The 256,557-nt window shown below is 38.1% G+C and overlaps 1 protein-coding gene across 3 annotated transcripts; it reads left to right on the forward strand.

Annotated features, from left to right (window-relative positions):
• The first annotated feature begins 15,065 nt into the window (after positions 1-15,065).
• On the forward strand, positions 15,066-239,592 carry B3GALT1 (beta-1,3-galactosyltransferase 1). Of its 3 annotated transcripts, XM_064451513.1 has the most exons (7): positions 15,066-15,247; positions 115,309-115,457; positions 173,407-173,511; positions 177,924-178,080; positions 181,975-182,013; positions 234,148-234,186; positions 234,741-239,592. In XM_064451513.1, the coding sequence occupies exon 7, from the start codon at positions 234,970-234,972 to the stop codon at positions 235,948-235,950; it is 981 nt and encodes a 326-aa protein (XP_064307583.1). In that variant the 5' UTR covers positions 15,066-15,247; positions 115,309-115,457; positions 173,407-173,511; positions 177,924-178,080; positions 181,975-182,013; positions 234,148-234,186; positions 234,741-234,969; the 3' UTR covers positions 235,951-239,592. The 3 variants fall into 3 exon arrangements, with proteins under 3 accessions (XP_064307583.1, XP_064307582.1, XP_064307584.1); XM_064451512.1 differs by lacking the exon at positions 177,924-178,080; XM_064451514.1 differs by lacking the exons at positions 15,066-15,247; positions 115,309-115,457; positions 177,924-178,080 and adding an exon at positions 146,182-146,321.
• Positions 239,593-256,557: the final 16,965 nt, after the last annotated feature.

The following is a 256,557-nucleotide window of genomic DNA, read 5'->3' on the forward strand; positions in this document are numbered from 1 at the left end:
AACATTTGTAGGCAGGAAACAACTCTCTCAGCTACGCCTAAGCCAATGACAGCATTAAGCCATGCAATTTGCACTGTGTCACGGCATGCCTTTGCAAAGCTGGAAAATCAGCCTGGAAATGAAGAAATATTTGAGAGGTATGAATCTCATGAGAGCTATTCTAGTGATACTGTAACTGTTTTACAGGATGAACAGAACTCAAAAGATGAAGAGGCTGTTACCTCTAATAGTCTTGCTTAATTTAATAAAGATGCCACTTGTCAGAAGTCTCATACTAATAGCACATTAGTTTTAAAGGAGGCAACTAATACAACAGTCCCTGTTGATACTGAGTTGGTATGCACTGGAGAAAAATCAAAATATGACAAAAATGTAAACATTATTTTATCTGACACTCTGAAAACATCTTTTCTTAAGAATGACAACCTGGTTTTAGACTGTGGTCTAGTAAACTCTGTAGACATAACTAAAAAGTCCTGCAGCCCATATTCAAAAGAACATGGGAATTATGACACAGAACTGAATGATATTAATGTCTGTCAAGTAAGTGAAATAATCAAGGTGTCAAAGAATGACATAAAAACAAGCTTAGATTTACTGAGCTCAAGATATACAGCTGTTCCGTCATGCCCAGGCAAGAAAGTCAAGTACAACCAGCTCACTGTAGAAGAACAAATGAAAAGAAACAGATTCTACAATGAAAATTAATAAAACAGCTAAGTGATCAGCCACGACTGTTGCTCATTATAAAGTATGTCGTAAATAGGCATTTCTTGAGTCCAGTTATTTTATAGTCCTTCTTGAAGAATTTAATATCCAGAGATTACATACAAAAATTTGTATTATATACTGTTAATTACTCATACTTTATTTACTTAGTTTATATTTGAGGCAATGAAGACGCATAAAATAGAATTTTTTTCAGTCTGTAATTAAAACTTTTCCCTCTATGTTCCTGAACAGTGCAAGAAATATTTTACTACATGACTGTCCTGCAGAAACATAATAATTTAATTTTACTGTTTATCATTTGTAACTAATTAAGATGTAAAGCACCTGGTGTGCACAAAACAATAAAAAATATTTCCATAGGTTTTTTCTTATGTAGCATTATTACTGTAACTGAGATGTTACTCCATGGCATATTATGTACATGTGTTGTGTTAGCTCAATCTAGAAGATTTGGGTTTTGTTTGGGGGTTTATTTGTTTATTTGTTTTTTGGTTTTGTTGGGTTTTTTTTCCAATATCATGCAGTACTTAGTTTGAAATGGACTCATTATTGAATAGTACCCACAACTGGTTTGTGAATATTACTGTTTTGCTATATTCCTAGAGTTGCTACTATGGCATTATATTGCATGACAGAAAAATAAAAAGCATGTAAATTTTAACACAGGATAAAACCAAACATCCTTGGCAGAACTGGAACAAGGTTTGGGTACACTGGGCAATTAAGACTAGTGGTTGTTTCATTAACTAATTCAAAGTCATTTAACTGAAGCAGCTCTCCAGTTTCATATTTAAACCTGTTATGCAGATTTAGCACTTTTTTCCTTAACATGTTTTTGGATTAACATTTGCTCTCTTAACACTATTACAGCTTGCATGAAACAACAACATATCATTTAACTGTTGACAATGCATAATAAAAAAGCACTTTACAAAAAAGTGTTTTGTGAATTTTTTAAATATGAATTTATACATATGATTTTCCTTAAATAGTCTGTGAAATTCTTCATGCTATAATTACTTTAAACGAAGTGTTTGTAAGAGTGAAAGTGAAGGATAATCAAAATACAGTTTTCAAAATAATTTCTGAAGTATCTGACAGCGATAGGTGTTTGGAGTAATTTACAGGAAAGACAGGTTGATGTTAAAACATTTAAGAAATTATTGTGTAGAGTTCTAGAACAAAATACCTGCTGCACTACAGCTCATCGCCCAGAGGAATGGGATTGTGGGTAACTGGGATATCCACATGACTCTTCTGTACCTACACAGAGTCAACTATAAAGTATACACACACGAGAAAAGTTAAACATGGTGTTTCTTCCACAAGAATACTTCAAGAGAGTGAAGCCTCCTCTTTATCCATCATGCTTCACTCCTCCGAAGTATTTTCATGAAATGCAGTAATATAGAAAAGACTCCTTAAAATGAACGTTCCCAGAAGAATAACTAGCCTTTATGGAAGGCACTCAGATACCATTGTATTTGATAACTTTGTTAAAAAGCATTAGCCTTTAGGACATTGTGAACATTCAAAAATTATTTTGGCAAGATCTCTGTTTTCTTCTTCCCCCTTCCCCCACTTGGCTGTAACCATGATAAACTTTTTTTAAAACCCAAGAGATTAGCAAACAGATCTAAATGACTGTTTGCTTTTTTGAGTAGATAACACAACTAAAAACAACATCAACAAAATTCCTGCTAAGCCAACAAAAAAAAATCTCAGAAAATGCAAGCCTGAGGGAAATCAATGGAATTTGTCAAAATATTTAGAGCTCTATACATGGACTAAACTTTTAAATCTCCCCCATTTCCCAAAGTTTCTTTTTAGGTATAAGATCAGTTTTGACTCTATTAGTTAGGAAAGAGGGTAAAATGATGGGTGCTTGCGTATGTGCATATAAGTAGGTGTGAACATATGCAAGTTAATAGCTCAAGTGAAAAGCTTATCTGGTTGCAACGTTTGTACCTGAAGAACAGTCCTGTGCCAATTTTCATTCTCCTCCATATTCTGATGAATTTACACTTGTACCCTACAATTTAGAGGAGTGACAGATATCAGATATGATAATAAAAGCTCATTTACACCAAGAAATTAATGCCTAAAAATATTCTTACAAAATACAGACTTTCTTGCTTCTAAACTAAATAAAAATACCCCCAAAAATGAGTCATAGAAAAAGCGTGTTCCCTTTGGCCAGCTAGAGATGACTGAAATAAAGGCTTTGATGAAATGGTAGAAAAAAGCAGGACTACATGGAAATTTTTATTGCCAGAGGGAATAATGTGTGAAGTCAACATCCATAAATGACATACCATATGGGGCAAATCTCCTTGGATATTCCATGATCAGGATTCTGCTTAGCATGGGACAGACAGAGAAGTGCAGAGCTTTCCTCTAGTGGAGTCATTAGCTTTGCATTCTCTTCTCTCAGCGAGTGGCCTTTCTTCTTCCTCCAGTAGTGAGGATAAATATTAAGGAAAAATGAAATGATACTGCATAATTATTTCTTTGAAACACAAGCCAGGTGTCCCGTCATACTGTCTTGGAGATTTTATATAAATCATAAGGGTGACACCCTGTAAACCTGTTCCAGAAAACTAATAGACATAGGTAATAAAAACTTGCAAAAGAATGTAAAGTATTTGAAAAAAAAATTGAAGCAGAACAGTTCTTCAGAACTTCAGCCAAAAGCTTAGAGTGGGAGTATATCAGACACAAGATAAGGCTGGAACTCACTGAGATGTGTGTTTGTCTTCCTTTTCCATAGAAGGCAAAAGAGATGGGAGATGGTGTATGCCTTGAGTCACCTTAATGTATACATACATTACCACTACAGAAGTCACACTCTTGAGAGAATGCATTAGCAGCTGAAAGTGAGATTAGGATAAAAGCTGTAGCTAGAAAGTAGCAACCATACAGATTTTCTTTAAATGAAATGCTAAATGAACAGTAACTCCTTAGCTGCCACAAAGCCTCATGCATTTGGGGGAAATTATACGGATTTATTGCAGCCAAGGAGCTGGCCTTTATGGTTTTAAAAGAACTAGCATCCATTAGAGCTGTACTTTTGTGAGAGAAAATTGTTATTCTAAGTTTAAATATCTTTAAGTTAATCTCTAGGCTTTCTAAGTGTTAGTACCCAAGTTTAAATAACCGATCATCAGTTTGTAAAAGTCCCATTCTGTGAGGAGAGGCTTGATGGATCCTGAGAGGAATCATGGTACCAAAACCGCCAACCTCTCAGCAGGATAACTTCCTCTGGCTACTCCTATGTTATCGCCTTAGCTCATGGACAGAGTGGATCCATGTCCAGCACAGCTGCAGCCAAGCACTATTTCACAGCAAAACTGCACTGACAAGTAGCGGTGAAATGAAATTTTTCAGCACCATTATTTAGTACAGGAGACTTGCAGTCTGAGAAGTCTATTTTCACTAGGTATTATTGGCAAGTGAAGATGTTCTACTGCTTTTAGAACACAGCAGGGTTCGTGTATTCTTCTATACTCAAAAGCACCAATTAGAGGATTAAAGAGGCTGATTTAATGTCTTGTTAAGGAGCTTCTGAATTGCTGGGCCAGCACTGGACTTTAGAGGACTTCTAAATTTGCGGTCCCTTTGCAGCTTCATTAACATAATTGGCACGAAGACTTACTTAGAGCTACTTAAATTGTTTTTATAGATGCAGCATATCAACGGATCCCTTTGGAGTCTTTGTAGAGTCAGAGGCATTTTCAAAAATATAGATGGACCTCAATAACACTTTTACTATACTGCTGAAGTGGACTTCTCCTAGGTGAAGGACTTGCTAAAAGCAAATACTTGATTACTGCAAAAAGTGTATTTACCCTGTCTGTCTTCTGTTAAGCATTTATCTCTTTCATACATATTAACAGGCATACCTACATTAGTATCTTAAAAGACATAGTGCTCAGCATATACATTAAAACCATGCTAAAGATCAGCCTTATTCTAACACAGAACACTTCTTGCAAAATCCCTCCCATAAATAATTATAGTTCAGGCCTTATTATTGAAGTGCAGGATAATTATCAGAATTACTTAGATAAGATTTGGGTCACTTCAGTCAAGTACACCTCCAACTGTTAGGTATAATTGCAAAAACATTAACTACCCTGGGTACACTCACAACAAACAAGAAAACAAGAGACAGATTAAAATCTTTGTCTCTTTTCATGCTTTCATCCATTAAGTCTCACCTAAGTTAAATCCTTTGTGTGAACTTTACTGACTTTCACAAGCAGCATTTCACCGTGTATGTGGGTTACATTTGATTATTTTGACACGAAAAGCATTTTTAAATGTTTTAAAGAGAGGAACTGTATTAAAATGGGTTTAGGAACATAATCAGACTTTCGGGCTTCCTAAAACATTAAATGACAATTTAACCATGAAAGGTCTGAATTTTCAGTATAGTCCTTAAACAGAAAATAAGGCAGCTGTGTACTGCTTCAGGAAAAGAGGTGAAAAATTCCAAGTCTTACCTCTCCATGGACCTATTTCTTATACCTTCCTCACCTACCCTATCTTAGGGTAGAGTGTGGGAGAGAGCAAGAGAGAATAAAGTCTTCACATGTATTATGAATGTGTTTTTCATTAACTGAGTACATTACAATTTTATTAAAAACAGACATGAAAAATCTACTATGCATTTGCAGCAGGTGATTTTCAAAATCTCATAATCTGTTAAATAAAACAAAAACCTCCTAGAAAAAAACTTATAGAGACATCTACATGATGACAGCTAATTTCAAGCCCACTTTACCTTTTCACTCTCGACACTGTTACCATCACTATCAGTATCCATTTAAAACTACTTTTAGATTGATGTAATTATATGTGTGTGACAGATGCTGACAAGGAATAACATTCTATCGTAGCAGGTACCTACGAAAGAGCCATCCCTTCCCCACAGAAACTGCATATTCCAAACTGAAAGGAAGGCTGTTTTTCCAGTCACCCTTATTGCAGAAAAAAAAATAATCATCAAATACTTCATTACATGATCAAGAAAGTCACCTCTCAACAAAAAAAGGAAGATGACTTTTTCAGTACAAAAGGTGAAATAGTTAAAAACTTATGGATGAATGAAGGTATAGAGATACCACGAGGGGATGGAACTGTAAGGAAAGTACTTCGAAGTTTGAGTTTGGTAAATTAGATTATGTTATCGTAATTGTAATACTTGTGCACTATTAAAACAAAAGGAATAACTTTCTATAAGAAACAGTCTCTTACCACTTAGAATATGCTTCCAGTTCACAGTTAAGAGCGCTACAGGATATTAGATAAAAAGGAAGAAATAGAAAGCTATCAATTCAGCATGTATAGCTGGACACAAAAAGTAATTTCGCAATTCCAATCTTAAGAGGTTTTGTACAGCTTTTCATAAAGCAATATTAAAGTGGAAATAGCATGTACATGGCACCATATACTGTTTAGAATCTCTTTATTGTCTCCTATAAGGTGCTGTTCTAATTTGTTGGGATGATGTATTGAAAGTTACACACTGAGTCTTGGTGGCTTTCACTGAGGAAACTATTTTGCCAAAAGTGGGCAGTGGTTTTTATGTGCCTGGAGAGAAGGTAAAGAAAAGTAGCTTTAACAGGATCTGGCAGCTATCCACACTAACAGCATGCCATAAAACAGAAACAGCATGGAGTCAGCTTCTTGGGCCAGAATGTGAAGCCCAAATTTCTTCTTCAAAACACAGTATTATGACAACAATGAAGAATACCTTTAAAAGTTCCTGGAGGCATCATGGTATGAACATTTGGCTAATAATATATAGCAAACTATATTTGAAAATATTAATGTTATAAAGGAACATACTGCAGAGTGCTCCAGTATCTTAAATTTTTTTGTTGAAGAATTTATATGTGCACTATAGACAGCAAGACAGGAAAATGAGGAAAAAAATGAATACGGATAATTCACCTTATTTGTGAAGGCCTGTGTATGAAAACACAGCTCTATAAAATTTTGCCAAAGAGCTTCCAACAAATTTGGTGAGGCTGGGATTAGGTCTCCTGACATTTATGTTACTTGATGACATTTCAACACTACTGCAGCACTTCAGAAAACCAGCTACAAATTTTGTCATCACCTCCAAGAGACAAAGATGACATAGCAATGAAGAGCATTATGTTCCTGTGCTCTGGCTATTTCCATTTGATAAAGTAGATTATTATGGTCAAATGTTGTGGCAGGAAGGTGAATGGAGCCATGAAGACAATCTGTATTTGCCAGTCCTCTGCCAGCCCCACAACCAATAAAAGTATTTGTATGGTCACGCTTAAGTTCTGCACCAAGTTTATCCAAAGTGAAGGACTTAACCAACACCATCTGCCAAACACCTAAGATAAATAATATATGAATCAAAACAAATTCCCCAAGTGCATATGGCCATCCTGATCAAAACATATTTTTAAATTTCTATAGTAACCACTGTAAGGACTAATATCGGTTCGTTTTTGTCTTCTTAGGGAAAATTTCCTGTGGTAATTTCATGTCTGTCCAGTAAACTTTTTGTATCATACTAAGGAACTGCTCTTTCACTGGGGGTATCATCAAACATTAAAGCCCAGCATCAAAATATCTTGCTTAATGCATTACTGGATTTTCAGTTTTATAACATTAGGAGTAATTCCTTCCCTGATTCAAGTCTTGGAATGGTAAAAAATTTGAGATTTTTCAAGAATTTTCTAGAATTCATCTTCTTTAGCACACATTAAATGCTTTGGTGGGGGAGAAAATTAGATCAATACCTGTCTGGAGTTGCTTCCATAAATGACAAACTCCTACTCAAGTAATATTATCCTGCTAAGCTGTGATGCTAAAATCTATGTTTATTTTATGCCTTATAGTCATGTATGTGTCTTAATTGTAGCAAAAGGTAATACCATTCTAGTAATAGTTTTGCATACTTGCCATTTAAAAAATGCTGTTTTAAATTGCTTATAATTTTGTCTAATGTTATCTATTTGGGTTGAAGCTTTCTGCACATAGGAAATAACAGACAGACTGATTTCTTTTTAAAGCTTTACCAAAAAGGCTTCCTCCATTTCCAGGAAAAACATCTTGTAAGACCATAGAATTTTGCCCATGCTAAAAAATACCTTCCAGATGAATACACTTAAATCAATCTAGTGCTTCAATTTTGACATGGTTCTATTTTGACTATATTTTCAATGAAGTGTTCAATTTCAACATCTCACACCATTTTTTTAATTGGACTGATCATGTTGTGGTGATACATAGCCAGGAGAATGTTTTTATTAGGACTTCTTTCTGAATTGCTGCAGCAGCTAGAAGATACATAGGAAAATGCAATCAATAAGGCCTGAGGTAATATATTTAATAATTCAATAAATCAAAATATTAAATAATTGTGCAAATAGCAGGATTTGTCCCTTCTATGCTCTGAATAAGGTAAGAGTCCTAAGAAAAACACCATGCAATCACAAAATTAAAGACTATATGAGACAGGTTTTGAGTTCAGGCATTCTCGCTTTCAAACTTAATGTTCTTTTAATGTAATATATGAATATCATGTCTGTATGCATATAAATAGATACTCATGTATACATAAGTAGGACCACAAGCAATCAGCAAATTACTGTAACACCAGCTGTGTATATATAGAACTAGCAAGCTCAGTACCACTAAATTACTTCATAATGTGGTGACTTCACTTCTTTCACCCTCATTCTTTCTATCTATATACTCAATTTTCTTTCTTTTATCGTTCCTCTACTTGCATTATAAGCTTTTTGGGGCTAAGACTATGGACAACTTTTTCTTCCAGATGATAAGTAAAAGCACACGGCTAAATATTTGTAATATTGTTCTTCTGTCTTTACTTTGAATAAATTTTGGCAGCAATGTCCTCACCCCTTCCCAGGCAGATGTTGTTATCTACAGAGATGCCACTATAGAAACAGAAACGTGTGAGTAATTTTTCTTAAGATGCTCTTCAATGACAATAAGGGTGACAGAACCAGGCTGGTGTGTCAGTCATAAAATAGTACCAGTAATGACAATTCCAGCCTTTGCAGTGCTAGTACCAGGGGACATGAATCCTGAATTCTGACAGATATGTCCTTTGAAAAAATGGAATTCAATGTCAAGTCACATCCCTCTGCTGGTCACGCCCCCTTGCTGGTAAGCAAATCAGATGACACAGAACTAAGCTCTCTGGTTTATGACTGCCAATTGCCAAATCATCCTGCAAGAGCCTTAAAAAGAAAATTACATGCAAAATTATAAAATAAGTGAAAACATTAATCATGATTAAACAGAACCACATTGATTTTTGCCAGCTGGATTCAGCCACCGACTGTGATGTGAAGGCTCTTCTCTCTTGGTTAACCCAGTTGAGAGGTGGATTAATTTTTTTTTATAATTAATTTCTTAGGTAATTGTGCAATGTTTGTCAAAGCAGATGATCCACCCACCACATAATTAAAATTATTGTCCTAGGGGTCAATAAAATATCTAAAATCTCTTAAAAACAAAGATTAAAATATCTAAATTGACCAGACCAATGGAAGAAAAAAAAAAATGTTCTTTCTATGTCCTGGTCACTCATGCAAAGCAGAATTGCTTGGATCTGAAAAAAATGCTCCACCACCCATCCTTTCTTCAACACAGAAGGCCTATCTTACATCACTGTTCAAGGCAGTCGCAAAGAAATATATATTTATGGAGCCTTTAAGTACTTCTAAGTATATTCATTATGTTCATAGTGACATTGCTATGAAGGACACTATATAAATGGAAGCTGTGCTTCCAACCAGTCACTTCAGATAAACAAACGTCTTGAAGGACTCACCCAGCACACAGAGGAAGTTGTCTTCCTTTGTTTATGGGGAGATTAGCTCCCTCCAGCTGATATAATACATGGTAGATAAAATAACGAAACACTTCTTCATGCAGTGTGAAATGAGATCACAATGCAAATCCAGAAGAGATCATGTGAGCAAACTCTTTGGGGCAAGAACCTTGTTTCCTTACTTGACTATATAGCACCTAGCACATAACTGTGATTTGTATCTCACAACATACATCTACATAATATTAACAAATGTCTTACCAAATGAGGCTGAATAACACTGGCAAATGGTAATGCATTTAAAAATAAATAATTAAATATTCCTCCCACAAATCTGTAAAGGCAGTGCTGCATCTACGCATCAGTTAAATATTCGAACCTTACCAAAAGGGAGAAATGAAATAATGTTTATCTCTAAAAGGTTATTTTACTGTTTGGTGTAAAAGATCTGCTAATACACTATGCCTCACAGAAGGGCTCAATTAATACATTGTTTGCCTTCTAACACCAACTGCCAAGACACAGCCTGGACAGCTGACCCCAACTGACCGAAGGGATATTCCATGCCATATGACATCGTGCCCAGCAATAAAAGCTGGAGAAAAGGAGGGGTGGAGGAGACATTAGTGGTTACAAAGTTTGTCTTCCAAAGCAACCACTGTTTGTACTGAGGTACTGCTTCCCAGAAGTGGCTGGACAATGCCTGCGGATGGGAAGTAATGAATCAATTCCCTCTTTTACTTTGCTTATGCACGTGAGCTTTGCTTTCCTTATTAAATTGCCTTTACCTCAACCCTCAAGCTTGTCCATCTTATTTTCTCCCCCTGTCCTTTTGGGGTGGGAGGGGGTAGGCATCTGGCAGTCAGCCAAGGTCAACCCACCACAGCAGGGAATATCCACAGTATTTTATAATTCAGAGGTTTTGTCAGCCTATCACCATCTTGGAAATGGTCTTGTGTTTTCTGGTACTCCTCCTGGACATCAAACCCATACTGCAATTATTCCTCTTCAAAGCAGGTCTGGTATACACTCACCTATTTAGTGCCCATAGAGTTATTGCCTAGTAATCAAAAATATGACTCACATCAGAAAGCAGTAGTAGGTAATGATGCAATTTATGTATGTCTATAGGTAGAGCTTTCATCCAAAAAAAGGGGGTCAGAGCATTAAGACACAAAGAAGACAGATTAATAAGTGGAGAAAAGACTAGATGAAGCATGGAGAATCTGAATATTTGATGTTTAGTATAATCAGTCTCCAGCTGGATGCACAGTTAATATCAAAACATAATACTAAGGATCCACTTACTGCTACCTACATTAGCAAAATATCAACTCCCAGTGAGGTGATTCTCTCCAAAACCAATAAACTGCTTACGCATAAAAAGATAGCAGAGAGACAAAAAAGTAAAATGCCTGCATGAAGTCATGAACAGAACAGGTGGAAACATCTTATAACTGGGAGCCCAAACCACTTTCTTTAACCAGGGAGCCACCTGGGGCCACAAAGACTTTTTGGATGGAGATGGAGTAATTTCTCAAAGCATACACATTGTTAGTGAAAAGCAGAACCTCTCCTAAAACCTCATGTTAAAGACCGAAGGATATACAGCAACTGCATTTCTTTTGTTGGAGCTGAATTTCAGCATAGTTCCTACTGTCTGCAAAGGTCCCCAATACCAGCACTTAGACCACAGTTTGCACCTTGTTGCCAGTTTTAACAGCTAAAACAATGATTTAATAGGTGTGATTCCTGACTTCTGTCACCTCTAGAAGTCTGTTGATCCAGGACAGAATGTACTCCTGCTGACAGAGCTGTATGGGGATCTTATTTCTTATACTGTTTCTGCTGTGAATAAGACTAGTTCAGCTCCTGTACGTCCTGTTAGTACTTTTCAAAAGTACAATATTGTTCTTCAGAAAGAACTGTCAAACTCTTCTGCCTTATGGGACTGAAGGCTAAATTACAGTCCTGTTGGCTAAACCAATCCATACAATTTCACTGGGATATAAAATACCCGAGATACTAAGAGCTCTGCTAAATTTTAGAAAGTATTACATCTATTGTAAAGCACTTTAATGAACAGACCCATATTTCAGGTGTGCAGCTTTCTCTTTCTTGCGTGTTTTCTGCTTTTAATTATTTGGTGTTTCTATGCCTGTAATAAGAAGTCTCCCTCTAAGAAGTTTTGTCTCATAAACAGAATATTTAGCTGTTATGTGGTGTATTGTCTTTCTCTTTGGAATAAACTCTGCTTAGAGATCTTCAGCACTTTTGAAAAATTGTGTTTATATTACTCTTTTTTTTTTTTTGTAGCTAAACTGTGGGCTTATCCTGGCAAGTAATGGTTTAGTTACCTTACACACTGAGCTGTGTATATGCTTGCAAAAAGCTGTTACTCTTTTAACATGAAAATACTGTTCAGACAGGTGTCCTGGATTTGGCTGGGATAGGGTTAATTTTCTTCCTAGCAGCTGGTATAGTGCTGTGTTTTGGATTTAGGATGAGAATAATGTGATAACACACTGATGTTTTAGTTGTTGCTGAGCGGTGCTTACACTAAGTCAAGGACATTTCAGCTTCCCATGCTCTGCTGGGTGCACAAGAAGCTGGGAGGGGACACAGCCAGGACAGCTGACCCAAACTGGCCAAAGGGATATTCCATACCTTGTGACATCTTGCTCAGTGTATTAACTGGGGGCAGCTGGTCAGGAGGCAGCAATTGCTGCTTGGGGACTGGCTGGGTATCAGTCAGTGGGTGGTGAGTGGTTCATCACTTGTTTTTTCCTGGGTTTTGTTCCTGTCTCTCTCTCATTGCTTTCCTTTTTATTACAATTTCTTATTATTTTATTTTATTACAATTATTAAACTGTTCTTATCTCAACCCACAAGTTTTCTTACTTTGGCTCTTCAGATTCACTCCCCCATCACGCTGTGGGGGGGAGGGTGAGAAAGAGGCTGTGTAGTGCTTGGTTGCCAACTGGGGCTAAATCACGGCACAGGATATCTGAATTTCTGTTTACATTTTTAGATAAAGTTTAAAATATAAAAAAAATGAAATTTATGTTCCAGTTACTGTGAAAGAGATTCACTTATAAGGATTATTTATCATATTTCCTCCTCCTTTGTGGGAGTTACAAGGTTGTAACTGTGCAATGCTTTAGTTAGTTCTGCAACATTTGTAAAACTGTCAACAGTAAATAAAGTATGTTTGTTGGCTTTCATTTCCAAGATAAAGATATGGCTGACATAAAATGTTAAACACCTCCTGCTTTAACCAAGAGGAAAAAATATAATGCTTTTTTTAAGTATACAATACCATTGTTAACACTGTACTTTCTCAAGCTTTGAGGTGGCTCCTGAACTAATAAAACCAATTTGCTAGAAGAAAGGCATCTCTGACTGAGCTATTGCACAGTGTCTAAACCCAGAAGCATTTAAACCATTTCTTGTTATTTCCTTCCAAACAAAAGTGGGTGTATTCAGTGTTCACACTGGACACAGTCTACTCAAATGTGTCATTGCCACCAAGAAAATAAAAGGTAAACAGTTGAAGAGTGGGAGGAAAGGAAATCTACTGCTTTAGTGGATCAGTCTCAGCAAAATAAGATTTGCATTAAAATGTTGCTATGAAAGGAAAGGGCATGACATTCAGGTTGTTTAACAGTAGTAGCAGTTCCAAACTCAGCACAGATGAGGGTACCCACATCTGGTACACTGAACAAGAAATTCTGCCCATAAAGAATAGCCAATATTAGTATTAACTATAAATTCCTTAAGATCTAACAAATATTTGCTTATGACTTGAGAGGTTATTTAACTTTAGAAACTTTTCTAAAAAGGCATGAAATATGATGGAAAGCCATGAGGAATTAATAAACCTCCACACCCCTTTGAATCAGCGGATAAAGCACAAAACTGGGTAGAGGGCTTTTCTTGACAAGCAAATTCCAAAACAGTGGATAAAGACCAACAACACTGAAAAGAACACAAACGTGAAACATCTTTCTACAATGTTTTCAAGTATTATTCACCTGGCTTTTTAGAGAAAGAGACTGGAAAACAAGGAAGAGTCATTTATTGTTAGTATAACTGAAATCTTAAGAGTCTAATAATTATTAGTTACAGACTGATAATAATGCAGTTAAAATTTTTATTGTACCCTTCTCATTGTAAGTCCACCCTTCCACTGCTCCTCTGGATCCCCTGATGAGCTTCCTTCTAGGTTAGGTGTGTGAAGGGGTGACAACAGGGACTTGTGGGCAGTTGGAGTCCTTGGCCAGAAGTATGATGTTCATGTTTATGATTCCTTCTTCCTCCTCTAGAATCCACTTGAGGTCAATTTTATCTTTGCTAGCATGCTTTTCTACCTTTCTCTTTCATTGGTCTGCAGCTCTAATCCCATTCCTGAATTTCCTATGTATGTTACCTCTTAGGTATGTTAGATACTACTTCTTTGTTAACGCCCAAACCATTTTTTTTTTCCTAGCTCGAGGCCTGCATTATTTTTAACCGACCATGGATATGCCACTTATAGCCACAAGGTCTCCAGTACCAACTCTGTGCCCCTTCCCTCATCACCCTGTGCCAATACTCCTATGTGGCGCATCCTAGATCTTCACTTCTGGATAAGTCCACCTGGAGAAGATAGCCTCTGCTACCTTACCAGGCCTCTATACCTCTACACTACATCACTATGGTTAGGGCACAAAAGACCTCATTCTACATCGAACAGCAGCAATGCAAAACTGTGGTTGTACCCTGCAAACAAAAGTTTTTGCTTTATGGGCTATAAACAGAGCCAGAGACATCCGATCCACGGCAAAATTGCGGCCACAGCTGGACCAAAGCATAGGTAGGTCAGGCACAGCAAAACGTGACGAGCCTCGGCTCTCAGGCCACGAACTCGGTACAAACCTCCCAGCGCGCTGCCGGCCGTGGCGACAGGGGCTGTTAAGAGGGTCCCGCGCGGGGTGGGGTGGGGTGGGGTGGGGTGGGGCGGGGCGGGGCACACCCAGCCGCGAAGGAGGCGGCCCCAAGGTCGCCGGCCGCCAGACACGGCTTCAGCCGGAAAAAAATATATCCTCTCCCCGTTTTTTATTTCTTTTTAAATAAAGCTCCTAGGCGTGGTGTTTGATGTCCCTGCGCACGCAGGGAAAAGGCCGGCTCTCAGCCCCGTTCCCATTTCCCGGAGCAGTTGGGGAAGGGCGAGACCAGCTCCCCTGCACGCGTTACCGCTGCCGGCAGCCACCGTCGGGGCTGGGGCGAACCCCGGAGAGGCCGGGGCCGCGCCGCAGCTCCGGCCCCGCTCGGCACGGCGACGGACGCGCCCCAGCACATCACACCCAGCACGACCCCCGCTCCCCGCCGCGGTGCATCCCCTCCCGGAAACGGCGCTGCCGCAGGGGTGAGCTCTCATTGGTCCTTTCTCGTTACACCGTCCCGCCTCCTCGGCGCTGCGCGGGAGGCGGTTGGCTCGTGGCCGTTGTCAGTCGGAGAGTGCGAGCCCCGCCGCTGCACGGGCTGCGCTCTCCTGAGGTGGGCGCTGCTGCCGGGCACCGCGGCGGCTGGTGCGGCTGCGGGTGGAGCAGTGATGCCGGCAGCGGGAGCCCGGCACGGAGCGGCGTGCGCCCAGGCGGGCGAGGGCGGCGAGCACAGCCGGTAAGGTCCGGCCGCGGGGAAGACGGATGCCTGCCTTCATGCCGCGTCCGTTACGCCTCGTACTGAAGGGGCCGGCGGCAGCGCCGAGCAGCGGTACCGGCGCGGGCGGAGCGGCGGGGAGGCAGGATGCCCGCGGCGGGCGGCAGAAGCGGTGGGCCGCGGCGGGCAGGGGTCGCGGGGGGGCGCGCTCCCCCACCGCCCCTTGCCGTGCCCTTCGGCGAGGCGGTCCCGGCCGTGCCCCGTCCCGGTCCCCGGGCGGGACCAACGGCGCGGCGGGAACTTCGGTGCCGCCGTCCGCGGGTGCCGCGGCGAGGGGCGACACCAGCTCCTCCACCAGTCGGGTCTGGCGGAGGGGCTGCGGTGCTGCCCCCTCCGCTCCTCCGCCTGCTCGGGAGAAGCTGGGGCTGCGGGGGTGGTAGCTGGGAGAGGCGGACCGTGCCGCGGCGGTGTGCCGCGCGTCCCGCTTTCCGCGGAGAGAGCTGAGGGGAGCTGAGGCGGGCGGCCGGGACGGGCCCGCGGCCCGGCTCCGGGAGCTCGCGCCCGGGTGGCGAGAGCAGCAACCGCTAGGGCGGGCGTGCGCGCGGCCCGGCCCGGCGGTCAGCGTCGCGCGGCGGGGATGGGCGGGGGGCGGAGGCGGCTCGAACTCCCCTTGTAGGAAGGATTTTACTCGAACGCGGTCCCGGACGCCCAGGAGGGCGGTGCGCACCGGCGGGGAAACTGAGGAAGGTGCTGGTCTTGCTGCGGCCGCGGACCGTATCTTAAAGTTGTTAAAGCAGCTAGTTTAAAGAAAAGTTATTTTAAAGTAAGCGTGAGGGTGACGGTTGATACATGGTCGCTGGCTGTTGAGACAGAGGAATCCCAAAGATGAAATCCCGTTTATATGTGTGCACTCTTTTTCATTGTTCTTCAACCTGCTGTACTTGTACTGACAGAAGATATTGGAAGGCTTTGAATAGTGTGAAATCTTGTTATTTTAGAAAAAATGGCCTTTCGATGTTCAGAATCTTAATTATATAACACTTTAAGGATTCGTTAGGGTGCAGCCAGACTTTGTGATGATGGACCTGATCCTTCAGTCATAGAAATAAAGAGGAGTTTTGACATTGACTCAAGAGGAAGCAAGATAGCATCCCCAATTAACAGTTGAAGAGAAAACAGTTCATGTTATCTCGTTATTATTTTACATGTGATGGGTCAGGCATTTTAAACATGAAGAAAATTTATGCAGAAAACATAAAGAGCATTTAATTTGATTCAGGTTTTCATTCTTTTGTAGCTGTAAGCTTCCTTCCCTACTTTCTGGGAGTGTATTGATTTGGTTTTCTCTTTCTTGATAGAGAGCATTCTGATATGTTAATTCAGTTATAAGGACATATTCAATCATATAATGCATAATGTGCTTTCAGAATTTTTAAAAATCATGTGATAGATGGCAAGAATGAAAAACTGTAAACCTCCTTGTTACAAATAGATGCTCTGCTTTGGAGAGCTGAAGCCCAGTTTTACAGCTGAGGGAATGGCACTAGTAAATGTGAAAGATTTGATGTATAGAATTTATAACTGATACAGGTGTGTGCTTATCCACTAAATATCGTTTTTGACAGAACATAAATTGCTAATGAAATTTCAGTTTCTTGTACATCACTGATTCTGGGTAGATCTGGAGAGATCCAGCAAAATGTCTTATTGGTAAACCAGTTTCAGAACTCTCATTTAGTTAACTTGTATCAAAGTCTTCTGAGTATTTTAGGTTAATTTAGAGAGCAATCCTGATCCAAGTACATTGCACATAGCCATGATGCAATGTCTGCAATGCTCTCAGTTGTGCTAGACTGCCTCATATATCACCTGTGTTTTCCTTAGGTGCTTTCTTAGGAAAGAGAACCCCAAATTTTTGTGGTGGTTTTGTGGCAGACACCAGTAGAATTTTTGCAAAGATTACATGCTGAAAACACCAAGCTAGTTTTCCCACTGTGAGTGACACCAAATTTTAATCTAAAAATCTAGTTTATGAATGGGTGAACTATAGAACCTTCAGCACATGCGTAGTATTTATTTGTGATACTCATTTCACTGGGATTGTTCTCAGGTGGACATGCAGGAGAATGTGTGCCACTGTATTTGCTACATAGCCTATCTTTGTCTTATCTACTTTCTTCCCTCAGAGTTCTTAGGAAACCTTTTCTAAAAGATCAAAATATTTCAATTGTGTATCTTCAGAAGGGTGCTCAGTTCAGTGTTGATGTATGTTATTAAGTAATGAACTTTTTTTTAGCAGGGATCATCCTACCTCTAAAGTGAATATAAATGTATTAACTATTTATTTATTAAAAATAATCATCAGCTATAGACTTAGTAATATTCAAAATTATTATATAATGCTCATACCTAGTTAAAGCTAGGAGAGCGCAGAAGTTTCGGAGGTTGTTAGCTTGCTTTTCATAGTTTTCCTCTATATAAAAGAAAATGAGTCTATCTGTATGCCTCCCAAGTAAAAGGACACTTGCTAAAATAACAAAAAAATCTCAGATTTTCCTAAGCTGCTTTTGTAGTAATAATTTTTACAGGGAAGTATTCCTATATGCAATATCATAAGAAATCGGCAGCTGAAGCAGTCAATACTGTCACATTCTCCAACCTGCTGCCTGTTTAGTTGCTTAAAGATGGATACTAAAATATTGATGTAATTTGCCATGAGTAGTAGGAAAATTATTTATTTTGATACAGCTAGGAAAAACAAGTGGCATGCTTTTTTAGATATAAGTACAGATGTACCTTTAGTTGAACTACTGAAGAGTTGCAGAAGATCATAGAAAAGAGGAATGAATGATTTATCTCCTCCTAGTTGTATTAGATCATGCAAACGGTACGCTGATCTTTTTGGAAAAGCTAATGCTGTTTTTGAACTGCATTTAAAATACTGACTTGTAGCTGTTAGTACTGTCTCCAGAAAACACAGCTACTGTAAATGCTGATGTATGGAAGCTCTGCAGAATTCCAGATAAACAGAAGTATAAAATCCATCTGCATCCAAGTGTTCCCTTTGTCACTTACTCAAAGGCTTCAGGTGTTTCCAAATGGTGATAGTGTCTACTGCTGCCTAACACTGCTATAGGCATATGTGAACGACCAAGCTTGCTCTTCCTCAGCTCCTGTGTCTCCTGTGAATGCTTTCCAAGGAAGTTAACGAGATACTCTTAAACAGGATATGGTAACTCAGCTCCTGATGCTGAGGGGACAGCTCTTCAACAGAGAAACAGGGGAGAGGTGAAGATGGGTGAGTTGCTCTTTGACTGATAGGCATGCAGGCGTAAGTTTTGGCAGAGTTGTGCAGACTGCAGATGTGTTGGTGGCTGAGATCAGCCTTCTAGAGTTCATCCAGGAGAAAGAAAGGATGTAGGAGTCTTTCTGAGCCCTGGGCCTGCTTGCAGGTAGTATTAATACAGAGATGAATCAAGGTGTGATAACAAATTATGAATCTCATTTATGAGCATGCCCTTCTTCTTGTATCACTACCTAGAATGTAAAATTGCTAGGTATTTTGCAGCTGTAGTGGGGGGTGAACACTTTTTTTTTTTTAACCCTCCTGCATTCTGATTTCGTAGCTCTCAATTTAACCTCCCAAACTACTGGGAGTAATCTAAATATCTGCAATAGTTACTCATCAAAACTGTATTTTATTATTCCCTTGAGAATGAAAATGTATAATTTAATGCACATATAAATGTATAATTTAATGTATAACATAATGTATCACTACATATATAGATTTCATAAATAAGGATACATTCTTTCCTCCTGAATAACAAGAAGTTACTAAATACTGGCAAGGGAGCTAATGGTAAGAGTGAGGCGAGTGAAGAACAGACTATACAACTGAAGCCATGTGAGAATTCTGCTGAGCTATATTTATTAATTTCTAAGGAGTGTTGCCAGCATACCTTCCTCCTTAGCAGAAGGTGCTCTGTATTATCAGTAGCCTCAAAATAGTTCAGTTATAATATGCCTATCTCATGTATAAATACTTTATGTTGAAGAGGGCAGAAAATACACTACAGATACTGGCTTTTGCACTCAGTTTTTTAAAACTGCCTTCTGAGTACCAGTAAGCTTTAACTCTTACTATCTTTTGAGACTTGGTTTAGTAGAAATGTGAATGACTTACATGCCTAACCTTGCCTCCCTTTGAGCTGTTCTGCAGCTCTGCTGTTTGAGGGGCTGATGTTTGTTTCTTTTGTCCCTCAGCAGGTGGCTACATTTTCTCTGAAATAGCCACCCTGCTGTGGAACAACATCTGTGGCATTGTAGGGGTCACACTGGCTGGAGTAATTAAAATATTTTCTCTTGGGTCTGACCTGTATTTTTGTTTAAAGTACAAATTTATTCCTTAACATAGGATATTACATGTTAGAATTTATACTGAAGGGCTGCCAGTATTCAAGTCTGACCTGTATCTTTCACAGCAGTTAAGAAGCAGGGGTGTAACGTTTTTGTGTGGGTGCTTTTTTCAGAGTTTAACAGAAGATATTAGAGAAAATTGAAATTAAAAATATCAGAAAAGCTCTATTGGTCAGACCAGTGGGCCTTCATGCTTAGGGTTTGGTCTCCAACAGTGATGTTAACGGATGCTATTTAGGGTCTGTACACAAACCTAGCCACTTTACGTATCTGTTCCCTTGTACTCTCCCTGCATACTTCGTTTTCATATTAGGAATGGTAGGTATATGTCTGCTCAGTGCTTTTAGAGCCTGTTTGTAGACCTACGAACCTAGAAGTTGTCTTTTTCAAACTTTCTGATGCTCACTACCTTCACAGCCTCCTCTGGTGGTTAAGTTCCAGAAGCTTACTACTAGCTTTGTAAAGATGCAATTTAATCTTTTGTAAACTAATGTCTTCCTAGCTTTGTTAGATGTCCCTTAGTCCTGTTTCTGCAGGATTTAGCAAGCAGAAGTTTTGTGTTAGTTTACTTACCACCTTTGTGGTTTGCTTGATCATATCTTTCTTCAGCCTCCTATCCAACTGAAGAGCCTCTTTAGTCTCTTTTTCTAAGGCAGGTGCTCCATCTTTTTAATATTTTGTTTGCCCTTCTCTGACTAGAGTCTGTCCTTGAGATGCAGAGACCAGAACTTCACACACCTTGAGATGTGGGTGGACCAAGGTTGTATAAATGTGCTTAGTCTTATTCTCAATGCCTTTCCCCATGATGCTCAATGTTTTGCTAGGGTTTTTGGTTGCTGTTGAACATAAAGCCATTAATTCCAGGGATCCGTCAATGATGACTCCTAGATTTCTTCTCCAAGTAATTTGTCAGCATTGTATGTATGCGATTTAGATTATTTTTAATTAGATGTATTAGCTTAGATGTATCTACATGGAAGCTTATTTGTCATCTTTTTGTCCACTCTGAGTTTTGTAAGGTGCTTCTGGAGTTCCTTGCCATCAGCATGGCATAAGTTCTGTGCTTGAAGGCAACTTATAGAATCATAGACTCAGTAAGGTTGGAGAAGACCTCTATGATCATCAAGACCAATCATCAACCCAACACTACCATATCTTCTAAACCATGCCCTGAAGTGCCACATCTAAATGTCTTTTAAATACCTCCAGGGACGGCAACTCCACCACCTCTCTGGGCAGCCTGTTCCAGTGCCTGACCACTTCAGTAAAGAAATTTTTTCTAATATCCAATCTAAAGCTTGAAATGGCTTGAAGCCATTTTCTCTCATTCTATTGCTAGTGACCTGGAAGAAGAGACTGACCCCTGCCTCGCTACAACCTCCTTTCAGGTAGTTGTAGAGAGCGATAAGGTCTCCCCTCAGCCTCCTCTTCTCCAGACTAAACAACCCAGTTCCCCCAACCTCTCCTCATAAGACTTGCTCTCTAGACCATTCACCAGCTTCATTGTCTATCTCTGAACACGCTCCAGCACCTCCATGTCCTTCTTGTAGTGAGGGGCCCAAAACTGAATACGATATTCAAGGTGTGGCCACGCCAGTGCTGAGTACAGGGGCATGATCACTTTTTTGTTGTAATTTTGCCAACAGTATCATTCCTTATGTGTGTACATCTGATGTCTGAGAGGGATAAAAGTGTTGTGGCAAATCAGTCAAGGTGTTCGTAGATCTTAAAAATGGCTTGTATATAACACAAGCTTTGCTTTTTTTTTCTTTCTTTCTTTAAACCTCAGCAAACATGAGCTCAGAAGAATAACAGGTTAAGGCTGTGTCCAGAAACCCAGACCACCTAAAAAAAGAAAGAAAACTCTGAAAGATGCCATTCAAGGCACTTAATACAACTGCACTGAATGGGGAAATGAGCATGGTGGTATATGGTATTTGATCCACATTGATCGCTGTTAAAATTATGCTTAATTAAAACCAAAGAAGCTCCAAAATATTGGAGTGCCAAGTGATGTTTACTCAAATAACTTGAATACTTTCCTAGCCTCTCTACGGATTCACTGCACAACAGGCTTAACTCCAATACCATCTAATTAATCACCTTCCATTTGTGAACTACATTTCACACTAACATGAAAATAATATGCAAAGCATTTCCCCTCCTCCCAGTTTTATTGGAGATTAGGCTGGAAGACCACCATATAGAAAGGATCTCTTCATCTTCCTTGTTCAAAAACAGGCTAGTCATTTGATATTCAGAGCATGTCACTTAGAAGAGCTGCTGCATTGCAAACAGCATTGAGAGTGAGGTTTAAAGAAACATTAGAAATGTATTATTAGTGTGCTACATTTATTACTTGGTGTTACTTAGTAATAAATGTGGTTTCATAGTAGTGTAAGTGACTCCAACGTCTGTCTGTTATGATCCTGTCTTATCTTCTGTCAGTCACAGTGACTCCATCCTTCCTAACCCTTTGCAGAACCACTTCAGCACAGTAGTCTGCCAGAAGATAACCCCTACCCACTGGCCCCTGGTTTAAAACAAAAACCAAAACAAAATAGAAAACCACTTTTTGCCAGCTTGAATCTGCTTCACAGGTGACCTTATGAAGGCTGATGCAAGGAGGGACGTGGAACTCTGAAGGTAAATACAAGAGGAGAGCAAGATGGTTGACAGGCAGCTGTTGTCAAACCACAGCCCGAAGTGCTGTTGTGTTTCTTGATTTATTGTTGTTAAAGTGCAGAAGTACAGGACTATTTTAGTAGTCACCTTACTGCTTTGTTAATTTAAATATTTAGCTTAAAGAATTATATTTTACATTCTTTGAAGAAAAGCCCCAGCTGTTCTACTATCCATTGACGGGGTCATCTGCTACGTAAACCTAGCTATCTAAAAGACTGTGATACCAACTGTAGTTATTTGCAGCAATATGATTCTTCTTTCATTTTGTTTTGCACCATAACACAGTTCACCAAAACAGCTTTTCAAATTAGCATGTGTTCAAGTATGTAACAAATATAATATTTCTACTACTTGAATTTAGTAATGGGTGGTTTAAAGTCAGCTTCCTGATCTATTTAATGGGTGCTGTTTGCTAAATCTGTAGCAACCAAGGCAAGGCAGTTCTTTGTGACAGGAAAAGGTTTTGGTGTATCCCTTTTACATCATGTGCTTGACACTTGCCTAGTGCTACTTCATGACAAACATGTCCCTGTGTACGGTAGCTGCAAAGTCATGAGCTTTCTGTTGGCTGATGCAGCTCAAGATTAGTTTAATGTGGAAGAGTGAGTTCATAATAGCCTGTAAGGATGTCATGGATGGACATGAACACTGTTAGTGTATAGTCACACAGTCTTTTTGGTTCCCCCCCCCCGGTACGTTTAGGCCACGGTAGTGGTAATTGATGAATCTGTGCTGAATACATTTAGCAGTATACTGATAGAGCGCTGCCACTTACACTGCTTATCTGCCTTAAACAGGCTATCATCATAAAAAGTGGAACTTGTCTTCCATTTTTTAATTATGACAGTATCTTCTTGTGTTAAGATGTATGCAATCATTCATCTAACATTTTTATAAGATACTTCGGAATCATCAGCCAAATCTTAACATGTTCTTCCCAAGGAAAAAATACTTTCATGTAGGTAGGATGGTACGTGTAAAGGAAGCCACGTGGCTGTGGGTTTCCACAAAATATTCTAAACTAGTTGATTTCTTCTATGTACATTTTCTAAGATGACACTTTAAATCTCAAGAAAGCATTTGGTCTGTTAGGCAGCTACTAAGAGTGGTATTAGTACATTCACGGCATTGTACTGTAGAAATTTGTTTTATAAAAGTTTATTTAAAACTTTCAGAATTTGCAAGATTTTTCATTGTAGGAAAAGAATACATTTTGCTCAGATTTCAGACTTCATTGTAAACCCACTAGTTTTTCTTTTTGCCAAGCTTTTGAGTATGCTAGGTGTTTGTTAAAAGGCCTCAGAAAATGAATCTTGTGTGAAAGGTAATCATAAAACACATTTTGCTATATGTAGTTTGCTACTGTATTTGCTTAAAAGAAGCTAGGAAATAATATAGCACTGCTGAAAGTTGGCTGAAAGATTCAAATGTATGAGCATAGCTGCTCATATTACAGGTTGTCATTACATGAATTCACCTTCAAATGAAAGTTTCTCACCAAGTTAATGGCAACTAGGTTAGGTTGAGTCTGATGACTCAAATCTGCACATATGTGCTTGAGATTTACCTCTATCCTATCAGTTTGTTGAAGAGCACAGCACTACTTCTGCTCTGCAATACCTGTTACACAAATATTTTGCTGTGTTGCAGCTCAGATGAAAAAATGTTCTGAAACTCTGAAGAGACTGGCCTACTTGATGAAACTTTTCATATGCAGATTTCAGATTACTGTACAAAGTCAAACACTCCCATTGATAAATCAGGGGTTGAAATAGACTATAAAAAGTCTGGAATAGAATTGGAGCATCCATCTGCTACTGATGTTGCAAGTTGGATCATATTAAACATTCCTCAAAGAAAATATACTTCTATTGGGATAAAATGTTTTATCTATATAGTCTGTCTAGTTTATGAAATTAGAACTCAATGGGAGTAGTATTCAATACATTATGTCCTAGTTACAAGTAAGGAGGAGATACTGAAATACCATATTATGGGTATCTTACTCTGAATATTTTTCTGGAGAAAATGCAAAATTGTGATAGGTGGGGGTATGAACAAAAGAAATGTGCATAGAGGCATCAAACAAAAAGCTAGTTAAATTAAGAACTAACCTCTAGAAGTTCTATACTGTTTGTTCCGTAATGTCCTCATTTAAAAGGGAAATGAAATACTATTTGTTACTAGTGCAAATTCTATACATAAACAGACAACTCTGTTGAAAAACATCAAATGGTTGATATTTGCTGTCAGTTGTGTTTCATTTGTAGAAAAGAAACTAATTCTTACTCTTTTAAGATTTGGTATTGATACCATCTGAAGTCTTCTGCAAAGTGAATTTGGTATTGCACCTCATATTGTAAAATTACTCATTATCATCTGGCACAATTAGATAGTGCTGTAATCTCAGGAATGGTCATTACAAAAGTAGGTGGCAAGAGAATTTGCTAGTAAAAGCAAAAAGCTCACATGCAGGTTTTTGGAGGGGAAAACAGTGTCATAGCATCAGCTGTCCACTTTCAGACATTTTGTCATTTCAGTTTTCTGAAACAAAATTCATTAATTCTTTTTAGAAAGTAAACCATAAAATGACACTCTGCAAAATGGCTCCATAATAACTGCACAGAAAATAAGTGAGTCATAAGTAATGGGTTTTCCTCTGAAGATGTTACATTTGTACTAGGTATCAGACTATGCATCAAGTCATAGTAAAATGTGTGACTGAATGTGGATGATGCAGCAGAAGTGGTGGATCATATAACAAAGAGACCATCGCAGTAGGCTTCTGCTAGGTTTTGTTTGCCCTGCAAGGACTTCTTGGAACAAAGACACCCCACCTGGAGGTAGAAAATTTCTCTGAGCCTCTGCGTATTGCTGCATTTCATCACGGGTTTTTGGCTGAGGCACCTGACTGTTGCTGGCTGGGTTACTGCAGGTAATTCTGGCTGGCTGTCATGGGATCACAGGTCCACCTAGCAGCAGGCACCACGGCATAGGAGTTTGAGCCTGGGCCAAACCATACCCGTTTTATATAATTTTAAACTAGATATTACTATAATAACCACGAAGTCTGGGGAAGCCATGTATTGGTTAAAATGTCACAGCTGAGGTCACCTGGAAATCATCTGCTTCATGATTTGAAAAATCCAAGAAAGAAAAATTTCTTTACAACCCAGTAAAAGTAAGCAACATACAAGCACTAACGGAACTTGTATTTTGTAAAGTATGTCCCTATTTTCTGTGTTGTCACTCAGCCAAGTTACTGCATGCTTTCATTTCTTTATTAGATACTGTTTGAGGTGATTGCCATGAGGTGAGACTTCTGACATGCTCAGACAGCTGATCTCTTTGCTCAGGTTCTATGCACTCTGTACAGTTGTCAGTGAAATGAAGACTCAGACCTGTCATAATTTCTGTATAAGACCTTTTGGGCTCCAGTGTTTTTGACTTTGACTGCATGTTACCTGATATTTTGAAACTAATTTGGAGCCTGTACTATCCAGAATTATTGTTAATGCAGTTCTTTCTAGCAAGATACCAATAAGGGCTCTGCATGGTTTTTCCAACTTTTATAGATCTACCCTATCAAACTCTATCAGTTTTTATGTTATTGGGTCAATATGACCTATAAGCAAGGTTACACTTATACAACATGTACTTGTTTGAAAGTAATTTTTAATCACAGTTTTAACAATATGGCTTCAAGCAACTGTATTAAAAATATGTTTTTACTTTTTAAAGGTGTTTTGTTATTTTCTTTATGATCTAGCATGTATGTGCAGATAGAAGTGTCTATTATCCTGATGTTGAAATATCCTCTGAATGAAAAGTATAGTGATTAATGCAAGAAATCAGTTTTGGTATTAGTTACATTACAAATGCTTATAGTAGTACTCATTTCTTCACACTCTTTGAGACTGAGTTATCTGTAGAACAAATTAAGAAGTTTCTACGCAGTGTGGCAGAGACATGCTGTCAGTTTTGGCTCCCAGATTCCCTTTTGCTCTGAACACCAGAGCAGATTTGCTTAGGCCAGAGACAATCAAGAGCAGTAGTCCTGGCTGGATGTGGTAGATCAGTTTCCAAGTCACATTCTGGCCACTGCATGCTGCAATTAATTGGTCCCAACTGCTAGAGAGCAGCCAGGAGAGCCAGATGGGATCTGCTGGGTCTGAAAGTGCTCTCAGACACACAGACGTACTTGTGTACCTGGTGGCACTTGCTTGGGTAGTGAGTCTACTACAGTTTGGTCCCCTAGGAACCTTAGCCAGGTAGCATGAGGCAAACTGTTGGTGCTGAGGACACTACAGAATCAAGTAGCTGTTAACTGGCTTCGTGACAGCTTGCTTCTCTTGCAGAGTGGAAACTTCATGCGCTTGAGCACCTGGCCTAGCATTTCCACAGCGATGATAAAAATGCTGATCAGAACTTTAGTTTCAGCTTTTCTCAATTCAAAAGCCTTCTAAATATGCAGTATGTACATATTTATTTATGCATGCCTACATTGTTAATCCATTATGTTGTCTTGTGTACTACCTGTGAATTCTGTAATTGCTTTGGTTTGTATGTGTTATTCTTGTGTGCCAGGATTTCATAATTCACTGGATGGCTTTTTTGCCTGATTTGCTGAGAAGGGCATAGGATTAATAAATGTAGCTCTACTTCGGAGAAAAATAAAATTATTTGTTTAACTTTTGTACATCTTCAGTGTTGAAAAATGAAATCATGTGAAGCTTTTCAAGGTGATGACCACATCTTTCATGTGTAAAACAATACAAATTGTTGTAGTCTTAGCTTCTTTTGCTATACAGTAGCTAGATAAGAATATAGTTAATATTAGATGGATAAGAATATAGTTACAGTACAAGGTTATCTCATGGGATATTGAAATTTATGAGATTGTTCTTCTCTGTCTAGAAAGACAAAGATTTTATAGTCTTTGAACAGTTCCGATAGGTGGTATTATGAAAGATAATTAAAAGAACTATGGAGGTGACAGGTGGTGTTTAGAAAATCTGTAATGAACCCCAGACTGGTTAAACTGAGGACTTAAAACTGTTTCCAGTGTTTTTCAACACACTTTTTTTTTTTTTTTTAGTAGTAAAACTTAGTTAAGCTAGACATTTTCAATGAGATGAAGTGACATGCTTAAAGACAAATAGATTTTCTAACTGTATAAGTAATATAACAATATACTGTAATGAAAATTCAGGAGGTCTTCCCTATGAAGCATAACACTAATATTTCATGTATAACGAGTATGGAAGTTATTAAATTGCTTTACAAGGAAAAGTTGGTATCACAGTAGCAAGGAATATTACAAGGTACTACTGCCTCTATCTGAAGATGTATTGTTTTGTGGTAATGAAATATTGTAATAACCTTGTGCACCTCTGGAGAAGAACCTCAACTATAACTCTCTGGAGTTATTCTTCAAACTGTATTATTATTCAGCATAAATAATTTTTTATGCAAAGAACAGTTACAATAAACAGAACCATGAGAATAAAATGACCATATTCAATGTTAACAAATGCATAAAAGGCAGGCTAATATACAGGTATGTAGGCAGAAATAGTAATTTAAAAAAAAGTAAATATAGTTGATTGTCAAATGAGTTTCACATTAAAGTCCTTAAGCGAAGCCCACTGGACTAACTAAAAGTCATCTCTAAGACCTCAGCTAATTTCCAGCAACCTTGAGTCCTTTCCCCTCTGCAGTGTGAGATAAAAGGCAGGACTTCCCTGAATTACAGTGAATCCAGTTTTCAGGATTTAGGTAATTAATACACTTCCAGTGCATTTAAAAGTCTTTCTTGAACACGGTGTTGTGAAGATCTATAGTTTCTTTGTCCCCAAAAACTGTAGCCTGTGGGTTCATCAGGATACTATCTATACTATTTCATAATGTTTGTTTTATCCAGGCTTTGGAGGACTTTGCATTCATAGGTTTTTTGGGGTTTTGGTTTTTTTTTGTTTTAACTGTCAGGATCACCTTGCTCAATTTCTGTACTGTATTTGCTCTGGAAATAATGAGAGAGAAAACAGTGAAAACTGTGTGAGTTTGGGCTAGATATTTAAGTTGGCAGCATAGTTAATATTAAAGTTGACATGCATTTTAAGGTTTTAGAGAAGATTTGAATCCTCAGAAGAAAGGGAACTTTGTTATTTAGCTCATTCAGTCAATTTTTTTTTTTCTGAAAATGGTGCCTTCCAAGCAAAATGACAATAGTCTCTTCTCCAGTTAGTGTTTCAGACATGTAACTGTCATTGGTATTAATAGGAGTTTAGAATGTATATCCAAGAGACAGCACAATTTGATACTGAAGAAAGTAAGAGAGAGAGATGATGGCAAAGATCAGATTAATAATAATTTTTCTCAACCCATGTTAAAATTTTTCTGGCTTTGTATAAGGATTGAAACCGTGACACTCAGTGGCATCTTCATATTTAAATCTTCACAGATTTTTTTTTTCTTTTGCACAGCAACTTGTATACTGTACTTTTTGAATCAGTTGAACCTTCTTGTTTTCCAGGCTGCTTTTCTTTCTTCTACTTAACAAAAGGTAAACAAATTTGTGTTTTTAAAAAAGGAAAAGAAAGTCAAATAAAAAAATAGTATTCTGTGTTTTACAAGGATGGTTTGAGGGGAGAGCATTCCTAGGAAGCTTGTATATTATTTTTTTGTTTTCTCTGAGTGTAAACTATGAAAAACTTTTTCAGTTTTTCCCTTTCTGATTCAACTCGATTTTCATACATAGGAAGACACACCACATGTGTATGGTGAATTGTTCCTTTCAAATACACAACTCTCTCATCATCTGGGGAGTAAGTATAACCCAGTTATTTCTTGATATGAGGAAATAATGAACTGCACTTAAAAGGTGTTAACCTAGAATTTTTTGTGCCTGTTACTAGCTTAAAAGTGAAACAGCTTTCCCTCTCCTCTTGCTGTATTATACCTTGTGTATTGGTGTGAAAATTGTTCTTTTGATTAGGTCATTAAGATATATACAAAAGACTTGACCTTGCAGACCTAAAGTACATAAAACTCACAGAAAAGTCAACAGGATGTTTGCTCATTAAATGAGAATGTTGCTGAACGAAAGACTGTACTACTACTACTGCAACAACTTCGCATCAAGCTTAAATTCATAATACCATAGCAGATAGACCATATTGGACTCCCTCACAGAAATGCTGCTTGAACTCCGATATTTACCCAATAGAGAAGTGATGAATACATGGCTATAATGGAAATACCATTTTTTTGGTGCCAGGTTATCCAGTGACACTGAGGAGGATTACTTTGCTTCAGGAATTTGGCATGTCATTTAGCAGTGTTTTAGCGAGGCTGCATTTCAGTGGCATTTTATTAAATATGCCAATTTCTATATTGCATTTGACTTCTGGTGGCAGTGACATATGACTTTTAAAAAAATGCACATCTGCTTCACAAAGTCAGATGGTCTTCAGGACCATGGTGCAGGGTCATGTCAAAACTTGGCATATACTTGTATGTGGATTTCATTTGCACTTTTTTTCAGGGTCAGTTTCACTAAAGGGTATCCAAGAAGATGCTTAAAGTGTAGCCATATGCAACACATACTATGCTTTTTATCACAGTGGTATCAGTCAACAGAGGTGGTGTTGTCTTTTCCTGTTTTACTGAAAGGACAGATTTCATTCTCTCTAGACCTCTGTGACAGTTGCAGAGATAGATAGAATTTCCTGAAGGGAAGGAATAAGTCTGCTCTGCTTTTGCTATTTGCTGTTTGAATTGCTGTTGTCTGTGGCTAGCTAACAGGTCCCACTTTCTCTTCTGTCCTAGAATTGCTGTCTCTTCAACCATCCACAAGGCTGCATGCCAGTGGAAGATGATGCAGATCCTAAATTCTTAAGTCTTTATAGGATTTCTCTTTTGAATTGATAAACTGCATGCCTATATTTATTTTTAGACCATTTGCAACTTAGGCACATATGTTTCACAGCTTGATAGAAAGGGTACAGGAGAACTGGTTAGGCATGATTAGAAATTTTGGAAGCATGAGGGCTATGTGCCTTTTAGAAAATAATGTTGCATAAGAGGTGTTTTTGAAAGTGTGCAGTAGGGGTTTTTCAGTTGAATTTGGTAGTGGTGACAAGTGTTGACATCTGTAAAACATGAGCTCATCTCTGTATCCGCAAAACAAACACAGCACAAGCAGCAGCAACTTAAACTAATCTCCTCTGTGCCAATGTTTTTTTATTTGTCTTTTATAATTTAGTATCAATGCCCAGTGAGCAAATTTATACATACACTTTATTTTTTGTTTAGTTGCTGCCTTCAGTTAAAGGTTTTTCAGGGTTGATTTTAAATTGTCAACACGTGTGACAGTAGCAGTGCTTTTATTTTTGATGTGGACAGAATATGCAGTAAATCACTCTAAATGAACACAACTATGCTGAAACTGCTCTCTCTGTGTGCAGAACAAAGATACCCAAAAGACTCCTGTACTAGAAGCAATATAATCACAATAGCATCGAGCTCCTTATGTGTTAATTGACTCAGTTGAGAAAATACAACTGTGTAAGAATAGTATAACACCTAAATTGCGTTGTCTGCCTCTTTACTGAACCCAGAGTCAATCATGTGACTTTTAAGGATCTTATAATTTTTATGTTGAAATAGAAAGCAACAGTTCTGGTAGCAGGAGTGCTTGTAAAAACTTAATTTAGATTTCTTGAGTGTCCATTGCTTTCTTGTGTATCCGTATGATGTAAAGACAGCAAGAGAGAAGGTGTGTTAATGTTATTTGGAATAAAATTTCTCTACTGTTCCTTAAAATATTTGCTGCTCAGAAAACAGAATTAGAGAGAATGGAGCTGTAATCTAATAAAGAAGGCAGAAGTTAGCTTTGGAACATTCTCCATCCTTTTGGAAAAGTAAGAAATTCACCTTACACATCACTGAAAGAGGGTAGTGTGATTTGGTAGGGTTCATAGGCTTTTCCTGGGTTTAGTTGGTTTGTTGGTTTGGGTTTTTTTGCTGTGCAGATTAAGTTATTTGTTCTAATGCTCACTAACATAATTTCAGCTGTACAAAAAAAAAACAACCCAGTGGTGTATTGACTCACTTTTGTCATGTTGTGAACCCTGTACTGTTTCAAAAAAACTCACCACCTCTTGGCAATTGATGGTATGCAGCACTTTACATGTATATACCGTCTAATACCAGGGATTTCTTTTTTCGTTCTAAAAGAATCTTGTATTTAAAAGTTAGAAACCAGTGCAGTTATACAAATGTAAAATGGTTCTGTAAAAGTTATTCCCTGAACATCTAGATTTACAGATTCTGTATGTAGCACTGTGGCATGAACACAGTATAATTCTATTTGGCAGTAGTATAACTTTCTTTTAAAGCTCCAGAGGTTGTCTCAAACTATATCTTGTATATTTTACATATATGTATATATCACACAATATTATTATTACACTGTCAAAAAAGCTAAACTGTAGGCATGACTTAAGACAGATGCCAAGATCTAATCATTGCAGATGCTAAACTGGTGGTGTAGTTATCACTGGTGAGTTATCAGTATGAGAGCTCATACAGTTTCACTATTTAGCTATGCTGGAAGGCCAGAGAAAAGAGAGTGACTTTACAAAACTGTTGCAGAGAGCCTGTCTCTTTATCACAACTCCTTGGGTTTTGAGGTGCTTAGGGATTCAATCACTAGGAAACATGCTTTGCATAATTTAAGAGCAGCACTGTGTTATACTCTGGCTATCCTTGTCTGCAGCGACTACCACCATGCTAAGTGTAGTTAGCAGTCTAATAAAGATAATCTAATCAGGGACCCTAATCTAATCAACCATAAAGCTAGACCCATAGCACAAAGGTGCCAAAAGTTAGCTTGACATTTTATGCCAAAAGAATGGTCCAGATTCAAACAAGCTGGTACCAGGTGGTATCAAAGATGCATCGTCTGCTCCAGTCTTCACCTTTTCAGCAATTCCCTCATAATTTTCGTTTTGGTTCACCAATAGGGCCCTACCCCCAGCAGTACAACAACAATACCAAACTAGCCATTGTCTAAATGTACTAACCTAACCAGCCTGAGTAACATCAGACTTGAAGGCTTGACTTACTTATATGGGAAGATTACTGCCTGCTGTCACACCCTTTCTCCTGGCAGAGGGGGGAAATTCCTAAATTTTGGTGAAATGTTCTGTTGATGTGTGAAGTATTAATTAGCTGTTATTATTCAGTTATTTCCTTTAAAATATTGTATGGTGTGTTAAATGAATACCAATCTCACAACAGCCACATCTCCTTGTTCACTAGGTGTGATGTAAGCACAAGGCTAGTGTTTTAAATATGGAGTAGTAATTTCTGGCTTTCCCCAGATACTAACTAAGTTCATCTAAATAGATTTGGGGTAACATAGGGGGCAATAGTCTACTTAAAAGTTCTTTGAAAATATTTACAATCCCATTCAGTATGTGAATGAAGTCCAGCCAAAAGACTTTCTAGTGTTCCACAAAATAAATCCGGTGTTTTCACTCTTGCCAGCATGGTAGGAGTTTAATTTTCCATATAAAATGGATTCCTAGCTCATGATGTGATTATAAGTCACATCAAATGTATAAATGGTTAGGTTTTATTGGGAAGATATTTCTTTGTTTGAAAAATATTTTTTTTCCTTGGTGCTAAAGTTATTGGGGAGGGGGTTGCAAAAGAGATACCTCAGTATGAAAACCCAAACTAGACAAAGGGCTAAAAATGCATCTTAAGGACCATTACTCAGAATAATTTGAGCTGACAGTAGCCAAGATTGTTTTATATATGAAGTTCATAAAATAGCAAGTTGGTTTCTTCAGCTGGGGAAAAATACCTAAAGGGGTACATTTTTTTTTGCTGCAGTTGCTAGGGAGCGGCTTATACTATATCTGTGGGATATAATGGGAGTCATGTGTGAAATGCACTACACTGATAATTTATCTCAAAGTGGTTAGAGCTGAATATTACATTCACAGAGCATATCTCATTGTACAAAATAAGACTATGAGATGGATGCTGTTAGTAATCTTAGGTGACAGAGCCACTGTGATATACAAGGTACAGTACGTGTGTCAGTATGCTGTCAAGAACGTGCCATCCCTGCATGATTCATAGGTGGGGCTATGATTAAGTGAGTAGAAAATTAATACATTGGCTAGATGGGAAGAATGAACAGACCAGATGAGAAGAAGGAAAACCTGTATTTTGACCTATTTGACAAACCTGGGAATGATCAAGGTCCTGAGGATCCCAGGTCATGTATTCTTTTTTAGACAAGCTCATTGACTGGGGGTCTGTGTTGCCAGTAATATGTTGTTTAACAAAATGAGGATGGGTAAATCGTAGGGGGATCTGACTGACCTTACTCCAAAGTGAAGTTGCCACTGCATTTTCTAAAACAGCTGCTTAGCTATGAAATGTCAACATCTTTAATAGAAACCTTTATAATTATATAGAACTTCATTATTTTCTTTCAGAATCTGTCAGATTGGAATTATTTTTGTTGAAAACACAGCTTGGCATTATTAAAACTGTAAATATAATACACAAATTATACACTGATTTCTTATTTTTGTACCACTAAGCATTTCCAAAAATTATCCAAATATTGCTAAAGGTTTCCATTTTAATATCAGATTTAAAATTTCAATGTTTTCTCTGTTTTGAATCAATACAGTGATACTGTCTTGAAGCTTAAATTAATTGATTCACTCCTTTGAGCACTGGTGCAAATTTTTCTCACACGTTGTACACAGAAATCGAGTGTATTTTCCTCAGCAATTACTGCATTTGTTCAAAGTGAATTAGAAAATTAAAAATGTTTGAAACTCTGTTTAATTAGATGATTAAAGAACCTGGCAAGCAGTGTGATGTTCAGATGAAAATGAAAGGTATTTAGCATTTTTAGGCCATGCTAGAATTCAGATAGGATGCTAGTTGTGCTGTGCAGTTAAACTGCCACAGAAAGGTTTGCAGTGTCTTGAAATGTATGGGATATGTTTATAGTTTTCAACCAATTTTATCTTTCCAGGCTCAGACACCTGACCTTGAAGGGTGCTCTCAATAAGCAATCTTAATGTAAACTGCCTGAAAACATGATGCTATTCGTAACAGCAATTTGAAACCCATTGGACTTAGCCCTCACAAAACTTTGTGAGCAGATTCTTGACTAATGCATACTATCAAAATGCAGCTGAAGTTAATGAAGTTACAGCTGTGTACACTAGCCAAAGATTTTTTTCCCCCAAAAAAACTTCATAATCTGCTTTTGCAGATTAATAACTTCTCCAGCCTTTTCAAAATGTTAGATGGTTTTTTCTTTCTCTACTTAACCTTTAGGTATTCAACTCTTCCTTTTAGCCTCTTTCCAACAGCTTAACTTCTGTAATGTCTTCATAAAAGTCCAGCATTTTTTTCCCCATGAAATATTTTGGTATTTTAGCAACATCTCAAATTGATTCCAAAAGCTGTTTCACTGTTCAGACTTTGTGTGATAGAATAGACTTGTTCAAGCACATTGTATTGAGAAACAGTTACTTAATGTCAAAAATGGTCCTTATTAAAATGCAAAGCCTTCTTTAATTTTTTTATTGTTCTAATTTTCCTTAACTGATTTCTATGTGGCTTATATTATCATAAGTTTTAATTATTGTTATGTACATTTACATGTTCTTCATTTAGCTATTGGGGTTTGCTTTTATGAATGAAGCATGTAAAACTAATCATTCCAAAGAAAAAAGGACTAGACATTGTAGTTGGTGTTGTATATAGTTCTCTGCTATCCCACCTTCATTCAACTTTACTTCTGAAATAGCATAATAACATTTCCAGTATTAATACAAAGAATGTTTTATAAAGAAACAGTCTAACATCTGGAAACTCATTTTTGGTCTGTCTCTTAAAATATGAAGTACATTATTTCTGTTCCTCCTTTCCTCCCAGTCAGTTTAACTGTTCAGACATCGACAATGAGCATGAGAAACGCCAAGGCAGAGTCAATTACTTTTGTTTTCCTTGGTACAGTGAAAATAGATACGTGTTTTTTAAACTATCTACTGTTGCAAATTTTCCTAAAATAATTTCTTTCCGTTTGAAGTGGTTGGTACTTGCAAGAAGTTGGTTTATCACCAGTAATGATCCTAATGCTCATATAAACTGTTTCTTAAAATCCTTGAAAAGTCTGTATAAAAGCTAGCTAGGACTAAGAGATTCTTATTAGGCATTCTTTCTGAAGTGTTAGAGCTGCTGGAGCAGTAAGAAAGCCATTAATTGTAGTTCATTTTGTAGTTTGGCATTTTTCAAATCTTCTGGGTAATGCCTGTTTTATTTAAAATAGCAGATCGGAAGAGAAGTTTTGTCTTTGTGGCAACCTTTTTGTATTAGATTTATAGCGTGTTCTCCAACTACTTTAACTCTGTGGAAAGGGTTACAATTTGGTTTTACGAACCTGAAGGAGATGATTTGATGCAAAGTACTGGATCCAGATATCCAACATTGTACAGGAAGAAGGGGCAAATCTTGGGAAATAAATCTAGAACTGGATTATGAATGTTTAAATGGCACTGGTATTTAGAACAGGCAAAACCCATCCCGTTCAGGTCTTCTGGCGATTTAAATCAAAATCTGTCTGTTTTTTGCTGAAGTCCTGCTCTAATTCCTTAGCATCTTTTTTGTGAAACTAGACCAAATTTTGTTATAACTTGCTTAAAAAAATCCCTTTCGGCCTGTAGATGCCAGGTGAGTTGTCAGATATTCCCAAGAGATCCTACTCAGTCCTTTATAATGAAATATTTTTCTTTTATGCCTGTGAAGGATGATGTGATTTTAGGTAAATATCTCTTCATGAGGGGCATTTATAGCAGACTGCAGTCAACTGATACTCTGCTGGAGTTAGTCCTGGTAGTTATATTCACAGAAGTCTGTTACAGCAACATAGTTTAATTCCTGAGATAGCCATGTAACATTACACAATGGAACATATTTCAGAGAGTCACAGTTCATTTTAGAGCCACTCTATTATTATTATTGGTAGTATTATACATAATACTATTACATATCATGCAATTATTATAGTATTCTTCCTTACACGTATGTAACTTGCATGCCTTTCTGTGAGGCAGTGTAAATGTAAAAAAGGACAACAGCCCCTTCTCCAAAGCACTTGAAGTTTGCCTTTAACGATTCAATCCACATTAGATATACGAGTTATAGGATATCTCTAAATTTGTAATGTACACTGTCAAGAAAATGCTTGTTTAAAGAAAGGAAGATACCTTCTAGTAAGCTCTATTTTTACAGACCTTAGCTTCATATATGATGGGCTGGTTGACAATCCACTTATTTCTGTTTACCTTGGAAGATCTCTTAGGTCAACTAAGAACTCAGGTTTTCATCACAGATACAAAATTTGTAAAGTCAACATGATTAGTGGTGTCTTGCAGATTGTACAAATTGTCTTTGCACTTCCAGTATTTTTTCATTTTTAAATACCACTTCAAGTGTATTGACAACAAATATTCTAAACCATTGCTAGTGGAAAACGGATGTAACTAAAGCATATTAGTAGTAACCTGTTTTATACAGTAGCTACCCATTAAATGGATATTTGCATGTGGTAGTAAAATGTATTTATATTTGGGTGAGAGTGAAAAGGCGCATCTGTTTATCAAGCTTGCTTGTGTGAGTTGGGGGTGGGGGAGGGGAAGTTTGTTTTGGTTTCCTTTTTTTTTTTAAAAGGGGAATTACACTTTGCACAAGATTGGGATTTTCAGGCCTTACAGAGGAAAAGCATATAGTAATAGTAGCGCTTTCTAATTTTATCATTCACTGTACTTCTTGTTGATTTTGTTGGAAACAAGTAGGTTTTGGGACTGAGCTGTTAAAACTCAGATATTTACAGGAGGCAAACTGAATGTCTGTGAAATCTCTATTTCCAGAGCAGCAGTCACCCCAAGTGTAGGCACTCATGCAAATCCTGAGCCTTCACAGGGAAATGTTCAGGAATTTGAGGAATGGCATAGGGAAAATACTTGAATACTGCTCTGCTCATTATAAATAGCTACAAATAAAAATATGTAGCTTGTTTGGCTGAAAGGCTAAATTGAACAATGTTGGGCTGATAAAACTTGGATTGACAATAATAACCCTGCAGGGAATAGTAGTCGAGAGTTGCCATAGTGCGATTATACCACTGGCATAACTCCTCTGTCTGAGCAAGGGCTGGCATTCAGTTAGTTTGGTTGCTTATACCACATACATACAATTATTAAATGTCCAGAGAGAGCAATTTTGTAACTAGTAGACTAATTCAAAGCTGTAATTTCAAGGTTAAATTCTGAGATCTTGTCTTTAGTGCCGTATATGCTATATTCTTAATGCCACACTCTTACTGATGAACCCAGAAAGTTTGCAGTCAAAGTAAATTCTTAGCGCAGACAGCAGCCAAACTGCAAACAAAATCACATGAGTTTTAGGTGTACCGGTGGACAGTATTCAAAATATTAAAAAAAAAATTGTGCAAGTTTGGTTTTGTCTGAGTGTGCTGGTGGCATAAGGTTATGTAACTTTTCAGAAGCACTGGCATTCAAGCTGAAAGTACATTTCATTGTTCATCATGGGCATCCAATCGATGAAAACAAAATAGATCAAGTGCTCATTTTATTTTTGTAATATGCTTATAATCAGGATGTAATATCTTTTCTCAGGCTAACCACACATACAAAATTACTTGCTTTGTCAGTATTTTGCTAAAGACATCTTTCTCTGCTATGTTGAAAATGTTTTTATTAGAATGACGTCCTCATAATTTCTGTATGATTTAAGTATGTGAAGTACCAAAACTTACATATTACAACTGAAGCAGGCTATGAAGAATTTTGATAATGCCAGTTAATAAGAAAAAGCTTTTTCAGAATAAAATAATTTTGGGTTGTGTGTTTTGTAGTGGTGGTTCTGTTGTGTTTTTTTTTTCTTTCAGAGTCATTTCTAAGGAAAGTGAAAGAACAAGAAAGGGATTTCTGGGATTTAAAGAAACAGAAATAAAGGCTCAATTAGCATGAATGAAAAATTTGTGCTAAGTCTCTCGTAATCTCTGTTGAAGTGCCTTTCCCTGAAATGTGAACATAAAATGCCTATTTTTATTTTCCGTCATATTGCAAGATAATGGACTTCTGTATTTCAAGTCTTTAGCTGTACGAAGCTGTACAAATCCTAGAGCATCTAGGGAAGGAACCTGCAGTACCAAAAATCTAAATGTTTAAAGACATAATTCTTCAAAGGGATTTTTGTAGCCATAGTGGATAGCTAGCTTTAGTCCCTTTGAAAGATAAATATTATCTAAAACGAAAATTCATAACAGGGAAGACTAATTTGAAAACATGTGTTGTCCATTTACGAGTTATGTTCAGGGAGACCCCAAATTAGTGGAAGTGGAACCGTCAATATTCATTGGAAGAGCTGTGATGTAATTAGAGTTTAATCTTCAAACAGGCTTTCTCCTTTCCAGTTATGCATTTGTTCCTCTCTCTTGCTTGGAATAGTTTGGGTGCAATAAAGCCAGATAACACCTGCATGTTTGCAAAAGGCTGAATGAAGTATGGGCTGCTCAGAGACGTGGGCTAGGGAAAGGAGGATTCCTCTCTGCTGGCCTGTGTTGCAACCAGGGCTAGGGCTAAAGCTCTTTCAAGCAGATAGCACTGTAGCTACTTGAGGATGTAGCCTAAGGCAGTGTACCTCTACATTGTAATTTATGTTGTATATGCGTTTTGATATACATTAAACAGTTTGGCCTTGCTGTCCAGAAGTGATCCAGAGATTCTGAACAGTAGTGAATCACCTTATTCTGCCATTGCAGCCTTAATTTTCACTGCAGTGTTTACCCCAGCGTTTCCACCCAACTCTGGGACGTCTATAAATTGGTTATGCAAGTTGTAAGACAAAGATCTATAGGAGTGAGACAAAATAGAAACTCCAGTGAATCACAGCCAAGGTCTAACAATCCTGTTCCTAGTAAAGATTTCACCATTGCTGCTCAGCAAGCAAATATTAAATTTCAAACATTAGTTTTGACTGATTAAAATCCCTTGGTCCCTCTCACAGCTCTATTTTCTGACAGAAAAGGTGCTTGTACAGTGCAGTTTGTTTAAGCTAGATAATCCTAGCAACTGGTTGGATCGTGCAAGAAAAGCCAAGTGCTATTGTTGCCAGACATCTTTGTCATGTTGTGGATGGTTTCCTATTACTTTAGGAGAGAAATTTTTCTGGATCATTCAGCTTAGCCAAAATCAACAATATAACAGAACGGGGAATATTACTTAGAATTAGGTTTTTGGCATAGTTGAACGTAACATTAAAAAATGCTTCTGTCACAGTATGTCTAAAATGTGATGTATTTCATGTGGTATCATTCTAACTTTTAAATACTAGCAATTCAGTGGTTATCATACTGGATCTTGAGATGAACAATGAAAACTGCTTTCCATCAAGGGTTCTCAGATAATCACCTATGGAGCTGTTACTGACCACAGTAGCTTTGCACATGATTGGCAAAAGGTCTTTGTTATCAATCTGTCCTGACTAGACCCAGCTGGTGTGTGTGGCTGTAGGAGCTACAGGTTGTCTCCAACTGAGGGTGAGGCTTGAGGTGAGGTTCGCCAAAGCAGGTAGCTGCATTCTAGTCAGTGAAGAAGAGTTAAAGCTGACTCTATCAGTCCTACCCACATATTAGCTACTCTTTTTAGGGCCACAGACATATATAAGAAAATCTTTTGATGACAATTACAGTAAGTCTGAGCAGAGACTGACTAATAAGCAGCTTCCTTCAACTTGCTGCATTGTGGCATCAGATTTTGAACCATGACTGACTCAAGTTACCAGCTCTAAGGACAGTCAGTCAGGCATGAATTAAGTGATGTTGCAGAGTTCTCTTTAATGCAAATCTTTAAATGTAAATGGAGTTGCACTGCAAGCCAGTTTTGTTATGATAGTGCCCTTTGGTATATGTTCTGCATTCCTCAGGGAACGAACAGGAGAACTCTGGGGTTTTTTAACTGATGAAGGTAACAGTAACAATTACTGTCTTGTTAATTTAACAGTTGCTTTTTAAAAAGACAGTAAGAAGGCCCACTCAGCAACTACATTATTTGTTATTCTTGCAGATTCTGGATGCTGAACAGGTGTCACGTCTTCTATGTGGGTTCTGCTTGTTTAGCGCAGACTTGGTTTTGTTGCTTTTGGTTTCAGTTTTGAGCCTGTTTTTTTTTTGTTTCGTTTTGTTTTGTTGCTGCCAACTAATTTTAAGGAAACTTGTGATCAGCATTTCCTTGATGATAAATGAAGGCAGGTAAACAACTAAGAGCTCTTTGTCTGCTCTTCTGAAGTATTGGACCAGTCAGATCCACAAAAGAGCACAGTGATTTGCACTTTCCTACACTCCTGCTGCTGTGTTTGGTATCCTAAGATATGGGGGCAGGATGGAATGACAAAATTAATCATTCCAAGACCCTGATGAATAGCAAAGGGGGTTTTGTTTGCCTGTTTTCTTAATAGAATGTGATGAGTGAAAGGCTCTTTCAGTAGTGCTGTATAAGGGGTCCCTTCTATGCCTGCATTAGAGAACCAGAAAGGTAAATGACAGAATTCCTGTTTCCTTTACCTAGGACAGAAGATTGGCACGGTATGTTGATTAAAATGATGAGAGCTGGTAGTCAAAAGACAGGCCTCTAAAGCCACAAGCTTGTCATGTGCTTGTCTATACCATATGCTTTATGTCCATGTGTCTGGATGGTGGACAGTCTGCAGACCACCTACGTGCATGTATTCAGTGCCCTAATATTTTTTTGGCTACACCTGACAGGCAGATAGTAACCTTCTTAGTGATTTGTCCCAAACATTACAAGGAGTTTTATATGTGTGTTGGTATGTTCTAGACATTCAAAACATAACAGAAGGACTGTACTAAATATATATCCTATAGTCTTCATGAATCTGTCTGGATTCAGAGCCCCCTGGAATGAAAAACTAGTGTATCTAATAAAGATACTCCTCTCTGGTAATAGCAGTTTAATTTTGCATTGTTTTTCACCAAAATCAGTGGTCCGCTAATCCTTTTATCAACCAAAGTACGAAACTTGGGGGGGGGCAGTTGGGCTTCTGGCCCTTGGAGAAGGGCATCTCCCTTTGACAGACCTCCCTCTTTCAAACCACAGGGTTAATAGGTGTGAAAAGCAGTTGCCTGCAGACTGTGGCCAGCAGGAAAATGGTTAAGGCAAGATTCAGACAAGCCGTAAAGCACATAAAGGAAGAAATGAAGAAACCGTGAAGCAGCTATTTGTTTACTACTAATCTACCTAAAACTAATTATACTGTGTAGAAACTGATGGAATTAGTCATTAGATTATTTTGGAAACCTGCAAAAAGAACCTTAGAAAAGCTATTGCTTTCTACCACTGCATTTAACATGTGAATTATTTTAATGTATTTCTTTTTATTTATTCCTGAACACTGGATTACTTTGTTTAGCATGCACACCTTCATACAGAGGAGATGAAATTGCAGTTGACACATGGATAAATATCTAAATTATGCTGTATGATGATAAGCATTTGGAGACAGTATAGTATGTCCAAACCATTTTTTCATACAGAATGTTAAGAACCTAGTAGACAGAAACTGTAATGATGATTGGTACCTATAGGAGGTACCATTTTTATAATTTTGTTCTTCACATATATATCCTGGTCTATCAATCAGCTTTCTGAAGCCAGCTGGCAAGTGACACTGCAGTTTATCAACCACCAGTATATAAAGTGTTATGCTCTAGAAAAATTCAATTCCCAAACCCAACCCTAAAAATCAAGCATTTATGTTCATTAAGTTTTTTAATACAGCCTTTTTCCTCACCTTTCTTAAAAACACAGACAAAAACTAAAACCAAATTAAAATTAAAAGCTTTGGAAACTATGGGACTAGAAGCTACAAATCTGTATTTGATTTTCATAGACGTTAAACTGTTTTTTCATCAGGATTAACAAATAAGCTTATAGAAAATTAGTAAGGATGTAGCGTTTTATTATACAAGTCCTTAAAAACTAAAACAATTACTTTGAGTTTTGAATAGTTACAGTAAAACCTTATTCTTACTCTTGTTCCCAAATAAAGCATCACAAGACCAGTTCCTCTGTGGTACAGGATTTGTCTACTTCATTAAGGTGTATCATAATACACCTCATAATTCCTTCCTTGTGAGTCAGTACCCAGCTGTGGTTTAGTTTGGAGTCTCAAACTATAAAGAACTAATATAATCCAAGTTAACTTCATTAGTGTTTACATATTTCCCTTTAAATATTTTGATGCAATCTCATTCAGGAGATGGTAGAGGAGGAGTATGAGTATCCAGCCGTAGAGGCAAAGGGGTCCATGTGCAAAGAATCTGAAGTCCACAGTAGCTGCCAGACAGTGCAAACACCTTTTCCACCTCCTTCCAGCACCTGCTCTTTTTCTGAAGTATTTATTAATACGCCTAATTCAATTATCCAAATTCTTATCTGCAATAAATTGAAACCCAATTCTGCTGTCTTATAGCAGAGAATAGTTTAATTGGTCTCAACAACCTGAACTTCTGAAGGCTTTTATGTCTTTGGGCTCTTGTTTAAATGGTTACATTCTAGCTAAGAAGTCTTTCCTCTAATAAAAGCACTTGCTTTTCCATCTAAGAAATATAAGAGGAATGAGTGTATCAAAGCTGAAAATGCTTTAACAGATTATATAAACCTTCCATGGTATTGTGGTCGTATAAAATCAAACCTCCTGGAATTCTTTGTGTCACCCTCTATTCCTGGCCAGTGACATCTGTAGTTACAGTGTGCAGCTTTGGTCTCAAAATTACTGAAATAGTCAGGCTGCTTTCTGTTAACTTTTAGGATATTAATAATTTGATGCATTCTCCTTCTTTCTGATCTTTTCCAGTGGCCTCTAGAGCTCTCTACCTCAAAGAGGTTCCTACAGCTTGCTGTTGGTGCAAACTGAAGCATTCAGCCCTTCACGGAATCAATGGAGTCTGATAACTTTATTGTATAAACATTCTTAAAAAGATTTTGGGACCTTCATTGATTGACACTATATGATTAATTGTCCATTTGCTCTGTATTCTGTGTACAGAGTGAACTATATTACTTTCTAATCCCATCCCCCTCCTCAGAGAAGCCTGTGCAGATCTCTGAGGAAGTATCTATTCAGACCCTATTGCTTCAATCCTCTCTGAGAGATGAACCACCACACTTTTAAGATGAATGTCGAATGTAATGAAAGTATGACAAAAAACAGAGAAATATCCATATGGAATTGTAAGAAATTGATATGTCAGATGATGTTCCTTAGCTCAAAAAAAAAAGTTATGTAATATAGGAAGGAAAGAGTGTGTATTGTTCATGACTATGCAAATAAAAAACGTGCTTGAATTTGGGGATTTTTGTTTGGATTTTTATTTTTTGAACTGGACTGAGTGCTCATAGGTTTCTGGATGGGAGCAATACTAGTACTCTTAATACTTTAAAGGGTTATGGGGCACATTTTCAATGGGAAAGAATTATCTCCCCCCCCCATTTTGAAGATAAATCATATGGATAAGTTTACTTGATCAGAAATGAGATACAAAAATATCTCCAAGAAGATGAAATTCAAAGAATTCATCGTCAGATAAGACCCAGAAGTAATCTCAGATCTATGTGCTAAAACTGAGACGATTCACTAAATTAAAAAGCTCAGAATAACGTTGATGTATTTTTGAACAGTTATATTTTCTTAGCTTATAGCTGAACATCAAGAAGGATATTATATTCTGATATATTTTGTACATCTTATTAAATAACTAGAACTATATTGAAGCTTATATTTCTAAGTAGCATTAACAAGGAGGTAACTGCTAAAATTTCTGTCCAGTGTGTGGAGCAGACTATTTGGGGGTTTGCTTTGTGTGAGCTCTCTCTTTATGCTATAGATGAAAAATAGTTTTCACTAGGGAAGTACAAAAGTGTAAGGAAGAATCTGAGATTCAAGAGAACTTTTTCCCAGTTGTTTTTGCTTGTCTGGCAGTAGGATTTTTTTTCTACTAAGTAAGGTTTTATAGGCACTGGGAGTAAAGTACAGCTTTTTGTGGTCCCACTCAGAAAATCAGTTCCAGTGTGCTAACAGAGTCTATCACTAGCCCTTTTTCCACTGAAGCGGAAGCCTCCCTGCAGTGTATGACAGAATGACTGTCCCTGCCTTACATAGCAGCAGAAGGGAGTCCTGTCCTCATATGCATCTGCAAATTACCAGTCTGTGTTCAGAATATATCTTTTCTGTCAATAGTTTTCATTTCAAAGCCATTTTTGTCACTGAAATTCTGACTTATTTGTAGTAGCTAATTGTTAAAGCAAATGAACTTGCTGTTGGGAACAAACAGTGTTCCGGCACCTCTGGAAACAATGCCATGTAACACCGTGGTGTGTTTGGGTAAATTCAGGACACGGAGTTGAGGCTCTGTCTGGTTCTAGCTAGCTTGTGAGAAGAAAGATTCTCTCATTCATTAGCTTTCTAAGAAATTATTTGCCTATATTGGAAAAAGGAAAAGCTACCAGCAAAACATATACGGCTTTCTGTTTTGAAAGCCTATGGAAAAAGTGAAACTAATTTATTTTGCGTTGTCAGCTAATAAAATAAATATTGTAATATAATTTAAAAAAAAGTCATAATTCATTCTTCACCAAATGATAATATTGGTGCACAGAAATGAGGAAAGCTGTACTGCACATGGTCTGCCCTGATACTACATTTGATTTATTCTAATTCCCATGTAAATGGAATTATTTGTATGTTAACAATAAGCAGAAAAATCAAGACCCTTCTACCATTAGAAAATCTACAGCATCGTCTAATAAGATCTTTTTTTTTCCCCCTCTCACTCAGCTGAGAGGGAGTCTGTCTGTGATGAGGCTCGGAGCTTTTACATTTCCTAGAGAAGTGGATGAAAGTTTTGATTTACTGAGCTTGAAACCACATGTGACCAAAAACATTGCCACAGCCACCTTCCTAACATTATTTATGGGTGGAACAGGGACAGTCAGCACCTATTATCTTCCTATTGGCCCCCACCCCAGGCCTGCTGAGGTTTAGAGCTGGAAACACAGCTCGGCATCAGCTACATTCTTAAAATGTGGTGTGAGAGTCCTCATCAAAGGCAGCACAAACAGGGAAGAACAGGGGAATTTGTAATAATGATGAGAGAGATGGTATTGACAGTCTGACACAGCAAATCCTTGTTTGCAGTGGGAATGACTTGCAGTTAGCAGATAAGGTCAGACAGGGGATGTTTCCTGTCCAAGTCATCATCTACAAAAATTGTTCCTACTTCACCCCTAGGCAGTTGGCCTTGTCATCCACACCTGCCTTTACCACTTTTCCCCAGTACAAATCTGCCCTTTTTATTATTGAAGCCTGTATGCTAACTATATGCATGTGTATCATGGGCAAAGAAGGCAAATGGAGGAAATGTGAGCTTCCATTATCTAAACATTGAAATATGTAAGCAAAGCAAGCCAGTTCCTTAGGTTGTTCCATAAGGTATTCTGGTAAGTAAATACCTTATTCTTGGCTGTCTTCATAGCTGTTTTGCCAAGGAAGGTTCTACATTAAGATCTGAAAGACCTGTATAAATATATCACCGTCCGATATTTATTCTTGGTTTTACCTTTGTGCTATTCCTGAATCATCCCTGCTGTAGGCTATATCTGTATATCCATGGATGTATCAAAGGTCACTGATCCCCAAGGGAAAGTCAGGCCATGTTACATAGTGTAGGGAAGACGACTGCTTCTGTTATGCCACCCCAAGGATAATCCCACTCAGAGGATTATCATGGAAGAGGCTCATGGATTTCTTGGCATTAATTTCTACAGAATATGTGAAGTCTTGATGTTCATTTTCAGCCTTGAATTGGCTACCTAAAGAAGCATAGTGCTGTTTGAACCCTCTGCAAAATCATTTGAGGTGATCCACTCCAGATCTGTAGAGAAATATCATAACCTCTTTGGGTATGTAACAACCCAACTCTCTATATTAATTACATAAAATGGCACTTTTTTTACTCCACTCTTACCAAACCTATCCCCTGATATTCATGTGAAAGAAATGGGTTTACAGCTTTTAATTCCAATTATGCTCTGAAGAGTGAAGCATGGCAGAAGTTTAATTGTGTTACCTTTTTTTCACCCTGGAAGTATCAGTGAGCATGCAGACAATGCAGGGAGACGGTACAAGTTCTTACTGTACCTTTAATCTACTAAAAGAATCCTTTTCTTCTTAATTATATATGTGAGAGAAGGAGCTTCAGTGGACTGATTGGTTCCAGGTGCTCTAACCAGATGCCTCAAACGATAATGAAAGCAGCGTTTTTAGGGGTAGGAGTAAGAAAAAAATATATTTAATATGTTCTTTTAAAAATAACTTCATATCCATTCATTTTATGGGAAGTAATCTAACCACACACTTCTAATACATATTCAGTTTCTGCACTAATCTAGGATTTTGAGTTTTTTTCAAAGCATTCCTGCTGTACCTTTGTTTAAGCAGAGTTGGAAGCAGGGAACACTAAGGAAGAAATCTAGCCATATAAAAAAATTCTCATACCATATTGTAATAACTATGTAACATTGCACAATAAAACATAAGGAAACATCAGTAATTTGCCAGTGCACTCTCCTGGCACTCAACCCTCATCTGTGTCATACCTGCTATAACAGTGAATTAAAATAAATTACTTTTCAGTTTTCATTGTTTGTTTTGTTCTCTCCTTCTACTTAACTTATTTACTGTTATTGAGTTGACTCCATGAGGGTTTGATGAGTTTTGGTGGAAAAGACAGCATACATTCAGGCTTCTAATCTTTTAAAATAGGGAATAGATTAGTAGAAAGAATGGGAAAATTATTAAATATAAATTGACATAGCTGGAAATGGAACCTCTAGGCTTATTCTGAGTTATGTCTTATTATTAATTGAATTTTGTGTAATGTAAATCAAAACACATGGAAATAAAAGTACAAAAGGAAAATTAAATTCTTCTATTTTTCAATAATAATAAATGTTTCATTCTTAGTAGAGAACCAGAGTATCTTCCCTTCAAAATTATAAACAAAAAGCAATAAAAATGAGTTTGAATGAGGATCCTGGTAAAGGAGGCTGGAGCCAGAGGGGTGGAGGGCAGGAGAATACACAGGAGGGTGACAGCTCCACAAAATTAAATGTGTGTGTGTATCCGTGCACATACTCTAAAGGGGGGGCAGAGATTAAATAGGAGAGGGTGGCAAGAGATCATTAAAAGATTGATGGAAAACAAGTGTCTAGAAAATGGAATGAAGAATAACTCAGCAAGGAGGTTGAGAATGAAACTTTGAGGTGTTGGGATGTGTTTCCTAAACAGAGTGCTGCTACTTTGCAGGCAAGAGCTGTGCGACTGGGATGAGAAGATGGGAGTGAGACCAAAGAAGAGACAAAGCAGAAGTGGGCAGATAGCCCACAAAAGTGGGTTATTTTTGAAAACAAGAAAAGTTAGATTTGCAAGCTGAGTCAGCATTATCGCTTACCTAAATATATACTCTTAAAGCTCCCAGGAACCTGACATTAAGCTTTTAACTTTGCTGTTTCATCAATATAAGCAATAACTCAAACCTGTACTTTCCAGTCAACATTTCAGCTAAGCCAAGTGGATCCCACAGACATGTAAGCAATTCAGTTGGCTTTCACAATACAAACATTTTATACTTGCATACTATTGTTAACCACTTTTCATGCTCTTAGCACTAGTCATAGTGGACATATGCTTCTGGACAATAGTTTCGTTAGCTAAAACTGATGCAAACACTGACAAATTATTCTGTTCTCTTTAGTAACAGTGTAGTAATACCTGCTAAGGATGAAGGCTATAGCATGTTTGCCAGAGAAATAATTTGAAACAGCCACTCAACCATTTTGATGGCTTTCTTTGTACCACAACATAAAAATACCATTTATTATTTCATTGGGCAGACTAAGTAACTGCAATAATTTAGAAGCTGAGCACAGGCTGATGTAGGACACTGTGCATGTGCACTGGTGGAGTGAGTGATGGGGCCCCAAAGCATCCCCTGTAACAGAGCACAGCACAGGGCTCAGAGTCATTGCCCGTTCCGGCTGCCTTGGGCTACCACTGCTGTATTGCCGCCAAACCTGAGCTGGCTCTGCACCAGCCACATCTGTGCCTTTCACTTCTCATTCCAGGGTTGGACTATTTGCACCAGGACTGTATGAAACCCATAGACATAATTGAGGTGTACAGAATATAAAGCTCTCACAACAGCATATTAAAACAAATGATTGTATCACTAAATCCTCATCTGTGATTTTGAATGTATACAGAACCCATGTGTTTCTGTGTGCATCAAGAACTTGTAGAATTAAATTTATATAATCTGACAATGTGCAACATTTGTACAATTGCAGCTGGCTTTTCATAGGTATTCTCCAGATATAAACTACTTTATGTGCTGAAAATCCTGAGATGGAGCTGTTGAGAGTAATTGTGGCAATACAGCTTTCCCAAGGAAGTGGTATACTTTTTGAATCAGAATTTGAATCCTTTTTGTTATGAAGAAGATAACCTACTGTTTAAAGAGAACTGGACATTTTCTCAGGTTTGCATAATTATACATTCATCTTGCTGGTTCACTGTGGAAAACATAATGGAACATGAGAAAATGTTTTAAGGGTGATGAAAGGCTGTTTATCTGAAAAAATCATGGGTAGTCCTCTGCTATTGTTTTAAAATATCTGTCAAGACATATAGAAAAACACTCTTGTACCTTGTCGTTTTGATTTTATTTCAGTCAGGATAACGCTTCCTTCATATTCACATACAATTATTACCTTAAGAGAACACTGAGGTCATGAAAGAAGGAAACACAACCTCAGCAAACTTGGGTATCTTAGTAGCAGTGTCTTCCTCTATTATTCACTGAGATATCTTTGGTTCACATGCAATGTGCAATGTTAAGAACATGCATTTTCTGAACTTGCAGTTCAGAAGGATTTCCAAAGGCTTCCTGGTCAAAACGTGGCTTTTTGCAATGAAAGCTGCAAAACTGCCTACTCATTGAAAGGCTACTAAAGGCGCAGAGATGGATGACTTTGGATCAGTGATATGCTTTTTGTGTATTATTATTTTAGTGATAAAGCAGAGCAGGAGGAAAATCACAACCTCTCAGTGCTGACATATGACCAAATTATGCAGACACATTCAAAAAGAATTAATTAAAAAGCTGAACACATGGCAAAGGAGATTTGACAAGTTTGTCTTCCAAAGTTTTTAACAAGTTCACTTCTGAGAACAACCTAACTCCTGAGGCGACCTATTCCCAATTAAGAACCTTACCTAAGGTCTATTAAAATCTTGAAAAAAGACTCCCTTTGACCTGGCTGATTGTTCAATTAAGTCTTCGTCTGCCTAATGGCAGATCCCTCACCTTGCAATGCTGACCTTTGTGTGAGAATCTCATTCTGGGATCACCGTGGGCTGCCCAGCAGGGAGAAATACAACAGAATAAAAAAAATAACTGGAATGTGATTCAAAGCAAAGCTTTTGCCTTCCTTTGCAGTAGCTGATGTTATTTAAAGTTTTAAATGCAAAAAATGAGTTTTGGTAACAAGGCTTTCCTGTAACTCTGTTCTTGTTTTGTGATGCAAATTGATCTCATAATGCACAGATCATAGGAAATGCTACACCATACAGCAGACTACTGAAGAGTGACCAGTCACTGATGAGTTCTTTTTATACCAGTGTTTTGACAGTGGAATAGTCTTGCTGCGTCTACTAACACCTTAAACCGTAGTGGAAGGCAATCAGGTCAAACTGAGAACTCCCATTCTCATCATAGGAAACAGCATAATAGGTTAAGATACTCATTCAGTGAAGTAAAGGTCAAGTACCACTGAGGCAAGAGAAAAATCCACGGCACATTGTGCTTATATTATGCTTAAATTATAAACCAAGCCCTTTGCCAAAAGTGTATTCTAATACTATCAAAAACTTAATAGTACTGAGGATTTAGATTATTTCATTTATCTTTTTAAAGATCAAAATATTTATCATACTGAACTCACTTGAATAAATTTGGTGTAAAGATAGCTATTTAAAGAGAGATAATGTTTTATCTCTGCAGTATATGTGAAAAAGCCAATCAGCTCTGTCACGGACCAGGATGGTGGTTAAGAAATGGAAAGCATCTCTGCTGGAAGGTTCACTTTTCATCTCTGACACCTGGCTGGTGTAATATCGAACACTTAAATTTATGGAAGATTGTAGTCTGAAATTAAAGCATTATGCTTTCATCCACAGAACCCCCTTCTAAATTTCTTCACAGCTGATTTGTACAATATTTTTATTTTTTAGTAATGGCTTTATTTCAGAAAGTTTTCTTATAGATGCTTGGTTATACATGGATAGCTATTCATTCTTCATGCTGGTGTAAACTGTACGAAGTCTGCCTAGAAGTCTTTTGCAGCTGTTACCAGACTAGGTTGGTTTGGGTTTCCTTTGTATTTGATAGGTAATTTAATCTACAAATAGAAAGCATATTTTGCTTGCACATTGTGGCTGACATTTTACTAAAGTTTTTTGGTACTGAAACTTCTAAGTACTGTTGGCAAGAAAACACTCTTCCACCTACTGAAAGAATAGTAGAAGCCTGCATTTTTGAAATGGCACTCAAAAGATCAAACATGTAGACTCCGTCCACAACCCTACATTTATTCATTTTTCTATATTGCAGTTGCATTTAAAATGCTAGAATTGTATAAAATTGGTCATACAGCCCCTACTGGAAACAAGCTTCTTCATTTACTACTTCCTTTTTTACTCACTAAACACACAATTGCAGGATTCCCAGAACTGTTTATTTGCATGTTCCATAGCCTGTGTCCAGAAGTTTTATTTGATTTCCTAGCTGTAGTGAAAACTAACCTACATGTGTTTTTCTATGGATTAGTAAACCTATACAGAAAATAAATGCCCAAAGACAAAAAACCCCCCCACATTTCTTGCAAATGCAAGAATGCTATATAATATTTCACAACTCATCAGCTACAGTGCCACAGTGAAATAGCTTGATACTAAAAAATGTACAATATCTGCATCTCCATTTAACCTTGATTGTCATTCTGGGTGCTGAGCACTGAAAAATCAAAGCTAGTTTCTTTAAATGCTTTCATATTATCCTGTGTACCTACCTTACGGAACTCACAGCAGTATTTGGGGGGGAAAATATCTGTGATTTCAAGCTGAAATCTCATTGGAATTAAAGTAATTTGTGTAATGGCCAAGATTTTCAGAGAGACCTAGAGGAAGTCTGATATCTCCTTTTTGAGAAAGGCAGAATCAACATTTCTAGAATCATTAATTAGCGAGTCTAATTAAGGTTTTATAAAAATTTACAAATAAATGACTCTTCTTTTGTATGAAACATTCTTTGTTATACTCTGTTATGCCTCCTTGGTAAAAGACCACCCGCAGTGGCAGTATAGAAGGATTTTACTACTTGCGCATAGACTGAAGTGCATGAAATGCAGAAAATCTGCAGTTGCTTTGCAGTTTTGGTACAGGTCTCTTTTTGGTGCAGTACAGCACTGACTTAGAGGCAAAGGGACTTGCTCTATTGGCAGTGCAAAAGGGCAAGTCCCAAGAAGAGTTAAATTAGAGGCAATCAATAAATGTGTAACCCACTGTGCTTCAGATGAAAATAAAAGCTACGGGGGGGGGGGGGGGGAAGTCTTTCAGGGACACATTTTTAATACAAACTTTTTGAGAAGTATTTGACTTTTCTGAGTCTTAAATGAACAATTAATTTAGCTGGACCAATGCACTGACTCCCTTTGATTTCATTTTTTCTAACAGAAAAGTCTGAAATGTCTTTATGTGGTACATGAGAGCTGTACTCAATATGAAGTGTTTTAATGTCTGGGAAAAATGTGTAGCAATAAAGATGGGATGTGTAGATGGTCCACATTTAAGATTGTTAAAAACAGGTGTGAAGTCCCTATCTTATCCATTCTGTATTTCAGTTTATTCTTCAATAAGTGGAGGGAGAGAATCAGACGGGGATAAAAAAAGACACCAAAAAAAAAAGACAAATAAATTAGCTGGTTTACAGAGATTACTAAAATGTGTGATTGCATACAATTATCTGTAACTAGATAGAAAAATATGTATCATTGGAGATGTAACATGAAGTTACTTCAGATAGCTCTTCCTTTCTGCCAGAACAGGGTGTGCTCAATTATGTAAAATCAGACTAATATGACAGGATATTTTAATTTTTTAATATTGTAAGGCTATAAATTAGCTCTCACAGTTTATTGAGATACTCTTTTTCAACATAATACTGATAATTGTGGGAGAAAGTATTTTGAAGAAACTTACAAGAACTAGATTTATTTTTCTTAATTCCATGCTAATTCTGTCCAATTCTATTTCAAGTAGGGGGTGCAGAGCACCATTGCCATTTAGTATAGTGGTCCGGCCAAGACCTAGATGTTCAGCCGTGGGTGAGGAAGAAGGCAAGGAAGGTAAGGCATCTGTGGTGAGGCAATGGCTAAGCAGCCTATTAGTAATTTCTGTAGATGTTTTAAGCAAATTTGTAAGAGTGGTCTTGTCTAGCTTCCCTTCCTCCTCAGCTTTACATAATGTCTCTGACCTAAAGAGACTGATGAAATCTGTAAGTCTGGACTTGGCAAGGCTGATGAGGACAGCCTGCAGACATTTTGAACCAGTACAATTCATTCTTAAACACCGATTTCTCTTTTGAGAAAAAGTGTCGGAAAACTTGTTTGTTCTCTAAAAACCATTGTCTCAGCAATGCACCACATAGATTTACAATGACTTTTTCTTCTAGTAGCTTGGCATATTGATCTTTGGTCACTGCACTGTACAGTAGCCCATCATCAGTGAACTGCTGACCTGGCATTTCTCTTCTTAGAACAAGTTAACAGTGAAATCCTAGCTCATTAATGTGAGTTTCCCCATTGATTTCTGTAGCACCTGTACTTCTTATAGTATGGAAAATTTTTACAGGCTACATGGTAATTACTTCATGATACCTACACATTTATAGAAACAGAACATGTATAATTCAGTTAATTTCAATTTTTGGATAATTGGTGGCCTTTGGAAGAGGAAAACATGAATAAATTCAAACAAGTGCACAAGACAAGAAATACATGTCTGTCACTGATGCTAAAGTTATAAAAGTTTATTTTAAAAAGCAAGTTGGAAGAATAAGGAATGACATCATCAGATTAACAGGAAGAATGAATGACAGTGAGAAGATGGACCGCTGAATGTGAATGTAAACTATGCATATGGAATATTTTTTTTTAAAAAAAAAACCACATGGTAAATATTTTTTCCATAGTGCCCATACAGAGCTTTCAGTAACATGGAGTCAGCCCCCACTTAAAGATAAATCATGTTGTATTTCAAAATAAACACCAAAATGTAGAAAGAGACTGTGAGTCTTTAAGAAACACAGGTGTGAAGATGATATAGCCAAGTATTTTTATATCTAATACAAATAGCTTGCTATCTCTAATGCAGGTGAGGGAAAAGAAAATGTTGAAAGCTAAAAACATGACTATTCGCTACAAAGTGAAATGTAGTACAAGCAAATCAGAAGTCCTTTCAGAGTTTCACGTCAGTCTTATAAAACAAATGTTGTTCCTGTAAAGCCTATGTCAGTCTAAAGAAAGAACGTTTGTCTAAAGTGCTTCTCAGTTGCACAGAGACAGGCAGTAAGTAGTACAGTATAATTTGAAAAGATAAACCTATTTCTCCAAGTCACAGATGTCTACATTATTAAATTGCCCTTTATGGAAACTTTTGGAAAAGTTCTTAATGTTCTTTGTGTGCAAGCTATCTTATTTTAGAACTGGCAGGGTTTGCACATCCAAGTTTGCTAAACGCTGTACAATATAATATTATTTATAGTGTTTCCAGTAAGGGGAAAAAGATTTTCTGAAGCATTAAAATCAAGTCAACGCTCCATTATCTGCAATGAAAACAGACTGGAAGAAGCTCTCTCTTCGAGACTGAGGAATAATTTCATTCCACTGCTTCTGAAGCTTGGTGTGCCACCTGTGACTGGCTCTCCCAGAGCTGCTCAATGTGCACACTGTGCAAACACATGGAGCCAGTTCAGGTGCTGCATCTGGGTCTGCCTGACCCAGTAAGGCAGTCAGGAACCAAAAGTGCCACCAGGGCATGCAGCCATGGTCATGGCTTCACTTCAGCACATTACCACACAAGTTGTCTCCTATTTGCCTTCTCCAGAAGCCACATTCTGGCAGCACTCCAGGGCTAGTATCACCTTGCTGGACCTGAGCTGGCCGGGTTTATATCAATGTTTTTTTCTCTGCCTGTGGTAGCCATAAGCCAGGCACTTAGGTAGAAAACCAGGCTGTACACAGTGCATGCACAATTCTTTCTTATTTACAGAAATTTTTAGCAAATTACTTCAGGGATATTGTCTAAAAGTTAAGTATTTCATTCCTCTGAAATAAGGAGGAGCTTTTCATTCATCATTGAAGATTCAGAACCTGCAAAAATAAAAAAGTCCCATTTCACATAAACAGGAGGGGGAACTATGCCAGGGAGAAACTCCTGAGAACCCTCTCACATGTCTGAGTAGCTGGAATCTTGTCTCAGAGAAGGTTTAGTTCCTCTGTGCCAATGTGTTAGTCTTAAGTGTCAAGGAGAACAGGCCTAGAAAATAAGGCATAATACTTTTCTCCAGCTGTTTTCATTGAAGCATGTAAAAACCAAAATACTACAAAACTAAACTTACAGATAGCACCAAATATTTGTTAAGTCAACTCAAATTCTATTTTTGTTAGCTTTATCATTTTCTGGCATCACAGGGCACACATAGATAATATTGTCTATCTTTTTGTGCGTTAGAATGTTTTTAATTGCAATGCCATTAAAAATTGTGGTAGGAAAATAACTTTTCTTCAGTTGACCTTGCCTTTTGATCCCTTCAATTTCAGCTAAACCTAAAGGTAGGAGGAGAGCCATGAGAAGCATGGTAGCAAACGTGACTACAGACCTGAATTTCAGAAAAAGAAGCATTTTGGTAAAGGGGAAAAATAGCTGTTAGGATCACCACTGAGTGAAAAGATGCAGTATGAATTTAACTGTATTGTTAGGGAGTCCACACAGCAGGGAGATCTTACAAATGAAAATCCAGAATATAGTAGGGCTCCTAAGATTTGCAGTTTGCAGAACTGCTTGTTTTTGCAGAACTGCTTTGTTTTCCATCAGAGAGAGCATGTTCTTAGTTTACATCTATTTGTTGGGCACGTCTGCTGCCTCCAGTCACTGCAGTGATGGGGACCTAATCTACCTGTAGTGAATCAGCAGATACCAAGTATCAGAGGAAAAAACAGGGAGGAAAAATTGTTTTCTTAATGACATCCTTGTTAGATGGATGTAAACTGGCTACATCACAATTTAGATTAGGCTAGACTAGCACGGATGCTTTCTAAAAATAAATTTAAATACACAGATTTTAATTTTGCTGCACTGAGAAACATTAAATAGTCATTGGCCTCAACTTCTGCTGGTATTTCTGATTATCCGTAGTAACTAAGAAACTCAGAAGTGCCCTTGCAAGGCAGTTCCACCTTCTCCTGACTTGAGTCGTGTATTTTTCAACCAACATAATTATTTTGGATTTTTTCTTCTAACCTTTTTACTCAGTCACAATCTGTTACAGCAGCTGCATGTTTTGTGTGAAACAGGTAGGTCACTGGTTTTGTATTTAGGAGCATGCACCTGTGAGAACCCAGTGTCCCCTGCTGGGCAGAGTCCTTAGCTGAGCACGGAGCCAGTGAGCTGAGCACCACCTCCTGAACCACCGCTATTACTCCCTGCAACCCTAGGGCGTTCTCTTGTTCTTGAAACCAGCTGACATCAACTGTAGGAAGGACATTAGAAATAAGGGTAAACAATAATGAAATATTTACAAATGTATAATTTAGACAGGGATGTTCAGCACAATGGACATACCAAGGTGCTTCCAGTTTTGGAAGCATTAAGGTTAATGAAATATTAAGTTTGACCCTGCAGTTCTTATTCAGTAAAGACTAGATGTTTTCCCTTGAAAGTTATTGCAGGATTTGTCTTTAATATCTTAGAAGAATAGACACACAGAATGATCTGAAAAAGTAAAAGAATTAAATGGCTGATGCCAATATGCAGCTTTCAGTAAGAAGCACAGATTTAACAATATTGGTAAAATAGCCATGCTATAGGAATGCTTAACGTTTAACAGATTATGGTAGGATAAATCTGTGCATAGCCTACTAGGAGGTGGCAGTAATACCAATAATTTAGGATGTACTGGACATATTTTTGCAGCAAGTGCCTATAAGGGAGACAATAACTAATCTATTCTTTGTGCAAATTAGGTGATGGGAAGTGGATTGATTGCTATTTCCTCGTTATACAAAATTATTACTTGCTTGAGAAGATAGCAGTTTGGAGTTTGATGTACCGGTTAAAACTACTTTTTGTTGACAAGTAATAGCTTCTGAAAGAGTTGGAAGGATTTACTTGTTAGAAACATCACAAAACTAAAACCAGCCAGCCACAAAACCATGAAATAACAGGTGTGTAACAGATTTCACTAGCAGTTTACAGTCTTAACCACTTCCTCAACAACCTTGACAAACAAGAAGATGGCTGTATATGCCAGCCATATATATGGAGAATGAGTAACCCTTATGCAGAAATCTGTCTCATCGATTTTTTATAAGTATATGAACAATGTGTATATATAAAAAGTATGTATTCCCAGAGATATATACATAAACAAAAATATATACAATTATGTACATTCATATGTATTACTAATAGTAGTCAACTTTTAGGCAGATCAGGAAATCAACTTGACTCTACAGCACCTCATGATATACTAACCTGCTTTTAATAGTAGAATAAAAATGCAGATTTCCACTCGTGTACAAATTAAGAGGAGTTCACTGCAACTGGAAGCATTCAATTGACTAGTTCTACTGCAGGCACCTATGGACCACATTCAACGGCAAGTCTGGAGCTTTATGACAGCTACGTTTTTTTCATAGAAACTATTCACATGAATAATAAGTTTCCTTAGTGATATTACTTTTTTTAGTAAGAACTCATCAGAAGAAACCCCCTTTTTGTTTTAGCTGCTTTTTCAAATAGTTTCAAATTAGTTCATGACTCCACACAGACTTATTTTATCTGCAGGATGACAAAAGCTTTCTTGATCGCATGAATGTAATTTTCTGTTAATGAGAACTCTTGAGATTTCTAACATGAGCAGCGAATTTACAAAAATGGGTTTTTTTTTTTAAGATTCATTTAATGAAATACTACTAAATTAGGTCAGGCATGAAAGTTTCAGGCAGATATCTCTAGAAAGAGCATAACTTACCATTCACTAGTAATAACGTATTTTAATAACATTCAGCTTAAATCTCTAAGCATGCCTGTTTGCCTCTATTTAAAACTACTGTGGTATAAATGAAATACTGGTCCCATGTTTCAGATAAAGCTCAAAGTGAGTTCTGTGACTGAACTATGCTGAATGTGATTTAAAGAAAAGTTTCACTACATATTTTATAGAGCTATTAATAAAATTATAAAAGAATCAATAATGAGATTTATGCTGCTTCTTGATATTATTGATTTTTTTAGTGCAAAGAGTAGGTCATATTGGGCACAATATATTTTCTAGTTTCATTACTGAAAATGGCCTTTTCAAAACAGAAAAGTTTTGAATAGCTCCAAAAAGAGAAGCAAAAAGATATTTTTTCAAAATGTTACTTTCCCATCACAGTTCTAATTTTAATTTAGAGTCCTGAAGACTGGTGTATCTAGCCATAATTTCTCTCTTACCATTGCACATACCTTGCAAAGATTGTTCAACCAACTTATTTTTCTATAAAAGAAATTATGAAAGTCTGTCATTATTTGCCCATTATGCTATGAAGATTTCAGTGCAAATGAACTGTATATAGCAGTTTTGTGATCATAACCACTGTTCATTCTAAACACAAAAATTATGTTTAAAAAACCCAACCCTCATTTGTAATATGTAATCAGTGTTAGATTGATTTTCCTCTGGTGGGATAATACTTAAAATAGGTTTTATAAGATTTCATTGACCAGCTGGCATTTTCTTTGCCATCCGCAGGGGTTTTTCCTGTGACTTCAAGTATAACAGAAGTTATTTTAATTAGTATTTCATTAGTATTAGTAATTTAATCTTTATGAGATAATTGGAGGATGGTTCTTAGGAAGCCTGATAAGAATTCAGGTGTAAGACTGGTACCATCAGAGCAGAGATGGTTTGACTCTGCTCTAGTTTGACTCTGAGCTATCAAATTCCTCTATGAAGAAGTAGATGTTACTAGAAAATAAAGGTTTTTCTGCTGCTAGAAAGTTATGGGAAATAATTTAAAAAGCAAAGAGGAATTCCCTCCCTAGGTAATTTCTGTTTCATATAACTTTTTGAACTCTTGATTAATTTAAGCTATTTGTTAACTCAGGATGCAAAAGGCTTGGTGAGGGGGGGAAGGCACATGAAAGAGAAACAAAGCAACAGAAGACAAAGGTCAGGTAGAACAAATCATTAGACTTGTTAAGAAAGAATGCTGAATTCCCTTATGCAGGTTGTTCCTCTCAAATAAATTCTTCCTTCAGTTTGATTTTGTGATGCTGCAGTGCTGATACTGATACTAGGCTAGACTCTAGACTAGAGACCAGTAGCATCAGGAAATCCACTGGTAACTCAAGGTTACTCAGTTACACTGTCCTGCTTATGAATACTTGGAGAATATATGTCTGATCTTCATTATCTAAATTCCTATGTAGCAACTCTATATTCCTCAGAGCGAGAGCTGCAGTACCATTCAAGGCTGGTAGGTAGTACTGGATTTTGTAAAATCCAGTTGTAAAACCTGAAAGTTCAGTGCCAGAAATTCAGGTCACTGTTCTTTAGGTCTGTCCTTGTACTCGTCAAACAAAGAACATTCTAGCAGACGTTGATACAAAACAGGAAACCTCTTACTACAGCTTTCAACTCATTAAAGGTTTTCCCAGTTGGCAGTATGGGAATAAAAGCTCTTACAAATGGATTGCAGGAGGGGAAAGAAGTACAAGGAGAAAATAGTTACACAAATTAATGAAGAGTGGATGAAATTCATTGATTCTAAAATAGTTGACATGCTGAATAAACATATTTAAGAAAACATGCTGTCTTCCAAGAGATAGGAGGATCAGAATATAATGTAAAACCTGTAAAGCAGCTATTGAAATAATACAAGTTAGGAAATGCTGGAGAAATTTTAATACTCAATATATTGTCAATATTTGCTCTCATTTTAGGATGTGAAAATAAATCATTAATGAAGTTCCTGAACTTTTGAGAATTAGTTTTGTAAAGGCATGCACATAGTTCCACGAAATGTCTGAAAAATGGGGGTAGAGAGGAGATGAAAGCAGCATCACCAATCTTTCTTCTAAATTTTAAACCTGAACAATTTAGTGCTACCTGCCATTGTCCATGCATTTGCACCAGCTGGTGATATTGTGCTATGATCCATACACAGAGCACACTCCAAAACTGTGTATGTCAAGGAGGTTGTTACTTCTCCTGTAGTTTCCTACTAAGAAACTAGGGGAAAGATGACAACGTGTAATCAGTTAACTCTGTGTTATGCCAGGCGCATCAACTGAACAAACTGATGATTTTTTCCTGTGTGGAATTAGAACATTGTTACTTCCACAAGTGTCTGCTACTTACATGAAGGCAGAAAGTGCTGGCAACTATTCGCAGCTTAAGTTGAGATTGACAAGAAAAGTTATCTGGAGTGCTTGGTTGGGAAGTTCTTCACATCTTTGTTCCCCAATCTGTGTTTGTTATTCATTGCATTTCTCCTAATTCTTCCTTAAGAATTATCCTCTCCTCATAGTCCAGTTTGTGGACTTCATGCCAGTAGGTAAGAACATTTGTCATTGTGGCTCCTTCTTTTTGTTTTAGTCTTTTTTTTCCTTTGTTTTCATCCTTTAAGGTTTTACTAGAAAATGTTTAAATCTGTTCAGGACAACAACAGAAAAAGAATATCCCTCATTTGAATAGTTTTGGCTGAACGATGAGTAAAAGTGGCACACCATAAAAAGATCAGAAGTGGTCTACATGCTATTCCATAATTATTAAAGTAGAGATGAAGATCTGTGATTATAAGTAGTAACGACCTGAATTAAATGATATCATTTAAATGTATTTTAATTTTAGAAATTGGTAAGAGTTGAAAAAAAAATCACTCATACACTGCAAAAATAGGTCCAGCCATGATTAATGCAGCATCATGCTTGTGAATGGATGTGCTGGTTTTGGCTGAGAAGGGGTTAATTCTCTTCATCGTGGGGGGGCGGCTACCTTTCCAGCTTCCCGCGCTCTGCCGCGTGGCGGGGGGCTGGGAGGGGCGGGGCCATGGCGGGGGCGGCTGACCCTGACTGGCCAATGGCAGGTTCATTCCATACCATGTGACACCATGACCAGTATATTAAGGGGGGGCAGGTTGCGGCTCGGGGGCGGCGTGGCGTCAGGTTGGTGGGCGGTGAGGGGCTGTGGTGTGTGCGGTTTGTTTCAGAGGTTAATTCCCCTTCCCCCTCCCTTTCCCCCTCCCCTGGGATTTTGTGCCTGTTGTTGTTCTCCTTTACATTGCATTTCTGTTGTTGTTTCTTTTAATTTTAATTATTAAACTGTTCTTATCCCAACCCACGAGCGTTACCCTTCTGATTCTCTCCCCCATCTTACCGGTGGGGGAGTGAGTGAGCGACTGTGTGGGGCTGAGCTGCCGGCTAAACCACGACAATATATAATTCATTATTCAGTGAAATAAGTGGTCTGACTGAATTTTCACAGATATTCTGTTACTTGCAAATTAAGTAAATATAAACTGATCCTTGGGGTAATATTAGAAATATGGCTATGTTTTATAGCATCAACGCAAGTAGATTTGTGAGAAAAGCAAGGTGAGGTCAACCTGTGGGAAAGGCAATCAAAACCTCTGAGAGGGCAACTGAAATGGAATTTGAACATTCTCACATCGTGACAAGAAGGGAAGATTTTGTTTATCTTTTTGTTGGCATTTCTTTAAAAATCTCACAGTTGCCTGAACAAGTTGTTGTTAATGGTACCTGAATATGATGGTGACAATAATGCTATATTAAATCCACACACCAACAGCTTAGGGTAGTATATGAGGAGCTCAGATGCCTCGGATTTGGTTGATTACTGAAATACCACCTCTTAAAATGTCAGAAAGAAGCCACATTATGTAACCTGTTGACTCTAGGAACTTTCTTATGTTGGATAACTTTATCATCATTTCATACAGAGAAATGTGATTTTTTTCTCATTCGTCCCTTAATGCGATTGTATGACTAGAAAGATTAAATACATACACAGTTTTTATGGTTTTCTTCTCAAGGTCGTATTCAATTTGTTTGGAAATCTCTATATACAACTTATAATGAATGACAGAACACACATTACCAAGCAGACAACCATTACTTTTGACTTGATAGAACAACTGGGGAAGGGCAAAATGTGGCATTTTTTTGGTTTTGTTTTTCTTATTCTTCTTATTTTGACACTAATACTAATTTAATATACAGTGCTCAATATTCCTCAGTTATTCCACAGATAACATCTGTGAAAATTCCAGAACATCTCTGGACAACCCAAAGAGGATAGGACAAAAAAGATTTCATATTCCTGGTCTTTTTAAACCAAAGCCTGAGCAGGTTTTAGAGTGAAACGAAATGTGGCACCTTCTGTAAACTGCATGAGAAGTAAGGGTGGGAGGGTAAAGCCTCTTGCTTTCTTTAGTATCTCGTTTTTATGACATATTTCTCCCTCTTTAACAAGCATTTACATTTTGAGAAGCCAGAAGTCAAGTCATTTTCTATAAACACATACTGGTAGGGAGGTGTGAACTCCTTTGACATCATTCTGATCCTATTTGAATGTCAGTGGTTAAAAGTTCACTGCTACCATTCTGAATCCTTTAAGGAAAACTGAAGTCAAAGAGAAGAAGCAGACAGAAAAGTTCAAAGGGGGAAAAAGGGGGGAGGGAGAGGGGAAGCAATAGAGAGCTCTCAAGTAAAGCATGGTCAATGGGAAGACACAAGAAGAAATGGGGAGGTAACAAGGTGGTAATGACTGACATTCTCAATTCTCAGTGAATACCTGCTATATAGGTTATCCTTCTATTCCTGTCTATTCATGTAGGTCACCTCCTATGCTGGTCTACCTTCCCTGTGAAGCTTTTGCCTCCCCAGGAAGTAGCAAAGTTTTCTATTAAAGAGACTCTTTAAATAGTGATTTTTAAAATATTTTTATATATTGTACATACTATATGCATATGTGTATAGAATCATAGAATTGTTCAGGTTGGAAAAGGCCTTTAAGATCGAGTCCAACTGGAAACCTAACATTGCCAAGTCCACCACCAAAACATGTCCCTAAGCACCATGTCTACACATCTTTAAATACCTCCAGCGATGGTGACTCAACCACTTCCCTGGGCAGCCAGTTCCAAAGTTTGACAACCCTTACGGTGAATAAATTTTTACTACTCTCCAACTTAAACCTCCCCTGATGCAACTTGAGTCCGTTTTCTCTCATCCTATGGCTTGTTACTCGGGAGAAGAGACTGACCCCCACCTCGCTACAACCTCCTTTCAGGTAGGCGTAGAGAGTGATAAGGTCTCCCCTCAGCCTCCTCTTCTCCAGACTAAACATCCCCAGTTCCCTCAGCTGCTCCTCATAAGACTTGCTCTCCAGACCCTTCACCAGCTTCGTTGCCCTTCTCTGGACACACTCCAGCAACAAAATGTCCTCCCTGTAGTGAGGGGCCCAAAACTGAACACTATATTCAAGGTGCAGCCTCACCAGTGCAGTAAATCACTTTTCTACATACATTTCCAAGGTAGTATGTTGCTCTGAGAGTGCCTACTGAGTGTAACACTGCCAGCTCCTGGTTATCAGAATTATTTCTTCAAGTGATTTATCACAGAAGAGAAAAAATCGCTTACACTTCAATGTCCTCTGTTTGGCACCAAGTGTAACAATTCTATTTACTGTGGATTTTATGATGCCACCTAATAATCAGCAAAACTGAATTATTGAACAGCTGTAGTAAGTCGGGCTGAAAGACGAGGTCTTCCAAAGAGTTAAGCTCCCTCTAGTTGTTGGATATGCACTCAACTATGTCTTAATCCAGGCTAGAGGCTAATTGGCTAACTGGAAACAACCAAAAAAAACCCATCATGTCTCAAAGGCTTTTAGTCCAAAGAGTCATAATGCTCAATGGAGTGGTAAATAAGTGTCAGGGCATTAGGGTGATTTTATACTTTCTGTATTTCAAAGGGGACTGGAGTTCTTTGCTTTACCAGGGAGACAAGACTTCTGAAGCTGAAAAGGGAGGTCTCGGTAGAGGCAAAGCTGAGAGCTTCAGCTGTATGTCATTTGAACTGATTGAAACACTGTCTTGTTTTAGCTTGGTTTAAAGAGACTAAACATTAACCTACAATGCCCCCCAAAAGAAAGCAGTGCTGTACTCACAATAATTATGGATGGTTAAATCACATTGAAATCAGCTGACTTACTATTCAAGTGGGAGGCAGCAGTGTTGTTTTTCTCAATGTTTCTTTAAAGTATGTGAACCAATCCGTTGCTGTTTAATTTCTTACCTTATTTTAGAGGTTGAGACTAGCATTTTAATTACATTCCTCATTTACCTAATTTAGCTAATAAAATATTAAAATATTACTATGACTGATACTGCAACAATATGAAAACATTTAGCATCAAATATCACTTCATTAAAGCAAGATTTAATTTTCATACTCCTCCTGTGTCTCACAGCAAGCAACAAAAATACTAGAGAATCAGTAACAACAAAAGGTATTGATTCAAGTTTCACATTTTCTTCTAGTATGTGGCAAACGCTACTGCATTATATAATACCAGACAACAAGAGGTAAAGCAAGTGTAGTTTCTTCATATTTAGATCCACCAGTCTAAAATAAATTATTTTTAGACAAAGTTATTTTTAGAAAACAAACAGCATTAGACAAAGTAGCTTAATACACCAACCTCTACCTGAAGGAAAGGTAATTCTAGCTTTCTCTGCTTACTGTTGAAAGATTGCAAAGCCATCCAATGGCTACATTGACCGTTCGAGCTTGTAATACTTCTCAAACTCCAAAAATGTCTTAGTAATCTTTGCATTTACTCTTTAGAATTTCTAGACCTGTCTGCATTTGGCCTTTTGGGAAATGGGGCCCTGTAATTATGTTGTTTTCATGTAAGAGTGATTCTTGGAATCCAAATATTCCCCCTCTGTCTTATCTAATGTTGTATATGACCCAACTGTCTCTCTTCAGGGGCCTTCCTGTGGATTGTTTTTGGGTCTGCCTTTACACTATTGATAATTACTTTTGTGTCACTTATTTATTCTAATACAGAGCCTACAAATGAAACATTCCTATCTATGTAGAGACTCATCAGGACTCTGATGATGAACAGCAGTTTCTTTCATTTTCATTACATTACACTAGCGCAAAAAGATGTTGAGAATGACAACGGAAAGTTAGAATTGGCTAGTATGTTGGTTAGAGGAAGAGGAACCCTACAATACACATAGCAGTGATTTTGCCAAATTTCATCTAAAAAGCAGAGCAATGCATGTAGCAGTGAACATGAGATAATTATATGCTTTCACATCAGGATGTAAATTTACTTAATTAAAAGAGAATAATTTGAAATCACTGGAAAAAATTATGGAGTATAGTAGCCGTGAAGACTTTTTTCCTGTTTCTTAACTGAGGCAGCATTGGCTGGCTGGACATAATACCGCACCATATATACCAGCTAGGTACAAGATTGTTGCTAACTCTTGTTCTGCAGCAAGACGGCTAGATTATAAGCTATGTAGTGTGGTATGAATTTAGTTGCTTGAAAAATGAAAACTGGTTTGAGAACTCTGATAGATGGATTTCAAGATTGCCAATGAAGAAAAAATCATGGTAGTTGCCCAGATGCCTTGATTTAAACTTGGCTTATCTAGGAAAACTGTTACTGGCATCTGTATGTCATAATTTCACTCAATAAATGCATAACGAGATTTTATTAGGAAATAAGCTGGAGCATTTTGGAACAGAACAGTTCAATGAGGCCATAGAGGAAAGAATGACCTCAGGTAGAAGAGTTAGTAATTGTGGCAAGTAACTTCTTCCTGGCCAGTCTGAAGTCTAAAATACTTGCCTATTTTATTGATCTTGGAAGAGATAGAGGACATAAAATCTATTTTTTGAAATTTTGCTAGCACTCAAGTATTAGATAATGTACATGAAGATCTAAATAATAAATGCTGGCTTTTGATACTGGGTTGAAGGGGGCTGAGGTTTTTTTCACAAAAAGAATTATCAAAAAAATACAAAAGGCAAAAATGGAGTCAGTCTGAATTCCTTTTTTACATAAAAGAAAGAGATTACTTATTTAAATTACATTTTCTAAAAGTAATCCACAATAAACTGCTACTTAGAACACTACCATGCCAGTTAAATATAGCTGATTACTATAATCCCTTATATTAACTTGGTGACTACATGTTTTGGAATAAACGTACGATTTAAAAGTAGCAAGAATGCCAAAAGAATCTTTGCCAGTAAAATAAGAACTCATGCTCAGAATCCATAAAGGTCTTCTCTAGTTAAGTGTTAATTTTCTGATAATACCTGCATTTTATAGCATGTGTATGTCAGAGTGTCCTGATACATCTTAATTTTTCATGTAATTATGCCTTATTTAGTTTAGCACAGGGGTGCTTTGTGGAATGAAAAAGAATGAGCAAATGTCACTGTAGAAGGCCTGTAATCTCAAGATTCACCTGCAGAAATAATACTGGCAGCTTCTCTACTAGTCTATTTTCAACATCTTCCATCCAAAGAATAGACTGCAATGTATTTCCCATACGGAAATACTCCATGGTACTGGCTGAGAAACAAGACCAAAACCCCAAAACATCTACCTGTTAAGCTCTGTCTTTGTAACTATATGCCTTCTTGTCCTTCTTTTTACTAGCCATTATTGTACTTTTACCTCTCAAGAGATGTCCAAAGTCCTCGTTTCTTCCACCCTGAGTTTTAAGTGTTAGTTTAACCATTGCACTAGTCCCAATTCTAAACTCGAATTTTTATTTTGTTTTAAAATAATTGAAGTTCAGCAGATTTTCATGTTTAGAGACGCTTCACAGGAGACACCAAAAATAGTACTGATTTAAGCTACAATTTCATAACAGGGCCAGTGCACATAAATCATGTGTTAGGCTGTTTAAGTACCAAAGTCATCCATTGTTATGCATTGCTTGAAAATGCATCACCAAGGCAGTTTGATACAAGGTGGCTTTTCAATGGCAGAGGAGGCTATTTGAGAACAAATGACAGTAATTTGTTCCGAATGGGGCTGAAGTCCGCATGTTCTTCATACATGTCACAGCCTCAGTAGAGAGGCTGAGGCTGAGTGTCACAGCACTCAGGGAAGTGTTGGATTCACCCGTGTCCCTGCTATTCTGACAGCTAAAATGTTTCTCTGCCCTACTGTCTACTAATAAAATCCTTACGTGCTTGTGTATTTTTTCAGAAGGAAGACAAGAATATTAAATACCCTGGAGCTTGGGGCATTTGCATGGAAACAATCAAGTTCTAAGCCTTTGCATCAGTTGATATTTAGCTATTAATGCAAAGTCCACCAGCTTCTACACGTCCCTTTCAGAATACTAACACTACAGCACACTGGTAAGAATCTGATATACTGGAAGATACAAAACACACATTTCAAGCCTCCTTGAGGACAGGCAGGGAGCTAAATCCTACATTTGGACCTATTTCTTCTAACTCCTTCTTAATGGCTCTTGGATTAATCGATATGAAGCTTCTCAAGATGTTTTTTGAGAGAGCACAATATCTGGCTTAGACCCAGCTCAGGGGAATGCTCAGCACTCAGAATCCTCAGTGGAAATGGGTATCTTTCTTCAGCTCAGAATTAAGTATCAACATGTCTAGGACAAGATGGACTTGGGTCTCCATTTCCATCCTGTGAATGCAAGTGGCTACCTACAGGCTGGTTATAGCTATCATTTCTAAGCATCCTGCAGTCCCTGTGGATACCCTATAAAAAAAATTGATACCTATTTCAGGACTGTGATTTCCATGAGGGATCAGGAAACTAATGAATATTTAGTCTATGTTTTAGTAATACCAAAAAAGTCTATATTTCATTTCTCTGTATTTTTCAAAGGATATTTTGCTTGCCAGGTTTTCACTCTTGTCTGTTCATCACCTTCTAATATCCATTATGTGAAATTGCTAAGTACAAAACTAGAAGTATTTCTTGTAGACTTTTAGTACGACTGAGCAAATACTTCACAAAAGTGAATAATTTATTTAATAGCTTTTAATCTCTGCTCACAATTGTCTCTGAATATATTACTTTCCTCAAAATATGGTTTTTATTCATTTTTTTCTGCTAAGATACAGCTATACAGTGTAGTATAAGATGTAACTAATGTATATTTACATTGATTTATCTGCTTGACATTATTTTGACTATGCAGAGCTAAATTTAAAAACAGAGCATTAGGAAAAATAATCTGGAAAGAAATCATACAATCATAGAGTCATTAAGGTTAGAAAAGACCCTTAAGATTGTTGAGTCCAACCGCTAACCTATCACTGCCAAGTCCACCACTAAACCATATTGTCAAGCACCACATCTACCCTTCTTTTAAATACCTCCAGGGATGGACACTCAACCACTTCCCTGGGCAGCCTGTTCCAATGTTTGACAACCATTTCGGTGAAGAAGTTTTTCCTAATATCCAACCTAAACTTCCCCTGGAGCAGCTTGAGGCCTTTTCCTCTCATCCTATCGCTTGTTACTAGGGAGAAGAGACCGACCTCTGCCTCGCTACAACCTCCTTTCAGGTAGGTGTAGAGAGCAATAAGGTCTCCCCTCAGCCTCCTCTTCTCCAGACTAAACCACCCCAGCTCCCTCAACCTCTCCTCATAAGACTTGTTCTCTAGACCCTTCACCAACTTCGTTGCCCTTCTCTGGTCACGCTCCAGCACCTCCATGTCCTTCCTGTACTGAGGGGCCCAAAACTGAACACTGTACTTGAGGTGTGGCCTCACCAGTGCCGAGTACAGGGGCACTATCACCTCCCTGCTCCTGCTGGCCACGCTATTCCTGATACAAGCCAGGATGGCTTGTTCGCCTTCTTGGCCACCTGGGCACACTGCTGGCTCATGTTCAGCTGGCTGCTGACCAACACCCCCAGGTCCTTTTCTTCCAGGCAGCTCTCCAGCCGCTCCTCCCCAAGCCTGTAGTGTTGCATGGGGTTGTTGTGACCCAAGTGCAGGACCCAGCACTTTGCCTTGTTGAACCCCGTACAACTGGCCTCAGTCCATTGATCCAGCTTGTCCAGATCCCTCTGCAGAGCCTTCCTTGAGCAGATCAACACACCTGCCCAACTTGGTGTTGTCTGCAAACTTATTGAGGGTGCACTCAATCCCCTCATCCAGATCATCAATGAAGATACGGAACAGGACCAGCCCCAACACTGAGCCCTGGGGAACACCATTCGCGACTGGCCGCCACCTGGATTTGACTCCATTCACCACCACTCTCTGGTCTCGGCCGTCCAGCCAGCTTTTTAGCCAGTGCAGAGTGCACTTGTCCAAGCCGTGAGCAGCCAGCTTCTCCAGGAGAATGCTGTGGGAGACGATGTCAAAGGCCTTACTAAAGTCCAAGTAGACTGTGTCCACAGCCTTCCCCTGATCCACTAAGCGGGTCAGCTTATCATAGAAGGAGGCTAGGTTAGTGAGGCAGGACGTCCCTTTCCTAAAGCCGTGCTGGCTGAGCCTGATCCCCTGGTTGTCGCGCATGTGCTGCATAACAGTATTCAAGATGATCTGCTCCAAATCAGTAGTTGGAGGTAGGAAATGTTTTGTGACTTTGTGATATTAGAAAATAATGACTGGGCAGATAGAAGGAAAATATCAAGAATTGGAAATAAACATTAATTCTAGTGAACATCTACTTAAGGACTGACTAGCTAGCATGCGGATATCTGAGTTGGCAGGGCAAAAAATAGTAGTGTGAAAAGAGCCATCCTGTTCATACAGAGGTACAGCGGTAATGTGGGATTCATGTAAACACAGGGAAAACAAATGTCCTAGAGCAATCTACAAGATCTTGTGAGAGCTAGGAAACATGGAAGAACTAGCTCAAGGTACGTAGGCCGGACAATACAGCATATCTCAGCATACAGAGGGAAGGTAAAAAGTACTATTAGCAGACTGATATGCATTCCATGGAGACTGCACTAACAAGTCTCTGTTAGCTCAACAGTACAACAAGGATAGGGTGCCTCACAAATTATGAATTTCAGCTGGATCACAGAGTGTAAATTTTCCTGGAGAGGGAAACTTGAAAGGTAAAGAGATCACAAGTGCAGCTGGTCTCTGAAGCATGACAGAAGTTATGTTTAGAACTACAAATAAATCTGAATTTGCCTTTGAATACTATTTAAGTGACAAAGGTGATGAATGAATAGGAGTGTGAAGGTGCACCCCCATCTCAGAATTTCATACTGATGGTTTCTTAATCTAGGAATGTTTTCCTCTAATGTGAACAGAGTGCCTGTGCATACTGCCTGACAAATACTACAGACAAATGTAACTGAGAGGCAAAAGACAGTGGATTTTTAACCCCTGCAGATTGTATTATTTGTTAAACACAATAGGAATTTAAATTATTTTCTAATTAATAAATGCATACTGACTGCATTAGGAGAATGTATAAGTCTTGGGAGCTAAAGGAGGAATATACAGCTTGTAATGACAGCATAACAAATGTGAAGTCATAACATTTTGACAACCATATATAGAAGAGAGTTCAGTATAGCTAAAAATACCTATAGATTTTTGACCTTTCTTTGAAATACTGAAATGGTGCTTAGATGTGAAATTCATTATGGTCTCTAGTGAGACACAGCTCTACATTTTTAAACTAATTAATTTAGGTTAATATTGATGAAAGACTTCATAGGACTAAATATAGAGATGTCATGGCCAAGTGTACTGTTTTATAAGCAGATATCACTTCCCTAACTAAGCATTTATAGGTAGCCATTTTGTCAAGTTTTTCTATATACAAAATAACGATTAAGTAGAAAATGTAAAAATGAAATTAATTGTGTTATTCCATACATGGAACATGTTTTTTAGTCTTTGTAATGAGATGTACTTCATTAGAAGCACAGATATGATTAAAAAAATCATAATCTTAAAGAACGAATGGACAGAAACATGCAGGCTGCTCTATACTATATGAAAAATTATAAAGAAAAAGGCATCTATGGGTTTATCTAATAAACTGTTTCTTGTAAACTATAAAAGGCAGGACTATGTAATCATCGCTGGGCAGTCCTTCAGGAAAATTATCTCAATCTACACAGACTGGGATCGTCATTGTGAGTTCCAGCCTAAACAGCATAATTTGGAAATTACAGGGAACAGAAGAGGTTTTAATCCTAGAGATTAGCCATGGAGCTTAGATCATTTAGTGAAAACTGCTATGCTGTGGCTATTTTGTGTCTATTGTGTGAATAAATTGAGAAAAATAGGCATCAGATATACCTGGTATCATCACAAAGACTGAAAGCTGCTGCAAAATTAAAGCATGAAGAGAACCTGTTAAGTCATTCTCCGGGTAGCAAGTATAAATCAAATTGGACACACCTCCACTGAGAAGAGACAGAGTACACTTCTCATGTTTGTGGATTACATGCTCTTAAATTTGCTGATTAATGAAGAACTGGCCCTCTTCTGTACTAAGACTCAGCCGTAAATTTCAAAGGATTAATGTGCACATCTAATAGACACTATCACCAACATAAGTGACTTGTTATGGCTAATAATATCTATAGTTCCGTAGCGCTATTACCTTTATTAACTGCATTTGCTGAACAATACTGAACTCCCACAAAAGTAAGTCTTGAGAGAGCTTTTCTAAAACAAAAACCCAGAGATAAAATGGCCTCTTGGCCATCTGGCAGGACATTTTAAAATTATAAAGTAGGGGTTTTTTTGCAGTTTTTTGAATGTTCTTTCTAATGAAGCGATACATACAAAATATAATCAATTAAAATTTTTAGCTTATAATTGCTTTACTGAATAGACAAAATTTAAGAACAACAGATAATGTGTTTATAATACAAAACTCAGGAGAAATTAAGTGTTTAGAAAAATGATAAAAATTATTACTTCATTTACACTATGTCTCATGGAGCATCTAGAAACCAGCCAGGTGTCTTGAATTAATTTGAACAGACAGGAGTGATAAACTTTCAAAGCTCTGCTGACCTTGTAGTAGCTATCACAAATTGCTGTACATTAAGATCTTATCCCTTTGCTTGTATGGATGATTTTATCTTTGGCTAAAAGTCAAAATTAATCTGTTCAATATGCAATTTAAAATTAAAAGCTATAACAGTGGTTCGGTAAAGTTCTGTCATTCTGCTGCGTAAAGTGATTAAATATACGTAATTATATGATTAAATTTTCCAGTTACTGGTCTTCATGTGTTAAAGGAGTCTGAATATACCCTACACCATTGTCAGAAGAGTGTATATAAGTACATTTTTTCACATTGATTTACTGATGCTTGTAAGTTTTGGGATGTATTTGGTTTTAAACAGATTATTTTTCATGGGACTTATAGAATCATAGAATCATTAAGGTTGGAAAAGACCTCTAGGATCATCAAGTTAAACCATCACCCCAACACTACCATGTCTCCTAAACTATGCCCTGAAGTGCCACGTCCTCAGAAGTCTTAACTGTGACTAATGCAATACTTGTTCTGAAGTACTAAGGAAATTTTTAAAAGTAAAGGTATTTGTCTTTTCAGGCACATTGAACTCAGGTTTCTGAGTGCTTCCAATAAAATAAACTACCCTAGCGGGTTTACTTATATTATACTGGTTTGTATCATATAATTGGCTAAACAGTACTTTTACAAGGTATGGATATAACAGTATCAGCTCACATAAGGCTTTTAAAGATAAATTGACTCATAATGAACTACACTAGGAAGGATAAAATAGAATCTTTAAGAAGCAAATTTTGTGCAGTAAGGAGAATTTTTTAGTATAAATAAGGAACTGTATCCTATTACTAGCAACACTCAGTGCATAAATCTTGAAAGCAAAATCTAATTTCTGAATGGATAGGATGGAAAAAATCTGCCAGACGTGTTCGTGTATACCTTTTCACAAGGGGAAAAGCCAGGAACAGGAATAAGAAATTACAGTTAAAAATTAATCTAATCAAATTTGATTTAAATCTATCCGGATTTGTTAGAGGACTGTATAAAGATTTTACTTGAGTTTGAACTCACGTTTATGTCATGGCCACACACATATAGGTTTTATGTTAGCCAAAGTTTTCCAGGGAAAGCTTAGTTCTTACCACAAGTCCTTAACATTGCAACTCGGTTGTAAAATACAACTTTACTTGGAGAGATGAGATCAGGAAAACTTCTTTTGCTTGGCTGCACTTTTACATATTCTGCCTTGTTGAGATTGTTCAATGAACTGAATTTATTCCATATTTAATATGTAATGTAATTTCCTGGGAAAGTCAAACTGGAAGACAAAACTCCATGAACCTGGACAATGTAAATCATTTATATAAAGAATATATTATAGAAGCAAAGGTGAACTAAAAAACAATTCCAAGGGCAGGGGATGGGGAAGAGAGGAAAGAAAGGTTGAGCTGTTTTATTAAAAATAGTGGTCAAGGATCACAAGTAACCATTAATGTTCTAAAAAATCATCTGAATGGTTTCTTAAAGACAGAGATTTATAGACAGTGAACGTCTCCAGAGATTTTTATTATTACAACTGTTTAAAAAAAAAAAATACATGCAAGAAAAAATTCCTGACTTCCCCTTTGCATGCTTCATTTTGTGAAAAATTATTTTCAAATCTTCCACCCAAGAAAAGGAATTACAACTCTTGCTGTTCACATAAGATTGCTTCAAGCCCAAAGTGACTGAATCTCCAGATTTTCTCTTTGGACTCCATTTAATCAATTGCTCAGATGCAGCATGCTAGTGCATGCTAGTACATGTTTAAAGGTATAATACAAGCTTCAGTACAAGTTGATGAGGTGGCAGTGGTTCAGCCTCAAAAGAAATCTTTGAGTTTCAGGTCACTGTGCCTTTTCACTTGGCCTAAATCCCCTGATCTGCTCTTACCTAGGATGCTACAGAGAAGCACAACACTGTACTTAGTAGGAAGGCTGAGGACACTGCATTTGAGGCATTTGCAGCCTTCCCTAGCCCAAAGCCTTTACGAAGAAAACTCAGTGCAACAGGGACAGCGATACATAAAAGGAACCTTTGTAACACTCACAATATACACTGTAAAAGCATTCAAAAGCATGATACGGGTTAAAAGGAAGTATTGTATGTAGGAAGCTGGGGCAAAGAAACAAACCTATCAGGCCTAAAACAATGCCTCCTGCCAACTTCTTTCTTTCGTTCGTATATTCACTTCTATTCAGGTTTCTTTACTGTGCCCTTTACTGATGGTTGAGTGCTTGGCATAAGCTCTGCCAGCACATTCAAATCTGTGAGAGAGCAACACTGAGCCTCTCTGTCAGAAATCCTGCTTCTTCAATGCCCTAGGCAGGTCGTGAGGAAGTCTGATAGCTGCCCAGCAGCGCAGGCACAGATTAATGATTACCTTGTCCAGTTTCTGGACATTCTAACATAGCCCTGGGTGGCTGCTGGATGCTGTCCAGTCAGCAGTTTTCCAGTCCAGGAAGCTGTGGGTAGCTGTGAAGAAGCACAAATCACAGCTATCTGTCCTTGTCCTGTGCAATAACAGCCCATGGTCAAAGACCAGTCAAAGATAAAAGAAACCCAGGGATTTGGCAATGGTGTTTACCTGGGTGTCTGACATCTCTGCTGTTCTTAAGGCACTTGGCTACTTGCTGTACGTTTTGGGGATCATAGCATGGCATTTTATTCATATTAATGAGTCAAGATCATGCTGTGTGGAGATATACTGCACCAAAAAATTTAAAACCATGTTGTGCTGTCTGTTAAATAATATTATTTCAGATACTAATTTAGTGGCTGTTCTTTGATATAATCTGCCCAAATTCTTAACTGATGATCCATAACAGATCCAACCCCTCTGGTTAGGACTGATGACATCAGGGGCTTCTTAATAGTAACAAATGTCAGCTATTAGATTTGAACCCCTGTCCTTCCACTTGCATTTAGTGGGAGGTTCTTTAAACTCAAGGCTTCAGTAGGGAAAGAAAAAACCCTCCCAAAGTAATATGAAGATTTTTCTTTTAATCTTCTTTATCAATGTGCTGTCAGAATATATTTAATATCATGTAAATTCTGATCTGAGAGAATTAGATTAGTTCCATCCAGTGAATGACTTCAGTGTTTTGGAATAGTGAAGTCTTTATCTTGTAGAATTAAGTTGCTGGCCCAGCAGAACATTAGCCTCAGATTATTAATGCAAATTTAAGCACATTAGCACAGTATTTAATATAATGGGGCCTAGTCTTCTTCAGAATTCCTGGAACCTTGATGAAGAAAGCTGTCAAACAAAAAGAGCCTGGTAGTCACTAGTAAAGGCATATATTTAAGTTTACACACTCCTACGCAGTAAATCAGTTTGTTACGTATCCACTGCTGGATTGGGCAAAGAGAGAAGAGAAGCAAGGTGGGGGTCAGCTTCCCAACAATTCGTGGCATATATCAGGAGGGTAAACAAATGGCTTTGTCTACCCAAGCTAATGGGCATGCAAGATAACTTCCTGACACAGCTGGTGAGTGAGCCAACTAGGGAAGGCGCCCCCTTTGGACCTGTTGTTCACAAACACAGGAGGACTTGTGGGTGATCTGATGGTTGGAGGCTGTCTTGGGCACAGCGATCATGAAATGATAGTTTTCAATTCTTGGGGAAGTAAGGAGGAAGATCAGCAGAACTGCCACCTTGGGCTTCTGGAGGGCAGGCTTTGCCTGTTTAGGAGACTGATGGACAGAGCCTGTTGGGAGGCAGTCCTGAAGGGCAAAGGAGTCCGGGAAGGCTGGGCATTAAAGAAGGAAATCTTAAAGGTGCAGGAGCAGGCTGTCGCCATGTGCCTAAAGACGAGCCAGGGGAGAACAAGACCAGCCTGGCTGAACAGAGCACTTTGGCTGGAACTCAGGAAATAAAAAGGAGAGTTTATGACCTTTGGAAGAAGGGGCAGGCAACTTGGGAGAAGTACAAAGGTGTATCGAGGTTATGCAGGGAGAAAATTAGAAGAGCCAAAGCTCAACTAGAACTTAATCTAGCTACAGCCATAAAAGACAATAAAAAATACTTCTGTAAATGCATTAGCAGCAAAAGGAAGGCTAAGGAAAATCACCAGCCTTTATTAGATGTGGGAGAAAACATAGTGACAAAGGATGAGGAAAAGGCTGAGGTACTTAATGCCGCCTTTGTGTCCATCGTTAATAGTAAGACCTGTTGTTTTCTGGGTACCCAGCCCCTGAGCTGGAAGACAGGGACAAGGAGCAGAATAGAGCCCCCATAATCCAAGGGGAAATGGTTAGTGACCTGCTACACCACTTCGACGCAGAGGAGTCTATGGGACCAGATGGGATCCACCCAAGAGTACTGAGGGAGCTGGCAGAAATGCTCACCAAGCTGCTTTCCATCATTTATCAGCAGTCCTGGCTAACTGGGGAGGTCCCACTTGACTGGAGATTAGCAAATGTGATGCCCATCTACAAGAAGGGCCAGAAGGAGGATCCAGGGAACTACAGGCCTCTCAGCTTGACCTCGGTGCCAGGGAAGGTTATAGAGCAGATAATCTTGAGTGCCATCACGCAGCATATACAGGATAACCAAGTGATCAGGCCCACTCAGCATGGCTTTAGGAAAGGCAGGTCCTGCGTAACTAAACTGATCTCCTGCTATGACCAGGTGACCCATTTAATAGATGAGGGAAAGCCTGTGGATATTGTCTGCCTAGACTTCAGTAAAGCCTTTGACATCATCTCTCACAGCATTCTCCTGGAAAAAACTGGCTGCTCACGGCTTGGACAGGCACGATCTTCGCTGGCTAAAAAACTGGCTGGCTGGCTGGGCCCAAAGAGTTGTGGTGAATGGAGTTATATCTAGTTAATGGCTGGTCACAAGTGGTGTACCCCAGGGCTGAGTTTTAGGGCCAATTCTGTTTAATATCTTTATCAATGATCTGGACTAGGGGATCAGGTGCACCCTCAGTAAGTTTGCAGACAACACCAAGTTGGGCAGGAGTGTTGATCTGCTCAAGGAAGGCTCTGCAGAGGGATCTGGACAAGCTGGATCGATGGACCGAGGCCAGTTGTATGGGGTTCAACAAGGCAAAGTGCTGGGTCCTGCACTTGGGTCACAACAACCCCATGCAACACTACAGGCTTGGGGAGGAGCGGCTGGAGAGCTGCCTGGAAGAAAAGGACCTGGGGGTGTTGGTCAGCAGCCAGCTGAACATGAGCCAGCAGTGTGCCCAGGTGGCCAAGAAGGCGAACAAGCCATCCTGGCTTGTATCAGGAATAGCGTGGCCAGCAGGAGCAGGGAGGTGATAGTGCCCCTGTACTCGGCACTGGTGAGGCCACACCTCAAGTACAGTGTTCAGTTTTGGGCCCCTCAGTACAGGAAGGACATGGAGGTGCTGGAGCGTGACCAGAGAAGGGCAACGAAGCTGGTGAAGGGTGTCGGGCTCAAGTCTGATTAGGAGCAGATGAGGGAGCTGGGGTGGTTTAGTCTCGAGAAGAGGAGGCTGAGGGGGAACTTACCACTCTCTACACCTACCTGAAAAGTTGTAGTAAGGTGGGGGTTGGTCTCTTCTCCCATGTAACTAGTGATAGGATGGGAAGAAACAGCCTCAGGTTGCATCAGGGGAGGTTTAGACTGGATATTAGGAAAAACTTCTTCACTGCAAGGGTTATCAAGCACTGGAACAGGCAGCCCAGGGAAGTAGTTGAGTCACTATCACTGGAGTTAGTTGTAGACATGGTGCTTAGGGACATGGTTTAGTGGTGGACTGGCCATGTTACATTTATGGTTGGTCTTGATGATCTTAAAGGTCTTTTCCAACTTACATGATTCTATGATTCTGTATGGTTTCCTATACCCTCACATAGGCAGTGAAATGTCCATAGGTACAGGGATTTTGCTGGGAAGAGGCTTAAGCTCCTCCATCCATTTCCATTTTCTGTTCCTGCTAAGGGACATCCATGTTCCCTCTGTGATTCTGCATCTCATCTGAAGAACTGGGACGAGGGCTGTGTTGCACAGAGCATATTGGTAATGTCAGCAACATGACAGGGCAACAGAGCATGGGAGTTAAAGGAAGGTGGGAGGTTTAAGATTTACAGTCCTTTGTAAAATTCTTCACCTTAATCCTTACTATTTTCTTGCCCACTTAATAGGATAGCTTTGGGTGTGGGGAAGAAATCTTCAGAAGTGACATAAACTGTAGTTTTGACCTGTGCCAAATATAGCAATGTGGCATAACTTTGGCAGAGATTATTTCTAAATCTGAAGATTACTAGAGTGCTAAAACAACCAAATAAAAGATTAAAGGGCTTACAGCTGCTGTATATCAGATTCAAAGTATTTGAAACATGCCAGTAAGAAATATGAAAACATCAGTTGCACAAAACTGAGTTATCAGATCAATGCAGCTCAAAACTGAGAATCAAGCATGACAGACGTATGGACATACATTTTTGGTGGCTGAAGGAATCATTTCTAGGATAGAGAAATAGAATATAAACTAGTCATATGATACACTAAGGATTTATAATCTCCAGAAGCATATTTTTCCTCTATGCCTGTGTATCTGTGGTGCTAGTTGAGAGTAAAACCAGATATTAACAAGGTTATTGGTTAGAATCAGAACATGGTTTAGCAATTACAAATGCCAGAAATACAAGAGCTGAGGTATTTGTATATACACATTTTTGGACATTCAGGACACATCTAATGCCAAATAAAATTAGCTCCAAGGTCATGCATCAGTCTGGAGATGATGATGTTCATGGTTTTCATGAATACAAGGTCACAATATTTTAAGTAAATCATCCACCACCAAATGTAGTTTGATGGAACCCAGTAATATGTAACCCATAACTCCACTGAATGCTTTTCTGGTCTTGCTGATGATTAAAACTTACCCAATACTGATACAATTTATAAAATGACCTGCTCTAATAGAAGTGAAATATGATAAAGCACTTAGTTGGCTCTGACTGCTGCAAGGAATGCTGAACAATTTAGATTTGATCCATGCTTATCATGTAAACAAAGCTATTTTTCTTACTTATTCAGATTGGGGAATAGACTCATTTCATAGAGATGCTCATTTTGCTGTTATTTTTTCTCAGTCCTATATCCAGAGATAGTTGTCTCAAATTGTACTGTGCTGTCACTCTACGTGATGACAGTTGAACAAAGTTTTCTCAGGCAAACATGCACAGCCAGGACCCGAGAGTGAAAACATGATGGAAAACAGCGGCAGCAGCCTCACACTGACCCCAGACTAACTAGTTTGATCCTGAAGATTGATACCAGGAAAAAGAACTACACAGAATATGGACACATATCCAAACATCATTCCAGATAATTCTTGAAAGGAAGGAACTAACAGCAAGTCTCCAGAGCAAAAACTTTTGGGTCCTGCCTTGCTTCAGGAGGCAGGACACACGGACAGCAGAACCTCTGAAGGAAGGAGAAGCCCGGTATCCTGTAGTAGCACCGGAGGCCTATTGTGTGTTGTGGTTTAACCCATCAGGCAGGTAAACACCACACAGCCATTTGCTCACTCCCACTCAGAGGGATCAGGGAGAGAATCGGGAAGGAGGTAAAACTTGTGGGTTGAGTTAAAGACAGTTTAATAGGACAGAAAAGGAAGGGAAAATAATAATGAAAGAATATACAAAACAAGTGATGCACAAGGCAATTGCTCACCACCCCACTGACCGATGCCCAGCCAGTTCCCAAGCAGCACATGCACCCCGCCCTGCCCCTGGCCAACTCCCTGCAGTTTTTGTTCAGCATGATGCCATACAGTATGGAATGTCCCTTTGGCCAGCTTGGGTCAGCTGCCCTGGCTGTGTCCCCTCCCAGCTTCTTCTGCACCCTGAGCCTACTCACTGGCTGGGCAGTATCAGAAGCTGAAAAGTGCTTGACTTAGTGTAAGCAGTGCTCAGCAACAACTACAACATCAGCATGTTACCAACATTATTCTCATCCTAAGTTAAGCCACTGCACTATACCAGCTACTAGGAAGAAAATTAACTCTATCCCAAACTGGAAGGAGATTGTGTCACTTCAAGCACCTGACATTCCAAAAGAAGTAAAAAATACCATGAATATTGAATTATTAGCAACTGAAAAGAACTTTACACCCCTAAGACTCTACAGTAATACTGCAGTCATTTAAATATCAGCTGCCTAGCAGATGTGATATCTGGAGCATGTTCTGTTAGAAGAGGCCTCATAAGCTTTGCAGTGACTTTGTGTACTCATTTCTCCTGTGCGACACTACAAGACCCAGCAAAAGCAGAAGGTTTGATCAGAATATGTGAGGAATCCACAAGAAGCACAATTTTTGTACACAAAGATGGCTTGGACTCCAAAGTCAGTTTTGATGACACACTTTGGGGAGCCGTCCTATAATCACAGTTTGACAGATACAGCCAGAACGCACTCTCTGAGGACGACTTAAGCTCTCTGCTAATCAGTTACTTGCTGGAGGATTCTGTAGCACATAGGAAACGAGGAGATAAAAGATACTTACTCTAACTGTAATTGTTCTTCTGTGAGATGTTATGTTTAGAATGGATTCCAGAATCTACTCCCGATTCATTAGGATGTAGACAGTAAGGGAAACGTGGAATATTTTGGCTTTCCAGACTTTTGTATCTTTACACGGAAGCAGAAACTGGCACAGGGTACTTTTGTGTGCCTAAGTTGCTGTTCTGGGGTGTCCAAGCTTGCTCCGATGAGGGACAGAGGTCCTGTATAGTGGAAATCATATTGGCAGCAAGACCTTGAATATTGTGTTCAGTTTTGGGCCCCTCAGTACAAAAAGGACATCGAGTTGGAGTGTGTCCAGAGAAGGGCAACGAAGCTGGTGAATGGTCTAGAGAGCAGGTCTTATGAGGAGCAGCTGAGGGAACTGGGCATGTTTAGTCTGGAGAAGAGGAGGCTGAGGGGAGACCTTATCACTCTCTACAACTACCTGAAAGGAGGTTGTAGCGAGGCGGGGGTTGGTCTTCTCCCAAGTTACTAGCAGTAGAACGAGAGGAAACGTCTTCAAGCTGCATCAGAGGAGGTTTAGATTGGATATTAGGAAAAATGTCTTTACTGGAAGAGTGGTCAGGCACTGGAACAGGCTGCCCAGAGAGGTGGTAGAGTCACCATCCCTAGAGGTATTTATAAGACGTGTGGATGTGGCACTTGAGGGCATGGTTTAGGAGACATGGTAGTGTTGGGCTGACAGTTGGACTTGATGACCCTAAAGGTCTCTTCCAACCTTAATGATTCTATGATTCTACAATTCTATGATCTTCAACCACTATAACTATTCTACTGTAAATCATGATAAAAACATGGAGCATGAGGAAACATATTTTCAAGAGGGAAATGGGATACTAGGAATCATCTGCAATAGCTAAGGCAAACACAGCATCTATTCATTTGCCATTAGGAGAAGGCAATGACACACCTGCAAACTTCATTCTGTATTTGAACAGTTATTACTGAAGGCACCCAACAAAGAAAAACTGAATGGGTTTCAGATTTTATTTGCTTTGCCAGAGACATCCTTACTAGCAAAGACCTGATGCAGCAAATATCGTCTGAAGGGTGATGCAAGGATAGATTTAATGATCTTTGCATGATAGCCTGATATCAAAATAGAGATAAAAATAAATAATAGCCACACTTTAAAAAAAGAATTCTTTTAGTATGCCAAGTGTGTCTAAGCACATATTTAGTGCTAAAACATTTGTTTTCTTATAGATGTCTATGAATAAATGAATTACAACTTTCAGAAAACAATGACAATGTCAGCCTCCCCTAAGGAAATTACTAATTTCGTCGTACATTGAATTATTTATATTTTCTTTTTTAGAATTAACTTTAAGTGGAAGAAGATTAAAACTAGAGTTGTAATATTTCCATGATCAAAAAGGGAGTATATTAGAGTGAAGCAAATTTTTTCTTAAGTCTGCTCAAATCTGTGGCCAAGACCACTCCAGGCAGAGCTAAAATGGAAAGCCACAAGGATGTTTTGTGGACAACAGTAATCCCAGATTATGCCTGTCTGTTCAGTTGTACAGGAAATCTTACAGGTATGAGGTATATGAAAAAATATCTTTTTGAAAACTCATTCATGCCTCTGACCTTTCAAGAGGATAAATGCACCACTTTCAGTTTCAATAAGGAGATTTTAGAGAAAAGAAGAAAAAGGAAAAGGAGGAGGATGAACTCACAGGGGAACATTTTAAGTGAACAGACACTCCAATATGATTTTTAAAGACAAACGTTAATTTTCCATGTTATGACTTCTTTCCTTCTAGAAAAGTTTATGCCAATTCTATAGGTACAGGCTAGGAAGGGTAGCATTACTTAGGAAACATTTATAGATGGAACTTCTTTTAATAGGCAGCAGATTATTGCAGTATGTTATGCAAAGGTTCTCATATTCAAATGGACATGCACCAACACAGAACACAGGAGGACTTACAAAAACAATTTAAGATTCTGTAATATAATTTGGATTTTCTAGGTAGGCTGGATGTGTAAATCCCTTTATATTTAGGGTCAGAGTAATGGATTTATTGAGGTTTGGTTCTAGATTCTCTGTCTTTCAAAGTTTTCTTTTTCACCTTTTGCTAGACATCTTTAAATACATCAGCAGTGAAAGGAAGACTAGGGACACTGTTCCCAATGATGAACAAGGAAGGGGCCTCGGTGACGCAGGATGCAGAGAAGGCGGAGTTACTGAATGCCTTCTTTGTTTCAGTCTTTACTGCTAAGGCTGGCCCTCAGGCATCTCAGCCCCCAGAGAAGAGAGGACAAATCTGGGGAAAGGAAGACTTACCATCGGATTGGGTCAGAGATCACCTATGCAAACTGGATCCTTGCAAATCCATGGGCCCTGATGGGATGCACCCATGAGTGCTGAGGGAGATGGCAGATGTTCTTGCTGAGCCACTCTCCATCATTGTTGAAAGGTCGTGGAGGACAGGAGAGGTGCCTGAGGACTGGAGGAAAGCAAATGCCACTCCAATCTTCAAAAAGGGCAAGAAGGAGGACTTGGGGAACTATAGGCCAGTCAGCCTCCCCTCCGTCCCTGGAAAGGTGGAGGTCATCTCCAGGCATGTAGAGGATAAGAAGGTTATCAGAAGCAGTCAACATGGATTCACCAAGGGAAGATCATATTTGACCAAACTGACAGCGTTCTACGATGGTGTGACTGGCTGGGTAGATGAAGGGAGAGCAGTGGATGTTGTCTGTCTTGACTTCAGTAAAGCATTCAACAATGTCCCACATAGCACCCTCATAGGCAAGCTAAGGAAGTGTGGGATGGATGAGTGGACAGTGAGGTGGACAGAGAACTGGCTCAGCAACAGAACTCAGAGGGTCGTGATCAACGGAGCAGAGTCTGGATGGAGGCCTGTCACTAGTGGTGTTCCCCAGGGCTCTGTGCTGGGTCCAGTCCTGTTCAACATATTCATCAATGACCTGGACAAAGGGACAGAGTGTACCCTCAGCAAGTTTGCTGATGATACCAAGCTGGGAGGAGTGGCTGATACACCAGAAGGCTGTGCTGCCATCCAGTGAGACCTGGACAGGCTGGAGAGCTGGACTCAGGGGAACCTCATGAAATTCAACAAGAGCAAGTGCAAGGTCCTGCACCTGGGGAGGAACAACCCCTTGCACCAGTACAGGCTGGGGGCTGAACTACTGGAAAGCAGCTCTGTTGAGAAGGACCTTGGAGTGCTGGTGGACAGCAAGCTGACCACGAGCCAGCACTGGGCCCTTGTGGCCAAGAAGGCCAATGGTATCCTGGGATGCATTAGACAGACTGTGGCCAGCAGATCGAGGGAGGTTATCCTCCCCCTCTACTCTGCCCTAGTGAGACCACATTTGGAGTACTGTGTCCAGTTTTGGGCCCCCCAGTTTAAGAAGGACGTGGAACCGCTTGAGCAAGTCCAGCGGAGAGCTACCAAGATGACCAGGGCACTGCAGCATCTCCCTTATGAGGAAAGGCTGAGAGACTTGGGTTTGTTTGGTGTGGAGAAGAGAATACTGAGGGGGGATCTCATCAATACCTATAAATATCTAAAGGGTAGGTGTCAGGACGATAGGACTGGACTCTCTTCAATAGTGCCCAATGACAGGACAAGGGGCAACGGGCACAAGTTGGAACATAGGAAGTTCCAGCTAAACATGAGAAAAAACTTCTTTCGGGTGAGGGTGCCAGAGCAGTGGCACAGGCTGCCCAGGGGAGGCTGTGGAGTCCCTTCCCTGGAGACATTCAAAACCCGCCTGGACGCGTTCCTGTGCCCCCTGCTCTGGATGTCCCTGCTCAAGCAGGGGGTTTGGACAAGATGATCTCCAGAGGTCCCTTCCATCCCCTACCATTCTGTGATTTTGTGATTCTGTGATCTCAAAACATTAGCATCAGAAATAGAAAACAGATCAATAAATCAGATTTACAGAGCAAAAATGGAAATACCAGAGAAAGTAAGCTTAGGGATAAATTCTACTTCTCCATTTTTCCAGGTATTACAGAAATGTGGTTTTGTGCCATCTGTAGACAATCTTGTTATGCAAGCTACTAGAAATGACTGTAAGCATTGTGCCATTGTATAAAGGGAGGGATTTTTTTTTTTATTTGATGAATGGAAAGCAAATGTTTGAGGTAAATTTTTTTTTTTTCACAGGATATTATTGACAAAGCTAAGGAAACGACATGAAAACTAATATTTTAGGTTTGGAAGACAAATTATAAGACATGGAATACCAAAGCTCTTCACACAGGAAGAGAGTATATTGCCTACTCTCAAAACATTCTTACTCTATGGATTTCACTGATGGCTCGTCTTAAATCATTATTAAAATGACCAGAATGCAGTACTTCTAGGAAAACAGTGAGAACAGTCCTAGACATGTTATCAAAATTTTGGAAAAATACAAAAAGCAAAAATTAGTTGGATGCATTTTTTTATCCTAAGCAATGTGTTTTTAGAGAAAATTATTATGTCAAATGAAATACAGTAATAATTTTAAAAAAATAAAAATCTATGCATAAATGTATTAGCAAACAAGGGAGTCTTGTAAACATTAACTGAAGAGGTGTACCCGTTTTCTGTCACACCGGAAAGAGTCCTCTGTATTTCTATAATCTTCCTGTCAGGTTGTTAAGAAATATATCATGCTACATGCTTGTAATTTAAAAACCAAGTAATATCAAATTGTTTCAATAATGGAAACCGTATGTGCCTCAAAACCAAAAGTATACCCTCATTAAAGGTGCTTAAATGTATTCTGAACAGAAATTTGCATTTCTGAGTATGAAAATCTGTACAAAAGCACATAGAGCAAAAAATGTAGGAGACTCCTATGGAAGTGTTAGCTTTACGTTACTTTTCTCCCTGTTTATCTTGAGAATTACGCTGCTAGCTAGAGGTTTGAGAGTAGGCCCTGCCTGTTCCTGCTTACATAGCACTTGGTTTTGGGGTTATTTTTTGTTGTTTTTTTTTTTGGTTGGTTGGTTTGGTTTTTTGTGAAGTAAATCAGACCAAGAACAGAGGTGAGACTTTTTTCAAATGCCTGTATCTTGCACAAATCCTTCAGTTTTTTAAAATGTCTCAAGGCTCAAAATTCATCTAACCCCTGGATAATCACATTCACCAATTAAGACATTGTGAAGTTTTTGTTTCCTTTTAAGCTTGTTATTCTCAGTGTCCTGACCTCTGGCTTCTTAGAGTTCAGCTTTAGCCTATCTTCCTTCCTCAGCATATATATATTTTAGCTAAATATTATGCAAATTAGGAGGTAATCTGCCATCTGGGTCTAGCTGGCAGGTCTACGTCTCCTCATGTAAAAAGCTGATCAGTATATAGAAACTTAGAACATCAGTGTGGGTTTCTACTGGTTGACATTGTCTGCATTTGTCTCTTCCTCTTTTTCACGGGGGTAAGTGACCAGGTCTTAAATTTTCTACTGTAAATCTTCCTACAATTTCCATGCTATCCAGGCTTTTTTCTTCTCTGCTCCCTCCAAAATGACAACGCCCATTAACTTTCGTTGGACCAGGAAATCTATGAAGAAATCCTTGTAGGACTTGTAGGACATATGTTAGGAATCCAAGCTGAAGAAGGCAACATTGTGAAAAGGGCTGCAACAGTTAGTTTTTCTGGGCTTCAGAACAGTAATCTGGGACCGAATCAGCTCTCCAACTGATACAAAATGCATATACTCCAGTATTAAAGTAGAAATAATTTTTATTTATAAAAAACATGCTAGCATTATGTCTGGGAAATCCTTTAGTCACTCCCATGAATTTTAATACATAGTTCTTGTTAATGCAGTTCCTGTAAATAATTTTGACAACAGCTGCTAAAAAGAATAGAATGACTAATTAATTTCAAAACATATATGAGAAAATCCTGAAATTTCTTTAATTATGGAAGTTCTAGCATGGGTAATATGTGAAATATGGTAGGGAAAGTTTATTTAATTTTGTTCTTAATGAAAAAAATTACATGACTTTGAATGCTTTTCTTTCCTGGAACCTGAGTTGGAATCTTAATCTTTGTTATGGTGAAAAAGAATCTACACTGTCTGTGTAATATTTGAATTAATTTTTAACTGAATATGGTAAAAAAGCATGATGTAGCTTTACTTTTAGCGACCCTGTTGCAACTGGAATAACTCCATCAAGTGAACTGCACGATTCCAGCATGACTGACAGCAGAATCTGGCACTTGTGCTTCTGTGAACATTAATGTAAATTTCAATGCACACAAGAATTTAAAAAACACTATTAATCAAATAAAAACATAATTAATCAAAGTTATTAAGATTCATGACAGGGGCTTGACTTATATATGTAACTAGAAAATAATACTATAAAATGTAAATAATTAACTAAAATGCTTAAATTTTTCACAGGTTTAAGAATTTGCCTGCTTCTGTCTTGCCAATCAGATTGATGTCCAGAAATATTCTGTAGGACCCCATTCTGAAATCCTTCCCCAAGGGTAACATTGCATTACCATTCCCAAATATTCCTTATTTCTCCTGGTCCCTTTACCCTTCTATTTACTTAGATACCAATCTTTTGCTCTGACTACCAATTGCTTTTTGGTTCCAAAGAACAGAATTAGTCTGGTGCTGTTACTCCCAAGTTACCTGTTTTACTACCAGATTCAGTGTTATCTTTGTTCTTTCCCCAAAGCAAGTGCATTCCTTAGACAGGGATCCTTGGAGTATGGATGATTTAACATCAACATTCCAAGAGAGCTAAGAAAACATACTTTGTTTGAAATGCTTATATAATGACTACATAAATGTTCCATAAGCCAACAGATACAAATGATGCCAAATATGCTGCATCTTTCAAAGTTTCCATTGCCAAGAGTGCATTTTGAACTGGCCAAGTTTCTTTTATTTCTGAAAACACAGAGTGTTGGAAAAGTTGTGTACAGCTTTTTTGAAAGCACACAGCTGCAAATCATAAAAAGTTTTATTTATGATTATTTGATTAAACTAATGCACTGTATATTGTCGTCACTTTCAAGCCCTATGGAAAATTTGGGCTCTAGCAAGGATTATTTATTGTTAGCAAGGAAATGAGTGGATGCACTCATTTATTAGGTATTTTATTCACTTTAAAAACAGACTAATATCAAAAGCAATGCACAGCTTACTGCTCACAGGGCTGGCATGACATCTCAAGAGCTCCAGAAACCAATTCATTTCAACCTCCAGCAGCTCATTTCCTCTCCCACTGTTTCAAGAACTCAGAGCCAAATTCCTTCCCCCATGAAGATTTGCTGAAACAATTTGTGTTACTGTAAGCTAAGATGAACTTAGTACTATGTCTCTACTTTTGTGTACGTGAAAAAAATTGGGATCTTCGGAGTATTGTGTTGGAAATTGTTTCTTGATGAGTGTAATCCAAATAACACTTTCATGCAAGTCAGACGTTTCTTGACACCATCCTGAGTGAACACTGGAGACATCTCAACTTGTGAAAAGGGGAGCCCTGATCCTCCAGTTCAAAGAGCCAAAAGGGGTTTTTTCCACTCATTGGCTTTCAGGTTGAGCAGGACAACTGCCTCATCGACACTATGTCTCCATGCTTTAATGCAAGACATGTCTGGGCAGCTGCTGAAAAGGGTGATTGCACCTTCTCTTCCCGGATCTGCATGGCAGTGCAATAAGTCTGACTGAGCCAACTAAACTAATCTTGCTTTTTTCTAGATTAGTTTTTAGCCAGATCGGCCCATGATCCAGTTCATTGCCTGGCTGTGCAAATGCTAGCCTGGTGATGCAGGGCTGGCCAAGAATAGAGGGAGCAATGGGAATCACATGTCCAGCGAGGGGCCGCACTCAAATCTGATAAAGGTGACTGTACAGCTACAGCTGAATTACAGCATCTTGTCTTGACAAAGGAAAGAAAGGAAGGAGGGTGGGGTGATCTGCTGTTAACTGACCATGAAGCTATCTCATATTTTCACAAAACACATGGGAAATTCACAATGAATTCAACTTCTTACTGGCCTGGGTAGAACTGTAACACGCTATCTGTCCTGTTTCTGATGTGAGAGCAACTGAATCTATTTGTGTCATATGTTTTTCCCTTTTGCCCAAATGTATGAAGTTTAATTAATGACTTTTGTTAAATAAAGGAGGTAGAACAATAATGGATCAGAGTAGCAAGATTACGATGGCAGAAACGGTCACATTCAGAAAGAGGCAGAAAAACAATTCTAATATTGAGATAGATAGATAGATAGAAAGAATAGAAAATGAAACCAGCACAGCATATCTATAAATAACTTCCAAATGCGTATGCAGTATGTGGATCAGATGAAAACGTTTTTACTCATGCAGAGCTCCTCACGTATACTTTTGGCAGAACAAGTACTCAGCTGACAGATACTCAGTGTTTCAGGTCAGGATTTCTAGTAAACTGCAGGCGATGGAGTTCTTACAATCTGTCTCTCTATGAACTTGTTAAGTACACAAAAAAAGCATCAAAAGGAATACAGAAGTTGGAAGGGTTGGTGGAAAAGAACAACAGACGGAGAAAAAAAGAATACTTTGAGGCACGGGTAAGAGAGTATTAAAGTAATCACGTGGGGAATAGTCTCAAAGTAAATCCATAATATCTATTGTTGTGGGTTAATCTCTGTTGTAAATTACTAGTAGAAGTTATAGTGTATAACGCCACTACTAAAAGCTAAAAGAACAAATAGAAAATTAAAAAATTTCATTTTAATGTTCTAAAAAGAACATTGAAACTACTACTGTGGCAGCCATTGAGACAAAGGTATTAACAGTGTTTGTCAATGCTCTTTTTTTAAACTAATGATGTACTACATGCTGCAAGCATCTACGTTTTAAATCCCCTAGATGATAGTTTCATCTGTTTCTGTCATCTAGTAACTATTTCAAAAGGCCTTATAAATATTCCAAGCATTTAAAACTGCTAAAGTAAATAATATTTTAAAAATAAATAATATATAAACATGACTGTTTTGTAATACGCGTGTTTTAATATAAGTAATTTATTTCATATGTACAGTATATATCCAGCATGATTTGCAGAAGTGCTGAGCTTTTGTAATTCTTTTGGTAACATTTACCTTTTGTAAGGTACAGGCAGTTGTGAACACAGCCTAAAAAACTTGATAGAGTACTCCAGTAGAGACAAGCAAAGTGAGACAGCAATAAGCCTCTTGGTTTTGTTCTTTTTTTAGCCAGCTCCTAACGCTGGTGCTCTTATTCACACTGTGATCCAATATGCCTTTGCAGAACTCCTGCTGTTGGCCCTGCCCCATGTTACAGATGAATACTAGGGTGACATTTCTTAACCCCTCTACAAATGGAGACATTTGCAAGACTGGTAAATGACTGAATAACACAGCAAAATGGAAAGTAATGCTATTAATATTTAGAAAAGTTGCAAATCTTGGCTGTGGCACACAAAATTCCAGTTTTCCCATAACCTGACCACTCAGAGATAAAAGACAAAATCTGAAGCAGTAGCAGAATCTTTTTATTTGTGGGAGCCGATTTGCTGCTTGTACAGAGCTTACATCTATTATCTCTACAATTTCAGTTCAACTTCCTTAAAAGCTTGAGTCCATCCTTTATTATGATGCTGCAGCAGAAAGAACAGGGCAGAAAACACACTCTGATTCCAACATTACTGAAATGAGAATTTTCTCAATAAATAATATATCAAAACCTGGAGGACTGGATGAAAGAGAAAACTTGAAAACATGCTGTGTGGAGTTTATAATACCATGAGCCCATACTTGCAACACAATTATTATAATTTTATTTATGATTCTATGATGGGAGGCTGTAGACAGTACAGCCCTTCACTGAAGTGCGGGTCCTCACTGAGTGGTCCAACATGGAAATACTTTCTACTTTTTAAAGGAAGAGTAAATTCTAACAGGTGGCTTTTTCTGTCTTCATATCAAAATAATTTCAAGGCCAGTCACAGTAGTGTGCTGTAATGGTTTGATTCAAACTAGATTTAAACTACCACTATAAGGAGAAAGAATGTGCGGGCAGATACAAATAAATATCTCTCTGCTGGCATCATTACGTTTGTGTTGAAGATTCCTGACATACTATGGATGAGCTGCTTTTCCCCTTAGCTAAACTAAACTCTGCTGAAGGACATGTCAAATTTTGGAGAGGTAGCTGGGAATACAGTTCAACACTGCATTGTTTTGGCAAAGCCATGACTCAGCATTGTAAAGACACATATTTACTCAATTCTTTTACAGAGTTCACAATACTATTAAGTAAATTCACAATACTATTAAGTAAATAAGAGTACCATAGCATTAAGACTATGGTGAGGTTTCTTGCTATGGTAAAATCTAGAAAGTGTAACTCCTTTTGGTAAAGTGTAACCCATTTTGGTAGGGATAAGATTAATTCCATTAAAAATTTTGGAATGCTTTGTTTTCCATTTTGGACCTGAAAAACTGAAGTAGGAGAACTTTTAATGGAACAGAAAATATGGTTCCTCTTTATTTAAAATTTAGCTCAGTGTTAAATGTAGTTAAGTTGCAGTTAACACTAGAATTAATTACTGGCTTTATCAGCTAAATATAATGCTTTTGTATTGATACGTTAGACAGGAAGATACCTGAATACATGTGAAACCCACTGTTTCTGCAATTTGGGGATGAATCAGTAGGAGGACTGAACAAAGGTAGTACAGTCATAGTCTTCACATGACAGAACAAATGGAAATTCATATCTCTACCAGAACACTGTGCAACATAAATCACAAGTGAGAAAATAAATAGGAAAGACCAAAGGAAAAAGAGGCACACACTGAGCTACATGTAGTACTGAAGAAATGAAAGGGAACTGAGAGCTAAGTGTCACACCAGTATAATGGCGGAAAACAAATTATACAGAGAATCAGTAGAAAGATTCAAAACATTGGAATATACCAACAGGTTTGACTTCGCTACAGAAGCAAAACCTCGGAATTTGTTCATACCATTTAAAGAAGTTTCAAGCATTCTATAACACACCTCCCATGGCCATTTGCAGAACACAGAAATTACTGTATTTTGTAATTTTAAAAATCCCCCAAATCTATTGGCATTATGAGCTGAGTGTCTGTGGGAACTTAAAAGCATCAATGTTTTATTTCTCTCCCTAGAAGGCACGAATCTGATAGCAGTATGCTTTTTTGTACACTGAACGCACTGTCACACTCTACCAGCATGCCTAAAATCTCGAGCTGGAGGAATAAATTCTAATGCAAATGAGGGTAGTTCGGTTTCCCTGAATGCTGAAGTCCTCATTGAATCTGCTGAGACTGACAACATGGTTGCCATCTGTCCAGCTAGGACTGTGGCAAAGATAAGCTACACAGTCAAAAAAACCCTAAACTATTTGCTGCCTAGGTGTTCTTCTCTTCTCAATGCATCCAGGGTCTAATTATCAGGAGGTGAAATGCTATGCATATCAGCCAGCATGGTCATCTTTAGAAGAATGCAATGCTGTCTGCATTGCATTTCATGTATTAGAATGAATATGAGGGAATTTCTTCAGGTGAGGTTCCCAAAGCATTCAATATCAGAACTGTTCTGCTGCAAATGAAAGCAGTAATAGGCTGACCCCATATGGTAATGATGTTGAACCAATAGCACAATGTCAAACTCCTGCCCCAAACATGCAATGAGGAATAGTCCCTACTTGGGGATTTTGTGACCTTACAGAAACATAAAGAAATTCTCTGCTTTCTTCAATGCACTGAACTTCACTGGCTCTCACAACATAGCGGGTATCTGCTAGCTTTCACTGCATGTTGCATGCAGGTGTTCTATCATGTGGATCAAAAATACTGTGAATCTGCCTTGTCACATGACGAAGAAGGGATAGTATCATCAGGAGTGCGCCTTCTAACAGGGCGATGTTTGGAGGAGTATCTCTGGCTGCAAAACTGCACTGGCCTCTTTCAGCCTGGAAGACAGATCACAGATAAAACTGCTGACTCAGGCATATGTGATCATGGTGCAGGACTCAAGCAGTGCTATGCATGTATGGTATTTGTAACTCACTGCAGAAAGTTTGATATGGGAATGAAAGGGGAGAGGATCATGCTCACCTATGAGATTTCATATAAAATCTCAAGAAAAGAGCAGTAACTGCTCTCGTATATACTCAAGTTAGTATTCTGACTGGGTAGAGACAGCTAAAGACCAACACATACTCAATGTAACAACACAGCAGAGGAGCAAACTGGTAAGGAGAGCACATAAGAAGAGAACCCAGCATGTACTGCTGCTAATATAGCTGAAGGGTAAATTGCAATGTAGGAAGAGCAGGCAAGCTACTGCTGATAGGCATCATTTCATCCCGAGAAGACAGTGTTGAATTAATAAGAATGTCAAACAGAAACACATTTGCCCATCGAAAGCATGAAGAAAGGCAACTGGTATCTAGCAAGACTAAACATAATTGCCTCACCAAAAATGTGTTCTGAATAAAAACCAATAATTATTCTTACTATTGCAGATAAACAGGCAAAAGGAAAAAACACATTAAAAAAGCAGAGAAGATAGCTACATCAAATACTTAGGACTGAAGAGTAAGGAAATAAGCACCTGGATAACAAGATTACAATGACCCTTAAGGTTCATAACCCTTAACTTTCTAATATGATTCACTATAAAACTACATTTCACAATTCCAATTTGATTTTTAGTTGCAAGCATTTTGTCTATTGTAGGGGAATAGACAGGGATCAGTGACCGGATGATCACGGGCTGTGACAGAAAGATAGACTCCTCCCCATAGGAGCGGCAGGAACAGGAAGCGCAAGAGCTATATAAGCATGTGACGCAGTTAAATAAACAGACATTTTGTATCCATCATATTGATGTCTGTGCATCACTGTCCCCAGGGTGGGTAGAGCCCTGTGTCCCGGAGATATGCGGCCCAAGATAAGTTCTCCCATGGAAGCGTACAGCAACAGTCTATTTGAGAATATAGAGTAAAATAAAAAGGAATACCGCAAAGGACACCCTCGATTTCATCTGATACTGGATCAAGCTCCTAAGTTTTTTCGCACTTTGTTCAACATGAGATGGGGAATAAAAATATTGTCTATGCATGTTCTGTGGAACCAAATATGCTGGGGAAAAAAAAAGTTCATTCTCTTCCTTGCTATATTATTAGTTTTGTGATCTTGCAAACTCCTCGAATAGCATCCTTATCAGCATTAACTGCATACTGTACTGTGTGCTCCCAAGAGAGAATCCTGAGGTAAGGCTTTGAAAGGGTTTTAAACTGTGCTTCCAGAGGAACCAGGAAAGCCACGTTGAGACGATTTAGTTACCTGAAATGGCTGCCACAGACTCAGATTACTGGCCAGTTTCATGGCAGCCTCTCAGTACAAAATGCCAGTTCTCAGTTTACCTTTCTTTCCTATAGGGACAGCAAACATTATGGCCCTTTTTAAGCCTTGTACTTTATTTATATTACTAAAATCCTGGTGTACATGCAACCCTATCATCCATAATGTTCAGTATGTCCAAGTCACACCTGAATTAGGATTCTGACTGTTTCATGGAGCATCTATTGTATGTTTTTCTCACTGTGTGTATTTGCCAAAACTTTTTTCTAGATGTTTTTTTTCATACTATCTTGTAGGCACGATATATGGAATTTAAAATATAATTGTGATACAAGAGTGAAATTCAAGTTTGTACTGTGGTTTTAATTGTGTAGCTGTGTATCAGGGCCATGCTTGTGTGCACACGGTCATCAGATTCCGGCATTGGTCCTGCAACTTCCCAGCTAGTCTGAGGAGACGACCCTAGCTAAAGACAAGGAGATTGACTGAACATCTGAATGTCTTCACAGCGAACCATTTGACTAATTGTTGCAGGAGGTCTACAGGTGGGAATTTCAGACTGTCCTGGGGACTTCCAGAAGCAGACTCTGCTGTGTATAGGGCTCTTGATAGACACTGTATTAAAACTTAGATTTTTTAATTAACACCCTGGATAGACAATATGTCAGTCCAAAGGAGTCCCCAAAATAATTTCTGCAGCATTTTCCTGCAGATGCAGGAATGGTAGCACAAGACAGTCTTTTGTATGTAATTAAGGTATTAGAAGATAATTTGTACATAGTTTAAGATGACTGACAGAAACTTATCATTCATAGGCTTGAATAGTCACCTAGGACCCCATTAAAAAGATCCCAATAAATTAGGTTTTGTCTGTTCATAAATACTTAGTGAGTGTCTGTGCAATATCAGTATACATGCTGACATTTGTTGTTTTTGGGAGGCTCTTTCATTTCTCCAACTATACTCCTTTAGCATGCAACTGTGCTCTGCGCAGCAGCTGCTTCTGATAGTAGGATTTACTGTCAAGTGATGAAGCTAAAGAAATTCTAAGGCTACAAGTTATAACATTTGTAAAATTTACCTTTTTGGTACTGTTTATATCAGGAGAAAGGTGGGGTTTTTCTTTTATTTTAAGAGAAAATTCAAAGTAGATTTTGGGAGTCTTTGACAAAGAACAAATTAAAAAATCCTCTATCAAAACATTTAATTTCCAACTTTGGGAAGGGAGATTGAGTTGCTGGAAATATCTAGAAATATTTTTCTAGCAGCATTTGTGAGCACACTTCACAGTTGCACTTTCGCATTTGATTTTCATTTCTTACATTAAAGGAAATTTCTTATTCCTCTCATTGAACCATGATAAAAGGATAGCTGCTTCTAATTATTCTTCCTTTACTCTTAAATAGAAGTATGTTGAGTTTTAGCAAATATACAATCTTAATTCAAACATCATAGTTATCCTTCCAGGAAATATTTTATGGTACTGATAATTCTGTCCTGCAATTTACCAGATTTTTAAATTAAGGCATGTGAACCTATTATGAATTATCTGTGACAAAGTGGTTCCCTTTTCAGGGAGTGGTGGAGGTTTGTTGGTGATGAAAGAATCCCCATTGGTTTTAATTCATGGTAAGAGGGAAAGTGTAAAATACCGTCCCCAACCTACTGAAGGATACTTAGTACTAACGGACTTAAAAGGAAAGGTAGTGCTGTGCAATCTCTGTGAGACAAATGGCCGAGCGAAAGAGTTTAAACTGCTGCGTAAATGGAGGTATAAAATCACAAGGTGTAGTGCTTTCAAATGGATTCTTGGCACGTGCATATAATATTTCAAAAGCTATTATCCTTAGAATTCCTTATTCAGAAAGTATGCATAAAAAACAAGCTATCTGACTGCAACAAAAATAATACCATCACATTCTTTTCTTTCAGTTATTGTTTACTCACCAAAAGGCATGAAATATTTTTTAAATTCAACAAAGCACTATGTGAATACTCATTATTTATCTATGAATAGTCATTCCGTCAGGAGTCATTTAAATTTACAATCTTATCTGAAAGACTTTCCTATCACTTGATTTTGTAAAAATAGTTGTAGCATTTGGTTTCACTTCAAACAAAAACTTCATTACTGGTTAAAATTATGCCTTTGTTTTCAGTGTATCCTAGAAACACAATGAATGGTTGAGACAAAAATATACTGGTTCAAATATTAAGGTAGGGAGAAATAAATTTTATTTGTAAAAGAGTACTTCATGTCTCTTTGCCTTTGCTAGCATCAACGTAGAATTGATTTTAGTACCGTCCAGCAGTAAAAAGGAGATAAAGTATTCCTCCTGTTCCTATCTAGATGTGTATATAGATAGTATAATTTTGATTAACTGACTTTAGAGAGATGGAACTTTTTAGCATCCCCAAGAATCAACATTGCAAACTGAAGCTTTTTTTAGTTCTTGCTTATATCAGAATAATTGCATAAATCATATTTCAGGAGTGTCTCATATTTTTAATGTTAGAAGGAATCAGCTACAGATATTGCACAAAGAAGGAATAGCCTTTGGCAGGATGACTTACAGACCAAACTCAAGATATTCCAGGACTTGAACATGAAATTGAATTTTAGAAACTGAAGATATGCAGTTTGTATTGTTTGTGTGTTGTTAATGGCACTGAATCAGTAGTTCATTAGAACTTTATGGTTAATTGTCTGATATATGGTAGACTGAAAAAACAGTGAAAGATAATAAATAAAACTACTTTCACCAACGTAGCATGAATCGTGAGTGAAGGATCTTAAATAGCATGACTTTCCTTCACAACTTATAATATGTACCTCAGTGAGTTTCAGGTGGCAGGACAATAGCATTCTTATAAAAATAGAGGGGCAAAGTAGCAACTCTTGAAATACTCTCATTCTGTTTTCTTCTACACTTCGAAGTAGTCTGGTTTTATTAGTTGCAATAGAGGCATTTATGTTTTGGTTATCTTATTGCTGCAGACTGTGCTGATGCAGCCTCAGTGAACCCCACAACTTAGTGCTTCACTCTCTCTTTCCATATAGACACCACAGATTTGTGCTTTGTAAGAGGAGGAAATATATGGTTGTTAGAGTAAAGCTGGCCTGCCAGTACAACCATCCGCTGTATCTTTCTTGGCATAAAACTGTTGTCATAAATGGAAATGTCCTTGTGGGCCACAACACACTATGGATTCAGGGAACAAAGACCCAGGCACAGGGCAGAGGGTGCAACAGGAATGGCATACAGCATGTTGCCACTGAAATAAATACTGTGCTTTAGGTATTACAAGCTAATGCTGTGTCACTTTTTAACTGGGGTTTTCCTGAGCCACAGAAACCTTTTTCAGACTTATAGGCAGAATAAAAAGACAAGAAGTGCAAGTATGCAGGACATAAGACAGTTTAGGAACTCTGCAAGAATGTCCTTAATTTCTTTCTGGTTCTCCAAAACCTACAGCCTCTGTGTGCCACACAGAAAGATGATAGCACATGGCTAATTGATGCAAGTGAAAGATCATAAAGGGTTCTTTCCTTTGCAAAATCTTCCCTTGACAGAGAAACAAGAGGACTGACTTCCTGTTTTGATCTGTTATTTCTCCAAGTAATTATGCTTATATTGTTTTAGGATTCTGAATTACCTGAAGGCATCCTCTAAATGTTAATTTCCTTTTACTGGTGTGATAGGATATATTTTGAAACAATATGATCAAAGATAGGGGATTTCTTAAAACAAACTGAAATAGCTTTGAAGATCATAAACAGAATTCTGGGAGGTAAAACCTACATGGAAATTATTGAGTCAGATTAAGATGCAGAAATTGAGATAGCTCTAATTATTTCTGGTAGGAAGATGACAAACAGAAGGGCAGAGATGAGTAAGAGTTCAGGGATCTATATTCTGCATGGCTTCTGGAATTTATTGCAAAGTAATAAAGCCAAATTTTTAAGCAGCAGCTACTTCAGAATTCAAATGCCATTTTTTTCCACTCAAAGGTGAATAACTTCAGGGAAGTTTATCTCAAGTCTGATGTTTAGGTATACTATGTACTCCCTCACTTCATCATGGGAAAATCAGTTACACACTGTTGAGGAATCTGTAGTCTAGCTCTAATGCCTTTTTTTTTAAAAAAAAAAAATTCACAGGATTTTGCCTGCATTTGTCATGTTCAAGTGTTTTGTGTTATAAATATTTAAAGGATCATTTGGAGGTGACACAACTAAGGTAGATGATAACTCCTGAGAATAGACTTTGACTAAATTGTTAGATACATGCTAAGAGAAACAGCAGGAAGCCTCTTATTTCAGGTGAACTGCTGGCAACCTCAGGCAGATACAGAATCATAGACATCTATTTTAGGCATACTCCAGTCCAGTTCTTCATGCAAGGCAAGTCTTATCCTTATGAAAGAACTCCTTTTGTCATTGTTTCACCTGCATGCTGTCATTATAATTAAAAAAGCTTTTCATGGGAATTTCTTAATTCCCCACTATTCAGCAGTAAACAGTAGTTTCTTCCTCTTGTCAGGGAACTTGTTAGATGGCAGCAAACAACGCTACCATACAAAATAGATATGAGCTAACTCAGGCTAATGAAGTCTCAGCTATTAAATGAAAATTTCAGAACTATTGAGGAAGTATGTGTTATCATATAAAATATTAAGATCAACTTACTGTTTTTAAAGTTTTAACAGATAATTTTGACTGGGATTTTTGTCCTCTAAATGTTCCCTGTTTCCGTAGAATTCATTTCACATCACGGAAAACCAATTATGCCTTTGCAATTAATGGCTTGAAACTTTTTCATTTCATTGATGCTTAGGAGGCAGGAAAAAGTGCAGAGGAGAAATAGTTTGGGGAAAAACTTTGGAACTGACAAAGGCAGCAACAGATAGAGAGTCAGAATTGAGAATCTGAGACCTGATGATTAGTAGTTTTTTAAAGATGTCTTCTGCTTGGGCTTTGTAACTAAAGGCAGGAGCCTGGCCTTCTTCCCTGCCAATGCCTTCCAAGGATGTGTATAGTTCTTGTGCAGTTTACACATGGCTCTTGTCATCATCCACCTTGCCCCTGCAGGGCTGAAAGGATTCGGCTGCTAGTTTACAATTTGCTAAAGTCTCTATATAAACCTAAGCATTATCATTAAGCTTCCTAGACAGTTATGAAGTGTGCATATTAAATGAGTCACAGAGATAGAAATATTCCATCTGTTCATGAAAGATTCTTGCAGAATTTTAAAACTAGAATTTGGACAGATTTTCTTCAGTACAGATTTGGAACACCGTCACAAAGTTTGGGCTCTTCCAGCTCCCCAGACAATGAAGTTGTCTTATCATAGCACTACAAGGTTGTAGAACGGTTGAGTCACAATAAAACCTATTAATGTTTTACTCCAAATTACATTGCATGTTGGAAAGTGGAAATCACCTTTATTACATCGTATGATAACAGTTAAAGAAGACCTACACACCCTCTGCCAAAATAAGAAACAGCCTTATTTCTGAACAGAAACATTAAAACTATGAAAGCAACCCAATTTCTGCTTTACTGTCCAAAATCCCACTTGGTTTCCTCTAGCAGCAACACATTATGCACTACTACCCAGGTGATGCTTCTCCAGATTAATACGGGGGTCACAGTGTTAAAGGAAGAATGCTTTAGGCCATAGAAGAAACACCATTTAAAACTCCCTCTGCACAGGTAAAGGGAAAGAAACTGGAGAAGGGCTAGGAGTATTTTAAGGCGGTGCTGCATTCTGTTTCTCAGTAGGTACTGTTGTATCTTCCAGTTTGCAGGGGAGGTCTAAATAGCAAAACATGTTGGAAAAGATGTTGCTAGAGACAGTGGATTTGCTGCACTGGGCAAACTGCAGCCTTTTCTGTTGTAATTGCAGTCACAGAACTGTTCTGGTTTCCCTTTCTACTGAGATTTATTTTGGTCATTCCACAGCACTCTATCATAAAACCTCTGGTTGTTTGGCGTTGCACCGGTGCCAAGATTTGATAACTTATTTTAAAACTCTGGCTTATTTGGCTGTGTACTAGCAGCAGGATTTGATAACTCATTTCAAAGTAGCATGAAATAGTACCATCTGGCCATTAGCATTTCCAAGGCAAGTACTGTGCATTAAGCCCCTGAAAGGCTGCAGGTCACCAATGTGTTCTACTTTTGACAAATTTTCATGGGCTGCTTTTCTGAGATTGAGTTTGTACTTTTATTTCCTCCTGTGGAAGCCTACTTATTTTTCATTGATTTCCATTAAAGTGAGAAGAGCACTGATCCAGAAACAGTTCATGAATTGCATTATCCAGTTTAATTAGAGTGAACAGAAAGTTCCTCCACAGACAGAAGAGTCAGCATCCAGCCTAAAATGCAACTTCAGACATTAATGGTTGAGGCTAGCAATGAACTGAAGTCACACAGCCAGTGCCAATTACTCCTTCCACTCGTTATACAGTACATTAACAATGATGCTACAGCATGTTCTCTGTTTTAATATTTAGTTTAAATTTCTTTCTCAATTCTAAACCATGTCAGAACCAGTCCAATAATGATTTTGGTTTGTTTGAATAGTTTGATTTAAGTAGAATTCTTGTTTTGCTTTTTCTATTTGTCTTAAAAATCTTTTGATATCAAACCAATTAAACATTTGTAATAACAAACAGCTGATAAGCTGTCTACACCATTGTTTGTTTGCTGCTGCTATAATTTTATGGACAGAATGTGAAATCTTAAAGTTCACTGACAAACCTGCACTTGGGATAACATAGAGATACGCATGATACGAACTGTGCCAGGGAAGTTAAGGAAAAAGAGCACGCAGAAGCTTTCCTAGGCCATGTAAGGTTAAATTCCACAATTGTAACATGATGATACCCAAATACTTGCAAGAGATGACATAGTATCATGTGGAGGCAGATGCCATACAAGTAGTTCTCAGATTCTGGCAATGAACACCTTGTGTGTCATTCTCAGTATGGATACATGTCCAGGGAGGACAAGGTTTGATAGAGTCAGGCTATTCTGTGAAATGTCATAGCTCAGTTTCACCATGTTGATATGATATTGTCATAAAAAGAAAAATTGTAAGAGATTGAAAATACCCTACAGAAGTCGTCTTTCAGCTTGAAATGGTGGGAAAACTACAGTATGATTAGAGAGTATGAGGGCATGGCCAAGCCAACAGTTAGGTGTCCAGAGCTATCCCAAATGTGATCCTAACTTTTTTTACTTCTTTGGCTTGAAGGACAACTTAGCCTCAACAGATCACTTCTAGAGTATTGGGTCACATACTACACTAACTGGTGAATTACAAATAGCATTTACTAACCTTTGGTTTTTACACATAGTGCTTATGGAACCCATAAAGCATGCTCTGGATTCACTGCTGAAGTCTGTATATTACCTTTGTAAAACAGAACCTTTGCTTTATAGAAAGGAATGAAATATCAAAAAGTCAACATGTATTTTCCACTGGATCTGATCACTAGTTGCCTGTCAGTGGGACATAGAAACTAGGTGCTTCTCAACAGAAGAGAGGATTTCTGAAAGATTGTTCCTCAACAAGGAGGACTAAAACAAACATAGTTGCAACTTTGGTAAACCGTCTTAGCTAGCTAAAAATACCTTACTTTTGCTGACACAGATTTATACTGTGGCCACTTCGAGCTTTAGAGTATTCTTGTTTGGATTGCTTCTTCCACCTGGGAATCAAGCTGGAAACCTTACTAGTTGTTAATCATATACGATAAACACATCGAAAGTCCTGAGAGAGCGTGCTACATCACACACTGTAAGTAAAGACAAAAAAATACACAGGATTATGTGGAGTAGTACTGACCTGAAACGTAGTTTATTCCAACAGGCATTACTACAGCATTTTAGAGCTGAAAACTACTTTACCAGTGAATGTACTTTTCATCCCTATATGAGAACGTCACGATATAGCATCTGAGGCACAACAGAAACATTACCATTCAGTTTTTCAATTTTGAGTTGTTTTGTTATGAAAGATTTACTATTGACGCCATGTCTACAAGGTGGTTAAAAGTAGGCTTGCATCTTGCATAAACATATCCAAGCAAAATATCAAGGCCTAGGCAGTAGTTTAGGCTAGGCCACACTTAGGTCAGTGTGAGCTGACAACACCTCATTATGGGCTCCCACATAGACTGTGCATCCCGCATAAAGTTCGTTTCTGCATCAGATGCATAGTCAGTGTTTGAGCTGACAAACATAACGTTACTCCAGCTGCAGTCACAGAACAGAGGAGGACAGGAGAGATCATGGGCAGGATAAAAATGGAGTAAGTAGATTGCTTTACATTATTTTCTTTGTTATATAGTAAGCACATAATTTTAAAATAGTATTGGCACAACTTAAAAGCCTGGCCTCAAATCCAGCACAGCTATGCCCTTAGTTTCACAAATCTGACCAGTGAAGTTAGTGACAGCATGGGAATAACATCGGTCTGTGTGGAGAGAATCCAGGGCCAGAAGGGAGATTGCACAAACAGACCCCTCCACAGCTGGCAACATATTTCCCATTGAAATGAAATGCTGTTGTCTCTGTCCTGTTTCAGGACAATATACTGCAGGCAAAACTAGCTGACACATCTGCTGATCTGCTACCTTCAGCATGTGTGGTCCAGGATCAGGACAGGAGCTGCCCAGCCCAGGAAATAGATGACGTGCTGGCACTGTGGCCTAGGAGCATGAAACTGGGTGGGAGGTGGAAGAACGAGTATGCACTAAATGAATGAGACCTAGCAGGCTTGTGAAGTCAAATCAAAGCAAAATGAAGTAGAATGGATGGATTAAAAAGAAAGTTGGTATGTAACTTTTTCTTATTACATAGTTATGTAGAAATAAAAAATCATAGGATCATAAGGTATTTTATGTCGCGTTAGAAGACCAATCTTGTCTCTTCAAGAATTTACAGCAAATCCTCACAGTTTCTTTCTAAAAAACCCCACCTTTTATCCTTTTCAAATGTGAGTTGAATAATATACAGTACATGCTTAGTATTCATGTAGGGGGTTTGCTGGTGAGAATTTTTTTTTTTACTTTGATAACACTTTCTTAATTTGGAAACAAATCTAGCTTTAAATCTTTTCAAACAGAAAAACATGGTTCATTTACGTGACTGTTCGCCCTGTGAATCATATAATATACACTGAGAATCTGCTGTGGGGGAAAACTATTCTCTTTTCCTTTGTGCACTATAATATATCTGTTTCTGCAGCAATAATTTAAATCTCCTAAATGTTGCTAATGAAATTCTCTATTATTACAGTTCTGAGAAGAGATATTTAAATACATAGCTTCTGAAACGTACGGCCTTGGGAAATGTTAAAAAGGTGGCACTAAAATCTTTGAATTAGGAGAAGCAGTATTAAAAAATATTATTATTATTACGTGTGAATTCTGCACATGGAATTTTTTTTACTAAATGCTCCCAAGTTATAATTCTTTTCTTAGATGTGGTGGGATTCTCATAAGCAAAAAGCTCTCCAAAATTAGCCAGTCTTTGCCACCACAAATATGTCCTTGTTTTAGTTATTCAGTTGACATTTCTACTTCTAGCACCGGACACCCAGAGGCAGCGTAAATAAAGCAGTTATGTAAGCACAGGTAGGTCTGACAGGCCTATGTTCATGGCTAAGATGCACATACTTCTGCTGCAGACAGTGCAGCGATGCTTTGAGTGGTTCTGAGGCACCTTATGCCTGCAACTAGAGCATCATGGTTACGTGCTCAAGGTTAATCAATAATTAGAATTAGGTGAGGAAGTTGTTACCACAGAACCACACAAGCAGGAGCTCTTGATTTTCATTTGCCTCCTTTTATAGCATATGGTACAGTCTCTCAGTCACCTGAGCAATTTTACCAAGTAACATTCCTTCTACTATAGATGCAGGACATGCTGATGTCGCACAATACCACCTTCTCTCTTCCTATGCCACATAACAGTTTTCAAGGATTTGTGTGTTTTCAGTAAGCATTTAAGTTTGGGAGTAACTAAGTCTTTTAGGGAGAGAGAAAGATTTTTGTATGATGGTGTACAGGAAGATGAAAAAATAAATCAACTGTTCCTGTAGATTACTCTTGACAATGTCATTAGGTAGTTGTCTGAAGCCCAGGGAAAATTATTTTCTTTACCCTGATGGTCCCATGAATTATAAAAATTAGGTATTCTTGAAGAATTCAGCACAGAGTTGAATGCAATCAGATCTACTGTTCGACCTAGCATTGTATGTGGGCCTAAACCTAATGTTTTTCTAAGCTATTCAAGCTTCTGTACCCCATCATCACTGGATCCTTAATTTGAGGCACTAAAGGCTGACTCTGCCACAATATAGTGCATAGATAAGTACCTTCTCTCAAAGGAAATTACGTGGACTGGTATTGTGATGGCATTCCTTGAGAAAAAAACTTCTTTGCAATTTTCTAGTTATATATAAACAATTTTATAAATTGCTTGTATTTATTTTGCTCCAAAAGGTTTTCTCAGGGATGTCTAAATGTATTTTCACTTAAAAATATTTCTACCTAACCATTAGTTAACTTAGTTTTCTACCAGAAAAACTTGGTACAATAAGACATGCTAATGAGCACAGCTCCTTATAGATAGCCTTTTTGTGTAAGTGTTAAAGAATATACTTTAGAATTCTTTGTTAGTTTAGCATCTTAAAAATTTTAAAAATAAAAATAACACTTATGACATTACAGTTTGAGTGCTGTAAGAATCAGCTAGTGTATTTTTCTTACAAAAATACTAGAAGTTTTATAAGAGAATCTGAGGATACAGAAAGAAGACTTTACAGTGAAACAATGAAAGTCCCTTTGTCAGATTCCTCTGTGAATTGCAAATATATTGCACATACAGCAAAACTAGCTATTGCAAACTCCCGTGTCATTTGAAAAATCATTCTAAGAGTAGTTATTAAAAACATCTCTGAAATATTATATTGAAAAGCTGAAGACCAAAGTTCATGTCTCTGAAATACATGAAAGGAAGAGTAGCTGGATTGGATATCTCTATTTGTGTTGTGGCTGCAGGTTTGCAGGTGGTAGGCCTGGAAACGAACCTGAAAAACTCTAATTTTTTTCCCCCCAAAATATCCACCATTAGAAAGCCAATATAGAATAACAGATGATCCAACAGTTCTCTCACCTTGTAATCATCACACATACTCAGGATTGTCTCACAAAACTACCATAATAATTGACTGTTTCATTCTGGACAGAATATTCAAGAATGTCTTCTCTTTACCAGACTTCCCAATCAGTTGTCTAATGCTTCAGGAAAACAGCAGCTGATAAAACAGATTCTGAGTAGGAAAATGCCTGACCAAATTTTAAAGTCTGTTCATTGCCAGTGAGAAACCCATAGTATGTCATTCAACAATGGACACTGGGCCTAGAGGGAAAGTAAAGATAAAAAAGAATTAAATCATCTGAATCTAGTCAAGGATAGAGGTTGACTCTTTTTTCTGACACTAATTCTACTGTACACATTCCATATGGTAAGTATAATGGAAAATAAAGGAAAAACAAGACTCGTTTGTGTAAGGTTTTCTAAATACGGAAGATGTAAATGCTGTTTTACCTAATTGTTAAAGACACCACTAGAAGATAATGATGAACCAATACTGTGTGGTGAGAACAATATGAAGTAGGTTAATCATCTGGAGATCATGCAACCCATGTTAGCGTCTAGTTAGTCTTTTCCCTAAGGTATAAACATAATTTGAATTTCAAAAAAGACCTTAATAACATAGTTCTTTCTTTTCTGTTAAATTAGGATTTGGACCATAAAGAAACCAACTTTACCTTTTCTTAATTTCTGTGCAATCATCTGATCGGAGCTAGTAGCCTGAAATTGGGGAGTGTGAATATTCCCTATTAGCTCAACAGAAGGCATTGGTAAAGCTCCCACCAAGTTATGTGTCCTTGATCCAAGATATTCTTATCTTTGAAATTCTCATGCAGATAGATAATGTCTGCTAAATCAGAAAGCTTTTATGCTATGCTATGTTACACCTATATGCTCACCATTCCGTGGGGATATAAATCCATACTACATCAGTGAAGTCAGTGTAGCTAATTTATACCATTTGGGCATCAGACACACAAAAAAAAAACCTATAAAATTATTTCCCAATGTAATATTCATAGAGATGAAAAACAAAACCAACAGGAAACACCCCCCGTAATTCAACCCATGGCCATGTGTATAGAAAAACAGCATTTGCTTTCACGATTTTTCTTTTTACTTCTAGATTTTAAAAATTCCAAAACTCAGTTTTTCCTCTGACAATTGTTAATAATTGTTATTTACTGTAGGACCAAGGAGCTGAAGTTTAGTGAGGAATAATAGATTACATTAAATCTAATTGATGTTAGGCAGCCATCAGGGATATTCATAACAATGAGAAGTGACCTTAAAAATACTGAGCACTTGCATTATATTTGTAGGATAGCTGAATGTTCTCTTTCAACTCCCTCTCCCCAGCACTCTTTACTTTTAAAAATCTAACTTTTGCATTGCTGAAAATATTACATCCTTCATCCCGAAATGAAAAAAAAGCCTATTTATATATATAAAAAAGATTATTTTAGCTGTTTGTAAGGTGAGCATGGCTGATTTTGCTTAGTTGTCATGGACTTCAAAAATGACTGGTTTTGTAAATTTTATAATAGTAAAGAAGGTACTGAACTCACATGAGTGACTAAGCTTCTTGAGCCAAAATATTCGTCTTGCAACCTCTGTTCCTCAAAATCAAACTCAACAAAAATGACAAAAATATCTAATCACAATTGAACAAAAAGTGCCACTACTATGCTACTATTAAAACAAAATCGCTAAGAAAAAGAAAGCCACATTTTTATGCTTGCCTATTAGACTTAAATTCCTACATCAAAACAGTTAAGTTTCAGTAGTAATTCAGAGGGATTTTGAACTACTAAGTACTAACTAGAGCGTCTTCCTAGTAAAAGTCACACATAAAGAAGTTATTTAGCTGTTGAAGCTTCTGAATACTGAGAATAAAGGACTGGGCATCTTAACAGTATAAAAGAGGTGCTAGAAAGATAATTTTATACATATTAAAGGCAGTGTTAGAGATTTTCAGGGTCGTTTTTGGGTGGGTTGTTGTTTGTTTTTGGTTTTTTTTGGGGGGGGGGGGCGGTGAGAAGGAGGAAGGTAGGGTAGAAAAATTCTGATAGGAAAACACCTGAACATCACAAGGATGAGAACATTGCCTATACAGAGGACTGTCACTTGTTTTAGAGGTTTGGTTTCGTTTTTTTTCTGGGGGGTTTAGTGTTTTTGCTAGACTCAGATCAGCCAGCCAGCTCCCCAGCATGTCTTTTGGATTCTGCTTTTCTGGAGACCCTTACCATAACTTTCTCACAGGCATTTATTTAATATTTTTTCTTTTTCTGCTTTTTAAAGCTGAATTGCTTTAAATGTTACAGGTTACACTGTGTTAAATATGTCTTGATCTTGTACTTGTGTTTTTGGGGGTGGTGGGGGAAATACAGGTGGCTAGGGAAGCTTACTAATTTTTCTTGGAAGATTCATGAAAATCTTCATGTTTCATCCTAATGCTATTTTTCTAAGAAATGTCTGTTTGACTAAATTGACATCTTAGCAAAAATTAACAAACCTATTTCCCACTGAGCTTTAGTTGTAGTTTAAAAGCACATTAAACTATAAAGCACTCTGGACTTCAAATGTGGTGAATCAGCTGCATATCTATGGCATACATAACCTTGGAATTCACAATATTCTCTATATTAGATTAATATTTGCCCCATTTTCTAGACCAATGCCAGACCCAGACCGATGATGCTACCATGTTGCTTGACCCTGCTTTTTTTTGTTGTACTGCCCTATTTCTTGCATTATCTTTAGGGAAAAAAAAAAACAAACCCAGACATATTTATACAGTTTATTTAAGATATATGGCTCCATAGCTGATTCTTTTCATACCTGTAATTTACAAAAGATTATTTCTTTTCCCTTTGTAAAAGGAAATGTAATTGCCATATATTCTCAAGAGCTCAAATCGAGTTCTTCCATCTGATTTTGTGCTTCCTTCAAACTGTACTTTTTTAAAGAAGGAAGGTGGAAAATCAACCAACCTAGTTTGGATTTTCTGAATAAGCCCCCAAACCCCAGATTCTCAGCACACAGATGAAAACGATTTGTTTATACAATACTTCTACAAGTAATACAGGAAGCTTGCATTTCTTTCTAGAAACGGAGTGATCAGGGAACTGATACGAATTTTCTAAGCTAGACTCATTTATGCAATGTCATTGTAAAGCTTCACACTGGAAGATGCAAATCTTTGAGTAAATCAAGGTAAAATTATAACAGTTAACCTGAAGATAGGTATGATTTATTCTCTATTTCTTGTTTAGGTACTTACATACATTGTGACTCACTCATTCCTCCTTACAATTGTTGGGAATTATAGAGTCTGGAATGTATTTCTTACCATTGCACAAATTAAGGAAGTTTCATGGTCTCCATTTTATAGAAGAGGGAGAAGCCCAGAAGCCATACAAGGAACCTGAGTTTCCCTGAGTCCTAGTCACTGGCCTAACTCTGTTATAATCCAGACCTAAAGGCTAACCATGTCTAACCATGACAGCAAACTCATTTTGCAATATACGTACCTATTTATTCAGTGCTATTAGGTGACGTGAAAACATTTTGTTTCTACATATTATTTTCACTGATATGAGTTATCTTCCAAATAAGGTGGAACTTTTAAAATTAATTTTGAAGTGACCTGAATATGTGTGTTTTTAAAAATATTCTGCTAAAAAAAATATATATCAGATTAGTTCCATGTGTCAATTGTGATCACAAAAGTTTCTAGAGACCAGAATCTCTTACTTAAATTGAGTAGGTATGACCTTAGTTTGAATTAAGTTCTTCACAACCTTTTGGCCTTCCAGAACAGATCAGGGTTTGGTGGTCTCTGAAGTGCGCCTGAAGGCCTGGTTTGAGCTCTTAGGTCTTCTGCTCACTGCATCATTTTGCTCTTTCCTATTCTGCATAATTCTAAAATAATTCCCATTTACTACTCACCACAATAAAGATCAGGGGCATTTAGTGCAACAAGTTTTACTGGCAGATAGGCCAGTACCTCTGTCAGGAGGAGGGCTGGAGGAACAGCAGAAGTGAAAGAGTGTAAGACAGTGGTTCTGACTCAAACAAACTACATATGCCAAAAAGAAGGTGTCTGATTCAGTTTTCTGAGCCTCTTCTACCTTGTTTATTTGGTCAGCAAGCAACTCAATGATCCTGATAAACTTGCTTTCAGACTCCTATCTTGGCTATGCTACTCACAGGAGGAGCAGGCAGAGAGAGAAGAAAAGCACTGCTCTTTCCTTCCTTCACACTCTCCACAATCCCTCTGTTTTCATTTTCAGTTTCCCTCCCGTAACTTTCATGATGGTATTCCTCTGCTCTCTTTCTGTGTAGCACACTTCAAAACATGATTTCTTATGTGTAACCAGGGAGAGGGGATACTTTGCATAAGGAGAATAAAATCAGAGAGAGAGAGATTTTGAAAGTAAGTTTAAGACATAATGTGGAAGTTTGGTTGATGTATCATGTAGGAGATACCAGGATGAGAGGGACCAGGAAAAAGGGAGACTGAGATTCAGATTACCATTGCAAAGTTTATCCAACTCAAAAAAGTATACCACAGATGGCAGCAAAATGGTAATGCAGGCACAGTTAACTTCTTAAGAGCTACTGATTCTTATTTTACATACTTGTTTATACATAGCCCATTCGGCCTTCATCAGCAGAGGCTTCTGAGATTTGTAACATGAAGGTTCATGGGTGCATGAATACTTGAGCTTTTTTTATTTTATCCAAACAGATTTGTTCTACTTGAATCACAATATAACTAGCTTTCAAAATATGGTATATGTCTTCAGAAAGCACAGTGAGTGAGTAAAATAGGTACTAAATAAAATCCTCATAATTGAATGCAAAATGAAAAAAAATTCATGTAGAGCAGCACATGAGGGTAGTCATAGTTATAAAGGGAAAACAAAATCACGTAATTATTTAAGGCACAGAGATTAACTGTTTGGAATTCCTACCAGCAACCAACTAAATTAGTAATGGATACTGGTATTTCTCAAATACTTGGTAATAATTAACATAAGATGATAAAAGACATTTCAAAATAAAAGGAATCAAGAAAGGACTTTTTTTTTAAAGTATAAGTCAGCTTAATGAGCTAAAGATTAAGAAATAAGACCCTCTTAATTTAACAGTACTTTTTAATCTACTTAAAAAGAGGCAGAATTATCAAATGATACATCTGAGATAGTTTTGCAGCTAACAATTGATCTGCCATACATATGAGCAATATTCAGGGCAAAAGAAAATCTCGCCTGTTGCACTACACAGTAATTAGTAGAATAATTAAATACAGTAAGAACTGTATTAAAGACCATGCCTAACAAGAAATTTCCCATCTCAAGTGGCCAACTATTATGATTGGTGTAAAGTATTTCTGGAGCACGGATTAGCATCAGGATGAAATCAATAATGCTAGAATGGTGAAAAGAGGCACAGAATCAGCCTTCCTTTTTATACAAAGGGTCATGAAAGGAATAAAAAAAAAATGTGGAAAGTGTAAGCATATTTAATTGTTCAACTGAGTTAAAAGATGTTAAAAGGATTAAAAATAAGCAACTACTTTTTTTCAATCTACAAAGCATCAGATGTTATTTATTCTTTCACCTGGAAACTAGAGACCAGTTGGTTGGATGTCAGCTATTGAAAAAATCATTGTGTGAAAGTTAAAATGCCCACTGGAAAAGCATAGTTCAATTAAGTATAGTCTGCCAGATCAGTCAGAGAAGGTCATACTTAACTGACATGCAGGAGCACTGCAAAGATGTTATTGCCCTGACTGATGAAAAGAATTCAGTAGATTTATGATACCCTGATTTGACAACACTCTGCCCTCAGAAATCAATGTCTATAAGACAGTGTTAGGACATAGGGAGTAAATGAGACTGGTAGTTAAAAACAAGAGGTGGAAAAATGCATTTGAAAGCTTGTTTTTTCAAGTTATTTTGGGAGGAAATATGTAGGTCTAAGTCAATCTTCTAGTACACCCATATTATTTGGTTTGGGACAAGGATACTGATTCTTTCCTTTTAAATTGCAACTGAATTTCAAGGTGATCATATTAATTAGATGAATAAGTAGATGACAATCAAAGTTTATTCTATACAGAAGTAAACCCATATAAAGGATATAGCATACATACACCTTGCATACTTGTGCCATTCAGAAATGAGAATGTGTGAAAAATCACTGAGCAATGCCCTTCTGTGTATTGCTAAGGACAAGGCAGCAGTATCTCACACTAGCTGAACTATGAAACAATGCAAACATGGACTTGTTTCTGTTATTTAAGATGCTTAATAGGGACCAGCTGGGCAACCACTTACCATGGGAAAACAATGTTGCTTTGTCCCATGCCAAAACATGAGATCTTTACCAAGTCTTTGTTTGGACAAACTCAGTTGTAAATTAACTGGTCTGTTCCTACATTCAGCAGCTTCTGGAATGCCTGCCTGGAAGATATAGCAGTGTAAAATTATTTTTCATAAATTCTATCTGTGCCTCCTATGGAACAAAACACTTCCTATACAAATATTAAGCTACCCAACACAACTTTGAAGAGCAGCTCCAATACAAAATTTTAAGAGTTTTAATATCACAAGGAATTCTATGAAATTCGATGAAATGCAGCAAGTTTTCAGAGTAATTGCTTAAGAGCTCTATCAGAGCCGTTTCAGAAGTTCTTTTAAGATTTCCCTGTAACTGAAACTTCTGTTATCACTGAAGTATTTAAGTTACATTTAAAAGAATATTGATTTTTTTCCCAGATGAGATTTGAGATAGTATAAAGAAGTAACCAGCATTATGCAAAAGACTGTCAAAGACAATGTCAAACTGGGCCAGAGAATCAGAACTAAATTATGAGTGCAAGAGATGAGCTTGAAACTGGGATAAGGGATAGCTAAAGGTTGGATAAAACATAACTATCCACAGCGATGGGACAGTATCACCAGATTCTTAGAATAAATCAAAACCTTCGTTTCTTTCTTTTTTTTTTTGTTTTGGTTTTTAAACTTTATTTCCCCTTGATCCACCCTGAAAGGAAATGTTTTTCCTACCTTTGTGGAAGGGAGACAGTCTGCCTCTTCTGGTTCATTTCTTAAAAGATGCTATATTCCTTGGAGCTTTTAGCCTTGCTGTAGGTACTGTACACATGGAGGGAACCCTCCCCAATGAACTCCAGACCCTAATGTGCTTTACTCTACTTCACAGCATGTAATGTGTAAACACTAGTCAGTACCCTGAACCCTATACGTCTCTGAAAACAGACTGCAAAGAAATTGGTCTGACTTGGTTAGTGAGACAGTGTTGTAGAAGCTAAAGGAACTAGAGTAGATGCAGTTGACACCCCTATCTGATTATTTTTGAGCAATGGGAAAGGTGTAATTCAGATATGGGCAAGCACTCCAGCTCATTATCATTTTAACCAAGCCATTTTTATGTAAAGGTTTTAAAACAGCACCAAGTTACCATGGAAACTGATTGAAGCAGAGACTTACTGTAAATTCTTTTCTAGACGAGGATAACAGGACTGACAGGTGGGCTGTAAAAGGAAAATGAGTGCAATATAGAGTTAGGCATGATGGTCTGTTTTCTCATCCTTAAAGTGTCTTTTATAGCTCTGCTTTATCTCTACTATTTTCTACAGTGATACATTGAACATATTTTAAAAGAAGCTCCCACCCAAATGAACCTTTTATTTTGTCATAATGCTATTTGCAAGGGGATATACGCGCTCTAGAGAAAAGAGCTGAAGGGCAGGGCACTCCACTTATTTTCCCAAATTATCATGTCTTGCCAGAATCATCAGGGAGGAAGAGCCATCACTCAGGAAATGCATTTGCATAAAGTGCCCTTTGCTGCCAATGTTTATATTTTGCTCCTGAAATATGCTCTAGGTACCTTCACACCATAGCACAGTGCTCTCCTTGTACAATATGAAGGAAGGTAACAGGGGAATAGAGTGTTTTTAGTGAAGAAACACTCCATTTCTCTTTCTCAAAAATTTTGAAAAGAAACCTATTTGCTGCAATCCTATTCAAAGTCAAAATTATTTTGCTCTGTAAATATCTTTCTTAGTCTGATGGTAAGAATGAGAGAGATTAGAGTAAACAGCCCCCAAAATATGGTGCCAGAGTTTTAAGAAGGGAAATTGGCAGAGAATGGACAACAGCAGAACATGTACCTTTTCCACTTGGAATAGTTAGCTGTCAGCACTGGAAAACATTTCAGCGTATGAATATGCAGTATCTTTTAAAATCTGTGCCGGATGTTTCTACCTGCTGTGCTTAAATTCAGAATTTTCTGTTATCATTAGAGAAAAATAGTTCTCTTTTCCAATAAAATTTTATACCAAAAGGAAGGTGGGAGAAGGGGGAAGATTCTTACTTGAACTCATCCTGATACTTTTCTAGCCTGAAGTTTCTGCTTCTTGGTTCCAGCTCCCAGCTGGAGCTGTTTTTGTACATGCCCTCTTGACATAAGCCATAAAGCTATTTTCCTCCAGATTTTAAGATGTTTGCTGTCATCAACAGTCATAGTTGGTCCCAGTTCACTAGAATCACAATAGATACCTTTCCAGCATGTTTGCCTTACAGCTAAAAAGTAATGGCAACAGCTGGTTTTGTTGTCAAAAGTAAATATACTTCTCACCTTCAGTCTGTGCCTTCCTCAGCATGCTGGGGGTGGGGACATGACAGATGCTTCCCGCTAACTTAAATCACAGAAAACATGGTATTTGGTGTATGGCATGAATTTCCAGGAAAATAAGACACCTTAATAAAATGTGGCATACTCTAAGGAAACACATATTACGTGTTAAAGTATATGAAGATGTGACTAATCGCAGAACTCCATGATAAATGATGTACAAGCTAACAGTTACTTGTCATAAATTAATTTTGATGACTATGTTTGCTATATGTAAAGCTTTTTGGCAGTGAGACAAAGGGAAACGTGGAGCCAAATTCTGCTCTTTTTAGGCTAAGTTCATTGTTGATTCAGGGCTCTGTCCACTGTACTATATTTGTGTGTCTCTGAGCCACATAAGGCTGCCAGTCCAGGCGCAGTGGCAGGGAGTCTTACGCAGACGCTTGTGCAGTCCTTGAGATGGAACACTCAAGGACTCCATGCATTAAAGGGTAGAACCATTTCCGTCATTTAAAGGAAGCCATTTAAAGTATTTCTATGCTTTTTGTCTTCATTCCGACATAAATCTTACCGGAAAAGGGCCAACAAATACGGCTGTTGTCCTTCTCAAGAAAATAAGTTCCCCATGAACGTAGAAATTATTTTAAAGATACGCTTACAATTTTAGAAAAGATGTCCCAAGGGTCTACAGTTTAATTCCATTAAAATTCCTTGGCACCATTATATGTTCCCAAATTTTAATTATTTTCCCTACCTGCTTGTGTAACAAAAATATGTCATTCCAAATAATCATCATCAAATTCCCCATACAGGTGTTTATAACTATCTTGGACTTAATTAAGGAAGTCAGAGGATTAGAAATGAGAATGTTGGGAATTGCTAAGTTCATAAAACAGGAAATACAAATTTAATTTACAAACTCTTGCCTAAAGACACGACTGTTCAAAAGCAAAGGTGGGGAAAAGAAGCACAAGAGATGGAGGAGGGATTGTTAGGAACTGGGGAAAAGCCAAGAATAAGTTCTGGCAAAAAAAAACCCTAAGAAGTGATAGAACAGAAAAGGAAACAGGCAACCCTCCTTTAAATTGCAATTTAGGAAATTGTAGTTTACAATACAAGGGTAATTCTTGCAAGCCTGATCAGAATTCTGTGAAAATCACTGAACCCTGCATAGGTGTCCAGATAGGCACCTTGTTGTAAACTTCAAGATCATGCCTAAAAGAAAACAGATAAATGCTGCAACTAAAGTAGCCTCTGGCGCTTCTAAATATGACTGGTCCCTCTGAAGGTGTTGCTTGCACTTCCAAAGGACAACTAGCCAAACACTAGTAGCTTCTGCTTCTCATAAGACCATGTTTTGTGTTGTAAGACACTTATAGTATTTTTATGTGTTTGCATTGCCACTATTTTCTTTTTACAGAAAAAAAAATACTATTATATAAATAGATTTTGTGTGTGGATTTAAGTGGATAGCAATATTAATATATGGCAGTATTCACTTGTGCAAACTGATTATATCAGAACTTGACCCCAAGTCTCTCATTGTTCCATCTCTGTTTTCATGGAAGACAGAAAGAAAAGAAATTTTAAAAAGTCTCTCATTAACCCATACGTAACTCATGGATATTTGTCAATGCAGGTTTATCGATATACAGTCTGCACTGGTTTCATACGTGACAAGGAGGCAAGCAAACAGTGGAGAACAGCAGTAGATATGATGCAAGAATATATCAGCAAGAAAGAAAAATTAAGGACAAAAAGACAGAGCAGATTCTAAAAAAAAAACAGGTAAGGAATTCAGGTGATTCTGTATAAAATGTAAATTGTACAATGAATTATATCAAATAGTTTATGTGCATCTTGCCCTTCCCGGTATTTCTGAGAATTACTGCTGTATGTGTCTACGGACACATACACAAGTATATACTCTACTTATACCCACTCACACAATTAATTTCCTTTTTGAGCAGAATTGCCATTACCTTCAGTGCAAATATTTACCATACTGGCATTTGACATTTCTTTTAATAAAATCCATTTTCTATATTTCATTTTATTTTTTTTAAATAAAACATTTTTACTATTTCCTACAGAAAACCAAACAAGTAATATTCTTACAAAGGAGTAAAAGAGAGTTGTGCTATGTGTGCTACTCTTCTTTCTCAAAAAATCATTTCTAAGTTCTCAAACTTTACATTATCTCATCCTAGTACTGATCTCTTGGGGCATTACGTGCACACTGCAGAAAAGCAACATGTATTATGACCTACCCCACCCCTCTTACACTGGTGACAGCTGGGAAGTCCATTTAGAGCTTGAGCACACTTCCATTTCCTAAGCTTGACTAGAGAGAATTAAAAGAGCTTACCAAAGAACAAACCTGGAGGAACAATGAGCAACAATTCATCCTTTGCTCCTCTGCTCCAGAGAAACGTTGCTGTACCGATTGTAGTGACACAGTGGGAGCAGTAAATGTGGTAGAGACTGTACATTCTCTACAGCCTAAAACAAGCTGGAAATCTAAGGCAACTGCGTGTTACATGATGCAATTGTTCGTGACAGAAACGTTCTCTTAACTCCATAGATATACTTAGTTTCAGAATAGATTGAAATTACATTTTTGCCACAAACGTAAGATGGAAAAAAATACTCATAACTAAACATTACATATCCATCATTTGCCTCTCCCTTCCACTCACAAAACTAAAGCTAACGTGAGATGCTGGTATAACAACACATGTCAACTGTTAAGAAATGGTTACTTACAGGGTTTCGCGTTCCTATAACATCATCAGCTTATCACATACATTTAGTATATCCACAAAATAGAATTCCCTTTTGAGTTTGGCCTTGTAGGAGAAGTGCTTTAACCCTTCTACCAAATGCCTAAGTTATGCTTATGTTTAACTTCCACAGAACAGCATCTAGTGCTTCCAGACAGCATGTTTCAGATGACTGACTCCAAACCTCTGGAAATTCATTAGTGACATAACACATTCTATGAGTTCCCAGGAGCTCTACAGACATTAAAAACAAACAAAAATCCCCAGTCAAGCCTCTCAGACTACATAAAACTTATTACTACTGTTATATCATATCAATTATATGTTGCACAGTTCATGATAATGTAGTATTGCGTTCATGCTAACTTTTTGCAGTTTGGTAAGATTACTACACATTGAGACATTCTGCCTATTCTTCTATATGTTGTTGATTCTTGCAAAATGACAGCTGCTGCATTTATGTTAAAAAAAGACTCAGAGTACCAGCAAGGATACCTCTAACGGGAGAAGCAGCATAATACAACTAGAGTTTCTCTAGGATATGCAATATTCATCAGTTACAAACTTGGGAATGTCATGTTGTAAAAGCAGCATGATAAAAGATGCTGTGTGGCGTTACGGCTGATTCCATTTGCCATATGGCATGTTATTATTTTGTATTACCTTGGGGAGTGTGCTAAAAGTGAAAGGAGAACAGAACACACTCAAGGTATATAGAATAATAAGCACAAACTGTATAGTTCTTAATTATAGCAATAAGGTCTGTAACTGGAGATAGAGCTAAATACGAGAGCTGAATGCATGCTATACTACTCTGCAGCTACTGAAAAGTAATAAACTCCTATCAGGAATATTTAAGTAGGAAGAAATTGCCAGCCACCATATGTAAAAGCCTACAGAAAACCTCAAAGCAGGTTGACTCAAAAGTCAGCAAATGCTGTGTGCAATGCTACAGATACTACCATAATATGGTTTTATAGCAGAAATACAGCTTTACATGAGATAGGCTGGAGAAAACATTAAATCAGTAATCTCTAAAAATGCGAACTATAAGAAAAAAATCAAATGAATGATTAGAACAATAAAGTGGGGGGGGAGTATTTGCTGAAAAAAATTAAAGTAGAAGAATGCTAAATTAACTGTGCCAATCTGATATCAGGCTAAATGAGCTGTTCACAGGGCCTAAGAAATCCCAAAACAAAAAACACCTCCAAATTTCGAAAGGTGTTTCTTCTCCAATATATCAAAATTCAGAAGCAGATTGTTATTAATGTGCCCAAAATTTAGCCAAGATTTCAGGGAAGTAGGTGCAATGAAAAAAGAATTTGTATTTCATGTGGCAGTATTTGTGTGCAAATCCAGTTCTTCCCATGCCAGTAAACTGAGCTTCATCCCTCCCATCCTGCAGTGCCGCCTTTGGACATGTAGTCTGATTCTGAAGCAAAATCCAGCCAAGGTTAGATCATTTGTTGGGAGCTATTATTGAGTCTCCACTCAAATTTTAGGTGACGAATTTTGTGATACCAAATAATGGAAATGTAGAGGCTTGCTGGGATTTGGAATAGTTTGGCATTTCAAGAGCTGTTACAGGTACAGAATATTTTAAAATTATTCATGCTAATTGCGCAATACTTCAGATGACATCTTCAAAGCTATCATCTATTCAATTGTTCAGTTTGAACACCCAAAAAGTAGAAGATCAGTCCCTTTAGCCAGATCTTTAGCAGGAATAAATCAGAGAAATTCTAGTAGCTCTCGATATTTCCTATTATGGGTTATGCTTTTGCTTTCCTGTTAGTTTTTACTGGCTATTGGGAAGATAATTTCTTTTTTTTTTTTTTTTTTTTTTTGTAAGTCATACAAGTGAATCAATGTCATTTAAAGATAACAGAACCTCACAATAAAATTCATAGAGGACCACGACTGCATGGTCTTTGTAATCTTCGCCCTCCTTGCGCTCACTACCAAAACCCACTGGGTACAGTTTACCAATCGCAAGGTTTGACACTGCACTAGTTTACATTTGTAAATACTTGCAGCCCAGTGATCGCAGGAGGGGCTGAACTGCAATTGCTGTGCAAATTACTGCATCCATTTCTCAGCTAATGGTAACACCAACTCATGACACATTTTCCACTGTATTATCCAAATCCATGAAGTTTTCACAAATTTCAGTCTGAACGCCAATCATGCTTATTCCACACATAGTCTTCTGTTCCAGCCATAAAAAAGGCTGATGCAAAAATGACCAATGTCACTAAATGAGGGTTATTATTCACTGAGAGATAAGGTGGTGGGGTAGGAGGAAGGGAGGGAAAAAGCCAGGTCTCGCTATCGTACTTAAGGGTGTTCTTCCCTTTTAAGTTAGCAGGAATCTTGAATATGTGTTAACTGACAGCTCCAGTTTGAAGACTCCATAATGTAAACATATTTGCTGCATTAGCAAACATTCGCCTATTACTATTTTGTTTTAAAGGAAAGCTATATATTATTACGGGAGAGTAATATTTGATTATTTTTTCTTTCTAAGAATATATTCAACTGATACTAATGAAAGATAACTAGCGTTTGACAGAATTAGTGTTTACCTTACTCTAAATAAATTGAGAATTTACAACTACATTTTAAATACTTGGATTTCAGTTGTTCTGATAAACTCTGTTACCCTGACAACAAGAATAAATGAATGCGTTATTTTATGATAAATTTTCAGTGCAGCAGTTTTAAACTGGTAATGGAAAAATAACACATTTTTAAATGCTTAGTATTTTCTTCTGAAAAGATAAATATGTTTAATTAAATATCGGAAACAGAATGTCAGTATGAATTCTTCAACCTAAAATTTTATCATAACATGGTAATTATTACGACTATTATTTTTAAATAAATTTACAAACTATTCAAGTTTCACACTGCACAACTCAGGGAAATACCAAGAAAGTAATAAATGGAAGAATTTAGGAGTGGAACTCAAGGAAAGAATCATGTTCCAAAATTCTCTCACGACAAAGTTTTTTCTGCTATTTCAATTCATTTAGGCAGTTAATTTTTTGTGATTAACTGATCATGACAGTATTATAGGATAATATTAGATGTGTACACTTTCAAAGGCTTCAGTTGATTTAAGAAAATGCAGATAGGCCAAAAGTTTGCTATGCTTCAGAGGAAGAATGTTTGATTACATTTAGCAGGAAAATCACAAGTAAAGTATTTTTATCTGAACACAGTTTTGAAGTAAACAAGGGGTGAACAGTGACAATATCTTAAGAGAATTTCAGAGAGGACAGAATCTTAAAGACATGACCTATTTACGTAGTACACTGTACATTATTAAACCACACTGTCAACTAGGCACCCTGGTCTCAGTGAAAATGCAGTATTTAAAAATTTGCACTGATTATATAAACTGGAATAATAAAATTGCTAGTACGGTGAACCTCTGACTTTCACTTCCAGAGGCACTAATATACTCAACTCTACTTGAAAAACAAGCAGCTGCCCTATGCTTTGGAGATGCCTAAGACCTAACTAATATAATTTCTGTATCTATTTTAGGGCTTCTTTTGATATGCATTCAATAGTCAATTCTCATATGATTCTTCCAAAAAGATACTCTGCTGGATATTTGCAGTATATTATGAACAGATTTTATTCCTGCTCTGCTGATCCATGTTAGGGGACCTGTATCTTTGATGGATTATGAAGAGTAGATGAAACCATAAGTGAGCAACACAGTATAGTAAAAAAAAAATATTTAGGATTTCACTGCTTTTTCTAAGTGAAGTTATTCACGGCAGATTATAGACCAGTGCTTCCACACTACTCTAAATCTAAGTCTTTTTATGCCATCAAAAGCTGACGGACTCTCAAGGTAAATGACTGGTGAAGTCTCACATCCTGATTACCCAGCATGATCTGTATTTGCTGTAGTCCACAAGAAACCTCAACATAATTTGAGAGTAAGGACCACAATATGCCCTTAATGGTCCTACAATGTTATTTGTAATATCAGGTATAGTAAACAGATCCCGTTTTGCAAGCATGGCTTTTTAACTGAAATGCCTACATTGCATGTTTGGCCAATCCAGTCACTAGTAAAGTACTGAAAGGTACTTTTGTTCTCAAAGATATACTTGTATGTTTTTGATCTATTATGTAGGTTCAAAAAAAAATTATTTGAAGTAAACAACAGAATCTGAAAAATGAACAAGATTAAAAGTATAGAACGACGTGTTCTGAGTGAGTTCATTTTATCTGAATGCTCAGGTACCACAATGAAGGCTCTGCCACCATTATTTACACCCTCACGTCCAAGAACAATTAATCTCATGTGCAAGCCTGCATCCTAAAAGTAACATTAAGTGTTTTCCTGAAACAGACTAGTGAACTACATGCTCAGATGATCGCTATTTCTTATTTTTAAAGCCACCTGACTGCAACGACATCATGCTAACAACAAATTTTATGTTATAAACTGTACATAACTGTATAGAAATAAACCTGCAAGGTACCTAAGTCTCCATCAAAACAGAATAAAGTGGGAGAGCTTTTTTTAAACTGGTAAATACAAGACTGAACACTGTGCTTAGAATGAAAATAGCCTGTTGTAATTCCTTGCTTACCCCACCAAAGGACTGCCTGATTTCTATGAAGTGAGTTAAAACATACACCTCTTCTATAAGAGGTATAAATTCCTTTTTGCTGTTTAAAAAATTATTAAATTTTTTTGACATCACCGATGACAGTAAATGTGATTAATGGCTGCTGATAATTGGAGTTTCATTCCAGTGGTTATTGCTTGTCAGTAACAATTAATAGCTCCACAAAACCCCATTCATTTCACAATATTAAAGAATGATGGCTTGTGGGAATTACGCTAAACTAGCACTTTCAATTAGATTTTGAATTTTATAGTATATTGAATAACAGTTTATGGTTTTATAATAGCAGTGATGGTTTATTGTTGTATGGTAATCACTCTCATTACATGTATGTTTTTCTGGAGAATTACAATTTTTATAGTCATCATATTGAAAAATAGTCAAGTGCACGTTACTATTTCTTTAAAAGTACAGAGGATTTTGGTGTTTATCAGTAAAGATGATTTTGAATGTTGGTTACGTAGGTTTTGTCCCAGTATTTGATAGGCCAGATGCAATGGCTAAGGGATGCAAAGAAAGTTCAAGTTGCTCAGTATCAAGCACCAGCTGGTATGGCATGTGGCACAGCAACCCAGTTGCAAGTCTCCTGCCTACAGTTGGCTGGGCTGTAGGTATAAGGCAGTAACTGTCTCATCTAAGCATTTCCAGAACTGTAGGAAGAGAGGAGGGGAAGTCTTCAATAACGGGAAAGATACTTATTCTGAAAAGTCACCGAGAAGCATCCTCACCTTTAGCCTTTTCTCCAGCAAATAAGTTCCTGCAGTCAGAAGGAAAAAAATAAATAAACAAAGAAAAAACAACAGGAAGGGAGGCAGGCTCAAGGACTGGCATGGAGGAACACACAGGGGAGAGAGAAAGACTTGCGTAAGATGAAGTTGATTGAAAACGTCATCTGAGTCAGGACAAAGTGCATAGAGAGTGATGTGAGAGACTGGAAAGGGTATAGTTCTTTTCTGTGACAACATTAAACTTAATAGAGCAAATTTTTAAGTTTCTTAATTGAGAAAACATCAGGCTCTGAAGTTTAACATGCTTGTAACATAAATCTTGAAAATATAAGCATACTAGTAAAACTTCTGGCCCTCAGGAAGTCAGTGCATTTGTAACATTGACATCTATATTGTCAGGATCTGAGTCATAGATCATCTAATAAAGTTCAACAAAGTGGAAAAGGAAGTGTGGAGAAAGAACTTTATAAAGTTAATTTCTTAACTAGCAAGGCACGTACTCATTTCACTTGCATAAGTGCTTTTTCCTAGTCTCTGACTTCAACTTTTTGATACAGAGAATACAATTTCTATGCAAATAAATAAAAATTTCTTCTGCTTCATTATTTCAATATGCTCTTAAAATTTACTGATAATTTTGATTCTTTTTCTAATTTAATCTTACTTGCATAAATTATCTAATGAATGTCCCAATAAATTCTAGTAATTCAATCTTGTAATATTCTTGCAGACAATGAAGTTATCCTAGTGTAAAACACAGCAAGATGAGACTCTGTCCCATGAAGGAGTGAATTATTTTAGCAAACTAGGTTAAGGAAAAAGTCAACAATAAAAATGACTGTGATAATTCTAATGAAATTCCAAGTCAAAACTGCAGCCCATTGCACATTCTATTTAGTATAATAATTCTCCATCCAGTAATGATCATTTCCAAGTCAATGACAAACTGATTGAAGTCAATGAGAACAGGAGCAAGACCTTTTCATATTGCTCTTTGATTAGCTTGTGCAAATTTACAAAAGCAGAAAATTACTGCTGGTGATAGGGGAACCTCAAAAGATGTACTTGTTTGTTTCACTGGAAAAATCATAATGCAAAAGTTTAGATGATTATACAGAGATATGTAAACCTTGATTTATTTTAATCCTGTCCTTCAGACCACCTGTTCAGAAATATTTTTTCTTACAGTTTCGTGATACTACTACTAGTTATTTGCTGTTAATTAGCACCTAACAGCCCTAATAAACATTTGTTCTACTGTGGCAGGTTCTGTGTAGACCATGGTGAAACCAAGTGCGGAATAAGATGGGACTAAATATGAAAAATAACTAGTTTATGGGACTAAATACAAAAAACGACTGGCTTTGCAATTCCCAAGGTAAATTTTGGCGAAGTGTAGGTTAGGTGTTATTTTAGAACAATTGTTTTTCTTCTAATTTCTTTTCAATTCCCGATGTTTATTTGAAAAATAAAACACCAAGAAAAAAACATTGAATAAATTCACAACTATGATGTAAAACACCGTGATTAAAGAAAACAAAGTATACAGTATATATGTCAGGAATTGGATACAAAAGGACAACAGAGGTCAAAAATGCAATTCAGTTCTATTCTTTGATCTAATCTAATAAATCTTTAATCTTTCTATTGTAGAACACAAATGCAGGCATTACAAAGCCTGTAGATCCAATTCTAATCTCTTATTCAGACAAATAATTCTCACTCCTCAGTAACTCTCAGGTTTGATAATACCAGCAAAAAGAGTCCCATAATATATGTCCTATATCCATCATTGAATTTATCAGGTGGGTGGGGTTACTTATTTTATGACTGAATAATTTCTTTTGCAAGAGAAAAATGAAGATTTTTTTCTCCTTTATTTTCTGAATGCTTAAGCATTGAACTTTTATTCCTTTTCCCAAAAATCCATACTTCTTATTCCTTCTGTGCCATTCTTAATAACTTTTTTAATAGCAATGGTAAAGTACATTATGCTGCTCAGTGTCTTGAAGCCACAATGATACTCAGACTTCCCTTGAAAAAAGACCTTTTCACTTGCACTTTGTTTTTAATTCAGTTCAGCTCCAATATAGGAAAACTGAGCAATAAACAATTAAGTCAAGAATAGGCTTCTTTTTCTGTATGCATGTAAAGGTAATGTTACTTGAAGTCAGTAAAAGCAGAGGTTACTTGGTACCTGAGAAGACTAGATATTGCTAAGGTTCTCCAGTCAAAGATGTCAAGGTCAGTTAAATATAAGTTAAGATCCTAAGATATGGCTCTATCCTCATTCTCTTCAGCACAGTATTGCCATCATGAGTGTGTGAAGTATTTACAAGCTTCTTAATAAATTCAGTCACTTCTGAATGGTGACCCTCAAAAAACGTAGAGCAAGAAAGAGCTCCGACAACAGAAATGTCAAATTTGAAGTAAATTTCTCTAATGGGAGAAAGCTTATGTTCTGTTGCTTCAGGTTATACAAGCATGTTTCTTAACTCAGTTAATTTTGAGTGATAAACAAAGGGAAATTTCTTACGTTGCACACACACTGGCCATAGCCACCTCAGGGCTCTGACTAAACTTATTAAGTGTCTGGCCCAAAAAAGAGCAACATGAACAACCTTTCATTACAGTATTCCTCCTTAAAAGATGAAGATAGACTGTAAAATTTATGCTCTGCAATTAGCAAGGGGCAGCATATTCCTTTGTGGAAGAAGTGATTAAGTCACAATTTCCACAATCCTGATCCTGGTAGTCTTGTTTTGCTGCTTCCTGCATTCTCACCGTCACCTGCACAGTAAGAGGAATGCAGTGGACATGCAGTCTTCTCTGCTTTGGTGCCATGGCAGCGTGCCATGTAGGACCGGTACCCAAACAAGGACCAGAGGGAACCTCTCCTCCCTGGTAACTGTCCGACCATAAATGAAAGGTGCATTACTTCTCTTTTATGGAGTGATGAACAATTAGTAATGCCACTAGATAAACTTAAGCAATTGATACAGGACAGCTAAGCGTGCTATATGATTACATGCCATCCTACCTCCAGGTCTCCTGTCTTTCTACCCATACCATGTCAAAAGGATGGATATGAACCCCTGTTTAAGGAATGGTTTGGGCTGTATACCACCTCCCTGAGTCGCCCCAGTGCTGTATCATATGAGGAAGTTGGCCTCCCAGCACACACATGCATATTTCCATATACAGACACTAGATAGTCTCCTGGCTGCTGGATAGAAATCCAGCTGATTTTATTAGATTGTACTTCCTCTAATTTTATGCTTCTTCCAGCCATTCAGCATATTTGATAATGAACCCAAACAGTAATGAGGGACTTGAAATAAGTATCCTGAGTAAAATCCAGTGCCTTGAAGTCAATTGAAATTTTGCCATCGAGGTAAATAAGGCCAGAATTTCACCATAGTCCTAAAACTGTTCCCCCTTAAGGAATGCAGCCTATTTCATTTGAGGATTCATTACCAACCCCCTACGCTTATGCATGATAAACCTGCAATAATAATTTTACTGGAGGTCAGTATCACAGTGATATGTAGTGTCATTTCAGTTACATTCATTGCAATCATTTGCAGTTAAGATGCAACTGGTAAAGAAGTTTATCCCAAATTTTCTGGAAACATATAACTGCAGACCTTCTTCCTTAATACTTAATACACAGCTTCACAGCTGTGATCTCCACCTGAGCACACCTTGATTTCTAAATGACGCTGACAGTTTGCTTTCAGTGTCTAAGATATTCAGTGGTGTGGAAGATACCTTTATAGTTGTGTGATTTTAAAGGCATCTCTTTAAAAGAGATGTTATTACTACAACTTGGTGCATTAGGCGGGTACTTTTCATTACAAGTCAAAGTTTCACCTTGAAAATTCAGTTTCTCATGTTCATTTGGAATCCGTGTACATGGACTGAAGATCAGACTTTGTATTCTGTCTAGCTGCTAACCACCGTAGGGTTGTTCATGTGGCATTGTTATGTGAAACTGGGATTATATTTCATCCTCCATACTAAATTAGGACCTTTTCTCCTGGCTGCAATTACAGTATCTAATGTATGTGTTTGGGCTGCACAGAGGAAATATTGGAAAACCTATGTTAGTGAGTCATCAAAGATTTAAGTTATTGTTAAATGATTCTATTGTTGGACAGGATTCTTTTAACAAGGATTCTTTAGAGATACTCAATGCTCACCTTCTGATAGTCTTTCAACTGTTGCAAGTTAAAGTTACTTTTTTGTTGCCATCCTTTTTTCATAGAGTCTCAAATTCTGGATACAGAGCCTTTCCAAAGACTTAGATTTTCTGAATGTTGATGCATAGGGGTGCTTTCTTAAATAGTTCAGATGTTTTGGGTACAAATGATTTTTAACAGAAAACTGCTGCAAAATCCGCACTGATAATTCAATTACTGTTTTCAAAATGTAGTATTTTACAAAACACCTAGAGGAACTAGACATTTCTTCTAAGAAAACTGCAGAGGAATGGGAAAGCCAGAACATCTGGGCAGAACCGGGAATGTCAGAGACCCGTTAGCTGTCCTTTTTTAGGTGTAGATTCAAGTACCCAGCAGTTTTAGTGTGCCTTGGGTCATCAGTTAATTAAAATATGCACACATTCTATAGCGTAGAACTCATCAGAACACACATGCAAAAATTTAGAAGCCAAGAGCCAGCTGCCTGCTGCTTTGAAGAATTATTTCTTTTTTTTTTTTTACTATGAGTAACACCTTAAGTATTGAGAAGAGCAAAGCTAAACAGAACATAGGCTATAAGTAGAAAGGAGGAATACGCTGCACAAATACTCTTCTACTCTTCTGTTAGAATGAAACTGAGGTTGTCTGAGTATATTGTCTAAACTCAGCCAAAACTTCTGCTGGAAAAGGTCTCACTAAAGCACTAGCTACACCATCTTTTCAGGGGGTATTGTGTATTCTACTGTCTCTGTCCAGAAAACTATTTGTATTATTATGGAGTGAAGTGGGAATAAATTCCCTCAACATGCTGTACTGTGCTCAGGAAGACTATATTCAACATCAAAGACGTAGATTACCTTTTACCTTTACTCTAAAAGCTATGGCTTTTTAGAGTTTCAGGTTTTTCTGTTTATTTACTAATTATAAGTGTATGTTATAACTGTAGTGCTGGAGACTTTAATCTGATTAATAGAGGAAATAAAAAGCTTTAACATTTCACTGCTGTTATGTTTACTCCTGCACTTTGTGACTTCTTTCCTGAACTTCAGAAGCAGGACTGTTTTAGTCTGCACTGCCTTTGTTAAAAATTCTCTCTTTTCTGTTCCTGCTTTACACGCACACACACACACACAAAAAAAAAGAAACAAAACAAACAAAAAAACCCACCCCAAAGCACCTCAAAGAGGAGTTTGGCTACAATTTTCAATAGAAGGCTCATGAGTATTTGCTATAATTTCACAGCAGGAAAGACCACACAATTATACTAAGAAGTTTCCTACAGAGTTCTGTATCAGAGTTTCTATATTCACATCATTGTTATGCATATCAGGTGCATGGATTTCAGGCATTTGCCTTCTCTGCCTTGTCCTTCTTACCTTCTATAACTTAGGTTTAATAAGCAGGCAAAAGCTCCTCTGAGCTTTACTAGCAGGAGATAATTGTTCTATACTCTCTGCCGTTTCCTCTCCAGCACTACAACATACATCAGTTGCTAATGGTTAATTACTTTGTGCACTTGCAGTTCAGTCTCCTGAGGAGTAAAATTAAATTTTGTGGTTTTAGCCTAGGAGAACATGGACTCAAAACACACACACACTTAAAAGTTTTTCTGAATGCTAGTCAAAGCAGTTCCTTGGCACAGGACAGGGAGTTGCAGGCCTGACTTTTACTCCAGGTGACACTTCACTTGATGTTCACTGGTTGCATCCATGGCCAGAACTATTTCTTTGTGCCTAACACCGACGAGCATGCCCTTTCCTCTCAATGAAAGACTGTTTATCCACTTCTGCAAGAGGCTGTATATACCACTATAACTAAATAATTCAGTAATTCAAGAAATGACTCATTCTGTCTGAATTTTATTTACATTTGCCTGAAACTAATTGTCTTAGCAAGAGACAACTAACCAGCCTTGGAGCACTGTCAGCACTAGGAATGTAACACTTGAATTAATTCATCCTGGAAAGTTAAGGACTGCATTGTCATCCTTTGCCCAGACTTAATCAGATAGCTAGTATTTAAATGTGTGCACTGAATAGAACGATTGTGTTTTGCCCATTTTTACTAGAAATATTGCTGATCCCTATGTTCACTGTGTAAATTATACCCAGATATCTTAGAAAACATGATAAGTAGAACTGTTTGGAAATATTCCAGTGAAAAGTTTTTCTCAAGAAGGCCTGTTTTCATAAACCAGAAGTATTGCCCTGAAGCATTTTGGGTTTTATGAATTTTCACTGAATGGGAATCAGATTCATAGGATGCCTTGTCTGAACTCCTTACAGGTTGTCCCAAGAGATCCAGAAATTTTTCAGATTTCTTTTAGTTCTGAGCAAATAAGACATTCTGAGAAAAATTGGGATCAATTCTTGCAAAATTGAAATCCTCTTTTAATAAGCCATTTAAGGCATATTATTTTCTCTTTTCATATCTTGTTCCCAATGTAACTTAGAGAATGACCTTTACAAGGTATTTTAAATTTCAGAAACTGATGATGGCCAGTTAAGGTATTTATAATACTGCATGCAACTGCAGTTATGTCAGAATGCAACAACAACAACAACAAAAACCAAACAAAAAACCCACCACAAAAACCACAAACAAGAGAAGTCCCAGATACTTTTTCAGATACAGAACTAGTGCAACTTTCAAGAAATAATTTTTGCCAGTTTTTTGTTTGCTTTGGTAAGTTTACCTGATATGCCCATGTCAGTTACAAATTGTTTCTACCAGGGAGTGGATTTTATCTTATGATTTGTATGACTATCAGTAATGATAAAACCCCAACAGAATACAAGACTTTTTTTCCTCCTGCTAGATAGGGAACTTAATTAGTATTAACTTAATTCTGAAAGCAAATCTCACTTTGTCTCCCATATTTCATGGAAGAGCTGCTGCTGAGATATTTTGCCATCTTTTTTCTTCCTATAGGACAAATGCACCTTGACCTCCTCCTCCTCTTCTCTTTTTCTGTACATGAAGTATTTATACTGTTCTGAGGTTAAAAAAAAAAAAAAAAAAAAAGAGAAAAAAACCCAACAAACCACTTGTCCATAATTTATTTGGATTTGACTTTGATAAGGGCTCTTCCTCTTGAACTCACATGGAGACAAGCTGGTCCAAAATTTATTTCCCTTGTAAAAGAAGCAAGAAAACAGCAACCCTCAAGCCTGAAAAAAAATTAAAATAAAATCAGAGGACATGGGGTTTTTTCAGTTAAGAGGAGGAATATGTTTGAGGGAAACAGACAGGTTCTGAAATTTTTTAAGGAGCGTTTTAGCCAGCACTAATAAAACAGATGACTTCCAATATTTTTCTGTTTCTTTAAAGCAAAGTTCTTTATCTCTCTAATGCTAGGTTGCAAATACCAGGAGGAAAACTGCACAGTAATTTATCAGTGCTGGGAAACACCTGAATTTGCCATATGGTTCTTCTGTAGGTGGTTACAGTTCTCAGTTTCAGCTATGTAATATTTCAGAGTGAACTACATCAGTTTACATTACGGTGCTGAGATTTCCCCTCAGCTAGTTTTAGTAGGACGAGGCATTCTAGACAAAGTATGTGTAAACTTCGTGCTACTGTTTGGCAGCCCAACAAGACAGACGGAATTCCTCTTAAATGTCCATTTCTCAGAATCACCACTTTTAAATTAGTCATTCAAGAATAAGGTTGGATGCATTCAGTTCTTTCAGCCTATAAACAACTGAGCTGAGCTTACTCCACTGACAGATGGAGAGGTTGCACTACAGTTCAACAGAATAACACATAGCTTTTTGTTGTACAGTTCTTCTAACTATCTGCTCAGCCTGGCATCCCACTTCCTCGGGGGCCTGAACACATTTGAACTGATACTGTATTAAAAAAGCATAGAATCAATTGCTGTCAAACTGGCTGGTTGTCTTTGATTACTTCCTCTTGGAAGCAAGAGTTAGAAAATAAGTCCTTTAACTTTAATACTAACCTTTAACTCTGAACTAATAATTCCTTCATGCCAAACTCTCCTGGAAATACTATCAGGTAAACCTATTTTTTCATATTTTTTTTACTGTGTTGCTTTAGAAAGGGCAGTATTCTGAAGTTCTCTGCAATTTATTTCAGCCATACTACACAACTAAGACATTTTGTGAACTCAGAGTTTGAATATAGATTAAGGTAATGTGATAAATTATGCAAAACACTGTTGATGAATAAATGGTTAAACAAGCAAAAAGATCTGGAAACTGAGTGAATTTGCACCAAATTCTAACCATTTCCACTGTCTATTATTATTTTGATTCCTTAGTATAAGCACCCTTTGTTTATTTTATTTCTTAGAGAGGGAAGAAGACAGAGCATATATTGCTTGGATAACCTCATATTTTACATTTAAAATTAGAGTCAGTACTCTTAAATAATAAGACTTCATTTTCTAGACTATTTATAAGGATTTAGCTTCCTAAGTAGTCAAGTTATTGGCTATAAAAAGCCTCATATATTCATACTGATGAAGAAAACAATCACAACTCTGGGCCCCAAGTCATGCAGACTTTGTAACCCTCTGAATCACAGCAAAAGGGCACTCATCTTAATTTTTCAGTGAAAATAGTTTTTGTTGTTTTGAGAGTATAATTTCATTAGAAAATATGTCTGGTTCAAAACATTTCTGACTTTTTCATGTAGAAGTTGTAGCATTTGTGTTGGAAAATCATTCTTTGGTAAGAATGCTTCCTGACCAAAAAGACATCATCACTTTAAAAGATGACAAATCCAGTAACTTTCTCATGTGAATTGCCTCCTTGCCAAAAAATGACCTAAATATACTGCAGATGACACCAAGTTGGGCAGGTGTGTTGATCTGCTCAAGGGTAGGGAAGCTTTGCAGAGGGATCTGGACAAGCTGGATCGATGGACTGAGGCCAATTGTATGGGGTTCAACAAGGCCAAGTGCCAAGTCCTGCACTTGGGCCACAACAACCCATGCAACACTACAGACTTGGGCAGGAGTGGCTGGAGAGCTGCCTGGAAGAAAAGGACCTGGGGGTGTTGGTCAGCAGCCAGCTGAACATGAGCCAGCAGTGTGCCCAGGTGGCCAAGAAGGCCAACAAGCCATCCTGGCTTTTATCAGGAATAATGTGGCCAGCAGGAGTAAGGAAGTGATCATGTCCCTGTACTCAGCACTGGTGAGGCCACACCTCGAATCCTGTGTTCAGTTTTCGGGCCCCTCGCTACAAGGAGGACATGGAGGTACTGGAGCGTGTCCACAGAAGGGCAACGAAGCTGGTGAAGGGTCTGGAGAAACAAGTCTTAATGAGGAGCGGCTGAGGGAACTGGGATGTTTAGTCTGGAGAAAAGGAGGCTGAGGGGAGACCTTATCGCTCTCTACAACTACTTGAAAGGAGGTTGTAGCAAGGTGGAGGTCAGTCTCTTCTTGCAAGTAACAAGTGATAGGATGAGAGTAAATGGCCTCAAGTTGCATCAGGGGAGGTTTAGACTGGATAGTAGGAAATATTTCTTCACCAAAAAGGTTATCAAGCATTGGAACAGCCAGCCCAGGGAAGTGGTTGAGTCACCATCCCCAAAGGTATTTGAAGACATGTAGATGAGGCGCTTAGGGACATGGTTTAGTGATGGACTCAGCAGTGTTAGGTTCACTGTTGGACTCGATGACCTTAAAGGTCTTTTTCAACCTAAATCATTCTATGATTCAATGATATAACCCTTGCCAGACAAAAAATGCTTTTACATTTCAAAAAGAGAGCATCAAAAATGAAATTATGTCTGCAAAAGGCTTCTATACTGCTACTGTATTTTCCTTGAAAGGTAATGGAAAAAAAAAAAATTTCAAGATACCAAGAAAGGTGTATTTAATGTCCTACACTGCTCTTTTACTGGAAAGAAAGGCCTTCTTCAGTGACTTGGTTAGTTGTATTTAACTAATAACTCTGAAATTATTATATCAATAAATTATATCAAGTCAAATTACTGAAAGAAAATTTTCAAATGAGGGTAAATGCAGGGACTTCAAATGGAAATCAGTTCTCAGTTACTACTTGTGTTATGGTGTTTGAGTGCTATGTATGTAGGTTTTTACTGATTTAAAAAATAATCTTTAAAGCTATGTGTTTCATGAACTGCTTATTGTGCTGCATTCTGCTGTATACTTTACTTACAAGTTAAATTTTCTGTGAAGGAAATCCAAAATTGTTGTTCATGGCTCTGCAATAAAATAGTTTCTTTTTGTATGAGCCAACAATTTTCAAGTGAATAGGGCCTTTATAAAACATATTTTAACACTCCTGTAGATTAATAATGTGTTAGCAGAGAAAGACATGTTGAGCTTAGCTCAATTACCCTTCCATCCCAATTATACTGTGACATTAAATCTTGTGACATTTAATAAGAAAGGCCATTTCACCCATGGCTGCCTCAACTGCTGACAATTTATGCAACAGCATTCCCTCCTAAGAAACTATTCTAAAAGAAGGTAGCTTTCTCACATGCTGATATGTCTAACTGCCCATGTAAATTAAACAAGATGCGTCAAAATATATAAAATTGTTCATCTCTAAAATTACCTGATGCCTTTGACTACAGAAAGAGGAATTAACCAGGCTGGCATAAATTCTTTTTGCAATTGAAATAGTGTTAATGGACTAAAATAAGAAAGAACCAGGGTACCAAATAACAAAGTATTTGCAGGTAGGTATCTCTCATTTCTTTATAGTGTTTCACATTTGTGAATATGAATTCACAGGTTTCAATATCTTCATTTTTTTATTAAAACACAAACTTACACAAAACTTTTAGTGACACCACTAAATAAGCCACTGGAGTAAACCTAGAGTTGCCTTCCTCAAAGCAGAACTGAGTAACAACCTTTAGGACTAGCTCAAGATTCCTGCCAAGACAAGCAGCATACAACATTCCTTATCAGAGATGATAAGCAAAGAAATCTCAGGTAGCTGCTCATCTGGCTCCATAACTGGAAGATGTATAACTTGGTCTGTATCTGATATAATTAGCCTTGCTGATAGGCAACTAGCTTCAGGATTTGAGCTAGAATCTCCATGCAGCACCAAGCAACAATATATGAATGCGTCAACTGGCTCTGTAGATGTCTTGAGGACTTTTGCAGCAAGTCCCACTGTGTGGTGGTGTAAATCAACGCTCAAACCATTTCAATCAACTTCTACCTCTAAAAGTTACAAGTATATTAAAACAGGTGTATTTAAGATCATAATTTTCATATTTTCAGAGAACTATGGAGTCACACACTTGAGCAAATGGCTTGACTTTCAAAAAGAGTCTGAGTTCTTACAGCAATTTATTTTACTGCTTTATGAAATAGAATTTTATGGTAATGTGGCACATCTGGTCTATTGTTTAGGTAGGACAGAATGTTTTAAATCAAATATCCAAGCGTTGAAGAGCAGGCTGTTTGCCGCAGGTAAAACCTTTGTGAAAGTCACAAGGACTAAAGGATTGCATCCTGCCTCATTAAGACTGGGTAAACTAATCCAGGTTCATGCTCATGGTAGAAATGTTGGGTTTTTTCCTATGGTTCTATTCTGCCCAGCAATAGGTATTTTGGAGTTTTTCTGTGATGTTGCAACATAAAGTATAGGAAAATCATGTAACAAAAAGCAAAAGTAAAAGCTTAATCTTGTCAATATTTTCAAAGGATAAGAAAAAAGCAGCTACATTTTAACGGCTCCATACTATTAAAATCACATACTTTTATGGATTTATGGGTGGAGAGAACAGCATGTACCTTCATGTGTATTGGCAAGACTTAATCCAGCTGCTCCAACTTCAGGGCATGCCACAAACTGCTGTGCAGGATGGAAAAATGAATGAATCATTGAGCCAAGACCTTCATCCTTCTTTGAAAATCATAGTTATTTTTGGTACCAAGTTATAAAAAGGTGGGTTTGTGGTGGGGTTTTTGGTGTGGGTTTTTTTGTGTGCTTGTGGGTTTTTTTGTTTTGTGGTTTGGTGGGGGTTTTTTTGTGGTGGGTTTTCTGTTTTTGTTGTTTTGGTTTGTTTTTTTTTAGAAAATGCCTGTGCAGGAGTAAGCACTGACCAAAATCCTCCGAAAATATGCATTAGAGAAAACAGTGCTTTCACTGAAGATGCCCCTTGCAAGGACTTTATGCCAATATCAGATTTAATGCACCTTTTCTTGCAATATCACTGTGAAGCATTCACACCTAATACAGAAGAAGACAAAGTATTTACATTTGTGGCAGGAGTAGATAAAATCCTAAGAATCCACAACCAGCAAAACACACAAACCAAATAAAAATTGGGGGAGAAATCCCAAAACAATTAAACTAAAGTCTCCCTCTTAATTGCGGTAGTTCTAAGGACATGAGAGAAGGAAGAGGAATACTCCAAAGCCTAAGCCCATTTTTCTCTTTTCATTTCCATTTCTTAGGGATAAATTTATGTTTATAGGAAGAGTCAGATTTCACTGCACATAGGGTACTGAAGCTAAATGCCACCAAAATTTCTTTGGCACAGCTCTAACTTCTTTAGAAACCAAATACACAGCTAACACTTGTGAATATTTTAATGACAGGATGAATAGATTTGCAGACTTTCTCAGTGTAAAAAAGGTATGGAGACAGGGCTAGCTGTTGGCACAGAGCAGTCAGCAGCTCACTTGAAAGCCTGTTGCCTTTGTACTTGCTGGGTGAAATGGATGCTGTCTTTGAACACTTGCTCCCTACTTGCACAACCCTCTTCTGCTGACAGCCTGGGCCCTCATGTCCTTTCAGCAACGAGGAGCCAGAGTTAGCCATGGTGGTGGCACACAGGTACTGTCCCTACTTCCCTCTCCTCTCGGGGTTGGTTGGTGGCAGAAGCAGAAAGCCCTGCTTCCTGGGGCCTTCTCATCATGCTCTGTGGTTCCTTCGCCACTGCACCCCAGAGGGGCAGCCTGGGAACAGAGAATGGAGTCCACAGGAATGGATTTCATCATGGCATTTTGTCATCTTCTGCAACAACAGAAATTGATTAAAGTTCTCGTACTCATGGTAACAGCTACTGTACCTAAGCCTGATGCATGCTAACTGCTGCAGGGTACGATCCAGCCTGCTAGGCGGGAAGGAAGAAGAGGGGTTCTCAGAAACAGGGCAGGCTGCAGTCTTTGTACAGAAAAAGGGAGAAGAGGAAGCCATACCAATAAGTCTCCTTTCACTTGTCCTGACATGCACTGACCTCTCCTAGCCAATTCCCCAACTCTTCCCTTCCAAGCCTACCTCTCTCTCCTCACTGAGTAAGCCCTGCTCTGCCAGTGTTCCAAGACTTGATTTTTGCCATTCCAAGACAACAGCCTGTTTTACTCCATTGCTGAAGAGCTTCAGGTTGGTTTTGGCTGTATTTCTCCATCATTCTCTAACCATCTGTGCACATTTTTACTATTTTTAGAACTGCATCAGCTACAAATGAAGACCAGTGAGGGGGGGTTTGTTGTTGTTTTTTGGTTTTTTTTTTTCCTGTGCACTATTGCTCCTTCAGTAATTACATTAGAAGTTAGAGATAATATAAAAATCACGTAGGCACCCCTTTACATCACCAACATTCCTATTACATAGGACAACAGGGCATAAGGATTAGCTACTTCGTGTTTATGCATCTAGAGATGCAACACAATCTCCATCCCAAAAAGGTATGGTTTTTATAACTTCAATTCAGAAAATAAGTAGAAATAGTTTGGAGCCTTGGCATAGTATATTTGAGTCTCTGCCAGATAACAGCAACCGTATTCAAGAAATATCAATGCTCACATCAAAGGCCTTCAGTGTATGGGTTGTTGTCATTGCTACGGCCTTTGTACAAGCGCAGAAAAATATTTTTATTTTTGAATGCATATTGAGCAAGTATTCAATTAAAATCATAGAATCATTGAATGGTTTAGGTTGGAAGGGAGCTTTAGAGGTCATCTAGTCCCAACCCCCCTGCAGTGAACAGGGACATCTTCAACTAGATCAGGTTGCTCAGAGCCCTGTCCAACCTGGCCTTGAATGTTTCTAGGGATGGGGCATCTACCACCTCTCTGGGCGACCTGTTCCAGAGTTTCACCACCCTCATCATAAAAAAAATTTTCCTTACATCCAGTCTAAATCTACACTCCTTCAGTTTAAAACCATTACCCCTTGTCCTGTCACAACAGACCTTGCTAAAGAGGTTGCCCCCATCCTTCCTATAGCCCCCCTTTAAGTACTGAAAGGCTCCAGTAAGGTCTCCCCACAGCCTTCTCTTCTCCAGGCTGAACAACCCAACTCTCTCAGCCTGTCCTCGTAGAAGAGGTGCTCCAGCCCTCGGATCATTTTTGTGGCCTCCTCTGGACCCGCTCCAACAGTTCCATGTCCTCCTTGTGCTGAGGGCTCCAGAGCAGGACACAGTACTCCAGGTGGGGTCTCATCAGAGCAAAGTAGAGGGGCAGAATCCCCTCCCCCGACCTGCTGGCCACGCTTCTTTTGATGTAGCCCAGGATACAGTTGGCCTTCTGGGCTGCAAGTGCACATTGTTGGCTCATGTCCAGCTTTTTGTCCACCAGTACCCCCAAATCCTTCTCCGTGGGGCCGCTCTCAATCCCTTCATTTTCCAGCCTGTATCAATACTGGGGGTTGCCCAGACCAAGGCACAGGAGCTTGCACTTGGCCTTGTTGAAATTCATGAGGTTCTCACAGGTCCACCTCTCCAGCTTGTCTAGGTCTCTTTGGATGACATTCTGTCCTTCTGGCGTGTCAGCTGCACCACTCAGCTTGGTGTCATCTGCAAACTTGCTGAGGGTGCACTCAATCCCACTATGTCATTGATGAAGCTATTAAACAGTACTGGTCGCAGTACAGACCCTTGAGGGACACAACTTGTCACTGCTCTCCATCTGGACATCGAGTCATTGACCACTACCCTCTGAATGCAACCATCCAACCAATTCCTTATCCACCAAACAGTCCACCCGTCAAATCTGTATCTCCTCAGTTTAGAGAGAAGGACGCTGCAGGGGACCGTGTCAAAGACCTTACAGAAGTCCATATAGATGACATCCGTAGCTCCTACCTTGTCCACTGATGTAGTCACTCCATCATAGGAGGCCACTAGGTTGGTCAGGCAGGACTTGCCCTTGGTGAAGCCTCTCTGGCTGCCTCGAATCACCTCCCTGTCCTCCATGTGCCTTAGCATAGCTTCTAGGAGGGTCTGTTCCATGATCTTCCCAGGCACAGAGGTGAGGCTGACAGGTCAGTAGCTCCCCAGGTCCTCCCTTCTACCCTTTTCAAAGATGGGCACAATGTTTCCCTTCTTCCAGTCCCCAGGGACTTCACCTGACTGCCATGACTTTTCAAATATCATGGAGAGTGACTTGGCAACTACATCAGCCAATTCCCTCAGGACTCTGGGAGGCAGGGAGGCAGGTCCCATAGACTTGTGTATGTCCAGCTCCTCAGGCGGTCACAAACCTGATTTTCCCTTACAGTGGGAGCGGTTTTATCCCCCTGGCCTCCATCCTGTAGTCCATCGACTCGGGAGGAGTGAGGACAGAGGTTACCAGTGAAGACTGAAGCAGAAAAGTTGTTGAGTACCTCAGCCTTCTCCTTGACTGTTGATACCAGGCCACCATTCTTGTTCATCAGCAGAGCTACTCTCTCTTTAACTTTCCTTTTCTGGCTGACATACCTGTAGAAGCCCTTCTTGTTATTCTTTGCATCCCTTGCCAAATTCAGCACCAGCCGCACCTTGGCCCTCCTGACCCCATCCCTAGACAACCAGGCAGCATCCCTATACTCTTGCCAGGATACCTGTCCCTGCTTCCACTGCCTGTGCAGTTCCCTCTTGCTCTTTAGCTTGACCAGCACATCTTGACTCAGCCATGCTGCTGTCTTCCCTTCCTTGCCTGATTTCTTACACCTGGGAATTCTTGTGCTCTATGGAGTATTCAAGATTTGATTCTACCTCTATAGAAGTCCCTGGGAAATTTGCCTACAATTTTTATGTTTTGCAATTATAGCTCTGATTTCTATTTTGGCTTCTAGATGTCCAAAACTGGTTCATTAATTATATTGCAGAATTAATGACCCTCCAGATACAACTTTTTGTTAAATTCTGCTTTCTTTTCGAAAGTTATTCTTCCAATGTGATCATAAATGCCTTTTACACCAGGATTCTAAAATCATTTGCAAAACTGGAAAATAAAATCTGTTATTTTTCCTGTTCTGCACGAAAATTAATGTAACAGATTGTTTAATTTGAAAGAGCACATAAGAACAGTGTTGATGAATTGCTTTAACTATCAACATGACTGGGAGATAGTAATAAAACTTTCCTGATACGTAACCATCAACAATGCAATTTTTGAAGGGGATGATGATCACCTGCAGATGAAAAAAAAATTCCATCTCTACCATGCACTGACCTGCAAATGTAAAATTTATTGTAATTTGTGCTGGAGCTGAAGAATGGTACCTTTGAGGCAGGTGCCATAAAAACTCAAAAAACCTCCATAGTTCTGGCATGCACAGTGTAATATAAAATTACAGGTCTTGATAAGAAAATAATTGTAATTACTTTGAGTAGCCTTTCATTACTCTTCTGTTCTCTAAAACCAAATTACTGATAAATAACGAAGTAAGTCCTTTTGCTCCTCACTGTAGCTGAGTTACATTAATGGACATCATGGGTCTGATTTTGCTTCTTACAAAGTCTATAGCAGCTTGTCAGCTTTCATTTAAATTCTAATCCCTAGAAAACTTTCCTCTTGATATCTAGCACAGTGCTTTTTAATATATCCCTATTATTATCAATCTAATAACATGACATAAGGCATGCTCAGAGAGTCAAAACACTATGCTTTGCTATAAATTAACGTACACCACTGGGACTTCCCCTTATCAAACACTGAGTTATGAGTGACATAATTGTTACAAGTGAGGCAAAGTTTGTAGGCAGAGAGAATGTATTTTATTGGACCAACTGACATAGCTGGGGAAAAAAAAATCAACAAACCTAGCAACTTTTCTGTTCCCAGAAGCACATCTGTGTTACCCAGGCATATCAGCTGGTTTTGCCAAAATACACTCTCTCTCTTCCTACAACCTTGCCTTCTCAGATCATCACAAATAAAACACGACCACTACAAACATTTTCAAGTAGCAATGATACCATGGTAACATGCATAAATATTATTTTTTTTTGCCTGTATTGGGGCAATATACATGTACTGGGAGGGTTAAGAGAGTATACAGCAAGAAAAACAGTTCCTGCAAATACTAGTCCTGTGCTCAAGTCCCCCTGCAAAATTTTACTCTTTTATGGTTAAAAAATTTTAATTAAAGTTATCTCTCTTGTTTAACACAAAGTAAAGAAGATTTTATTCACCACACAGGAAAACTGGGAAACAAGATATGATAAGTGTTGTCAAGCGCTTACAGAAAACAAACCCACTTTGACCCAATTCAACTATTCTAATCCTAGATTGTGAACATTATATGAGACTTTCCTGTGTGAAGGTTATGTGAAGAATACAAGGAAATGGACTTTAAATGGCTCGACCAGTATATAGCAACTAGAATAACAGAAAGGCTACACATTTTAAGCCTTTCTTTTAATTGGTAGTTTCCTATAAGTAGCTTTGTTTCCTAGATGGTAAAATAGACTCCCAAAAGTATTGTAGTACACCTTTCCATAGCCCTTTCCTATAGGTTTACTGTCTCCCTTCCTACAGCAGTAGAAGTTGCCATAGGCTTATTGTCTCCATAAACATTGATAAGTTTTTCTTTTCACATATGAACGAAGGCGCAAGTGATTCCTTTTCAATAGCCTTCAGCTGTGCAAGCAAACAGTTATTTGTCACAAGCAGGAGGGCCTGTTTGTGTGGAACCGCAAGCGGCTGCAAGTGTTTGGAGTCACACTGACTTTACCCTTTGAAAATATGCTCTGTAAAGCTTCAAATGAAGCAACAGTGGTAATAATTATCAAATGCTTTGAGATAATTCTAAACAGAGTTCTGAGGCTATGACAATGCAGAAATAATTCACTATAAACATATATCGCTGATCCTAATGCCTGAAGTTAGAAAATATTTATGACAGAGTACAGCTAAGGTCTGATTCCACTGCCATTAAAATTGATGGGAATTTTACCCCTAGCTTGCATGGTAGCAGTTCATAAAAATGTATTTACTGGGGAAAGCAGAAGTAATTCATATGTATGACTGCATGAATGCTTATACATACGCATACAGATATTATAGCTCAGTACATTCCTTTTTTTCAAAGTCAAGGTACTTGAAAAAAAAAATGCAGCTCTGTCTTTGACTAATTTTATGCTTTTACATTCTTATGATATATTTTAGTATCATGTCTTCATGTTTCCCACAAGTTTTCTTGTCTAAAAACACACCAGTAATAATATCTTCAAGCTCTTCTATGAGTTAAATTTATATATGTATGTTATAGCCAAGTTTCTGTTAAAAGAACCCCTTATCTTTGAAATAGGATTTGAATTTCCTTACTCTATTTAAATGCCAGCAGTAATTACAATGCAGGACTCTCGCTTATGCAATTTCTTTGGTTTTTTAAAATCAAGAATTAGAAGTTTGATAGCAAATTCAAATGAACATATTACATGGTTTATCTGAAAATGCAGTCAGATTCAATTAAACACAATTAACCTCAAAAACTGCCACCACTTTTGAGGGTGAATCATATCCCTCCCAGCAGTTGAACCTTCATGCGACAAGAGTCTCTCAACCGGTATGTACGTCCTTCAGCCCAGGGGGACTGACTCTGCGGAGCTCCTAAATGCCCACATTGTCCAGTTAACATCACTGCAGGTAATTTGTGCAAATGAAGCACAAGGACTCTTCATCTTTACAAGAGTTTCTTGTGCTTAATGGGTAGAGGAATGAAAGGACCAGTGAACTGTGACTTGTATGGGACTGATTAGCTGTATCTGGCAAGAAGGGAGGCAGGAGATGCAGACTACTTCAGTATGAAAATGGTAACCACAGAGCAGTTCTGTCCCTTAGAAAAGGATTAACATTTTATTTCTACAAAGATAGAATTGACAAATACAACTCCTACAGCTCAGTCAGCTGGAAGATCCTGACAGAATTTGACCAGAACAAAATCAATAAGACTTCACAGAAATGTAGCAATACACCTGTAGAAGCTACTTTGTAGATCATAAGAAGTCAGCAGTTACTGACATCTTGGCCTCCTTTACGTGCACCAGCAGTGTAAGGCCTTGTATGACTAAAAATAGCAATCTTAGCATTCCTTTGCTCTCAGGGTCCTCCCAGAGGAAACACTGAACAGGGTGGCCTTGCAGAATATCTCAAGAATAAACCTTTTTCAGGATGCAGCTGTAGTGCTACCTTGGCTTTTCTAACTCGACAGTTAGGAGTTGGGGGCTGGAGAAATAATTTGTCTCTATAGATCATCTCCATTTGGTCACTTCCTGGAATCCTGGATTAAGCTCAAGATGTATGACTTTTTACATCTCATTCTAAATCAGCCTGCAGCAGGTACACATTTATGTGAAGTTTATTCCAAACATTCAGTTTAACAGAACCACATGGTCACAGAAAACCCATTCTGTCACTTATGGCTGTCTGTCCATTGAATAATTTGCCTAACCTACCTGAGTGCCATGCTGAATTTTCCAGGTTTTCTAAAATACATTTCTTCAGACTCACTAAAAAAAACCCTTATTCTGTAAAATCTGTTTTCTTTTATCTGTATGTAGTGAAGAAAATGAAGAGAAATGCATTTTGGCTGTTCTTATGCTATCTGAGGGGAGGAGGTGGAGTTCAGAAGCCCTAAGCCACCCAAAAACATAAAGAACCCTGCTTGTGAGCTGAAAGATGGAAAATTAAAAATTTCAGAGTAACATTTTACAGTCAGAAAGATTTAAAGTGCCTGAAAGAAGATGATCTTTTAACACAAAGTACCTTCTCAGTGGTAGCTGTAGTATTGGTTCCATGACTATAATTAAACACTAGCACAACATATGCTGCTAGGCCAACTAGAAAGGATTTCTGAAAAGATGTAGCACATTCAAAACACCATCTAACTTCACTAATCTCCAATTTAATAATATGCTCCAATAAGATTTAATGCTACTGCTCTTTCAACAAACAGATTTAACCAGGGAGCCGAGGCTGAAACACATTATTAATACGGGGGAAGAATATTTACATTCAGGAAGGAAAATTAATATGGGGGAGGAATATTTACATTCAGAAAGGAAAAACATGGCATATATCTGTTAGAGTAGTTGATTAAAAATGTCCAAAAAATCACATCAAGGTGAAGAGGAAAATTTTGAAAGCATCTAAACAGGCAAACTATGAAAAACACTGACGGGACACATATTCAGTGATCCTCAGTAAAGGTGGGTAAGAAGTTTCAGAGAAATTACAAACTTCATTCTGGTCTCTCTGACTACAACTGAATTACAACCTAACAATCATCACATTGTTTTGCAAGGAAAACAGAACTACTGATATGTCAGCTTCATGACTGCCAACCCCCCTGCCCAAATTCTGCACAAACACCTGTATCTCTTTGAACTGGGTGACTCATTAGTTAGATGTCAGCCAAACTATAGAAAAAGAATGTTCAGTCCTCTCCACTACATTAATCTGACCTCACCTCTTTCCCTGCCAGGCATCACCTTAGCTGCCATGTTTCTGGCTATTTTAAAGCAGTATCTCTCTTTTTTGTCCATATTCCAGTTCCCAGGTCTGACAGTCATCCTCTGTCTCCTGCCCTCTGTAACTGTGCAAGTATTTCAAACAAAGTAAAATGTTAAAAGGGGGGTTGAAATGATCTCTCCTGCTCCCTCCCTTCCAAAATTTTATTGCAAGTATTTTTAAAATGCAGTCTGTTATGTCTACAATTTTCTAATAAATACCAGTCTTGTATCAAAACTTTTGATTTTCTAATTTGTTGGGAATAAAAGCATTTAATCTAAACCAATTTGTTCTCTCCTTCAGACCTCCACTTACAGCTATGAAAAATTAATTTTGCACATAGCTTTTGTTTTCAGATATTTTGCTGTGGTTTTTTTTTTAGCTTGCAACCAGAAAGGGTGTATCCATTTGTCCACTGCATTTCAAATACACAGAATGATGCATAAGTTCATCAGGTAAATAACCCGACCCATTCTTTGTTTTATATCAGTTTCTTTAAAGGTGATCTTTCAATGAAGCAATTGCCAGAGTGTGCTATATCCAAGTATTCTGTGGCAAACACAAAACTGTCTTGCACTAAGAGACCGAGACTTAGGCACATCTTCACCTACAGTAAATATTAGCATTGCCATTCCTCCTTTCAAAGGGTGTCAAGAATCACATTATCACAGAATCACCCTTTCCATTATCCTTTTGAAAAAAATGAAAAATTATCAAATACAAAAGTACTACTGTGAGGTGGCTGAGACTGCCAATGTAAAAAGTGATGTGAGCTAGAATGACACAGAAAATCTTCATAACTGGCATTTGAGGAAGGGCAATGACACTACTACTACTATCACAGACTAATTTGCACTGTGAACTGAAATTTTGTTCCAATATGTTAAGCCATGACCCCAACAAGATATTAAACAGATGTGTCACCGCTGGTCACTACCTTAAGCTACTAGGTACATAGTATGCCAAGCACCAAATTAGACTGAATGCTATGTGGAATGCAGGTGTGTTTATACAGCATTGTGCTGTTGCACAGATGCAAAGTAATTGTAGCTGCCTCAGAGACCAGAAGCTTTACCATTGTGTCACTGTGGCCATGCATCCAAGACATCGATTAAGAAACTTCCTTTTCCCTTTTCTCCCTCCTGCTTAGGCTCATCTGACCTGAGGTATAGTCATGATCTGAGCATCTTATTAAGTGAGGGTAATATACAGAATCAGAAGGCTGGGCCTCCCACAGGCAGCCTTAGGCTCATTCAGCCTGTGGGAGAATAGAATAGAATAGACTGTTTCTGTGGGAGAATAAAATAGAATAGACTAATAGAATAGACTAGAAGCTAGCTGGATGTAAGTCTACTCTGCTTAGGCAATACTCTGCTCTTGCCATGCCTCAATCTATTAGCTTCAGCACAGGCCCTTCAGGTTAGCATTGGCTAGCTCCACTCCCTTCATGATCCACGAATGTCTATTTTAAGAGACTGAAAAGTCATTAGAATACATGGAAATATTTTTGGTGCTATACTGAGGAACACTTTGAAGGTTGTGGCTGTTCCATGAGCCAGCCTTTTTCCAGCAAATACAAAAGTAACAGGGTAAATTAGCCATGCTTACATGAGGCTTACTCCAAGCTATGTCACATCAGGTTGTGCAAGGCACTGCATCCAACCAGCTCCAGCATCTTTTATTGGTATTGTATTGGTTTTTGTTGCACTGGACTGGGATGTTATAATGCATTATTGTACCTCATGAGAGGCAAATTTTGCTGTCCTGACTCAAATACTTTATTAATTACAGGCCTCTGTGGGTTACATTAGCACTTACTATACAGTACTTTACGATGCATATACAAATTGAGTACATACAGCAATATCTAAATTTTCCCCTGATATATAAGGAGGCATACCTATATTGTCTTTTGCAGTGATACTTTCAAAACCAAAAATGTAAGAGAGACAGAATAAATCAAAGACTAATGAAATGGAAAAAGAGAAGGCAAAAAAGCAATATTGGGAGGGGAACAGAGGAAGAACTAAAGGAAGAATATTTTTAGCGTAGATATAAAAGAAAGAAAAAAGGGGCACAGGAGATAAGTATGTGTAGTTAGTAGACAGGAAATTTAATTCTGACAAGATGTAAGGAGAAGCATTAATGAAGACATCATTTGTCTAGTTTGGAGAAAAGGAGGCTGAGCGGTGACCTCATCGCTCTCTACAGCTTCCTGTGAAGGGCAAGTGGAGAGGGAGGTGCTGAGCTCTTCTCCCTGGTATCCAGTAATAGGTTGTGTGGGAATGATTCAAAGGTGCACCAGGGGAGGCTTAGACTGGACATTAGGAAGCATTTCTTTACCAAGAGGGTGGAACAGGCTTCCTAGGGAGGTGGTCAATGCCTCAAGACTGTCAGTGTTTAAGAGGCATTTGGACAATGCTTCTTAAACATTATAACATGCTTTAATTTTTTATCAGCCCTGAATTAGTCAGGCAGTTGGGCTACATGATCATTGAAGGCCCCTGCCAACTGAAATAGTCTATTCTATTCTAAAATGAAAGAAAATAGAAAAATCAAGGAATCAGGAAGGAGAGAGGACTGACAAGCAGTGAGAAGGGCAGGAAAGGAAAATGAAGGCAAATAGAGCTGTTCAAGACAGGTATGACATGGTGAGGGAAGGAGTTAGAAAAGATCTTGATCTTCAGGAAGTCAGAGAGGACATAAGTGAGAACAATAAGAAAAGGAATTTTTAGTAATAGGAAAAAAAAGTAAGCATTAAGGAAACTGCCCTGTCATGACAGGTCAGAAGAAAGGACAGGACAGCCAGCACTGAACCTGGAAATAAGAATTGGCAGTGAAGCATTAGGAAGGGAGAATGAAGTTTGTTTTGTAATGTGCTGGTTTTGTGGTGATGGTAGGATGTAGAGGGAAAACCTGCAGGGAAATAGCTGGATACTGAACCTTAGTGAGGGATGAATGATGAAGAGTTGGGGAGCCAGATGTCATTGCTCTTCGTTGCAACATTGTAAGTAATTAAAATGTCAATCTCATGTGGGATAAAGCAGTGTTTTCTAAAGCTGAGATGGACATGATATCCCACCATGGTTGTGTGGATGCTTTGCACTCTACACCACAAAGATATAACCCCCCACACCCCATGCAATCAGTATCTTCCTTTTACTGAAGCAACTGTTCTTGTAATCCTTGTCACCTTTGATAGTCACCACCCTCAAATCTCATTTCTTAGTCAGTGTCCTTCAACAAGTCATTTCTTGCTCTACTGCCATAACTGCGATACACAGAAAACCAGATTATGCTACAGGTAGCCATGTCTGTCTGGACATGCATTTTAATGGACAGTCTGAGTTTAACATTAGGTTAAACCTAGGAACACACTCATTGAATATGAAGTACAAGACAGAAAAGACAGCAAATAAGTGTCACATTCATACCAGGGTTTCCTTGCTAACAGGTGCAGAGAGAGTTCTCCATTACCATATAAAATTGAAGAATCAGATTTCTTACAGCTTGTTCCTGCCCAGGAGAAACAGACCTGCCCCTCTCTCTCTCTGCTGATTTGGACACCATCAGCATAATCTCGTGGGGATTAACATGGTAAAATACAGCTACTTAGATAAAAGAAATCCCTCCTGGCTTGGAAGACCAAGATGCCCTAAGTCAAGAGGCTCCTCCCACATCTCCTTTCCCCTTGTGCTTATATATGCTTCTCATTTATCTGTTGGTTTAGCGGGAAGAATACTTTTTGTTTGCTGAGGTTACATGCAGGCTTCTGTGCCTCCATACCTGCAGTCATGCACTCTCCAGGCAAACTCAACTCCCTGAAACCCTAGCTAGATATGGGGAGAGGCCATCAGACACACAGAAGAGCTCACATCATCCTCAGCTTCCCAGTTGTCTGTAACCTCACCCATTGTCAGGCTGGGGAGAGGGCCAAATAAGAGCACAGAGCATGTAACAGAAGATTTGTACACGTTGCTGGTACTCACTGCCTTTTTCTGCCATACAGTGTAGCTACAACATTCATCCAAGGAATGAGAATGAACAGCCTTTCAAAAAATGCCCTAAAAAAAATAAATGTAAGTGCACATTTATCCAGGAAAAGGATTCAAATTTTGCATCCCTAGTGACATGTGAGGCAGAGTTAATATGAGCTAGAAAAAAAAAGGAGCAAAAGCAAAGATGTTCTTAATGATACTTAAAATTCTAATTAAAATGTCTCAGCAAGCATTGAAATTTACTTGCCACTGATATTATGACATGCATACTGGATTTAATGTGTAATCAGTGCTAATCCATTCCAAGCCTTGCAATATCAGCAACATTTAAGGCAGACCACAACTGGAATTACACAAATAATGAGGACAGCTCAGAAAGAGAATATAGAAAGGTCCTCTGAATACCATTCAAGACAACAGTGAGATTACAAGAAATTCTGTGACCTCAGAAAACTGTCGGTCTCCCTTCTTTTCTGTTTTGTTCTCCTTCAGGCCTAATTGAGATCTCTGCAGCTGAGTTCAGTATCTGTTCCTTTTAAGAAAATGTCAATACTGGGGAAATATGTGTCAACACAACTGCTATGATCTTTAAATCTTAACAATAAAGATTCTTTATTCCTGCTTACAGTCCAGACCAGGACTTGTGTGACTGTAGAAGCCTAATTCTATTTTTAAAGGACTTTTTGACCTTTATTTGCTTCATTTGTTCTTTATAAAGAGATATACACATACACTTTTTAAGATCTGTTAGGATGAATAGATTGTTTAATATGATCATTTGCTTATAATTTAATTGATGCTTTTCTTCTGAAAAGCCAGAACAGAAGCCTCTACAATCATTTATAATGATCCAGTTTGAAATGACCTACGGTTACTCATGTGGCTTTATTTTAAAAAATAAATCTCAGCAGTTTTCTTAAGGATTGTGGGGCCCAGTTGAGCAACTAGTTAATGATTTTTCATAGTTTTAAAGGATTTAGTGTCTGCTGGACCAAAACCTGTTTCCCAAAGGTACATAAGACCTGACCCTAACGGGAAAATAAATCTCAAGTTGCAATCAAGAAAATTACAATTTCTCCCTTTTCTACAAAAAGCTTACCAAGAGAGACCAATGAATTTCAGAAATATGTAGGGACACTGCTGTTAAATTACACTGAAATCTGAATATACAAACCCCTTCATCATCATCTTCCAAAGTATTTTAAAATCCAAGTCAGGTGTATTTTAATGTTGCACTAGTACAGACCTGCTTGCTTCTTTAAAAGGCCACCAAAATGCCACTGAAGTTAAAATGGATGAGTTAACCTTTTGAGAAGTACTTACAGCACCACAATTATTCTGACCTTTGACTGCACAATCCTTTAACTTTGCTAGCTATTCATTTAATGCCCATTTGTATTTTTTTAAATTATTGCTACATGATTGAAATAATTTGTTTGCCAATCCATCACTACGACACATAGCAGTTTGCAACAACAAAGTATTTTGGTACAGGCAGTTTTAATTATTTTACCAACAATAAATAAGGCAAGGACCTAGATGTGGGGGAGGCAAAAACTACGGGACCAGCAGAAGCCTACAGAGGATTGTCATGAATTATTTTTACAACCATCTTAATGCATAAAGCTATTTTGATGATAGATAAGTGTTGAGATTAAAAAACAAAACAAAACAACAAAAACAACAAAATACAAACCCTCCTCCCCCAGAAAAGCTGATGGTGGTTATGGCTCATCCTTCAGCAATAAGCAGAGGAGAAAGGCTCATCTCCACAGTCTTGGAGCCTTCGCTTCAGCTGTGAGGGAACGGGCCATGAGTGGAACAGGCTGCATCCCACTAAACCCTTAGGGCTAAGGTAGAGCAGGGATTCTCACCTTGATTCTATTCATAATAAAAAGGTACTTGCATTGCCTAGCAGTAACTCCTCCTAAGTTTGGTGACTGATAAGACTTACCAGTAACCTGTCTCCTCCACTGATAACAATTAACCTGTTGAACTTGATCAGCAGCCTACTAGCTGAAGCACTGGTGACAGTACATTTTGGTCAGCAAAGTGACTTCACAGCCCAAGTGATCTCTTGGGGACTTGTGCATGTCCAGAACAATTTTTCTATATGCCCCCCTCTCTGAGTGTAGAGGATCTAAAAGTTTGTAACACCATTTCAGAGAGAAAATGTCCAGTCCAGAAGGCTGAGAAAATCAGAACACAGATCTGCCCAAATCCCATGTAGGAAACAAACTCATAATGGGACACAGATTCTGATGCCTAAAGGAAATATAAAAATCAGATGTGAAATTATCACATGCGGCCAGTACAAGAGCATAACAGCAGAAACAAAACAAAAATATTGCTTACATTAAGTTCCACTAGCCATGGCAGTACTTTTTAACTTATTTTCCTTCCCAATACCAACCAATACGTAATTAACATGAGGTCTTAAAAGTCACTCAGGTGCATTGATAAATATATAGGCCAGAAGGCAAAAGCATCTAGAACTCAGCAGTTTGGTTAGCTACACTTCTGTCAGCACTTCCTTATCAACTGGAAATTTTTTATGGCATTTGAAACAGCAAAATGGAGAGATGTCAGTTTGACAAGAATGTAAATTAGACAAGCAAAGTAAGACAGAAAATGTATCATGAGCCAACTCCTAGATATTGAGTAACTCTCGGCAACTGCAGTGCACCAACCTTGAAGGCAACAACAAAACCCATTTTAAACCACAACCAGTGCATGTAGCTGTGTTTAAGAAAGTACACTGTTCAAAATATATCTTTTGATTAACAATGTTATTATTTTAACTGTTTTATAGGAATCATAGAATAGCTTACAATGCCTCTTACGGCAAGCTGAAAGGATAATATTGTAGCCTGACCTTCCTATACGAAAGAGGTCTAGACATCATTTTAAGTTATTTTGCTGCTACTGTATTACTAACTGCAACTGTAATGTCTCTCATTTATCTAACATTCTCAAGGTATGTTTTAACAAAGAAATCTGGCAGTGACAGTGAATATCATTCCAACATTGAGGATTCTTTCAGCACACAAGAACTGTGACAAGTCAGTCTTGCACTTAAAACTTGAGGAGATTTCAATGAGCAAAGAAGCAATGAATCCTCCGAGAGTTCACTCAAAACAGGCCAATTTATACAGGACGGAAAAAAAAAACCTAGAAACAAGAAGTTTTAGTGGAAGGCAAAAAGCCATCACTGAAGTTTCTGAAGAGGTGAGGAAAATGACGTGTTAGCAGGTTTAAATCACAGAGGAAATAAAGTAAATATCAAAAGAGAAAAGCTGATTGCTGCATTCCCAGTGGAAATGCCTTAAATTAAAGCAGAGAGATGCAACAGTGAGATCTTACAACACTAACCTTTTGAGATCATGTCTGCATTGCAAAACTATTCACAAAGGATAACTAAACCCTCATCCTCCTGTCTCATCCTGTGTACAGGGATCAGAATTAAAGGCTAGATAGCTAAACAATCCTTTTTCTGGCTGTTCTCATAGTCTGAACAGCAGGAATCTAATACAGTTATTCATTAACATAAAGAGCTAGACTGGAAAGTGATTACGAGGACTTCCATTAGATACATTATTAAATTATGGGATTAAATATATAAGGACAAAGATATAATGTTAAACATCATATTGTATGAAGTCAAGTCACAGCATTTTCCTTTTAAGATAACCTTGAAAATGTGTGAATTATATCCCCATATCTTATTCATCCAATTGTCACCTTGTCTAGCTAGCAATTTCATACTTTTCAGGCAGAAACTGTAAACCTGGAAAATATTCATACACCATTTCTGACCATTGTTTTTTAAAAAAAGGTCTTGTCATGTGTGCACTGATGCAAACAAGTACCATCTGTATATTTACCCCTGCATACAGTAGAGGCAGTGGGATGCAGGACTGCAGAATGCCACAACTACACTGTCCCATAAAAGTGCCTCAAAGAAAGCAAAGAGAAAGAGCACCACAAATAATTTAAATAATTTTTAATGAGAACTTGCCAATTTGTCAAAATCAAACCATTAGGTAGAGAACAGAATGACTGCAATAAAATTATAGCAGAATTCAAAAGGAGATATCCAGTAGAAGTTAAGAGAACCCGCCTCTCAAAGGAAATCTGCCTGCTTTTCTGTCAGCACATTTATCCACTTAGCCGGCAACTTGCTGAAGGCTAAAAAGTATAAATCAGTACAGACTGAAACATGCAGGTGTTGCATTTACCATCTCTTCACACAGTTTATCAAGCGTAAGCCTGAATAACTTAATTCTCACAGTACTGCAATTAAAAATGCCCAAAGTATAATATTTCCAAAATGAAAGAAGTTCTTCAGATTTCTCACATTGTCCATCAGGCTAGATTTAAGTTGAGTTATGCCACCGGAAAACCATTTCCAAAGTTAAAATCATCATACATTCCTACAGTTTCATTCAATACAACAGCTAAATGCCAGTGGTAACATTGGGAGTGGCATCACCATTTCGCTTGGCAAGTAATTGCTAATTAGGTAGCTAGGCCTGATGTATAGAGACATAATAATGGAAACATAGGTAATTACCAATATCCAGAATAAAGAGATCATATCATTTTCTATAAATTTACAATTCAATATAGCTTGGCATTTTGACCTTCCATATTGGAAACTCTGTTACTCCCAGTCTAAAATTATGCTTATTATTACCTGCAACATGGGTAAATTGTTCAATTTATTCAGAAGCAAGGATGACTGTCTCAAAGCAGGAATTAAAACAGTTCTATAACTGCCAAGATCAGTGCCAGAAATTTAAGATGTGGTCTCGAGATAGTCTGACAAACCACCAACAGATGTGTATTTAACTTTACATCTAATGTTTATTTGGTGACTGAGGCAAAAAGGTGCAAATTCCAACCACCTTCTCTATTTAGTGTAGGAACGTTATGGTTCAACAATGAACGATCAGTATTCAGGAACTGTCAGACTGGAAATGAAAACTTGACAGGTACTCCGGACATCCATTTCTGTTACCCCAAGCTGCAAAGCTTTTATCTCATTCTGTGTTGTGGTCAAAAGAGGTGATGGCTTCTCCTGCTCACTAACATTGCAGTGGCTCCAGGAATTAGTTAAAAATACATTAAAATTAAGCTCTTTTTTTCCCGGCCATACATTAAATATGTAAAAATTTGTAAAAAGCAAACCATTTACGGTTGCCTGTTTATACATTCTATGTATATTGCAGAACCTGGTCTTGTAATGAACATTGCACGTACTATGTTTTCAAGCACAACCTTTTCCGTTAGAAAAAAAGGAATTTTGATCACAGTCTGTTGCAACAGATGAAAAATAATTAAACAGTTTTTCAGGGATAGAATTCTTCCTATTAAACACCAAATTCAACTAGCCCTAACCTAATGCTCACTGGCATAACAGCAGGAAGAATGTACAATAAGATCTCAAGTAATACCGCTATTTCCCTCTTAAACAGTGTAGAGACATGAAAGCCAATGCATTAGACATGGAACATATTCATCTACGAACCAAAAATATTTGTATCTTAAAAATGGGATGATATAAAAACAAAAAGCATAAGAAATGAAACCTTTCCAAAATGCCTTTTGGGGACTGGAATGGAATAAATGCTCCTGGAAGTTGAGGGAAAAAAAATTGTCCTCAAGGACATGTGATAAACTACCATTTATCACTCTCTCTAAATGTGTGATATAGATGCGTGGTTAATAATACATGCTCAACAGTGTACGAACTAGGGTCTGAAAGTAATATAGTAATTTATAAAAACAGTATCTGTTCTTGCGATATGTGGGAAGGAATATCCTCTCAAAACTTCATTTTTGCTTTATTGGATATAAAACTGAGAAACCCCCTAAAATCTGCCAGTTGTTGATAAGCACAGACTAATTTATAGACTCTTGCACAAACTAAATAGTCTGTAAGTTTCCAAAGGAATGTTATTTTACTATTTATTAATTTTTGTAAAGCTCTGATTCCTCGATAGTTTATTCCAGTAAAGCACTTTGGAAATAATTTCTACAGATCAATATTGCCATGGAAAAAACCCAGCATTTTTACTTATATATGTGCAGTGGTTTTCAAACTCCAATTTGGATCTGGTACCCTGATTGGGATGCTATGTAAGATACTGGAAAAATTATATCCAGGTAGATGATAGATACATTCGTTATGTGCAATTCAAATAATGGAATTCTTTTATTGTACTGCTTAGAAGTGTGATTTTGTTTCATAAATACTAATACATATTTTCCTAATTTCCAGAATGATTTCTTACAAAAGCTTTATGAACAATGACCAATCATTACAACACAGATGTGTACTCATTGCATTTACAGATAACTAAGTAATAGCCCAGAAGGTCTAAAGCAATTTCCTTATAACACAAAAGTTCTGATTTCCCTGAAATGATCTTCAACCAATAAACAGCACCATATTTATTCTGTAGCATGTAAATATGATATATAGCCACCTAGGATGGTTAGGGATCCACCAAGGATTCCTATTGCATAGTAATCCAGTAGCAGCATTCATCCCTCTGGCAGGAAAGCCCAACTACATTTGAAGTAGAATCTCTATCCTTGGAGATAGCCACAAGCCATCTGAACATGGTCCTGGGCAATGAGCTCTAGGTGGTCCTGCTTGAGAAGGGAGGTTGAACCAGATGACCTCCAGAGGTCCTTTCCAACCTCAACCATTCTGTGATTCCCTGAAAATAGGAGCTGTAAGCCCATGTTCTCAAAGCATACTGAAACATGCAGCTACACATGCTATTATTACCAGAAAGTAATAAATCATGCTATTAGGAGTTCAAAAATAACCACCCAGGCCATCCTCTTCCCATTAATTAGCTGTGACTAGACAGCCTGTCCCAACTACCTATCTGCAGTCTGACCTAGGATCCAGCAAACACTTGGTGATATGCTTACCTTCAGGCATATTAGTCCAGCACAGTCAACCAGCACTTTCATATGCTTGAAGGCAAATATGTCCATTCATTTATATTAGATAAATACCTTTACATATGGTTGCCTCTAGTAGAGCAATCTGGTCCTTAGGGTTTATGATTTACTAGGGTTTATTATTCCTGTAAGCTGTATCTGTATATTGAACTCAGAACCTGTCATGTTAAAATAACACAAAACCAGCGAGAAGAAATCACATACCTACTCAGTCATTTCAAAGTCAGCCCATGATCTTTCAACAGTAAATTTGTGCAAATGATTAATAATTTACTTACCATTCATAATTTAGTTGATGATTTTTGCCTTTTTTACTTACTAATGAAATGCCTATGAGTGGATCACAATTTTCTCATATTTATTATTCATTACAACTATTTGCTGAATAATTTCTGCAAACAGTTCCTCTTTTGTAGCTCACTCCCATTGTGAATGCTTATTATTCAAAATTCAGTCTGTGAAACTAATTACCTAGGCCATATATCAGATTTTGTTCAGTGTTTGCCTGGACTTTGTTCTTATAACCAGTATGCGTTCTCCAAATACCTTCTCCTCCAGGATAAACTTCAATTGTATTCTTCTGCGAACACTCCTGTAAACTTCTGTAAATTTTATTTGCTAGAACGATCATAAAAAGGGAACACCATGAAACAATTTAATTTTAAAATCTGCACAAATATCAGGGGATATTTTTTCTTCAGGACCAACTAAATTGACCAATAAAAGATAGCAGAATCTCAGTTATTGAGATGTTACTCAAATGACCAAACATGAAGATCCCATTCTTCTCCTCATAGTGAAAGCAAGGAACATTCTAGCATCAAAGTAGATGCCTTGTAGTTTGCACATTTCTTGTACCCAGTTCTTGCAAGTACTCCAAGCATTGCTTAAAGCAATATGGCAATCATCTAAGTGCTACATCATTGCAGGGCAACTCTAAAACTACTGGGAAGGAGAAGAGTAAAAGGGAAATACAAAAAATGAAAGTTCACCCATCACACGCTTCTCCTATAGCCCCGGAAATGTCACATAACTGACCTCCAATATTTGTAGATATTCCCCTCACTTGCCAAGAACTTAAAGCCTTTTTCTTTGTTTTTCTGGTTTTATTTTATTTCAGATTTTTGAAACTTGGCATGCATTTGCTCATGTTTTCAGACTTCCTTTAGTAACCATTAGGACCCAACAATCTTTTGAAACTCTGATTTAGCAGCTGGGACTTTAAGGAAAACACCAACTACTGTAAGATATTAAAGAAATCTGAGACGCCTGGCATTGTTGAAAGGCACTATAATTGCAGAGCACCTTTACAAATTTGAGAGAGGTAAAATATTTGCCCAACTTCACACAGCTACCCCAGCAACACACATCAAACTACTGCTGAACAAAGTAGCATTAAGAATTAGAACTGAAATAAGGTTTAAGTGGCACACAAACTCATAAAGGCACTAATACTATTATTACTATTAATACTAGCAATGATTTGATTCAACATTCAACAATTACTAAAATTAATAATTCCACTGGATTCTAATGAAATAGTTTCAAATTTGACTCTTTGGGAAACAACTCTAGAAAGTGGTATGACTGCAAAACACCAAAAATTTTGCTCCATTTCTACTAGAGGGTACTAAGACAACTCAGCCCTATCTTTCTTTCAAAGAAAGAGCTCACATTTTACTGATGGAATTGCTACTTACATTCTCTTACATCAGTGTGCTTTGATCTTTGTGTTGGTGCCGCCTTTCTTTACAAAATGGGAATGGTGCAATAGGAAGAGTGCTTTAGAATGAAAAAGCATTTGGAGCAAAAGACTGATTCAGAACAGTAGAAAAAAAACAGTAATTAGGATGCATCCCAATCAGGAAAAATATTGGGAGGGAAGGGTTGGATTTTTTTCTTGACTTGTCAAAACTCTTCTGAGAGCTTTTTGTATTCCTTTTACAAATTTTACATATACTCTAGCTATTACCTCTCCAAGTTATTGCCCCCAATAATATGGACAATTATTCTAGAATCATCACTCCTCACAAGTGTCCTAAAGGCTAATGCTTTTTTCAACTGGAAATCCATCCACTGGTTACATTTCCAATTATCTTTTCAGAGATATATGATGTGTAGACAATTGTGGTTCTTTCTCCTTCAAGCTAGGAGATGAGATTTTCCCTTTATTACGCAGTGTCTTGGTGTGGATGAATCCACAGACAATCCACATGCAGCACTCCCATAGAGAAGTGTAATACATTTCATGTCACAGGGCCAGCCACAGTTAAGAAACTGCATGCTGCCAGCTACATTATAAATTATTCCAAACAGTAGTTGCTGCATTTTCTAAAAATTCAAAATATTTACAGCCCCATCAAGGAAGCTTGCTAGTCTAACATCGGTGTTTTTAACTCAACTTTAGTGTTAGCTCCCAAGACCTAGCAAGGTACCACAGCTAGGAGTAGCTACAGCAAGTTAGCTCTAGATTCTGCTGTCATCTGTTTTAGTATTCAGACCACATTTTTTAAGAAACTGTGAATGCTAATGAATCCTCTAACAAATTTCTGACATGCTTTGAAGAGGCACGTCACTGTTTCATTATTTAAGCAAGAAAAAGGTTTAGTGAGCACTGCATAAGGTCAGGAAATTTTTTCTGAAAGTACTTTAATGTGGTTACCCTTTAAACTAAAAGAAAAAAAAAACAAACCACATAAAAACCACCAGACTTCCAGGACAAATCTAGTTGTTTGGTCATGAGATGTCAGAATTTGTGTCTCCTTCCCAAATAAATTAACCACTATGTGTACCTGATGGCCTACTAGGTTATATTTCTTCAGGTGCATTTGCCATCATGTCATCAGGCAGCGGAGATAAAAACATACTGAAAACTAAATACATACTCTGGGATTCTTCTCTTAGTTCCATTTACGATTCTCTTTAGGAATCTAGGAGTTAGCTGTGAAAACTGACACTAATATTTTTGAAATAAATTCTAGAGGTGAATTGAACCTCCTTGAGGTGCATTTTTCTCTGTGTTGCCAGGATAACTTCATCAGGACAATCTAAATCTGTCAGTAGTCCTTCAAAAACCTTTTAGCAAGTCTGCAGTAACACTGCTGTAGAGACGTAGATAAGTGACACTGATTATAGAAAGAAAATTCTGCTGAGCTTACTTCTAATTGCTAGTAAAGAATACACAGAGAATGCATGTGCATGCTTCACTGGAAGAAAGAATAATTATATTTTATTTAAGAAGAATCTCAAAGACAATTTGGGATTTTAATCTTATAGGACAGAGTTATTTTTCCTTGAGTTCTCAAAATAAATAATTTTGCAACCAGTTTTATGTTTTCAATTATATCGTCAACATTAAAGCAAGCTTCCATGAACCTAACAAAATATAATAATATCTAACTAGCTGACACTGCTGCAGGTCTATAATTGCGTGTCACTTTGCAACACTACATTGTCTAAATTTCTTTTTCCCATTGGCAATCTACTGAATAATTCCATACACTGCTGATGAAGGATTACTTCTACACAAATATTTCTTATTGAAATATCATACAAGAAATAAAATTTCTTATTGACATGTAGACAACATTTGCTGAAAGACATTTAATAATAATTTAGAACCTTCTTACTGACAGCTGCTCAGCAGGACAAAATCTCTTCATTTGATTAGAGTCTTGAGGCAGTCTCGTGAATGTTTTTACCATGAAAGAGTCATTAGTGTTCTCCCTCTTTTTCACCTTCAGTTATGGGTATATCTATATGTGCAAGGAGGTTTCCTTTTAATTTTTTTAAATTAAAATTATTTATTAAAAGTATAGTTATATTCATATAAAAGCAGACTGAGGATGAATACAGAACAAAAAGGCAAAATTTTATAAAACTAAGGAGTTGCATAAAATTGAAAAATAGTAGAAATTTTGAATGATGGACTGAAAGACAATGTTAGTAAAATAGTTGCTTGAGTGTGCGGATTATTATAATTTTCTGATTTATTTTCTATACCACTATCTCCATTTAGCTGTAAAAAACCACAAATTTTAATTCTGCCATTTAAAGAATAAAGGAAAACTGTTCATTCTGTGTAACACTTGAGGTTTCTCCAGTCATTGCTTCCTACTGATATTTAATGTTTAGAACATCCTTTGTTCTTATTTAATGTACTCCCTTCCCCCAGTGACCTAGAGGTAAAAGAATCAGATGACAAAGACCATATGAGGTACAAATGAACAAAACAAATCAGCTGCTCAGATTCCCCAGAAGAACTGATTTTTTTTTATTTAAAAAGGTAACACTTATGCCTTTCCATCCATCCACTGTGCCCACCTATTAATAGCAAAATGTCAGGTTCTAGGAGTTACAGCCCAATTTACACACAGAGTACTGCAGCTACAATCTGCTTATAACCATAGTCTTGCCTCTCTGTGGTACTGCCATTCATAGTGAAGTAAGCGTAGGATGCAGCCTTATTCCTGACTCTTGTAGGACACTTTCAAAGATTAATTAGACGTACATTATGGTGACTTCTAAAAAACAAAACACACACAAAACTACTTTGCTCCTTTTTATCTCCTAGATCAGATTTATCTTCAGTTGGATCACAGCTGACCACATATCCATATGGTCCCAATGACAGCACATAAAAAATTCTATGTTCTGTTCCTGACACTCATTCTCTTGAAGCTTAATTTAGGTTAATATAATATCTTAAGTGTATGGTTTAATGTCCCTAAATGCACATGTCCTTAATCTTCTAATACACTGTTCAGCCGAAAAGAAACCCAAACAAAACAAAAAAAAAACCACCAAAAACCCCAAAACAAAAAAAGAAACCCACAAACCACCAAAAAACAAAGCCACAAACAGCATACTTCCTGTGAATTTATTCAATGCCTGATCTCCATCCTCTCCCGTTCTATACATAAAAGCTGAGCAAGATAGCTCAGTTTAGCTGCCATGAACACAGATTCCATCTAAGTGGATTTGCATAAGACAAAATATTCATCCTGACCTGAACTGACAGCATTTATAACTAACCACACAGTTAGACAGGATTTAGGATATTAATTAGGTGTCATATTGCAATGCTTAACTCATAATTCCACAATCAATGGACTTCATTGAAAAGCAGGCTTAAGAAGTTCCTCACTTTTCCTTTCTAGCACTGTAACCACTTATGAAATTCTGCCATAAACCATGCCATGAACTGATCTGCATTAAAAATCTCTCTCCAGAAAAGACTGTTTTTCCGAGTTAGTATGCCTATGCCATAATAGTATATAGTTCAACCAATACAATTGAAAGAGCTATCTTTCACCACATGAGGGCAGGACCACATGGTCAGGGGTGGTTGAAACAGCCTCCGCACCAAAGTGTCCTGACTTTCAGCCCCCAGGGCAGGCTTATCCACCTTCCCACCTTATAAAAGAAGCTCTTGGCTCCATATTTCCAAATTTTCAGAAGTGGGTTTCTCACACTGATTTTTTTCTTTTTTTTTTTCAAAACAGATGTATTTACAGTCTCCACCCTTTCCCCAGCAACCTCTGTAGGTAGTTATCTCTCAAACCAATTTCTAATATAATGACATTAAAGAAGATGCCCATTTGAAAATCTGGCCTTAAAAGAATGGCACAAAACCCCAGTCAATTTACTTAGAAATTCCCAGCTTCTACTATCAAACCACTGTTTCAGTAAAGATGCGTTGAAGATCTCGCCAGAGAAGATTTCTGAAATGTGTCGTTAGGTCAATCCAGTGTATCTCACTGTGGACCTAAAATACTGATATAATTTTAAAATAAATAACGGCATGGGCTGCATCATGTAGATCCCAAGCACGTCCGTTTTGCAAGTGACAGGAGTAAAAATGCCAACCAAGGTTTTAAGCTAAGCTTGAGAACAAAGATTGTGAGAGAGATTTACTTAAATAAGATGATTTCTTTTATGTGCATAAGAAGAAAAATGAAACAATTTAACATATGGCTTGCTAACTCCTACTTATCTGTGAAATATTAAGTATCAGCGTTCTTTTAATTTAAAAAGAAAATCTTGTCACTGCAGTGCACAGGAAAGATGATGCTCAGAGGATGAAAACCAGCTGTGTAAAGAATGACCTTGATGTTTATAAACCGTCTTTCTTTTGTTACAGAAATTGAAAGGAGACCCAGGTCTTATGCTGAAGAAAGTAGAATAGAGAATAGAATTTTTCTTCTTAGTTCTGCCACTGATTCCTGCATGATCCCAGGCAAATTGCTTCAGTCAAAACTTTCACTAGCAGTAGCTGTGCATTCTGATTACTCAGTCTGACACACCAAGGATTAGGTTTGCAGAATTTTTCAGAATTCATAGCTACAAGTGAAGTGAATTGACTTGCTGGTTTTAAAACAGCTCTGGACAAATATTAAAAACCATGTACTTGGAGAAATAAGTTAATGATCACTTCACATTAGACACCCAAACTGGTCTGTGCTTTGAGGATATATTACTGTGCCATCGTACCACATTGTAAAACTGAGATAATGGTAACCACTCATTTCACAAGAGTATTATAAAATGGAGACACTAATATTTGTGAACTCTGAGATACTGTAGTTTCAATGGAGCCCATCACTCTTACAAGGAAATCAATAGTGTCGTATTCAGAGAAAGACTTGAATGTTGCAGCAGGCAAATGAAGCACATTTTTAAATGACATATTGGAAAACTGCCCCTTAAATGAGTACTATCCATCTTGTGACCTGAATGAGGCAGGCAGGGAATGAGTTAGAAAAGAATAGTGTGCTCTCACATAATTAAAGGCTGTATCATAAAGCAAATCCACATTTCAGCCCAAATACTTTAAAAGTTTGGCTAAGCTCCTAGCAACTGAATGCAAACTCTTACAATGAGAAGTTCAGGGAAGCTTAAATATAGTCTTGTTTCCTGTGTCACATCTAACATACACTTATTAGGAAAGTCCTCATGAAACTAATGAAACACTTGGCAAACCAACACAAGAACAATTTGGAATAGCATTCCAATGATGGAAGATCAAATCTTTCAAAAGGCTTTGTTTTATGTTGTAAGAACTTTAAGACAGAAGTTCTCTTTGGAAGGAGTGAGCTTCTTATTTTTATGCAAGACAAATTAGGAATGTGACAAAATCTTATCTAGACAGGATCTGTTCATGAGCCTAGTTATAATCACTCAGATTATGATCTCAGAGTCAGTGCCATTTAATTAGTATTTAAGTACATGTACTGTAGCTACATTTAATTACAATCCCAGATTCCCATCTATTATCTGACAGATGATTACTACTATTTGGCATTCAAACAGCTTCCAAAAAATAGGAAGTGAAAAACCTAATATGAATAACAATCAGCAATACAGCATGCTGTTACACAAAACAAGCCTACAATAAATCCTAGATCACACACACACACACAAAAAAATGTCACCAAATCATTATCAAAGTATTAAAGCAAAAGAAAGCCCAAATCTTGGGTTTTCTTTCTCCAGTGGTGTTTTGTGTTTTCTCTTTGTTTAGATTCTGATCATACATTTCAGTCCTACAGATTACAAGCTTGTGTCATGGTGCCCATGAGATGCTCATATCACAGATAAATGTAAAGAATCAGATCCTTCAGATATATATTTCTAAGGATAAACCTGAGCACTGCATCCATACTGGTGCTGCACACTATATACTCCTATACACTATGCTGTGTGTTGTCAGGCCTTGTGTTACTGCCTCCATTTGTAAAGCTGAAGATTGCCATGGATTCAACTGGAATCAAAGACAGGGAAAGTGATGTTAGCAATTAAAAAGTAATATTGCAGTTGAGTTCTTACCTCCAACTCAACATACATATATTTTTCCAAATTTCAAAGATCTCTCTCCAGTTCCTCCAAACACTCTTTGTTTTGCCCACAGAGGGACCAGTGGAGCAGGGAAGAGGGGAGTATGAATAATGCATAGTAAAGCATGCTAAATTTCTTCTCATTTAAAATTGTGCTTTAAGCTAAGTTTCCTAAATACCTTTAAGATATAGTTTGTTAAATGAAATAATAACTTAAAACACATTGTAATGAAGATAACTAAAAAGAAAGGCCAACATTCCCAGCTGATATAATAGGTAATGCTCCTGCACCCCATAGGAATACCACAGAAATATCTTCAAAAGTAACATCCTTAGCTGTCCCACTGCCCCAAGAGACTCTCCACGTCTGCGCCACTACAGTGTTCAGTATGTATATTAAAATTTACCACCCAGCTGCTAGCAAGCAGAACGTATAGAAACTGAGTTGTTCTTTTCATTCTCTTAGTAGGAAAAGTAATTTTGGTCTCTCTCCTCTCTTCATGCTGATGATTTTCACAAAGTGTTTGTGGGATCTTTAAGAAATCTACCATTCTTTCAAATTCAGCTGAATTTACCAACGAAAAATTAAGGTTAAGTATTTTTTAAGCATGCAATTAAAAGCTAAAAAGGCATAGATGACATGATTGCATAAGACTAATTTCTTTGAAAGGGTAGGTAAAAATTCTGCTGTTGTGCATAATCATTAAGAAGGAATTTGAAGAAAAAACTATCAGATCCGTTCTGTAAGCAACAAAAGCAATTATGGTAGAGTGAGACAGAGGTACATGTTGCCTAATGGGAAGGAATAGTTTCATAGGGAAGGATGTTATATTTTCAAACTTATTAAAATGAATTATAAACAATCATAACACAGAAATAAACATTGTCAAGGGTCCTTCTGTTGACCAGCACTTCCTAGTTTTAAAAGCACCAGCTGCTAAATGTGCTGTAGTTTCAAAAGCCAAGTGTAAAAAGGTAAGTGACAAATTCATGAGTATGAAAGCCTTATACCAAAATTATATGTTCCAAACAGATTTCAGCTTCTTAATGAGACTAAGGTTACTGCTACATATATGGAACAGCGTGAAAAGGATTTATAGGGCCTGAAGGTGGGAAGATTGGACAAAGGTGGACGATTAGTTCAGCTCATGGGCTTGCACAGCCAAATGCTAACTTCTTCACATGAAACGCTAGTGCTAAAATCACACCACAGCTCAGTAATACAAAAATCCTGACTTAGCCTATGTACACAAAGGCCTTTTATTTTCATCTATCTAAATGACTCCTTTTGCTGACAGGATTACACTCCTGTGCATTAGAAGTGAATATGAGATTAGACTGAGCTGTTCTTTACTTAGGACATTTCCCTATTCAGGGCTTCTGACACAGAATTTTGTGTTTTAATTTAGTTATCCATTGACTACTTTGTTATTTTACAACCAGAAAATCAGTGAGCACCGCAGTTCAGTTAAAAACCCTGTGCCATTTTGTTGGTTCTTTTAACAGATCATAATGGCAACATATATCAGTAGTATTGCTCTAAGACACAATTTCATAGGATTTTGCCCAACATTCTGGAAAAGGAAATAAAAAAGGATGAATACACAAGAAGTGATCTAACACCCCTAAAGACTGGATTGTTGCCACTTACGGACATGCTGCTTTACCACACTGCTGGGGATTTGTGTGTTGACTTTTTTTCCATCCTCTCATATGATACCGTGTATTTTTAACGTTGACACGTTTACATTTTAAAACAACCCAGAGACCCGGCTTTACTTGTATATCTTGTTAAATGTGAATAAAAATCAAACTGAAATGCTTCAACTATTTCCGCTGACACCCAAGGTATCTATTACTTTCCCTGACTTCTCCATAACTCTTTACTTGGATTTATAAATCCTGTAGCTTGTTTGGTGTAACAGACTGTATTGTTACCATAATTTGTGATTCTATTAAAAATCTCACAATATTTTATGAGGTATTTGTCTTAGGTTTTCAGGTCCTTCAATCAAAAGTATTTACAAGGAAGTCTTAATCTCTTTTGGTTGTAAATTAAAACTGCACTTTTAGGTGTTACAGTCTTAAAGATTATTTTTTAAAGCCCCAAATACCTAAAATTATAAAAAAGCCTGCATGAATAAGCAACATTAACAGGGAGCGTCAGAGACTCACAGACCACTTTACAACAGTAACCTAAGTGTTAAGTCTAGCCTCATACTGAAATTGTCAAAGTCTCTGCTCACTTCTCATTTTGTATAATCAATGAAGGATCTAGTTAAGATGATCCTAAGTCAAGAACTGGAGAAATCATGGAATGCAAGAGCTTGAGAAATAGGAGTATTGCCAGTAAGAAAGGTAAGTGAGCAAAACCCAGCAGGGGGCTGTACTGCAAGTAGGAGTAAGAGCAGGAACTGGGGGCTACAGGGCACAGCTAATGAACAAGCCACAAGGCAAGGATGAGGTACAGTAACACGCAGCTTGAGTAAAAACAAAAGCAACTTGCTGACTGTCCTAAAGCAATTAATGTGATTCATTCCCATGCCAGCTATCAGTCAGGCTAAGAGACCAGTCTTCAGTCCTGGGAGACCTGTTACAGCCAGGTGGCTGGCTGTATTTGAGCCTTGAAAAAAGACAACACAAATGTCCAGTTGATTTTGATAAACATAGGACAATTTCCATGTACAAGTTTAACATGAACACTTAAAATATATTAGATACTGCCACAGACAGTATGTAATAAGTGGCCTGATTAGATCATTGAGAGCTTTGAGTTGTCAGTGATCTCAGCCCATTGTTGCTTTCTGGTTTTCAGTCGTGCTTTCATTTCAGAGACAGATTTTAAGGAGACCACAATTTTCTCCTTGTATGTAGATATATTGCTTTAAATAAGGAGTACTTTGTATGTATGAAAGCAAATGTACATGGCTGTAGACAGTTTATTTTATATGCCACAGTAGAAAAAGTTTCTGCAATGCCTGTGTGAACCCATCAGCACAGAGGCAGACGTAGTGAAGAGAGTAATGGTGTATTAAGCTTTATCTGCAGCTGAAAACTCTGTCAATTGCCAGAAAAGTGGAAAAGGGACATGGGAAAAACAGACAAGCAATAGATATAAAGAGACAGAAGTCTAATAGCAAGTATACCAGAAGAAAGGGAATGAAATACATTTGATACAGGTGAAAGATGTCGGCTTATTGCTTTTTATTTATAGACCTGCACAGATGCATAGAGTGCTTTGTCACACAAAAATTAAATTGATGCAGATAGCTCAAGGAGTAGAGATGCAAAATCAGAATTGGTACAAAAGAATATTAAAATGAACCAAATTATTGGGGAATAGAAACCACTTTATCCTCTGGTCATCGCAACAAATATGCAATGAAATATTCTGAAGAAATATTAAGCATCTTGCTAATGAGGCCTAGGGTGTCACTGTACAACGTAGGGTGCTCAGACAGCAATTAGTGATAAGCAGATAAGCCTTCAGTAAAAAAATAAAAAGGTGTAAGACTACAAAATACATAATAGCAAAAGCCACATCATGCACAGACATATCCAAAGAGACCTGATATCCCAAGCAGAAATTATTTCCTAAGTGGAGTTCCCCTCAAAGACCAACTTCTTCCACGAACTACAGAAAAGATGTGACACAAACAGAACTGCATGTGAAGTCCAGAAGAAGCACCAGTTAATTTCTGCTCCCAAAATACACCATAAAGGTATCAGGGTCCAGAAACATTGTTTCAGAACACATCTTTCATATTTGTACACACTTAATTGTTCTAGGTAATGCAAGACTTTTTTACTTACTTCATTAATACTTGAATTCTAGAAGGGAAGCGAATGGGGGAAGGATTCCAAGTTTCAAAAGCAACTGAAGTGACTGATTGAGACCTAGATCTAGAATAATGCTCAGCTAGCACCAGTTTCTCACACTCTGACCCAAAAATGCAAGTCCATTGTAATAGTTGTGATTACCCACCAGCAAGTGCCATTTGGGGTGCCACCACCTATGATCTCTGTAGAAAGGAAATAAATTCTGTGGCAGTTGAAGTAACGGAATGAATCTGTGAAGTTTTCTGTAAGGTTAATTGCAGCCCCGTTACTTGTTTACTTTGTTTTTCTGTAAAAGGAGCACAAGGGTTGTATGACAATAATGGATACATGTATTGTACTGTACATACAAATTCCCATTCATATGGGATAAATCACTGTAGCAATGCATTGAAGTTAACAAGCCTTCTCAGTTCATTACTGACAAAAATACTGCATTTCCACCTTTAATATGAAATGAATGAACTACTAGTTGTGTAAACATAATTTGAATTTCATTTCTGGTACCGCAGAAGCAGCAACAGTGATTTCTTTTCATACATTTGAGATGTATAAAGACTGGCAGCAAACACTAACACTTCAAAAATTCCCCAAAGTACTTTTAATTACTTTTTTAAATTTTTAAAAATGAAGACTTAAGAGCTTTCTTTTTTGTAAAACATAGCAGAGCTTATATTTATTTCCAGCACTGTGAAACAGTAATGGTTTACTACTTACTACTTGATAAGAGGATGAGTGTTATTTACAACTCTAAATGATTTTGAATTTTGAAAGTCTTTGATTCAATCTCACAAAGCAGCATAATGATGTTTTATAATGGATATATGAGAGAATAAGAACTTGCTAGAAAACAGACAAGTTGAGAATATTTCTAAAGGGAACGGTTCCAGCTGAGAGAAAGAATAAAATGCATTTTCCTAAGGGACAAGGAGTTATTTTTACCTGCCTTTCTTCTTATGTTTAAGTGCTTTCTTTTTTTCTTTTAATGGCAGAGAATTCATGTTTTGGTTGAACACAGAGCAAGCAGCAAGCTAAATTACATACTCAATACAAGTCTCATGCAATAATGATGAAATAACTGTAAAATGACTGTAACCAAAACGGACGCTTTAGGAAGTAAAGTCTCCTCTAAATTCAGTATGTGTAAGCAATATAGAGAAAATGGAAATGCATTAAAAAAAGATGAAATTGTAGACTAGACTGGCCAGAAGTTTTAATGAGACTGTAAAATATTATGATAAGCCTCTGTTTCAAATATACTCTGCCTTTGTCACTGCACTATAAAGCAGATAAAAACTTAGTGAGACGTCAGGGAGCATAATTACAAGTCAAGCTGGCATGGAATTATGGTGCTCAACAAACACAAGGATCCAGTTCGGAGCCCCTGGCCTGTGATGAGAAGTTCTACTGACTTCAGCACTAAGAAAAAAATAAATAATTGTGGGCTACAGGACTGGACCTTGGTCATTATTTAATCTAATCACAGCAGAGCTTCAGTTTAGTAAGGATAGCATGAACTTTGCAACAAACAGCTATTTAACAAAGAGGCCAAAAGTCTGCTGCTGTTGCTACTAACCAAAGAAAAAACCACTTAATCTCAGGCAGCACACAGATGTCCTACTTACAATGTATAGCAGTCATTACATAAGAAATGGATATAGTTGAAGTTATCATCCTTACTTTGTCATATACAGACAGGCACGCACAATACTCTCTATTAGATTAGTTTAGATTAGCTTCAGGTATTTCTTTTTCTCCTAACTCTGAGGCCATATTTTAATAGAGGCATTTCACAAAAGGTTTAAGGATTAGAACTGGGTAAATTCCATTCAGCTTTGCAAGGATAAAATTTGCATGATAGGGCAGCAATTCAAGATCTTCTAGGAATAAAATATGTCCTGAAACATCTGACATTTCCAAATGGAAATAGCACCAGAACAAATCAACCCTTGAGATTCAATTCTAGGTTTATAGAAACAGCTATAGAAAATAACAACAAAACATTTCATGCTAAAAAATGAAAGTTTGGGGCATAGCCAGTGGTTTCTAATTCTTCACCAAGAGTTCATCAGTGTTTAGCTTAAAGTATAGCAAGTATGATAGTAGTCATAACTGTTTTCTGTTTGCTTAAAGTATTAGTAGTGAAGCTTACTGAACTACTCTGACTTAATTAATGCATGGCAGAAGTCAAGCATTGGAATGACTGTTTTCCCATGCAAGGGCATACAATGACATATGATCCTACACCTTTCCTTTCAGATGCAGTCAAGGGAATAAGGTAGCACAAAGGTCTGTGAAAGATAGCTGGCATGAAACAAGTCATACATCAGACATCATCCTCTGCAGTGATAAATTCTTTAGTGAGCTGGATGTCTGGGGGGAAAAAAGAGGGCTGAGGAAAATGAATGTGTCTTAAACATGATCTTCATCATTCTAATGAGTTATTTAGTTACACATCCCTCTCCTATTGCTAAGTAAAAGGATATACCATGACAGCCATTCTGCAGAATATTCATTATTACAAAATCAGGTTCCTTACACAAGCTTGTCTGCTTAACACCACCTTATTTGTGCAAGTACACAGTATTTTATACTGGTACCTGTCTGAGGAAGTTTTATATATAACAATTTTTAAAGTATCCAAGGAAAAACATAATAATGTATTATACCGCTAATTAGCAAGAGTCAGAAGAAAGTATTATCAGAAATTCAGAACTGGATATTTTAAAAATTTTCTCACTCACAGGTGGTCCTATACTAACCATATACAGACAACAATGTGGTTTGATTCCTGTTTGTATCACTTTAAATTATTAATACTCAACTGTTAGAGCTAAAAATTCTAAAAAAAATCTCCAGGCTCCCCATCCTATTTCTTCTGCAATGTTCTAGAAATCATTTTGGATGCTGCCCCCACTTTCCCCTCTTCCCCAAAAAGCTTGACGTTGCATGCTTTACTGAAGGCTTCCTGATTAATCACAGCACGTGACTACCTAGTGAGAAATTAAAAAAAAAAACAACAAACCACCACAACAACAACAAAAGGCTTATTTACCAGTGTGGAAAGAACAGTTAAATTAATAAGGACAAATAAGGAACTTCTAATATACTGAAAGCATCAATTTTCTTTATAGAAGATGATATTCATGTTCATGTCTAAACATTTCACAGACCTCTATACACAGTTTGTTACACATGCAGTAACATAAACTCACTGCTAGAAGAACTAAAGCCACATATGTACTGGTCGGGAGGGACCATGGAAGAAACCAGCATCTGTTCGCAGGGCAGTTAGTGAGATGCTGCTCACTACCACAGTGCTCAGACCTAGCAGCAATAGATTTGCCATATTCTTACCACATAGATATATGGACCAAAATCCTCTGCATCTCATATGGCAATTAAAAACATACTCTTATATTTATTTTACCACAATTTACCACAATTTCTCCTGAAGATGTCTAGCTGGTTTTCTTTGGAAAGAAGCCTGCAAGTCAACAGGATATGTGAGGTGTGGCAAATAATAAAATCAGAGTCTGGGACAAAAGAAATCATACAGATTGGCAGATAGGTGTTATATTCAGAAAACCTTTCTCTTTCTTAGTCCCAATCCCTTTACACTTACACTTTCTCTGTTTTCTTGCTATGTGCTCTTCTGGTTTTTTGGTATCCTATTTCTTCAAGTTTTATTTCTAACAATCACTGTTGCCTCAAATATTTATGTTTATACCTTCATTTGCTCTTTTCTTCATCATACTCCTTGCTGTATTTTTCCTGTTTGTCCATGCTTATTTTTCATTGTATCATCCTGACTGCCTCGCCTCAACTTGGCCCAACATTTGCTCAAGCCCTTGCCAGCTGATCTAAACTGTCTTTAGTCATGGCTTCAAAATGTTAAAACCTGCCTCAAGCCTTTATACTTCCTTCTTCCACCTCAAAAGAAGTGGTTGCAATTTCAGTAACAACAATCAGTGTCAGGAGAAAAAGTGCTTGCTCAGGGCCTTTTTATTTTTTTAAAGATTTTGGAATAAGTAACTAAGAATAGTAGGTGAAAATCCCCAAAGATATAAGCAGAAATGGTGTTAACAATGACCAATTACACTGATCTTTAAGTTTCCTTTTTTAATCTGCTATTTAACAGTGAAACAACAAAGCAGAGGCCAAGGTTCTTACAAATCACTAATTCGAGTTTGAAATTAAGCAAAAACATATTCAGAACAATTCAGTAGCATCATTTTTGTGCAAGGACACAGACAAGGTGAAAAGAAAGTGTTATTTACCATTCAATTAATCTGTGGTGGAAAGAATAACAACTTTTTTTTTTTTTTTACTACAATACCTAGTATTCTGTAATTACTTTCTACCAGTAAAAGTTTTAGGGTTTTCTGACTACTGGCTAGCATGGTTCTTGTGGGGAAGATGGGTGTAACACACACAGTGCTCTCCCTGTAGCCAGTCACTCCTAGACTGAGGCACACAAAGCTGAGGTGGGGATTCTGAACTCCCAGGGCCCCAAAAATATTCCTGGTGTATTCTTTTGCCAATTATACAGGTTATACTAAAGTCTTCATAATCCACTCTCTCATTTGTAGTAATGTACATTGTTGAAGTGAAACCAGAGCGAAGTAACTCATTTGTAAGGTTTTTCATTTCTGAAATAATTATGCCTATAGCTTAAACTTAAGATTCTAATTTCATATACAGAATAGAATCTGCTGTTTGGTTAATCTTAGTAACTGAACTAACCATTAGACTGATTCATACATATTGCATATACACTGAGAACAAAATACACTTGTTTCAACTTGCAGCTTAAATGATGAAGCTCAAGTCATTTGCAAATGATTTGCTGACTGACAAAAATACAGAAAGAAACAATTCCTTTGTAAGAGTAATTTCCTATATGGGAACCTTGCTGGATACTCAGCTCTTGACAGATGCTCCAAAAGCAGCAAATATACTGAGCATTTATTACCATTTGTACCTGTATAGAAGACTGTGACCTTTCTCTTGACATGTATGCCTCACAGCTGTTTCACAGTCATCTTATATTACCTCAATAGACTAATATGTACGGACTCTCTCTCCAAGCAGAACAGTGGAACCAAAACCACAGGACTTACAGCTCAAGAAAGCATTTAAACTAGCATACCGTCATTTGTAGTGGTTAAAAACAAGACCAAGCACTTGAGTTTTGAACACTTCAGAGAGATTTCCTCTTTGCTGCAACTTAGATTAGCCTTAGCCCTTGGGTAACAGTCTTCAGTGTGTAATAGCTGAGGACTGCCAGGAGATTTTTAACAAAAAGCCCTTTTCTCTGCAGTGCATACACGTTCTTCCTCTCTCCACATCAGGGCAAGAAGCCCCAAATTTAGTGATCAGCAAGAGCCTTGTACAAGATTGCTCTCTTTTCTAAAAGCATTCCTCTAGGGAATCAAAGTGATCAAGCAGTTTGAGAAAGAGCAATCTCAGTCTGGGCTGAATACGAATCAAATATATAAATGAAGTTGCACATCACTTAGACTTACTGCTGATAAGTATTGACAGCAACAAGGCCTTTTCCCTTTCCTTGGACCATCCCCTCTTTGAGTCTAACCTATACAAATCAAAATAATTACACTGCTTTTCTGTACTAATATCAAGACGTTCCTAATACTATGTGCTGCCAGGTTTCAATGGGCTGAAGGGTTATCAGGGCAGACTTATTAGTGGCCATTACTTCTAATAAGTATTTAAGAGCGCCTACTTTGCGCGTTGCAAGCTTGTTTGTTTGCAAAAGAATTGTAGTAGTAAATAATAAATACCTGTCTGAGTTTAATTTCAAAACGCATTCTATGCTTTCAAAATGATTGTTATAATTTCTTTCTATCTTTAAACTGTGAAAACCTGAAAAATTTCCTCACTGTTTTGACCCTGGTTAAGATTTTAAACTCTCTCTTTCAGATAGATGGCTTAAGAAAGCTGTATAGTTTATCTCCTACCTGCTTAAAGGAAACATTATTTCATAGCTATTTTATTCTAAACTCATACTGGAAAAGGAGTGATTGGTTGGGGAGGGGAAGAAGCTCAATGACTTTGGAGATACGGAATTTGTAAGAAGTCCCAGTGGAAAATAAATAATGGCAATTTTAGTAATGTTTCTGCAACTCAAAAAATTGAATTTAAAAAACCACCAAACCTAGTATATTTGCATCTGCATAAATAGAGCCATTCTGAAACTGGATGCAGATCACTATTGCTTTCTAATTGAACGAAAACAAACAAGGACTTCTCTTCCACTTCAGTTATGAAACCAAGCCAAACCATCTTCCTTCCTATTTATCGCACCACATCGCTTCTGAACTATTTGTCTGATTTGTAGGCCACATCCCAATCTAACAGAGATATGTTTAAAGGTGGGAGAAGATGATCAGTTTTGAATGGGACTTGTAATCCAGCCTCTAGCACTCATGATAGCCAACACTGTGATGCTCACTATGAATCAGGTATATATAGGGAAGGAAATCTACAATCAGCTAACAAAGTTAAAAAAAATCAGGTTTTGCCACATTAATCTATGAAATTGCATTTAACAGATTGAGGGATAAAGTCTAACCAATCTTTTTTCATATGAAGACAAAGCCCAATATTTGAGTTATATTTTATTACAGAAGTAGTGAGCCTAACCCATAAAGTGAATATTTTGAAAAATTTAAGAAAATTGTGACTTTTAAATTCAAACTATTCATAGGAAAATTTAAAATGAACTGGAATAAAATCTGACAGAATACCAATTCCAAGATATTTGAGTCACAGACTTTTTCATACTTTTGCCTTTGTCGCACAAAAACAGTGGCTATTCATGCAGTGCCTCTATGCAAGAAAACTTCCTGGTATAAATTCAACAAGAATCAGAGCAGTTACATATTCTTACATATATTTCTTCATTTCTCAAACATTTTGAATACAAGGGTGATTTCTATTTGTATTCTACAATTCTGAAAGTCCATTAATTGCAAGATGTTCTAAAATAAATGTAAATTGGATGGGCAACATCCAATTTCTAATGGACAGGTGTTCATATAAGAATTCAACAGTATCAGCAACAAGCTGGCAGTTACTGGTGGGGTGAGGGGTGTTAAGAAATTACTTGGCTGACAGCTGAAATTCCTATTTAACCACAGGGATGATCAAATTAAGTCAAGGTCAAGTATATGACAGAGCAGCTGTGCCATGCAGCAGATAGGACTGCTGGCATATATATAGTAAATATGTTTTGATTTTCTAATCCACCATTCATGTCTTGCAACCCAAGGCTGCTGCAGGAGAAAGAGTGGCCTTCTGCACTCTCAGCCTTTACTCTGGGCTCTCCAGGTTCAGCTCCTTCCCAGGCTGCTTGAAGCCTTCATGGTGGAGCAGCCCGCTAGCACTCACTGCATCACTTCAGTAGCCCACTTCTGGTCTACAGGGAAAGCTTTACAGCTGTCCAGTATGGCAGACTAACAAATTAATCTTCCCCCTACTGAATAAGAGAGATGTTTAAACCTCCCTGACAGAACAAAATGACTGGACTGGGGTGACCTTCTTGCCCACAGAAAATTTTAGTCGCAGATGTAGCCCATCTAGAACTCTTATTAATCACTACAAATATATGCTTTCAACATAGAGTGGTTTTGGGGCCTGTAATGCTTTGGCTTCATAAGCTATGATCTTCCTCTTTCAGTAAATGAAAATAAATTGATTTATGGTAGTTAATGCACAGGTACTGAAAACAGTGGCTGTAATTTTTTGGTACCCATCTGTCCTCCTCTTACTCCATCTGTTTCCTTCACTCACTGCACTGGAATCCTGCTTCACAAAATGGAATCCAAACTCTTTCATGTAGCATAGCGTAAGTTACCTAGTTACCCAGCTGAAAGACATTTTCAAAACAAATCACTCTCCTTGTACTGTGTAGAAGGAAACAGACATTGATTTTGTTGTTAATATATGTCTGAACAATCCTTCTTTCAACAAAATATACAACTGTCAGTAAATTTCCTCTAATTTCAGATTGTGCACTTCAAAATAATACCATAAAGGCTCATCATTTTAATCAATTATTGATTACACCTTGGGGACTTTCCACCGATTCCACTTGATGCTGCTTTTAAAATGGTAAGTACCTACATAACTGTATGATATTATGAACTGGTTTAGATTTTTATAGCTACAAGATCATAAATGCACAATATTATATTATTTCATTGGATAGTATAGCCTTTATTAAACCGTGTTGACTGACTTTTTTTATTCTTTAACAGGTCTTTGGCCTGTTAATGATTAAGGATTTTGATTTGATGCTTTACACTAAATCTAAGCACTTAGCAGGAAAAGAACACCTAAGAAAGCCCTCCCTGCTTTACAATCCAAGATGGAAGATACAATATAAAAGCCGAAATTAATTTTTTGAGAAATTTTGTGTGGCATGAATACAAGAGCCACTAATAAAAACATGTTTTATGGGATACTATAAACAAAGGATACTTCCATTATTATCTCAAGTTTAAGGCAGTGTGGTAAGTGAGGTCATTCGAAGGTCAAGAAGGCGGCGGTTGCTCTTGCTCTATAAAAGGCTTCACACTTGACATATCAGTTTCTCAGTATTCATGCCTTAAGTACTTGGTTTTATGCATTTACCACTTCATTATTAGCATCATATTAAAAGGGAATAGTTGCATTTTATTTGTAGCTACAAAGGACTTTTGACAGACACTGAATTTATACAGAAAAGAATATACAAGAATACTAGCATACCGAATAGAGTTCACAGGAATGTGCACTGAAACACACAACTTTGTGACTAGGGTGACAGCAACTCTACTCATCACTTCTTTTTTTAATCCCACGTTATTTTACCAAAATTTCAGTAGCATAACTGCCTGTAAGAATTTTATTGAGTCAAAAGCAGTAAATCACCTAACCTCTTGAGACACAGAAGGAGTGTTTTTAATATAAGGGAATTTAAAAATACTTGAGAATGAGAACTTAAGTTGGAAATTAAATGTTTTTCCAAGGTGAAAAATGGAAACAAGTGCTGGTAATAGTACTTTGTAAAATAGAACTTTCATGTTAGAGATCCATTATAGTGATGTAGGTGACTAAAAATAATGATTGCAATTCTTTTAATCTTTATGTGTACATTTAAATGCATATAGCCCATTGCTCCTTTCCATGGCAAAGTCTGAAGTACTTACAAATGAAAGCAAAAACCAAATGACTGGTATTAATGATACAGAAAAAAACTGAAGTCTATATAGCTCCTGTGGTCTTTTAAAAAGCATTAATAAGAAAGTATTTGCATAAAGTTTAAGCAAGAAAACACTTATATGTGAGAAAACATGCATCTTTTTGACATCTGCAAGCTACTTCTCTTGATCTGCTCTATAAATAGAAACTAATTATGGAGAGACTAAAAACAACACAATGCCCTAGAAAATAACAGAGACTGTCTTTTTAAAATATACTTAAAATAGTGTGAGTAAATCTGTATCTAAATCTGTATCATACAGATACACAACCACTAAACACATTTGAATAATAAATCTTTTTCTGTCTAGTCTTCTTCCTTTTACAAGTAACAGTTAAACTTCCACTAGCTCCATTCAAAGCAGAATCAGCCTTGATGCATTCTTTCTCTGGTAATATTTTCTGACTTACAGAGTATCAATATTAACTGTGAATGTCAGAAGAGCTGTACACACTTTAGTGAAAAAAAGTACTCGGTCCTCTAAACAAATGCCTGAGCTCTGACTTTTAAGTGAAGAGAGAGATCAGCAAGTCAGCTGCTGTTCATATTTGTTTCTTACTCAAAATCAAAAACCAGAGGCTTGGGGAGTGCTTAGTAACATAATCCATTTCTTCCCAGGAATTTTATATAAGTTTTCTTTTAAAAAAAACTTTATTCTCCTGCTTTGGTTAAAAATATATCTTCAGAGACAAGTATGATTCAAGCCTAATTTCCAGACCCAAAAAGTGACACAACATAGGGATAAGCAGTGAGGTTGAAATTTCAAATTAATATGCTGAGTCAATCCGGTCAAGGTGGGTGTTAGGGCTTCTCAGTTTCAAAGAGCACCTCAGCTGCTGTCTTTGGACAGTAATGCTTCCCAGACGCACTGCAGAAGTGCATATCAAGCTGTTTCTTAGAGCAAATAGCAACCTGTTTATGTACCAGCAAAAGGAGGCTGGCAAAGGACAAAATAGAAGACACAACAGCCACTCAGAGCTGGAGACCACCATCAGAGGGACTGAAATGGAACCAAGTGGGGAAAGTTATCTTCCTTGGGAGCTGTGGGGAGGAGGTGGCTGGATGGAGCCACAGAGCTCAGCCAAGTTAAAAGTTGCATGCTGGATTTCACAAAATCAAAAATAACTATGGCCTTTATTTTTAGACATCTGTACTAAGAGAAGGGAGATTAAGATGCCAGAAATTATTATCCTTCACAGGCAGAGTTACTCAGGATTCCTATCTGTATGATTGCAGATACTTGCAAACATTGATTCACCAGGATACAGCACTGAGCTACAATTCACACAGTTTTAGCAACACGCAACAACGCAGCAGTCAAAAAATTTGTCCCATTAGAACAGTGTACAAACTGTCAATCTGCCATGCTGCTTTACAAAATCATAATGTGAGGAAATATCTTTAGGTTTGCCTTGACCTACCATCTGTCCCCACAAAAAGTCAAAATGCATTAATTTACGTACACCATTTTGCCAGCCAGTAGCAGCTGTTAAGCATTATTTTTTCCCCCTACTCTTCAACTTATAAAGGACTATTCTTTATCCCTTCAGTCATGGCATATACATTTGGTGTGAAGAAAATAAACCAGAGCAACTGGATACATATCAGTCTGCAAAAAAGCACAGTCTAGGATGGAATAAACAACCCAGTGCACGTGCTCGCTATTTGCTATATACTGCTACCCTGAAGTGCAGAATATTTGCACAAATATAGGGAACACTCAAAGGCAGCAGGAGGCAGCACTTGTAACATAGACCGGTCCTAGTCTGTGCCTTCAGAGACCTATTTCAAATTAGCTGGACATTAACCTAAATAGCATTTACTTGAGTTGCAAATAAATTACACATTCTTAGTCCTAATTTCCCATTTCAGAGTGCAACAACATTTTAATCTATCCTAAAGCCAGGACAAAATAGATCATGTAATTCTAAGTAGATATGTTGGGCATGCTAAATGAGGAACGAGCATAATCATTTAAAGCAAAAGCAATTAGATCATAGGGAATGCATTTAAATAGTTACAGCAGCAATTATTTCATTTCCAGCTACATGAGACTATGAGACCATAACCTGAAAATTTAGTCAATAACTTTTGATTTGTAGACAAACACTAAACTACAGGGGTTTAGTTTTCTATGGTTAACTGATCAGAACATGCTTTTCATTCATTCTTGCTTTTTAGATTTTATTGTTAATGCAGAAAATCTGCATAATACTGAAAGCTGAAAGTGCAGTGTCAAATAAAAGGAATTTAATATCAAAATAACAGGGTCTATCGCACTTTTTGGTAATTTTTCATATTTAATTAATTGAAAACTTCACTTCTGAATTTTAATTCACTGACAAATAACTTCATTAACACAAAATTATGATTGCCTGTGGTGCTTCATGTCCTTCCATAAGGCTGACTTCAAAAACATACAAACTTTGGAGGGGGAGGGTGGCAAGAAGGAAATACACTGGGACAACCTTAGTTTTTATTACTGAAAGCAAAATTCCCTGTACAAACTCAAACTGTATGGGACCTTGGAGGTGAGAATAGAGCAGAAATTACATAGAGCAAGTTGTGAGAATGATGACTTGAGGAACCTGGCGAAGAAAAAGGGGAGAATCCTTAAGGCAGAAGATACAATAAAATAACTATCTGCATTAATTTAAAGGAAAATGTTGACAGTATGTTCACATAGCCTTTTGAAAGGGAGGGAAATAAATTAGAAGGATTAGATAGGATTTATCAATCATTGGAGGGATATGCATCTTTCTTTTCTCCCCTCCCACCTTCTGCATCATCAAATCCAGCATTATAACATTTTTCACCTTCTCAAATAAAGTTATGAACAGCAGTCCTGATGCCATGAGCATGCCAAAAGTTGCTCAGCTGTGCCTGGTTCTCTCTGCTACTGAATAATCTGTCCTAATCAATGTTTTAAAGAATAAACCCAATACGGTTTTCATTATGGCAATCTGAGGAGCTATACTAAAATTACAGTTAATTATGCATGTATAAGCTGGCTTTAGCCCTCTTTAGAGGACCCCAGGCTTGGCATGAAATTGCTCTTCATCTTCATAGGCAGACAAGAACAAACAGCACTGATGCTCAGATCACCATAATGGTGATATCTATGTTAAAAAGCAGAGAGGTCAAATTTCACTTTACTCAAGAACCATATCTCATAGAAAGAAATAGCATTGGCTTCTTTTATTTATACAAGTTTAGATAACACTGACACACATACATAAAAAAAAAGGAGCACTGAGTGCTGTTCTTTTATGTGCTGCAGAACTGCAGAAGAAATATGTGGAAGAACCATACATAGGCCCAATCCTCAATAATGTCAAAGCTGCATGTTTATCCATGATAACCACTGAAGGAATGCTAAAACACACCATGCCAGTGGCCAGTCTATTACTTGCTTTATTGTGCCAAAACATTTATAGGTAAGTCACAGCTGCTTGGTAGCTTTAGATCTGTTCTGGTCAGGCTATTGCAGCAACCTATTTTCTATTTCTTGTATTAATCCTTTACCTGCTCACTTTGTCCCTTCCTTTCAGACACTGTACGTTTTCTTCATAGCAGTTCGTATGCTGCTGCGTTTTGGACTTGTGACCAGAAGTGTTGATAACACACCAAAGTGTGAGATATTGCTGAACAGTGCTTGCACAGCATCACGGCTGTCTCTGTTTCTCGTGCTGCCCCACCACCGAGTAGGCTGGGGGTGCACAAGAAGTTAGGAGGGGACGCAGCCAGGACAGCTGACCAGAGGGATACCCCGTACTATATTACGTCATGCTTAGCAGTAAAACTGTGGGAAAGAAGGAGGAAGGGGGAACATTTGGAGTTATAACATTTATCTTCCCAAGTAACCATTAGACACGATGATGCCCTACTTTCCTGGAAATGGATAAATAGCTGTGTACTGGGCTTAACCCATAACTGACACAAAATAGCCGGTTATTAGTAGCAAAAAATAGCAATGTATCTGTCTATTGTCCTCTTTGTACCTCTTTTTTCTTCAGTTATTAACAGAAAACTGAAGGCATTTACAAAGAGTTAGAACAAAAAGAATACAAATGTCAGGCTTTTAGAAGGTCACAAAGTACTTGTGTTTAACTCTGGAAAGTTTGTGTAGAGAAAAAGTACCATGAATGGAAGAGGTCTGGACTACATCATCTGCCTAATTTTATCAGTATTTCATTTACACTTCTGCCTGTATTTCATTCCTACAGGCCATGTCATCTAACTAGTCTTTGTTTTACAGGTTTATTGAAATACAGTTTTGTGGCCAGGAGTATTAGTCATGCTTATTTTATCTGTTACTAGCAAAAGACATTCATGGAAGATCACGACTCTTACTTCAAATCCTGTCCTAAGAGACATAAGTTAATCCACTGTACTAACAAAACAAGATTGGTTTGGATTCACATACATGATAAAAATTGTCTCAAATAATATTTCATATGCAGACCAAACCCAAATCAAAAAATAAATTATATTATGTAGTTTGACACAGAAGTACAATGGTTAAAATTGCATAAGCCTAAGTAGGTCAGAACTCTCACTGACTTCTAAATGAAGTTGTGGGGTTTTGTACTTCTCTCTGAATATATACTTTTATGTGAAATAAAGTTATTTTTCAAAATATTTTTTGATTCCCTAACTTTATTTTCATAAGGCTGTACTAATTTTCTGCCTAAAAGACTGTTCTAGAACATCAGGAAAATACATGAAAAAAATAAATACATTCTGTTCTTGAACTTATTCAGTTAACAATAATTGCCATATTAGAAAATAACAAACATTTCAGGTAGATTGAAAATAATTTTTCTGTTAGCAGCACATTAGAGAGGTAACCTTAGATTTTGCTAATACACTAGGAGTTAAGCTCAGGGAAAGATCAATATTGTATTATTGATTGCAAAATTAAAAAAAAAAATAACAGCCATGTCTACTATTTGAATTTTCATTAGGCCAATATAAGACCTCTGGAATGTATCTTTGTAGATGGCCTGACTGTCTTCTATAATGACATAATTTTGCAGAGAAGAATCATTTGAGGAATGATTAAAATATTGAAGTGAAAGCAGTTGAGAAAAGGTAGCAAATGTTTTATAATTCTGTTGATTTATTTTTCCTCTAAGAGTAAAAAAATGCTTCACAAAAGGAATTTAAATCTTTGAAGAGTAAAACATGCTAGTAAAAAACAATCTCCCCTATGTAAAATAATACTATATACATGTGACTTCTTCAGGGGCATAACGGGCAAGCTGACTAGATAACACATCCAACAAAATGTTAACATAGAATATTAGGGGGAAATAAGTACGAGAAAGGAAAGATGTGTTTTGAAATTATATTACTATCACAGCAAAAAAGATGTAGAATTTTATCTGATACCACTGCCTTTCAAAGAACACTAATCCCATTTATCAACCAAAAATAACATTTGCCCCTCCTTCAAAAGCTATCTGGGAAATTAATCTTTGTGCCACCTATAAAGAGCACACAGCCTGGATATAACTTTTTTCAGTTAGTCATCATAGCTGATTTAAAAAGCTCTGTGGCCATTGCTACTCAGATATCATTATGGGCCAAATGACCATTGTCTCAACCTCCTCTTATCGGAGCCCAGAGGGCTTGTCATCAGAGAGATATAAAAACACACTCTCTGCTTCAGCAGGCTCTTAGTTGTTCTTCTGTACTGAGAGCACCAGAGGGTTCCTATAACATGAATTTAATTTGGGTAGCAATGATATTATGAGGCATCACTGTACATGCAAAGTGCCACTTCCCCTTAGCACACAGTAACAGTTTGAACATTCATAAACATCAAAACAGCTATGAATAATTTCATAGGGGATTCAACACACCAGTAGTGTTTCTCCCACCACCAGTTTTTTTCTGCTACTAATACACACAGTCTCACCATTTGCCTTAACATGATGTTCTAATTTTTTTTATATGTCATAAAACTTTCAAAATCTTGTTGCTTAACCTTTAGTCACCTTGTTATTATCTAACTTCCCAATCAGTAGTAAATTCTAAAAATTTTCAACTACTGAATAATCATTATTTTAACCTAGAATTTGTAGCCGTAGGAGCATAACTCATTTTTTACAGCAAGTACTTCAAAAAGTAGCAGCCAATAACAAATTTTAACCTTTTATTTCCATATTGTGCTGAATATCACAGTGAGCAGAATGAGTTTTGTCACTGATTTTAATGGGACTAATCTTGTATCTAATTAATAAATTCTGCTTAACAAGACAAAAGTTGGTAAGCTTCCTGGCTTTAAATCTCCACTTGAAAACTCTAGTTTCTTCATCAGAGAGCCTGAAGGAAATCTTTGGCAGAACAATATTTAGGCAGTCTAAATTTCCATTTCCACCTTGAATACCATTCTAACATGGTCGTGTAGATGAATTTGAATTTACTAAATGCTGTGTAGGAAAAAAGTATGTTTAAAAAAGCAAAAATCGTATGTCACAAATGTTTGAAACAAAACTCTTTCCTCCAGCATAGTAAAACATGGATGAGAATGAATTTAAGGATTCTTCCTTCAACAGGTATTTAGTAGAAGATTTACTCATCTAATTGCTTTTACAATGACAAAAATCAGTCAAGTGTTGTTTTCAAAATAGGGGTGAGCCAAAATTATCTCATGATGAGGCTTGAATCATCTATAGTTCCTCCTCTTCAGAATTTTTTTATGAAAGATATTTAAGAAGGGGTTCAGTTGTACCAAATTAAGGTTGCAATGACTGATCAATAGATAGGATATCAGATTCAAAACCAGAACATCTTCTACAAAGAAAAGAGGGACCTCTGAGTACAAAAGCAGTATGCTTTTTGTCTCACTATATATAGTACCGGCATTATAATTTCTTACTAGACAGCATATCAGCTGTCTCCTCCTCTTTTTTTGTTCACTGATCATAGCATAGGGATGTGGATAAGACTCAAGAGTCGTTCTGGGCAAAAAGGAATTAAAAAACCCAACTCAAACTCATCAATTAAGCTACATCCCAGCTTGAAAACTGCTTTCAGTCACAGAATGGCAGACATAGCACATTGCCTTTGAAGATGATGAAGTGGGCTTCAAACACATATCAGCAAGTACATGAAAATATTAGGGAGTCTCTTGTTTCTTTTTAATTGATAGCTCTTGAGTTTTGTTTATAAGCAATTCTAGCAAATTTTTGTGTTCAAGTAGAAAGAAACACCTGCATTTGTAGTACTTCATTCTATAGGAACACCAGTGATATTTCTGAAAATGTACCTACCTACAAGATGACTGGATATTTAAACTGAGACGCATGACGTCTGTCTTTCAGATCAGTGTCTGTTCACCTTAGGAGCCAGGAAATAATGAGGTAAGGAAGCTGTTTGCAGCTTTAATAATGCACTTGTACTTCTATTTCAGTTAATACCTACTTACTTTTAACTTTATAATACATCAATTTGTCTATTTGTTTTTGAAATTACAGATGTGTGAATTTATAATTTTAAAACAAAACAAAACACAACTTTAATTCTTTCATCCAAGATGGCTTTCCTAAAGAGAACTGATAACCATTAAAAGCAGCAGCATAACATATTAGTCACTTCCACTGTTTTGCTAGAATGCCCCTAGGTATAGAAACAATCCTTACTAATGACAGATGCAGTGCAAAATTCAGGCCCATGAAGAGATATATAATTCATGTTAGAAAATTCTTGTATGTATGGATTATATTGACAATCAATTCACAAAGAAAAAGGGAGGCTTGGGACCTAGAGGCTATCTTTTCAAAGCTTTATACAGGAGGTACACTCAGTAATCCTACTAATGAATAATAGGGTTAGTGTATACACCACTTATATGTGGCTTTCAAAAAGCTCCACATTTAGAAGAAACCTAAGGAAGCAGATGAAATAAAGAAACATGTCAACCAGTGATTAGACCTTTCTATTCATGTATAAGCTGCTCAACATTACTTTTATGCCTTTATTGGAATTACCACTGCTGGAAGGCAGTAATTCTAAGGCAGATTTTATTGTTTTGGCTAACATAGCTGTCCTGCTGAATCTTCCATTTCTTCTTTCCACATTGTAAAAACAGGCAATCTAATCTCTCTATAAAAGATACCACACAGCATAACTGTGTCCTCTATGTTAAAGAGGACATAGAGGTTAATGGGGAAAAGCTGGGGTCCATCAGTCCTGGTCACTTTTAAGTACAGGAGCACAGGAGTGAGCAATTCCAAAATGTAGAAGTCAAGCAGGCAAGACAGAAGGCCAGCTTGGCTGAGCCAGGATATTCTTCTAGAAATAAAGCAAAAAAAACCCAACTATATGGCCAGTGGAAACAAGGTCAGGCAACATGGGAGGACTACAGAGATACTAGTCACCACTGTAGAGAGGAAATTGTGCAGCCAAAGCTCAGAGTTGAAGCTGGCCACTACTGTGAGGAACAATAACAAGGGCTTTTTAAAACATGTTAATGGCAAAAGGCAGGCCAGAAACAACATTGGCCCATTACTTGATGAGCATGGTCACCTCACAAACAGGGACATAGACAAAGCAGAGATGTTTAACACTTTCTTCGCCTCGGTCTTCACACCAATGTTGGGCTCAGGGACCCCCAGAGCCCTGGGCTACAGAACCATGACTGTGGGAGTGATGAACTCCCAGTCAACCCTGAACTTGTGCAGGACTTGCTGCTCCAGCTAGATCCCTATAAGTCAATGGGGCCTGAGGGGATTTATCTGAGGGTACTTAAAGAGCTGGCTGATGTCATAGCAAGACCTCTCTCAATGATTTTTCAATGCTCTTGGGAATCTGGAGAGGTCCCAGTTGACTGGAAGCTGGCAAACGTCGTCCCAGTCTTCAAGGGCAACAGGGATGACCCCAGTAACTACAGGCCCGTCAGTCTCACTTCTGTGCCTGGCAAAATTATGGAGAAGGTTATTCTGGGAGTTATTGAAAAAACACCTGAAAGACAATGCAGTCATTGGTCCCAGCCAGCACGGGTTCACAAGGGGAAGGTCCTGCTTAACAAACTTCATTTCTTTCTATGACAAGGCTACCCACCTAGTTGACCAAGGAAAGCCAGTCAATGGGATATTTTTGGACTTCAGTAAATCTTTCAATACTGTCTCTCACAGTACCCTCCTGGACAAAATGTCCAGCGTACAGCTGGATAAACACGTAATGCAGCGGGGGAGCAATTGGCTGATGGGTCAGGCTTAGAGGGTCATAGTAAATGGGGTTACATCAGGCTGGCAGCCAGTCACTAGGGGGGTTCAGCAGGGATCCATCTTGGGGCCAGTACTCTTTCATGTCTTCATAAGTGACTTGGATTCAGGACTTGAAGGAACACTAATTAAGTTTGCTGGTTACACAAAATTGGGAGGAGCTGTTGACACTCTCGAGGGCAGAGGCCCTGCAGAGGGGTCTGGACAGACTGGAGAGCTGGGCAGTCACCAACCATATGAAGCTGAACATGAGCAAGTGCCAGATTTTGCACATGGGGCACAGCAACCCAGGATGCACATACAGGCTGGGGAACAGGAGGCTGGAGAGCAGCTCTGCAGAGAGGGACCTGGGGGTTCTGGTCGGTGGCAGGTTGAACATGAGCCAACAGCGTGCCCTGGCAGCCAAGAGGGCCCACTGTGTCCTGGGGTGCATCAAGCACTGCATTGCAGCTGGTCAAGGGGGAGGAATTGTCCTGCTCTCCTCTGCACCGGTGCAGCCTCACCTTGAGTACTGTGTGCAGTTTTGGGCACCCCACTACATCAAGGATACAAAGCTACTGGAGAGTGTCCAGAGAAGGGCCACGAAGTTGGTGAAGGGTTTAGAGGGGAAGCCGTATGAGGAGTGGCTAAAGTCACTTGGTTTATTGAGCCTGGAGAAGAGACCTCATCACAGTCTGCAGCTTCCTCACAAGGGGAGGAGGAGAGGGGCAGGTGCTGATCTCTTCTTTCTGGTGACCAATTACAGGACCCAAGGAAATGGCAGGAAGATGTGCCAGGGGAGGTTTAGGTTTTAGGAAAAGGTTCCTCACCCAGAGGGTGGTGGAGCACTGGAACAGGCTCCCCAGGGAGGTAGTCATGGCACCAAGCCTGACAATATTCAAGAAGCATTTGGACAACGCCTTCAGACACATGGTGTGAATTTTGGGGTTGTCCTGTGCAGAGACAGGAGTTGGACTCGATGATCCTTGTGGGTCCCTTCCAACTAAAGACATTCCATGGTTCTATGAAATGTAGGATCAGCGTTTCTCTGAGAGTGTTTGCACACCTTCTGGTTGCCAAGCTACAAAATACTTTCAAACTTTTGGGGTTTTCATATATGAAAACAGCTTTTGGGGAAAGAATCCAAACAAACATCTGTGGATGAGAGTTTTTTATTTGCTCACAGGACAGACACTACATCATGAGGATCACACTTACCTGCTCCATCTTTCACAGGAAATCTAAAAAACTCTACCAGTTTAGTTGCCTGAGGATTTGTCTTTCTTATCTCTTTAATCTTGACAAAAGGACCATAAAAGGCATCAGGTAAAGTCAGATTTTCCAGTTACTATGCTGAACCATCATATCAGGAAACAAATCAAATTCACAAGCTCATTCCACACAAGCTACAAAAAATTTCCATACAAAAGTGATTTGGCCAGAGTAAAGTGACAAAAAAGAAAGATTCTGGTCAAAAATTAAAATGAGCTATGCATCAGCTCAGATATAAGGTAGCTGACATTCCTTCCAGGTGTCTTGCGTATCTGTCATACCCTGTAGAATATTTTCAGGCCAAGATATGTTGAACTACTAGCTGTTTTTACTTTGAAGAATGATAAAAGCATTTGAAGAAAAGTAATTGAAGGAAAAGTTGGACACAGGCATAATTTCTCTTTAACTTTATCTTGGACAAAGTATTACGGTGAAATAAATTGCATAGAACTACTTCTGCTATTGATTTTCAGGAAAGCATGAACATTTCTACCTCTGCCATTAAATATTCTCAAATCCAAACAAAGGGACTTCACATGAAGACCAACTATTTCCTAAAATGCATAATAAAAATCCTATTTACAGAACAAAAATAATAAAAAAAAGAAGAAATTCAAACCAATTCAACATTGACAGACAAAGGCACGTTTTAGGTGCAATAATAAGCGCATCATCCTCTTCAAGGTTTTCAGCTTTATAGATAAGAGAACAATTTAATATTTTTAATTCTATGCAGATGGTTATTTTTATTCCTGTAAAGCTAGTGCAAAAATAGCCTAAGCTATAACAGAACTAGTATCTTCTGGTTTATTCTATAATTTTCTCTGCGTTGTAAAGGGGCGAGACCATCACTTATGAATTCTAGTGAAAAGTATGGAATGAACCTTAACCACAGTGTTCTGAATGTTTCCTATTACGTAAGTTCAAGGCTGAAGTCTGAAGCCACAGTATTTTGGACAGTACAAGACAGTGATCCTGAAACACAAAAATAAACTGAGCTTGGATTAATACCTGTCCAATTACACAACAATCTGTGTGAAATTCCACCAAAAGATATCCTCTCCCCAGAATATCATCAAACACTCTGGGAAATGAAAAGTGTCTCATAAAAGAAAAGTGTCTAACAGTCCCATTTTCTGCTCTGTGCATCTGGTGTAGTTCTGAATGCGCAATCTATATATAGTATCTCTGGATGAAATAACCAAAAGGGCAGAACAATGACAAACTCACCAAGTCATCCAAGCAGAATTCTTCTTCTAACTCCCACTCAGGCGGCAAGTTGATATATACAGTGGCCAAGGATGGGTACTACCATTTACCAATTATACCCTCAGTTTCAAGCTACCATTAATTAATAACTAAGTAACATTCAAAACACAAACCTTGCCAATTCGCAGTTTGCTATGAGAGTTATCATGTTTCAATCACTATTCAAAGCACTGAAGCTACCAATCAGATATGTTGGACCATATGAGCCCTTCTTGTCAAAATATGGAAATGCTTTAAGCTCATATCCCAGATCTGAATATTTCTTAAGAAGAAAACAGAATCTGACATATTAGTTTTAAAGAGACAGACTACAGCTGTAGAATTAAAATTGCATCAGGGCACAACAGGCTAGGGAAGGGAAACATTTCCCACTACAGTGACTGAACATGCTGAGAGTGCTTCTGAGACACTGACCTTTGCGAGGAGAGGGAGATTAGGGATGGGAAGCATTACACAGCTCTCATCTTTCATCCCCAGTAACAGCCAGTCACTGCAAGAAAGTGACACCACACATATATAAGGTGCCATATTTCTGTTAGGAGGGAGATTTTTCCTTTTCTCCCCCCCTCCATGTTCTGCTGTAATTCTTTCTACTTGGCATTCCAGCTGAAAACCTTGCCCAGTATGGGCTTTTGTACAGCCAATAAGCAGAACTAGAATGCAAAAAGTAACTAAAAAAAAAAAAAAAATTTTAATGCTCTACTTTAACAAGGATTCACCAAGGTATGCCCGATTACGTTATTATAGTATTTTATTTTGTTCAGTATTTTCTAGTAATTTTAAACTTGAAATGCTACTGCACATCTCCATAGAGCCAATATTCCTGTTTTGCATAGATTATTAATTATTCAGAAAGGTGTTTGGAACCTTAAGGTCTGCACAGGCTTCTTAACCCAAAAAGTTGGGTTAGTATTTTACAAGTTACTAATGGAAAAGTGACTCAGAACAAAAGTATTGATTAAAAATAGCTTGATAATATTATGGTTAACCATAATTTATATGTCCTACCCTCAGAGCAAGTATCTTCTGACATATGCTTGGTCATGCTTATTGGAAAAGTTAAAATTTTTATATTTAGATATATTTATAATTTACAAACAGACTAGGAAAAGAGAGAAAATTCTTTGTAAATCTAAAGGACACCAACTAGAAGTATATATTCAGAGCAATGTAATCTGCAAGTTACTTAAACACACACTAGCCAATAATTCTGGTGATAATAATCTTTTCCTTTACTTCAGAGCTATGTCAATATTAGGCTTCAATTTTACTGCACATGTATGCAATTTAAAATAAAATATCCATTAAAGTCTTTGTATATGTTATTAGAGTAAAGGTCTTTCTTTTCAGTCCATATGTAGCATCAAGGTATTAATATGAAAGCTCTGTTTGTCTAAAGAGGCCACCTGGAGCTATGTATTATATTGTCATCACTTAGCCCATTTATTCTAACTCTAGCTACATATTTGTGCATAAGTAGCTCATGCAAATCAGATAGATGGTTCCAAGGCTCAAACTTCACCAATTGTATGTCAGGATTACGTCAGTCAAGGGGTCAAGAACCAGCCATTACACATCTATTAAAATGCAAACCACACAGAACTTCAGGATTCTGCGTCCATTTCAGGAGGATTATAGTCTTCAAAAGAATTAAACAATAAGATAAGAGGTATTCACGCATAAGTGACTGGATGTTTAGGCTACTTGATGTGCTTTTATTTTCTAGCATTTTCTACTTTTATAGATCATAAAGATTGTCTAAATGCACACAGACTAGAAATTTCATTACACAAAAATCTGCTCTAATCACCACAAGGACATTTGCTTCACTGTCAAAAAATGCAGAATGTATTTGAAAAAGACTTTTAGTTGACTTAGCAAACATGGCAAAGGCATAGTGTAGCTGCTCAAGACTGTCTAACTCCATGTAACAGGATGGATCACAAAGTAAAGGTCTCTTCTAACCTCCTTAAGAAGATCATGAAAAGCACAATTTGGCCTCACACACACGCTATAGTTGAGAATCATGACTAGCTATAGCTGGGAAATTGAGACTGTCAAGGGGAATGAGTGGCATTTGTGGTTTATAATGCATAAATGAGAAAGGAAGGAGGACTAAAAGGCTATGGACAATTGTTAACGCTGCATAGCAGAAGGACACTCTATAAACAACAAAAATGCGTATTAGGACACTGGGGTACAAGAAGATATGTGAAAGTATCGTTGCACTTTCTTATCTTCACATGTGGATTTCATACCCGTAGTATCTGAGCATCCAGGATGCATGTTGCTTTTTCAAGGGAGCAGTAAGAGGCCTCAAGCAAAAGAACAGATGATTCTTTTTAATTCTGTATTCTGTGACGGCATACACAGTCAGCGTATACACAGTGAAAAATGCCCCAGCTTCCTCCTTTTTCCTCCTGTTGCCAAGCTGCACTAGGCTGTACAAGATTCCTAATGACTTCAATTGTTTCAGTTTGGGCCATGTTCCTTCTGGAATTTTGTAGCATTTTACAGTCCACTGTACCATGTTTATTTACCTTTATTGGTCCTCCTCTTGGTTTTTACTTAATTAAAGCCATTTATTTAATTAAATCCAAGCATTTAAATGGCCTCTATGACAGCCCTCTTAAGATACCACAATGCAACTTTTGCTATCATTACCAACATGATTGTTCATTTACTTGGAATTTAAAAATAAAAAAACCCAAACACAACTCATGTATTCTCTCCTGCTCTCAAAGTGTGGCTAAACATTTCTCAGATCCTTGCAAATATGTACATACAAACTTTAATTTTTACAGAATAAAATGTCAGGACATTCTTAACAACACACAAAGAATAAAATGGCTTTGTTAGAATTGTGCTTTTCCATCTGTGAGGGTTTTTCTCACTGGTCTGAAAGTGTACTGTGAAGAATTATGCACACTGAGATAAGAGACATCTCAGATGTTTATATAAATATCTGTGTTGAAAGCGATAAACATGGAGTTTTCTGGAAAACACCCATAATGTAACTCAACTGTCCAATTTTGCAGAAGATTAAGAGTACCTCAGAAAAACTTCTGATAAGTAGAAAGCTCTGTTAGATGTTAGATTAGTTCCAGGTTAACAGTTGCCTGATACTTTAAGTAAATATGAAGCTATTTGTCTGTAACCATACCACTCAAAAGCTAATAATCATCTAATCTTGTCAAAGACAGAAAGACACTGGTAAATGTATAGAAATCAATTGTTACTTCCCACAAGGAACTCCCTATCCCAGAGTGCCTAAAACCCCACAACCACACCTATGACAGTAATCGGAAACAATCACTATATTGTTAAAAAGGAATTGGGAAATTCTGTCATGTGACATAACCATATAGCTGTAGTAGAGTGGAAAGAAAAGACAGCTCATGTCAGTCAAATTGCGTGAACTATGCACAAAGTGAAGTATGACAAGAAGATATTTTTGTAACCGACACTACTGCTTAAACATAAGCAAGGCTAAGGCTTGAACTAAAACAAATGCATCTTTCGGTTCACTTCAAGCTGTAGAAAAAAGAAGAGGTAAAGGACATCTGTTGGGATCACTAAGCTAGAAAAGATGCCCTCTGACATCCTAGTCTTAGAGCAACTAGAGTTCTCACTGCATGATTAAATCAGATTTTAAAAGACTACTGATTATAATAAAAAGGAAAACCAGGGATCTAATTTTTAGGTGCCTAGAGCACCATTCGCTCAACTGAACATAGTAACAATCATGGTACTCTGGAATTAACATACCAGTCACCACAAAATTAGGCCATCCAAAAGTCAGACTTTAATTTTTCTAGAAGTCTTTTTCACTAATGGTTGGGTATAGCTGGAAGCAGCTCAGTGTAAAATGCAACTTATGTAGAGCTGGGTAGGAAACTACTGATTATTTTTGAGAAATTGAAAATATTGTCCTAAATAAAATTCAACCTAGCATATTTCTACTAACAGAAAAGTAAAAATTCAAGTTATTCCAAATGTTTAGTTTGAACTCTTATTCTTTTCATGCTGAGGACTGAATTTTAAAACTCAATTTTAAAAAGCTCATTTTCTCCTGAAAAGATCCAATTCTGAACCTGGAAACCAGAATATCATATATGAAGAATTTTAAATCAAAGCCAAATCACTCTAAGAAAAATACATGTTGCATACATACATAGAACAGAATTTCTTAATAAAACATTTATTTAGAAAAAAAAAATTCAGATTGTAGTATTTTCAGTGAAAATACAGTGATTAAATTTGTGGTAGCTACTTATAACATTCCTCCCTGAATAAAAGGTTGGAGTGGTAGTATTATACGGTGACTGCTTAATGGTATTATCTTTCTATATACTCAGTATTAATACATAGCCACATATCCTTAGTCTTAATGAATACAAAATAGTTGTAAACTTAGTTTCGTGTTTTCCTAGTGCTAATATTTCAGCACTGATTCAGCATTCCCCAAATCTGTCACCTCTGTTGTTTCCTATAGGACAACTGAGGGACAGGATCCTCAAAATCTTAGCAACCCTATTAATCTTAGTAACCCTATTACTAACAGAGCTGTAGCATTCATAGGTTCTTAGTATTTTATACTCCCAGCCAGGTATATAACTGCTGACTAGTCGATTGTCATGAAATCATAGAACAACAGATCTTTTTACAGATGTTCAGAGAATTATTCATTCTTATTAAGAGATTTGCGACATGCACAGACTGTATTTAGTAATGCTTAGCCAAAAAATAATCAACAAAATATTAATCCATCTCTAAATGTCATTGTGAATGTCAGAGAAGCCTTTGAACAGCAAAAGCACAGTCTGCCTTATGTACCTGAAATCCCAGGCAGAGTTGAAAACACATAACACAAAAGTATATTTTTCACCTTCCCGTGAAAGTGCCAGCACATTTAAAACCACCACACATAACAGTAAATCAAAATCTTTCAGTATTGCTTGTTGAAACTGGCTTTTAAGATAGAGGATGAACAAAAAGATGTTTTAAAATAAGTTTTAGGAAATATATAAATTGTCTGAACGCTGCCACAGACGATCAGTTTTAATAGCATGTGTCCAACAGCCTAGTATGGTTACTTGCTGTTCTGGGAGTCTGCCAAAGAAAGAGACCCATCCAGAAATTATGAAGGAAAAAAACTCAAGAGAAAACTGATAATAACCCATAACTTACATACTACTTCATCTATTCTAAAGCCTTTCATTCCACATCCATCATCATAAAATCAGTGTTCATGACACAGCATGGATTAAATCTTCATTTCAATAGAGAAATACTTATCAAAAAGCCTGAAATTCCTTACCTATTGACAAACTGTACAGTAACACATTCAAGATTTATTCTACTGTGTAACTTTCCACAAGAGTATCTGAGAATTATTAATGATATAAGCTTCACTGGACCATTGGATGATATAAGACCACCTAAGCTTTGTAGAAAGAGAACAGCTAAACAGCAGAGGCTATAAACCAAATCAGCAGGAAACCTTACAGCACAATTAATATATCTTAAAATATATTCCTGTTTTAACTTCTAAGAAATGTTTCACCGGCAGAAAATACTTGTTAAAGCAGCAACTACATGCCTTTTTCTAAATAATCTAAGTGAACCTTATTTCTGCCAGACACTGGCAACTCTGGTTAGCAAGGGTTCATTTTACTATTTAATACAGAGCTTTAGTGAGACCAGCTTAAGCAGTACCTGTCTGGACTCTGTAAATAAAGCTGTGTCTGCCCTGAGAAAGCACAGCATGGGTGAGTACTAACGGGCAGGGTTCTTGTTCAACCACTGAGAAATTCTTCAATAGCTAGTAACAACAGTCCATGACAGCATTTCAGATGCTGAACACAGAGCCCAAGAATTCAGCATGCAGCTGTCAGACAGCTCAATGGGAATCACAAGTTGGTCTCTTCTTCTATTCCTGCACCTTCACTGCTCCTCACATCACAAAATGCAGCCTTATGGCTTTTCACCTTAACTAGCAGCACGAGGAGTGGAGAAAGGCCAGGTCCCATACCTGAGAGAGGCCAGAGGAGGCAGTAGACACACAGGCACAGTGTAGTCAGCTGTCCTGCACACATGCTGCTGGGCCTGCCCTCCTGACCTCCCCAATCAGTGCTCTGCCCTGGCCCCACAGCTTAGAACAACGCACCAGCCTGGGAATTAAGCCTGGTCCAGAAGTGTGCTTTTCCAAAGTGAAATGTGTTGTAGGGGCCATAAATCCAGACCTGTACCCAATATCCCATGGTCACAGTACCCTAACATCCATCTGGCCAGTTAAAGCTCTTGTACTGTCCAGAGATATTTGCAGATATGAAAAAAAGTGAGGAGTTCTGCAGCCTAATAGCTCTCTCATCTAAGAATGGGGAGCTGTAATTTTTACTTCCAGAACCATCTCTTTCCCTTGTAGTCAGAAAAGCACGAATCAGACGAGTAGCTTAACTTGGAAGGGCTCAGGCATAGAGCAGATCTGCAGGTTTCCTTTGGTGCAGTGTCTCCTACTTCACCAGTTTGAGACAGGCCCCCAGCCACCACTGTGAAACACTGAATTCAGCGCATGTCCCTGGAGGTGAGGGCAATTTGGGGTGCCACACTACACAGCAAGAGACTGAGACATTCTTTATTTGTAGCTGCCTATGCCCCTTTACTGAATCTACCTGTTTGTCAAAGTTAGGACTGCAACTAAAGCTGAGACTGAAGAAGTCTCTGAGCTTCTTACAAAAGGAGAATTTATCAAGGAATTTTAAAGTATATTTTTTACATAGTCTGTGACCTAAGAATTAACTTGCCTCTCACAGAATCTAAACATTTAGGACTCTCTTATTTATTGGCTTTTTTGCTGGACTTCTGATCTTTTTTTTTTACCTTTGCAATTTATGTATGTAGTGCAGCATTGTTAGGAACAATGGCATGTGAAATTTTAAACTTCTATTTCCTTTTATACAACTCTTCTATTCTAACCTGTGTTGTAGTTCCACTATAGCTGAACACTCTTTAATTTTTTTGTACGCCCCTTTTCAGATTTTCCAGTAGTCAGTGGCTGCAGTCATCAAAACAATGCATTACAAATATCTGCAATGGTATGAAAGGCTCTGCTAGCATGTGTTCTTAGGCAAAAAAACCTCACAGGAATACTGAAGCATCACTTTAAAATAACACTAGTTTCTGGACAGATGTGAAAGAGCTTACTTTCCTATTAGTCCATGTAAGCCTACATAATCTCCTAACAATCTGGGATCTAAAATGCATGCTTTGTGCATCACTGCATACTCATTTGACAAGAAGTTTGATAACATGCTTTGGCTTGCTATGGATGACAGAAATTTTGAAGAAACTGTGTACCCCAACAAGCTCACAGAAATGTACAATTTACAGTAAGATTTGAGAAGTGCTCTGTACTCATCTGACTGCTTTTACAGCACAGTAAAATACAAGTGGCAAAATGCCTGTTGAATTTAATAAAAATCTAAGTTAGACAAATTATGGATACACTGAATCTTAACTCTTACTGGGTACCAGTCCCTCTGGGCACTGTCATTTCCTGGTACTCTGTGTACTTCCAGACATAAAAGACCCATAAACCAAAATGTTTATATTTTAGTTTTGATAAATTATGCTTTCACAAGTCCAGCTACTCAAACCTACATTAATTCAGCTGTTTTTATGTAGAAGGTGGTTCAATGGGACTGACCTTCTCAGTCTGCCTAATGTCTCCCCTTAAGCCAAAGGTTCATTTATAACCGTCCAATATCACATCCTTTAAGATGTCAAGCAGACTGAACAGAGGCACGCTTTTCCTAGAGGACAGAGAAGTGGTAAAACATCTCAATAAATGAAAGAAATTACTGTGAACTTCCAGGGAATAGCAGACATTTTCTATCAGTTCAAATTACTTATGCTGCTATTTATAGAAGCTACTTTGATGTTAAGGACTTTTCAAGGCTGATACAGCCTGGATGTGCACTTCACTCAGAGCTTGGAAACTGGCCCTAAGTTACATGAAGCTGGAATGAGTTCAACCTTCACAATTTATATTTTACAGGAGAATGACAGTTTGCAATATTTTTTAAAAAAATCTTAAAATCACATTAGTGTCTATAAACAACCCCAAAAAACAAAATTCTAGCAAAATCATAGTTATCTCTAAGCTAAATCTGTGTCTTATTCTCCCTGCCTAGCATAAATAATAATAAATACAAAATACCTGGTTGAATGCAGCAATATTTCCTTTTTGTTATTACTGCCCAGTGTTAAAGCTGAATATAAAATATGTCATTACTTTAACACTCACTTCAGGCTTCAAAAACCAGTACATTTAAAATAAGCCTTTGCTGAAAGCTTTATTCCATGTCTCAGTTGTAACAAAGTCTATTACAATAACACGCATGAGATCTAGAGGTTCAGTACAAAGATGAGTGTATCTTTTATATCCACAGCAGGGAGTCAGCTATTTCCTCTCCTGTCAGAATGCTTTATTCAATAAAAAGAGATAATATAAATTTTAAAATGCACCCTTTTTTTTCCTCATCTCAAGAAATAGCAGAGACCTTAGGAAAGTAAGAAAATTAACTCCACCACAGGTATTACAACACTAGGCATTTTGGAACAACAAACTGAATCTCTGGGAAAAGAGAACGTGTATATATATATATATCACAAAGGCTTCTATACTTTGCATGGTTAAAAAAGAATCAGGTCATTCTCTGTATTAAGATTTTTCATAAGCCATAGTGAATAGTGCAAGTATTACCAGCAATAGAAAAGGTCCTATCTATAAGGGTCAACACTCTCCTCCATGGGTTCAGAGCCAAAATTTTTGTATTTTATTCCCATCTGACACCTTAATCTGAATCACTTTCTCAATCTCTGCCCTTGAGCGTATTTTCCTAAATTATGACAGGAAGAGTAGGAGTGTAAAACTTATAATGAAATCTTAAATTTTCCCTAGAAAATTTTACCTCCCTAATTGCAGGAAATGCAATTATAGCACGAAAGGAGCAGAAGATAAAGAAACGGATCTTGGTTACTGCCAGCCTTCTAGAGCTGTGACAACTAGTACTGACACCATTAATACTTTCAGGAAGTTCTCATTCACTGTAAAATTTTGCAGCAATACTGAAAAACAGCAAACAACTGCGTCAGGAGAGGTTACAGTAACCACATGCTCCCTAATGAAGTTTTGTTTCATGCTATAAAACCAGTGAGTCTGGCAAAGCAGAACTCACAAAAGACTATGATCGCTAACTCTCACTTTCACATTTACACCTTCTGAATTCAATTTTTTAAAAAGAGACTTTCCCCCCCAAATAATAGCCTTTGGCAGCATCTGGAAAAATGACACCGCAGTGAAATCCATAACACAGACTGCGAGCAGATGTCATGACAAGACGAGAACAGAGTCTTGAAACAAAGGAAAGTGACCACACACAGTGATAGCTTGTGAGGATGAAGCAAGCATTGTTAAGAACAAAGAACAATGAAAGCATAAAATTATACTATTTCCTCATCCAAATTTCTCTACAGCTTCATTCAAAGCCCCTTCTTATAAGCTGTTCATTAGGAACATTTTAATTATATGGTTGTAAGATGAAGGCAACCATGATACAAGGAATCACAAGACCAAACTTAAGCAACATAGATTCTGCTACAATGGGATATATTTATTTGCTCATTTTAGACAGACTTCTTTTCACATTACCCTGAACCAACACAGATTTAAAATATCTATAATCACATTTAGCAAGGTATTGTGTTCAAAGTAATAAGAGCAGTTATTCAATAGAGTTTACTGAGCACACAGGACTTCTGGGTAAATCTGGTTGACGTCAGGGTTTGTTTGGTTTTGGTTGAGGTTTGGTTTTGGGTTGGGTTTTTTTTTTTGGTGTCTGTGTCAACTTTATAGACCTACACATAAGTACATATAAATGCACATTCCCTATATTGTTTGAAAGGCCGGTATTTGCCCTCAGTTTTCCCCTCTCTTTACACATATCTGTATCTCATAATATAAGCCCCTTGTTTCTACTAAGATGGATAAATCCAACTGTCTTCCATCAGCTGTCTTTCTTCATGGTCACCCAAAAAGGGGTCTCCAGTCCCTACAACTAACAACACAATCATCTTCTTCCATTATCATTTATTATTACATGCAGGCAATGGACACGCATGTTCAGATACTGGCCTGCATAGCTTAGGCACGATCCTAATAAGTTATAAATATTTTCTGGGGAGTCATCAAGAGGAAATCAGAAAGGTGCATTACCCAATAAAGTGATAACAATCATAAAACCATACATGTTTAGTCACTTGGAAGAAATTCAATCACTTCCCCAGGCTCCTTTTGTAAAATCCCAGTCATCCAAATAAATGACCTGTGAAATAAACCTCTAAATCAGTCCATAACCCTCAAGTCTTTCCCCCACCAAAATCTCTTCAGTCTTTAACAGGACCCCACATCACTTATAAAGCAGCCTTTAAGCTTCATAGTTTTATTCCTCAAAGAACATATCACAAAGAAACACTACAATTTCTTCTTTATTTCCCTTAGTTCTAGGAAAGATATCACATGAACATCCAAAGCACCGTTAGACTGTTGAGAATTGGTTACCGTTGCAAAAATGTTTGATGCTGCAAACATCTTCTCAGGAACATGTTTCTCCTACCCTATGTTCTTTATGTCAACTGACTTTTCTATTCTCTGGCTTTATTCATTGTGTAACTACTGAATCAGCTTATGCCCAAACTTTTCAGAAGTTATGAAACTGGAGTCAGTATCCATAACAACTTATACCACTAAAGGCCTTGGTGTATATTACTTGGTAGGGAAAACAACATGAAGTAGAAGAAAAAGAACCACTTTTATACTGCATTTCTCATATGCCATTTCTTTATAACACAGTATATTGTTACTCCAGATACGTATTTAATTACTCATAATAAATTCTTCTCTGATTTACACGGATACGAACCATGGTGTGCTATAATATGTAACATAAATAGTAATATTTTACGTTTATACCATAGACATAAGTCACTTGCTAATTGGATTCTCACATTTGGACATCAGCCTTTAATCTCATGCTTCATTAACCAGGAAACAGTTGCATTTGTTCTGGGCTTCCTAATTGTGATATATCTCCTTGGTAGTACAATAATCAGTCAGACTCACCTGATGCTTAAGATTTTCCTGTGTGAAGTAGGGCCTGAGGGAATTAAAGGCATCCTGTCTGTGAAGTGTCCTTCTCCTCACTGTGTCCTTTAGGTGAAGTTCACAGGAAAAGCAGGAGGAGCGAGACATGTAGAATTGCTGATCTGTATTATGCCTCAGTGGATAATGAAAAACAAAATGTTAACTTCCTTGAATTTTTGCATGACAAATGAATATTTAATTAAATATTTATGCAAGAAGTATCAGAAATTTCTAAAATGGATAGATTTGTTTAAAAATACGGTAAAATCCCACAAGCAGAGCCAACCCATAAGTATCACAGTTCCAGATCAAAAATGTCCCAGTAGATCTTTTTCAAACTGTTATCAAGCATCACTGCAAGATCCACTGTAACGTGGGCCCTCTGCAAAAAGAATATCTTGTTATCTGTAATAACAGATACTGCAGGGCCTAGGTTATACCAGCCCTTATTTTATTTTTCAACTCTAATTTAATTAAGGATTCTTAATTAAAGCAAACAAACAAAACCAACAAAAACCTCAAACAAAACAAACAAAAACCCCCCACCTGATTCTACTTCTGCAACTGTTAAATATATTATTATTGGTTATTATTGGGACCATATTGTGAAGTTGTTCAAGTTTATCAGGGTTGTGTCAGAGACCTAACTGCTAAATCATACAAGACAAGAATATATAAACATCCTCTCCTAAAGAGAAGGGAAGTCACTAGACAAGGGAGAGAAAGCAATAGAATCACCCTTGTACTCAACCAAGAATTTATAATCAATTTATAAAATGTATTCAAAGCTCTGCTGAATTTGAAAAAAGGATTAATTACTGTAACACTTACAATTCAGTTTTAATACTAATTAGGAGATGACTAAATAAATGCTCTGTCTCCAGTATTGTTTATTGCCTTTTTTTTCCCTTAATTTCACAAAAAAGTACCAGTTCTTTATTTTAGATTCTAAATCACATACTTGATTTTCTCCAGGCTCCTTAGCATTTTCTCTTTAGAATATTCAGGTACTTGAGTTTCACTGGCACAAACAGAAGACAAATTTCAAAACTGAATGTATGAGAACTCATAGAAATAGAATGGTAAATTTGCACACAGAAACCTGTTCTAGAAACACTTGAAAACTTATCCAACAAATAAAATAAAGCTCTACTGTTTTGCTTATCTGAACAGGCACAACTTAAAGGCACAGCATAATTTATTAAAATTTGCGGTCCTTCTTTGAGATAAAAGCTCAGAAGACATTTTGGCAAATAAACATGAACGCTGTTAAGAAATCATTATCTAATTATTGATATTGCACAAACAGCAAAAGACTACATTAATCATATAAATTATTTATTCCACAGCCTATAGGCACAACTAGGATGATATCTATTGATGAATTTAGCTACTTTTTAGGCAAACTAAAATGTCTGATTTTAGTATTTGTATGTAATTCCATGTAATGCTACAATTCACATCTCTTTATAACATTAAAAGTACAGTCACTACTACTAAAAAAGAAGAATTTGCTAGCAGTTAGCACACCCAAATTATTAGGAGAACAAGGAGCAAATCCACTAATAATTTTCCAAATAATATATTGCTAAATGTCAGCTTTTACATGGTTTCACTTAAAAAAAGGACATGGAAGCAAAAGAAGTGTCCCGCCTTAGTTATGAAGTACCTGTAGCAAGAGACTCTGTGTACATGAATTGGTTTACTTTTGATTTTAAATGTCCATTTAAGTTGTTTCATATACATCACTCAGCAGGCTCACAGAAGAAATAAAGAGACAGCCACAGAGATCCATTTCAAAAACAGGCCACAGCAATACTAACTTCTCAACAAGCTGAAGGGTTGTCATCAGCTTTTTGAGGCCTTAGGCAAGTGCATACCACATGCACTTATGTAGGAAGTCCAATATATCACTGTTAATACGTGTGGGGCAGCAAAAGGCTTTCTACACCTGCCAGGCAGATCTCCCTGCACACAGCTGTGTGCAGGGTGGCACAGGTCTCAGCTCTCCCTCCATCTCAGACATTCAGCAACTGATTTGCTGTGCTGGGCCTGACAAGCTGAGCAAGGGGATGAGAATAGGGAAGGATGCTTTCTTGCACGCAAATTCATGGTTTGAAAGTGTTGCACCATTTCTTCTGAATAATCTAACTTTTCCTTGCCTTCAAATGGCATTGTAGTCTATCACTTCACCTGCTCTCAAGTACTGGCTCTGTACAGCCCGCATCTGTAACGCACTGAGTGTTACACCAGACAACTGGGAGGATACGGGGAGACAGCAGTGTAATATATTCTACATTTATGTGAACCCCTGATCACAGACTTCCATTCAGAGATGATTTTTTGATATAGGAATGCAATTTGAAAATACAAGTCTTCAGACTACCACTGTAAATACAAGAAAATTACTTCAACGGGGCAACAAAAACTTTATCAGCTGAAGTCCTGCCCTGTAACTCCTACAGGATTTATAGGATTAAATTCGTAATGTCTTTTTAAAGTCTCACTGCTGTATAATTCTTTACTTTTAAGCCTGTTTTTCACCTTCTCTCAATCTCAGAAGTTCCCTTAAACCCATGCAAATATATTTTGAAATATAAATCAGTTCTCTCATGTTTAATAGAAGTCCACTTAAATCATTTTTCAGCTTTGTTATCACTGAACACTGTGAAGTGTTCCAATGAACCAAACGTATCTCTATTCTGTTCAAACAAATCCACTTCAATGTTAACGTTTTATGGACTTATCTAGAATATAAACAATACACATACCGAACACCCAGATTTTATTCCACAGAAACAAAATGAAACAGGATCGTTTGATATATTCCCTGTTGTATCGCAGATCAGAAACGTACTTCAGTTCCTTCATTGTGTTTTGCATAACATTATCCGTAACACTTTCCCTGTTTACTTTTCATGATTATTACTCAAATCTAGAATCAACCTGTCTCACAGGACACCAATTTCTCTGGCTATAGAAACGGCTGAATAACTCAAAGGACCCCAAGCCTCATTTTCATTCCTAAATTTGTGTCACAAATCTGGAAATGGTTTCACACACGAGTAACTTTATAAACCTCTATATTTGATAAAACCTGGTGAGATGGGACTCGCTAAACTGGCAACCAGGCGAGGCTGCCTGTGCACCAACACCACAGGGCATCAGTGCTTTGCTGGGCTCCCAAGATGGCCGCCGCCGCCGCCGCCACCACCACCCACACCTGTCAGAGCACTCTTTCCTCCTCACCAGCCAATGGCCTGACGCAGACCTCCAGAGAGGCGACTGGTGCACTCTGATTGGCTCTCCAGCCGACAGTCAGACGTGAAGCTGCCACCGGATGGTGGCAAGGCCTCACCTACCAGACGCCCTGGGGAGGGAGCAGCAGCTGCTCTGTCCCCAGCCATTAGCTGAGCTTTTCCAGAGAGCAGCTTGCCACTGGGGAGCTGCCCGAGTTCAAGGCAATGCCACTGAGACTACAAAAATCCCCCCGCCCCCTCCCATCTTAGCGTGTGTGCTGTGCTATCAGCCTTTCAAATTATCCCTCAATTCCATTCCAAATTCACTTTCTGGCAGCAATGCCACTCATCTTTTGCATTTAGTCAGCACAGAAGCGTGGCATTAAATGATTTCTAGTTAATGCCACATTCTAGTTCTGGTTTTATTTCCAGCTCTGTCAGAGAGATCTTAAATTCTAATCAATCTGCTTTGATAGGATTTTATTTTAAATTCATGTATATATTCTTATTGGGTCTTATAAACATCTTCCACTTTTTTCCTACCTATAGGGTCTATATTTAGAGCCTTAAATACTTGATTATCATCTTATTAAAACAAATAAATCTATAATCATTTAAAGACCAGTTGAAGGAAAAAAAAAACAGTCCTCACAGTTCTGGACTGCTAAAAGCTGTGTACAGCTACACAACTACTCTCTGTCTCTCAAAAAATTGATTTTTAGGGCTTTACCATGAGCCTTTGCAGTGCTTAAGACAAATGGATTATATTATTGAATCCAGCCCTCAGGAATCTTACTTCAAAATAAATCAAAACCGGAACGATTCTTTCCTGCAGACCCACTAAAAACCCAGCTAGAAAAATAATTAAAAGCTTAAAAAAATAAAGTCTAAATTTTATATGACTAGAGCAATGTATAGAACACTACTAGCATGTTTATAAAAAGTGAATGGAAAATGCAGCTAACAGAAAAACACAAATAACCCTAAGGTACAAGGACAGTCATCACCAAGTAGGTAAAATTAACTAATTATTGTGCAGAGTTGTCATTTAATATGTAGCTGTCAACTGCTTCAGTTTTATTTTGTCCAAGGTCTGGAAAATAAGGTCAAGATCAGTTTCTGCAGATTAATTCAGAGAAAACTGTTGTAATAATCACAGACTTTCTGAAAAGTGAGTATTTTCATTAAAATCCTAGTTAGAAAAAAAAAACCTATTTCAAAGATCAAAATAAAGTGGAACATTCAGCCATAGCTAACCATACATATTTACTTATATTGAGTTCTCTATATAGGTATGTCCACATTCACACTCAGATACATTGCACAAGTATTTAATCATAGGTTTAGTGACTCACATTGTCCTCCCACACATACACGTGGGTAATTAATGTGCATGGGCTAACCCTTTACTCTCTTTTACACGTGTGCAACTTACAGCTGGTTGGTATAGCTGGTCCTTCCCTTCCTTGCATTACTAATTTATTGCTGTGCAAAGCAGCTACCTGTTAGTTGTAATCTGAGGTTGCTGATACCTTAGTGGCTGACATTGCTGAGGTTTCCCTGCAGCTACACCACCACTGAATGGACCCTGATTTTCTGCCCCATCTCTTGAACACATTCAAGACATTTGCTCTAATTTGTTCCAGGTGGCTGTGGTCCTCCTAGGAGGTCATAAATGGGGACTATAACTCACCATACACATAACCACCCTGTTCACCTGCCAGTGTCCCATGACCAATACAACTTGTTTACTAGCAACTGCAAGTGGCAGCTGCATCAATTTCTGCCTGCCAGGAGAATCCTATTGGGGACTTGAATTTGAGCACTTGTAGGAAAAGCTATAAACGTTAGTACGGGGAGGAGGGACATAAAGGGCATACTTGGTATTATGGGCATAGTAACTTATTTTAGGTTTTTCCTTATATTGTCAACAGCACTCTGGGTTGCTTTTAGTGCATAAAGAACATATTGTTCAGTTACCTTTGCAGAATGCAGCTGAAAGAATGTAAAAGCTTTCCCTGAAAACTGCAGCTTTAACCCATGACTTCCTGCATTTCTAATGTATAGGAGGATATGGCTAGTTTTATTGTTGCTTCACATGTCCTCACAAATTCACATTCATTTCAACTAACAATGGCCAACAAATCAGTCTAGGAGCCTGATGATCTGACCTATGAGCCTGCCAGATTTGGCTGCTGGGTGGAGGAGTCAGCTAAGAAAGCCAGCCAGAGAAACAGTTTGGTTGCATCCGGCAGGGCTTCCTACATAGGTTGGCCCTCCACAGCTTAAGCTATTCACATTTGCCTCTAACTTCAGTTTCAACTCACACCTCTGAGGCTCCCAAGTTGTTTTAGCCATGTTAGATCAGATTTCCTGTCTCTGTCATGAATGCCATTCCATTTTCATCCAAGCAGGTGTCCCTGAGCTCCTCTTGAACCAAACAATTATAGAACTTATTTTTCTTGTGACCAAGCTACATTTTCCCTTTGATCCACTTAACCAGCCCACATTTGCTGTCTGTGAGTGAAAAGCAGAGCCATGGCTGGGGGCATTTATTTGCTCTATGACCTTCTTGAAGAAAATGAGTTGCCAGTATAAGATCATATTTCTCTAGCATGCATTCAGAAAGGCCCATGCAGCTTCTGAGAGTGCAGGAGAAAGCGATCACAGCCAAAGGGCACCACGTTCCGCTTTTTGTATATGCAAAACTTGGGGCAATGCCACACACCCACCCGCTCACTGAAAGGTCCCACAGTGGGGCATTAGTAATAGTTGCTTATGGAGGGGTGAGTCAGCGCAGATGAATTGTCCAAGTTTTTTTTATGTATAATATTAACTTCTGCAGAAATATTACACTCATATTTAAAACTAGATTTTTGTCCTACATTAAAATGAACTCGTGAAGAGGAGGAGATAATCATGCCTTTCTATTGAGAATCAGCTTTTATACCAGTAACTGTTGGCACGCACTACCAATCCATCTTCACCTCAATTTGTTTTACTACAAGTTATACCTTAGACCAAATTCTCTGAGTTTCTGAGATCTGCACAAAATCCTTGTCTCACTAGTTCCCTCACTTGCTGTACATCACACATGCCCCAGAGCATTATCTGTCCCTTGGAGGCTGCCAGATCCATAGTACTGCCAAGCACCACTTCTTAGAAGCTTTCTGAGCATTCTTCATTTTATCATAAGGATACAGTCTCCACTGCCCCAGTTCAGGATTCAGCATCTACCCCCCTAAATTAAAACTTCAGCAACGGTCTAAGATCCAGTTCTGACCCAGAACAGCGTTGTCTAGTGGGTTTAAGAAACTAGTCCCTTCTTTGGAGTGCCTGATAAATCACAGCTATTGCTGGTGCTCTGTGCTTCTGGGGGGGGGGGGGGGGGGGAGGGGGGGAAAGGTGTTAGATACCCTAGAAGGTGGTCTTTAAAACATACCTGTAGGTGATTTTTCACACCTGGATAGGGTGATAGAATCTGAGGTTATAATCTTCCATTTTTTTCCAATGTGTGACATCAGAGAGTACCACAGTATGATCAGAAAAGAGCTGAGATAGGAAAAAGTCAAGTCTTGTGTGCTCATCTAATGCAGATAAACACATACTGTCTTGTGTAAATCATAGCCATCTTCATGCTGAGTTAAAATAATGACAATGATGATAATGTCACTCTTCAGGTATTTTATTATGAAATGTTGTTAACTTCAGCCCGTATCTGTGTTCAAAAAGAAACAATCTCACAAAAATAATTTTATTCCCTTCAACAATTTTTTTTTTAATTCTCTCTGGTAAAAATGAGTCCAACACTCTTTTACTTTGCTCATTAGACAAAAATGGCTTTCCTCTTGTGCAAGAAGCAGTAGCAGATATCAAGTTCTGTAATAAGCTGTAAAGAGGTGATGAAGATGCAATGAAGAAACATGCCCAAAATTTCAACACTAGTAGCTGCAATTTTCTGTAATATTCCTGAGCACTCAAAGTATCCTATTTCAAATCAATGCATAAATTATAATTTAATTTCATTGTGACTTTCACTATGCTCCCCAGAAGCACTCAGAGCTGTAATTTGCCGTATTGGTCTAAATAGAATGAGTACATTTTGGTCTCTCCTAACCATGTAACCTCACTGACTTCAGTGAAACAAGGCAGCATGAGACCAAGCCAAGTCTAACTGCAATTATAGTATGTATACAGAACACCGTATTTGCTATTTATGATACAATGACAACATTGAGAGGTCAAGGCTAATCCTATTATACTAGAGCATAAATATAAATTTGTCCAAAGGAGCAGGAATGATATATTGCATGAAACTGAGTTCTGCTTTAGTGCATTTCATTTTTTAACATTTCCATTTGGTACTCACCAAACTATCAAGTTAACAAAAAAATAGTAATACATTACCATAATGCTGTGCTTTAGGTTAAAAGATGACTACAGCACGTTATGACTCTGCTGTTTAATTTAGATCAGGTAATGTAAAAGGAAATCTTATGACCTTTTTTTGGAAACACATTCTATAGAGGGAGAACATATAAAGGCATGCTATATAATTAACTAATAAAGCAGTGTTTCAAAGCAAATGTTAGAACACTAAATAACGAGTGAAATTTAGGCTTGCTGCAACTCCAATTAAAAGATATAACTGCTTCAAACTCTGCATGGAATCTTTAAAGGTTGAATTTTCACATCCTCACACCCATGTTTTGAAAGGCATGCCCAGAAGTGCAGCCATTTAACCTTTTTCTCACCCAGCCCTCGTCCTGCTCTGAGAGGGGTACGACACAGCCTAAACAGCATATCACGGATCGCATCCATATCAAAGCATTCATGACACACCAGTTTCATAAAATCACCCAGAAATCACAAGTTCCACCTTTACAAAGCCCCCAACTGCCAGATAATACTGTGAACATATAAAAATATCTGCATAGGCATTTTGCATTACATCTTGGCAATACAAAATTACAGTAATTATAAATAATAAAGTCTCTGTTAGGCTTTGGTGATGGGAAAGCTGAAAAAAAGCCACTCACAGGGAGCATCCCTCTCCCTTCCCCGCACAGACATCTATTTAGCTGGTGCTCTCCAACAAGGGCACAGGAGAGCACAGCCTGAGAGTAAGGAGAAGCAAGGACTGGGTTGTTCCACCCACCATGCTTCTCAGTCACTGCAGGGTGAAGACCCCTTTGGGAACCAAAGTTTAGGAGGGGCCTAAAGCAAAGGTAATTTCTGCTCTGTGAGCCAATGGCAGTAGTGCAGAGGACAGCTGTAGACTTGACAGCTCCTTCTGCTCCAGCATGCACAAGGCAAGTCCTGTAATTGGAGATCCACAGCTTTGGGGGATTTGTCCTTTGCCTATACCACATCACTGATGCAAATCCACACGGAGATTTAGATTACTTTGTTCTCTTCCCTATGCTTTCTATTAAACCATGTTTGCAGAGGATTAAAAACAGCTGATAAGTAAGGCTCCAATAATAATGTGAAACAAACAGTAAAAGTGCTTTAGATTATACATGCAGAATTTAGACCCATTTTTCTCAGACAGAATCAGAGGAATAAAGCAGGTCACAGTAAGGATAAGTCAACTGGCAGACACAACCTCAACTGGTTAGGGTAAAAGAGCATTTTGCTGGCAGACATGAAGCTTCTCCTGCCCGTTCTCTGTTGGAGCCATATGGTTGTGGCTGGCCATGAAGAGGAAACAGAGGAAGTTGGTTTGTCTGACAAACACTAAATAAATATACTCCACAGCTTCCACAAGTCTCCAACTTTGCAGCCTTCACCAAGAAACAGATATAGTTTTATGTCCTGAAAAGCAACGACACTTTCTTACTAGTAAGTCAGAAAGTAAAAACAATTAACTACATAGCCATACCCTCCTTCCTCTCCATCCTGCAAAATTCCCTGGCCTTGAAGAGGAAGACAAATATTTTAAAAATATGAAAACTTTAAAAATATTAAAAGTTACATATCAAGCTTGGACTTTAAAAAATGTGTATGCGGAAATGTCATTATTTCTTTATCAGAAGGTTTAAAAGAAACAGGTACCCAATGGCTTAGTGGCTTCAGAAGAACATCTGTGAGGGTTGCTCACTGAATTTTGCTCCAGCATTGTTCTGATAGGTTTTGGGTGCGAAAACAGGTTGCAATTTGATAAAGTAGGGCTCCAATTTCGATAATTGAGAAAATGAACATTGTTCTATCTTCCTTTGACAGAGATGGCAAACACTGCCAGCACAGTTGTGGGAAGAGTGTAGAGTAGCCTGGCATCCCTCTTACCATTTGGTCATGAGTTTGGGAAAAGTGATTCAAAAGATCATAGAAGGAGGAAACGCCTGTCAACTCACTCACGACAGCTGACTGCAAGTGCAAGATAAATTCCATTTTTCTGATGTTTTCCAGATTAGCCTTAAAATCCTGAAGTGATCGGATGTAATCTATTACTAGAATAACAACACAGGCATCATTAGAGAAGTGTATCTCACTAAACTGAAAGGTTTAAAAAGCGCAGCTACTGCATAGAATTTGTACTACTTTATTTGGCAATCTATGTGTAGATTTGTCACTTGTACAGCTGTCCCTAATAGGGTAATTTCTATAGCAAGTGTATGGTGGTTTGTGCTTGAGGATGATACAAAGTTTGCAATAGCACTCCAAAAAACATTCCATATTATGAAATCACTCAGCAGACTGATTTGCTTGCTATGTGAGGCAATTGGCTAGCCTGCTTTGAAAAGCTCAATTTCACTTCTATTGAGATGCCCTGGCTTTCAAAGTGCTTAATCTTATTCCTTGTACAGAAGATGTGTCATCTGCTCTGTCATTAATGTTCTGGAGAGGGTAGAACTTCTTTTCTCTTTAATAATCATCATAAAGTTCACAAAATCATTTGTTTCAAACTACCTTAGATTCTGAACTAAAACTTGATGACAGAAATGTCAGCGCTCTGTTCAGACATGGCAAGGAGATATGGAAGCTAGTGAACATTAAACAAATGTCCTATTACACCTGTTCTATACAGTGGTTCATCAAATTAGTAGCCGTTAGCAACTAAAAATGATCAGTTTGACTTTTAGCTGGTGACACATATCTTCTTGACCCCCTGGCAGCATCAGAACTTTCAGTGCTTAACTTCACAGGCTGGATGAGCAAAAGTCTAATACAAAGAGAACTTCTAGATCAAAATACAACATTTGAAAGAAAATACTCTAAATAAGTACTGGAGATATATTTGCATTAATAAGCACTTATAGACAATTATTTCTGCTATTTATGTCCTGTACTACCTGCCGGCATCTTAGCAAATGAGATCCTATTAAATCAAGTTATATCCCTGAAGTTTAAAGCTCCCAGTCTAATAAAAAAAACCCAAAGCCAAGCAAAGCAAATTACATAAAACTGTCAGTAGAGAGGGAAATATGCAAGGTAGGAAGGATAATGAGGACTAATTAATGACTTTTCTAAGTAAGGCTCAGTTTGTAGGGAGAGGTAGCACTTTTTGTGAAACAATAATATACAGCAGACAAAAGAACAGACATGGTTTTAGGCATGAAACACCAGCAAAGCCTGAAAAAGAAACCACAGACTTCAGGCTAAGGGCAGCTTGCAAACAAATCTCCATGTTTAAATTAATTATGGGAATAATTTCTAAAATTTGAAAGAAAAGGCACCTTTGGAGAAGACGGGAATGTTAGCAAAAAGGGAGATGATTAGCTCCTGTGGGATAAGCTTGACAGATAACAAATTAATCATTGTCCTTAGAACACTCAGGGTGTCTAACACAGAAAACTGCAATATGCCATAAAACCCCCAGTATTTATTGAAAACATTATTTGTATCCGAGAGTCCTAAGAAATTTCTTTGCCAAGCTCGTCTTCCATGCAAGGATGACATTAAAGATTAAGCTGCATTCTAACAACTATACACTCTTTTTCTGTTCTCAGATAGTTAAACAAATTCACTCAGCAGTTGTTTCATTTCCTCACAAGACTTTTCCCAGGGACAGCTGATGCACTAGATGAAGTCTGCTGCACCCTGGAAATCCTATGTGTATGGGCCACTCCATGATAGGGAGCATTTGTTGTAGCAGCTTTTCCATCTATTTCTTGGTTAACATCTGCTTTGTTTAGTGTAATTTAGTCTGTAAGAACTTTCTGATGACAACAATGGCAAGAAACAGCAGGTTTGTTAGAAGGCAGGGAGAGGGATCGCTGGAAAAATTATTTCACTGTATGATCTACTGCCAGGAGAAATTATAATTTAAATATACTCAGCATCCAGTTAATTTGCCTGCTGTTTTATACCAATGTAAAAGTCAAATGAATTACATTCTTTTTAATGGACTTGCTTAAAACAGATTGGATCAAAATACAGATATTTATACACTGCAGTCTAACCAGAATATACCTCAGGTTTTATGTTATTGGAGTTTTACAAGAAACTTTTAAAAGGAAGTACTCCCTGAGACACTAATATTAATTTCCTTTCATACAGAGAATTTCCCCTCTTTTTGTTCTCTTAAAAAAGAATGAATAGATTTTTGGAACAAAAGAAAACTGGGCAGTAGTTTTGCAACAATAAAGGAGGAGGGGAATGGAAGATACAACAAAGCATAAAGAGTGTAACAATGAGCCTCCTGGAAATCTCAGCATCTCACTCAAACCCATACTAGTCACAGAAGCAAAGTTCAGGATGATTCCAATGGGAGTTGTGTCTGCATAAGGATAATGAGACCAGAAATGTCTCTGAATAAGAAATAGCCCAACTTTTAGATAATTGCCTGATACCAGAGCTTTTAAGAGTAAAATGAGGCATTTTCTTTTGAAGTTTTAAAAAAATTCTAAATCTAAAACTGCATCTATCAACTTAAGCAATGTTCTGTTTATTTTATCTTGAAGCTTTGGTATCAAGAAACTAAACAAAAGACACTGTTGGACAGTATTGCCTGATGACTGAACTTGATTTCACATTTTTAAACACAGGTCTTTGAAATCTACATTCAAATTTCCAAGTTTTATTGATATCCCTTTTTGAAAGCTGGAAGAAAAATTATTCCTAGGAGGATAACTTTTCCAAGAGAAATGTAAAATGAGTGGAGTGACGAGACGACCTTCATTCTCATTCCAGTGACCCTGATGACGCTTGAGTGCTGCCTGAGTAATAAATACTGGCAAGGAACCCACATTAGTGGTCATGCATTTTAAGCGTCTCGATACAGCATAAAAGAAAAAAAAAAAATCTGTATTCTTCACTTCAATTTGGAAAAAATACTACTAGCAATTCAAATTAATTGAACATATTACTTAAAACACAGAAAAAGGATCCTGATTCATAATCTCCCATAAAGAAGTAGTTCTTCTGATCGCATCAGAGGCTGAAGGAGACAAAGCTCCCTGGTGGAGTGGCTTTTGGGAGGCTGGAGAATGCTAGAAAGGTTGTGCAAACACGCTGACTAGTTCACAGCAGAAGTCAACTTCAGCTTGTACCATGTACATGGTTTTTCAAACCTCGTATGCAGAAACCCCGTGTGGGAAGCATGCACAGATATGTCCAAATAATTGCCTAGAATTTACACTCTTATATTAGACTTCAACATGTATGTGCAGTTTTGAGAATTTTTTCCAGAATAGCTTAGCTAAAATATAAGCCTTCAGTATTTTTAGTATTTAGCATGGTTATTACTGAAAACAAATAAGAAAAATAAAATAACTTTTATAGGCTGGTGGTTTTTTTCTGATTTAGTTGTCAAGCAAATAGAAACAACTGTTAATTCAAAGCTCAGGCAAACTGGTCCCTTCAACTATGCTAGAGAAATTTGAAAGGGGAACTTTTTGTATAAATGAGAAGGGCAAGAACCCTGGCTGTGTGACTGACAATATGATCACGGCTTCTAAACCCTGGCTGTGTGACTGACAGTATGATCAGGGCTTCTACTTTACATAACAGCGCCAGCATCATCAGCGTTAGCTCACTGATGTAGGTGATTTTCTGACAGGCAAATAGTATTGTCATGAGCATGTGCATTAGGCAACTGCTGGGTACTTTTGATAACTTCAGCAGCATCTTTATCTCAAATCTTAATTTTAAAATCTGGAGCTGTCATTTATCAGAGGAGTGTTTAGGCTTCCCTTAAAATCATCACACTTTTAATGCTAACCTGCTGGCACTAAGAAGTATTTCCACCGAATGTTTTATTCAACAAGACTTAAGAGAGAGTTTTGTCAGATGTGCTTCCTGTCATCCTTTATTACACTAGATCTTTTGATATTTGAGCGGAAAAGCTAGAAATAAGGATGAAGGTCAGCAAAATGGGAGGAATATAAAACTCTTCTTTCACTATTCCTGTTTTCATATTGTCCTTGAAAACTACAATTTGAAAATGTAAGATAACAGGAGATTCATTTTTATTTTAATCACTTAACTGTTTCATACTATAATAGCTTAATGGCCATGCAGCAGATCTATCATGAGGAATGGGGATTATAGTCTGATAGTTCTAGATTATTATTCTTTATACAGGGAATTCAGTGCTAATTATGCAGTTACGTGATCTGGAATTTTCAAAAGAATGTCCTTAGACATTAAAAGACAAAAGCAAATATTTAAAGGTTTGGAGCTCAGAACATCATGTTCTGAAACTGCAATAGTGAGCTGTAAATCTCAAGTGAACAGGGACTCTTTGTCCAGCTATTCAGTCTTTACATTTCTAATCACAATAAGAAATTTAAAAAACATATATATATTCAAGTAAGTATTTAAAAGCTTTTAAAATGCTTAATTTTAAAAATAAACCAAATATTTTCACACCTAAGCATGTTCAAATCTAAATTAATATGACTTTTGGGGTCCCATTCATATGCAAATTCTGATCACTAATTTTCCCACCACTTTAAGAAATCTGCTTATTAAAGGAGAGGTGGATCTTTAGCTAAAGCCTGAAAATGAAAGTTGCACTGATCAACAACTATTGCAACTAAGTAATGAGCTGTTTTACTGTACATATTTACTCTTACATGTGTCTCAGCATCTCCAGTACTGACACCATCCATCTTAAAGAGTCTTTTCATCAGAAATGGATTATTTCTTTTCCACTGCAGACTGGATGTAGCAGTTGACACATAAGAGCTATATGTGCAGTGGCTGCTGCAGCTTAGCTGTCATTTAGGAGAACCTGAGAGTTACTTTACCTTGAATACTTTAGGTTCATTTCTGTGCTGCTTGTAAAGCATAACAGATAACGGAACACAAAACAGAGTGGACTTGTATGCAAGAGCATCAGAAGTCCCTCATCAGAATTTTAAAAATGTTTGGCTTGTAGTCAGCTTGATTTTTAATATTGTCGTTTTTCTAATGCAGAGTAAAGATTCTAAAGACCTTATTTATTTTGAAAAATATGGTGTTTATATAAAAATGCTTGAAAGCATGAAAACCTTGATCTGGACACGACCAGTTGCTTACTGCCATTTGTTGCTAAGTTTAGCTCCTGCAATAGTGCCAACAAAAGAAAAATGCAGCATCTTGCTCCTAAAAAGAGTGTTACAGAAGTGATGAGCAGGCATGCTGGATGTGGATGAGGCTTAGCATCGTGACCGGACAGAGGTGATAATAAGAATTCTAAAAGTAGCAACAGAAACGAATGCACAATCATTTATGAATTGAAAAGTTGCAGGTCTGCTCTGAGTTAGCCACTGCTTCTCTCAGTACTAGATACAATAGAGTATACAGGGAATATAAAATTCCCATCTAGTATTTAAACTCCCAGAAGCCTGACTGGCTCTTTAAATGTTATCATATGTTAAAATAGGAAAAGCCAGATGTTACATTTACAAAGTCAATGTGCTGCATCTTCTTAAAATCCAAGAGCTGCTGCTGCTAAATCTAGTTTGTCAGCATTGAACAATTAATCAGTTAAACAGCATAACCTTTAGCAGAGAAATAAAGCATTGCATGTTATGAGATTTAAACAGGCATGCATTGCCCAGGCCAATTATAGGCACAGGAGACAGAAAACCAGGCATCAGCAGGACTTTCAAATGACCTTGGTAAATTAGCCTTTCCTCAGAAGACATACTGGATTTCCCATGGTTGAAGTCTATGGCCATGCAGTTGCTGTTGATCGGATGTTGTTATATATCCCTAGCACGAAGCTGCAGATGCTCAGCAGCTAACCAGCCTTCCATGAGGAAACACAGGGGTCACAGTAAAGAGCTCTATTTCTTAGGACTCTATCTAACATATCAGTCTAGTCTCTATTCAAAATACTTAAAAGAAAATTATAATAGGCCTGAAAATGTGCTAGAAGCATACTGTGGAGCCGTTTCAGAAGTATTTAATATGATTTTGGGTGTCCTTCTAGAAGAGAGTAAGCAACAAAAAGCTAGCAAACGTCGCAAGACCCATCCCAGTAGAGGAGAAAGAGAGATGTCACCAATGACAGTAGCACAAGAAGAAGCCTGAGACTCATTTATAGATTTAAATGTCAACTGTAACTGGAAACTGTATCCGTATGTGCACGTGATCTTGGAGCAGAGAGAAGTACAGCAGCAGAAAGGAAGAATGTCTCCTCAAGTAACCTCTGACAGCACTGGTTGTGTAAATGCTATTTATACTGGGACGCCCAGGCAGACTGCAATAACCCTCACAAATGCAAGAGGAAAGACAGCCACAGCCTTGGCCAAAACCTCCTTCATTAGCCCCTGAGAAAGCACTGCACTCCAAGCCACCTGCAAGTTCTGGGTCCTTCTAGCAGACTTCAGCAACAGATACCTGGGCTAGTTTTATCCCTGAAGGTCTTTTCTTATGCACTGGGATACAAACAACTACGCTGTTCAGGCAAAGTCTTTGCAATAGCATTCAATACAAGATGCATCTGTTCAGGGCAGAAGAAGAAAACTCCAGATGACATTATCAGGCATTGGCTGTAAACCAAAGAACTCCTCCCAGATGCAATGCCTATAATTAAACGCCCCATTTAGACAGAATGCAGAGCAGCAAACTGAGCTGCATGCTCAGTTTTAGCTGGCTGAGAGTACTTCTGCAATCACCTTGTTCTTGCTCATCAGTTCATTGAATTGCTTAATATCCAGTGGACATCAAGAAAAAGTTTCCATCAAGCAGGAGAGCAGAAAGTGTATTATTAGGCTGCATACCATCACAATTACTATAAACACCTCACAAGCACCTCTTCTACCACTCATTGCCCCTGAAATTTTGGGATTGTTTCAGACCATGAAAAAAAAAACACTGAAAAAGTTTAACTTACACATACGTGTGCCCTACCACTTCTAAAAGTGAGACACAGAACTGGAAAATTTTATTTCATGAAGCATACCAAAATATAATGCTATCTGCATTCACATTCATGCTATCCTAAACCTGTAGCAACTAAAATCATTACTGACTTCTGAATCTTAGCACAATTATTGTGCTAGAACTGCTTCTGCCATTATTGAAGTACTTCGTCCACCATTGAGATCAAGCACATGGCCATTCATGGGGATCTTTAAAGATATCAATCCAGAAAAGCTTTACGTGACTACTTTGGAAGTAATGGACAAGTTACAGGAAGAAAGAGCAGGGAGGAAAGAACTGCAGCATCACACCTGAAACAAACAGTGCCATATACGGTATTCTCTGATATCTTCAGCTTTATGAGACAGACCGACATGTTCTGTGAAGCAGATGCAAGCTGCAGTGTTCTATTACGCAGCAAGTAACAGTAAAAGCTTACTCTGGAACAAGAATTGTTCAAGTCCAATTAGAAAAGTGATAATGCTGGGGATAATGATAGAGAGAAGCAGTTTTCTGTAAATGCTTTGTTTGATTAAGTTTGCAAAAGCATCTGATCACACAGCAGCAGTTTTAAGATACAAAATTAAGTGATTCTTGTCTTCTCCAGAATAGTTTTGATGAAAATTCTTTCATCTAGATGAGTTGAGCTCTAAATTAGTGTCAGACTAACATTAGACATGCAAATCACTCTGAAGTCTTCACTACATCCATAATATCTGTAAATAACTTTAGCTCTGTCCTTTACTATCATGATTTCAGAGAAAGTACCAAGTATTTAAAGGCAATTCTAGGATGCACTGGATCAAAATATTCTGTCTACAGAGAGTTAAAGATAGATTTTACAGGGTTTTACATTTCTGCTAGCTGAAAATATTGAAAAACAGTGATCTGTGTGGTATAACTCTAGTTTGCCAACAGCTACCAAATCCAGTACGAGCTTTCCATGGACTCTCCTGGATTTTTGGGAGAAGGTTGCAGAACTAGGTTCCCAGGCCTCAACACAGATCTGCTGGGGTGCTGACCCAGAGCCAACGTAAGAGGCAAAACTGCTAGGTGCTGGCTCTGAAGCAGACCTCCCCACACAAGGTCTTTGTGCTCACCACCACTGCTGGCCATGTGGAGGAGGCTAGTCCAGGCGAGTGTTCTCAGGCCAGCCTCTAAAGCATCCCAGGTCTCTGGCCTCCATCTTTTTCAGATTGAATGAGAATTAGGTGGGTGAGAATACCACGTGTAAAGCATCCTTTTAGCACTGAAAAAATACTTTACTGTAGTGTTGTAGCACCAAGATCCACCACTGCTTTCATAAAGCAGTTGTTCTGCTTTGTAGCTTATTGAATGAGAGGAGATAAGCAAGCACTGCAAATAGGAACAAGATAGTGCCAAATATTCACAGCTCCCGTTAAGTTCATTTGTATTAACACTGCCAAATTTTGTATAAACCTTGTAACAAAGGGATGTATCTGTGCTAATCAGAGGTATTTTTTCCTAGGTAGAAAGAAATGATTGAAATAGCACACTACAGCAGGCTGTTACAGTCTTGTGGTCCTGACAAAGTTGTATTGAAACAAAAATTCATAGTCTTTAAAAAAATTTCTTTCATTCCCTGGCATTTAATCTCAAATGTCAATAGTAAAGCTATAACAAAGTGAGTTTAATAGGTTATATGGGCACTCAAGATCAACTGCCAAATGGAAGAGAAAGGCAGAACGGAAATGCCCTGCTATATTCCTTTTCTGCATGTATCAGGTAAAGTTACAGCTAAACGACGTCTAAAAAATACTGCAACAGTAACTTCATTTCTCTCACCAGGTTTTCAGAAACTTAAAGGAGATCTGCCAACAAAGATGATTTAATTGTTTTGGTACCTATTTTTCAGACTGGTTTATTATTAGGACTGTAAAATGCATAATCCATCCTACAGAAGATCGCCTATTCCCTCTGAAGGGCAGTTTTTAAAGGGCAAATGCCTAGAGGCACTGTTATTTGATAGGGGCCTAATTTATGGACAGCATTCAAGGCTACACATGTCAGCCGTATAAAGACAACGCTCTGCAGTCTCTCCCTCCAGAACTTGAGATGCTGGAGCATGCCGAAATTTAAGACCCTCTTCAGTGTCTCTAGAGGTGTACACAGAGAGAGGTAGATGCCTTAGAATACATAATCTTGTGCTGCAGTCTCTGGCTTTGTGATACAAAGCGAACTTTTTTGCCTTCCATTTTATTTTATCTACAGGGGTGGCTGACAAATGACCTACCTCTCAACTCAATATATCTACTTCTGGAAACTTGCAGTTTTGTTCTTGTCACTGCTTGTTTCATCATTCCTCAAATTAAAAGATGATCCGTCTAAACTTTTAGTTATTTGACCAAGGCAACCAAGAAACCATTTTTCATGTATGATACCGTCTGATGGCTTTTCTTCCACATGTGCCAGATATAGCTATAATTTACAGATTTTTTCCTACCAGCCAGGAATAATAATCTGGTATTGTTTGAGGCAGAAAATCCTTTTGGTGGTCCAAATACAGCATATAGGGCACCTAAAGAATGTTTATAGATTTTGTCTGTTGTCATATCAACTGAGATGCTGAAAATTTCCTCTACACTCCTTCCAGACAGCCTAAATTAGCAAGCCTAGTCTTATTTAGCTTGTCAGATCACTCTTAAAAACAGGTTTTGTCTTTTGGAGGATTTTTGCTATGTTTTATAGCTCATGGCAAAGCAATCTTTTTACATGTGTTTTTCATACAAGCTGTCATTCTGAAATATTTTTAAAATATTATATAATACTGAATATCCTGCTCTCTCCTGCTACATGACAGAGACTATTTGTAGTAGTATATTAAAAAGGCAAAAGCAGTGTATCACCATATTAAAATTGCTTTTATTATCATAAATGTCAGCACACTAATTTTCTTCTATCTTGGATTGCTGTGAGACTAAATGAACACAGTCCCTATTAAGAAAAAGTGTCTATAACAAATAGAGAAGTTAAAGCTGAAAGATGACAGAGATGATTGACTTCCCCCAACTGTTTTTGTCTCTAAACCTCTCTGTATTGGAAGCTTTCTAGATTACAGTGGCTAAATTGTGTGTATGTGCCACTCTCAGGCACTTTTTCCTATATGTGTTTAATAATGCTGAAACACCCAAGATCCAGAAGGTGGATTATTTTGCCATTTTGTTACCTAGTGAAGGTGCAATTCATATCAGGTTTATTTTGAAGACAAGTGTAACAACAGATGGAAGACTCAGAAATCAATCTGGTTAAAAACTACAGACCCTTCAGTTGGAAAACTATCCTATCTCATTTTCATCTCTATTATTATAACTTCATTTAGACACAAGAAGTTATTTTTAAAAATTTCCTAGGAAATCCCAAACTCAAAGTGTGTTTCAAGAGCTGATAAATGACTTAATCACAACCACGCAAGTAAATAAATTGTGACACCATATAATTCTTGCTTTTACTTTAGATGTACTATAGGGAAAAATCACAGGCAAACTCAAAGCATTATTATTTTTAGCTGACCTGACGGATTTAGTGACTTAGGTTTGAGGTACAGAAGAAAAAAGGGATCAGCTGCATATTGGCTCTTACCATCCTAACAGTGGACACTTTATCCAACATTTGGAGTGAAAACATACCAAATTTCATCACTCTCAAAACATTTGGATGCAACTTGTTAATAGGTTTGGCCTGATGACAGAGGTTTGACCCTCAATGCAAGAAGTGTAGGAACCTGATGAGTAAGTGATTGATATACTACCTTCAAAACTGCAGCTTGGGATTGCGTTTTGCCACAATATTATACACCTCTTGGCAAGCAACAAGCAGTCGATCCCTCATTACACCATCTGGAGAAAAAAAAAACAACATCAAAAAAAGTCCTGACACACACGCTCTGTTTTGGCAAAGTGACGTGTGGGAGAATAGCCTACCTGAGCCAAGAGCTGTCTTTGGCTTCTAAAAAGAATCTGGCTGATTCAGAGGCTTGTGACAGGCCCGCACTATGTTTTCCTTTTACATCAAAACCAGAAAAACACATCAATCTTTCAGATAGCGGCACATTCTCAAACACTATACTATTCATGCCCTTTAAAGCTGCTATATGCATGAACAAGTTTCCTGCTAAAATCCAATTAGGCTTCCAGTTTAAGTTCAAAGTGATCTCAGGAGAGGTCAAAGGATACAAAGAATCTTTAGGCATTGTGAAAACAAATGGAAAAATGAAAAAAGGGAGTTGTTTTTTTAAATTCTCAGTAAGTGTTTGAACTGATTTCCAAAACATTCCGGTCATCACTGAAATTTAAGCCTAAACATTTAATAGGCAAGCAAAGGCTTTTTATTTTATTACTTGTTTGCAATTGATGCAAGAGGGAGAAAGGAGCTGTTTGCTTGGTCTTATTCTGATAGAAAGCTTGGGCCTACTGCTACAGTCTCCAGATGAAAAAGGGGAGCCCTCAGCTCCCTCATGATCATTTAAGGCAGGAGCGTGGCCATGAAAAACGAGTCTGCTCCGTTCTGTCCCAGCCTCTTGATTGTGGCTGATGATGTCCCTTAGTTGTGCTGATCCAGGCTTCTGTATGACCATCCGGCAAATCTGACAGGGAAACTGATCTGACTAAAAATAATCATAGAGTGTTAACAAAGGCATGGATATTTTTGTGGCAGTGCCAGTTTACACAGACACTGGGGCTCTAACTCCCAGGTGCAGATGCAAAGAAATGTTTTCCATCTTGACCTCATGTAGTATTTCTCAGCTACTGAAGTACCCATCTCCAAAAACAAGGCACAAACAGCCAAGAAGGGGCAAAGTTACCCCCTTTCTCCTCCTCTCTCTCCCTGTGCCCACAGGCAGAGCATGTTAATCCCTCTCAGTCACTAAACTCAACCACTTGGTTTCCTTTTCTCTGAAATATATGTCTAAGATCACATTTCAGAAAGGAAACTAAATGGCACATGGCAGCATCTTTGCAAAGTATGTGAACTCTGAGCTATATAGACTGGCAAATTAGTTTGTTCAAAGAGAAGGACACAAAGAGAGAGCTTTTCTTAAGAGTATGAAACAATAATAGAACGTTGAAGTTCTCTAAAAGTATTGCGCAGCTCTTAGTTATGTTGTTACCACATAGCAAAAAGAAACTATCAAGAAATTTTTTACGTCCCTGTGCTGTGGGGCTTTATTCTTCATTGCATCAGTAGCAAGAAAGGCTTTCAGAAAATAATTTGAAATTTTACGCATTTAGATTGACTGTCTTCTGCTCACCTTGAAGCACACAGTATGGGGAGGCTTCACCCCATACACCTCAGGCAGGATTGCCTGTCCTCCTTTGTGTACCCAGCAGGGTTTAGCCAGACATCCCTGTCTCTCCAGCAGCTGTTACTCTACATTAAATGAGAGTGCCAGGAAATCAATTATTTTCTCCCAAACAGCAGGACAAAGCATTACTGATGTTTGCATCAACCCTTATGTTTCCTGGCTTTTTCCATGAGGAGAGTGAGCCAGAGCACACCTTCTTCCTCAGTAGATATGAAGTGCCAGAGGAGACACTGGCTGTGTCAGACTCCCACTTCAAGCATTCGGTCACACAGCAAAGCAGTGTTCCTCCCACAGCCTGTGCGATCCCACAACAGTTGGCCCAACAGCTGCTTTACTGCATTTCGTATCTTCTTTTCTTCGTGCTGCCTTTGGTATCAGAATAGCTAGGAAATAAATGCAACCACAGATTGCAGACTGCTTTAAAAAACTCTTTCTTCAAGTGATCTCTCAGATTAAAATAATGCTGAAAAGATACTGCTGAATGTGAGAGAAGGGTTTAGGATATTTAGGAAGATCCGCACAGCATTTAAACCTGCTCAGGAGAATCCCATGCTATGAGCCAAACACCTTCCTCCAGAGGTCTGAGTTCATGTTATTTATATAGCAATTTCTTCTGATTCTACTCAAGGACTAAGCACCCCTGAAGGTTGGAAAATGATCAAAAGGAGGGTTTGATCTTATGCTGCTTCTATAAGAAAAAGAGTCTCCCAGAAGAATGTCTCTTTGTGAAACTGCTCTATTTAATTCTCACAACCCTGAGGTATGCATTGAGATTTGGACCCTTAACTTGCTTGGCAGATTTTATTACTGTATTACCTGCCTCCTTGGGGTATACAGCTGCTCAGTGAGCTTGTGTTTATAAAGCTCTTGAAGGTCCACAGATGGAGAGCTAAGAGGAGCAATCTATATTTTATACAGAGAGTATATTCATGTACCCTCTTTCTCTCCTTAAGGATTGGCCTTGAATACATGGATAACTAAGGTATGATATGATTCCCCTTGGGCACAGTGACAGAACATTTTTACTGCTTATTGCTTCACAAAGCTGATTTCTATCAGTAGTTCATTATATTCCTATCCAAGCAGAAGCCAACATATCCCAAAGAAAAGTGGGTGATAAAAAGAAAATTTTGTCTCTTGAGCTGCATCAGAATCAAGGCGGGCAGCTGTCCTCAGTGTCAGTGATGCTAACGGCACAATACACCAAAGCAGAGCAACAGAAAGCACTGAGCAATGCTGTGGTACAAGTTGCTGCATAATCTTCTTTAGAGCAGCACTGTAATCGCATGCTTTACCTGTGCCACAGTAGAGTCTCAGTAAAAGTCAAGCTGGGAGGAGGAGGAGAACTGCTTTCCCTGCTTTTCGACTCTGAATATGCCAGAAGCCATCCTTTACACAACACTGCTTTGCCTATGTTTCGATAAATAATACAGACAATGAGTCTACGCTTACACCTACATCAGTCCACTAGGGACAATGCAATTACAGGTGGAGGAGCCAACTGGAGAGTCTCCAATTATTCTGAAAAGTTGCAATTGCAATGGTTACACTTCCCTAGTCACAACAGGAAAAAGAGAAAGCAAAATATGCTGGCAGCATAATGAGACCACAGAAATGGGCCCTGTTATGTTTAGGAAAAGAAAGACACACATTAGGAAGAAGTTTGCTTAGCTGTTTCCCTAGCTACCAGCCACTGCAAATAACCCTAATTAGGAAGACCCACAGACAAAATGTGTAAGAAATTGGAGTTAGTATTCCTGACTACTCACACAGTTCTTCAGGATTTGAGACTTACACTCCCTAGTGAAAAATTCAGAGGTACACATGAAGGACACCTCTAATGACATCAGTGATAAAAGTGAGTTGAAACAGGAATTCAGATTTACTCTTTACCAGAATGCAGTTCTTCCTGCAGCTTTATTAGATACCCGAGATTACCAGCCATATTCTGCCCAACTGGGAGATGACTTATTAACTGAGAAATTCTCACAAACTGTTCATCAATAAGTCTGTGAGAAAACTTCCTCAATTTTTGCCTACAACCCTCATAGGGCTCAAGTTTATCTCTGATCTGAGCACAAATGGAAAAGTTGTTAACTGGCTGCTTTGTCCAGGGACACCCAGGATTCTTTCACTGAGACTAATAGACAATGTTGACAATTTTCATAAAGGTAATAAAGTAGAAAAATAAAGAAACATTCTTTTGGGGAAGAGGGTGGACTAAGTAGGCATAGCTGATGACCCAGAATGGTTTTACAGTTTAGCTAAGGAGGCAGCAACCCATTTGTGATCCCAAACAGTACCTTTCAAACTTGTGTCTCACCTGAGGACACAATTTGCTGCACTTTTGAAATATCTTAGAAGAATCAGGACAAATTTACTCCTGTGAATTCACAAGGATATATATTTACCAATTTATTACAGTATGCACTCCTTTATTCGATTCATCAAAAAAACTCCAGTTACTATGAGCCCATTTTTAAATCCTTACCACAAGAGATATGGCCTCTTGTACTGAGCGTATGCTCTATGAATGTGTACCTGTAACTTTGTGCAAAGGTCCTTTCAACCATGGCTTCAGAAAACTAAATGCTGACAAATTGGCTGGGGTCATGTCTGCGAAATGCTCCATATGTGTTAGTTGAAAGAGCCTGACACTACCTTGCTCTCAAATGTTAATAGCTTTGCAAAAAATGCCCTCTTCTGCAGCTGAAATTTTTCTTGTTCAATCCCCAGTAAAAGTAGGTTTTAAGTTCAAGCAAAAACCCATCTACCACTTAGTTACAACAAAGTGAAAAGAAACACGTTTCCAGTCTTTGTTGTAAAGGCAATCATATACAGCTAACAGCCAGAAGTGCTGGCCCTCAGCTGGACTAAGCTGTGCTCAGGTCAGTGGGCCCATGAGCACGTACACCAGCTGATGGTTACACTAGCTCCTCAGCAGGAAAGCACCACTCCAGGTATTTAAGGCAAACGCCCAAGCCAATAAAATGCCATTCCAACTCCTTTGCATTCCAGTGCAAAGAGGATGCAAACCCTACTTTTCCAAGAGGACTCTCCTTTCTCTGTAAAGTAACTTGTTTGGAAAGCCCAGCCGGCACTGCAGGCACTGTGCCGCAGCTGGAAAGGCGCCAGGGGAGCATCCCAGGAACACCTACCAGCTGGAGGGGAGGAGGTGCAGACAGCCACCGGCAGCCACACCTGGCTGTGTTAGACGTGCAGTTATTTGTCTGTGCCGGATTTAAGGCGATGCTATCAGAAACCCATGCCCAGAAAAGTTCCTATAAACTGGGGAACGTAAAACATGATGAACCGATTACCAAAGAAAAAAGAAAAAATTGTACATCTAGGAAATGTTTTTCACATATTTGAGAATAAGTAATTTGGCTGAACTATAGGCCATATTTTCCAGGTTGAAGACAAAAGTAATTTGGTTGGTTGCTTGGGGGTTTTTTTATGTTATGGTTCTGTGCGACAGGTGCAACTCTGAAAGCAACAGCTTGCATTAAATGTATCACAACTTCTTCACAAAGGGAATTAGAAACTTGAAGCTTGGCTTATAAATAGCTCACAGTGACAAATGCTCACAAAAATACCTTCACATTAATTACTGTAATGCAACATGAAAAAAACTGAACTGCAACCTGTTCCTGGACAGGCAGAGCAAGGCTCTGGGACCTCTTCAGCATGAGGAATATTTCCAGGGAAAAGGAAAAAAAAAATGCTCATGTAGCCACAGTGTCACTGCATCCAACAATTTCCTTGAATATCTTGATAATATCTTTTTCTTAAGTACAAAAAGTTGGAGCTATGCTATTATACGATCACCTAAACTGACCCTTTACAAAATTTTCTAGCCTCATTGCTGTGGAGAAAATGAGAAAATAATGTGAATTCTAGCTATTTTTTAGACTTTAAAAAAAATATATCAATCAGAGGTAAATTATATCTATCAATTACAATAAATATACGTATCATATAGATACACCTGAGATATGGAAGAACACCTCCAGTAACTTTCTATCAATAAGAGCTACGCTCTGAGGTTATAAAAATGTATTTATACATAGCAATAATCAATATTTCTAGCCTGAAGTACTCCCAGTTTTGATGAGGTTAACAGCAAAGTTCCCCAAGCATCATGACAGATACCTTAATGGGCAGGTTCAAACTATTTTAGAACTTCTCCCAGTAAATCCAAAAGTTTTAATTGTTTGTACTTTTCCTCCAATGCCCGATAGCATGTGTATTACGGGAAGTAGATTCATTATCCAGTTCAATGAGTTATCATCACCACAGACATTGTGTGATTTCAGGTGTTCCAGTCTTCACATAATTGTTACCCCTCCTTTTTGTGACAAAGATTAATTGGGAATGGCAGTGCCACGAGGGTAGGCATCTATATAATCAAGGCCTCTGTCATCTATTCTTGGTGTCATAACCCAGACCACCGTTCCACAGGCATCGCTGTGAATACAAAGGAAGTAGTGAAGTTTAAGAAGGTTAAGGCAAGAACAGCAGTATATTTTATTTCAAACACCCTTGCTTGAAGGTAATTTAACCTATTGACTCTGATAATAAATTATGTAAAATTGTTTCACGTGTAATAAAGATTTTGTTAAAGCAGTTCTAAAGGTTTTCCCCTTGAAAATTTTTTTAACAACTCAAATCCCCCCTTTTTTTTTGTCTTAAACTTTCATTAGATGCAAAATATTGTAACCAATTTGGTGGTGACATGAGCTAAGGAACCTTGCTGTGAGATTTCACAATAGAGCACAGCACAATAGCTAAAGAAAATAATGGCTGTGGCTATGGTTACCCAAAGTGAAATACCTTATTTGCATCAGTTTCTAACCATACTGAGATGCAATTTACACATTACTGCTGTAACAGGACATGACTGATGTAATCACAAATGACCTATCACAACATGAAGTCACAAAGTGTTTTTTAAAATTGTTTTCGAAAAGCATTCATGGAAAAAAAATGCACAGATCTGACACTTGACATCTCCTGGGCAACTTTAAAAGGGGGAAGAAAAAAAGAAAAGAAAAAAAAGAAAAGAAAAAGATTTCTCCTTAAAATTATTCTGCTCTTTATGTTCTTAATTTCTTTTCCCTTTAGTTAGCTCAAAGCATATGAGCTTAAAATGCCTGCTACTAAAGTCAGCAGCAAAAATCCCATGAACAGCAGCATGCACTGGCTCAAGGTAAATTACTTGCAACAGCAATATAACAAGAGCGAGCTGCTGATTGGCATGTCCCAATTTCTACTGTTATTTTGAGTTGAGTAAATCCTAGCTATGAACCATTCTAGATTAATATCTGACCAAGCATGGCCAGTTTGCTAAAACTTTAGAGATTCATCCATCCTACAGACATCTGACAGTCTGTCCTTTCATCTCCTTCCACATGGAGTCAGCTTTGTGATAGCACTGTTGGAGACTTCAGAGAAGACTAGGCTGTCACAAACATACAATGACTATGAACAAGAGAATTGTTTTTAAAAAATTACCAAAACAGTAAGAGAGCTACTGAAAATGTAATTATGAAACATGCCAAATGGGATTAAAAAAACCATTTCAATTTCCTATGCATACAAGATTTTAGGAATTGGTACGTTTTTCTGGTTAGCAAACAGCTGTGAGTGTTTTGCTCTGATGAAATACCCACACCCCTACAGGCACAGCATCCAGTCTGGACAAGCTTGAATCCTGATCTATCACCACTTTGTCCTCCACCAGCAGCACAGGGGGTTCTCCAAGGCAGTTTTATTCAGAGTCAGATTTGCCAGGAAGAAAATGCAGCTACAGAAGCCCCACATCGCCACGCTTGGTGCAGACCAGGGTCCTAGTCACCATGAGAGAAGGCAGCTACTCCCTGGTGGTACTGAGGCCAATTGCTATCACCAGACTCCCTGAGTATGAAAATCGCTGAATGGTGTGTTCCCAACCCAGAAGCTCTGAAGTCTCTGCTCAGAGAAAGCATAGAAATATTTTCTGCAGAGAAAATACTTCCTGAGCTGCAAAACTTGGATGGGAATTTATAGCTACAAAGCTCCTGATGTACAGACCAAACCAGAGAGAAAGGCTGCTCAAACCAACACTGAGGTCCCACCTCTGTACATTGCCAGCCAAGGAATGGTCCTTGCCAAGCTCACATTTCCTAACCAGTAACTTATCCCAGTCCCCTCAGTCATGGTAAACTTGATGTTTGCATTGACCCAGATATTCCTAAATATTTCATTCAACTGTTTGATCTTCCACAATTGAAAACTGCACTTCTGCAATTGAAAACTGCACTTCAAAGCTTAGTCATGGTGGAACCTGTTTACTTTTTAATTTGCGAATTATTTTGTTGAGAAAGAATAGGTGCATAATTCATTCTTAAGTATGAGAAAAAAAATCAATGAAAATACAGTTTAATTGTCTTATGTAGGCTGTCTCAGCAGTTCTTGAAAAAGAACAGAAAATCCTGTACTGAGATACATTCACTGAAAAAATATAAAGTGGAAAATACAATAAAGTCACTCATACGCAGATTTGCTTTCATATAGAGTAGCTTTTAACTCTTAAAAGAGTCCGCAGCAGCTTTTTAAAGGTTAGGGAAGTTTTGGTGACATGGCCATATTTACTGGAAATTCTAAAACTCGTATTTTTCCTGTACAAGACTTAGAAGCTTTCATAAAATTCCGTAATGCACAGTCATTCTGACTTTTTATTCACATTAAAAGCTGGTAGTAAATATTGAAAAATAATTTATAAATCCCAAATTTATTTCAATTCAGTAATGAAATACAGCATAAACTGCAAACCAGAATTAATGAAAAGAGAAATATTAGTATGAAAGAATCATTTGTGCAAATACTGACTTTCACATTCAGTTACTGCCTAGGGTAAAGCCCATCATCAATATTTCTGTGAACAAGGAATGATTCTCTATATACAAATGGCATATCTTAAAACATAGCCTGATTTTCAGAAAATATTTCTCCTTGTTGCCTTTGAAGGAAAAGAAGAAAAGCCAGCCTCTTTTAACATATGACAGCTGGGACCCCCCAAAATGAAAGAATTTATTTTTGTAAAAAACATGGAGCTGAAATGAATGCTTGCGCTTTCCTCCCCTCAACTCAAGACTGTGGCTCCTACATGTATTCTACATGTATATTCTAGAAAGGAATGTCTTCCTTTGCAGCACTGATTTGGTTTCAGGTCCATTACACCCAGGCATAGAAAAAGCATTTAGAATATTTAAGAAACCTTCAAATGAAGTTGCCAGAGAGGAGTTTGCAATCTCCTGTTAAATCACCTATGCCATCTGTCCAGAATTTTCCCAAGAAATTACTATGAAAACATACAGCCAAGAACATAACAGCATCCCCAGATTTCTTTGTAGATGTGTTCTTAATGTTCAGGATAATTATCTTCTCAACAAGACTCCATAATAATCACAGACTTTTCCTCAGGCAATTTAAGGACTTCATAAATGGTGAAGATATTTCAGTGTCTTGGTCTATGTACAGATTAAAGCCATGATCATAGAAAACTCTTACAAAAATCTCTCTTCAGGGAAAATGAGAATAGTTTGCTACATTTACTAAATAATTTAGCAGCTGCATCCTGTCTTTTTTTTTCAGGGAAAAGAATAGGCACTTTTTGGCAGAGATGCACCGTGTTAATTTGACTCGGTCATGCTCTGCCTAACAGGCTCCTGGGTGTCAGGGTGAGCAGCTGCAGCCTCCCTTGGCTTCTCACCTGGGGTCATCCCTGGGGCTCAGCATCCTGACTGCCTCCACTCAGCACCTACATTATGCCTCTGCAGTAGATAGCAACATGGTACGGATTACAACTATGGCAACACGCCAGGTTTCAAGAGCTGTGGTTTCTGTCATGTGCGTCCACCATGATCTAGTTACACTAATGCAACTGCACTTACACAGGATGGGCTTTCATGAAAGAAAGAGACCAACAACCTCGCAGCAGAGACTGCAGTTGGCGAGTAACATTTGCCCAACTCATTTGATGTCTGCCTGAAAATTGCCCATGAACAGTTAGCAAGATTCTCAAACATGCTCATTATCTGGAGGATTATTTTTGATGTGCAGTCAGCTTGTAAACGGTTTGCTGTGAATACTCACAGCCTCCATCAGGTCAATTACTTACAGAAGTTAAACAGTACTGCTTCTGTGCTCTGACTAGGGTGGCTTCTCTGGCTTGCACAGCATGAGCTGCAAAGAGCACAATTAAGTGCACAACTTCAAGTCACGACATGGAAACATGACACTAAACATTTGCTTTTTATAACTTTTACAATCTAGTGTAGCAAACCTTGAGCCTTTTATTTCTAATACTGTGACAGCCAGGTTGGGAAAAGGGACACATTAAATTAAAACATTTTTAAAAACAAGGATCAAAGAGCTTAATATTGCTACTGCCCTGCTAAAAAGCTTTCTTTCACCCCACAAACCAGAGGAAAGGAGATAACACTTCCCTTTGTCTGTGCCAATGCCCCCAGATACCCTATATCCCAACAGACAAAATCCGAAGCTGATAGAAGTTTTCTGCTCTCCCTGTGACAACGCATATCCTGCTGTTAGAGGGTCAACACCAACATTCAAGAACATCATGGCAAAAACAAAATAAAAAATAAAAATTTAAAAAAGTCATCTTTACAGTGAAAATATACTGAAACCAGTATCAGGACTAGAAATGCAATATATTAAATATTAAAATGTGTAGCAAATTCATTAAGGCAGCTTTTGACATGCATACTATTGACCAGGTTAAAAAATGTTCTGAAGAACTTTTGGGCAAACTGCTAAAGGAATCACAACAACATGCAGGCATTTAAATGCTTTTGGTTGTTATTTAGATGGAAGTAGTGACCTTAGTTCACATACTTTATACCTCCTCTTTTCCAAATGAGTAATTAACACAAAAGTTTTAACGCACTGTAATTTGAGCACACTGATTTTACATTCTGATTTCATTCCTTGTAATTCAAATCCTTGATATACAAGTCTTGCATATTGCATGACTGCAGAGTTTAGTTTCACAGAATCACAGGTTTGAAGGGAACTCAGGGATCACCTAGTCCAACCTTCCTAGGAAGAGCACAGTCTAGACAAGATGGCCCAGCACCCTGTCCAGACAACTCTTGAAAGTGTCCAATGTGGCCAAGTCAACCACTTCCCCAGGGAGATTATTCCAATGGTTGACTGCCCTCACTGTGAAAAATTCCCCTCTCGTGTCCAATTGGAATCTCCCCAAGAGCAATTTGTGTCCATTCCCCCTTGTCCTCTCCATGTGACTCCGTGTAAAAAGGGAACTTCCATCTTCTTTGTAGCTACTCCTTACTGGTACATGGTGATGAGATCCCCTGTGAGCCTCCTTTTCTCAAGGCTGAACAAACCCAGCTCTCCCAGCCTATCCTCATATGGCAGGCTTCCCAGTCCTTTGATCATCCTGATGGCCCTTCTCTGGACCCCTTCCAGCCTGTCCACATCTTTTTTGTAGAGCGGGGACCAGAACTGCACACAGTACTCCAGGTGTGGCCTGACAAGCGCTGAGTAGAGTGGGATAATGACTTCTTGATCTCTGCTGGCGATGCCCTTTTTGATGCAACCCATCATCCTCTTGGCCTTTTTGGCCACAGCAGCACACTGTTTGCTCATGTTGAGCTTCCTGTCCACCAGCACCCCCAGGTCCCTTTCCACAGAGCTGCTCTCCAGCCAGGTGGATCCCAGTCTGTGCTGCACTCCCGGATTATGTTTTCCCAGGTGCAAGACCTTACACTTGTCCTTGTTGAACTTCATAAGGTTCTTGCTGGCCCACTCTTCCAACCTATCCAGATCTCCCTGCAGAGCAGCTCTCCCTTTTGGAGTGTCTACTTCCCCACTCAATTTGGTGTCATCCGTAAACTTCATCAGGCTACACTTGATGCCGTTATCCAGATCACTTATAAAGATATTGAATAACATTGGGCCCAATATTGTTCCCTGGGGGACACCACTTGTTTCAGGTTGCCAGTCTGAGAAAGAGCTATTTACCACCACCCTTTGGGTGCGGCCTGTCAGCCAGTTCCCCACCCACTGCACAGACCACTTGTCTAGGCCATAACGCATCAATTTCTCTAGCAGGAGACTGTGGGGGACCATATTAAAAGCCTTGGAGATGTCCAGGTAGACAATGTCCACTGCCTGCCCCATGTCAACCAAGCAAGTCACTTTGTCATAGAAGGCCACGAGGTTTGTCAAGTACAATCTGCCCTTAGTGAAGCCACGTTGGCTTTTCCCAATAATGTGCTTTATTTGACTTGTGATGGCCCCCAGGAGGATTCATTCCATAACTTTCCCAGGGATTGAAGTAAGGCTGATGGGCCTATAATTACCCGGATCCACCCTCGAGCCCTTCTTGTAGATAGGGGTAACATTTGCCTTCCTCCAGTCCTCTGGAACATCCCCCATTCTCCACAACTTCTTGAAGATTATGGAGAGTAGCCTTGCAGTGATATCAGCCATCTCTCTCAACAGCATCGGATGGATGGCATCAGGGCCCATTGATTTGTAGGGGTCAAGCTCCTGTAATAATTCCCATACTAACTCTTCCTTCACTGATGGTGGGTCTATGTTTGGATCAACTGGGAATTTCATTCCCAAAGCCTGGGACCCAACAGTGTTGGTAAAGACAGAGATGAAGAAAGTGATGAGAACCTCTGCCTTTTCAGCATCGTTGGTGACTGACTCTCCTATTCTATTTAACAGTGGGCCTATGTTTTCCTTCTCTTTCTGCTTGTGGTTGACATACCTGAAGAAGCCTTTCTTTGTATTTTTGATGCCTACGGCCAGTTTCAATTCAAGCTGGGCTTTTGCTCTTCTAACTGCTTCTCTGCACACTCTGGCAATGCCCTTGTAGCTCTCGACGGATAATCTTCCACTTCTCCATTTCTGGTATGCTTCTTGTTTGGATTTGAATAGACCCAGGAGTTCATGGTTGAGCAAAGGGGGCCTCTTGCTCTGCTTACTTCCTTTTCCTTTATAGGGGATAAGCTGGTTTTGTGCTTCCAAGAAGGAGTTCTTGAAGAACCCCCAGCACTCACTGGCTCCTTTATCTTCCATGGAAGCATCCCATGGAATTCCTCTCAACAGAGCTCTGAGTGAACTGAAGTTTGCTCTTCTAAAATCTAGAACCCTTGTCTTAGTACTGACCTTCAGCATGCTCAGCAGGATCCCGAACTCCACAATATTATGATCACTGCAGCCAAGGCTATCACTAACCGAGATATTACAAAGCATGTTTTCTTGGTTTGTGAATAGCAATTCCAGCAGTGCCTCGTTCCTGGTTGGCACATCTAACATTTGTATGAGGAAACAGTCCTCTCACATTCTAGGAACTTGGATGACATGTGAGCTGCCATATTTTTCTTCCAGCAGATGTCTGGGTAGTTGAAGTCACCCATAAGGACCAGGTTCTGTTGGCCAGAAGCTGCTTTAGTGCCCCAAGTATTGCTTCATTGGCAACGTCATTGTGCTTAAGAGGTCGGGAGCAGATGCCCACTGTGAGGTCGTGCTTGGAGATGACCCCTCTGACTTTAACCCAGAGGCATTCGATAGAGCAGTCACAATCACCATAGTTGACTTTGATACATTTGAGGTTTTTCTTAATGTAGAGTGCGACTCCTCCACCTCTTTCACCCTGCCTGTCTTTACAAAAGAGCCTATAACTGTCCATCGTGGTCACAACACATGACAAGGAAAAGGTTTGCTGTCACAGACTTTATACTGTGAATATTTTTGCAAGACACGTTCAAGACAGAGTAATTCTAGGGAAGTCTGAGTTAGGCACTTGTTTAGGTTCTTGATGAATTAGCATCATCTTTATTAACAGAGCTCAGCAACCTCTGAAATTCTTGACTGCTAAATTGTCACAAAACACATATTTCACCACTTAGTCCATGTTTCCCTACCTAATCAAGCTATGTATTTTCTTGCTTGTGCAAGCTAAACATTATTGGAATTCCTGTGCAGGAAAAATGTTGCCAGAAATAATTTGTAGAAGCATTTGCCTTATGGCCAAAAAAGTACATGACATAGCTCCTAACCTAACCCCCTCCTCTGTGATCCTACGAAGAGTGAGAGAGATCAGTCCCGAAGGTGACAATAATCTCAACTAAACTGCAGACCAAGACTCATCAGCACATTTTCTTTTGTATTTGCACTGTTTGCCAATTTTGTTTGTGCTATTTTCTTCCAAATCTGTTCCCCATATACAGCAAAAAGCTCAAGAATGTGAACGTTAATCTTCACATCTGCCTCACAGCAGAGTGGGAATAGCAGACACACCCATCACAGGAAAGCAGGGAGCTTCCCCCACCCCCCAACCTCCAAGTCTTCCTGAAAAATAATTACATCTCATCTAAAATTTCACTTGTCAGGAAAACTACAGCCAGTTCACTCTTAATGACTTCACCTGCACTTTGCTCAAAAATTACCACAGGGATGGTGGAAAACACTCCGAACAAAAGAACACCATCTAAACTGTTATGTGTCTTTAAAAAGAAAAAGCAAAACCACCACCACCAAACAAACAAAAAACCCCAAACCAACCCAAACCAAACACACAACAGAAAAAGATAAACTTATTTCAAGAGACAGCAATCCAAGGACCAATATAAGAAATATTTATCCTGGACCAACAGTTTTCTGTAGATTTCATAACTGAGCAAATAATTTCCTACAATAGCTTGGAATCTTTCTTCAAAATGGTGTAAGGCTTTTATTGGCTCTAATCCTTTCAGAGCACGCTAAATTGGACATCACAGCCATGACATTGCTGGATTGAAAAAGCTGTTCTATGTAATTTTGCAGTTTGTAAGAAGCACTGGTTACAATTTTCCTTTCCCTCAGATATCTGCAGAGTAACTAATGCACCTGCCTTTATTAAAGAAAAGATGTAGAATATACATGTTTAGAGAATGTAGTATACGGTTTCCTAAAACAATTAATCATTTGCAGAGTATTAGAAGTATTTGCGAGACCTTAATGCTGGAGTCCGTTAAATACACTGACCTACACAGCTCCCACTCTACATCTCAAATCCATGACTGCTGTATTTCTTTATTAACAGTCTTCTAGACCTTACACTCCTGTTTTCATTATGTTACGGCATTTCACACTTGGTGTTTTTCCCCACTGGCGTTTCCAGTGGGGGTGGCTGTTGGGGATTCACAACAAAGCCAGGAAAAAAAAAAAAACCAAAACACCAAACTCAAACCCTACCAGGTCATGGATGTGTTTTGCCTTTTTCAGAACTGAGTCCCAGTGACCCAGTGGCCTGTTACAGCAGGACAGATACCCTCTCCAGGCGTTACAGAAGTATCTGTGTATATACTTACCACAACTGTATTTATTTACAAGGATGTACCTGTGCGTGCCAACACCTGCTGCTCTATGTGGCGATTAAAGGCCTCACTTAAATATACTGCTCCCAAACGTTTACTGCTACTGCTTGGTGGGAAAAGATCACTAAGCCCAAGTCCTGTGACAAGTAGCAAAGGAGATCACAGTCACACTCTACCTCATTAAATTGCCCCAGTTATAGGGAAAAACCTATTGAAACGGATAAAGCTCTGAAACAGGCCACAAATCCACATTTTCCTATTTCCTGAAAGGGGAGAGGGGTATGTGGGTTTTGGTCATTAAATACCTAAAAGTGCACATAATGAAGACTAGCAGGACAGCACTAGCTGTAAGAATCTATAAGGAGCCTACAGTCTGTATATATTTAGCAAATGTTAAGGTTGTTTCTCAGCTGGTTTTATACCTCAGTGTTATATAGAATAACAGAGTCTGTGACACAGAGTAACAGTCTTCTAACTGATAGCCTGCCTGGTGTGGGGGGATGCCTGTCTGCACAAACCCTAAGCAACAGATCACCTGGCAGGGGACCCTGCCAAGGGGTCACATCCAGGGCCACGCTCTCATCTGCTTTTGGAGAAAGGAAAGAGACTACACATATCCAATGCAGGGGAGGCATGGACTCCTTAAAAAGCATTTTGATGTAATCCAGGCAATGTGTCAAAGGTGTGTGGAAACAGAAAGGACATTTCTAAGACAGGGCTTCTATGTTTTTATCTGAATCCATATAGGTTTTGTTCTATCCAAACAAATATTAAATATTTCAGACTGCAGTGTAAAGCTCATCTGTTGCGCATTTCTACTATCCTTTAGCTCTGAAGCAATGGCAAAACCCAGAAATGTGGAGCCTACAGGCACTCTCCAGCTACTGGTGTGCCTTGGAGGAGTCAGCACTGATCCAGCAAGCTTAATGCAGCTTGTCTCATTTCAATGAAATGATGATAAACAGAACTGGTTCCCAGGAAACATGCTAAGAGCAAAGGAAGCTACAGGGCTGGCACATTCCCTAGATCCAGAGAAGCCTCAGAACTCCCCAGTGCTGGAGGCAGGACTGGCACAGCAGTGGGGAAGGGCTGCCGGTGCAGGAACCCAGCTGCGTAAGCAAGTGCTCTGCATGCCGGCCAGCAGAGTGACACCGTTAGTAGGCTGCCATTGTGATTTTTCTTACATGGTATACAAATGATATTTGCTCATGAAAAGTAAAGGTTGGTTTGTGAGGTGAGGAGAAGGAAGCCAACAAGAGTAACTGAAATGTGTTAATTTATTTCTAGACTTCTATGGAGTCTACTCGGGCACTGATCTTTACATGGGTAAGATGGCATACGTATCTCTCTTCTCTCCTGTACCTTTACCAATCAGTCCCATTCTGTCTGATTTCCACCAAAGCATGCTCTTGTTAGCTTTTAGACCAAATGGGATCTGTAGTATTCATGTGCATGGTTGCCACTGATGCTATTAAACCTAAAGTACATTTTCATTCATTAAATAGTTTTCAAATGTTCCGTGGCATATTTTGAAAGATTGTCCAGAAAAAAATGCTAGGAAGCATGAAAATGCTAGAAACCAGAAAATTATTTTCATATATCTTTAAAATTACCTAAATAGTCAACATGCTATGTGTGCTTAACTTTTTTATATATTCATAATTTCTTGTAGATAGTTATCATAAAAGCATTACTTCAGTTATACTGCTATATTCTAGTACACTATCTTGCACTGTGGTATCCTTATGAGAAAAAGAAAGAATAGCCAAGAAATGCATTAAGACACTTAGCTTATTAATGGCCAATCATATTTAAGCTAATTTTTCTTGCCCTAGGCTTTTATGATCTAGCAACGGAAAATTTTTCTTCGTATTTTTCAGAAATAACAGAAAATTCCAAGAAATGGAAGCCACTGCTAGTAAGAGAAGAAAAGCTGAGTATCATCAGGGTTAATAGCTCCTATTTGAGATCCATGAATGATTACAGAGTTACTTTTCTATATCGAACTTTCAAGTTCCATTAATAATATGCTGCCTTTCTGGGACATAGGTGCACTCATGGTACGAAGGCTATTTATTCATCATACGGAATAGAAGAGCTAGAGGAACAATGGCTTCAAAGGTCTCATGCTTATATGTTTTGACAGTAGTTTGCTGGGCAAGCGCTCTTTGGTACTTAAGTATAACTCGCCCTACTTCTTCCTACACTGGCCACAGACAGCTCAGTAGCATATCTATAGCCAGAAAAAATGTTTCCTTTGGCAACATAAGAACTCGACCTATAAATCCACATTCCTTTGACTTTCTTATCAATGAACCCAACAAATGTGAGAAAAGTGTCCCTTTCTTGGTCATTCTTATCAGCACAACTCACAAAGAGTTTGATGCAAGGCAAGCCATTCGAGAAACATGGGGAGATGAAAACAACTTTAAAGGCATTAAAATTGCCACACTATTTCTTCTTGGAAAAAATGCAGATCCTGTGTTAAATCAAATGGTAGAGCAAGAAAGCCAAATTTTTCATGATATTATCGTGGAGGATTTTATCGACTCTTATCATAACCTCACTCTAAAGACATTGATGGGGATGAGGTGGGTAGCAACATTTTGTTCAAAAGCAAAGTATGTTATGAAGACAGACAGTGACATTTTTGTAAATATGGATAATCTTATTTATAAGCTGCTCAAACCTAACACTAAGCCAAGGAGAAGGTACTTCACAGGATACGTTATAAATGGAGGACCAATACGAGATGTTCGCAGTAAGTGGTACATGCCAAGAGATTTGTATCCTGACAGCAATTATCCACCCTTTTGTTCAGGCACGGGCTACATATTTTCAGCTGACGTAGCAGAACTGATTTACAAAACCTCCCTTCATACCAGACTTCTTCATCTTGAAGACGTGTACGTTGGACTCTGTCTGCGGAAGCTGGGCATTCACCCTTTCCAAAACAGTGGCTTCAATCACTGGAAAATGGCTTACAGCTTGTGCAGGTACCGCAGGGTGATCACAGTGCACCAGATAACACCAGAAGAAATGCACAGAATTTGGAACGACATGTCCAGCAAGAAACATCTTAGATGTTAAGATTTTTACAGATGTAAATACCTTTTTTAAAATTTTGGTTTAGTATGGTTATTTTTTGACGAAGTGATCTGCTAATTTACAGGTTTAACTGTGGGATATTAACTGTGAAAGGATTTTTAATGACTGATTTTTCATTCTCATTTTGACTACTGATTTACAGACTTTGGCCTGTTTTCATAAGAACATTATACCAACCAAAAGGATCTAGAGTAAAATCTCAGATTTTGTGTATTATCCTCTTTAACACATATCAGCTACTGCATCTGTATGTAAAAAGACAGTAATAAACTATCATGAACAGCTTAACAGTTCATGCCCCAGCCTCTGAGATAAGACTCAGGTCCTAAGAAATGAAGAATTACAAATATACTTTTATTCCTTTTTTGACACCCTACAACCATCTCTAAATAGAGCTTTGTTAATAAATTGAGCAGCATACATTTGCACTGACCTTATACACCTGACATGTATATTTTGTAGTACAATGTGTGCAATTCCTAAACAGCTTGCTGATGGTATAATAGCAGAATTTAGACAAGTAAGATCATCAAAGTCTCATAGGCCTTAGAAACAAATGGAGACACTGAAGTATATTTTTATCCACCAAATGGTATTCCTTTAAATTATTTCAGAAGACACCCCATTTCTTTCCACTGCCTAAAGTGGCCCCTAAAAGATCTAATACAATTTTAAAATTAAGTAGAATCTGTAGGTGAAATAAGGCAAGAGATGTATGAAAAACTATCTTAAAAATACATGATAGAAGTATGAATACTTTTAAACTTTTAATTTCAAAGTGCAATGTTTCTCATTAGTATCAGTGGATCTCTCCACTAAGTGTCTTGCATAGCAATATATGACTATATTGAACAATAAATATGTCAATAAGCAGCGTATTTCTTCAATCTTTCTTCAGTCAGTACACTATTTACCTAAAAAAGTAACACAAAAGCAGCTTTTTAAGAGTAAGCCCATCTACTTTTTGCTACAGTACATATATGAATGAGGTTCTACCAGATTTTTAATGGTTTAGAAAAGTAGAATTTTGTCCAGTGAAAGAATGCAATCAATTTTCTGTTCATTAGGCAGAGTACATAAGTTACATACAACTTTTACAGCAAAATAGAGGGCTTTTAAGAATCACCTATTAAATACAAATTCTAGCCTTTGTTACAAATCTGCAGCTCCCAGGTTACTCATCACAGAGCCAATACTCACTAAGGTCCTGCTCAAGAGATCCGCAGACCATGCCACAGAAATCAACGCACAAAATTTTGTTCAAGTTTCATACAGTACTTGTTTTGAATATGAATGTAAGTGAAATGCCACGAAAATTATTTCCTGGCAAATTCTTCAATAAATTCAAGCCATCGCTATTCAGCACCACCTTCTAATAAAGAGCTAAAATATGACACTGCTCAGCTAATAGCATGGAATGAAGAATTCACAAACAAGTTACAAAGATGCAAAACTCACCAAATATTAGCTGTAGATTACTCACACCATCCACAGCACACACACAGGTTTCATTTCAGCTAGCATTACGTGTAACATATGAAAAACTATTAAGTCTATGTTTTTCAGGATGTCTATAAAATTGTCAGAAATTAACTGAATAAGAATTTAAAGGAAAACTCTGACCTGATTTTACCATAGGTGTACATAGCACTTTACAACCGCAACAGAGGAATGAAGATGTTACCCCAAAAGGTTTGCAGTTTCACGACAAATTGTTAGTCTTAATCACAGATGCAGTGCTATCATTTTGAAAGGAACTACTTGTAAATAAGGTAAAGCATACCTGGCTTCCAAGCCACAAGCAGTAGTAGGTGTCTCAAAAAAATCTACTTCAGATCTAAAGGTAAAGCTACACAACAGATATCCCAGGAGTTACTGCTAATCAGCAGGAGCTTGTGCATCCTTCATGAATGAAAATTGGTAATTTTATATAACAATGCTGAATCTCTTGCAGCATAATTAAGATTTATCCTTCCCTAGTTGACCTAGTCCTTGTTAAAGTTGTTCTTGCTTCCTGTCAGACTCAGAACTCTAGCTAAACAAGGTCCAGCTAATTGCATAGATGAATGTAACACACACACGCTGATTGGATGAAGTTCAGCTTTCCTTACCCAAGCCCCAGAATATGCAGTTTAGGAAGGGAAAAGGGTGGAATTCATCCCCAGCCCTCAGGTAAATCAGACAGCATAGATGCCGTCCTACTGGGAACACACTTTGTAATAATTTCAACCCACAGGCTGCAATCACTTCCGCTATCCCTCTGCACTGTGCAGTAATTTGGGGTTTCTGAATCCACAACCAAATGGATTTGGTGGCCTTACTCCTCCTGCTGACACTTCTGTGGCTTTTGGTTAGTAACCAAGAGGACAGCAGGGCTCCCAATCCAGATACCTCAGGGCTCAAGTAGCATGGTAGCCTTGAATTTCTCCAAGTACAAGTAGACTGCATAAATGATTGGAAGCTACCTTGAAAATAGTATCTGAAAAAATGTATTTCCTGCCATTTATAAATAGATGGATCTTCAACAGAAATGTAAATGTTCATCTTGGAACTGATGTACATATTTCTAAGGCATTTTCTTCTGTATTCAGCTGTATATATGTGTAGAGTCTGCTTGCTATGTAGTATTCTGTTATGCATGGAGATGAGTTAGGCATTATATTTGTCCAGTGTTTCAAGAGCCTTAAGCATGTGTGCCCTAACTTTTGAACGTACAAGGGTTTTTTTCACCCTTTTATTGTCAAGTTAATTTAAAAGAACACAACAGAAGCCTAATTTTCTACTTCTATTATTTTTCTGATAGTAGACGTCACTAGCTTCTTACACTTAACAGCTGTATTATTTTATCTTTGCTCAGAAACTGCAGTATTACAACCCAGAGCTAGAAAGGGAGCAATACATCTACTCATAGGGACAACTTATTGTCCCTTTTGCCCAGTAGCATCTGTGCCACGTGGGGTACTGCTAACAAACTAGTGTTTGCATTGGGCTTCCTTTAACCAAAATAAATATTTATGTTACTCAAAAGTCATTTTGTTTCACCAGGCATGGGATAAACGACAACTTCGTTATGACATGCTAGCTTCTAGTCACTTCAAAAGTGTGACTATAATCACATTTTGATTCCAAAACATATATCAACAAAGCACATTGAGCAAAGAAGCTAGGGGGGAAATGCTTCTCTTTAGGAAGAGTTTTTCACAAAAGCATTTTTTTGCTAAAATCATGAGAGTATTTAAACAGAAGTCTCAAGGTTTGTTTTCCATCTTTCCTAATAATAATGTTAAGTATTGGTTTTTATTCTTTCTTGAGATTTTTTTTTGTCTTTATAATGTAGATGGCAATGGCAATTTGTAAATGAAGAGTGCAATTAACTAGAAAAGCTTGTCAACAGTAACCGAATTTTAGGTGTATCATTATATATGACTGGCTGTACTTATGTATTTATTTGTCTAAACTGTATATATTGTTTTATCTATAGTGTCTGTAGGAGTGCATTCTTTTAGATTAAAGTATTATTTACAGTTTTGTGGGATTGCCAGCAAAGCTGCTAATCAAGATACTATTTTTTTGTATAAATGTCAAATAATAAAAAAAAAAAAATTAAGAACAAAGTCAAATGAAGATCTGAAGGTGTCCTGTACTGTTTTCTTCTTCACTTCTTTCTAGAAATGTAAATGGTGTTATCTGAAAACACAGTACCAGTGAATAGGCTCATTTGTCATAAGGAAGGATATTGTGCTGTAAAGGCAGATTTTAGAAAAATAATTGGAAAAAATAAACACAAGAAAAATACTACTTTTACTCATTATTCATACAACAACTTCCTCAAGCTGATGCCCACACTGATCAAGTGTGCTACTTCATTTGACTCCGAAGACTTAATCTTAAAACAGCCATGGGTATATCTGGCAAATCAGCAGATGGGTTCATCATCTTCTTTGCCCTATTCAGCTGCTTTGGCATCCCCAACTAACGAGACTGAAGTTTGGCATTTCTGAGGTGGTAAAGCTGTTTGACTCCCTTGGCCCTGCAACATGATTCTTCCGCTACCTCCATGGTACTTTAATGCATATGCTTGCAGCCATCAAAAGCTACACACAGGAGAAAAAAAGAAAGCATGGATGTCCCAAAACCCACATCTCTCAAAACCACAATAAAGTCACTTTGAAGTCGCGGCGTGACTGACGGGAGGGTACCCATACAGAGGGAAGGGGTCCTCCCCTGGCCTCTTAGAGTCACATGCTGACCCTGACAGAGCCTTCTACTTCCCCAAGCCCAACAGTAGCACCAGGAAACAAATGGAGAAGCTCAATCCAAATACACCCAGATTATCCAAGTTAGTCTCGTGAAGTATTCATCTCCCAATACAAATATATTAAGATGCTGTTTCGTGCACTAGGAAGGCCTGCACAACCTTAGAGTCATCCCATCAAAACAGAAATACAAAACAAGATACAAAAGCAGGACAGAGTCCCTTTTATTGTAAGAACTAGCCAGAATAATTCCCCTCTCTCCATTCTCCCCTTTGTATGTAGAATGAAATATCCAACCTCTTCGACTACTGGTTTCAAAGCTCAGTAATCCAAACTCATTCATTAAATCAATGGGAAAATAACCCACACCCCTGAGAAGAAACATAGCTTTTGCAAACCAAAGAGTATTTTCTTTGGGTCACCTGTTTCAGAAGCAGCTGAAGCCTGCTACAAAGTCCTCAGGCATCCCGGGAGTGTATGCAGCAACACAGCAACCTTACAAATCAGAACAAGATGCTTTAAAACAAGTAAGAGTTTCATATACAGTAAAACCCCCTCCAATAATTTTCACCATAGCAGCCTGAGTCTAATTGCAACACTTACATGGTGTTTAATTAATATACAGCTTGGAGATATATAGCTATTAGCATTAGTAGGGTGGATTTCATGTAACTTGATTATCTTAATTAGAAGCATTCTACTTTCTCATTTACTTGATTGTCATAGATTTCCAAAGAAATCTGCACTGCCCTAAGTGAAAACAATATGTTAAAAAACCTTCTTAAAACTGCTGTAGCTGGCCTATTCAAGCAGCAATGTGCCAGAAAAGGAGATCCATATGACATGAAACATTTTACTGAATAATATTGGCTTACTTTTCTCTTGTTAAAAATAGGAATTTATGAAATGGAAGAGGAGGAGTTATCTGGGATAAAATAGAATATGCCTTATTGATTCAACTGCACCTGTAATAGAGTTGTCTCAAGTATCTCCTCTGATGACATGCCTAATGCAGGAAAAAAGATCCATTTTTCTGCTAGGTCTGCACATTAGCAGACTCTACATTATCTCTCTGCCTTACCTGAAAGAGCTGAGGAGAGCAAGAGGCAATTTATTCGTCATGCAAGATTTATCCTTGAGCATTTATTCTGCAAAGGCAGTGTTACATATCAAGCTGTGCAGAGTTATGTGCAATGGTTTTGTAACACAGACAGCTTTTATCTGGGGGAAGCAAATATCCCAAACTTAAGGTGTGCTGGGTAACATCTACCATATCTGCAGTTAAGTCAAGACCAGCAAGAATAATTCCAATCCCTACATCCCTTTTTCCTTTAGGAGTTCCTTTCTCCGGCCTATCTTCTAGCATGATCTCTTCCCTCAAAGAGAAAGCAGACCTCTCAGGCACCTTAGTACAGCAGTAAAAGCAAGGGGGAAGCAGAGAGCTCCCTACAGTACCGTCAGGGAAGTGCTAGCAGGCCTAGAGTACAAAATTATGTAGCATGACATCCATCCTATTTTGGCAATAAAGATAGGAGCCACATAAGTGAGATAAACCATGACCAGCACCTGGACTCATCCATCTTGATACACCAGCCATTGGGCTCTAAGTGCATCATGCTCAGATCACGCATTGATTCTTGCCTAGCATAAGACATTTGTAGGAACATCTTAAAAGAAAAGCAGTGCCAAAGTGTAGCAAGAGTGGAAAGGGATAAAACATTTTGAAACATTATGAAATTTTTTATTATTTATTCAACTCCATAAAAATCCTCAAAAAGAATCTTCTATTGCAAGAAGTTTCAACAGTTATCCATTATCCATCAGATCTTATCCTCATACATGTTCAAGAGCAATGAAGTACAACATTGGCCTCCACTATCTGCCCTACTGCAGACTGCATTTGGATTGAACTGTATTAGACAAATCAGATTTGACTCAAGTCACAAGCACCACGAGTTTCAAGGGACTTTATGCCTGTTTATAAAGGGCTTAATTTCATTCTCTGTGTCCAGCTTGGGTCTTACCCCTACTCACAGTGAAATCAGCTGGGATATCATCAGGGTTTCTGCGAAAGAACACTGTATTTCAGGTGGTGATTCACTCACCAGAAACTTCAACTCTTATCAAATGCAAACAGGAAGACAAAGCAAGTAGCAATCTCTCCAATTTCCCATTAAGCCTGCTCCTTATGAAAACAAAGTAGACCATGAGACCTACAGGTTTGTAATCTATGCAATGAAAGCAAGCATGTAACACTAACTCTTGACAGGAGACAGCTTTGTGCTGAGTTATCTATCACCTGGCTTTCTGCCAGTTCATGAACATGTTATATTCTGCTCATAAAAAGTCTGTTTGGCAGAACTAACAAATACATGCCACTGGTGAGAGCAAGAGCCCCACAGGGCCATATCTACTTCTTGCAATTACTCCTTTTTCATTCCCTACATGGCTTTTATTTTTGCAGTCATTGTATTGGAGAAAAATGGCCATACAACGATGTCTTTCCTAAGCTTCATTCATCTAGAAGAATCCCAACAATTGAATTTAGGGTAATTTTCTTCCCTCTTGATAATAAGACGTGTATAGATAGTCTTTTCAAGTTGGCATCAGGTCTTGCTGGTGTCCCTGCAATTCCTCTCCTCCATTCATCAGACCAGTCACTACACTCAAAGCTTTTGGTGTAGACCCCTTCCAGCTCTAGTCTCTTACCTTAAAGCAACACTAAGCCTCCATCCTTTTCCCCCTGCTCAGCTAGCTCTTCATTTAGCATAGTTCCAGCACCCAAAGAGCTCCCCCTCCACACTCGCATGCCCTTGCCACCACTGCAACTGCTCCATCCCACGCAGCAGATTCCAGACATCAGCAGGTCCTTCAGCTGTGGCTTAGCCCTCAGCACATTCCTCTTCCCTACCTCTCCTTCTGCCAGCAAGCCCTGGAAAGGTGTCACCTACCTGCTTTCCTACTATTCTTTCTTCTCCTTGCAGGACTGTTGACTTCTCTCCATTATTACTTTCTTACAAAAACTGAGACTTGCACATGGTTTCCCAGTCCCAATTTAAACCCTGTACCATAAGACAGGGCAGACACATTGACTTTCCACCACATCCTTCTCCTCCCTCCCTTTTCTCCACTTCAGCTTTTTTGATTTACAAAAATCTCTTTGGCCGCACTTCATTCTTCTGCACTTTTAATCTGCTTCAATCTGGTAGATTCTCCTGATGTTTTCATCAATCTTTCCATTTTCCTAATGGGCTTTTACATAGCACAGCATCCTCCCACATCTAATGTATCCACCCAAACCAGCAACAAGAATAAAAACACAGCGGTTTATGAAGAGATGATCCCTACTTGGAGGGTTTACACTCCTACACTGCCCAATGCCTGGCAAAGTGAATCCAGTGAGTTTCAGAGAACAAGTTGCCCTTGAAGTAGTTCCTTCAAGAACCTTTTATTTGGTATTGCCTGGTCTAATTTTAGGCACATGGAAACAACAGGTCCATCATCTTTCATCTTGCCTCTGCCTGCAGAGATCATTGCACAGCCCAACAGATCTCACTATCACACGCTTTCTTTATACGTTTTTTTTTTTTTTTCCTTTATTCCTTTCCTCACACAACCTTGAATAGTTCATCAGAATTCAAACCAGCATTTTTTTCACATTTCATCTTAACTTCCATTTAATCAAGTATACCTTATTCCATAATTTCAATATTCTAATCCTTTTATCTGCTTCTGCTCCCTATGTTGCCTCCACTTTCCTCATATCTTTCTAATAGACATCCAGCACTGAATCTATTACAAGTACGTTTGCATGAAGGCTGAGCACAGCAGTACTTTTCTCTGTCCCTGTTTTTGAGGTATCAATGACTAAATTATTGGATTAGTTTCACCAGACAGGACAGCTTGTCTTACATTATCACATTTAAAGCAGAAAATTAACTTTTTTCTAGCATCTGGAACAGACAGCAGGTTTACAGGGGTAGAGTTGCTATTGGCATGGCAGGTGTCAACATACCCACGATAATTTTAAAAGTACGTAGGTAATGAACTTTCTTTAAATAGAACACCATTTCCCCTCACAAAGGCCACAAAAAGGTCCAGATCATTCAGGATAAAGTCATCAAGGTGCACTGAGCCTTTGTATTATGTTTGCCATCCCTTTGGAAACACTTAATTTCCTTTTATCCAGTTTTGTTTGCAGGATGGTTTATGAAACAAAGTATTGCTGCCTCTAGGGAGTGGTATCCTGTACAGATAAGGCTCAGTTGGTACTTCCCGAGCACCCTTTCATTCTAACCAATTACAGTGTATCTGTACCTTGAATTATAAACACAGCTGATGTCAAGGTTGATGATAGGCTGCTTTAATTGGTCATTAAAAGCCAGTATTATTTACTGCCTTTTTACTTGGATTCAGTATTTCTACACATGGGGATAAAACTAATGGGCTAGAATAAAGAATATATACAGCATGTAAATTAAAATTACATTTTTTTATAGAGGAACATACATGCACACAATGCAAGTGCTGGCATATACTTAGAAGTACAGGTTATGGAAGTATACATTTTAATTTGTATTATACAGCAATTTAGCTGTTACTTCAAACAGATGGGTGAGTCATGCAACATTTTTAAACCGATTTAATGAATTGTAAAAGTATTGGCTTGTATTAATTAGGTGCAATAAATTACACAATGGTTCACAGATTCCTTTTAAAGGGGTTTTGAACATGTAGTTACTATAGGAAAACAAACAAAATAGTTATTGGCTATTTGTTTTATCAATACAGAAACAAGATCAAAAAACCTCACCATTCACACAAGACAAAAATATGCCTAACATGACAGATATTGCTGTATATTTGCACCTCAGAGATAGGTGAATGTCCAGAATAACATGTAGACAATATATCTATCCATATGCTTAGAAGAACGACCAGAGTAAGAAAATGTAAATGGATTACCCTTACTCTCTCCCAAAAAACTGGTAGTTAAGTGTGCAACTGAGGTAGCTAGTGTGGGTTTACTACTGTTGTCCTTGTTCAGGGCAAAGTAATTTCCTAAAACATGAGTTATATGGAAGAGAATCTACAGGGTAATATGAACTTGTATTAGCCTATGAAATATCCAGACCTCTATTCACTTTAAGATTTAAGCTCCAGATGTTGCTTCTTGTCTTGAACTCCAGAGATATCTTGTAACAAAAACCTTCATGCTCAAGAAGCACCAAGTATATGACAATGAACTACAAACCAAAACCAATGCATCCAATAATAAGTCTAAATAGACAAGTAGAAAAACATCTCACCCACTCAATACCATGGCTACTAAAGAACTCAAATCAAATGTATCCCAATCCATTGAGATCCTACATCCTGAAGACTCATATCAGTCCCATGTTCTGGTACTAGAGGATAACCAGGCAGAAATTTGGCAGCATCCTTGGTTACACCTTGGCATAAAGCTTCCACTGGGGAACAGCACATTTTACCTTGGAGGATAAACCATGGTGCCCCCAAACATTACGTTTTAGGATTTCTAGGCTGTAAGAAGAATGAACCCTTAGCAGATACAGTTGTCTCATTTGTGATAGATAATCTATTTCCTGGACATTTTAGATGATGAAATGCTTTACATTTTTTTATGGTTTTGAAATTGTTGTGCTGGAAATGTCATTGAAAACAAGCTTGCACTTTTATCTTCTGGTAAGCCCAAGAGAAATACCACTTCAGAGGAGTCTATTACATTTCATTTGAATGCTGGGACAGCCACATCAGTAAGTAAACTAAAAACCATATGGATTGTCAGTGTTAATACTACCACCTGCCCATGTTTTCCCTTTCCAGCTCTGATCATCAATCATATTTCATTCTATTCTCTTCCATGCCCTTCATTTCAAAAGTACCTAACAGTTTATTATTTTTCATGCATCACAATTTCAGTATGGCTGCATTTTATTTAAGGAAAATTTAAAATGTTTGCATTAAAGAAAAATGGAAAAAATTGCACCCAGGAAGCTGCGCAGACTGGCTGGCAACATGCACGTGAAACACAAGAACAGAACATTTTGTGGTTCCTTGACACATGCTGTTAAGATGTATGCCAGCTCACGAGGAGAGATTAGAGCAAACAGGGCTGCCCTTTCCCAAGTTTTACTATCACTAATCTTGCTGTTGTTTGAGAGCAAGAAAACCTGATCTAGACAAATACTGGGGGTTGGACCAGATGATCTTCAAAGGTCCCTTCCAACCCAAACCATTCTAGCCTGGCACTCGCATTGGAGGGAAGCAGAGACAACAGCTGCTTGCGGTGTGACCAGGTGGATGATCTACTCTGCCTGGTGGCAGAGCTGAAGGAGGAAGTGGAAAGGTTAAGGAGCATCAGGGAGTGTGATAGAGTGGTGGAACTGCACCTTATCCCTGGAGTCAAGTCAGCGGATGGAGGCTCCACCAGAAGCACAGAATCCCCTACCCTCTTGCCACCAAGCAGAAGGAGGGAACCTAACAGATGGGGGGGAATGGAAACAGGTCCCTGCTCAGGGCAGCAGGCGAATCCCTTCCCGGCCTCCCTCACCTTCCCAGCTGCCCTTACACAACAGCTATGGGGCTCCAGTACTTGAGAGCCAGGCAAATGAGGAGGTAGGCAAAGGGGGGTTGCCTACGGAGAGTCAATCAGCCCCATGCATTATGACCGCTTCTTAATAAGAGGGGAGTAGTTGTTTTAGGTGATTCCTTTCTGAGGGAGGCAGAGGGCCCAATATGCCGACCAGACCCGTTCCACAGGGAAGTCTGCTGCCTCTATGGAGCCTGGGTCAGAGACGTTACTAGGACACTCCCTGGTCTGGTGTGGCCCTCTGATTACTACCAGCTATTAGGGTTAGGGGGAAGGCCAACAAGGCAGCTATCCTGCTGGAAGTCTGTTACAGATCACCCAACCAGGATGAAGAGGTAGATTAAGTGTTCTACAAGCAGCTGGAGGAAGTACCACAATCGATTGCCCTTGTTCTAGCGGGGGATTTCAATTTACCAGATACCTGCTGGAAATACAACACAGCAGAGAAGAAACAGTCTAAGAGGTTCCTGGAGTGTGTGGACGATAACTTCCTTATACAGCTGGTAAGTGAACCTACCAGGGGAGGTGCCTTGCTTGACCTCCTGTTCACAAACAGAGAAGGACTGGTGGGAGATGTGGTGGTCAGAGGCTGTCTTGGGCTTAGCAACTGTGATATGATAGAGTTGTCAATTCTTGGTGAAGCAAGAAGAGAGGTCAGCAGAACCACTACCATGGACTTCCAGATGGTAGACTTTGGCCTGTTCAGGGCACTGGTTGGGAGAGTCTTATGGGAGGAAGTCCTGAAGGGCAAAGGAATCCAGGAAGGCTGGGCTTTCTTTAAGAAGGAAGTCTTGAAGGCACAGGATCAGGCTGTCCCCAAGTGCCGCAAGACAAACCGGCGGGGAAGATGACTGGCTGGGCTGAATAGGGAGCTTCTGCTGACACTCCCCAGTGGGACAGGGGAGAGAATCAGAAGGGTAAAACTTGTGGGTTAAGATAAGAACAATTTAATAATTAAAATAAAACAACAAAAATGCAATGGAAAGGAAAACAATGAGAGGTGCGAAACCCAGGGCACAGCGGGAAAGGGGGGAATGAACCACCAAAACAAACTGCACGACACAGCCGCTCATCACCCCCCGACCCAACGCTGCAAACTCCGTGTGCCAACTGCCCCCATTAATATACTGGTCATGGTTTCACATGGTATGGAATGAACATCCCATTGGCCAGTCGGGGTCAGCTGTCTTGGCTGTGGCCCCGCCCCTCCCGGCCTCTTGCCCACATGGCAGAGCACAGGAAGCTGGAAAGGTCCCTGACCACCACAGGCACTGCAGTGAAGAGAATTAACCCTTTCTCAGCCAATAATCAGCAAAAACAGTAAGACTAGGTATCCCCAGGGTATTCAGCCCCTGAGCTGGAAGGTAGGGACAGGTTGCAGAATAAACCCTCACAATCTAGGAGGAAGCAGTTTATGACCTGCTGCTCCCCCTTGGACACTCACAAGTCTACGGGGCTGGATGGGATCCACCAGAAAGTACTGAGGGAGCTGACAGAGAAGCTCGCCAAGCCACTCTTCATCATTTACCAGCAGTCCTGGTTAACAGGGGAGATCCCAGATGACTGGAATCTGGCTGATGTGATGCCCATCTAACAAGCAGCACTGGAAGGAGGACCTGGGGAACTACAGGCCTGTCAGCTTGACCTCAGTACCGTGGAAGGTTATGGAGTGGTTTATCTCGAGTGAGCTCACCAAGCATGTGCAGGACAACCAGGGGATCAGGCCCAGCCAGCATGGCTTCATGAAAGGCAGGTCCTGCCTGACCAACCTGATCTCCTTCTATGACAGGGTGACCTGCCTAGCGGATGAGGGAAAGGCTGTGGATGTTGTCTACCTGGACTTTAGCAAAGCCATTGACAGTGTCTTCCACAGCATCCTCCTAGAGAAGCTGGGAGCTCATGGCTTAGACAGGTGCACTCTTCACTGGGTAAAAAACTGGCTGGATGGCCGAGCAGAGAATCGTGGTGAACGGAGCTAAATCCAGATGGTGTCCAGTCACGAGTGGGGTTCCCCAGGGCTCAGTGTTGGGGCCAGTCTTGTTTAATGTCTTTATCAATTATCTGGATGAGGGGATCAAGTGCACCCTCAGTAAGTTTGCAGATGACACCAAGCTGGGTGGAGTGTTGATCTGCTGGAGGGTAGAAAGGCCCTACAGAGGGACCTGGACAGGCTGGATTGATGGGCCAAGGTCAAGTGTATGAGGTTTAACAAGGCAAAGTGCCAGGTCCTGCACTTGGGTCACAACAACCCCATGCAACACTACAGGCGGGGGGAGGAGTGGCTGGAGAGCTGCCTGGAAGAAAAGGACCTGGGGGTGTTGGTTAACAGCCGGCTGAACATGAGCCAGCAGTGTGCCCAGGTGGCCAAGAAGGCCAACAAGACATCCTGGCTTGTATCAGCAATAGTGTGGCCAGCAGGAGTAAGGAGGTGAGAGTGTCCCTGTACTCAGCACTGGTGAGGCCGCACCTTGAATATTGTGTTCAGTTTTGGGCCCCTCACTACAGGAAGGACATCAAGTTGCTGGAACGTGTTCAGAGAAGGGCAACAAAGCTGATGAATGGTCTAGAGAGCAAGTCTTATGAGGAGAGGTTGGGGGAACTGGGGTTGTTTAGTCTGGAGGAGGCAGAGGGGAGACCTTATTGCTTTCTGCAACTACCTGAAAGGAGATTGTAGCGAGGTGGGTATTGGTCTTTTCTCCCAGGTCACTAGGGATAGAATGTGAGGAAACTTCTTCAAGCTGCATCAGGGGAGGTTAGGAAAAATTTCTTTACTGGAAGAGTGGTCAGGCACTGGAACAGGCTGCCCAGAGAGGTGGTGGAGTTGCCATCCCTAGAGGTATTTAAGAGACGTGTAGACATGGCACTTGAGGGCATGGTTTAGGAGACGTGGTAGTGTTGGGTTGACAGTTGGACTTGATGATCCTAGAGGTCTTTTCCAACCTTAATGATTCTATGACAGGAAGTGAAAACAACATCACCACCCATAGGTGAAGAAGGGAGCCTTACATGTAAGGGCTGGACACAAAAAACCTGGGAGCTGCAGAAATTTTAGCGGAAGTGATACACTACAGGTAACAAAACTACTTGTATCTTTGAGCCTATGTCAGATAATAACAAAGCTTCAGAAAAACATACATGTTCTGAAATTTCATGTATACCACTGTCTCTGATCTGCAAGTTTATTCTCAGTCAGCTGTAATGCCAAGACATGTACTTGCTTTAAGCAGTAATTCTCAATGGGTGAGGCGACATCATCTGTGGGATTTGCAGCGGCCTGGAACACATTAGACAATTGGCAACAGATTTATCTTAATAGTTCTTAAAGTACACATTTGTGAAACTGCACTTTTTAGTAGCCACATGATAATGAAAAGCAGCGTTTTCAAGAGTAATATGCCTTCTCTTCTTCTCTTCTTCCCACAACTCATTCTAATATGCCTTCCAATAAATTCAGTTCTAACAGTGCATTTAAGCCAAAAATATGTATTTGATGTATCAAATTTAAATTACAATATAGACTTAATTTACCTATAAGCCATATGTTCCATTTCTTCAACATAATACTTCACCAATAGGTAAAATTACTAAAACTTACTTCAATTTAATTTTTTTTCCAGAAAAATTTCTTCCATGCTAGTTTGAAAGGATATCTAGAACAGAAAGAAGTTGGTAATATAAGCTTAAATGGTATATACCAAGATCTGACTTCACCTGCCTGACTGTTAAAATGGACTTTATATAGGTATCATTTTGTATCTTGCAAAGTTAGTGCGTTTCTATTCTTGTTCTTAAATTTGCCGATATCTGCACTAAATGGACATTATATAAAAATCTCTCTTTGCATTAATTTACCAAAAATTCAGGCAGTAATATAGTTCAGTTCTACAAGAGCCGATAACCTCTGAAATCCTCTCCAGAAGCCAAAAATTTTCCTTCAATTATAAAAATTATTTTCACAGATAAAAGATTTATTTTCTAAGACAAGGATTATGATCTTTGTTAGGGAAGCAGTGGATGCCTTAATTTCCACCATTTGTTACAAATTTATGTATTAGCTAGTGTTAACATACATATTTATCTCCAAAACAAACTTTTAAAGGGTTCTCATAGAGATCTGAGGATGTTGAAATGGAACAGTTGAAATCGTGTTGGTTTGGGCTTTTTTTCAAATGCCTTTAAAATAGTAACAAATTGTTTAAGTGCAGAGATTTATTTTGTCAAGTATTAGTAATGTTCCATTACTTAATTTGTGTTGACTTACAAACAGAACCCAGGACTAGTCAGAAAACCGCAAGTTCACAGACGACAATCAAAGAATGTAAATACCAAGAGCTCAAATTGTAAGAAAGGACCAGTTAGTTATACCTCTAAAGTACCAACTACAAAATGGGTTTGGATTTTTTCCCTATATTACACATAACTGTGCAGATATCAAAGCTCTGGTTTGGTTTTGTTTGCAGTTATAGTGGTAGCTTTTAAAAACCACAAATGACTGCTGGAGTAAATCAAACCTGGGGGAGTTCATCTTACAGAACATTTAGTAATCGCTCAACAGTTAATGCGGCTGCATCTTGGTCTCCAGTGCTGACTGTCAAGACTTAATCACTGAAACCTGCAAGCAACATCTGAGCAGAAATGGCTTCCCAAGCAACAGCAGTTACAACTCCTGAAGAGACTCCATACAGACAGCGTGCACCTCTGCGTTAACCACACCACTGTATCTGTGGATCTCAGAAATCTCCTCATTAGACAGCAAGTTGTCCATGAAAAGTGCAAAGGGGAGAGAGGAGGAGAGACACAGAACAAAGGGCCCGAGAGCTCCCATTTTTCTCATGCCAAGTTAAATGCTGCAATGCTGGGACCCACCCAAAGAGATAAATCTTCTTGTAAAAAAAAAATAAATCAGAATACTGGGAAAGGAAAAAATTCTTTTGCAAACTACAAGATTCACAACTGTTTTATATAAATACATGCAAACGTGTGTGTGTATAAATTGGACTTTGAAGAGCTGAACAGTTATTGATGGAATTTTTGGAAAAACCAAATGCCACTAGTAAAATTAAATTGCTATGTTGTGGAGTTTTGTTTGTTTAAGAAATTGTTACCATGTACTTTCTAGATAGGAAGCAAGGGCTGCATATAAACAAAAAAAAGTAGCACAAAAGTGTGCATACACCTCCAGGAGGGATCAAATACTTTATCAAGAACTCTGTCCTCATCCTGAATTTTTTATAGTCATGTAGCTCAGTGCAAAGCAAGCATTAAAATCACCAAGTGAAAATAACTAAATTTTAAGATGACATGCTGGTGCATGGCAAGTGAACCAGAGATACAAAGAAACAGAGGTACTTTATTTCAGGGGCTTACAATCTACATATATACTACGTTATAACAAAATACACTGTATCTGCTGGCAATGCTGCACTGACCATCCTGTTCTGCAGGATTTTCTCTTCTTTGACTGTATTATAGGTATAAATAAGGAGCACAGACTAAGCACCAAGACTATGTACAGGCAATATTCTGGAAATCCATACATGCTTATCCTGCTTGCACTCCACGTACACGCAGGCTTGCTCCATCTGTGCTCTGCAGTGACCAAACGCCACATGGCACAGTGCTGAGGCAAGCACAGCAGCCCTGCTGAATGGCTTCTGGGCTACCTTGAAGCACAAGAGCTCAACTGCCTCCAGAAAACAGAGCAGACCTAGCTGTAGCAGCTCTGGAGAAGGGCTCTGGGAGGAGAGATGCAAGAGAGGACAGGGTGGCCATGTGGAAGATCACATAAGGAAAGGATTGCCAGTGGAGACAAAGCATGAAAGAAGCTGCAAGAGAAAAGGCATGAGAAAAAACCCCAAATTCTCTGAGTAGCAGCTTTGCTTTTTTAAAGCCAGAGATGTTAGTACATTAGTACCATAACCAACCGAGTCTCCATAGGAAAAAACATTTCCAGCCACAAGGACAATGTGTCACAGCAGGAGAACTGCCTCTAAACGTCACTGTCTGCTCCCTTAGTCTGTGGCTTTTCTGCACCACCCCGATGATTTCCAGGCATCTGCACAAACAACCATGCTGTCTGAGGCCTGTGGCCTGCCTGCTGCCTTGGAAGGGGAAATCTGTGAAATGCACTCCATCCCAAACACACTGGGACAGGGGAAGCATCCCTTCCCAACTTCCAGTATGGCTTAAAACAAAAAGAATTGGAAAAAAATTGTTTTCATGGACTATTTTTGTTAAAGTTGTTTTGTTCTTCCACTGGCACCTAGTGGGGACGCACTAGAGACAGCACGGGTACCAGCATAATTCCAGCTCCAACAGCACGACTGGGGAGAAGCACAGGGCTCTTCCCAGCCTTCGGCAGCACTCAGCTACCCAGGCTGGAGGACCTCTGTGCAGCACTGTCGGTATTCCAGCCAGCTAGATGGGTTACAGCTGCTTCACATTTGCCAGGATCACAGCACTATCCTAAGCTGATTCTCTATAAAGCTTCTACAAAACCATGCTGACTTCTAATAGTATTGGGAGCCACTGTTTTAGATGACATATTTCTGACAAATAGAAGTTAATGGAAGTTAACATAATATCTGTTAACACAAGTTTACTTCCAGGTGAACATGAATGATGATGACAGTTCAGCATAGAAATAAAACAAACAAACAAAAAACTATGAAAGATAAACATATGGGGACTTACAGAGTTACAAAATACTACTGCATAAATCTTTTTTCTCCATGCATTGCCTTGGCAGTAATTAGCAGAAATAAATACATAAAAAGTTATATTTGATAGGTGGTAGCCCCACAGATACCTGGCATGTGCAGCAAAACAAGCCTTTTGGAATTTATCTTAAGCTAAGGAACACTTTCTGACTCAACTGAATTTGAGAATATATTCTCTGCGTGTTCCAATATTTCAGAGTATATCCCTCATTACAACAAAACAGTACCAAACATTTTCAGGATGCCAGTTTCACAGGAAGTAAAACACTGTCACTTCTCTGTAACATTGAAAGCATACATCTAACACACCCTAAATTGGAAAACAAATCTGTTTACTCTCCTGGACTGAAACTGAAAGTTTAATTCACTTTGTTGTAATTTTTTGCATCCAACAGCTGTCTTCAATTAAAACTGACATCAATTTGATTTGCCACAACGTCACTGGAATACTCTTTCAAAAGGTATTTTTAGGCCTTTGGCTTATACCAAAAGAGGGGAAGAACATTAAATTTATCTCGGTCCTGTTACTCTTAGTATAAATTCTTATGTTGCCTAAAACACTTTTTAGGGCATATACAAATGTAACAGTCCAAGCTGTCTTTGGATTTAAATACATACAGCCTTACTATAACATATTATCTGCAATTACTTTATTAAAAATTAAAATCTTTGCCAATGAAAAAGACCCTGTTTGACTACACTGATAACGGAAAACAAAGAGAATGATTAAAAAAAAAAAAAAGAGTGGAAAGAGTAACCCACACTCATTGCTTAAACACAGCCCTGCTTTGATTTCCACATACCAATTCAACCTATGCTACCTTCAACCAGGACAGACCTCAAAGATTCAGACCTTTGTTGGCCTTATAATCTGACAAGGAAATGCTGTTATACAGGACAAACAAATCTGTGAACACAAAGTAATTTTAAATAAGTATAGTAATTTACATAACACTAAATTGTATATTTATCTTTGTGAAAACCCTTTGGAGGTTAAAAAAAAAAGAAAGAAAGAAAGGAAGGAGGGGAAAAAAAAAAAAGGTATCAAGCAACACACAAGTGCAGGAGCTTCCCCACCCTTTCATCTTTTGTGAAGCATCCAGGTTTACGGATGACTTATCTGTGCCCCACCTGACAGACAGATTTACAAGGTTAGCACTGAACCTAATCAGAAACAATCAGAAAACTCTTTCTCTCTGGTGTCATTTTCTGCTTGGATGGCTCTGCTATGCTATTATAAATAGGAAAAGCTTGCAGCACAAGCAGGGTGGAAGACTTCAGGGAGACTTTAGTAATCACCTTCCATTCAAATCACACCTACTCTTTAATCACGATTGGATCCTTTTCCATTTTATAGCCCCAGGAGTAAACTGAGGAACTCATAATCAACACAGATAGGAAGTGAAATTTTAGTCCCACTGAAGCTATTGCGAAGTATTATTAATTCATGGGGCCAAGATTTCAATAACGGTCCTTCCCTCTGGATTCTCTGTTCTAATTTAAGAAGTTTTTCTCCACCCTCTTCCTATTTCTCATCACACAGAGTAAAAGCTCCAGTGAAGTTTGTTTTAAAGTTTGTTTTAATCAGAGGTGCTCTAACAAGAAGAAGAAAAAAATTCCTGAATTCAACAGGATTCTCAGCTGATTCTCTGAGCTGCTGGGAACAGTTCCAGGTTTAACACACCAATCACATATCTATCGCACTCTTCCTCAACATGAACACTTATTCAAAAAACCTTTCCACAGAGCTGAAAAAAGTGGTTAGAAGTTTTACTTAATTTCACAAATTGAACATTTTGCACCGTCAGAAAGATACAGCTTTCAGCTTATGCTAGAAACTCCGCAACCAAAGCAACCTAGAAAACCATCAAATACATTTCTTGGTCTAAGTACAAAGTCCTTTATCTCTACTGCAAAAAGGGGCATAGACTGTTTACCTTTAAGAAGCTACTTTTTGCATCAGAATAGACCACTGCTAACTTATTGCTTGGGTACATTCAGGGCCAAAGGCATGGCTCACTGTTCACTGTGAGAGCAAGGAGCAGCCTCACCAAGGCCGCGACACCCTGCTGCGCCATCAACAGGAACCTTGTCCCACCAGACAGGGTGGGAAGAGAGCTTTGCCCAGCAGGACTGATTAAGTCGCAGTGAAGCGTGGGAGGAGGACGACATTGTCATCCACTCCTCCCCGGTTCTGAACCAGCTTGTGTTTGCTGTTTGATTTTATATTTCATTTTTTAATTTAGCATTTTGTTCTTTCTTGGCCAACAATAGAGTACTAGCACAATGCAGGCACAATGCAGGGCATTAGCAAAAGACACTCATTTGTCAGAACAAAGCAACCAGACTTTCAGCAACTTTAATACAAATACCAACAGGTTAACGTAGTAATAGCATACTCCAGTCCCTCAACCTTCTTTAATAGTTACTATTCTGTCCAATACATCAGAGACATAAGGAGCTTTCCTGGTAACAGTCTTCAAAAAACTTTCCTTGCCCTTTACATTATTAAACAGTGGGGGGTGGTGTTGGTTTGGGTTCTTTTTTTTATTTTTTGTTTTGTTGTGGGTTTTTGCTTTGCCTCTCCACCCCCAACACCAGAATGCTTCATAAAACCAATTCCAAGCTTTCAAAAAGAGAGATGCAGGGAGAAACACAGTCTTTTCCCTTGAAGAGGCTTTCCAAATTAGCACTACGCAGTCCATCTTCCAGAACACTGCAGTTTTGCTACTGGGAGATATAATCTTTTTCCTATTTACGTGTTTTTATATGACATGAGTAGCACAGAGTCCACCTCCTCAAAACCACTGGACATACTCTGGTTCTTCTGGTTCATTATTTATAAATGCCTGTTGATGACAGCCACATGTGCTACCTTTATGTGAAGAGACATCTGTGTTATTAAATATATAAATAAAATTATATTTTTATATATACAAATAACCTTAAATTCCTTTACATTTTGAGATGCCATACCTCAATTGTCCTCCAAAGAAACAAA

The sequence above is a fragment of the Phalacrocorax carbo genome, chromosome 5, assembly GCF_963921805.1.
Source record: "Phalacrocorax carbo chromosome 5, bPhaCar2.1, whole genome shotgun sequence".
NCBI classification, from domain to species: Eukaryota; Metazoa; Chordata; class Aves; order Suliformes; family Phalacrocoracidae; genus Phalacrocorax; species Phalacrocorax carbo.

What these genes read in the sequence shown, in the direction of transcription:
- B3GALT1 (XM_064451513.1), top strand. Translation starts at nt 234,970, where the DNA reads ATGGCTTCAAAGGTCTCATGCTTATATGTTTTGACAGTAGTTTGCTGG.